At 35.3% G+C, this 256,328-nt stretch overlaps 44 protein-coding genes and 4 long non-coding RNA genes across 71 annotated transcripts; 34 read left to right on the top strand and 14 right to left on the bottom strand.

Moving 5' to 3' along the window:
* Positions 1 to 2,984: 2,984 nt before the first annotated feature.
* LOC131015399 (F-box/kelch-repeat protein At3g23880-like) lies at positions 2,985 to 4,522 on the top strand. Its single transcript, XM_057943780.1, has one exon. It carries the CDS (start codon positions 3,096 to 3,098, stop codon positions 4,236 to 4,238), a length of 1,143 nt encoding a protein of 380 aa, XP_057799763.1. The 5' UTR covers positions 2,985 to 3,095; the 3' UTR covers positions 4,239 to 4,522.
* Positions 4,523 to 6,459: 1,937 nt separating this feature from the next.
* LOC131015407 (F-box/kelch-repeat protein At3g23880-like) lies at positions 6,460 to 8,104 on the top strand. The gene has a single exon (XM_057943789.1). The coding sequence runs from the start codon at positions 6,575 to 6,577 to the stop codon at positions 7,658 to 7,660; it is 1,086 nt and encodes a 361-aa protein (XP_057799772.1). The 5' UTR covers positions 6,460 to 6,574; the 3' UTR covers positions 7,661 to 8,104.
* A 1,925-nt stretch (positions 8,105 to 10,029) lies between these two features.
* Positions 10,030 to 12,125, bottom strand: LOC131015370 (protein ANTAGONIST OF LIKE HETEROCHROMATIN PROTEIN 1). Its single transcript, XM_057943750.1, has one exon. It carries the CDS (start codon positions 11,682 to 11,684, stop codon positions 10,182 to 10,184), a length of 1,503 nt encoding a protein of 500 aa, XP_057799733.1. The 5' UTR covers positions 11,685 to 12,125; the 3' UTR covers positions 10,030 to 10,181.
* Positions 12,126 to 14,631: 2,506 nt separating this feature from the next.
* On the bottom strand, positions 14,632 to 19,011 carry LOC131015371 (peptidyl-prolyl cis-trans isomerase CYP57). Its single transcript, XM_057943751.1, has 10 exons — positions 18,591 to 19,011; positions 17,931 to 18,112; positions 17,739 to 17,840; positions 17,557 to 17,654; positions 17,316 to 17,454; positions 16,678 to 16,894; positions 16,314 to 16,353; positions 15,612 to 15,804; positions 15,031 to 15,171; positions 14,632 to 14,907 (listed from the first exon to the last, which is right to left on the bottom strand). Exons 1-10 carry the CDS (start codon positions 18,808 to 18,810, stop codon positions 14,767 to 14,769), a joined length of 1,473 nt encoding a protein of 490 aa, XP_057799734.1. The 5' UTR covers positions 18,811 to 19,011; the 3' UTR covers positions 14,632 to 14,766.
* An 839-nt stretch (positions 19,012 to 19,850) lies between these two features.
* On the top strand, positions 19,851 to 23,648 carry LOC131015338 (U-box domain-containing protein 34). Its single transcript, XM_057943704.1, has 8 exons — positions 19,851 to 20,273; positions 20,410 to 20,513; positions 20,847 to 20,968; positions 21,304 to 21,495; positions 21,650 to 21,902; positions 21,982 to 22,071; positions 22,159 to 22,587; positions 22,658 to 23,648. Exons 1-8 carry the CDS (start codon positions 20,114 to 20,116, stop codon positions 23,372 to 23,374), a joined length of 2,067 nt encoding a protein of 688 aa, XP_057799687.1. The 5' UTR covers positions 19,851 to 20,113; the 3' UTR covers positions 23,375 to 23,648.
* A 2,552-nt stretch (positions 23,649 to 26,200) lies between these two features.
* On the top strand, positions 26,201 to 30,518 carry LOC131015354 (conserved oligomeric Golgi complex subunit 8). The gene is made up of 12 exons (XM_057943728.1): positions 26,201 to 26,566; positions 26,651 to 26,803; positions 27,619 to 27,767; positions 27,859 to 27,936; positions 28,037 to 28,130; positions 28,231 to 28,305; positions 28,427 to 28,723; positions 29,039 to 29,106; positions 29,190 to 29,244; positions 29,420 to 29,558; positions 29,660 to 29,844; positions 29,927 to 30,518. The coding sequence occupies exons 1-12, from the start codon at positions 26,426 to 26,428 to the stop codon at positions 30,272 to 30,274; spliced, it is 1,782 nt and encodes a 593-aa protein (XP_057799711.1). The 5' UTR covers positions 26,201 to 26,425; the 3' UTR covers positions 30,275 to 30,518.
* A 437-nt stretch (positions 30,519 to 30,955) lies between these two features.
* LOC131015361 (uncharacterized) lies at positions 30,956 to 34,949 on the top strand. 2 transcript variants are annotated; one of them, XM_057943736.1, is made up of 13 exons: positions 30,956 to 31,188; positions 31,642 to 31,770; positions 31,848 to 31,909; positions 32,139 to 32,189; positions 32,268 to 32,294; positions 32,430 to 32,534; positions 32,741 to 32,848; positions 32,987 to 33,058; positions 33,137 to 33,187; positions 33,484 to 33,546; positions 33,634 to 33,758; positions 33,829 to 34,006; positions 34,102 to 34,949. In XM_057943736.1, exons 2-13 carry the CDS (start codon positions 31,659 to 31,661, stop codon positions 34,816 to 34,818), a joined length of 1,671 nt encoding a protein of 556 aa, XP_057799719.1. In that variant the 5' UTR covers positions 30,956 to 31,188; positions 31,642 to 31,658; the 3' UTR covers positions 34,819 to 34,949. The 2 variants fall into 2 exon arrangements, with proteins under 2 accessions (XP_057799719.1, XP_057799720.1); XM_057943737.1 differs by having other exon boundaries at positions 31,028 to 31,246.
* Positions 34,950 to 35,965: 1,016 nt separating this feature from the next.
* Positions 35,966 to 37,641, bottom strand: LOC131015501 (uncharacterized). The gene is made up of 2 exons (XR_009098561.1): positions 37,535 to 37,641; positions 35,966 to 37,189 (listed from the first exon to the last, which is right to left on the bottom strand). It is a non-coding gene; the product is annotated as an uncharacterized LOC131015501 (long non-coding RNA).
* Positions 37,642 to 46,208: 8,567 nt separating this feature from the next.
* Positions 46,209 to 49,551, top strand: LOC131015390 (eukaryotic initiation factor 4A-2). The gene is made up of 5 exons (XM_057943771.1): positions 46,209 to 46,434; positions 47,414 to 47,483; positions 47,586 to 47,686; positions 47,918 to 48,348; positions 48,673 to 49,551. Exons 2-5 carry the CDS (start codon positions 47,416 to 47,418, stop codon positions 49,306 to 49,308), a joined length of 1,236 nt encoding a protein of 411 aa, XP_057799754.1. The 5' UTR covers positions 46,209 to 46,434; positions 47,414 to 47,415; the 3' UTR covers positions 49,309 to 49,551.
* A 2,792-nt stretch (positions 49,552 to 52,343) lies between these two features.
* On the top strand, positions 52,344 to 55,903 carry LOC131015412 (probable magnesium transporter NIPA9). Its single transcript, XM_057943795.1, has 9 exons — positions 52,344 to 52,696; positions 53,640 to 53,738; positions 53,827 to 53,956; positions 54,037 to 54,125; positions 54,497 to 54,553; positions 54,642 to 54,700; positions 54,793 to 54,913; positions 55,027 to 55,175; positions 55,396 to 55,903. Exons 1-9 carry the CDS (start codon positions 52,586 to 52,588, stop codon positions 55,613 to 55,615), a joined length of 1,035 nt encoding a protein of 344 aa, XP_057799778.1. The 5' UTR covers positions 52,344 to 52,585; the 3' UTR covers positions 55,616 to 55,903.
* Positions 55,904 to 58,090: 2,187 nt separating this feature from the next.
* LOC131015445 (uncharacterized) lies at positions 58,091 to 59,363 on the top strand. Its single transcript, XM_057943854.1, has 2 exons — positions 58,091 to 58,449; positions 58,591 to 59,363. The coding sequence occupies exons 1-2, from the start codon at positions 58,428 to 58,430 to the stop codon at positions 59,217 to 59,219; spliced, it is 651 nt and encodes a 216-aa protein (XP_057799837.1). The 5' UTR covers positions 58,091 to 58,427; the 3' UTR covers positions 59,220 to 59,363.
* Positions 59,364 to 62,351: 2,988 nt separating this feature from the next.
* Positions 62,352 to 65,435, top strand: LOC131015396 (IQ domain-containing protein IQM1-like). The gene is made up of 9 exons (XM_057943776.1): positions 62,352 to 62,543; positions 62,667 to 63,003; positions 63,274 to 63,388; positions 63,480 to 63,545; positions 63,630 to 63,718; positions 63,822 to 63,909; positions 64,004 to 64,234; positions 64,703 to 64,804; positions 64,893 to 65,435. The coding sequence occupies exons 2-9, from the start codon at positions 62,822 to 62,824 to the stop codon at positions 65,229 to 65,231; spliced, it is 1,212 nt and encodes a 403-aa protein (XP_057799759.1). The 5' UTR covers positions 62,352 to 62,543; positions 62,667 to 62,821; the 3' UTR covers positions 65,232 to 65,435.
* A 5,145-nt stretch (positions 65,436 to 70,580) lies between these two features.
* Positions 70,581 to 73,332, top strand: LOC131015393 (protein IQ-DOMAIN 6). The gene is made up of 5 exons (XM_057943774.1): positions 70,581 to 70,952; positions 71,307 to 71,543; positions 71,623 to 71,850; positions 72,446 to 72,559; positions 72,638 to 73,332. The coding sequence occupies exons 1-5, from the start codon at positions 70,887 to 70,889 to the stop codon at positions 73,208 to 73,210; spliced, it is 1,218 nt and encodes a 405-aa protein (XP_057799757.1). The 5' UTR covers positions 70,581 to 70,886; the 3' UTR covers positions 73,211 to 73,332.
* LOC131015367 (cytochrome P450 711A1) lies at positions 73,241 to 76,567 on the bottom strand. 3 transcript variants are annotated; one of them, XM_057943745.1, is made up of 6 exons: positions 76,372 to 76,567; positions 75,478 to 75,709; positions 74,805 to 74,957; positions 73,948 to 74,704; positions 73,765 to 73,860; positions 73,241 to 73,676 (listed from the first exon to the last, which is right to left on the bottom strand). In XM_057943745.1, exons 2-6 carry the CDS (start codon positions 75,684 to 75,686, stop codon positions 73,347 to 73,349), a joined length of 1,545 nt encoding a protein of 514 aa, XP_057799728.1. In that variant the 5' UTR covers positions 75,687 to 75,709; positions 76,372 to 76,567; the 3' UTR covers positions 73,241 to 73,346. The 3 variants fall into 3 exon arrangements, with proteins under 3 accessions (XP_057799728.1, XP_057799730.1, XP_057799729.1); XM_057943747.1 differs by lacking the exon at positions 76,372 to 76,567 and adding an exon at positions 75,959 to 76,075; XM_057943746.1 differs by lacking the exon at positions 76,372 to 76,567 and adding an exon at positions 75,932 to 76,045.
* An 8-nt stretch (positions 76,568 to 76,575) lies between these two features.
* Positions 76,576 to 77,327, top strand: LOC131015491 (uncharacterized). Its single transcript, XR_009098552.1, has 3 exons — positions 76,576 to 76,717; positions 76,795 to 77,116; positions 77,194 to 77,327. It is a non-coding gene; the product is annotated as an uncharacterized LOC131015491 (long non-coding RNA).
* Positions 77,328 to 77,375: 48 nt separating this feature from the next.
* On the top strand, positions 77,376 to 78,201 carry LOC131015492 (uncharacterized). Its single transcript, XR_009098553.1, has 3 exons — positions 77,376 to 77,516; positions 77,597 to 77,937; positions 78,011 to 78,201. It is a non-coding gene; the product is annotated as an uncharacterized LOC131015492 (long non-coding RNA).
* On the bottom strand, positions 77,939 to 80,093 carry LOC131015418 (heat shock factor protein HSF30-like). Its single transcript, XM_057943803.1, has 2 exons — positions 79,753 to 80,093; positions 77,939 to 78,649 (listed from the first exon to the last, which is right to left on the bottom strand). Exons 1-2 carry the CDS (start codon positions 80,020 to 80,022, stop codon positions 77,975 to 77,977), a joined length of 945 nt encoding a protein of 314 aa, XP_057799786.1. The 5' UTR covers positions 80,023 to 80,093; the 3' UTR covers positions 77,939 to 77,974.
* A 14,798-nt stretch (positions 80,094 to 94,891) lies between these two features.
* LOC131015470 (glutaredoxin-C10) lies at positions 94,892 to 95,639 on the top strand. The gene has a single exon (XM_057943893.1). It carries the CDS (start codon positions 94,979 to 94,981, stop codon positions 95,378 to 95,380), a length of 402 nt encoding a protein of 133 aa, XP_057799876.1. The 5' UTR covers positions 94,892 to 94,978; the 3' UTR covers positions 95,381 to 95,639.
* Positions 95,640 to 98,869: 3,230 nt separating this feature from the next.
* Positions 98,870 to 101,019, bottom strand: LOC131015490 (uncharacterized). Its single transcript, XR_009098551.1, has 3 exons — positions 100,512 to 101,019; positions 99,700 to 100,417; positions 98,870 to 99,324 (listed from the first exon to the last, which is right to left on the bottom strand). It is a non-coding gene; the product is annotated as an uncharacterized LOC131015490 (long non-coding RNA).
* A 7,441-nt stretch (positions 101,020 to 108,460) lies between these two features.
* LOC131015475 (60S acidic ribosomal protein P1-like) lies at positions 108,461 to 110,167 on the top strand. Its single transcript, XM_057943899.1, has 3 exons — positions 108,461 to 108,675; positions 108,812 to 109,030; positions 109,957 to 110,167. Exons 1-3 carry the CDS (start codon positions 108,607 to 108,609, stop codon positions 110,008 to 110,010), a joined length of 342 nt encoding a protein of 113 aa, XP_057799882.1. The 5' UTR covers positions 108,461 to 108,606; the 3' UTR covers positions 110,011 to 110,167.
* Positions 110,168 to 111,427: 1,260 nt separating this feature from the next.
* Positions 111,428 to 115,076, bottom strand: LOC131015428 (uncharacterized). 4 transcript variants are annotated; one of them, XM_057943827.1, is made up of 9 exons: positions 114,734 to 115,073; positions 113,666 to 113,740; positions 113,539 to 113,574; positions 112,763 to 112,878; positions 112,578 to 112,660; positions 112,362 to 112,483; positions 112,011 to 112,175; positions 111,833 to 111,926; positions 111,428 to 111,729 (listed from the first exon to the last, which is right to left on the bottom strand). In XM_057943827.1, exons 3-9 carry the CDS (start codon positions 113,540 to 113,542, stop codon positions 111,516 to 111,518), a joined length of 798 nt encoding a protein of 265 aa, XP_057799810.1. In that variant the 5' UTR covers positions 113,543 to 113,574; positions 113,666 to 113,740; positions 114,734 to 115,073; the 3' UTR covers positions 111,428 to 111,515. The 4 variants fall into 4 exon arrangements, with proteins under 4 accessions (XP_057799810.1, XP_057799809.1, XP_057799807.1 ...); XM_057943826.1 differs by lacking the exon at positions 113,666 to 113,740 and having other exon boundaries at positions 114,734 to 115,076; XM_057943824.1 differs by having other exon boundaries at positions 111,833 to 112,175; positions 114,734 to 115,049.
* A 5,934-nt stretch (positions 115,077 to 121,010) lies between these two features.
* Positions 121,011 to 123,879, top strand: LOC131015381 (protein indeterminate-domain 12-like). The gene is made up of 4 exons (XM_057943761.1): positions 121,011 to 121,204; positions 121,362 to 121,851; positions 121,928 to 122,327; positions 122,916 to 123,879. Exons 2-4 carry the CDS (start codon positions 121,662 to 121,664, stop codon positions 123,718 to 123,720), a joined length of 1,395 nt encoding a protein of 464 aa, XP_057799744.1. The 5' UTR covers positions 121,011 to 121,204; positions 121,362 to 121,661; the 3' UTR covers positions 123,721 to 123,879.
* Positions 123,880 to 126,109: 2,230 nt separating this feature from the next.
* On the top strand, positions 126,110 to 130,511 carry LOC131015335 (ATP-dependent zinc metalloprotease FTSH 4, mitochondrial-like). Of its 2 annotated transcripts, none has more exons than XM_057943698.1 (7): positions 126,110 to 126,250; positions 126,726 to 126,810; positions 127,326 to 127,598; positions 127,755 to 127,991; positions 128,097 to 128,221; positions 128,572 to 129,048; positions 129,304 to 130,511. In XM_057943698.1, exons 1-7 carry the CDS (start codon positions 126,224 to 126,226, stop codon positions 130,237 to 130,239), a joined length of 2,160 nt encoding a protein of 719 aa, XP_057799681.1. In that variant the 5' UTR covers positions 126,110 to 126,223; the 3' UTR covers positions 130,240 to 130,511. The 2 variants fall into 2 exon arrangements, with proteins under 2 accessions (XP_057799681.1, XP_057799680.1); XM_057943697.1 differs by having other exon boundaries at positions 128,094 to 128,221.
* Positions 126,136 to 136,199, top strand: LOC131015336 (ATP-dependent zinc metalloprotease FTSH 4, mitochondrial-like). 3 transcript variants are annotated; one of them, XM_057943701.1, is made up of 7 exons: positions 126,136 to 126,250; positions 132,418 to 132,502; positions 133,022 to 133,294; positions 133,452 to 133,688; positions 133,790 to 133,917; positions 134,281 to 134,757; positions 135,002 to 136,199. In XM_057943701.1, exons 1-7 carry the CDS (start codon positions 126,224 to 126,226, stop codon positions 135,926 to 135,928), a joined length of 2,154 nt encoding a protein of 717 aa, XP_057799684.1. In that variant the 5' UTR covers positions 126,136 to 126,223; the 3' UTR covers positions 135,929 to 136,199. The 3 variants fall into 3 exon arrangements, with proteins under 3 accessions (XP_057799684.1, XP_057799685.1, XP_057799683.1); XM_057943702.1 differs by lacking the exon at positions 126,136 to 126,250 and adding an exon at positions 131,542 to 131,888 and having other exon boundaries at positions 133,793 to 133,917; XM_057943700.1 differs by lacking the exon at positions 126,136 to 126,250 and adding an exon at positions 131,579 to 131,888.
* A 695-nt stretch (positions 136,200 to 136,894) lies between these two features.
* On the top strand, positions 136,895 to 139,240 carry LOC131015419 (putative uncharacterized protein YDL057W). 2 transcript variants are annotated; one of them, XM_057943806.1, is made up of 7 exons: positions 136,895 to 137,132; positions 137,845 to 137,960; positions 138,063 to 138,145; positions 138,225 to 138,346; positions 138,499 to 138,663; positions 138,748 to 138,841; positions 138,932 to 139,240. In XM_057943806.1, exons 1-7 carry the CDS (start codon positions 137,012 to 137,014, stop codon positions 139,146 to 139,148), a joined length of 918 nt encoding a protein of 305 aa, XP_057799789.1. In that variant the 5' UTR covers positions 136,895 to 137,011; the 3' UTR covers positions 139,149 to 139,240. The 2 variants fall into 2 exon arrangements, with proteins under 2 accessions (XP_057799789.1, XP_057799787.1); XM_057943804.1 differs by having other exon boundaries at positions 137,842 to 137,960.
* LOC131015374 (UDP-sulfoquinovose synthase, chloroplastic) lies at positions 139,177 to 149,050 on the bottom strand. Of its 2 annotated transcripts, none has more exons than XM_057943754.1 (3): positions 148,966 to 149,050; positions 140,212 to 141,289; positions 139,177 to 139,747 (listed from the first exon to the last, which is right to left on the bottom strand). In XM_057943754.1, exons 2-3 carry the CDS (start codon positions 141,253 to 141,255, stop codon positions 139,346 to 139,348), a joined length of 1,446 nt encoding a protein of 481 aa, XP_057799737.1. In that variant the 5' UTR covers positions 141,256 to 141,289; positions 148,966 to 149,050; the 3' UTR covers positions 139,177 to 139,345. The 2 variants fall into 2 exon arrangements, with proteins under 2 accessions (XP_057799737.1, XP_057799736.1); XM_057943753.1 differs by lacking the exon at positions 148,966 to 149,050 and adding an exon at positions 142,770 to 142,922.
* Positions 144,285 to 146,580, top strand: LOC131019173 (uncharacterized). The gene is made up of 2 exons (XM_057947858.1): positions 144,285 to 145,172; positions 145,488 to 146,580. The coding sequence occupies exons 1-2, from the start codon at positions 144,340 to 144,342 to the stop codon at positions 146,578 to 146,580; spliced, it is 1,926 nt and encodes a 641-aa protein (XP_057803841.1). The 5' UTR covers positions 144,285 to 144,339.
* Positions 149,051 to 150,698: 1,648 nt separating the features above from the next.
* LOC131015421 (protein VACUOLELESS GAMETOPHYTES-like) lies at positions 150,699 to 151,692 on the top strand. The gene has a single exon (XM_057943808.1). It carries the CDS (start codon positions 150,755 to 150,757, stop codon positions 151,673 to 151,675), a length of 921 nt encoding a protein of 306 aa, XP_057799791.1. The 5' UTR covers positions 150,699 to 150,754; the 3' UTR covers positions 151,676 to 151,692.
* Positions 151,693 to 152,230: 538 nt separating this feature from the next.
* On the top strand, positions 152,231 to 153,022 carry LOC131019172 (protein VACUOLELESS GAMETOPHYTES-like). Its single transcript, XM_057947857.1, has one exon. It carries the CDS (start codon positions 152,231 to 152,233, stop codon positions 153,020 to 153,022), a length of 792 nt encoding a protein of 263 aa, XP_057803840.1.
* Positions 153,023 to 157,273: 4,251 nt separating this feature from the next.
* LOC131015342 (uncharacterized) lies at positions 157,274 to 159,801 on the top strand. Of its 2 annotated transcripts, none has more exons than XM_057943710.1 (2): positions 157,274 to 158,202; positions 158,536 to 159,801. In XM_057943710.1, exons 1-2 carry the CDS (start codon positions 157,328 to 157,330, stop codon positions 159,668 to 159,670), a joined length of 2,010 nt encoding a protein of 669 aa, XP_057799693.1. In that variant the 5' UTR covers positions 157,274 to 157,327; the 3' UTR covers positions 159,671 to 159,801. The 2 variants fall into 2 exon arrangements, with proteins under 2 accessions (XP_057799693.1, XP_057799692.1); XM_057943709.1 differs by having other exon boundaries at positions 158,533 to 159,801.
* Positions 159,802 to 160,368: 567 nt separating this feature from the next.
* LOC131015472 (UDP-sulfoquinovose synthase, chloroplastic-like) lies at positions 160,369 to 168,363 on the bottom strand. 3 transcript variants are annotated; one of them, XR_009098506.1, is made up of 2 exons: positions 161,040 to 161,893; positions 160,369 to 160,903 (listed from the first exon to the last, which is right to left on the bottom strand). XR_009098506.1 is itself a non-coding variant. In XM_057943896.1 (2 exons), the coding sequence occupies exon 2, from the start codon at positions 160,867 to 160,869 to the stop codon at positions 160,492 to 160,494; it is 378 nt and encodes a 125-aa protein (XP_057799879.1). In that variant the 5' UTR covers positions 160,870 to 160,903; positions 168,231 to 168,363; the 3' UTR covers positions 160,369 to 160,491. The 3 variants fall into 3 exon arrangements, 2 of the variants coding, with proteins under 2 accessions (XP_057799879.1, XP_057799878.1); XM_057943896.1 differs by lacking the exon at positions 161,040 to 161,893 and adding an exon at positions 168,231 to 168,363; XM_057943895.1 differs by lacking the exon at positions 161,040 to 161,893 and adding an exon at positions 162,058 to 162,183.
* LOC131015422 (protein VACUOLELESS GAMETOPHYTES-like) lies at positions 163,475 to 164,468 on the top strand. The gene has a single exon (XM_057943809.1). It carries the CDS (start codon positions 163,531 to 163,533, stop codon positions 164,449 to 164,451), a length of 921 nt encoding a protein of 306 aa, XP_057799792.1. The 5' UTR covers positions 163,475 to 163,530; the 3' UTR covers positions 164,452 to 164,468.
* On the top strand, positions 164,463 to 165,798 carry LOC131015389 (uncharacterized). The gene has a single exon (XM_057943770.1). The coding sequence runs from the start codon at positions 164,557 to 164,559 to the stop codon at positions 165,796 to 165,798; it is 1,242 nt and encodes a 413-aa protein (XP_057799753.1). The 5' UTR covers positions 164,463 to 164,556.
* Positions 168,364 to 170,489: 2,126 nt separating the features above from the next.
* Positions 170,490 to 173,055, top strand: LOC131015343 (uncharacterized). Its single transcript, XM_057943711.1, has 2 exons — positions 170,490 to 171,473; positions 171,780 to 173,055. The coding sequence occupies exons 1-2, from the start codon at positions 170,632 to 170,634 to the stop codon at positions 172,918 to 172,920; spliced, it is 1,983 nt and encodes a 660-aa protein (XP_057799694.1). The 5' UTR covers positions 170,490 to 170,631; the 3' UTR covers positions 172,921 to 173,055.
* Positions 173,056 to 177,733: 4,678 nt separating this feature from the next.
* LOC131015458 (uncharacterized) lies at positions 177,734 to 179,523 on the bottom strand. Of its 2 annotated transcripts, XR_009098505.1 has the most exons (5): positions 179,182 to 179,509; positions 178,963 to 179,092; positions 178,585 to 178,893; positions 178,406 to 178,507; positions 177,734 to 178,319 (listed from the first exon to the last, which is right to left on the bottom strand). XR_009098505.1 is itself a non-coding variant. In XM_057943877.1 (4 exons), exons 1-3 carry the CDS (start codon positions 179,337 to 179,339, stop codon positions 178,666 to 178,668), a joined length of 516 nt encoding a protein of 171 aa, XP_057799860.1. In that variant the 5' UTR covers positions 179,340 to 179,523; the 3' UTR covers positions 177,734 to 178,507; positions 178,585 to 178,665. The 2 variants fall into 2 exon arrangements, 1 of the variants encoding a protein (XP_057799860.1); XM_057943877.1 differs by having other exon boundaries at positions 177,734 to 178,507; positions 179,182 to 179,523.
* A 2,457-nt stretch (positions 179,524 to 181,980) lies between these two features.
* Positions 181,981 to 184,420, top strand: LOC131015344 (uncharacterized). 2 transcript variants are annotated; one of them, XM_057943713.1, is made up of 2 exons: positions 181,981 to 182,840; positions 183,162 to 184,420. In XM_057943713.1, exons 1-2 carry the CDS (start codon positions 182,008 to 182,010, stop codon positions 184,300 to 184,302), a joined length of 1,974 nt encoding a protein of 657 aa, XP_057799696.1. In that variant the 5' UTR covers positions 181,981 to 182,007; the 3' UTR covers positions 184,303 to 184,420. The 2 variants fall into 2 exon arrangements, with proteins under 2 accessions (XP_057799696.1, XP_057799697.1); XM_057943714.1 differs by having other exon boundaries at positions 183,165 to 184,396.
* A 2,573-nt stretch (positions 184,421 to 186,993) lies between these two features.
* Positions 186,994 to 188,784, top strand: LOC131015384 (acyl-lipid (9-3)-desaturase-like). Its single transcript, XM_057943764.1, has one exon. It carries the CDS (start codon positions 187,217 to 187,219, stop codon positions 188,561 to 188,563), a length of 1,347 nt encoding a protein of 448 aa, XP_057799747.1. The 5' UTR covers positions 186,994 to 187,216; the 3' UTR covers positions 188,564 to 188,784.
* A 3,755-nt stretch (positions 188,785 to 192,539) lies between these two features.
* Positions 192,540 to 194,180, top strand: LOC131015462 (LOB domain-containing protein 22-like). 3 transcript variants are annotated; one of them, XM_057943883.1, is made up of 2 exons: positions 192,540 to 193,027; positions 194,066 to 194,180. In XM_057943883.1, the coding sequence occupies exon 1, from the start codon at positions 192,552 to 192,554 to the stop codon at positions 193,020 to 193,022; it is 471 nt and encodes a 156-aa protein (XP_057799866.1). In that variant the 5' UTR covers positions 192,540 to 192,551; the 3' UTR covers positions 193,023 to 193,027; positions 194,066 to 194,180. The 3 variants fall into 3 exon arrangements, with proteins under 3 accessions (XP_057799866.1, XP_057799865.1, XP_057799864.1); XM_057943882.1 differs by having other exon boundaries at positions 194,015 to 194,179; XM_057943881.1 differs by lacking the exon at positions 194,066 to 194,180 and adding an exon at positions 193,107 to 193,586.
* A 562-nt stretch (positions 194,181 to 194,742) lies between these two features.
* On the top strand, positions 194,743 to 196,516 carry LOC131015408 (acidic leucine-rich nuclear phosphoprotein 32-related protein-like). Its single transcript, XM_057943790.1, has 2 exons — positions 194,743 to 195,962; positions 196,279 to 196,516. Exon 1 carries the CDS (start codon positions 194,874 to 194,876, stop codon positions 195,948 to 195,950), a length of 1,077 nt encoding a protein of 358 aa, XP_057799773.1. The 5' UTR covers positions 194,743 to 194,873; the 3' UTR covers positions 195,951 to 195,962; positions 196,279 to 196,516.
* A 1,076-nt stretch (positions 196,517 to 197,592) lies between these two features.
* Positions 197,593 to 199,113, top strand: LOC131015423 (LOB domain-containing protein 7-like). 2 transcript variants are annotated; one of them, XR_009098499.1, is made up of 3 exons: positions 197,593 to 198,563; positions 198,745 to 198,835; positions 198,938 to 199,113. XR_009098499.1 is itself a non-coding variant. In XM_057943810.1 (2 exons), exon 1 carries the CDS (start codon positions 197,643 to 197,645, stop codon positions 198,549 to 198,551), a length of 909 nt encoding a protein of 302 aa, XP_057799793.1. In that variant the 5' UTR covers positions 197,593 to 197,642; the 3' UTR covers positions 198,552 to 198,563; positions 198,745 to 199,113. The 2 variants fall into 2 exon arrangements, 1 of the variants encoding a protein (XP_057799793.1); XM_057943810.1 differs by having other exon boundaries at positions 198,745 to 199,113.
* Positions 199,114 to 202,193: 3,080 nt separating this feature from the next.
* On the bottom strand, positions 202,194 to 204,634 carry LOC131015461 (uncharacterized). The gene is made up of 4 exons (XM_057943880.1): positions 204,434 to 204,634; positions 204,247 to 204,336; positions 202,779 to 203,162; positions 202,194 to 202,480 (listed from the first exon to the last, which is right to left on the bottom strand). Exons 3-4 carry the CDS (start codon positions 203,115 to 203,117, stop codon positions 202,346 to 202,348), a joined length of 474 nt encoding a protein of 157 aa, XP_057799863.1. The 5' UTR covers positions 203,118 to 203,162; positions 204,247 to 204,336; positions 204,434 to 204,634; the 3' UTR covers positions 202,194 to 202,345.
* A 5,611-nt stretch (positions 204,635 to 210,245) lies between these two features.
* LOC131015433 (NDR1/HIN1-like protein 6) lies at positions 210,246 to 211,678 on the bottom strand. The gene has a single exon (XM_057943836.1). The coding sequence runs from the start codon at positions 211,297 to 211,299 to the stop codon at positions 210,499 to 210,501; it is 801 nt and encodes a 266-aa protein (XP_057799819.1). The 5' UTR covers positions 211,300 to 211,678; the 3' UTR covers positions 210,246 to 210,498.
* A 6,719-nt stretch (positions 211,679 to 218,397) lies between these two features.
* LOC131015435 (pathogen-associated molecular patterns-induced protein A70-like) lies at positions 218,398 to 219,587 on the bottom strand. Its single transcript, XM_057943838.1, has one exon. It carries the CDS (start codon positions 219,463 to 219,465, stop codon positions 218,689 to 218,691), a length of 777 nt encoding a protein of 258 aa, XP_057799821.1. The 5' UTR covers positions 219,466 to 219,587; the 3' UTR covers positions 218,398 to 218,688.
* A 4,738-nt stretch (positions 219,588 to 224,325) lies between these two features.
* LOC131015388 (zinc transporter 4, chloroplastic) lies at positions 224,326 to 227,187 on the top strand. The gene is made up of 4 exons (XM_057943769.1): positions 224,326 to 224,764; positions 224,879 to 224,936; positions 225,749 to 226,476; positions 226,656 to 227,187. Exons 1-4 carry the CDS (start codon positions 224,750 to 224,752, stop codon positions 227,109 to 227,111), a joined length of 1,257 nt encoding a protein of 418 aa, XP_057799752.1. The 5' UTR covers positions 224,326 to 224,749; the 3' UTR covers positions 227,112 to 227,187.
* A 1,162-nt stretch (positions 227,188 to 228,349) lies between these two features.
* LOC131015331 (probable serine/threonine-protein kinase SIS8) lies at positions 228,350 to 234,732 on the top strand. Its single transcript, XM_057943688.1, has 14 exons — positions 228,350 to 229,042; positions 230,069 to 230,509; positions 230,748 to 230,851; positions 231,391 to 231,759; positions 231,908 to 232,209; positions 232,547 to 232,587; positions 232,749 to 232,817; positions 232,927 to 233,027; positions 233,175 to 233,253; positions 233,340 to 233,438; positions 233,529 to 233,597; positions 233,707 to 233,756; positions 233,853 to 234,029; positions 234,167 to 234,732. Exons 1-14 carry the CDS (start codon positions 228,650 to 228,652, stop codon positions 234,273 to 234,275), a joined length of 2,403 nt encoding a protein of 800 aa, XP_057799671.1. The 5' UTR covers positions 228,350 to 228,649; the 3' UTR covers positions 234,276 to 234,732.
* LOC131015432 (calcineurin B-like protein 10) lies at positions 234,697 to 237,250 on the bottom strand. 3 transcript variants are annotated; one of them, XR_009098500.1, is made up of 10 exons: positions 237,078 to 237,228; positions 236,789 to 236,972; positions 236,558 to 236,640; positions 236,264 to 236,323; positions 235,870 to 235,978; positions 235,676 to 235,728; positions 235,388 to 235,468; positions 235,189 to 235,304; positions 234,925 to 235,117; positions 234,697 to 234,755 (listed from the first exon to the last, which is right to left on the bottom strand). XR_009098500.1 is itself a non-coding variant. In XM_057943835.1 (9 exons), exons 1-9 carry the CDS (start codon positions 237,099 to 237,101, stop codon positions 235,063 to 235,065), a joined length of 765 nt encoding a protein of 254 aa, XP_057799818.1. In that variant the 5' UTR covers positions 237,102 to 237,250; the 3' UTR covers positions 234,697 to 235,062. The 3 variants fall into 3 exon arrangements, 2 of the variants coding, with proteins under 2 accessions (XP_057799818.1, XP_057799817.1); XM_057943835.1 differs by having other exon boundaries at positions 234,697 to 235,117; positions 237,078 to 237,250; XM_057943834.1 differs by having other exon boundaries at positions 234,697 to 235,117; positions 236,789 to 237,011; positions 237,078 to 237,202.
* Positions 237,251 to 239,800: 2,550 nt separating this feature from the next.
* LOC131015391 (histone deacetylase 2) lies at positions 239,801 to 244,194 on the top strand. The gene is made up of 13 exons (XM_057943772.1): positions 239,801 to 240,094; positions 240,216 to 240,271; positions 240,770 to 240,887; positions 241,513 to 241,575; positions 241,784 to 241,852; positions 241,934 to 242,100; positions 242,215 to 242,279; positions 242,384 to 242,430; positions 242,656 to 242,700; positions 242,782 to 242,832; positions 242,985 to 243,071; positions 243,317 to 243,404; positions 243,478 to 244,194. The coding sequence occupies exons 1-13, from the start codon at positions 239,837 to 239,839 to the stop codon at positions 243,582 to 243,584; spliced, it is 1,221 nt and encodes a 406-aa protein (XP_057799755.1). The 5' UTR covers positions 239,801 to 239,836; the 3' UTR covers positions 243,585 to 244,194.
* A 1,518-nt stretch (positions 244,195 to 245,712) lies between these two features.
* Positions 245,713 to 252,742, top strand: LOC131015357 (K(+) efflux antiporter 4-like). Of its 3 annotated transcripts, none has more exons than XM_057943732.1 (20): positions 245,714 to 246,179; positions 246,708 to 246,751; positions 247,609 to 247,667; positions 247,760 to 247,838; positions 248,029 to 248,090; positions 248,167 to 248,242; positions 248,322 to 248,396; positions 249,021 to 249,092; positions 249,206 to 249,289; positions 249,630 to 249,698; positions 249,857 to 249,934; positions 250,205 to 250,293; positions 250,591 to 250,687; positions 250,841 to 250,894; positions 251,013 to 251,108; positions 251,211 to 251,399; positions 251,488 to 251,565; positions 251,677 to 251,721; positions 251,893 to 251,982; positions 252,249 to 252,742. In XM_057943732.1, exons 1-20 carry the CDS (start codon positions 245,948 to 245,950, stop codon positions 252,264 to 252,266), a joined length of 1,686 nt encoding a protein of 561 aa, XP_057799715.1. In that variant the 5' UTR covers positions 245,714 to 245,947; the 3' UTR covers positions 252,267 to 252,742. The 3 variants fall into 3 exon arrangements, 2 of the variants coding, with proteins under 2 accessions (XP_057799715.1, XP_057799714.1); XM_057943731.1 differs by having other exon boundaries at positions 245,715 to 246,179; positions 252,118 to 252,742; XR_009098498.1 differs by lacking the exon at positions 252,249 to 252,742 and having other exon boundaries at positions 245,713 to 246,179; positions 251,480 to 251,565.
* Positions 252,743 to 256,328: the final 3,586 nt, after the last annotated feature.

The raw sequence follows: 256,328 nt of genomic DNA, 5'->3' as shown, positions 1-256,328 counted from the left end.
CAATCAAATGATTAAAAATGATTCTCAATTCTCATTTTATATAAGAGATGTCATTTAAATCTCTTCCGATTGAAATAAAAGCAGCTAAAACTATATATTTTTAAAAATCTTTATTACTAAAAATTGATTGATTGGTCACCAATATTTCGAGCTCATTAATATTGAACATTTACAAAATTTTGTTGCTTGTGAAAGAACTAGATTGGTTAGTAGATTTGATTCACTACTTGTTTTTGAACTCCACCCATTGTAATGGATCTCTATCTTTTATCTCATGTTTTTGATAAAATGGCCTCTTATTGATTAAAAATAAAATTTTAAGTCGAAATCATATTTTTAACCCTTGAATAATCAAATCTAAATTAAGGAAGCGGGTGTACGTGGAGTAGTTGTAGAGGATTGGCACCCAGTTGAAAAGGGTTTGGATCTGCTGCAAATGACAGGTGAGCTCAAAACTGGGCTTACTCGACAGCTGGCATTTACTAAGGATCTGTTTGGTGAGGATTTTATTTTAATTGAATTTCTAGTTTTTTTTAAAACTAATTTAGAAGAATAATTACTTTATAATGTTCCCCAAAATGTATTTAATACTTGCACCACGTCTCGAACTATTAGCCACTAAAAGCAATTAATATGATTTATTGAATGAAAAGCAATTAATATTTGTACGGAATGTCAAGTGCATTTTAGTTCGGTAACTTTTATGACAATTTATATTTATTACATTTGAAAAATTGTAAGCTATGAGCTATCATAAAAATATATATATTTTATTTCATTAATAAAAGTAAAGTCCTTTTTTCTATTTATATTCACAAAAAATTAGATATAATCGGGGGTATCGTACAACAGGGTTGACCCGCACTTAGAATAATGCTATACAATTCGGATCAGGATATAGATTTGGGTCAAAATGCGGATCAAGGTCTAAGTACAAATGTAATTTGATTATACGATACACCCGATTGTACCCAAGACCACCTCATATCTAATACTTTTTAAATTCGTGTCACCAAAATACACATTTTTATTGAATGTAAGGAGTATTTGCGATTGATTATATTTGTGGTAAGACTTTTAGACGGAATTTTAAAAATGTTTCGATCTTTAAAATGTAGAAAAAATCTTGATCTTTCATTACAAATATATGACGTAATTTAAATCGCATGTAGAAATCTCATCGATACAAATATATTATTTAATTGGGTATAATTTAAATGGTCGGTCCGAAAATCATAAGCAAATTCATTGTGACAAAATCTTGAGTTTTCCACTTTCAATTTTATAAGTTATACTACTCTCTTACAAAAAGGGAAAGCCACCATCTATTTATAATGCTTGTGGGTTTTACAAATAAACTTATACTTAAATATTTTTTGGACAATGATTCAGACAAATAATCAAACTTTTACAGGTTGGCACATTTGATAAGAATATAGTAAGATATTGAAAAGAGCTTTGTTTAATCATTAGTTGGGTTTTTAATCGTTAGATTTTTCTATTTGAACATGGGCTTCGACACTTAGCCCATCTCTCTAAGTAGCTAAAGACAAAATATTAGCCTTCATCCATAAATAAATTGGTAGCAAAATAAAAAATTGTAAATAGTATTTTTTTTTTAAATGTGAACTCTAGATTTATAACACACTTTATGGGGAAAGTATTTAAATTTTGTGGGGAAGTTTTATTGATATAGGTACATGTTATTTATCAATAACTCGAACTATTAATCAAAAAAAAAAAAAAATCATGTATTCCAATATCTTTATCTATTTGTTCTAATTAACTTGCAGTAATTACAATTGAATTATGTCCAATCTATATGGTTTTCGAATAATTATATAACCTAGACAAAACCATCAAAATATGTGGTTTTCGAATATAAAGATCAATAGTTTTAATCACTCATATTCCAGATTGATAACAATTAGTATTTTATTTCGAATCTCAATTGAAGAATAAAACTCTTATATTTATAAGCCAATCAATCGTTAAAAATCTCCACTCATATCTACAAGTTTTTGTCCAAATTGAAATAGTTTCCCTATTTCAATGGCCTCTCAATATAATACACCAAAAAAAAAAAAGCACAAACAAATAAGTGCAAAAGGCATGAAATTAGTCTTGCATTTGTTATTGATATTAGCTGATGCTAGGAAATAAAGTTGATCTTGCAAAGCATGTATAAAGTTAATAGTGTGTTTTGATGCTTTGTTACAATTGATTAATACTCCTATATTTTAGGTTGAAGTTGATTATTGATAAAATATGAAGGTTGTATAATTGGATTAAATTTTATGTTGTGTATGTGGAAAAGAGAAAAATAATTTATTTTATTAAGAGGTTGGGTTGATTGAAGTTGTTAATAATAAACATAATCTTAGACAATGTAAATAAGCATGAAATCTAGTTGTTAGCAACATGCCAACAACACAAAAACACCAAATATTTCGTAATTTTACAAAAGAGAATAAATCAAGAGTTTTCTTTAAATATTAGGGTTATTAGCATGTAAATACACGATTTTTTATATTTTCTGAAATTTAACATGACTTTTCTTTTAGCTCGCAAATACACGAATTTAGCATTTTTTTCTAATTTTTGATATCGACAAGAAAAAAATTCTAATTTACTATGAACGTGAAGGCCGGTATACCATGTCATTCACTCTCTAATCAAAATAATGAATCAAATTACTCTATTCAAGTGCATATTTTGTAGTCCACATCATGTATTCCGACCTCCACCTCAACAATAAATAGAGTTTTTTCATGTCGATGTTAAAATTAAAAAAAATGTTAAATTCATGTATTTGTAGGCTAAAAATAAAAGTAATGTTAAATTTCAGAAAATATAAAAAGTTCGTGTATTTATAGGCTAATAACCCTTAATATTAAGATAAGGAGAAATTAACAAATTTAAAAACGTCATCAAGTAAAGAAACGTGCCCCAAATCTTTTCCCAGAATTCACGATTACTAGACTTCTTCTTTTCCACGATTTCTTCTTCTTCTTCTTCACGATTTCTAATTCTAAACCAGTGCTAGCCGTTTCACTCAAATCCGCGTATCTTAAACCCTACCCCTCTCTCTCTCAATGGCAAAATCTCAGGGAAGAAGCGTCTCCCTCAACACTGAAATCGTGCTACCAGACGACGTTATCATCGAGATTCTCACCTGGCTCCCAGTGAAATCCCTCTTGAAATTCAAATGCGTCTGCAGATCATGGCGAGCCCTAATTTCCAGCCGGCGCTTCATCAAAGCCCAACTCGAAAACTCAAAATCAGCCCCAAATTTAGCCCGCGAAATGCTCGCTATTGATTCAGGTATAAGATCAGATAAACTTAAGGTGTGTTCGGTCAATTCCATGCTGTATGAATCTGCTCCTCAAGTATTCGATGTGAGTTATCCATTGGATTTGGGATCATGTTGTATGATGGTAGCTTGTTGTGATGGTTTACTACTACTGCGGTCAAAGAAACGAGAAATGATTCTGTGGAACCCATCTACGAGAACTTGGAAAACTCTGCCTCATTTCGACCTGAAATTCAATATTCCTGAGTTTGATTTAGGTTATGATAAATCGAGTGATGACTATAAAGTGGTGGGGTTTCCCGATGACCCTGAAACGATAGTAATAGTTTATAGTTTGAGGAATGATGAGTGGAAAAGGATCAAGGATATAAATGGTCAGGCGATCCCGTACGGTGCATTAGCAAATGGGAAGCTGTATTGTTTTATTGAGCCGTTGTTTATAGACGATTGGGAAAATTTTGAGCCGGAGGCGGAGCTTATATACGATTGGGAAATTCTCTCCCTTGATTTGGAGAAGGAGGAAATTGAGATACTGCAAATGCCAAGCTTTGTGAAGGTTACTGATCGTTCATCTTTGGCAGTGTCTGAGGGGTCTCTGTTCTTGCTCTGCCCTCATCTGAGTAAGACTCATGCAGATGTGTGGATCTTGGATGGTTGTAGTGTGGGAAACGGGAATTGGACTAAGGTCGTTACTATGCCGTGTTGCCCTGATGGTGGTTGGACGTATGGTTTTCGTTTTCATTCAAATTTATTGTATGTGCAGAAGAATAATGGTCTGGTCATATTCTCTGGTCAAGGTGTGGATTTTGTGGTGTACGATGCAAAGGATGGCTCGTTTAGGTATCATCATATTAGAGACATTGGTCAATATGGCAGGGGTACTTCACATACTTATTTTGAAAGTTTAGTTTCACCGTTGGGATGATGTTGTGATACTGAATGAAGAAGGGTGCATCTCTGTTTGTGATTGCTAGTTTTCAATGGTGGAACTATGTCGTTTGTATTGGCGTGGTGACGAAGAAAATCGTTTGGGATTTGGTAGCTGTAGCGGATGGCCTCCCCTCTCAGAGCAATCATCAGTCTTGGTATGAAGCTGTTTAGTTTCTGTTTCTTTTGGCTTTCCTTTGTCTGAATCTTGTTATTAAGTTGTGGGATAGTGCAATCATGATGGAGATATGCTGTACGTATTTGGTGCTTAAATGAAAGATGATGAAATTAAGAAGGGTGTTTTAATGATTTTCACATCAAGAAGTATTTGGTGCTTAAATGAAATATGATGAAATTAAGAAAGGTTGTTTTAATGATTTTCACATGAAGAAGAATTTGTAAGAGATGCTTGATATCTTTACTTGCTCTGCTGCCGGATTGTAAGAAATGAGTGAGTTTTTTTCATATGAAAGTGGAGGGAAATGAGTGAGTTTTTCAGATTACTTGTCAAGTGGCATTTTCGAAGGATTTGTTTGGTGTTGATTTTATTTTAATTGAATTTATAATGTTTTTTATTACACTAAGGCACTTTGATAACTGATAAGATATTGAAAAATGAAAAGAGCTTTTGTTTAATCGTTAGTTGGGTTTTTTTTTTTTAATCGTTAGATTTTTCTGTTTGAACGTGGGCTTTGGATACTTAGACCATCTCTCTAGATAGCTAGGACAAAGTCTTAACCTTCACCCATAAATAAATTGGTAGCCCAAGAGAAAATTGTAAATATTTTTAAAAAATGCGAATTCTAGATTTATAACAAACTTTATGGGGAAAATATTTAAATTTCTTTGCTATGAGCTATCATAAAATAGTTGTCGAGTGCATCTTACTCTTGCACTCTTGCAGGTTGATAGTGAAATTTGTGGTTAGTTAAATATTAGTATTTGCGATTGATTATATTTGTGGTAAGACTTTTAATCGGAATTATAAAAATGTTTCGATCTTTAGAATGTACAAAAAAATCTTGATCTTTCATAATATGGTTATATTGAGACGAAAAGTTAAAAGCACTAACAAAATTATTGAATGTAGTAACTAATAGTCAACAAAAGTAATTATTATTTGGGTTAATGGTCTATAAAATCATGAACTTTGAGCGAATTCTTGTTTTAACCTCTAACAAAAAATTATGCCTGTAAAACTACGAACTTCAAATTTTTTCTAATTTTGACTACAGGATAAATTTTCGATCAAAAATAGGCTGAGTTGGCAGCCTGAAATCCAATGCGGCTTAATCGAAGATGACACAAAAATAACGTCGTTCTTTTAAAAATAATAAACGACGCCATTTAATTTAAAGACAAGCAGGAAGTAGTTATGAACAAGGTCCACAAATAAGAATTTTGCATCTTATTAAAAGAATTCCATAGAGATGTTACTTATAAGCTATTTATATTTTCTCCAAACCACTTGATTCCACTGAATGATTCTTACTAATGACTTAAACAATTGTCTAAGGATTCCACCGAATAGTTGAAGATTTATTACTTGAATGCTTCCTCCGACTCTGGAGAGAGGAGAAAATGACTAAAGGAAATAAATTAAAATATCACATAAGCCGTCGGAAATTTATCCCGTAGTCAAAATCAGAAAGATATCAAAGTTTGTGGTTTTACAGACAAAATCTTTTGTTAGAGGTTAAAACCAGAATTCGCTTAAAGTTCATAGTTTTACAAGCCATTAGCCCTTATTATTTTAGCGATAGGACTTAATTTAAATCGAATGAAGAAATCTCATCGATACAAATATATGGGTATAATTTAAAGAGTTGGTCTCTTGTACACCCGGATGTAAATTACACTAATACTAATGTTAAATGACACCAACACTAATACTAATTTGAAATGACATTAACACTATTTTATTTTACAAATGACACTATCATGTTATATAAATAACACTATTTCGAAATGATACTAACATTATATTGAAATGAAAGTAACATTAAATGACACTATCATGTTATCGAAATGATACTGTAAGTGTACTGTACACTCGTGTATACAGAAAATTTTGTGTAATTTAAATGGTCCGTCCGAAAATCATAAGCAATTATTATTATTATTGATAAGATTCATTGTGACAAAATCTTGGGTTTTCCATGTTCAATTTTATACAAATTATACTTACATAAAGGAAAGCCACCGTCTATTTATAATTATCGTGGGTTTTACAAATAAACTCATAAACCACTGCAAGCCGCTCTCTCTTAAATCCGACCACCACTCTCTCTCACTCTCCCTCTCACCACCACTCTCTCGGTCCTCTTTCTCGAAATGGCGAAATCTCAGGGAAGAAGTGTCTCCCTCAACACTGAAATCGTGCTACCAAACGACATTATCATCGTGATTCTCAGCTGGCTCCCAGTAAAATCCCTCTTGAAATTCAAATGCGTCTGCAGATCATGGCGAGCCCTAATTTCCAGCCGACGCTTCATCAAGGCCCACCTCGATAACTCAAAATTAGCCCCATATATAGCCCGCGTCGCTACTCACTGTTCGCGTAAATTAGGTAAACTTAAGCTGTGTTCGGTTAATTCCATGCTGTATGAATCTGTTTCTCAAGTATTCGATTTGAGTTATCCATTGGAATCATATTGTGTGTTGGAAGCTGCATGTGATGGTTTACTACTACTGTGCTCAAATAAAGAAATGATTCTGTGGAACCCATCTACGAGAACTTGGAAAACGCTGCCTCATTTCGACCTGGTATCCAGTTTTACTGAGTATGATTTAGGTTATGATAAATCGAGTGATGACTATAAAGTGGTGGGGTTTTATGATGTTGAACAGTCTGACGTGATAGTAGCAGTTTATAGTTTGAGGAATGATGAGTGGAAAAGGATCAAGAATATAAGTAGTATGGCGATGCCAGAGGCTGTGCTTGCAAATGGGAAGCTGTATTATTTTACTCAGCCGGTATTTACATCCGATTTGGATATTCTCTCCCTTGATTTGGAGAAGGAGGAAATTGAGATACTGCAAATGCCAAGCTATGTGAAGGTTAATGATCGTTCATCTTTGGCAGCATCTGAGGGGTCGCTGTTCTTGCTCTGCCCTCATCTGAGTATGACTCGTGCAGATGTGTGGATCTTGGATGGTTGTAGTGTGGGAACCGGGAATTGGACTAAGTTCGTTACTATGCCCTGTTGCCCTGATGGTGGTTGGACGTATGCTACATTTTCAAACTTATTGTACGTGCAGAAGAATGGTCTGGTCATATTCCGTGGTAAAGTTGCGGCTTTTGTGGTGTACGATGCAAAGGATGGCTCGTTTAGTTATCATCATATTAGAGACATTGGTCAATATTATTATGGTGCAGAGTATACTTATGTTGAAAGTTTAGTTTCACCGTTGGGATGATGTTGTGAGACTGAATGAAGAAGGTGCATCTCTGTTTGTGATTGCTAATTTCCGATGGTGGAACCATGTCTTTTGTATTGGCGTGGTGACGAAGAAGGCTATGATCTATCATTTGGGATTTGGTAGCTATAGTGAATGGCCTCCTCTCCGACCAATAATCTTGGTATGAAGCTGTTTAGTTTCTGTTTCTTTTGGCTTTCCTTTGTCTGAATCTTGTTATTAAGTTGTGGGATAGTGCAATCAAGATGGAGATATGCTGTACGTATTTGGTGCTTAAATGAAAGATGATGAAATTAAGAAAGGTTGTTTTAATGATTTTCACAGGAAGAAGAATTTGTAAGAGATGTTTGATATCTTTACTTGCTTAGTTGCTCTGCTGCCGTATTGTAAGAAATGAGTGAGTTTTTTTCATATGAAAGTGGAGGGAAATGAGTGAGTTTTTCAGATTACTTGTCTTCTGGTATTTTCTAAGGATTTGTTTGGTGTTGATTTTATTTTAATTGAATTTATAATGTTTTTTTATTACACTAGGCACTTTGATAAATGATAAATATTGAAAAGAGCTTTGTTTAATCGTTAGATTTTTCTGTTTGAACATGGGCTTGGATACTTAGCCCATCTCTCTAGATAGCTAAAGACAAAATATTAACCTTCACCCATAAATAAATTGGTAGCCCAAGAGAATAAATTGGAAATAAGCATGAAATCTATTGTTAGCAACAACATGCCAACAACACAAACACCAAATATTTCGTAATTTTACAAAAGAGAATAAATCAAGAGTTTTCTTTAAATATTAAGATAAGGAGAAATTAACAAATTAAGAAGGGTGTTTAAATCAAGAGTTTTCTTTAAATCACGTATTTGGTGCTTAAATGAATGATGATGAAATTAAGAAGGGTGTTTTACTGATTTTCACATTAAGAGGAATTTTTATGAGATGTTTGATATAGTTGCAGCTATTGTTATATCTTTACTTGCATATGAAAGTGGAGGGAAATGAGTGAGTTTTTGAGATTACTTGTCAAGTGGCATTTTCTAAGGATTTGTTTGGTGTTGATTTCATTTTAATTGAATTTATAATGTTTTTTATTACACTAGGCACTTTGATAAATGATAAATATTGAAAAGAGCTTTGTTTAATCGTTAGATTTTTCTGTTTGAACATGGGCTTGGATACTTAGCCCATCTCTCTAGATAGCTAAAGACAAAATATTAACCTTCACCCATAAATAAATTGGTAGCCCAAGAGAAAATTGTGAACACTTTTTTAAAATGTGAATTCTAGATTTATAACAAACTTTATGGGGAAAATATTTATATTTCTTTCAATAACTATTTAAATTTCTTTGCATAACTATTTATAACACACACACACACACACACAAAAAATCATATATTCCAATATTTTTTTCTATTTGTTCTAATTAACTTGCAGTAAAATTTACCAACATGATTATATATAATCTAAATAAAATCATCAAAATATGTGCTTTTCGAATATAAAGATCAATAGTTTCAATCATTAACACTTCTGATTGATAACAATTATTTTATTTCGGATCTCAAATGAAGAATAGAAATCTTATATTTATAAAAACCAATCACTCGTTAAAAATCTTCACTCATATCTACAAGTTTTTATCCTAATTTATATCAATAAAACAAAAACCATAGTTCCCCTATTTCAATGGCTCTCAGAAATTAAACACACCCCAAAAAAATAGCACAAACAAAGAAGTGTAAAGGCATGAAATTAGTCTTACATTCGTGGACACAAACGGCAGGAAACATGGCACTTTTCAAGAACCATACATCTTTTTAAATTTGAAAAAAAAAATAATAATAATAAGATGGCCTACCTAAAACAAGATTTTTCTACGTTTCAAAAAAAAAAAAACAAGATTTTTCTATGTTAGATGCAATTATCATGCCTTTGTCAAAATCATTTAAATCAAGCTATGGTGTGAAAGGGATCTTCCACATTGCGTTGGCAACTTAATTAATTTAAGTCTATTGTCAACAACGTTCACACGCAACACATACAATCAACTTTCAATAATTATCTCATATTTAAATCAACATAAATACATAAAGGGACAAAGTGAGCATCATAATGAATATATTACCAAATGGATTAGAGCACATAGCAAAGAATATGTGGGGAATAATTTCATGCAATAATCACTAAAACCCACGAAATCAACAGTAATCAATCCACGTTACAAATTCAATATTAAGAGTTTAAGATATAGGATTTATTTTTAAAAATATATACACCTTAACGTTAGACAATCTTGAACCCTTAAAATCCCTTAAAATTGTCGCATGTCATTTATGTGATTATGCAATAGATAATGCTACGCAAATTTGAACAAAACACGAACTTCATATAACAATGGAATGAAACAATAAGATTTGTAAATTGATAGAGCTACAAATAAATAAATCCTAAACTACGTTTCTTTGCTGTATTTTTCCCCTGTGCCTAAAACAGAGCTAAGTCGTTTTTCGTCATCGCCTACGACAGAAACGAGGTGCCGGCGTGGTTATGATGCAGGAGATTATGCGCAATCGCGTCCCTCGCCTTCATCGCGGAGGCGGACCTGAGGGCGACCTCGGGGACCATCTCGTCGTCCACGAGGTCAAAGTCGAGATCCGGATCCGGATCCTCGCCCCTCATCTCGCAGATGTTGTGCAGCACGCAGCACGCCCCGAGCACGACGGGGAGGTCCTGCAGCTTCACCTCGGTCCGCCTCTGCAGGCACCCCCACCGCCCCTTGAGCCGGGCGAACGCCCCCCTCGCCACCCCGGCCACGTCCCCGACCTTCTCGTTGAAGGCGTGCTGCGTCCACGTCAGATTCTGCTGCGTGTACGGCACCAGCACCCAGTCCGTTAGGGGGTACCCGCCCCCCCCAACGATCCAGGAGCCCTGGTAGGAGCCGGCACCGGCTCTCTGATACAGGGTAGATTTCTCGAGGACTTGATCGTCGCTCATCGAGCCCGGATAGCCGATGCAGACGTCGCTGAAGACGCCCCGGTGGTCCACCACGCCCTGCACCGTGATGGAGTAGGACGTCTTCTGGTTCCGCTCCGTGTGCCGCCTGTTGAAGTAGGCGGCCACGGAGATCTTCGGGGCGATGATCGGGATGTGCGTGGTGTACATCGCCCCGACCACGTTCGGGATGCCCGAGATCGCCTCGAACTCGCGCTTCATCCCGATCACGCCCGCCTCGTCGGGCCACCGGAGGTACTTCGGCATCAGGACATTCCTGATGGCGGAGCAGACCTCGAGGACTAGCTTGTGACACGTGGAAATCCCCAACCCGAATTTCTTGGAGACCAGCCGCAGGGGCTCCCCCGTGGCCAGCCTCCATATGCAGACCGCGACGCGCTGCCTCACGGGCACCGCGTCGCGGAGCATGGTGTTCTCCTTGGCCACGACGGCGGTCAGCTCGCTACAGATCATCTCGAAGGTCTGCTTCCCCATGCGGAATGCCTTCTTGAATTCCGCATCGGGGAAGTCGGGGCCACTGCATTGGTCCCACCAGTCCTTGGACCGGTTCTTCACCCACAGCCTCCGCTGTGGGCCCGGCGTCGCGGTTTTTTCATCTTTTTCTTTCTCTTTATCGTCTGTCACCGCAGAAGCAGTCGAGAAACTTTTCTCGACCGCTTCTGCAGCGGCGGAGGCGAAGGCGGCGTTGGCGGCCTTCGACTTCCGTTTCCGAGCGCTTTCGATCCGCTCGGAGTCCTCGTGGGAGGACTGGAGGCTGGAGTAGTAATCCGCCATGGCGCGGCGCTTGCTGATGTGATTCTGCTCGAATTGGAGCTTCTCGTCGTGATCGGATTTGTCGATCTCGTCGAGCTCGTGCTTCTCGTGGTCGTCGAAGAGGAGGAGGGAGGTGATGATCTCGCTCAGGCCTTTGGTCTTCATTTGGTGCTTGGGATCGGCGGCGGCGCCGCCGTGGATCGCGGCGTCTGTTTTGCGGCGCTTCCGCTGCTGGAGGAGCTTGTTTTCGATCATGGCGAGAGGAGAGGTGTGGGAATTGGGTGAGAGAAATGGGTTGGTGATATAGTCAAGGTGTTTGACGAAATGCGTGAGAGGAGATGTGAACGCTGAAGCGAATGTCAAAGCTAACGAAATCGGGTTTTGGAGTCAGAGGCGAATACGATGTGATATACTATGCAATACGCATATACATACATGTCGATATAGAGAGAGAAATGAAGAGAGGGAGAGAGAGAGAAAACGTGTGGGAGAGGTGTGAACGCAGCGTCGGCAATTGAGAAGTTTCGTAGAGAAGTAATAGGTGGGTGGGTGGGTGGGTGGGTGGAGGGGGGGGGGGGGGGGTAGAGACGGTGACTTGGTAGAGAGATGGGAAATGAGAATACGCGGTCTTTTTTGTTTTGTTGATAATTATCTTGGTTTTTTTTTCTTTAGGAAATTATTATTTGTGGTTTTAATTTTTTTAATTTTCAAAATTTGGAGGGATTTTGCAATGATAATTAGATATATATGTGAAGGTAAATGATTAGATGAGAAGTGTGATAATTGATAATCAAGTACAAATATATAAAATACATGAACAATAGATGGCCAGATCATGAATAATTAAAAATAACACATATACAAAATTGAAAATCAACTAATGTGACTGTTCACGTACTATAATTATTCACGATCTAATTATCTTTCGTTTATATACTTTAAGTGTTTGTGCATGATTCTCAATTCTCATGAAAAAAAAAATAGTTTTCACTATAATTCAATCATATATATAGTCTATAAATATATAGAAGTTTTTAATTGGGAATGCAGTGTAGTATATTTGTGGTATGTCATATTGTATTGTGCAAGTGGATGGTAGATATAGTGATTTGAGAAGAGATTTAATAATATTTGATTTGGAGATGGATAGATAATAATATGATTGTATTGGGTGAATAATGCTAAAGTTGGTGAGTATGGTAATGCCAATCTCATTGGAGTTTATAAAATCCAACTAAAAGGGATTAAATTTATTTTATTTTCCTTGTTCTTATATATTTGGTCATGTAACTTAATTTTATAATTCGAATATTTATATTTTTTTATGACATTGTTCAATCCACACCTAAACCACAACGAAAAGGAGTTCAAGAATAAATTATGGTTTCACTCATTTATATTCTCGTACAATATATGAGCAAACTGCCATTTAATTATGGCGCACTCCCTATATTACTATAATCTAGGTGGGATTCCTCTACTTCATAATTTATTTATTACTATCATTTATCATATGACAAATTAATGGAGCTTAATTTTAACTTCTTTAATATGTACTAATATTATTTGTAGATGTAATATAATTTCATATAAATATGCTCGATTTTTGACAACAATGTGAGTCACCAGATTACACAAAATAGGAGTATACGTATATTTAGATGATGTATATTATTATACTGGAATTTAGCTAGTGATTTTGAAATTGCTCGTTTTTTATATTTCACAAAACAAGATCGAATTCCCAAAACAGAATAATTTAAAAAATAATAATAATAAGACATTCTAAGATAATTTTATACATTTATGGTGTTTTCGGCTTCAAGTACAACAATCAATAAATAAAAAAGATGCTGTATTACAAACTCAATTTCTTTAAGGTGAGCATTTAATTAAGGGAATAAATTGTTTGTACTTGTACATCTATTTCATTTTAATTTTAATTGGGCGTTGGTACTTTTATTTGTAAATGTTGAAGTTCATATGTTTCACTTTTCTTTAGTATCGTGCCCAAATTTTCGTTTGTAAAAGCAAAAATCTTTGACTTTAATTATGTATTTATGCATGATCTAATTAGTTAATCATGACCAAATTCGAATTTTACATATTATTATGTATGTGACCTCTCTCTTTCTCTCTCTCTCTCTCTCAAATTTAACCTTTGTTACAAACACATTTCCTCTATCTGCTGCAGTATTTGTGCCTAAAGTTTGTCATATGATCCAATTAGGGTTGAAATTATGTGGTTTTTGTTAATGATTGGTGTGAAACTTCAACAAGTTTTGAGTAGAATTTAACAAATTTTCTTTGTATGTACAAGAGATTTCCACGTGACTTGACCTTAAAGAAAGACCCATAATTTTTTCCTTATAACTTTATGTTAGAAAAAGACTATATATATATTAATATATATATATATATATATATATATATATAGCTAGTTAAGAATGTAATTTCTGAAATAGCATCCTCTAGAAATATCTTCAAAAGATATTTTGCATTTTGAAATAAATTTTCTTCCCATGCATTCTATTTCCCAACACAGTTTTTCCCTTCATATTTCTTACACCCCACAACTTAATTATAAATAATTATTTCTTTACTTTTATTAAGTATCTATACTTTGACTATAGATCTTTCAACTCAATTTTGATTTTACAAAAGAGCAAAAAATTCTATCTTTCATATACATGACCTTTCAAATATTAAGATCTTTCAATTATTCAGATTTTTCACACGATTTGTCAATTTTCTAACAAATTTGTGACTAGCTAAAGCAACGTAGACATCCCACTACATCGTTTAATACATTGAACAATTAATTCACCTAGGCATTAATTTATGAACAGCTGGCAACCGTGTGTAAAATCAGAACAATTGAAAGTTCATGTATTTAGAAGCGAAATTTTTAGTTCATATGCAAAACTAGAATTTTTTTTATGAATTTTTGTGTATTCAAGCATTAATTACACCAATTCTAAACTAAGACACTTACATTAGGGGACAAATATTATATCCAAATAGGACACTAGAAGAAGGGAGTATCTTGGTTCCAACTAATTCTACGCGGCAACAGCTAGCTGCAGCAGAGCATAAACATTTGAAAGATTTCAACTTAGTCAAAGAAAAAACACACAACTACATGTGCAAGTTCAAGATCCATATTAGCTGCCAGCAGCATGTGACACTGCAACTTCTGCAATTAAATAAATACTCACTGCAAAGCTTATATTATATTTAATTTTTTCAGTTTCACAATGGTAAAAAATGCATCACAGACACTAATATATGTTATGACATGAAAGTCAGATGAGATTTCTATGAGCAGCAAACCAGTTCAAGTAAGAGACTTCCCCGCCCATTCTCTTTGTCTTCGCTTTTCCTTAGCCTGCATTTTGTTGAATTTCTCTTTTCCTTTTTCCAGAAGAGGGTCGTGTACTACATAATCATTGGGATCGTTGCTCCGCGACATATTATTCTGCATAATAAGGAAAAACTTCGTGTTAAGAATCTAAAGTATGATAGCGAACATATATTTCAGATTTCATGGAAAACTAGGACAAGAGCGGATAACAGCTACAAGCAGTGAACAGACAATTACCTTGCCGGGCTCAGGAGCAAACTTTAGCTCAACCCCCATCCAGCCAGACAAATCTTCATCCTTGCCACCAGCATCTCCACCATTCGATGCATTGAATTTGGTTGAGAAAGCGGACTTAAAATTCTCAAGTTTTGCTAGGACCTAATACACATGAATACACCAAACAGTTATAATTACCAACCTATGGAATCAAGCAAAGCAGCAGGAAAGGAATAGCACAGGAGCTGTATGTGCAATACAACTAGAGAATGAACAATCAATATGCTTCTGCGCTTTTATTTGCAACACCTACTGCCATATTGCGATAATCATTCTACCGTTCTCATATTACTATGGCACACAATCCAGCTTGAATCTTTAAATATATGTTGTTCCCATACCCCTAACATATTAGTTCACACATTTGGGTATTATGGAAGATTTTCTCTTTCTGTCATACCGTAAAATTTAGGGTCCTTTTCGTACTTTGTGGTTTTTTCACTTATCCACTACTCCACAAACAATACAGATACATATGTCCTTATGTAGCAGATTCTAATAACAAAAACTAAAAAATGAAGGAAAAGGAAATTAGAACATACTTCATCTTCATGTCCTTGACGCCTGCGCTTCTTCTGCTTGTGCAGCTGTCTTGATCGTTCTGCTTCTCCAAGCAACTGTAAATCTGCATCTGCATTAGCCAAGCGCTCAGCCCTAGCTTCAGAGCCTAATCCTTTTTTCTTCATTGACAACTTATCTGCTTTTGGTTTTTCGTCACGTTCACCAACACTGGACCTGGCAAGTGCAGATCAAAAGCCTTATGCCATGAACAAATATCTGCGTAGTCAAGTCTAAAATGAGAAACAGTATCCACAATGTACATTAAGGCCAATATCCTCATTAAGTTGACCAGCTCATAAAAAATTAAAAGAAAACATTAAATATAGCTACTTATCGAGTCACACAAAGTTTATCACTAAGTATCCATAAGATTACAACATTCAACGTCCAATTAATATATCCTTGTAAGTGAGAAGGGCCAATGGAAGTAATAGGTTCGCTAAAGAGATGCAAAGGAAAGGGAAAAGGTGGAATTCGCTAATCAGCATTCAGCACTGATCATTGAAATTTTTTCCACTATGAGACTCTGACCGAATTAGCCCTTTACAAATTGGGCATAAAAATATTAGGTCAAACTTTCAACAATGATAGCAAGAGAAATACGGTGATACATATCCATCAGATAATGCTATCTGACGACTTACATGGCCCTTGATTGGAAAAAGAAACATAAATAATCATACCTAGGAGGAGATGCTGCATGCTTCTGAGAAGCCTTACGCTCTGCCGATACAAAAAGACAAGTTCAAGTATTAAGGATTCAAGTCCAGTCAAGTAAACAAAGAATAAACAGAAACATATTTGTAAAGCAGGTAATAGATTCACTGCTACAAGAAACAATTTTCTAAAGGATTTCAAGTGGAAAGTTTGAAAAGTAAATCAGCAGCAAAGGACAAAAGGAGTACCACCACCAATGAAAAATAGCATAACTGATATTTGCAGTCTACCGAGAACTTACCCCAGGCCATTCAAGAACTTGAATGAAGCATCTGTGATCAATTATGCCAAACCACGAAATAATCAAATACTATCAAAAAATATGCTCACCATTGCGCAAGTCTTTTTTATTTGGCTTGTCTCCTAGCTCCTGCCTTCTTCTTAGTATTTGCTGACGCATTCGTGTATCAAAGCTGGACTCATCTTCATCACTATGATCAGGAGAGTCGGAAGTTCCGGCACCTAATTCTTCTTTAGGCTCTTTCTTTGAGAGAGCTTCCCTCACAATTAACTGTGACTCCCTTGATTTCTGCTCTTCAGCTGAGTTCTGCAAAAGATAAGTTGCACCAGGTTTGCATAGATTAAATAGTAATTGAACAATGCATGTGCACTTGAATCTCCATTTCAAAAATATGAGACATCCAACTTAGGTATCCAAAAGGCAGAGAACAGTAAAATAAAGTGACAAGGACACGTGTACACATTTGTGTGAACTTAAAGGCATGAAATAGATTTTCGAACCAGAAGATTGAGAAGCTCTCTGTTGTTGATTTGGCATTGCACTACAGTTGGCTAATATATATGATAATGCTCTAATGATTAACATTAGCAATTTGGTGCACGTTTAGCATTCAAATTCCTACTCTCCAGATTTCATATTCTCAAGCACTCAAAAGACAGTGATTGTCAGCACAAAGCTTGGAGAACTACTAAATTAAAATAATCTACTGACAGTATAGCGTCATTACCAAATCTTTTTCAAGACCATCCTTCAGAAGCCTGGGATCATTCAAAACATCATGGCTACTTTTTATTCTAGGATTGGCAGCTGCAAGTTCCTTCTCCTCTTCTTCAGCTTCTTCCCCAAATGAAAGCAAGTTCAATTTTCTGTACAACGGATCAAATAAAAAATTATCTTATAGCTTACAGAGAAGAAATGGTACCGCTGAGAGCATTATTATGTTCCTCATCGATGATCAATAAACCTACTTGATAGCCTTCTGCTTTGGTTCTTTCTTTTCAGATGGTAGTGAAGACTTTGTAGAGATTACCCTTGGGACTATGTCATCAAATGGATTCCATAACACCTGAAGCAGCATTGATAAAAAACTTAAGCTACAGAACAAGGTCACACAACTAAACAAAGAATCTTCACCAACACAAACTAATACCTCAGCGGAAAGTATCTTAGGAAGAGGGTCCAGCGGCCTATCATTTTTATCGCACTCTACTTCACTTAAAGTCAACAGGTTATATATTGAATCTCCAGTTATCTGTGAGAAGCAATCAGATATACTGTCAACGTAAGATGACAAGTATCAGAATGTCAGTAATATATGAATGGGTGAAGGGGCATACATTACCTTTCCGAAAATTGTATGCTTCTTGTCAAGCCAGTCACAACGATCCAAGGTTATAAAGAACTGGCTGCCGTTTGAATTGGGTGTGTCAGGCTTATTTGCACATGCAACCAAACCCCTGTGCTTAAATCTTATACGGGAATGAAATTCATCCGGAAAACCACTACCATAAATGCTCTCACCACCTGCCGCATACAATAGGCATACAAGTAAACTTAAAGCTTAAGGTCATAAGGTAACGACAAATACTATGATCAAAGGACCACACATCATATCAAAACCAAAAATCATGTTTGTCGGCTTCTATCTTAAAAGTAAAATTAGTAACTAATAACAAGAAGTTGGGGAACACTACACTGAAAACTCCATGTATGTAATAAAAATAAAAATAAAAGTGACTGCAAATTCAAGTCCAGAACGTATCCATATTTCATTCCCACATTGCTTGAAGATTGCTATTGACACACAAGTCATATTGAAGCATCGACTAACACTGCAAGTCTGTAATATACATAAACTAGCATATTTAAGCTCTGAGCTCAAACAAACTACCCAATTAATCTCTTCCCTCTCTGTTACCGAATTCAAACAACTCATTTCAGCTCAGAAATTCACACAAACAGTTCACCAAAAAAAAAAAAAAGGAAAACGAATTGATAGTACCTTCTCCAGTGCCGGTGGGATCGCCTCCTTGAATAAGAAACGACTTGATCACGCGGTGAAAAATGGTGTTGTCGTAGTATCCTTCGAGGCACAGCTGCACGAAGTTGCGGACGGCCTTCGGCGCCTCCTTCGGCCACAGCTCGATGTCAAGGGGGCCCTTCGACGTCGTCAATATCACCTTCCCTTTCGTCGGCGGCTCCAACACGTACACCGTCGACATTGCCGGTTAACTCCCAATTGAACTATCAATGGCAGAATTTCGTCGATTCAATTGGCGTCAGTGGTGTGGTGGATTTGTGATTCAATGACAAAGCTCCTTGTTTTAGGGTTCAAATTGGGGAGGCTTCTATGAGAGATTGAAATTCTGGTTCGAAACGACACCGGTTCGTGTAATTTGGCCTTTTGCACGACTACCCCTCAACAAGTTGATAATTTCAATTCTCCCCATTTTTTTTTAACTTCTTGAATATTTAGTTTTAAATTTATTTCATCGAAATTTAAAGATGCAAACTTCCCTTAAGCTTATAATTATATTATAATTTAGGGTTAATTGCTAATAAATATATGAATTATACTCAAATTTTGATTTTAAATTTAATGTATTTTTTTTATCAAAAAATACATAAACTTTTAATTATTTGAAATTTGATCTGAGACCAAAAGTCTGTTGCCGAATAACTTGATTGTTTAGAGTCTAATGAGCAATCCAAAGATATTGTTGGAATGTTCTTGACATTATCTTTCTAAAGATACGTATATTGTTGGATTTTGGTCATTGAAAGTGGTCGGAAAAAAGAAAAAATGTAGAGTTTTATGACAAAAACTTTCGTGCCATTTTTTGTCAATTTTCGGTGATAAAAAATCGACAATATAAGTATAATTAGAAAGATAACATCAAGAGTTTTTCAACGGTACCTTCAAATTCTCCATTAGACTCCAAATAATTAAGTTATTAGCCAATTAACTTTTAGTTCTGGTCAAATACTAAAAAAAAAAAACTTTTAGCTCTGGTCAAATACTAAAAAAATAAAAATTTATGAATTTTTAACTAAAAAAATAAATTTGGTCAAAAACCAAATCTTGGGATATATTTCGTATATTTATAAGCAATTAATCCTATAATTTATTGATCATCTTCATTTTTTATCGATTTATTATAAAAATCATTAAATCTAGTAAAATAAGCCAAAATGAAGCTGGTGGAGGAGAGTCGCAAGATAAAAATAGCATATTTTTTCCATTGCTAAAACAGAAACAACACATAATCAAAGCGGAAGCATTTCCTCTCCCTTCATTTCCTTCTATTTTCCCCAACGCTTGCAAACCGGCGAAACTAAGAAGTGGTGGCCACGGCGGCAATGACGGTGGAGACGCCGTGAACCAGCCGACGGAAAAACCTCATTGCGTCGCCACTTCCCAATCCTAGCTGGGGAAACAGAAATCAATCAATCCAATTTGATTTCTATTTCTCATTCAACAAATCAAGCTAAACACATTCGATTAATTTCGAGAAATAGGAGATAATGACGTTGGACGCTTCGTTGCAAGATCCACAAGAGAGCAACGCCGTCACCGTCGTCGCCGTCAGCAAGGGCAAGAGCAGTCCGTTAACCGTGAGATGGGCGATCGATAACCTTCTCAATTCTAGGCACACTCTCATTCTGGCGCACGTTAGGACTAGACGTAGGTATCCTACCTCCTTCTCGTATTTTTTTTTTTTTTTTGATAATAGTGAAATATGAGATGTAATAAGAAATTAGAGAAAAAAAGCAACGAAAACCTTTTGTTTTTGTAACATGTTGCGCGTGATGGCATGCAGATCATCACCATCACGGCCAGCACGGCGGCGCTGCGGCGGAGGCGAACGGCGGAGCAGTTGATGACATATTCGCAGCTTGTCGCGCTTGTTGTGCACGCAAAGGGGTGAGTAATTTTTGTGGTATTTATAATATTTTGACTTATTTTTAATTTGAAGGATACTTTAGTGATTTCATATTTATAAAAAAAAACTATATTTTGTATATGAAATTCTTCAAATTTTGATACTTAAATCATATATTTAAGTGGCATGGTTCACATCAATTTTTTTTACTCAAAATGTAAAACGAGTCTATTCTAGTGAGACGTCCTAAAAAGAAAACCGAGTCTATTAGAGTGAGACGGACATAGTATTATTTAATTAGTATACATAACAAAATGTAAATAATATTCGAACATTGTAACTTTTTTTCATCTCGATTTTTGAAAATTTTGAAGGTGAAAGGAGAGGAAGTCATACTAGAAGGCGTCGATGTGCATTCTGCACTAATAGACTACATCAACCACAATAGTGTGACCAACATTGTGCTTAGTGCATCAACAAGGAATGTCATAACAAGGTACAAGTATACACTAATCAAATTATCTACTCGGAGCATTGTGTTCTTGATTTCCGACATGTTCGTAAGGACTCGGAGCATTGTGTTCTTGATTTCCGACATGTTCGTAAGGAGGCCAATGGCGTTGCCCATAGCTTAGCCGATTTTGCTATTTCTACTGATAATGTAACGATTTGGAAGTCAAATTTCTCGAGTTAGATTTCAGACATTTTTTATTGGGATTTAATATAATTATCATTTTTGTCTCAAAAGAAAAAATTATCTCCCCACATATATTTTCACATTATCCATACATGTCGCATGCATATTAAATGACTCGAACCTTACGCTGCTAGGTTTTGGATCCCGGATGTGCCCACCATGATAAACAAGGCCGCCCCCGATTTTTGCTCAGTGTACGTGATTTCGAGGGGCAAAGCACAATCAATCCGGCCAGCAGCACGACACGTGGACAGCCCGGGCAAGGTCCCGTCCATGGTGTCATCTACTAGGTTTAGCCGCGCAGAATCGGAGGATCATGCTAATAGGTACGGTTCTTGCACAAACTATATCACACTACATAAAAAGCATTATAATATAAAAAGCACTATAATACGTTTTTAAAATTTCTTTATTTACTTATGTAATTTATAAAAAAAATAAATAATAAATAATAATAAACCCTAGCAAAACCAACAACAGGGTATCGGCCTCCGTGAGGGGGGGAAGGAGGGATGACAACGAATATCTCGAAACTATTAGACGATACAAGAACGATTTTGGTGATTCGAGAAGGAGGTCGAGAAACATGAGCAAACTCCTTAACATACACGAAGATCCGATGGCACCCGGGATAAAGGATAAGGGCATGGATATCACAAAAGTGCAAATTTCAAACACAAGTAATGTGGGATCAGAACTCATTGATCATCTTGCATCAAATTCTTTGTCTCCAGTTAAGTAACAAAAAATAATAAAATTTTATGAAATTTTTTAGTATATAGTTTTTACTATATTTTGTTAATTTGTTGCAGACTGCAATCAATAGACTCAAGCAAGAGGTGCATCAGACAATGACTATGTATAATGAAGCTTGCAAAGAAGCAGTTTCCGCTCAAAAGAAGGTAAGCAAAAAATGATGGAAGTTTGATACCTAAAATGTTGTAGAATGTGACATTTTTTTTTTCAATTTATGTCTCTTTCATTTTTAGGTAAATGAGCTTCAGCAGCTGAAGCAGGGAGAGATAGACAGAGTGGAGCAAGCTCGGCTCGCGGAAGAGGCGGCCCTCGCTCTCGTGGAGATGGAGAAGGCGAAATGTAGAGCAGCCATTGAAGCCGCGGAGAAAGCACAGATGATAGCCGAGAAGGAGACGCAGAGGAGAAAGTACGCGGAGCAGAGGGCGATGAGGGAGGCAGAGGAGAAGAAACGTGCGTTGGACGTGTTGTCAAACAACGATGACCGTTATAGAAAATACGTGATTGAAGAGATCGAAGAGGCCACAGGCAACTTCTCGGGATCACGGAAGATTGGAGAAGGAGGCTACGGCCCCGTGTACAAAGGGAAGCTCGACCACACACCGGTTGCCATCAAAGTCCTACGCCCCGATGCTGCTCAGGGCAAACAACAATTCCAACAAGAGGTAAAATTTTGTAAAATAATGATAAAATAAATTGTGTTCCATCTTCTATCCTCTTATTTGCCTGATGCAGGTCCAAGTCCTGACCTGCATGAGGCATCCTAACATGGTTTTGCTCATGGGCGCTTGCCCTGAGTACGGATGCCTCGTGTACGAGTACATGGACAACGGGAGCCTCGAAGACCGTCTCTTCAGGAAGGGCAACACTCTCCCCATCCCATGGGCTGTTCGGTTCAAGATCGCCTCTGAGATAGCGACGGGCTTGCTTTTCCTCCACCAGGCCAAGCCCGAGCCCCTGGTCCACCGTGACCTCAAACCGGGAAACATCCTACTAGACCATCACTACACGTGCAAGATCAGCGACGTAGGGCTGGCCCGGCTGGTCCCACCCTCGGTCGCGGATAATGTGACTCAATATCACATGACATCGGCCGCGGGCACATTTTGTTACATCGACCCAGAATACCAGCAGACAGGCAAATTAGGCACAAAATCCGATATTTACTCTCTCGGAGTGATACTACTACAAATCATCACTGCTAGGCCCCCCATGGGCCTCACCCACCACGTTGAGCGGGCCATTGATCAAGGCACATTTGGCGATCTGCTCGATCCAACTGTGCCTGATTGGCCCCTCGAAGAGACTCAGGGCTTCGCAAAACTAGCCCTAAGATGCACCGAGCTGAGAAAAAAAGATAGGCCTGATCTTGCTAAAGAGATTTTGCCTGAGCTCAACAGGTTGAAAGAATTTGGACAACAACATAGCCAATGGAATATTCATTTTTCATAGATCAAAATTCCATAAAATTCACATTCATCAATTAAATTTTGCCACTTTGAGCTAGGGATCTTCGAGTACCAAAACAAAGACGCAAAAACTTGCATGAGACCGACATATATGAAACGACATTTCTCAATATTTATGTACAATAGTTTTTATGTCTAGCTATTCAGAGTGCACTCATAAGTAATGACTACCGTGTGATTTTTGGTATCACTCATTTATTTGTAAAATCTTACTTCATTTCATGAATGTCTTCTATCAAAACATGCTACTTTCTTGATTTTTGGATAACTGAAAAAAAAATGACAGAATCTGCAATGGAAGATCGATATTCCTTTCTTCGGATTAGAGAGCAAAAAAGGGCTGATTCCAAAGTCTAGAAAAAGAAAAGCATATACAAAGAAAGATAGTATAAAGTGAAGAAAAAACTATGGTGGAATTGGTGCCCACAAATCCAGATTATGTCAAAACAAAAGGCACCAAAAATATAAAGTGTGGATAGCATATTCTGGACATTACAAACTAATTTATTTACATTCTCGAAATATCTAAATACATTATAGAAAAAAAAAATGGTCACATGCTTATATTTTAGGTTGAGCATGTCACACTTTGCACTTTTTATTTTTTTATTTATAAATGACACAAGTAAATAAATATAAATAATTTATTTATTCACGCTTTAGATTTTAGAGTACAGAGCTTAGTGTCACACTTTGTGTTCCACTTTCATTTAAAAAAAAAAATCTTTCATCTTTTTTCTCAGATTTCAATTTTATACGCTTTAATCTAATTTAATATAATTATTAATTATGATTTATTCCATCCAAATAGAATATACAATTATTTCTTATTCATTAATTTCACTTTTATTAATTAATAGTAATTCATTATTATGGTTGATAAATTCAAAATTTAGGAATATATAATTTTTTTAGTTTCATTTCTTTTTTGAAATAAGGCTAAGTAAATTTTATAATATTATAATAAATTTGATGTATACAAAAAAAATATTAAAATGATAGATGGAGTATAATAAAGTCACACAATTTACACATTTTTTTTAATTATGAAATATTGAATCTCATCCAATTTATTAGGAAGAGAGTTTGCGAGCTTGCTATCTATAAATACACACCCTTCTTAGCTTCCACACACGAACAACAAACAACTCACAACTACACATTCTCAAATCAAATTCACTTTGCCTCTTGCAAAATAATTTGATGAAAGAAAAAGAAATGAAAACTTCAAGAATTCTTGCTCCCATCGCAATAAAAACGTCGATTTTTCTTCTCTCGATATTACTTTTAACTTCAAATTCCGAAGGTCAGAACAGCATCGCGCCATCGGATTCATCATGCATTAGCCATTGCGACACGTGCCCCGTCGTGTGCTCGCCGCCAAAGCACCACCACCACCACTCACCACCGACACATCCGTCGTCGCCCCATGAGGGCGACGAGACTGCTCCGCCGCCTCCGGCGGAGCCAAACATGTTGCAGCAGAATTTCTCCAATCCTTACTACTATTTCTACACCTCAAAAGCTGCCTCTCAATATTTCCATCGTCTTCAAGGCTTTAATATTTTTGTGTTGTCCATGTTGTCGCTTTATGTTATTAATCCTTTGAATTTATGTTATTAGAGGGAAATGTTCATGGAAATAAAAGCTATTTCCCTAATCAAGTTCAAAATGTGATGTTTGAGTATTCAATTCAATGATCTAGATCTAGTGATTAAATGTTTTTTCAAGCTTTAAAGTGTGTACGACTGTGAGATGGGATTTTGCTTGTGAATTTGGTGGATTGACCATATTTTGTGAGGTGCATTCCTTGCCAAATATATTCCCAAAAGAGTTTTAAAAATATATTTATTGCACATTCTTTAAATAAGAGTATTCTAATAAAATTTTAATGTAATTTAAATTTAAAAAATAGATTATATATTGAAACAAGCAATTCATATATAGTAATAGGAGTATAAAAAAGATATGCGAAATATGTTAAAGGGCTTCACAAGATATCCAATCTTGTTTCGCATTTATTTTGATTGTAAAATTTTCATTAGAAAATTATGGATAAAAAATAAATGAAACAATATTATATTTTCCTCAATTTTTATCATATTGTTTACTAAAAATTAAAATATTAAGAAATATTGGAAAATATTTTTACATGACTACCTAAAAGTAATACTATTATCCAACATTGAAGAGAAAATGAATGAAAAAGAACTGCTCGATAAAATATTCTACCATGTCCGGAGAAAAATTTCTATCATAATAAACATGTGAAAATGATAGAAAAATGTGAAAAAATATATATTATTTCATTGTGGACAAATTGAACGTTTACAAAAAACGACATTATGGACACATCATCTCAACGTCGTCGTTTCTTTTAAAAAAATAAATACTCCCTCCGTCCACCAATTCGTATATTAGGGGAAGGGGGCATGGCTTTTAAGAAAAAGTGATTTATTTGTTAAAGAAATAATTATTAAAAATAAGTAGGACACGAATTGGTGGACGAACTAAAATGACAAATTAGGACATGAATTGGTGGAAGGAGGGAGTATTTCTCTATTTAAATTGGACATATAACAAGCTGAGATGTTGATATTGGGGTGAATTTCATTTTATTTGCTATTAAGGTCATTCAAAAGATGAAAAATTGAGAGTTATGTTTGGATTAACTTCGAAGTTAATTCATGCAAATTTCAGAGTTAATATGGTCAGAAATAGAATTTGTATTAAAATTACTCTGATCAATAAATTGGTATACATATATATAGTTTGTGCTAAAAATCAATATTGATCTAAAGTTTTTTTTTTTTTGCGCTAATAACTCATAAGAAAATACTAACCATAATAACTAATTTTTGAGGGGCCACGACACAATTTCACAAACATTGCAACACAATTCTTCAAAGTTGCAAAAACACCCTTATACTCTTGAAAATATGATGTAGGCCCCGACGAAAATTCTCACTAAAATCAGATAAAATCTCACTTTCCAGATCTCTAACACACTCCGATCAAATCCAGGGCTTTACGAATGACGGCAATGGCGTCGCCCGAAACTCCGGCGAGCGACGACGTATCGGCGGAGATGTCGAACCTCCTCCCGCTCGCCTCCGCCGCGCAGCAGCCTTACGTCTCCGAACTCCTCTCATTTACACTCGATCGCCTCCATAAGGTATTCGCACGGCTCTCCTAATGCTTAATTCGCGTCTTCGGATTTTGGAAAATTTCGATAGTGATTGTGGTAGTTTTTTGGAAGGAACCGGAATTGCTGAGAGTAGATGCGGAGAGAATACGGCGGCAGATGCAAGAGGTGGCGGTGGGGAACTACCGCGCATTCATTGCGGCGGCGGATGCGTTGCTCGAGATCCGAGAGGAGGTTTCTTCAATTGACAAGCATCTCGAGTCTCTGGTAATTTTGGATTTTGTCTTTTGTAAGCGGATCCGATCTGATGTGTTATCGAGCTGGCATTGCAGCTATTGACATTGTGAACTGTAAATTTCAAGCTGCTCGGGCAGATATGGAGTGAGTGAAAAATGAGATAGGAACTATGCTGTCAATTGTAGATTTGGAGGCTTAATTAGCTCTGTTACTAAGGAAAAAATGGAGTACCTAGAAATTTGGGAGGACAAATGCTTTTGGCGCTGTCTTAACGAGGCTAAGACGTGTAGAATTCATGGATTTCTTGTCTATTGTTCTGGATCATATGGTGGAGGATATCGTCTTTTTGCCTTGTATTTGTTTATTATTTTACTTGGTAGAATTCATAAGCTTGTTAATATGTTGGAGCAGTTTGCTATGAGAGGTTATGTCTGGATGAAAGTTTGGGATGCACATACTTTGATAGTTGAAGCCTAAATGCAGATTCATAGCATGCATACGAGCTACATGTTTACGTTGATCATGATATTTTATTATGGGCTGAACTTAGGAGATCATTCTAGAGTAATCTGATTATCATTTGTTCCCTGCTGGACAGAGTTATTTAGCAAGAGTTTGGATGTGTGTACCATACTTATATATCAAGAGGTGTTTGTTACTCTTGTGAACTGCCTATGTCTCAACTTTTAGGAAATTAATAGGGGTAAGTTACAGGCTAGTGTCTTAATATAGTGAAACACAATTAACATTGGAGCGACCATAGTTGATCTCTTCATTGTTCCAGTTTCCTCATTACGAGTCATCATTCTTTCACTGAGTTCTGTAGATTTTTGGACTTTTTGCAGATTTCTGAAATTCCAAAACTAACATCCGGCTGCACTGAGTTTGTTGATTCGGCTGAAAATATATTGGAAAAAAGGAAGATGAACCAAACGTTACTAGCCAACCAGAGCACTTTGCTTGATTTACTCGAAATTCCTCAACTTATGGACACGTATGCACCTGCACTTATTTGTTGACATTTTGAATTATCTAATTCTTTATGCTGTCTATTAGATATATGATTAGCTAGCAATGTGATACAGATGCGTGAGGAATGGAAATTTTGACGAAGCTCTTGACTTAGAAACTTTTGTCGCAAAGCTTACTACAATGCACCCAAAGTGAGTTTTTTGTACCATCCTAATAGCAGAATATTCTTTTCATCTGTGAGCTTGCTTGATGCATGTATTGAGGCACCATTTTTGTTTTCTCTTCAAAAAGAATTCCTGTGATTCAGGCTCTAGCCGCAGAAGTTCGGCAGACCACCCAGTCCCTTCTTTCACAGCTTCTTCTGAAACTTAGGTCTAATATTCAGGTACTATATATTGTTTTTGATTAAGTTGATCCAGTGCAAGTATTAAAGCAATATGTTCAGCTCTGAGGTGATTAAACTTTGCTCATCATATTGCTTGTAGTTGCCAGAGTGCTTGCGCATAATTGGATATTTACGTCGAATAGGAGTTTTCAGTGAATATGAAATGCGCCTACAGGTAATATTTTACTGAAATAACTGTCCATGTGGAATGGATTTTACTTTATTTTGATGGTTTTAGTCACTGATAAATACAATATTTAAGGCGTGTGTTCTGATCCATGATGTCTGGTGTTCAGTTTTTAAGATGTCGTGAAGCCTGGCTTACTGGGATACTTGATGACTTAGACCAGAGAAATCCTTATGAATATTTGAAGGGGATGATTAACTGTCACAGAATGCACCTTTTTGATGTTGTCAATCAATATCGAGCCATCTTTGCTGATCACACATCCGAGAGTGAAGAAAATTATGATGGTGGGCTACTCTTTGATTGGGCCATGCATCAGATTACCTCGCATCTGAAGACTCTTAAAGTTATGCTTCCAAAGATCAGTGAAGGTGGATCACTGTCAAATATTCTGGATCAGTGCATGGTGAGAATCAGTTGCGATACCCCTACACCCCCCCCCCCCCAACACACACACAAAAAAAAAAAAAGGTCCCACATACAACAAAGAAAACTGAAATGAAATTAGGCTTAGAGGAAAAAGAAGTGAAAAGGTTTACCGTTTATGAAAATGAAGCTTGAGCAATTACTTCAATTTCAGAAACTTTTTGTTGGAGGAGATAACTGTGGTTATTTGTTAGATATTCATGATCTGACACATGTGAACCATTGGTAATCATTGATGCTGTATATAACTCTAAAACTAATGATGTTTCTTTTATTGCTCTGTGGTTGTCTGCAGTATTGTGCCATGGGCCTTGGATGGGTTGGTTTGGATTTTCGAGGGCTGCTTCCCCCGCTATTTGAAGAGTAATATTTTTCTGCCGCTGTCAAATCTTTTTTGAGACTCTGGTATTTGGCTAGCTCTTAACTCGATTTTTTTATCTTTGCAGAGCAGTTGTAAATTTATTTTCAAAGAATATGAGTAGTGCTGTTGAGAATTTTCAGGTATGATCTACAAACAACACAACAATGCCATGCTTTCAAGTTACAATGCAATCATGTTTTTTTTTTTTTTTGCATAGGCATATGATTTGGATCCCTATCATCTTATTACAGCTATATATATATACATGTCATTCTTGGCTGAAGGCTGATGACAGACATGTTTTGCTTTATCCAGTTAGTGTTGGATTCTCATCGTTGGGTCCCGTTGCCAGCAGTTGGCTTTCCTGCCCATAGTTTTGGCGACGAAAGTCATGATGATGTTACTCCTCCTTCAAGTCTTATGGAACATCCACCTCTTGCTGTTTTCATCAACGGTGAGCTCAAAAGTCAAAAAAATACTTTCACACCCTGTTTGATGCGTTGTGGCTTCACGACACTTTGGCGTTTATCATATTTCCTTGTGTGGTGGCTGCAGGCGTATCTGCGGCAATGAACGAACTACGCCCCTGCGCTCCGATAAGTTTGAAACACGTGCTCGCTCAAGAACTAGTCAAGGATTTGCAGGTTGTTTCCGATACCCTACTGAGATACCACACGACCAAAATGCTCCGAGACAACGAGTCTCAACTTTTCCTCAAACTTTGCCAAGCATTCATCGAGGTGAGCTCTTGCTTCTAATTCGTCGATTTAGATCTCCCAACTTCACACGCTGATCTGCAAGTCACTGGCCGCGTTCATGCAGGTCGCTTTCCCACATTGCGCCGCATGCTTTGGTCGCTGCTACCCCGGTGGAGCTGCTCTGATCACAGATGCCAAGAAAATGTTCGACGGAATCAGCCGCCTACTAGCAACCTCACCCTCCAGAGAACTACCAAAACCAGTCCAGAACCAGAATGCAGAGGCCAAGAACGCATCGGAAAATGGTAACGCCAACGCCCCCGTGGTCGAAAACGGGGCCCGCCGCAGTATCGAGCGGTCGGGAAGCTCCAGCCAAGACGAGAAGGAACAGAATCATGTCAGCTCAGAGAAGGAAGTCAAGACAGCGGCAGCTACAAGTGAAGAACCTCAAAAATCATCAGTATCATCATGATATATAGATTTCCCCAGAAATTGGCCTTCATTGTAATTATAAAAATTTCAACAACTTTTTTTTAATTATTATAGGGAGTGATTGGACTTTAAAAAAAAAAAAATCCGTAATGTTGAGCCTGCTGTATTAGGTTGACGATTATTCTTTTTGTAGTTTGTTGTTAGACAATTTAAGCGAGAGGTGTTTGTAATAATTTTGATCTCATAGTGGAATCTTACATATATCTTATTTTATCATTTTTACACCCTCAAATGTCACATTTTCCTCCACAATTGTTTGTGTTTGTTTTCTTCATATATACTCGATTCATTTGTTTTGCAAACATTTATAGCATTAATTTGTGTATTATCAATTTATCAAATTGAAAAGGGTTATTTTTAAGTATATGTATATCGTTCGAATTTTGACTCCGTGGTGACTTTTTAATTTGAATTTAATAAAATTACAAATATAATCTATATTTATTTCACAAATTTGATGTGGACTATTAAGTGGAGATCATAGATAAATATAGATTATATTTGTAATTTTTTAAATTTCGAACTAAAAAGCTATGACAATGTCAAAGTTTGGACTATATAATTTAAACTTACTTCAATTCAATTGAATTTAGTTTCAACGATTAAGATTTTACTTGAGAAATTGCGTAGATAAATCGTCCAAAACATAAAATTAAAAAATAAAACATAAATGGTGAGATAGAAATATACTAAAACACCCTTACTTTACCAGACTATGTCAGCTCCTCTCAAGTTGATTTGTGTACAATTGTTTCAAATTAATCCTAATAAAAGCAGCAAATAGCATCATATTATCTCCACTGCATAAATTTGTTACTCAATATCAGCTTACTCTACTGTTTAATTGCAGCGGAATCTAATCGATTGCAGTTTCGTCTGTTAATTCACAAAAAGGTCCGTTTTCTCGATCCTCTTCAATGCGGTGACCGATTGGTTTCGTTTGCCAATTTTAGTAAGCTCGTTTGAATTTTTAAATATTCGTAAGTTTGTAACCATTTTGATTGATGCTGCGTATAGTTTATCAGTTGAACAGGTTTTCAATGTAGATTTGTGCTTTTGCTTAAATGGAGATTTTGGAATTTTGAACTTGAAGATTTTAGAGCAGTAAATAATTCTGTTGATTTACTATGAATTGGAGATTGCAGCTTTCGTGTGTGTGTGTGTGTCACGAGTTCACTGACTCCTTATAATAAATTTGTTATTAGGTCAATGGAATGTTGCAGCTAGATTCATTGTGTTAAGAGTTTGTGGAACCTTATGAATTATGATGCCTCTGTTCCTTGATTTTCACTTGCAATGCCTTGGTTTGGATGTTTGAATTTTTTTTTAGTGTTCGATTTTCTGTAGTCGAGTAGGGAACAGTGATGGCAGCCACACCCAGCTCTCAAGTTAGTGTTAGTGAGACTCAACAACCGCAACAATCGAAAATTCAAATATATACACCTTGCAATGATGAAGTATCGGCTTTCTGGAGAGGTTGGTGCTTCTTTTGCCTCTCTCTACTCTTGAAGTTGAGCTACGAGTCTTGATTAGTTGGTATTTTTTGTTGGCAGAGAAGTATGAGAAAGATGCCAAGAAATATTGGGATATCTTTTATAAACGGCATCAGGACAAGGCAAGTCTTTGTGCATATACGATTGAATAGTATGAAGAATTGTTTTCAAACATATAGTTATATCTGGGGATCCTGACAACTGGTCCTTGACTCAAGAGTCCGGATATGTGATTGCTCGTTGCTCGTTTACTGTATTTGAATGAGCATCGCGCAAGAACTGATCAGTCACTTGTACTTCCTTTAAAGTGCTTTGCATGTGATACTAGTGTTTGGTTTTCATGTTCTGCAGTTCTTTAAGGATCGCCATTATTTGGACAAGGAATGGGGACACCACTTTTCTGTAAGTGCAAATGATCGCGATTTGGTTCTGTTAACCGAATCTGTAGATTCTAATTACTTTGTTTCTTCTTTTTTGCAGGGAGAACGAAGAACTGTGGTTCTGGAGGTATATCTTCTCATGTGTATTATCTACTAGCGATGATTCTAATTTTATTTAATTTTATAAGTATCCCATTTTTATTCCCGTGTGGCTTTCCTTGTGAATATCTTGATCGATAATTTTGGATGGACTGCTTACCAGGTTGGTTGTGGAGCTGGAAACACTATATTTCCTCTGCTTGCAACATACCCGGATTTATTTGTACATGCTTGTGATTTTTCACCCCGTGCTGTAAATCTTGTTAAGGTGAGAGAATGACACCATAAATGTTTGGCTTCTAATACTCTCTTGCAAATGGAGTCATGCAATTTTTGAGTTCCTTGACACAATTCACTGTTTGCAATTGCCAACTAACTTCTGTCGACTGTAGATAAAGATGTTTTATTGGTCCATCTTTTGCCTCTCAAATTGATCGATTGTTTATAACTCATAGTTTTTCAATGTCATTCTAGATGCACAAGGACTTCACTGAGGCCAAAGTCAATGCATTTGTTTGTGATCTTACTGTTAACGATCTATGTGCACATGTTGCTCCTTCCTCGGTGGACATTGTGACAATGGTATGATTGGTACCCTTTTATAGATTGTTTTTTTTTTAAATGTTAGTATCACAAGCTTCACATGCTGTCCATTTTTCTCTTAATCGATTAGGATGCTGTTGTTAATGCAAAGTTGCACACTGGCTAACTTTTAAGTAGATATTTGTTTTATCTGCAGTATCCCCAGAAAAGATGCCATTAGTGATGCAAAATATCAGAAAAGTTCTCAAGGTGAGTACGCGAGTTATCAGAAAAGGCCCATTTTTGTGCTTAATTTCTCTAATGCAACACAAATTTTTCAACGTGCAGCCAAACGGCCGTGTGCTATTTCGCGATTATGCTATTGGTGATCTTGCTCAGGTAGGGCCTGGTTCAAAAATTGATTCACCCGTTTTTGGTACTGTGCAATTCAAATCTATGCCCACGCCATTCTTAGTCATTTTATGATGCTTTCGATATATGTTAAAGTGAAAGAAGGATGATTCCTCAGCTATTACCGCCCTCTTGCTCTCACTCTCTCTTATATCTCCTTTCACATAATCTTGATCCGTTATCCCTTCTGGTAGTAAAACTTTCTAAAAACATCATATTTTCAATGATAAGTAGAAGAAATCTATTTTATTGCAGTAACAGCATATTTATGGCAATATTGACAGGAACGGTTCACTGGCAAGGAACAGAAGATTTGTGAAAATTTCTACGTTAGGGGTGATGGCACTGTGAGTTGCTATTCGTTCAAATTAATGCTTCTCAAAGTTGTATGAATAACATCAATTTCTCACATATAACATCTACTCTGCTGCCAGAGAGCTTTCTACTTCTCAGACGAATTCTTGGAAAATCTTTTAAAAGGAAACGGGTTCAGCATGGAAGAACACGTCTTGTGTTGTAAGCAAGTGGAAAATAGATCGAGAGAGATAGTAATGAATCGGTGAGTCCTATTCGTTTTTATAGAAATTCCTTGCTAGAAAAGCATGTTACATTACAGCATCACATTACAGGCGGTGGGTGCAAGCTGTGTTTCGCACATCTGAGACCAACGGTGTCTGTGGTGGAAATGCTCCGTCCCAACTACAACGAGGTTGTGATAAACGTGAAGATGACATCCAGGCTACGGAAATTGATATGTCGGAGGGAATGGCTGTGGAAATGTTCGGTGTTTCACCTTCCATTGACGAGGTACCAGAGCACCCACCCTTGCCTTCTTTAACGCTCGAGTATTTCTAGTCGCGATTGCATGCTCTAATCCGAATAATTCTTCCTCCGTCTCGTAGATTCATGAGGTGTCCGTACACGACTACGCGTTCAAGATAAATGTGCTCTCGAGAGAGTTTCAGCACACGTGCCCATCAACTGGCTTGATGCTGTGGGAATCAGCAAGGTTAATGGCATCTGTCCTGGCCACGAATCGGGACATCGTTGCAGGGAAACGGGTTCTCGAACTCGGATCCGGATGTGGGGGGATATGTTCCATGATAGCCGCTGCATCTGCTGATCTCGTAGTCTCGACAGACGGAGACACAAAGGCACTCGATTTACTGAAAGAAAATGTAGCATCAAATCTCAAATCATCGCCATCTCTGGACCTGCTGCACGTCAAGAAACTCGAGTGGGGGGATCAAGAGGATATACAAGCGATCAAGCGACTGAACGAGGAGGGTTTCGACGTCATAATCGGGACAGACGTGACGTACGTCTCTCAGGCAATCATACCGTTATTTGCTACCGCCAGAGAGTTGATTTCAACCAGCCGGAGATGTGCAGGAGATAACAAAGAGCCTCCTGCTCTCATACTGTGCCATGTTTTTCGTCGGGTTGACGAGCCTTCTATACTCTCGGCAGCGTCTCAGTGCGGCTTCAGGCTTGCTGACCGGTGGTCCGACGAGACCCCTAGTAGCTCGTTACGAGGCATAATCGAGACGTGGTTCGAGACGAGCCCGTATCGCCTTCCATCTTCGGCACTTAATATCATGCTCTTTCACATTGCATAGGTAAAATTATGTGATTCAAACGAGGGTTGTGCAATATGCTCAGACTATATAGTGTTGTTTTATTTTTTGTGATGAACCATTTCTTTGTACAAGTTTTGAAATCTATGTATTAAGTTTCATTTTGGTTGTCATTTAAATTCAAGACACACACACACATTATGCTAGTAACATGTTTTCACTTAGGGTGTGTGTGTGTGTTTTTTTTTTTTTTGATAAATTTATCATGGGAAAATGAGGAATATTAATAACAAAATTTTATCTCTTTAAATGTTTTTCCTTTCTTTTACGTGTAAATTTATCGATCAAAGAGAACCTGCTCTTATAAGGTAAATTATTGTTACTCATAATTATATTTTGGGTAATATACCACCTCAAAATAAAGTAAGTAATTAATTATTTTTAAGGTGTCTAATAATTTCATTTTCAGTTCAAGAGACAAATACCTAGCTAGATCATAGCAAAAGCCTAATATTTCAGGCTAATTAATGAAACTATAATAATTAATTAACTAACACATGGAGTGAAGATGCAACAGCTTCTATTTTTATATCAAAGTACTGCAACTGCTAAACTAGGTATAGGTGGATATAAATTAATCAACATTGTCATTATGATCATGAATTCAATTTCAAATTTGTACGAAAAGAAATAATTATTGAATTTCTAATACAATAAAGTCCTGGAGAAAACAAAACCAACTTTGATACAATACAATGAACTTTTGACTCAAATTCATGAAAATTTGAGAAAATCAATTAAAGAATTCCAAAGTGTAACTAAAGCAGTGGTCCAAACTCTGAAAATGAATATAGCTAGTGTTGAATTCCCATTAATTATCAGTGAGATCATATGCTAATCTTATTTGATCACTTTGCTATTAATTAATTATTAATAGTATATATATAATTAGATACACACACTTGATTGTTGCTAATCGATCTGAGCAGGTACAAAAACAAGGGTTTCTTTTTCTTTCTTTTTTGATGCCAAAAACAAGGGTTTCTTGTAATCCTTAATCTCTACAAATGTTTTTAATTAGGCATTAATTAATTATCAGCAGTGATTATATAGTTACAGTTAGTTTAACATGTGTTGCACAATTCATTGATGTTTCCTTAATGTAATATTCACCATTCTTTTCTGGAAATTAATTAACTCCTAAATCCATATATTCACCATCTCAAATTACACTCCATCATGATACAATATACAAAGAAATATAGGAGATATATAGTTATATGTGGAAACAAAGACTAGATACCATTGATTTTACAATGTAATTAAAAACAATTGATCTAAGATTGTTCATCAATAAAATTAACCTAGCTAGGTCCCTTTCTCTTGAAATAAGATTGTCCTTGGGATTCTTCAATATCCATTAAAATATGCTAAAAATTAAAATTAATTCTTCCATTTGATGACAAAACCAAGAATTCAAGAGCATCAAATGGATCTTGTCTAAATCCAGGGCTTGAACATGCTTGTGCAAATTATACAGTTCGACGTCGTTGAGATGATCAGCTGCAAGTTTCTCACAAAAACAAACACACACACATAATCTTTAGTACTACACAACAAAGATTAATTAATGATTAAAAACTGAAATTTATAAATGATGTGTTATATTGAACATGCATCTATTTGAGATCCAAAAATAATTAAAGAGAGAAAACCCAACATATATAAAAGGGAAAGATGTACAACATTAATCATATCAATTTCATCCACAAATAGTGGAGGCAAGAATTTTGATGATTAAAGAATTAGTTGAGTAATTAAATGAAATTAAGACATCTAGTGCAAAGGAGCCCCCACTCTTTAAACAAAAATCATGAAGTGATGAAAATGACTGATTGTTTTAGTTAATACATGTAATAAACTTGGACATATATTGTAAACTTCATGATTGAGACTTTCTGAAAAATCTAGAGACTATATTGTTTGTTTTTTTACAGTGAAGTAGAGAGAGAAAAAAGAAAAAATGAAAATTCAAATCATTAAACAAGATTGAACCAGAAGAAGATGGCAACATGGCACCAACTCCCATCACAGAATTAGTCAAAATTTCCTGCTGCAAGAAATGGGCAGAAGCAACTGTTTTTGTTATGAATATATAAACAAATTTGAGATAGATACAAACATCATGATCTAAAAACCAGAAGAGTTATAGCTCATCATACCTTCTTCTTGAAACTCAATTAGGGCTTTTTCTAAAGATCTCTTCTTTAATTTTTAGGGCTTTTAATCTCATATATGTATGTAAAATCCCTCCAATTCCTCGACGGCTTAGCGTAGTTTACCTCGCTTGTGTGATTTGAAAACGGTGTTTATAAACACCCACATCTCATCAAAAATGAAAGATTGATCAAATCTGCAAAAACCCTAAAATCAAGCTTTCAACACATTGTCAGTAACCATAGTGCTAAAAAAAATACTAACAAAATGAAAAAAGATTATAAAACAAAACCCTTTTGGCTAATCAAGAAAATCAACATTCTGCAGCTAGCATCATTTAATTTACAAACCACACTCAACAAGAAATCATACACACACACATATATATATACACATATACAGTGTGTGTGTGTGTGAGAGAGAGAGAGAGAGAGAGAGGGTGGGGTGACAGCAAGAGAGTGAGCACACATAGCTTCAAGCATGAAACCATTCATGCAAGAAAACACCATGAGTGCTCACTCTCTTCTGTCACCTCCCTTACCCTTCTATTGAACAGATCCAATTTCTGCAAAAAAACACCCTCAAAACTCAGCAATATCTATATATTTAGTTACTATATTAGTACTATAGAAAAGGAAGAGAAGAAGAGTAGAGATTTTTGGGTGTGAAGGAAAATGGTGCAGTGTGTTTGGGGTTATATAGGAGTGCAAAGTTTAACGGTTCACATCAGCAATGACCTTTGGAATAAATGTGGGTTTATCTTTTTATGGGCCTCTCCCATTATTTTATTGCTGCAGCAACCCCAGATGTCACATTTTCACACACACACACACACTATATAGTAATGTGTGTTATCATCTTCCCAAACTAGAATCAATACATACATACATACATATCTAGAGGGTTAGAATGAGCTAGAACCCATCCCTAGCTCACTTTACATATAGCAGTTACATTTTTGTGTACATAATAATGTATTATTATACATATATAATCATGCATCTTTTGATAATTAATTACATATAGAAATAGTGATGTGTTTTTGAGTTAATCTATTAATTATGCACTTTTAAATTTATACATGCATTTTTGTGTTCAATATTATACACTTTAAAGAGCTCTACAATACTTGAAACTAAGGGATTTTATATGATCTCTTCTTCGTATCTATATTGGGTTGAAATATTCTCGATACTTGTAGTAAATATCACTCCTTCCATCCAACTAGAATAGGCTCAATTCTTTTGAACACGGAGATTAAGAAACTTATTTTTAAAGGAAAAAGTGGCGCATTCTAAAATAGAAAACGGGCCTATTCTAGTGAGACGAAGCTAGCTAGGGAGTATAACAAAAAAGTGGCACCACAAACATCTAACCCTAATCTTGTACTACTATTAGATATGTTTCACTAAATACAATATCAAATTGCTCCAATCGCACCCGAATAAGTGTCATATTCGTAAATAAAACATATCGTATAAACGATATTTCTTTAATTTTTAATGTATATATTATTTGATTTTTCATGTATATTAAATAATTAAAGATAAGTAAGTAAATATATCAATTTTGGTGGCATGTGATTTCTCACGGAGATGAGAAGCCATAATTCTTGTTACACAAACCAATGCTTCTTGTAATTCTAAATGTTTTACCAGCCAATGCAAATGGTGGCATTTCTGCATCTCAAAATCAGACTATAAAAGTGTGATTTTTTTAATTCTAGAATAAAACTAATATTTATTTTCTTGTCTACGTGATAGGGTGGTCAACTCTGCGCATGAATTTGAAATCTCTTTGGATTTATTTATTTATTTAGGTCACGACTATATTCAATACTAGACTGCCATAAATTGTCACTCAAAGATAAGGATCCCAACACCATTTTGATTTATTTATCAAAAAATATTTATCTCTCGACATTTTGCAAAAGGTATATTATATGTTATCCTATATAGCATTTGAGATCAGATGTGTTCATATTAAGTGACTAGGCGTAAATTAATTAGACGTTACGTGCATATATTATTCAATAGAAAATAATAAAAATAAAAATATTAATAAAAAATAATTAAGAAGGGAGCTGGTTCAAATGAATTATTTTATTGAAGTTGATTTATGTTAAATAAATTCTACAGGTTTGATATTCGCATCGAAACAAATTAAGCACTCTTTCTTTCTTTTTCTTTGTTACAGCAAAATTGCATTACGATTAATTATACATGTAAAAAATAATAATAAATTAGCTGATTTAATTGTCAAATGAAGTTGCACACCACCGCACAAGTTTCTTATTTAAAATGTATTACTCCTTAATTAATTTCATTCTCATATCACTTCTTCACGTCTATCGTTATCTTATAAACACTTTATAAATAAATTGTATATTATATTTAATATAATATATATTAAATAAATTGTACACATCTCAATTGGACCACTTATCATACATATGATATATATCTAAAATATAATACAGTAACTTTTTTGAGTGGATGCAGATATTTTTTTTTGTGAATGCTAGCTATAACTTTTTCTTCGATAATACATATATTGTTCAGGCAATACGATTGGGAGACTTTTACATAACAATTTGCACAAATTTTAAATAAATTAAGAAAATCCTATAAGAGAAAATTATTTAAAAAAAAATGATTTGGTTGGGATAATTTAAACCCCCTCCCATCTCTACATATACATCTTGTTGCTTCTCTTATTTTAAGTAACCATTTTTTGAAATAGACTGATTAATATAAGTAAGATAAATAATACTTAAATAGTTAATGTATCGTTAAGATTAATTATCTGAGTAGTGAAGTGAAATTATTTTTTAACGAGGAGTAGTGAAATAAGAGAGGATCTCGGTTTTATCTCAGGCCTCTTGGTTAATAATTTGAGGTATGAAACATATAAATAATCCTAAATTATTTAGGCTTATAAGACCTATCAAACATGCACTTATAGTATATATATACCGAGTAATTAAGACACATATTAATTATTTGTATTTTTCTAATGTGATTAATTAATATATCTCGTGTAATTTATTGATAATGTCCCCAAATATTTCTAGTCAAAATACACTATTCGAATGGCGTCTAGTGGAGAAGGGATATGTCAAATGGATGATCCGATAATAATATGCATATTAAATCATTGGAAAAAAGTATCATATTTCATACTGAAATGTAAAGAATATATGTCCATCCACTCAAATTGAAGAATTTTTTAAAATACATATTATAACTCCTTCCATCCCACTGTAAGTGAGACCTTTTTTTTGGGCACGAGAATTAAGAAAGGTGTATTTTGTTTGTAGGTGAAAAAGTGAAAAGATGTTTAAAGGGAAAAAAATTTACCCAAAAAGAAAAGAGTCTCACTTACAGCGGGACGCCCAAAATAGAAAGAGTCTCAGATACAGTGGGACGGAGGGAGTACTAGCTATCCTATTTGTATGTTAGGAACAAAAGAAGGGTACAAGTGTACGAGTGTTATAGATTTTGAGAAAAAGATATGTAAATATAATGAAGTGATAGATTGATTCTTCTCACTCTTCTTTCCCTCTCCTTTGAATGTGGATGGAAGTATGGAACATTTCCACAAAATGGGATCCCACTTTTTTCAGTTGCCCTAAGATTCCATTTTTAGTGAGTGTTGAGGTCAATATTAACATTTTTGTTTTTCTTTTCTTTTTGGTTGAGAAAAGTGGCCAATATTAGATTTAAATTCTAACTTCTAGGGTTTTTTTTTCAATTATTTTACTTGTAAAACTTTATTAATCGATGCTCAATCTTGCATGACGTTGTATAATTTCTGTAGTGGTATTACACGTGCTTGAATTTGTTTAATGACTGATAATGTCACTTAACTAATAAATAACACATTTTTTTTACTTGAATTAGTATCACATTTAAATACAAATACCTATCATATATCGTTTTCCATTAGAAAGGGTATTAAAAAAAAAAAAAAAACTGGTATTGAACAATGAGAAAATCATATCATAAAAATATAGGGATATACAACGTGAGGAGATGCATGGAGGAGGATTAATAGATGAATAAATTTATACTCACTCCATTTTTATTTTATTTTTTGAGAAAACCCTTCATTTTTTATTAAGTGTCTTAAATATTTTACTTATTCACTAATAAGTGTTCCATTTCAATATTTAAGTATAATTATGACGTTCTTCCTATTTTATCCTTATTGTATACATATAATTAGCTAGTTATACATATGCATTTATTATGATAATTAAGAAGATTACAAATACAAATTCTTTTATTTTGTTGATATGCATAATTTGACGGATGAGAACACTTAATAAATAATAGAGGTAGTAAATAAATAGAAATAGTTTGTAGCATAAATAAAGTCGGGTTTATAGTGTTTTATGTTCGAATTTTCAACGTTTTCCATAAAATATCCGAAACTTTCATTTTCTCCTAAAAAACCTTCGAACTTTCAGTTTATTCCATAAAATATCTCGTTATACTAAATTCGATGAGGGAAAGATGATTTATCTCGCCAGATGAAATATTTTGGGATCGTCATTATTGAAAAATCATATTAGAAACCACCATTGACGGAAAACGCTGAAATTTTACAATTTTTTGTCATCTTTTCGTCACCAAATTTTATATAGCGGGAAAAACTTAAAATTCGAGATTTTTTGGGAGAAAATAAAAGTTCAAAATGTTTTATAAAAAATACTGAAAGTTGTAGATATAAAACATTGTTAAACCAATAAAGGATACAATTTATTTTTGTTAGAGATGGACTTTATCTTTATGAAAAAGAGATGAAAAATAATAATAATATTAAAATAAATAAAGTCACTGTTAATGAAGCGGCGATGAGCTAATCGCAGATCGACGGGCATTGAGTGGCATACCACCACGCGTAGATCTTGTGAGGCTCTAAAGCAGCTTAAAGTATATATGCTTTTCAATAATTTATTATTTTAATAATTAAAATAATAAATTATTGAAAAGCATATATATAAATAATAAATTATTGAAGAAAGAATATGTTCCAAATCATCTATACAAAAGGCAAGTACGTAGTGCATCCCCCCACCCACAAAAAACCCCCAAAGGGGAACCCATGACATGATATAATTGGTTGCTTCCATCAATATTCATCTCAATTTTTTTAATAGGGGCCAAGAAAATGATTATAATAATATGCCCATTTTCTTGATTATTATGGAATGTTATCGTGGATTATCCCTAGCCAATTCAAGAATACGTGATTGATATATATTCTTCTTTTGTTATCGTGCTTGATATGGAGTAATTGTTTTTTATTTATATAAGGGGGTACTATTCTCTATAATTATGAATTTATTATTGAAAAAGAAAAAAATAAATATATCTTAATTTTTTTTTCTTCCTCATTTTCTATAGATGAGAATTTTTCTTTTTCATTCTTCATTTTCACTTCAACGAGCGAAAAAGAAAAAATGAGAAATATTGATGAAATTGGCTAAGAACGTGTTTGATATTGGCTAATACACTGTATTAGCTAATTTAATACAGATCAGTCTAGTGTTTGGTATTATTTAGTAATAATGCGGATGACCCGATTTAATCCCACGACCCAGTATTATTAATCCAGATTTCTTAGGATTAATAATACCACCTCCCCCCTATGATTAATTACTTAAACTAGGATATTCTGTATTTAGCCATGATAGCAAACACCAACTCAGTATTAATAATCTGTCATTATCCACGCTAAATATCCTGGTTACAAATTATCCTACATAATCCTTTACTGGAAACTAAACGAGCCCTAACTATACAAGTCCCTGAAAAGTATTGGAATCTGTATAATTAGATTCTAGATGTTATAATTTGAAACTAGTCATTCGTGTTTAATTACTAATTATTTATTATTTATTCTCTTTTAGAAAAATCTTACCATTCACTAAGTAATTAATGACATATGATATTCTACAACATACACATAACAATGTGGAACTACCCAAATGGCCCTCTCCAAAATCAGTCAAAATATTTAAAGAGAGAGGGCTTAAGGGTAAGGTTAGTTAGATTAGACATGAGGGTGGGTGTGGTAGGGTTTGATTAGCCAATAATCCATGTGATTAAAGAAGTTGATTATCACACACGTAGTACTAAATTAATAGACTATGGTTGTACTTTGAAATAGGTTGGTGATGCAATGATGGCATATTGTGGCACTAGATGTATTTTATTATTGGTATTTCCTCTTTTGGAATGAATTTGTTTAATGTGAAATGTATACTTGCCCTTTTTAGCCCATGATATTATCTTCAATTTTCTTTCTTCCTTTCCTTTTCTTGATTTCAAATTATGTCCCATCATAATTTTATTGATCAATCATCCTATTATCTTGAGAATTCTATCATGATTCAATTCGATAAGCCTCACACTTTATTGACTCGACCATACATAAAAGAATATCGTGTCACACCAAATATGTAGATATACGGATATAATATAATATAACGAAACATTACATATATAGTACGTGATATGCCTAGCTAGCTCTAACTAAATAGTTTAATTGTTAAATGTATCACATCTTTCTATTCATTTTACAATTTTAAAATGATTTTTTTAAATATTTTATTAATTGACTTCATCCTTTAGATTATAGCTATTTTAACGTTCACATTCTTTGAACATTGAAACGTAGATGTTTTTATTATCAAGACGTACGCACTACAATTTTTTTTTATTAGTGACATGAGGCTCGATATCTAATAATCGTGTCATAAAAATTAGTGGCATTTGAAAATGTAATATTATTGATTAGTTACATCATCAAATGTCACTAATTTTTATGACACACATAATAGCTACCAAACCTCGGGTCACTAGTGATTTTTTTTGTAGTGACGATATCGTTACAAAGAAAATTTTCACTTAAAAAATTGGGAAAAAAAATATTAGAATTACTAGAAATCTAATGTTAAGAGCATCCGCAATGGACTTACTTGATAGCCTACTTGATAGTGGGGGACCACATTGAGTAAGTAGTGCTGTATTGGGGTTACTTGATAGCCTATTTGATTTTTTTAGTTTTGATTATTATGCTTTTCATTTAGAAGGAGTGGGGTGTGATGAATGAGGGAGGTAGAAGTAGTATTTATAGAGAGAAAAAAAAAAATTGCCAAACGGCTAAAATAGCCGTTGACTATTAAAAAAAAAATTAAATTCAGCTAAATAGCCGTTGGAATGTTAAAAATTTAACTTTTTTTTTTTAAATTTAAGCACGTGCAGAGCATGCGCCTACTCGAGTGCTACCCGAGCACTCGAGTATTGCTTGAGTAATTAACCCCCTCCCCCCGCAACGCCCCTACTCGAGCGCAACGCTCTACTCAAGTAAGTGATCGAGTAGAGCGTTGCGGATGCTCTAACGTACACAATTATTGGAAATTTACATAAATATAAAGAATCGTAATTACAAAACGATATTGCCATGCAACAAACCCTTGTTGTACTAATCTATTGTACTATGAGTTCTCGATTGAAATTCACCAAAATTATGGGGAAAATAAAATGAAAAAGAATGCTTGGTGGGATCCAAAATAATGTAATATATTATTGATAGGAATCTTTGTATAGATAGGGAAAAATAATAATTGATTGGTCCAAAGGTGTTTTGGTCACATTCCACATTGCATCTTCATTCTTCTTCACCTTTCACTTTCGGCGATGGGGGAATGTTTGTGTGGGACGTCGATTTACTCATCACCTCCACGTGTCACCATCACACACTTTTGCCTTGGTGGCTGCAACCCATCCACTAGATCACTCCTTATTTTAAATCTAGGTTTCCAATGAATCATAGTAGTCCGAACACTCTTCTTTAAGCGTCTCACCGACTGAACTGCGTTTCGACGTTATATATTGCTCTAATAATGCTAGAAAACAAAATGTTGGGCGTCGTTCAGGTGTGAGATTGGTACTTACCGCGCGTCTAAGGTTTGATCGAAAAGTTTTATGTGAGATCTGTCTTATTTTAAAATGGGTCAGGGTTTGAGATTTAAACTTGTGTACGTGAGATCGTCTCATTTGAGACGGGTCAAGTTCCTGGATTCAGACTTGTATTCCAGTGTTATAAAATAATTTCACGCCACTGAACTGCGAGTCTGGATGACCAGTTTTATGCCATTAAAATCTGAGCTTCGATCCAAATCTTGATCTGTCTCACAATGAACTAGCGTCACATAAATGTTTGGGAAAGAGCCGAAGACGATTAAGGATCGGCTTATACAAACTTACATGAGGAATTTTACAAAATGACTGCAATAATGAATCAAATTGAACCATAATTTGATAGAGGTGGACAAGAAGAAGATTTTCAGACTTATTGCTAAAGGGATGAATTATCATGTGGCAAATAGTGAAAATAAATCAACTAATGAAATGCGTTGAAAATAAATCAACTAATGAAATGCTAGTGAAAATAAATCAACTAATGAAATGCGTTGAGACATGTTCAATCACTACTTAATTATAGTTTCAAAGAGAAAAATCAATACTTAATTATTTTCCAAGCATATTATTGCTAAGCAATGAATAATTAAGTGCTAGACTTCAATTAACTAAATGCTATTACAAAATTTATGATTTCATGGCATACTAATAAAAAATGGGACTCAAGAGGGCCCCTGATAAAAGAATTTGAATTCTCCAAATATAATATGGGCCTAAAATTCGGGCTTCATGAGAATTTGGCCCAAGTAATAAAATCCAACATTTCGAAAAATATATAATTATTATAGATTTAAAAGCATTATAATTGTAAGATATACATAGTCCAACCCAAACTAAAACATGGGAATTCTGAAAACGGCTATTTCTAACTATTTCCCAGCCAATTATTTCTAGAGAGGATAATTCGAGTTAAATTGACTATTCTAAAGTTGCATTAAATAAAGCATAATTTTTTATGTGAAGCAAAAATAAAGAATAAATTTGTAAATAAAATGTCAAATTCAAAACTTTCTTAATTAAATTTTTATTGCAAAAAAATAAATAAAAGCTTTTTAAACTTTCAAAGTCTCACGAGATGATTGATGATGGGATCTCGAGTGGGCCTTATGTCGGGCCCATCGTCAACTAATGGCCCACCACTCGGCCCACTTACAATGATGAAAATTCAGAGCAAAAAACGACGTCGTTAACCAATCAATCAACCAGGGGCAGACACGTAAATTTACCGCAACACGACAACGTGATCGCAGTAGGCTCAATCCAAAATCCCTAAAAAAGGAAATCGCACTTCTCGCTTCGGAGCTCCTCTCTCTCTCTCTAGCTTCTCTCTCTTCCTGAAGTCCGCGGCGTGGATCCGGGGAGTTTCGGAAATAGTCGGCGCTTCAACTAAAATCCCTAAAGCTCTAACTTTTCTTTCTCTCAGATCTTCGTTTGTGATTGTTGGCAGGTAATTTAATCGAGCATATATAAAGCTATATGTGGAATTTTTATTTTTATTTTTTGTATTTTTTATTATTAATAACTTGTTGTGTTGAGCGCTTCATTTAGTTTAGCTGTGAGAGAGCTTTGTTTATTTTTTGAGCTGGTAGTTTTGTGTTGTTTAGTTTTACTAAACCTCAGAAATTTTTGAACTTTAAATTTTTGGTGTAGTAGTTAAGGACTACGAGGGGGTTTTGTTTTCCTTTTTCATGTATATATATTATATGCAGGGGCGCAGAAAAATAGTTTGGGGAGCTAAAATCGAAATTTTCTGGCAACAAGGGGTGCTAAAATAAACTAAAAATTTAAAAATATGAATACAAGGTAAAAAAAAAAAATGGTTGAGGGGTGCTTGTCCCCCCCAGCACCCCCCATTGTCCGCCATTGAACATATGTATGTTTGGGGTCATCTTTTTGGTTTTGTGGTGGGAGGTGGGGTGGAGTTAGATGAGATTGGAAAGGATAAGATATGTTTTGGTTTTGCCCTTTTATTTTCCTTTGTTCTTTGTTTTATGATTTAATCTGTGTAGCGGTTGCTTCAACCCTGCCACCCTGGTATTAATTATATTTGTTTGGATAGCTTCATAGCTATCAAACTTCTGTCTTACAAGGGAATGCTTGTTGTCGCTGCTTACGATTGTGTGTGCGATTTAGTAATTTTGCGTAGGGAATTTCAGCTCTTCATTAGAGTAATTGTTTTGCTAAGAGAGCATATGATAGATAACGATTTTTATGTTGCAATATTCGCTTCGGTGCCACTTGATATAACTGAGCTGATATCTTTATTTATGCTTCAGTTATGTGTTAAGTCTCTACATATGAAATAATGTGATACTGATGTGTGTTTGTTTTGTTAAGTTTTATATGGTTACGTCTTCACTGTGAGACCTGACAATCTAGTGGAATTATAGCGTATCATTCATTTGTATTTCTTTCTTTTTTTGCAGTCATGGCTGGAATGGCACCCGAAAGTTCTCAATTTGATGCTCGTCAATTTGATGCTAAGATGACGGAGCTGTGAGTTCTTGGCTTCTTTTGTTCATTTATTTTGAATAAAATAGTAAAGGTGAGGTGTTTACTGCTACTGCTTTTTTCTAACCATCTAAGTTTATGATGCAGAACTGATGGTGATGAATTCTTCACTAGTTATGATGAGGTTTACGACAGCTTTGATGCTATGGGCTTGCAGGAAAATCTGCTTAGGGGCATCTATGCCTATGGTACATAAACAATTGAATTAAATATACTGTACTTTTTTTCTCATTAATTTACATGTAAGTTTCATATATGGGGTTCTGGTTGTATGTATGCGCATCCATGGGTAACCGAGTGAGCGCTGGTAGAAAGTTATTAACTTTTGTTTAGTAAGATGGGCGTTTGCTATTAATTTATTTCTTTTTTCTTTCGAGTCTTCTCCTTGGAGAATGTAAGGAGTTGTCCTTTGTGTTAAGGTTTTGAGAAGCCCTCCGCCATTCAGCAAAGAGGGATTGTTCCTTTCTGCAAGGGGCTTGATGTGATTCAGCAAGCTCAATCCGGGACAGGAAAAACGGCAACCTTCTGCTCTGGAATTCTGCAGCAGCTGGACTACAATGTGGTTGAATGCCAGGCTTTAGTTCTGGCACCCACTCGCGAGCTTGCTCAGCAAATCGAGAAGGTTATGAGAGCACTAGGTGATTATCTTGGCGTTAAGGTTCATGCTTGTGTTGGAGGTACCAGTGTTCGTGAAGATCAGCGTATTCTCTCTAGTGGAGTTCATGTTGTTGTCGGCACTCCTGGTCGTGTTTTTGACATGCTGAGGAGGCAGTCACTGCGCCCTGATTACATCAAGATGTTTGTTTTGGATGAAGCTGATGAAATGCTTTCCCGGGGGTTCAAGGATCAGGTCTACTTCGTATTTGTATTTGTTTTCTTACGCGTGAACCTAACTTGGTCGGGTAGATTAGGCTGCCAAGTAGACATATTTGCAGTAGAATAGAAATGCACTTGCGTTATTAATATGTGCCTGCAGCTATAATTAGTCTCGTTTTTTTTGCCATAAATGATATGTTTTCCTTGTATTTGGTTGTCCATAATTGATGCTGTCTTGCACAGGCCGCTTTCTTTGTGAATTTCGCGCTTTTTTCCTGCATTTGACCTTACGATTGATGTATCCGTGCTCTGTTAAGTTCATTATTTTGCTTCTAACAAGTGGATTGTGTTCATCCAGATATATGATATCTTCCAGTTGCTGCCACCCAAGATTCAAGTTGGTGTGTTCTCTGCCACCATGCCACCGGAGGCCCTTGAAATCACAAGGAAGTTTATGAACAAGCCCGTCCGCATTCTCGTGAAACGTGACGAGCTAACACTCGAGGGTATTAAACAGTTCTATGTCAACGTTGACAAGGAGGAGTGGAAACTCGAAACCCTCTGTGATCTCTATGAGACCTTGGCCATCACTCAGAGCGTCATCTTTGTTAACACGAGGCGCAAGGTTGACTGGCTCACCGACAAAATGCGCAGCCGTGATCACACCGTCTCTGCCACCCACGGTGACATGGACCAGAACACTAGAGATATCATCATGAGGGAGTTCCGATCCGGCTCTTCCAGAGTCCTCATCACCACCGATCTACTGGCCCGTGGCATTGACGTCCAGCAAGTCTCTCTCGTCATCAACTATGATCTGCCGACTCAACCTGAGAACTACCTGCATCGTATTGGACGAAGTGGCCGGTTCGGGAGGAAGGGCGTGGCCATTAACTTTGTTACCAAAGATGACGAACGCATGCTCTTCGACATCCAGAAGTTCTATAACGTCGTAGTTGAGGAGCTGCCGGCGAACGTTGCAGACCTCCTGTGATGCAGTTTTGAGGCCCAGAGGTTAATGCTGCTTGTTTCAAGTAAGTTGCAATCTCTTATTTCATATAGGCTAGTTTATATGTGTAATGGATCATCAATGGGGGCTAAGTTCAAACTACTGTTTCACAAATTTTTGGTTTTTAGCTCTTATATGTATTTTATTGTCTAAAATAACTTCAGTTTGTATGAGGTGATTTAATGAGCCTTTGTAGTTGGAATTGTATTTGTGAGGTTGTGTTCTTGATTTTGGGGCATCTTATCTATATCTATATATACTAAAGGAAAATAATATTCCAATTTTCACTACTCATACAAAATTTATTTTTTATTCAGATTTGTCACGCCACCTAGATTGTCCAATAAATTGGTTTACAAAGTAATTGATATTTATATCTGTCTATTTCACTACGAGATCACTCCATTTTAAAATCATCACTCAAAATTTGAAGTGGTCATTTGATTTAATTATAGACGTAGCATTTTCTAATTTTTCAATCACTTTAGTTTTCAATTTGATGTCAAGTCGTAGTATAACAAACATTCATGATTCCATGGCCAAAAAAAAAGCCTAATGATTAAAATCAACTTGCTATTTTTCACCTACTATGAATTTAATTTCATGCGTAATAGATCCTTTCATTTTCACTGATAATAAAGAAAGTATTTTAGTGAAAGCCTGGGCCAGGAAAATTAATTATTAATCCAAGTTGCTTTGTCAACAAGGCTTATTATGATTGGGCCCATTTACTTTTTATTATGCTCCCACAAATTGCAATTGTGAATAATAATAATAATAATAATAATAATAATAATAATAATAATAATAATAATAATAATAATAATAATAATAATAATAATAATAATAATAATCACATTTTCCTCTTATTATTGTAGCAATTCACACTTATACCTCAATCCAATAAATTCAATGGCCTTCGATATAACTGCACAAATTTATGACCTTCGATTAAAAAATCAATCACTACACTACTAAATGATTTGAGAATTTCTAATCATTAAATATTATCGATATATTTGTGACCTTCTACCACCACAACTCAATGGCTCTCACTACTAGCTCACAGAAAGATGTTTGATCAATGTAATTATAATCATATATTCGTATAAAAATCCATCAACACTTTCTTAATCGTAATCGAGCTTCATGTACTTATATGTCGGCTGCAAAAATATTATCAAAGAAAAATTGATTACCCAAAACTCAAACGACGTCAAGACCCTAATTCCACACTCAACGATCCTGTTCGTTCGATCTGTAGGATTAGATAAAATTAATTTTATGATATTCTGTTCGGTTGGATGGACACGACTCGATGCTCAAGCTTGAACAATGCCACATAAAATTAATCTTGAGCATATTCAATTTCAAGTAATGAAATACAATATAATAGTATATAGGAAGATATTCAAGTGAAAACACTAAATAAAATAATAACGAAGAACTATTTTCAGTCTTTCGAGCATCAAGATCCACATTTGGTGCATCATTTTACTGAATGAATGCATCATGTGAGTTTGAATAGTAGAGGAAACAATTTTTTTTTAAGTGCATCAATCTCTCTCTCTCAGTTTATATTTTCTCCCACCCACCCTACCCAATTTTCCCTCTCATCCTACCAGTCAAAAACCAACCCCAAGAAAACTCATAAACCATCTCCAACACCTCAAAGACTCCACTTTTTTCTGCAACCCATCAACAAAATCTTCAAGAAATCCATGGCAGACTACAGATCAAAGTCATTCAACCATGCCCAAATGCAAATACAACCTCACTATACACCAACCAACTTCAGGTCTTACAGCACTTCCTCTCACAACTACTCGACGCCGCCGCCGCCGTCGCCGTCGAAGAAAGGGTCAAAATCTTGGAGCTTCAATGAGGCTGAGTTTCAGAGGAAGAGAAGGGTGGCTAGCTACAAAGTTTACTCTGTTGAAGGCAAGCTCAAAGGCTCTGTTAGAAAGAGTGTTAGATGGCTTAAAAATAGGCTTTGTAGAGTTATGAATGAGTTTTTTTAGTGTTTTGAGATATCAAAGTTGGGATTTTGTTGGTTTTTTTGTAGTTTGCCCTTTTTCTTGCTATTTTTATGTGTTTTGTAGTTATTTAACATGTTTTAACAACTTTGTTTTATGGTTTGGGTGGGGAATTTATGATGATTGTGTTTGAATTATGATCTCAATGTGAATATTTTGGTAAGGAACATAAGTTAAAATGAATGATTTTAGATCATGCAATTTTACTATGGTTGTTGATTTTTATGTGAAGAGTTTAATTTTTGAAGAATGCTTTTGTATTGTTTAGTTTAGTTATCTTCATAGCTTGTGACATTCTTTGCTTGGGAATCTTAGTGGAGATTCCTTATAAGAACAATACTTTATTGTTATATTCATAGTAGATTTTTGTGATCGAATAACTAAAAATAGTTATTTATATTTGACGATCGAATGGTTGAAATGATTTAGTGTTTTAATTTTTCAAATAAAAGTCTCTCCCTATTTATGATTTTTGACAAAATATTTTTAGGTGTTCGGATCGCAGCAAAAAGATTAATTGCATAGTTTTATAACAGAATTGTTAATAATATTTCAATATAGTTATTTGATTGTTAGTCACACCAACTTGAAGAAAGATTATGATAGGTTGGTTAGAAATTTCTTAAATGATGGCTTTATATTACTTATATACCACTACATCCAATCTACCCCAACAACATGGAAGTGTAATCAACTCCAACTTCAAATTTTATTTATCGAATACTCTAAGACTTACGAATTTAATCGAATCAAAACACACTTTCAAATTTTTAAACAATTAATAATTTTATATTTTCAAATTAACTTGCTTCTTGAGCTCGGACCAATAAAAAAGTATTAACTTTAACTTATTTATATTAGCAAGTCACGCCAAACGAGCTTGAACGAGTTTTTATCGAGCCCAATTTTGAGTAGTTGGGCCCACGCTCCTTTTGGGAAAAGCGTTGTCTTCACAATAACGCTTTTGATTCCCAAGAGCGAAAAGCGCATATTCTATTTCAATGGAATATCAAATTTGTCAAAATCCGAATTTAGGAGTATTTATTGCTGGAAAAACGACGAAGATCTGCGATAAATTGATAATCGACAGAGATCTTTGGTGCGCTTCGAAATCTACGCAATTCACACCATCTTCTCCTTCCATTTATGCACAATTACATCAATCGCTGCGCGCAGAAACGAAGAACAAATTAGCAAAAATAAGAATTGATTAGAGAGAGGGAGAGATGTGGGAATCAATATGCTTAACGATTGCGGCTACCGCCGGAAACAACATTGGCAAAGTGCTCCAGAAAAAGGGCACCCTCATTCTCCCACCTCTCTCTTTCAAGCTCAAGGTATTCTAGGTTTTCTGTATCAATGGTTGCTGGGCTGCTTTGGGATGCGTTGAAATTGGGTGCGAAGATAATCTAATTTTTGTTAATTAGATTTGTGGGGCTGAGAAAAAAAACTGATCTTATTATCTATTCTTATCGGTTGTCTTTGCATTGTGTTAGTTAATGTGCTAACTAATAGGCGTTTCTCTATCTTAGCTTGTGTGTGTGTGTGTGTGTGTTCTGCGATTGTAATTTGATATGTTCAAATGAGCTAATTTGTGTATTTGTATGAAAAAACTTTTGACTTTTCGATATAATCTCGTTTTTTGGGGGATTTTCATTGATTTTTTTGCCTGTGTATCTTGATAAGGATCTCTATGTGTACATTGGTATACATTTGTGATTGCCAAATCTCTTGTTTAGAATTGTATGAAAAAAATTACAGTAGAAACCTTACTCTTTCTATTGTATTGAGCTGAGTTGCAAACGAGTATATCGATTATTGGGAGAGTCTCGATGAATCGTCCAGGACCATTGATGATCTCTACTGTGATATCTCAGTTATTACTCTTTCATGTTGCACTCCAAGTTTTTAGTAAATTTAGTAGAGTCGTCACATCTATTCGATTTTAGTTTGTCTTTGATGAAATTCTTGCCGAGTATGTTCCAACTACGGATATATAAGCGACTAGTTTTTGTTGCGAGGGTGTGGTTTGGAACTTCCTTGTGGTCTGTACGGTAGCCGTTGATCTTGAAGTAAGGAATTGGTTCAAATTCTTGTTAATCTTTATTCGGAAGAATCCCTTAACAACTTGAGACATGAGAAGAAATTGCCTTTGTATGTTCTTCTTTAGCTGCGAAATAAAAGCTTCGTATTAGTGCTAACATTGTGTGCGTATATATAATCACATCGTATTCAAATCGAAGCAGAATAGTTATGGCAAAGAGGTATCTGTGTTTTCAGGTGATAAGAGCATATGCTTCTAACAGTGCTTGGATAATCGGGTTTTTGATGGATATTTTTGGGGCTGTCTTGATGTTGCTTGCACTATCTCAGGCTCCTGTAAGATCTATGAAACTCATGTTCAGTAATTTACGGCTCTCGGAGATCATGATGGTGATTCTGTATACTGAAATTTCGATTTATGTAGGTATCGGTGATTCAACCTGTTTCTGGCTGCGGGCTTGCTATCCTCTCGGTATTTTCTCATTTTTATCTGAAGGAGATCATGAATGCCATCGACTGGATCGGGATTGCTTTGGCCGGTATTGGCACTATAGGTAATGTAAGTTGATGTATGATTTATATCCCTCATTTTTTACGATCCCATCTCTAATTTGTTGCGTTCTTTGGCATCCAGGTGTCGGTGCTGGAGGAGAAGAGCAAAAGTCGCCATCCATCTCAATTATCTATTTACCGTGGCTGGCATTTGTTGTTGCCTTCGTGTTTGTAGGTATCTTACCTTATTCAGCTTCTAATTGGTATTATTAGTTCACGTTGGATAATGTTGAAAAAGTTATACACATGCCTGTCAGTGTTCAATAATTGAATATCATTAAATTTGCTCGATTTTGTTAGGCACCTATCACTTACTTACCGTGATTGTGGTTCGACTATCATCGTATGGTTTAACACCAATTGTGATATGTTGAAAAATTGCTTCTTTTGACTACCTAATCTCATAAAACCGCCATCCTACATAATTGAAAGATTACTCGATTCTTTACTACCTAAAACCTTATGCTGAATGCTGAATGATTATTTCCCGTCTCCATCATCGAGTGCAGTCCACTCACCTTAAATTGTTTGCTCATTATTAGGTACTTCTTAATGGATGGCTTCGTGTGTATAGACGACAAAGAAGAGAACAGGAGTTGGTATATTTTAAACATTCTAATGATATCATTTTAATGAAGTGTTTGATTAGTCTTATGGATATCAATTGTTTACTTTTCGACCTTGCAGATGCAATACGAAGTGGTCGAGGAAATCATATACGGCTTAGAGTCCGGCATTCTATTCGGGTATTTTCCTTGAACTCAACCAATATACATTTCTTCAGTTTCTAATCCTTGTCATCTTACGAAAAAAAGAAATTCGCAAAACGCAATTTCAGGATTGCATCTGTGATATCAAAGATGGGGTTCTTGTTCTTGGAGCAAGGATCTTCCAAGTTATTGCTTCCCGTTTGTGTCTCGATCAGCATAACTTGCAGTGCTTCTGGATTTATTTGCCAGGTAATAACGAGAGCACAGTTCGATTTTGATCTTGCACGTTCGTTCTTGGGTGTGTTCTAGATTAGTTCGTTGCAGAATTATAACATATTCTCCGTTTCTGCTGTTCTAAACAGACCCGTGGCTTGAAGCATGGAAGGGCAATCGTCGTGTCCACTTGTGCAGCTGTTGCTTCGATCGTGACTGGCGTCCTTGCCGGCATGTTTGCACTGGGCGAACGGCTGCCCTCCGCTCCCACGTCTCGCCTAATGCTTCTCCTCGGATGGTATCAAAATCTACTTTTCTCGTCTCTCGCTCTTTCCTTTCTTCGTTGGATGAATAAATCTTTAAAGGCGGCATGACAATTGACTCACCCGACACCTTTAGTCTCAAACATTAACCACTCTACCACTAAGCCAGCACACGCACACACTTCTAGTCCCCTCTTTCTCTTTCATTTCGACTCATTTAAGCATGTCGTGTTGTCAACTTCTTCTCATTTTCAGGCTCTTCATCATCCTCGGAGTGATCCTGCTCGTATCTTCGTCAAGGCTGATGCGACACCTCCCGAGGCCGTGGAGGCGCTTTGCACGAGGCGGCCTGGAGAGGAACTTCGGTCTTAGGCAGTCGAGCTCGTCCCGTGTAAGGGACACGAACCCAAGCACCATCATCCAAGCGAGCACGCTGCATCATCTGATACCGTCCCCTGCGAAGGCAAAAGCTTGAGCTATATGGAAACAGCAAAGCTTGTATGTAGTTTCTACTTAGACCTATATCGATATGGTTGGATCGGTTCGGTTCGTTTTAGACCTATTTCAATCCGATCGATTCGGTTCGGTTCGATTACAAGTGTACAGTTTCATTGCAGTTTTCATGTTCATGTACCGTTGTTCCTCATATTTGTTTTGTTTCCCTTCTAGTGAGAGAAAGATATGATAAAAAAATGTTCAAAGATGTGAAGATTATGATGGCCTTTTTCTACTGAAATCATGGTTTTGATTGTTGTTGTTTTTATATGTTGTACTAATAAATAATTAACATGTTATTATGTATATCTATAGGTATCAAATCTAAAGGAATAGTGGGCTCTAATGCATTATTTTTACGTATTTCATCAAGTGTCGCATCTATACCAATTCGAATATACAATATTCAAACTTATAACTTTTTAGTAACGCTTTCTATTTATCGTATCGATTTTTTTTTAATTTTTATTTTTTTCAAAGCATGATTATTATTTTAACCAAAAAATACCCAGATTTTTTCTTGAATTTGCTATTGATTATTGAATCCATTTCCACTCAAACTAAGGGGGGTGTATTCGTTGTGGATTTTAATAGATTTCTATGGATTTTAAAAGTCTGGGTGTATTCGTTCCAGACTTTTAAAAGTCTGCAGAAATCTGGGTGTATTCGTTTAAGACTTTTAAAAGTCCATATAAATCTGGGTGTATTCGTTTCAGACTTTTTAAAATCCATACAAATCTAGGTGTATTCGTTATTCCATTGACTTAAAATCTGGAATGACTTTCATGGATTTCATCCAAAAAATACACACGACGAAATCCGGCCAAGAACCACGAGAATTGAAATCCATGAAATTTTAAGCGAGCGCTGAGTTCCAGCGCCCGCGGCCAAGAAGCCAGCGAGCGCTGGAACTCAGCCACCGTTGAGAGAGTCCAGCATATGCTGGATTCCAGCATATGCTGGATTCGAGCGAGTCTGAATTCTCTGCCTCTCTCTCTCTCTACGCGCTTCGTGTCTGGATTCCAGCATATGCTGGATTCCAACATATGCTGGGTTTCCAGCGCTCGCTGGATTCCCAGCGGTCGCTGGGTTTCCAGCGGTGCTGGGACTCAGCGGGCGTTGGCATCATGGATTTCAATTCCAGAATTATCCCCTAAATTCTTCGAAAATCAGTGAAAATCGGGGTGAAATCCAACCACGAATTCTTTGAAAGTCGTCTGGAATCTATGTGAATTCCATGGAATTTAAATTCCATGGACTTTTTAAAGTCTGTGGAAATCCACAACGAATACACCCCCTAAATATTTTTCTAGTGTTTTTTTTGGTTGAGATCTTTTCAAGTGTTAATGATTAAAGAAAACATAACGACCCTCCACATACTCTATATTTGTATGCATCTGATAAAGTATTAGTGCAAACAAAATAGCTTAATTAAATTAGTGTATCAGATACTTTCTTTACAAAATCTAATTTGCTTTTTGAAGTCACATTCTTTAATTATTAAATGGTTTCTATATAAAAAGTCCGATCATTAATATATTTGACTCCATCTATTCACAATACTATATATATGCTCCCTCCCTTCATATAAAATTTACACAGTTTATCATTTTCGTTCGTTCACCTAAAACACATTCAATTTATTTTTGATAAGTTTTTCATACATATTAAAGTGGAACATTTACTTTATTTATAACACATTCAATCATTTTATTAAGTCTTGTGTCATTTAAAAGTAGATACTACATTTTATTTGGACGGAGCAAGTATTATATATACAAGGCCTAACTACCTAGTTATTAATTAGCTTTTAAGATCCACTCAAGCACATAATGTAAAATATAAGATACAAATATGATCTTTGACTTTTAAGATACAAATGTGGCTGCATAGATTTATTGATATATTAAGTATCATCTCCGTCCCATGAAACAAGACCAAGTTCTTTTCAGCACGGAAATTAAGAAATTGATATTTTTGTATGTTAAGTGTGGTAGGTGAAAAAGTGAATAAAGAGTAAATTTTTTGCTATTTTTAAAAACTGGTCTTGTTTTGTGGGACAGACCAAAAAGAAAATTTGGTCTTGCTTCATAGGACGGAGGGAGTAATAAATTAGAGTTCATTATCAAAATATCTCAATTCAAATAAGATAATCATTTTAAGCCTTTTAATCATTAAGATTTATCATCCTAATATATAAATACAACACCTGAATTCGAACTTTATAAAGAGGAAAAAAATATTTTTCTAGAGTCAAAATATTTGCAAGATGACTACAATAACTTCATAGGCTTAATGTAATAATCTCACAATTTCATGAAAATTTATTTTTCATGATAATTAATCCATCTCTTATTAAAAACTAACAAGATTACAAGATGCTCGAGCATCAGAAAATTGACAAGACATAGACATTCATTCATTCATTCCAGAGGCTACAAACTTGAATATTAAATACTCCTATAGTAGTATTTATTTATTTTAATATATTTTCAATGAAAATGACTAAATTTAGCCGTCAAAATTTAATGTTGTAGCTGAAATAAAGGCCCCTTTTCGGCCATAGCTTTCACCTGAATTCAAGCAATCCTCTTCGGGAACTAAAAAAAACCAAAAATAAAAAAAAAACAATCACAAACAACAATTTCCAAACCTCTAAAAATAATTCAAATCATTTCTATATCTCCCACACAATTAATCAATTCAAAATTTTGTCGACGCTTAAAAATCACTAGTGTCACCACCGGCTGCAAAATTCTTGAAACTTTCCCACTTTTTTTTCCCTCTTAACAATGGGGAGAAAAAAATCCGTAGGTTGTTCGAATAATCTCTCTTTCTCATCTTAATACTTTCCTGCAAAAAAACAATAAAATAAATAAAGAATTTACAAAAGAAGTAATAATAAACAAATAGTTAAAATAAATATTTTTCTCATGCCAATATTATTGCAAACAGTTTCATACCTCTGCGGCGTCTTGTTCCGCAAGAAACCGCCGGCGGTGGAGGACGGCGACGACGACGACGAACACGACATAGAAAAATCCATTTCCTCCACCACCAGCTCCGGCGCCGGCGCCGGCCGCGGCGACGGCACTCTCTCGCCGGGGGCCGCCGCGGCCGGGAAGTCATGCAGCCCCGACGGCAACCGCCGCCGCCAGTCGCTGCCGATGCCGCCCGGCACCGCCGCCGGAAGCCACCACATGCGGACCGCCTCCTGCGGCCACAACCTCCAGCACCGGCGCTCGAACTCCGGCGTCTCGAAGCTCGTGTCGAGCATGAGCCTCCGCGTCATGGGCGGCGCCGGAGCCGCCGCCGGCGGCGGCGCCGCCGCGCCGGAAAAACCCCGAGTGAGGGAGCGGTCGAGGTACTTCAAACACGAGGATTCCGTGTGGAAGAAGACGATCATCTTAGGGGAGAGGTGTAGGGTTCCCGACGACGACGACGACGACCTCAATTTGTACGATGAGAAGGGCAACAAGATTATTACCTACCATCCCAAGTCGCATAGCGGCTTGTTACAGTATTCGCGGCAAAACACATCTTTAGATCCCGACGACGACGACGATTATTTGAGGAAGTTGTAGATTCATTGTAAATAAAATTTTTGATGTGTTCATAATTTTTTCTTTTTTTTTTTGGTATTTGGAATCTTTGGTTGGTGGTTTATGTGATAGTTTAAATTATCCAGATAATCATCTGTTTAATTTAAATTATTTTGTTGAGTTTAATTTGACACTTCATCATTAATTTTTCTCATTTTATTATCTTGCTAATTTTTCGATCAAACTTAATACTATTAAAGATATCGTCTGAAATTATGGGTTCAAATTCACCGATTACTTAAATAACGTCATTTTGCTATATAGGAAAATTGGTTATAGCATCATTTCCTACGGTCACTTTAAGTCTGGTCGAGAAATAAATAAAATAGTAAAGGAAGAAAAATAAAATAATTGAATAATTTTTATACAAATTTAATTTAATTTTTTTTTTTTTGGGGGGGGGGGGGGGGGGCGCAAAATCTTAAATTTTATATGCAAAATAGTAAATTTTTGAAAATTCACTAAATTATATACAAATTAGCCCTAAAAAGAATCCTTACTAAAAGTGGAAAGTATTGTATTTTTAATGCATATTTGCCACCACCTTCCAAATAATTACAACATGGGTATTTTCTAATACAAAATATTCATAAGAGTATGTCCTAGAAATCAAGATCCGTCCCACGTTTCATTTTCTTTGTCATTATTTTTCATTAATATTTCAATATTGTTAGGATTTAATAATCCCTAGTTTAAAGTGGGTATTTTATAAGTAGAATTTATCTACCACAATAATATTTATATACCTCAATATTAATTTATTAATATATATATATAGTTAGGAATTTTTAGTGATGGTGGTTCGATCATACCGATAATCACAATGTGCTACCTACAACTTCTAGCTCTGAATACATTAAGTTTCAAGTGTAATTTCGGTAAAAAATTGTTATTGTCACAGCTCCAAAGTGATTGTGGCATTTCAAATATCGAAAAAAAAAAAAAAAAAAAAAAAAAAAAAAAACCAATTATAAATGAATAATTTTCTCAAAGTTCAGAACATAAAAACTAAATCAAAACTAAAACCACAAAACAAAATTCATTAAAAATTCATATTATAAACTATAATCAACCCTCGATAAAATTATTCTACGTGGCCTTATTTTTAGGATTCTAACTTCATATAATCAATAAAAATTAAATTTACACTGTCACATTCCAGAGAGATAGCTGTATTTGACTTTTTTGACAACAGATGGAATCTGATATATTTCCAATATTCAGCAGCATTTTTCTATGGAAATTATTGCATCGTACATTTCTAATTCACACCTTGCAACTTGCAAGTTGCAACCACTAGTTTGTACAAATATTGCAATAATTCATGCTTGTTTTTCTTTGATAAGAATAATGCATGTTTGTTAATGGATTACTTTGATTTATTTCTACAAAACTATTGGCTACATATACCCATCTTATCTATCTTTTTCACATAACACATCAACAACTTGCCATATTTCATTTTCTTGTCGTAGTTAGGGGAAAGATATATACACTTGTATGTGCAACCGACACAAAATTAAGGAATAGATAATATAAACAATAATACTATATATGGATATATATTTCACTACAAAAGTTTAGTGGGAAGGTCTAAATTTATGATAAATTATATATATTCCTGAGAGTTATAAATGTTTAGATACGAATCTGACATGTTTTGAATTAAATTAATAGATAAAAGTTCAAAAATATTACTCTCTCCGTCCGCCAAAATTAGACCACTTTTACTATATTGGGCGTCCGCAAAGAGTAGACCACTTTTCTTTTATGGAAATGGTCCCACCACCCACTTTAATCTCACTTTAATCTTTTATCCTTACAAACACTCTTTATTTACAAAAAAATCCACCACAAATTCAATCTCAACCACACATCTCATAAAGTGATGGGACCCTTTCTCCACTACATCAAAATCATCACCAATTTTATTAAATCCCGTGTCCAACCAAAGTAGTCTACTTTTGGCGAACAGATGGAGTAATATTTAATCAGATCGAAATTTTGGTATCGAATTTCTAGTGTGCGTAAATCCATATATGCATGTGATTATAACAAGACACGTCCATTTTCTGGGGGCTGAAAATAATTTTTGGGATTAAAACGTAATTATTTTTGAAACATTGTATATTTTTTTTATAATTAAATTTTGCGTTGAGACATTTTTGTTAATTCACACTAATGTTGAGACAATAACTAATATTTACCATAAATCTAATTATCCACTATGATGTGTGGATATTGTCTCTACCGATTTGGCTTAATTAATGAAATCTTTTATGCATCTAAAAAAAAACAAGTGGTTATGTGACATGGGAGACAAAGACCTTAAGGTCACAACTTTAATCACCTCAAAAGTAATTGAAATAATTACAAATTACTATTACCTAAATTACTCTGAAATGTGTGACGAATTCATGCATTTCGAATTCTATATTAATCTAGAATAAATAAATAAAAAAACTCAACCTAATAATATTCGTCATTGGATTAATTTGTAACCTTTTGCCTTGACTGCAACCAAAACTAATTACGGAACTAACACAACATTTTTAATATTTTTTTTAATTACAACGCCCTTAAAAAAATCAGCACTAAAACTACGTTGTCTTATTAGAAGTATAATTTAACAGAAAAAATAAAAAGTAAAAACTCTGTAATTGCATAAAGTAATAGTATTATAAATAATTACAATATTTAAAAGTCGACCCCAAAAAGGACAAGTGCTTATCAATCCAAAATTTTACCATATTATTATTATTATTATCATTATTAAATAAGAAATTTATCCACTTATACAAGATAAGAAAATGGCCACACATTCTCATACATATCCACTAAATTAAGGCCAAAGGATTAACCACCACATGTCATAATCCATCACCTAAAGAAGAAGAAAACAACAAAATTAAAAATGACCCAAAAAAAGCTAAACATCGTAATTATAATAATAATAAAAATAAAATTAATCAGAGGACCCAAAAATGCTATAGTCCACTAGAATACATTTAACACGAGAACAAAAAAAATTCAAGTGCCACATTTTTTTTCATGGTTCATGTAAAATCAGACAACATTTTCTTCTCCATTCTTGAAATGTCATAGTCAAATCTTTTCCATCATTTTTTAATTCTTTTTTATTTTCTTTTTTTAATTTAAATAAAGCATGAATTTTGGGCCATGCATTTGCTGCCCACTGTGCAGAGTTGTTGGTTGTGTAGTAACTTCATTTCCTGCAACAAACAAATTTTTTGCATAAATAAAACATTGTTAAAAGAAATTTTTGCTTTACATTCATTCCTAAAGGTAGCCTTTTTCCCTCACTTGAACAATTCTTATTAAAGAAAAAAAAAGTATAAGATGATCCACCAATGATTATTCAAGCAAATGGGATTTGTCACTTTCAATGCATTTATCATTGTGGAACAGAGCATTAAGAGATAATGTGGGATGCTTGATTGCAAGATCAATGAGCTTTTGGTGTTAGCAAAGAAGGTGAGGTGATGATGGTGTAAAAAACAATCGGTTTCAAGAATTTTGATGCAAATTCTGAGAGGCAGAAGCTAGAAAATCAAGAATTGGTGATGATCAAGATGGAGAATGAGAGGAGGAACTCTTGTGATTTGGATGGAGATTGCTCTGTTTTGGCTTCATCGAGAGGCGTGAGCGAGCTCGACGAGGCGGCGACGAAGGTGCAGAAGGTGTACAAGAGTTATAGGACGAGGCGGAGCCTCGCGGATTGCGCGGTGGTCGTGGAAGAGCTCTGGTTCGTGTCTCTCGTGTGTGTGCGTGTGTGGGAATTAGGGTTTTGTATCGTACGTGTGAATTTTTATTTTTATTTTGATCGGAACATCCACTCCAAGAACCACCTTATCGAAATCCACCTTATATCTCCAATCTCCAAATTCGCTCCCAAGAGGGATCGAACCCGGGTCACTTCACTCAAGTGAGGACCCGGTGGCCAGTGGGCTAAGCCCCCTGGTTGTATCGTACGTGTGAACTGATCAACTTTTTTTTTTTTTTTTGCCCTAATAAGGTGGAGAGCATTGGATGCTGCTGCGTTGAACCGGAGCTCGGTGTCGTTTTTCAACGACAACGGGCACGAATCCGCCGCGTCGCGGTGGGACCGCGCAAAGAGAAGAGCTGCTAAGGTGTGTGCAGAGGAGATGATCAAGTTTTTTTTTTTTTTTTTTTGAGTTTGAGTTTAGTTGGATTTATTTTTATTTTTATTTTTGGTGTTAGGTTGGGAAAGGTTTGGCTCAAGATGAGAAGGCTCAGAAACTGGCTCTGCATCATTGGTTGGAAGCTGTAATTTCTCTCTCTCTTTCTCTCTCTCTCTAAAGAGTAGTTGTGATATTAATTATGATTAAATTGGACTTATTTTGAGCTTAGATCGACCCTAGGCATCGTTATGGACGTAACTTGCGTTTCTACTATGATGTGTGGTTCAAGAGGAAAAGTTGTCAACCTTTCTTTTATTGGTAAGAGCTTTCCTTTTATGGAAACTAACAAGTAATTAAGGTTGGGATGTTTGTACTTGGTATTGATAGATGCAATGATTTTATGTTGTTTGCCCTTTTTAAGGTTGGACATAGGTGATGGTAAGGAAGTGAATCTTCCAAGTTGCCCTAGAGTTGATCTTCAACAACAATGCATCCAATATCTTGGACCGGTAAGAGAATATCTGAATCTGACGTGGTATCATATTACGTACATAGTCAGTGTGTCGTACCTGATTTTGAAATATGGGATTTTTTGCGTAATAGAAAGAGAGGGAAACGTATGAGGTGATTATTGAGGAAGGGAAGTTGGTGTTCAAGAGGAGTGGAATGATCTTGAATACGGACGAGGACTCGAAATGGATTTTCGTGCTCAGCACGTACAGATCTTTGTACATTGGACAGAAGAGGAAAGGACAGTTTCAGCATTCGAGTTTTTTGTCTGGTGGAGTGACGTCGTCAGCCGGTAGACTCGTTGCTCGTGATGGCGTTCTTGAGGTATATATATAAAATTTGATTGACGTTTTAATTTATAATTTATATATAGGGGGTTATGGCCAAAAAATACATGAACTTTGAAAAAAGTTGCAATTTTCACCTCAACTTTCAATTGAGCCTCAAAATACATGAATTTATATTTTTGTTGCAATTTTCACCTAAGTTTTACTTTCAATGAAATTAGAGCTTAATTGACAGTCAGAAATTCACCTGATGTTGATCTAACTTCTAATGATAATGAGTATTTAGAAGCTCGGAGGTCTAAGAAGATAAAAATTAATATATTTGACTTGATTTCAATTGTCAATTAAGCTCTAATTTCGTTGAAAGTCAAACGTATGTGAAAATTACAACAAAAATATAAGTTCATGTATTTTAGAGCTTAATTGAAAGTTGAGGTGAAAATTGCAACTTTTTTCAAAGTTCATGTATTTTTTGCAATATAGTCTGAACTTTTTTTTTTTTCAGGCGATATGGCCTTATAGTGGGCATTATCTACCCACGGAAGGCAATTTCAAGGAATTCATTGCTTTTCTCAAGGAAAATCATGTAGATTTGTCCAATGTCAAGGTATAGGGTTTAAAAGATAAAATCATATGATTAAATATTGAGTGTTTGTCCCAAAAAAAACTAATACATTTTGCATGTGTTTATGCAGAGATGTTCAATGGATAATGATGAATTGTCTTACATTAAAACTATTGATGAAGGATTCGAACCAAAAATTACATTAAAACTATTGACTAAGACCCCATCATGTAAGTGGGCTAGTGGAGTTGGTGCTAGGATTGGATGTGTGAGAGACTATCCAATGGATCTTCAATCTCTAGCTCTTCAAAAGGTACATCTATCTTCAACACTTAATCTCTCACAATCCTACTCGAAGAGCGATTGTCCGATCCCGTCGCCACGGCCCGTCCCGACGGTTCGGGTCTCTCCAAGGTTATCACGTCTGGTGATTCCGAGTCCGATGCTGTCTCCTGTTGTTTCCAATTGATTCTCTCAGTTTTTTTTTAGGGTTTAATAGTGTTCCGTGTTTTCCGCAATCCACGTTTTTCATAAAATATCCTGAACTTTTTAACGAGAAGCTTTCGAGATTGGCCTTACCTTGTGTGTGTGTGAATTACCTAGATTAGGTTTGTCCATATTGTTTCTTTGCTTCTTTTTGTTCATGCGATAAGATTGGTTCTTGGTTTTTCAAGATTTTAGTGTTACTACAAATTTCTTGATAATTACTAGAAATATGTTGGCAAGACACATTTAATTAGAGGTAATTTATCTTGGAGTAATTTTTAACAATTAATTTATTTTTATTTCATTTGTTTGAGAATTGAAGGCAATGGATATATGTAAGATAAAATAATTTTCATGGAATCTGTTGGGATGCAGGCATTACATTGTTTATATTATTCTGACATGATGGAACCATTGACTGTTGCTACATTCAAAAATTCAAAAACAGTAAATGTCTGTCAGTTGAATGACTGTCATTGTACTAAAAAGAAAAGCAAATAATCCATTATTCAATTAATTATATACACTTAATTTAATTTCTTACTCATTGTGTTCCATAAAAAATACTCCATCCGTCCCGCCCAAGATGTTACATATTCATTTTTGAGCCGTCCCAAAGAAGATGCTACAAATCTATATTTGGCAAAAATAAGAAATTTTAAACACTTAATTAACACTAATTAAGTATTTATTTATTACCTTCTCTGTCATAGTTTATCACTTTATTATCTTCTCTTTCTTACTTTATCACTTTATTACTTTCTCTCTCCTACTTTATCACTTTATTATTACACACTTAAAACATTAATTTACAACTCCTTAAATCTCATGTCGCAAGCAAATGTAGCGTCTTGGCCGGGACGGAGGAAGTAAAATTCTCTTCTTAATTTTTTTCCCCATGATGTTGAATCAATCATAAAGTGATAAAGATGCCATAGAAAGTTCATTGATTAACTTTGTTTTTTTCTTATTGATATTATACTCCATCCACGACAAGTGTGGTATGAATTGTAGGGAACAAGTTTTAATAAAAATATTGAAAAATATGTATAAAATGAAAATTTGTTAAGTAATTAATAAATAATTTGTGAGATGAAATTATTATAAATATTATATATGAACGAGATAAAAATATAAATTTATAATGTTTTAAATAGAAAAATTATGAATATTTTTTATGGACATACAAATATAATAAAAATATCAAATAATTTTTCTAAACATGGGTATCTTTATATAATCTAATCAATAAAGTATTTCTAATGTGAATTGTCTTAATTATTCTTGAATAAATATTATTTAATTATGTTGTGTAGTGCTTTAGAATACTTCACAATCTTCTTGTTATTTTCCACGTAAGAAGAAGACAAGGGTGTGTTGACCAAATTGGGATTCTGATGAACCAATCAAATTACATTTTAAATTAAAAATTAAGTTAAAGTGTGGAAAAATAGAGAAACTAAATAAATAAATGGTTAAAGACAGTGTGACTGACTGTAAGTTCTCTGCGTCTCAACATCTGTGCTCGTGCCTTCCAATTTTTTATTCTATTTTAGTTCAAATCAAACAATTTAGTCCAAGGATGAATTACGAGGAAAATAATTACTAGTATTTCTTTATTATTAATTATTATTATAATCTGAAAACATTTGGACGGTGAAAAAAAAAAGGGATCTCCAACATCTTAAATTCTTAATTATATGTAATCAAATTGAGTTGAGTCAAGTAGGTTAATATCGAATTTGATTACTTGATGAAAAATCAAACTCGAGCCTGATTTATTTAAGTTTACTAACTTAATCAAGTCCAAATCAATTGTGTAAATATATGTTTAAATTGATAATTCATCAATTTCTTAAAAAAAATTATTTATTTATGTGTGTGTGTGTGTGCATACACTAAAATGTACTCCATTAAAGTAGATAATCAATATATTTATCAAAGCAAAAGAAAATATAAACTAAATATAGAGTTAATTAGTAGTTATATAATTTTAAACTAGCTCAACGAGTATAGTATCACGCCCTAACTTAACTCGTTTATATTAATGATTCATGCTAATATAATTGATATCTAATAATTCATATGCTGAAATAATCGTAAACTATATTTTATTCGAACTGAATATAATTAGGTAGCAATTAGTGAATTATTTACTACTGTCGGCAACGACAGAACCAATCAATTATTGGCCACACATTATTCCGTTTAGAGCTAATTTATAGGGTTACACAATTAGTTCAAATGAGCTTAATTAAGATGGGCCCTTTTAAATTTAATATATCGCCTATAATGGGCCATAAATAAAGTCTCTTGAAACTGTATTAAAAAAATAAAAAATAAAAACATTAGTTTTCCAACAAGGTTAAACGGAAAACTAGTATTCACATCGTCCCAATTTAACATGCTATATTTTTTTTTTTTGACGTTTCAATTCGATAAATTACTTTTTAAAATAAGAAGATCAATACATAATAATCATCTCACTCAATTCATTATTTACATCAAATGTCAGTATGACCCATAAATAATTATCTCTCTTTTCATTTAATATATATATATATATATATATATATATATATATATATATATATATATATATACCTTCATTATCTCTTCTACTTTTTTTTCACAATTATACTCTAAAAAAAGTTGTTTTATCATATTTTATTTATTTTTTAACATCCGTGTCCGGCTCATGTGACCTATTGGAATGGGACGAGAGAGTAATAACTTTTTTTTTTTAAATACAGGTAACTTTTTGTAAAAATAGTAAAAGTTAGTAATACCCACTATTACGCGATTTTTGAAATTATTTATCCTTTCATTAAAAAGTGTTTGTAATATTCTTAAAAAGTTGTGTAATAATATATCAGCTTAACAACAAATAAGTTAATTATTACTGATGAATTAAAATTTTATTTAATAAAAAAACATAATAACTCATTGGAAACACATAAATGCTAACTAATGAGATGGGCCTCGTTAAAACCTTTTAGATAAAAATTCAATGAAAAAAACACTTGTAACAAAAAACATTTTATGAATTTGAATTTTACCTACCAATTTTACCTTAGTAATCAAAAACACATTTGTACTATCGATCACGAGTAGTTTTTTTTTTTTTTGAAGCATCGATTACGAGTAGTTAAAACAGTCGTTATCTATTAATTTTGAAAATTGGGGGCATCTTTGTAAAGGTTACATCAATAATTTTGTATGATTTTGGTAATTCAAGTACATTAAAAAAGAGATCCCCGTTATCCCAAAAAAAAAAAAAAAGAGGTCCCCATTTTTGACAGTGAAATACATATAATTTCCTAGATTTTCAATATCTCTTTTCACTGACTGCAAAAAATCGAAGTCTAAACTTTTTACAATTTTTTTTTTCATGTGTAGTCAATTATAAATCATTGCCCCTTTTCCTCACATAAATCTATTAAATTATGAGGTCCGAAATAAATTTATTCTTCATAAAAAAATAACATGATGTATATATATCATTAAAAAGTGACTATGCTCACGCTACATAAACGTGGAAAAATACTATCCCATGCAAACAAGATTGAACCTAAGATCTTTCATAAATAAGAGTCTTTAAATGCCTCAACTTTACCACTTGAGCTAAAGCTTCATTGACACTATTATAAAAAAATTTATTTCATTTAAAAAAAAATCTTGATTATGGCCCCTTATGAGATTATGATATTTTCAACTCAACAATATATAACAACATACATATATAAACTATTGAGGATGCATTTACTTTGATTGTAAAATTTTCATTGAAAAATACTGATAAGAATTTTTTTTATTATTATTCTTATTATAGTTTACTAGAGATGAAAAATAAGAAATTCTTGAAAAATATTTTCACACCACTACCCAAAGATAACACTATCTAATATTGAAGAGAAAATGAGTAAAAATAAGATGCATGATAAAATACTCCACCTTGTTCGTATAATTTTTTTTATTATAATAAACACATGAAAATTATGGAAAAACGATGAAAATATATACTTGTATTTTTTTTCTTTTCCATCAAAATCTTCATCCTACAAATTCAAAACTCCTATGAATTTGTGACAAAGTGAATATAACGAGCTTGGTCAATTTTTATCCACACATTTTAAATAAATCGAGATGGATCCAAAGCAAATGTTTGTGGATTTATATGAAGAAGACAACATAGATCTTCACTACTTTGCACTGACTTTAGGGATTTTTTGTGTCTGCTTAGCATTTGCAAATTACAACACGGTCTTGGTCTTATTCTTACCAATAATAATATAATACTACAATATAATAATTAATATAATACATAAATATTTCTTTTTTGTACCTTTTCATGCTCCACTCCAAACGGGTCGTGCCTTTTTAGGATCCATGTCCGAATCTGGCATCCTCGTAATTACCCTCGATTTCCGAGGGCATTTCCGACCATTTGCACTCGAAGCGGGAATGGCGTGGCCCCCACCCCTTCATCTTTTGAATTTCAAATGGCATTGCTCCAAACCAACGGCTCTCACTCATTGGACACTACAACAACAAAAAAACACACCACACACAGTTGTGTTCAGCACCCCCCACTCACCCCACCCCCCCACTAACCCACTAATAAACTAACTAACTAATTTATCCAAAAATAAAAAATAAAAATAGGAAAGTTATGGAATTTCATTTTTGTAGGGAAATTTGTGAATTTTTTTAGGGAATTTCTTGAAATTCAAGATGTTTTCTTACTAGTTAGAGTTGACACTTTTTTATAGTAACTACTGTCTCTCCCACTTCAAACGATTCAATTTTTATTTTGAGTTGTTACACTTCAAATGATCCAACCCAAATTTAAAAATAAAATTAGACATTTAACACTATTTTTTGGGTTGTTCCACCACTACTTTACACCTTTATTACACATTTCTTAATTTCCGTGTCCAATTTTTTTGGGTCATTCGAAGCAGGACGGAAGTATATTTTAAGTGTGGCTTTTGGTATCCCTCTTTCTTTCTTTTTCCTAGGCAAAGTTCATATTTTTCTTGAAGATTTTTTTTATAGTAGCTTTTTAGCTTTCAAGAAATTGGCAAAAATGGCTTTTACTACTTCATAAATGATGAATTAATTGTGTCTTTGTAAGGATGAATCTCCACACCGGATTTGCTTTGTACTTTCACTATAGTGGGGGGAAAATAATGATACCCCAACGCCTCTATCATTCTATTTTTCCATAACATAGGAAAATATAGAAAAAAATATGCATTTATTTCGCTGATTTGGTAATTAATTTTTCATGGGAAAACCATAATAATGATTTATTCATAATGGGTTTGTTGCTCAGAAAATACTCAAGTTTGAAGTTCGAACACCCCCCCCCACCCACCCACGCCACCCCCCTAGGCCCCTACCCTCTTCTTTTCACCCTTTCTTCAATTGTCCCTTATTTAAGTTTTTATTCTTTTGAAGCAAAAAAGCAACTATTTTTCACAGCTCTTAATAGCTCTGTTTCACCTCTGTCTAAGCCGTTGCCTATCAGTTGCTTCACTCAGTCACTTCAAAGTCGCATAGATCTTCTCTCTCTCTCTCTCTCTCTCTCTCTCTCTCTTGAATCCTTTGGAGGAAGGTTTGGAGTCTGCAAAGAATGGGGGCTTCTGGAAAATGGGTTAAAGCATTGATAGGGCTTAAGAAACCTGATAAAGATGACAATGTAAGCTCCAAATTTTAGTTTCGCAAAATAAAAATTCAATCTTTTTTTTTTGAAGATTCAATCTTTCAGTTTCTATCTACATTCACTGCTCAGTTTATGGCACCATTTTTAGCTTACTAAAAAAAGATCCAATCTTTTTTAGTTTCTATCTGCATTCACTGCTCAGTTTATGTTACCATCTGCATTTCCAACTGAAAATAAAAATAAAAGATGAAACCTTTTCATTTATTAGATTTGTAGTTTGTTTATTTATGTATCTCATTATGTGCATGAGTTTTCACCTCGTGAAATTTCCTTATATTGTTTTTATCTCTAATTCCTAATTTTCAAACATTTTATTTAAAAAAAAATTAGGAAAAGATTAATGGAAAGAGCAAAAAATGGAGGATTTGGAGAAGTCCATCGCTGGATCTGAAAAAGCCCGCCGGAATCAACGCCGTGCCGGAATTCTCGTCGGAATCCTCATCCGTCAACAACGAGGCCTTCTCCGCCGCCGTCGCCGCCGTGGTCCGCGCGCCGCCGAAAGACTTCCGCGCCGTGCGGCAGGAATGGGCCGCCATCAGAATCCAAACCGCATTCAGAGGATTCTTGGTCAGTTTTTTTTTTTTTTTTCAGCTAAGGATGATTTGGTTTGATAATAATTTTTTGAAAAAAATTGTGTTGTGATTAGGCAAGAAGGGCTTTGAGGGCTTTGAAAGGATTGGTGAGGCTTCAAGCCATTGTTCGTGGGCGGCAGGTTCGGAAGCAGGCTGCGGTGACCCTGAGGTGTATGCAGGCTCTGGTTAGGGTTCAGGCTCGGGTCCGGGCCCGCCGCGTCCGCATGTCCGTCGAGGGGCAGGCGGTGCAGCGCCTCCTCGACGAGCGCCACCGCGAGAATGAGGCCTTGAAGGAGGCTGAGGTAGTTCGCTCCTCCGTCTCTTTGCGTTGTTAATCATAGTTTGTGTCTCCAACTTTCGAGCATATTTTGAAAAATGTCCGTTTTATATCCCATATTATAGAATCCGGCGACGAAATGATGAATTCTTGGGTTTTAGGAGGTATAACTGCACCTAAGAATCCAACCCGACGGGTTATTCATCATTCCGTCGCTGGATTATATAATGTGGGATAAAAATTCGGCGACAGAATGATGAATCATTTTGTCGGATTCTTAGGTTTTAGGAGTATAAATACACCTAAGAATCTGGCGACGAAATGATGAATTCTTGGATTTTAGGAGGTATAACTGCACCTAAGAACCCGACCCGACGGGCTATTCATCATTCTGTCGCTGGATTATATAATGTGGGATAAAAATTCGGCGACAGAATAATGAATCATTTTGTCGGATTCTTAGGATTTAGGAGTATAAATACACCTAAGCATCAAAACACACCTAAGTTGGGGATAATATTATAATTAACTCTTGTTTTAATAATTTTGATTGATCTGGTTGATGGAGTGGACGATCTCGTGATTGAAAAGTCGGTTTTTGGGGTTTGAATTTATTGTAGGAAGGGTGGTGTGATAGTAGAGGGACTCTTGAAGAGGTTAAGGCCAAGATACAAATGAGGCAAGAGGGAGCTGTCAAGAGAGAGAGAGCCCTTGCTTACTCTCTTGCTCAAAAGGTATTGATCAACTTCTCTCTCTCTCTCTTAGTAGAATGTTACCTCATTTGCTCACTCTCTCTCACACACATTTGGCAGTGGAAATCAAGCCAGAGTTGTGATTCTTGCATAACTGTGCCCAAATGCCAAGACTTGGACAAGAACAGCTGTGGCTGGAGCTGGCTGGAGAGGTGGATGGTGGCGAAGCCGTGGGAGAATCGCCTCATGGAGAAGTCGAGCACGGAGGAGGATCGGCACTCGGACACGACTCCGTTGATCAGCAAGGGCAGCCTCTCTAGGCTGTCCGAGCCGAGCACGGTGAAGGTGAGGAAGAACAATGTGACCAAGAGGATATCAGCAAGGCCTCCTCTCTTTGCACACTCGTCGTCTAGCCCTAGCTACGACGAGAGCTCGGCCTCGTCCTCCATCTTCACAACCACCACTCCCATCTCCGGGAACACTGCCTCGGACGAGGGCAGCAGCAGCAGGCCGAACTACATGAGCTTGACCGAGGCCACCAAGGCAAAACAGAGGAGGCACGGTGCTCACAGGCAGCAGCAGTCTATGGATTTCACCAATGCTGATACGAAGAGCTCGGATTCTAGTGCACCGCCCGTGCCCCTGTCTCGACCCCTCTGCCTCCCGACACGAATGGAGAAGGGGTATTTCTAAATGTGGGATTGGAAACTTACAACAGCTTGATTGTTTGAAATTTCACTTCTGCATTCTGTAATATAGTACTTGTTTATGAGTTTTGCCATGGAAAAAAGAAAAAAGATGGTTATTTGATCTTCTATACGCGTATCATTCATGCTCGTCTGATGGCACGAACCCTAACACCGTGTCTGAAGTTAAGGACTAAGCCGTAGTCGAGCTGCAGGGGATTCTCCATGAGAGGAGAGTGTCTGAATACATACTTCCTGTATAGATGAATCATGGAGAGCTTGATCTCTTGCAATGAGAACTTCTGCCCGATGCAAGCACGAGGGCCGATCCCAAAGGGAATGTAGGCGTAAGGATGCCTCCTCCTCTCCTCTTCGCCCTCTGGGTCGAACCTCTCTGGCCTGAACTTCTCCGGCTCTGGGAAGTTCACCGGATCTTTTGCAAGAACCCCGAGTGCCAGCCACACCCACGTGCCCTAATCCAAACACGGGCGAGTTTAGCCATGGAGCCGTGGTGGTGCGTGTGTGTGTGTGAAGTGAGATAGATCATAGATATGTATATACCTTTGGTAGGTCATAGCCTCCTATGCTAACTTGGGCTGATGTTTCTCTAGCAACCAAGGGAGAAACTGTGTAGAATCTCATTGCTTCTTTGATGACCTATTTTTTAGTTTAGTAATCAAGAAAATAGCAATGAGATTTAGATTGATTCATATCTTTTTCAAGAGTAGACAAACCAAGACCTACTTGATCAAGATAAGGGAATCTGTGTTGAAGGTCATGGGCACTAGGCATCTGGTGAGGAGGGCCAAACGCATCGATCTCTTCTAGAACCTTCACCTCGACGTGTGGGTGGCACGCGACAAGATAGACGATGCTAGACAGTGTAAACGACGTAGTTGCAGAGCCTGCCAAGAGATGCTCATAGGTGACAGCACTAACATAATCAGAGGTGAAGGCATCCTTTGCAGCTGTCTCTGACTCTCTTGCTCTGAGTATAAGAGACAAGAAATCCTTCGAGCTGGGGTCGTCGTTCGCCTTCTTCATCCTGCTGTGGACGATCTCATCCAGACGGCTGCTCAGCTCCCCGTTGGTTCGCTCCACTTTCCAGTCCATGGTGCCCGGGATCCTCTTGAGGAGCTGGCGAAAGGGCTCTTGAAGAACCGGGGCGAGCAACCCTAGTATGATTGAGAACGAGCCGGATAGGTCCATCTTGAGCTGGCTCGTGGAGTAGACGTGCTGGTCGATGAAGTCTTGCACGCGGCCATCTTCATGGTGCCTGCGCGATTCTGGCTTGGAGAGGCCGAAATCCACCCCAAATGCAGCCCTCCCGATCACGTCCGTGGCTAGCTTGAGGGAGAGGTCGGAGAAGGTGAAGTCCCCGGAGTCGAGGTCTTGGGTGGCGGAGGCGATCACGCCTTGCATTGTTGGGATCAGCTTGGCCAGATGGGATGGCTGGTAGAGGGAGAGGATCGTGTTGCGCATGCTCGACCATCTCGTGTCCCTATCCGTGTTCGTGTCCGTGCACGAGTTAGAAAATCGAAACAACAACAACAACAACAACAACAACAACAACAACAACAACGCATTCTTAAACACATCACCTTGTGAAGAAAAGGCCTTTTTGATGAAGAGGAGAAGCTGCTATGGGAGAAGGGATGCTTCTGTTTGATAAATACTTGAATTTTTTTATCCCAACTTCTCTGCAAAGCTCTGCATTTGCTACAATTACTAGTGGCTGTCTTCCCATATGGAATCTGTTTTTTTTTTTTTTTTTTTTTCACAAACAATTTTCATTACATCACTCTCTCTTGAAATTAAAAAGTGCAGCTGCAAATCAAATCAAACCAAACTAGGCCTCTTTTTCATCTACAAATTCCACTTTAGGTCCCATGCTTATCATAACCATGAATGATTCTTGAAAAAATAAGATATTTATGTTCAAACTAAAACCAACCAATAGATTTAATAGAATTGAAATTTATTACTTTAGTGATCATGTTCTGCAATAATGGGATTCACAGTAATCTTTGACTAAAGAGTGCCCCACAAACAAACACCACTAAAATACAAAATATTGCCTTGAGCATGACTGAAAAAGGCAATGGAAACAGAGAAGAATGAATGAAAAAAAATCACCACAAATTCTCAATATTTTCTATCATGATATCATCCATGAACAAGAACTGCATATAAAGATGTAAAGTAGCCTAACAAATCATATGTCTTTGCAAGAAATCATCAGAAAAAAGCTGCTGAGTATTTGAGGAAACAAACCTGAATATGGGGCCGTGTCGCTTGGCAAGAACAGAGAACACGTCGGGGCCATACTTCGCGAGCAATGGGAGGTGTCCGACCACGGGCATTGCTGGAGGGCCGGGGACTCGTCTCACACCCCAACTCGGTGCATAAAGGTACACCAACACTCCAACTACGGCTGCTAGGAACGAGGCGATCTTCAACGCTGTAAAGGGCTCTACCACCATCTGTGCCAAGGGCTGGAAAAGATCTGTTACAAACTCCATAATGAGAAAAGAGAAGTGAACTTGCATCAATTTATAGAAGAAGAAAAGAAAAAAGGGGAAGTCTTTTATATGGGATGAAACAGGTTTTTGTCTGTATTGAATGGTGATAATGGTGGGGTACTACTACAACATAATGCTGCAAAATGTGATTTTAGCCATTTTACTGTGTTTTTTTCCAGTTTTAGGCAGTGGGGTCTGAGAATAACCACTCCAATATTTACTCCAAATTGGACCTATGGAGAGAGATGGTCTCTTGAGGATCTCTGGTGATTGGATGTTTAGAGCCGTCAGTCGCGTCAGACAGCCAGCGTCACCCACACCGGGCCACACGGGCACCGGCCAATGGAGGCTCGACAAATCCCTGTCCATCAACTTGAGGAGAAAGTGGATTTAGGCACTCCCCACAATCTGATTCTGTGTGTGTGTGTGTGTTCATTCACTTGTTCAAGAATAAGATTTGCTCAATCACACAAACTAGAAGTCTCAATCATGAGAGAGAGAGATCATGGGAGAGAAGCAACAGAAGCCTAAAGTGGTTGTTTCCATCACCAAGCATCTAGACACAGAGCATCTCAACCACAAGCATATTATATCCAAATTTTCATCATGATCAGAAGCATATTATAAAAAATTCCTTAATTTATACCTTCCAACTATGTCCCTTTCTGTTTTCTTGATCTCTGTTTACAACGCGAGTGGTGTTAGACCAGACGTCGTCTTCACAGATCTGAGAGACGAAGCTGTCAACGAGTTCTTGCATGAAGCAACAAGACCTTTGTGGAAGCTCTTTTCTCACCCACCATCTGCAGAAAGAGATAGAGTGATCAAGAAAAAACATTATCTGCCAAAAATGATATCCAAATCATCATACAAATCCTCAATCAAAAAAACTGATTGATTATGCAATGGCTACTTTCCTTTTCCTTCATCATCACACCACAAACAAGATCTTCAAAGATTGAACTCCATCAATGGTGAATCACTTAAAAAGGGTAAACACAATCCAAATTTTTTTCTGGTCTTTGAATATGTCCCTTTCTTCATCCTGTTTCTTGATCTCTGTTTACAGCACGAGTGGTGTTAGACCAGACGTCGTCTTCACAGATCTGAGAGACGAAGCTGTCAACGAGTTCTTGCACGAAGCAACGAGACCTTTGCGAAGCTCTTTCCTCACCCACCATCTGCAGAAAGAGATAGAGTGATCAAGAAAAAACATTATCTGCAAAAAATGATGCTCAAATCATCATACAAATCCCCAATCAAACAAACTGATTGATTTAGGAGGATATTAATTTGATTATGCAATGACTACTTTCCTTTTCCTCCATCATCACACCACAAACAAGATCTTCAAAGATTGAACTCCATCAATGGTGAATCACTTAAAAAGGGTAAACACAATCCAAATTTTTTTCTGGTCTTTGAATATGTCCCTTTCTTTATCCTGTTTCTTGATCTCTGTTTACAGCACGAGTGGTGTTAGACTAGACGTCGTCTTCACAGATCTGAGAGACGAAGCTGTCAACGAGTTCTTGCACGAAGCAACGAGACCTTTGTGAAGCTCTTTCCTCACCCACCATCTGCAGAAAGAGATAAGAGTGATCAAGAAAAAACATTATCTGCAAAAAATGATGCTCAAATCACCATACAAATCCTCAATCAAACAAACTGATTGATTTAGGAGGATACTAATTTGATTATGCAATGATTTCTTTCCTTTTCCTCCATCATCACACCACAAACAAGATCTTCAAAGATTGAACTCCATCAATGGTGAATCACTTAAAAAGGGTAAACACAATCCATTTTTTTTTTTTCTGGTCTTTGAATATTTCCCTTTCTTTATCATGTTTCTTGATCTCTGTTTACAGCACGAGTGGTGTTAGACTAGACGTCGTCTTCACAGATCTGAGAGACGAAGCTGTGAACGAGTTCTTGCACGAAGCAACGAGACCGTTGTGAAGCTCTTTCCTCACCACCCACCATCTGCAGAAAGAGAGAGAGTGATCAAGAAAAAACATTATCTGCAAAAAGTGATATTCAAATCATCATACAAATCCTCAGTCAAACAAACTGATTGATTTAGGAGGATACTAATTTGATTATGCAATGACTACTTTCCTTTTCCTTCATCATCACACCACAAACAAGATCTTCTCCATCAATGGTCTCCTTCAAATCCATGGCAAATCACTCAAAGAAGCTAAAAACAGTAAACACAATCCAAATTTTTCATGGCACAAATCAAACTACAGAAATCCCAACTCATCAACAAGTTCTTGCAGATCCTCCTCGCCCCAAGAAGGCGTGTCTCCGACCTCTTCCCCTTCCTCGTCTTCTTCGCTTAGAAGCATCTCCAGCATATCATCTGTGATGGGATCCGAGCTCGTGCCACCAACATCTGCAGCCGAGATCAATGACTCTATAGTCTCCTCTCCCTCACTTTGATCAAGCCTCTCCAACACATCATCTGTGATGGGATCCGAGCTCGTGCCACCAACGTTGTCCAGCCGCCTCTTCTGCCCTATCCCAACGCGTCTCTCAAGAAACAACGGATTAGTCAAAGCCTTGGCAACGAAGCTCGTGATCTGCTGCTGCTTCCTCTCAGAGCCACGCACGCGCTCCTCAATCAGCAGGAGACGCTCCCTCGAGCTGCGGTGCTGCTGCTTGAGCTTCAAGACTTGCGCCATCAACACGTCTCGGTCTCTTTTCAGCCTCTCAACCTCCTCTTCCTTGCCATACCTCCCTACATCCACACAAGGAGCTCCGCCTCCTCCCCCGCCTCCGCCTCCGCCTCCTTGATGGCACGTGCTGCTCTGCGACGTGTTCCTCCTCCTCTTGATCGTCTTCAGCAGATGCTTCTTCCCTCCAAGAAACCCCTCGTTCGCAAACTCCCATCTGTCTGCATCCACTTTTCTGAATCCCTGCAAACTCAAATTTAGATTTGAAGCAAAAACAAAATCTACCACAGTAGTCCCATTCATGAATTGCAGAGCTGCATCAAAGAAGATTATGGATCACCATACTCAAACACAAAATCACAAGCAATGGCTGATAGAGTAGGAGGTGTAGGGGGCTTAAGCCCCCACCAAGCAAAAAAGATTCTTTTTTATATATATATATATTCTTGCAAAAACCCTGAATCATATTTAATTAAATTTGTCTTCGAAAAAATCTCAGATTCGAAAATTTAAAAAATACATCACCATATACAAACACACAATTACAAGCAATGGCAGATACAGTCAGAGGTGGGGGGCTTAAGCCCCCCTCCGAGCAAAAAATAAAAAAGTGTATGTTTTTGTACTTGTAAAATCTTCAAATTATCGGATTTTTGTGCAAATGCCCTTATCGTATAAGAATTGTTTTCGAAAAAAAATTCTCAAATTCAAAATTTTAAAAAGTACAGCTCTTATCAAGTTTTGCTTTTTTTTTTTTGATTCACAAGCCCATATAGATTTAAGCTGGAAATCACACACATTTGTAATTGAAAACTCTAAATTACGAACATATGACTCAGAATTTAACCATACAAACCTCCACGCACATAATTTAGCAAATTCGAAATCTACAAAACAGAGTATAACTAACAAAAGAGGAAACACAAACAGCTAAAATCTCGAACTAACCATATTCTTGTTTGCATACGAACTAAAAATTCTGCCTCCAAATACACGAACTTTCAATTGTTTCAATCGTTCTGATTTTTCATACGATTGTCAAATTCCTACGAATTAATGCCGTTTCAAATTTCAATCATCCGCCTCAGCATTAATTGGAAGTTTGTTTATTTGAAGGCATAATTTTTAGCTATTATACAAATACAGAATTATGTGAAAAATCGAGTATTTAAACACAATTTCCCTCTAAAATAGCAAAAATGGCTTCCACAACTACAGAAATTCCGATCAAACAGAGAAGATTTCAATAACATGCATCATCGTTCAATCGTTCCATCACATCAACCGAAGCAAAAAAAAAAAAAAAAATCATTTTTTTTAAGGTAAGAATTTCGATGAAAACTTACGTAGGTATTAAGCTGTCGAACGAAGCTGGAGAAGTTGGCATGTTTGAAGAATTTGGGGAGCAAGGCGGCGGACAATGCGTGTGGGTCCCACACGATGAAGCTGTTCCTCGCCGCGCTCCACGAGATCACCGAATCCGTCGAGGAATCTTCCACCATGTCGAAGATCTTCGTCAGGAACGGCGGCGTGCCCAGATCATACAAGCTCTCCATCGGCCGCGGCGCCGCGGCGGCGGCGGCGTCGACTTCTACCTTCACTGCCGCGCCTTCCATTTTTTTTTTTCCCAGTTAGTTGGTAGTTGAATTTCGCGCCGCAGAATTTAGCAGTTAACTTTCCATTTTTGTTTTTGTTTCTTTGAAATTGAGTTTCGCGCTTTCTATATATAGAGAGAGAGTGAGGGAGTGAGTGAGCTGATGTGGAGTGGAAGATTCTAGAAGGAATGGAAAGTTTTCGCGTTGGATAAGATATTTCCAGCTCGAGCGTGGCTTGTCAGCATGGGTCGAAACATTGGCCACGTGGGACGTTATGATTTGTGGGAAGGGTGTAGAAGCTTCTTAGATATATTTGGCGGGGATAAGAAACTTCTTGAGATTAATGGAAATGATCATTAGATGGGCTAATTATGGAAGTTTCTTGATGGTTTAAGATATAGAAAGACTAATAATTTGTAAGGTGTAATGTTTCAAAAGTTTACAAGTTTTAAAATTGTTTGGATATTAATTGAGTTAGTATGAAATTGCAATGGTGTGTGATGGTAATAATATATAATAGTACAAATATTTTTGTAAAATAGATTGTTGCTTATAAGATTTTGAAACAATAAATTGGGATTGGGGAACTATTTAAAAAAAAAAGAATTATGAGCTTATTTTATCAAAAATATAAAAAATTTATACGACCAGCACCAAGCTCTCAACGATCAACTTTGGTAGAAATGAAATTTGTAATCCAAGATTGTCATAATTTAGAAATTTTTTTAGAAAAGAAAAACCCTAAAATTCCTTGGTTACACAAAATAATATTGGGCCATATTTTTAATGGGCCTGCTTTAAGAATAATACTCCCATTAAGTGAAGCCCATTCTCTTTGGGCTTCTGCTGTCCAATTCGTATCTTTGTATATCAAGGTTGAGGAATTTGAAAAATTAATAAAAAAATAAGTACTCCCTCCGTCCCACGAGTCTTGACACGTTTTTCTTTTTGGGCCGTCCCACGAATCTTGACACGTTTCCTTTTTTGGCAATAATTATTACCTTCTCTCTCCTACTTTATCACCTTTATTATATTCTCTCTCCTACTTTATCATTTTTATTACCTTCTCTCTCCTACTTTATCAGTTTTATACTTTATTAATTACACACTTAAAACACTAATCTACAACTCCTTAATTTCCGTGCCGAACCCAAACGTGTCAAGACTCGCGGGACGGAGGGAGTAGAAAATTTAGGTTAGAGATTTTTTTTGCAATGAGCTTGACCTAGAAGAGATATGGAGTCGCGCAACACATTTGAATGGAAAAATGATGTTGAAAAATGGGAACATTAGTGAAAATATTTTATGGGGTTCGTATTTAAATATTTTAATAGGGCTCGAACTCATGAAAATTTTGATTAGGACACGTAAATTAAGGAAAGAAAAAGACTAAATGGTGCCTACATGACATATATATAGAGAGAGAGAGAGAAATGTTATAGCACCACTGTCGTTTATTCCACATTAGCATTAATGTCTTTTTTATTTCATACTTTTATTTTTATTTTAATACGTCATATATTATTATTGAAATTATTAATTTTATAAATTACATAAAAAATAATACTCGATTTGTTCTTTTAATTAATTAATGGTTGATTCGTCACTTTAAAGAATAAATTCACAGTTCAATGTTTCGATCTTGTAGGTAGTAATTTTTTTTTTTTTTTTTGAATTCATAACTTTTTACGGTTAATTCATAATACTTCATATCAAATTCATAATATATCATTGGGATACGAGAATCCTAGGAAGACCATATATGTATTCTAAATCAAGCTATACAATTAATAGATTTTGTAATGTGTTGCCTTGTTAGACACATTTATTTTTATCTAGGCACCTATATATATATATATATATATATATATATAGGGAGAAGTTCAAATAAGAACCACTAAATAAAATTAGAACAGATAACCATTTTAAACCATTCGATCATCAAGATCTACGGTGGATGCATCATCTTGATGGATGAATGCAGATCCTGGGTTCGAATCCTGAAGGGAGCAAAAATTTTATTATTTTCGGATGCATTAAATTTAATAGCGAATGCATTAATTTATATAGTAGATGCATTGATTTTAATGGTTCTTATGTTCTCACGATAAGTGTGGTTCTCACAATAACCGCACCCTATATATATATATATATAAGTGCACATATAACTCACTCATGAGTGTATATGTATTAAATCGAATGTATATAAACAATAAATATAACAACATACTAATAGTTCATGGTTGATGGTATAATATGATGCACGGATTCTTCAAAAATTAGCATGTACGGCGAATCAGATTCTTTTAGGGTGCGATTCTCTCGAATTCTCACCGGATTCGCACCCGATTCGCCACGTGGCGTATCGTTTAAAACAATTCATAAAAATAAACCGGATTCGCAAATTCCATAGGCGAAATTCACGTATCTTGTGCACGAAAGGCCTACACAAGGTTATTTTGATAATTTTATTTTCAGTTATGACTTATATATTGGACTAATAATATTCGAATCGTTATATTGTTGCTCAATTAACTTATATAAGTAAAATAAAATGTAAATTACATATAATTAATTTAAAAAAATTTAAATTGTATATATTTTATAAGCATTATATATCATAAAATTTTAATAATTATATGTATCATTGTCGAATCGCACCCTATAATTTTTAAAAACTCATATCCCCATACTCGTATCGTATCGCGCCCGCATCCACACCTTCATACCTATGCAACATAGATGATATGTATGTGGTCAAGGTTAGAATCAGATTCAGTTGGTCAAAGATTCAAAACCAAGCAAGGAACAGGATCCTAAACCATAATAATGTTATGTACAAATGGTGGGTTACATTGTGCTCTAAAAAGAATTTAAAAAGTATTACATAGATATTGAATTTATTTATTTATATATCTCATCATCATAAAGTTACTCCACATATCATGGCTCTCCTCGCATTTGCTGACATAACATATCCTCCACTTTCAAGGATTGCCCACAACTAACCATATTTTATGTACATATTAATATGGGGAGTCATTGCTATACAAACCCAGATTTATTCAGCAAAATCATGAATTCACCGTAGATCTTCATGAGTACTCAAGAACTTGAAATAATTTATATTTTACAATATACATTGACCCATTTGAATCACTCAGTTATAAATAGGGTTAATTTCATATATATAAATTACAGAACTTAACGAATTCTCATTTTGCACACGAACTTTAAAATCTTTATTAAGATTATTTAACTATTATTTTTTTTCATTTTTCATATTCGTCCAATTTCCGTTGTGTTGGCATATCACAAATATACTTGCATGACATAAATATAACCGTGTGAAAAAATAAAACTTACGTCATATTGTATAGTTGGAAGGAAATGACGTTTCATGCCCAAAATTTGGTCATAAAATAGGTAAACATGCAAAATGATTTTTAAAAAAATTAGTAATAGTTGAATAATCTATTTGATTTGTAAATGTTGAGAATCGTAAATCATACGAAGATCAACGTATAGGAGGAAGTGTTTATTTATCTTTGTGTAGGGTTGGGGGTATAAATGTATATTATGAATTAATCTTGAGTTATTTTTATATTTGTAAATAGTTAATTTATTTAAATGGCGAGAGAATTCAATTTATAGATGTTTATATATAGTAATTAGTAAACGAATTAACTTTCATGGGTAAACTTTTTCTTTTATGTAAAAGAATTTAAAATCTAAAATATTCTTCATTCGCTTATACCATTTTAGTGATATGTATATAATTGGATGTACTTGTGTAGGTATATTTTTCAATTGTGAAAATATCCCAACTACCATTGCATTAAATTATATGCATACTATAAGTAAACATTTTTTTCGTACATGCTACTATGCTAGTAAAAGGCTCGTAATTTCGTACACTTTCGTAATTTTGTGAACACGCAATAAATTGGTGCAAAATATTTTTATGCCATAAATAGAATAGACAAGAAGAATTACTATATACAAGACGTGCACGTAATTATCAGACAAAATAATTTCTACTTATATTTTTACCCACACAAATTTATTATAGGGTTAATTGCCTATAAATACACAAATTATACCCAAATTTTGGTTTTTAACTAAACCTATCTTTTTGGTCAAAAAATACATAAACTTTTAATTTTTTGGAATTTGACATGACCCCAAAAGTTCGTTGGCCAATAACTTGATTGTCTAAATTCTGATGGCCAATCTAAAAGTACAATTGAAAAGCTATTGGCGTTGTCTTTCTAATGATACTTATATTGTTGGGTTTTGGTAACCGAAAGTGATCGAAAAAGGGAAAAATATAGAGTTTCGTGACATCGACTTTCGTGCTATTTTTTTTTACTACTTCCGATTATCAAAACCCAACAATATAAGTATCATTAGAAAGATGACATTAAGAGTTTTCCAACGGTACCTTCGGATTGCCCATCAGAATTCAAATAATCAATTTATTAGCCGACGAACTTTCGGCTCGGTCAAATTCCAAAAATATAAAAGTTTATGTATTTTTTGACCCAAAAAATAGGTTTGGTCAAAAACCAAAATTTATTCTCTTTATTTTATTTTATTTTATTTTATTTTATTTTATTTTATTTTTCTAATGAAGGAATTAAGAGAGTTTTGCTTCGAACAAATTTGAAGTGCCATTCACCTTTGCGTCACCCATGTCATCACATTTTAAATATTCGTTGATAAAATCTCTACAAAAAAAAATAATAATAAACAAACAAACAAATAAAGAAAAAGATTACGAAAATTTGTAATTTTGTTCGTAAAAAAAAACAAAAAAAAATTACTTGATTCGTCTCTACAAGATTACGTTTGTGATGATATTAAGTCATAAATTTCCACTATAATTTTCGGATGTCAAATAAATAGAATAACAGCTATTTACAAGTAATTAACTGAACTCTAAAAAATGGATTATACGAATTGCCTAAAAATCATTAATTTTCATCGTTAATTCAAATAGTTTTACCCTTGAAAATAATTTTAACTACAATTTCATATTAAAACAAATATTATTATATAAATATTCTGAATATACATAACAGAATGTCCCCCCCCCCCCCACCCAACACGTTATACTTAATTAATACCCATAAATGCCATTTCAATGTAAAAATACATGAGAAAATATTTATTATTTAATTAGTAATAAACTATGGTGGCATGAATCTTCCTTTGATTTAATTTGATGAGTTGATGTAACGAGTGACGAAAGCCATGTTGATTTGACGTAAGAGTTTTATACATTGCTTTGCATGGTGACAATTTTTTTAAGGCAATAGCCACATGAATTTTAATGATGTTTTATTGGAAAAATATTTAGTCATATTTGTGCTTTCGGTTTGATAAAGACTGTGAAAAATTATGATTTTTTCTATGATCCAATGGTCAACAATTAAAGCTATTACTTTACTACTCCCTCCGTCCCGCGAAGCATGACACGTTTGAGTTCGGCACGGGAATTAAGGAATTGTAGATTAGTGTTTTAAGTGTGTAATTAATAAAGTATAAAATTGATAAAGTAGGAGAGAGAAGGTAATAAAAGTGATAAAGTAGGTGAGAGAATATAATAAAGGTGATAAAGTAGGAGAGAGAATGTAATAATTATTGACAAAAAAGGAAACGTGTCATGCTTCGTGGGACAACCCAAAATGGAAAGTGTGTCATGCTTCGCGGGACGGAGGGAGTACTTCACAAATGTTAACCTTATTAATAATAAGGTTGCCGTCATCAATCAATCATATCAGAGAAACACCTATTTAATTTGACGAATAAAAGAGGATATTCGAATGAAATTAATGTTTCAATTTAATAGAGAAAACAAATAAATAATTGTAGCGTGTATTAATTATTTATATAAATATAACTACATGTCTGTCCAAATAACTCCACTATCATATAATAATATAAATTAGTGTTCGATTATATACAATGATAGGCGTCACTTATTATGGTAGTGGCCGTCGATCATGATAACATTATTTTTTTTCTTCATGAAATCTAATTTAAACATTATAATATTGTGTTCGAATGTCCCCAACAATGCTCTAGTTAGGAATTTGTGATCAGTCAAAATTGATAGGTGATAAGTATATATAGCTACTAAAATTGAATTATATACAGATCAACAAAAGTATTTATATCATGTATAAAAATGTTACGGCATGAATCTCAATTTTAGTATTCAAATCCTAAGATTATTGAGTGAGTTTCTTACAAAACCCTAGAATAAATTCTTTTGAAAGAACAAATTTTGAATTTTTTGATTTTACAAATTAACAAGTAAATAAAAATAATTAAAGATCGCGTCATGGCTAACTCGAATCCAGTATCTCCGATCATGAGCACTAACTGCACTGGGTGTGGGGATGGGGGCCACACGTGTTTGCATGAACATTAACTACACTGTTTGTAGTGGGCTGAGGTTACACTTGCTTGCATTTAACCCTAAACCTTTTTTCGTTATTAGAATCGCACAATTTACGGATTAGTTCTCTGAATTTTTTTCTTTATAAATTTTGCAAACTTTGATACTACTATGAGATATCGTCTCACACAAATTTTTTATTAGAAAATAATAGTTTTAATTAGGTGTCTGATTTTTTTTTTTAATAATATAAACGTCACATTCCATTGGTAACTAAAAGTTAAAAAGAAGAGGAAAAAAAAGGAAAAATAAAGTAAAAGTAGGAGTATAAATTTGGTGAGATTGAAGCAAAACTAATAATGTGCTCATGATGACAGCAACCATGCATGAGCATATTCCCTAATCTTGAGTTACAAAAGGCTAAAGCTACAACTTTTCAACTCAAATTTTAATGTGTTGTCACTATTTGATTCACTTCAATATTTGTTTCCCATACACATATGAATAATTTAGTTAATGAGACCAACAATTTTATTAATCAATGAAATACATACTCCATATATATTATGGGTCAAGTATAATTTCGAACTTTACAGCAATTTCATTTTGTTTAAAAAATATATATAGAACCTTGAAGAAAGTTTAAATTTTGTTATAGTTGCAATCTCACATTTCAATCAATATAATTTCACTTATTTATTATATATTTGGTGAGCTAATTCAATTTTTTGACACCCGAATTTTCAACTGCGGCCTATTTTTTGATGTGTTTAAAACATAAATGAAAATGCAGATATTTTTTGAAAAGGCTCTAAAAATCAGGATATTTATTATTTAAGTGTAATTAACTCAACTACTATTAATTTAACTAGCTAGTTGTGAATGAAAGTTGTACGTGGCTCAATTAACTTTAGCAATAATTATATGCCTATGTATAGTTCTTGAATAGTCCATTTTAAATACAAACAACAAAAAAAATCTGTCATCTACTGTTTTCAAAAATCAGTTACACATTTATTAGTCCACATCATTTACAAGACGACAATACCCAATTAATGAAAATTAATAAAAAGAAAATGAAAATTACAAGTAATTAATTTCATTGGTTAGTCCAAACTCCAAAGTAACTACAGGTCCTTCGCAAATGACATAGTAATATTTTTTTGAAAACATTTATTATTTAGACAAATGTGCAGCCAATAATTGAAACGCAACAATAATAATAATAATAATAATAATAATAATAATAATAATAATAATAATAAATTCGGATGCTTAAAATTATTATTAAAATTTTTTTTGAAGTGGGACCCATATTTCCCCTCTGACGAGATCAAAATTATATTCCAAAAATCGCAAAAAATTAAATTCCAACGTGGCAGACACCAAATATTGCACCATCAACGGCTCAGCTTTAACCCTTTGCACGACTTTCATGCACATTGTGGGCCTCACTTCCCACAAACAAAGGCAACAAACCCCCTCTCCATTATTTTTTTTTTACACACACAACACGCAGTGGACATTCCACACCCATACATGTATATATATACATATTAGATACAATGTTGTATAGGCAAAATATCTTCAATCTAAAAAGAATTGATGAGTTAAAAGTGTCTCATACAATGGTGTATAGGCAAAAATATCTCACATATAGTATAAAAAAGAATTGATGAGTCAAGTGTCTCGTTGCTTAGAGTATCCACATTGATTGAAATAGAACTGCTTCATCCGTCTCTGAATAAATATTTTGTATCGACAAAATTGGTATATTAAGTACTAAAATACGATTTATATTAAAAAGAGGGGAAAAAAAAGAACAAAACCCTTATAAGCACAAAGATGCAAACTTATGGTCAGAACTCATTAAAACCTCCTTAAAGAAAACTCAATGGAAAAAACTTGAATGAGAAAAAAGAGTGTCTGTCTATAAACCAAAAAAAACCCAACTGAAGACAATAAATAGCCTAATTATGAGCTTCAAACTAACCATCAACCAAAATACAACACCACCAAGAGACAATAAATAAAAAATTTGATTATTCAGAAAATAAGTAATTTTACTCTTTTCAAATATGATATTTGCATGAAATGACAATAAATAAAGATTTATTAGTGAAGGCAATGGCAAAACAAAGAAATTTACACCATAATCTCAAAGTAGGGCATTTATTTGAGGTCGCAATAAATATACTCGCTTTTTAAATAAGTTCTTATGCCATAAAAAATAAAACATTTAACTTAATTTATTATGGTGCTAGTAGTTATTTTTATATACACTATTTGTGTGTGGATATGCGTGTATAATAGTGTAGTGGACATAATTGTTTATAGCATGAGAATCGAATGAAAACCTTTCTCACTTATAATATGTAGAAATTGATATGAATTGTTGGTTTTTGAATGATAGTATATAATTTGTATTTTTTACTAATATTATGAACTTGAGAGAAGCTTTTCCTATGTACGCCATTATCGGAACTAAAATTTAATTAATAATTAAAACAAATACTAAAGGAATCTACAATATTAGGTATGTCTAATTAACTAAGAAAAAGTGGCCAATACGTACATGGTGACATAAGATGTAAAAACTATTAGTCAAATAAGCATATACTAAAATTATAAAGTAATGCTTTTGAAAGAAGAGTAATTTAAAACATCTAAGGTGATGTGTCATCGTTAGTCTATTTAATGTCGACTATGTTTAATGTAGTTAGGTGGGAAAGGCATAATTAATCAAAGATTATACCAATATTATATTTGAATGAATTGGAATATGAACAGCTTTGGCGATGTAAGCGAATTTCAGTTTATAATTTCAATTTTTATTTATTTATTTTTCATAATTTATGCTTTGAAAAATTATTTTATTTCTTTCATTGAAATTACGTCTAAAATAATGATCAATCGAGGGAGATGTGCGATGAACTTGAACTATCAAACCGCTTTACACAAATTTTAAAATTTAATTTAGTACACTTGTGTAGGTATAGATGCGCGGCGAGGTAATTTTCAGCAAATTTTAGTTTATAACTTCAATTAATTCATTTTCTTATATGAATTATACTTTAAAAAAATATTTAATTATTTTTATTAAAATTACAGTTAAAATGATGATCAATCGTCAGAGCTGTTCGATGAATTTGAACTATCAAACCATATTTTAAATTTTAGTACACTTGTGTAGATATAGATGTGTGGTGTGGATTGATATGTAATTTCAATTTAAATTTTAATTTGCATTTTAGCTGCACGAGCGGGTTGTGCCACTTTTATGTTATATAAATCTAGTGGCATTTTTTATCAAAAAAATAAATCTAGTGGCATTTAATTAGCAGCCCATAAGTTTGATAGAAAAAACCCACTCCAATTCCTAAATTAAATATAAACACATAAACTACGCTGATTCCACATTTGCAATCCTAGTAATATTTCTCTTTCTGGCCATGTGTGTGTGTGTGTGAGAGAGAGAGATGTGGGCCCGTCGCTGTTTTGCCGGTGGAGGCTTGAGAGAGAGAGATGATTTTAAGTAATGTAAACATAGAGAATTCAAAGTACAAATATATTTTAAAGTTAATTACGTAGATTTGAGATCCTTACTTTATTAATAATTACTCCATATTTTATTAAAATTCGTGTTATCTTTTTTTTAAGTAAATAAACTTTATAAAGAATAAGAGAGTACCAGAGGTACACAGTTCAAAAAATTCAGTGCAGATTCAGCCAACAAGTCAAAACACAAACTCGAAGTGAAAAAGAAAATCTCCAGACCATCAACCATCAAACAAACAGGACTCAAGCAATTTTTGCAGAGAAACAGCTAACAATGATTCAACATCTAATCAAAGGGTGAGTGAAAAAAATGATTGGGGCTCTTGGCCTTTAACCATCTCCACGTGCAGAAAATGATTTCATCCACCGTTCTAGAGCTATCGGGGCTTCCTTCCTTGACCACTTTCGCATTTATGGTTTTCCAAATATTCCAACAAACACATTGTCAAATCATGTTGCAAATTGATTTTCCAACCTTGTTCCACCCTTCTCAACAAATTCGTAGAAATGTTCCAAGATAGATGAATGAGAACGTAGCTGAAATTCAACCATTTACATATGGCCTTCCAAATCTGAATCGAGAATGCGCACGAAAGTAGAATATGTTCAGTGGATTTCAGTATAGCAAGACAAGAGGAGGCATCTGTAGCAATCATTCTCAAGATAAATTCTTCTCTTCCACAGGTTCTCCTTCGTCGGAATTTTATCTTAAAGAGTGTTTCAAATAAAGGAAGACCTTTTGCAAGGGATGCACTTAAGTCAAATGTCCTTAAAAGCAGTGAGGCTGATATCCATAGATTGTTGGCTATTGTGAAAGAGTGCATATATTTCTTTTATCGTGAACTTTTCAGACCACGAGCTATTCTACATGATAAAAATTCGTGTCATCTAAAATGTGACAAATATTTTATGGACAGAAGGAGTAATACGAGTAAGAATAAAAAAAATGAAAAAAGACATATTAACACACCATGTGGTGTGGGGTCGGCCCCGTTTACGGTGACGCAATCGCCTACAGTGAGACTAAATGCACCCGCGCAGCAGAGTAACCCCTCTCTCTCTCTCTCTCGATCGTTGGAGAGAGGGAAGTGCTGCCACTTGTCGTATGCAACGACGTAGTGATGACGTGGATCACAGATCATGACATCACGTGGGGCCCCCGTTTACCCCCTCATCATTAAACCCGTTCCTTGCTTTCCCTGCTTCGAATCGAGCTACTGACGTCACGTGTGCTCTTCATCTGTTTTGTGGGGCCAAGCTTCGCTTAATATTTACGGCTTTGCCATCACACCCCATGTGCTGAGCCGCTGTTTCTTGTTTTTTGAATTAATTAAAGAAATTGAACTCAAAATTGATATCTTCGATCTTTTAAGGAATTGGACCGTAAATATTCCAACTTTTTTTATTTGCTAATTTTGCATATAAATTTTAAAATTTATTTATAAATACTTATATTTTGTATTTTTTTGAGTTTTATAATCGAATTTTTACCCATAAATCGTTGTTGATATGATAATCGAATTGAGAGAGAAGTTTGAAGTGCATAATGAAGCAGACTAGTTTGTTGTCAATGTGAGATTTATAACATGTAATTGTAGAGTTTGAGATGTCAATTCGGCTGACATATCAGCAACGATTTGATGATAAAAATTTGTTGGGTGCAAAATAAAAAAGAATACACAGTTCAAGTATTTATTGACAGATTTTAAAGTTGGAATGTAATATCAGAAAAAGAAAAAAAGTTCGAATATTTACAAGCTAATATCTCTTTAATTAGTAAACATAGATGTTGACCTCCTTCATTATTCGTATTGCAAATATATAAACAACTATGTAATTTATTATATGTATGAATAGTTTATCATGTGGAATGAGATACTATATCATACTTGATAGAATGCATTCAGATATTTATATTATAAAAAAATATTAAAATACGTCATACGTTTGATATGGAAATACTAATGCGACCCCTTGGTTAGTCGATTTGCGACTTTGATTATGATAGATGATATTTATTTTTGTGGAATTGCAGACAACATATTTATTTGAAACTGATGGCTCGATTAAAAGGTTTTGACGTGTTCAAATTTTATTTGCTTTATAGTCTTTCGAAAATCTGACCAAATGATCGTGAATTTATTTTTAAAATTGTTGGATTATTTAACATGAATCGATGGTTAATTAATTGTTTTGACTCGAGTCAAATTCATTTGTTATTTGGTCAATTTGAACATCTGTTTGCAAGCGTTAACCATATACATCATATAACATTATTTTCATTGCTTTTGATTCATTGTAATTCTACATTTTAAGTTAATTTTTCGAATCATAATTAACGATTCTGTCAGTTAACGTCAAATTTCTTTCTCCGTTTCTGAATATATAATGAACTATATTTGTACAATGGAGCAATTTTTGGGCCATATTTTCATTTTAAATATTCACAATAATAAAAATTAAGCCATATTTTTTTTTTCAAACTTATGTTTATTTTCAATTCAATTCCATTACAACTTTTATTTAAATAATACTCCTTAATTGAGGTAAATTATGTCCTTAATTGGTATGCTGTCGTTTAATTTGTACACGCATTTATACAAATATATAGGAAATATTGCAAGTAGTTGGCGTTAGGTCAACCCACTTTAATCTCTTTAAAATAGAGAAATATTGCTGTCAATAAAATACATAAATATTTTTCTACTCCTAACGTCGGCCAAAAGATTGGCTAATATTGTATTAAAATCTTCAATTTTTATGCTCCTTGGAAGTTGGGACACTACAGTAATTTTGTTTTTAATATGACTGGTGTTGACTTGAACTACACTAATTAAATAGGTGATTCATTCTAAAAATAATTGTTTTCTTTATCTTTTTTTTTTTGTGAATTTTGAGGTCGGAGAAATCACCACCATTTTAGTGTTTTGAAGAGAATGCATGTATTATAACTCCTACAAGTATCCATCAAAAACATTTTAAAAACATTACACAATATATATATATATATTAGAAAAAAGTAAAACAATTCATTTTCCCCCTCCAAAAAGCTCTACAAAATATTATGTATTTTTAACTCCCCTATTAATTGTGAATGCACATGATAAATTCCGTTATAAATTATAATTGATGCAAATGTTCAAAAGTAAATTAATAAAACTATAAAAATAATAGTATATTTTACAAATTTACAAATAGGTCATTTCAAATATATTTTTAGTAACTTATTGCAATTTCTAGTACTTCCTCCGTCGCAGCTAACTTGATCAATATTTATTTTTTGATCGTCTATGTCGATAAAAAATTTTACATAAAATAATTTTGTCACTTTTTAAATTTTGTGTCGAAAATAATTTGATCAACTTAAGCGGGACAGAGTCAGTATAATGTCATTGGCATTAAATTAACACAAATTACGTCTAATAATTTCAACTAATTTAAATTAACTAATAGTAGGAGAAAACCAAGAAACAGATCAGAAGGATCTTTCTGTTTTGTCATCTAGTGCATGTTGCCCCACAATTACTCCCATACACCTGCGATTCATATTATCTTTCTTACGTCTCCCCATGGCCCATACCACAATAACCAATTAAATAATACTACCATTTTATTTATTTTCTTTGTTATTTAATCTTAAAAAGATTTGCATCTTAATGTTTAGAAATAGATATATCCCACGGTTTTTTATGTATACCGGTGGCGTACTTAGGCAGCTTGTTATCAAATTTTAGAGATTTTTTGATGAGTTTTCCAAAGTTACTTTTCTCATTATAATGAATGTGTTATTAGAAATTTATTGATGCGATTGAAATTTGATAATATTGGACGTGTATGTATTGATTTGTTTCATTCTAAGACTCCATATACCTAACATCTCAATAATAATAAAAATACTTTTTTTTCTAATTATATCGATTCATACTAATTTCTTACTACAAAATGTGCATTATAAATAAAACTTTGCAAAGGTACTCATCCATCGATTCTTAATTCCTCAAATCTAGAAGCAATTTAACGTTTGACAATAAAAATAACATTGAGTCAATTTTAGAGTACTTTTGAATAATTTCCATGCCCGTTTTATTTGTCCTGTTAACTATGTAGCTGTTGTACGCTCGTTTTATATGTATTATTAACTATGTAGCCGTTATTTTGTATTGATCTCCGTATCCGATTGTTTCTTTTTATTACTATTTGAATTTTATATTCGTTATCCATGAGTATGCTATTCATTTTTTTAAAATTAAATTACCTTAAATGATTTCGATCCTGACATTATATTTTAAAATTTCATGCTCTAAATCAAATAATTACATCGAAACAATTTTGACCCCTACTCGACTCCCTTATTCACTATTAATCAATATTAAATGCAGACGAATTTACTCTTTTATTCGTAGTAATTGTGTCTGAAAATCGAACAATTAAATTATTTGCATTAAGAATTAAAATAAAATTAGAATTTTTACATTATGCTTCTACAAAATCTTGACAAACATTTTTTTTCTCTCTAAATAGTTCATTTATTTGGAAACAAAAGAAGTCAAATCGACATTTCGTTTTAAACAATTAGATAAATTTGCTTATTTTTATCTGTATACCAGAGAAAATAAGATAAGTATATAATTTAAATGAATAATTTTACATTATGGGGGTATATTGGTTGTAGAGTCTGTACGATTTTTTTGGACTTTAAAATGTGTTTGTACAAATCATGAAAAATGTCTTAAGAAACATTTTTTTTACTAATATTTCATTTATTCGGAAAATTAAAGGAGTACATTTTGGCATTTTCATGTCAAATCCATATCATTTTATGTAATTCATAACACCCCCTACCCCACCCCACCCCACCCCCCACCCCCACCCCAACCCTCATGCTTTTTTGGTATATAGTAACCCTCCACATGCCTCTCTCTCCTCCACGCCCCCCATTTTCTCGCCACCCCCCGACAAAATCCCCAATTACAAATTCCCGCCCCCCCCAAAAAACCCTCCCCCACCGTGGCGATGCAAGGCCTCCGCCTCTACGACGGCGGCGTCCGCCTCGAGCTGACCCCGTCCACGGCGTCGCCGCTTGCCATCGACGTGGCGGAGACGGCGGAGACGCGCATCCAGCGCCTCATCGCCGAGAACCCCGTGATCATCTTCAGCCGCCCCTCCTGCTGCATGTGCCACGTCATGAAGCGCCTCCTCTCCACCGTCGGCGTCCACCCCACCGTCATCGAGCTCGACGACGACGACGAGATCGCCGCCCTCGCCCACGGCGGCGCCTCCGCCGCCCCCGAGCTCTACATCGGCGGCGCCTGCGTCGGCGGCCTCGAGAGCCTCGTCGCCTTGCACCTCAGTAATCATCTCGTGCCTAAGCTTGTTGAAGTTGGTGCTCTCAAAAATGAATTCCTAATTAATTAATTAATTAAATCATCCTTTTTCTTTTCTTTTTATAAAATCATTATTTCGCGATCGTTTTATATTATAGTATTTGCTACTATTATTTAGAAGGAAGGAACAAAAAAAAATTAGTGAAGGAGAAAAAAAAATAAGGTAGTGTAGTTTTCTTCTTTGGCATTGTAAGCTTGTGAATTAGTGTTGGTAATTGTGATTAGGAGTGGTGATGAGTATTATGACTATCTATTTTTAATGAAAGAATTTGCAAGAATATTATTAATTACTATTAGTATTGATTGATTATTTATTTGGAGTTGAATTATTATGCCATATATATGCATTGGTCAAAGAATCAAGATTAAAGAAATTGTGATGGGTGCATATATGGTATGTTTTAGTTAGTATGTTTCAACATCATCGTTTTTATTCGATGAAATAAAATACGAGATTGAGACATGACCGCGTTATGTGTGTTTTTTATATTTTTTTGTGTTTTTTTTAACTAACCATTGAAAAATAATTAGTTATTGCAATTTATGTGTATATAAGCTCATGAATATCCCAATAATTGTGGAGGAATATTCTCGAGTGTTGTTTATTAGTTCTTGGAAATTATTCTTAGACGAAATTTAGGATAGGAATTGCTTCTTACACCACTTTTGACTATCAAACAATTTTTATTTTGTGTAATTTAAAAAAAAAAATTGTCATACACATGGTTGGCATCCACTGGTTCTTTGCTACTCTAAACCCCTCAATCACTGATTTATCATGCTTCTCTACTTTTGGCAGATATTTATTTCATTCCCTTTTTATTTTATGTTTAGTTTAATTTTATTATGTTTTTTTAAATACTCAATTTTGACCATTTTTCGTTAATTGTGTTACTGGCTGATTAAAACTATGGAATTGTTCGGTTTGTATATGTATTATGCACTTGATTTCTAGAAATTAAAAAATCAAAATTTCTTGCTTTGAAATGCAGAGCAAAAATGAGGTGTAACTAATTAAGAGATGAAACAAAGTAAAGAAGAAACATTACATCAAATGAAGCAAATTAAATTCCAATAGAATCTTGACAATAGTGATCAATGAAAGGGAAAGATAGGTAGAAATTAAAGAAGTATTTTTGAATTATTATAAAAATAAAGATTCCATGACCTTTAATGAAAATAGAAAAGCTACTACACGACCACGATGTGACAAAATACTCTCATTATAATTTGGTGTTTTCTTACTTGAGTCATGGATGTATGGGAGAATTATAAATTTTTATTTACAATTTTATGTGACTATGTGTTGTACAATATGCACAATAGGATTTTTGCAGAAATAATGGGTCCATACATTCTAAAAAAAGAAAAATAAAACAAGAAAAAATATATGGGTGTATATATGAAATGACTTTGATGCTCGATCTCTTTTCCTACTCATCATGAGATCTATTGTCCTATTGGACAATTATTTTGTTTGAAATAACCTTTCATATAATTCACTAGAAAAGTTCAAAGTAAAAACACCTATTTAAATATATCGAGAATGTAAAAAATATTTACAATCTTTTGGTCTCAAATATTTACGGTGTATGCATTACCTGATTTCAAATAAGGGACAATAATTTAGTGTTTTTTTAATGCATACAATTAATATTACGATGAATACAATGACTATGTGAGTTTGTTATAGTATTCTTACGAATATTGTAGTTATGATCATCGGAACTGGCCCTTATATATCTTAATTCATTTTAATCCATTAGTAATAATTAAAATTTGGATCACTTTTTTTTTTTTTTTTGCAAATCTAAAGTTTGATGATTTTTTTGGTATAAAAAGTTTGATTATGTTAATTTTTTTTTTTTTGAGAACAAAGCCACCACTTTATAAATCAAGCAAGAGAATCAACAAGAGTACTGGGGACAACACCAGTAAAGAAAGAAACATTGCGCAAAACAGTAGCATGCTTAGCTAATTTATCAGCAATACTATTACCCTCCCTGGGAGTCCAGCTGTAGGAAACACGACGGAAGTTAGCAGCAATCGCACAAATATCCCACAAAGTAACGCCCACATAAGAGAAGTCAGTAGAAGAGTTGGTGAGCTTCCAAAAGAGGTTCTGGCAGTCCATTCACTACTACAAATTCGCTCATAGATAACGGATTTTATCCGTTATCTATGTGCGAAAACATCCGTAATATATAATGGTGTAATGTATGTGGATTTCATACATAACGGAGATTTAAGCGTTATCTATTCTATTATACATAACGGATTATATCCGTTATCTATTCTATTATAGATAACGATTGTTTATATATACGTAACGGATTATATCCGTTATCTATAGTATTATACATAACGTTTCAAACCGTCATGAAAGTTTAATATTCACTGTTATGTACACACCTATACATAACGGTTTTTTGATATTAATAACGTTTGGTAATCCGTTATGTATAACGTTTTTTACCGTAATTAGATTTCTATTTCTCCGTTATCTATTAATTTATACATAACAGTATAAATGATAAAACCAACAATAATAATATTATATATCATCCAAAATATTTAATTTTATATTATTATCATAAAAAAGAATTCATACAAGATTTGAATATAGTCAAAATTCAACAACTGCTCTATCTATACTATTATATATGCCTTACAAAAATACTAAACATATTAAATATGCAACTAGCTAGCCATATGGTACAACTTTTCTTGTGAATTCACAAGCCTCTTCAGCTCAACGTACGACTCATTTAATCCACCACAAACTTGCCACAAAATCATACAAAGAGCCAACCAAGAATCACAATATAGAGCATCATGATCAGAACAAAGACAATGATCGTCTTCGTGCTATGTAGAAATTACTCGTGTGTATAAAGTAAGCATGATTTGCAGTATGTAAGAAGCAGTACTTACTGGGCACATTCAGCTATCCTTAATTCCAACCCTTCTTCTCTACATGAATTGCACCAAGAAAAAGAGTAGTAAAACAAGCCCTTCATCTCACAGCTCACCCAGAGAAGATCTATATTTGGTAAAAACAGTTAAAAAGAAAATTATGTTTGCCAAATTCATGGTTCAATGTCAAGCATTTATTTGAACTTTGGTTCACACAGGCTACAAGCATGTATTTTCTGAAATTTCCTATGAAATTTGCTAACATCCTTGCACTTTTTAAAGAATTAAGGTTAGAAAGGTAATTCATTCGATGCACATGAGGGAATCTGCTCAAATTTTTAACAAATGTAGACTTTCAAGTGCATATGTGCACATGAGGGAAAATAAACATCTAAATTCATTAAGTAATCACAAGCATTACAAAAGAATAATGAGAGAACTGATTATAAGATGAATTCTGCAGTATATGTGATACCAATATTTATAATCACGTCAAATGCAGAATTTACTGGGCACATTCAGCGAGTTTGCCTAGATTTTGATTATCCACTCTTTGAGTAAGCATTAACCTGAAAAGAGAAATGACTGCACTTATGAAAAGCAATTCAATCAATCCCAATACTGAATATAATTGAAGGGAAGATTTATACCAAAAGCAGATACCAAATAGCAAGTAGGCTTACAAATCTATTGCACTACAATGCGATTGGGTATAACAAGAATAACTATCCACATATTTTGGATACTTTCAATAATTGATTGCTTACTGATAAACAAATTGCATTGTTGGAGAAAACGATGAACATACATCACACGATAAACATCCAACAGTTGTGCTTAGGGTAGCTTTCGACATTACAGATATGGACAATCTGCCCGATTAATAGAAAGGAAGTGATATTATTTTACAAGCACTGAACCATATCAATTCCTCTAAAAGAATACTACTGCAAACTTACCTTACAGAGGTTAAAGACAGAAATGTTCCTTGCTTGTTGATCTTTCTGACTCGGATAGAAACCAGCGGCGCGCACAAGCACCTGGCCAACATACCAACCTCTGATGGCTCAAAAGTGTTGTTGAACATAAGAGGGGTAAGTGTCAATTACACGGATCTTTCAAAAGCTCAAGTAACATTCTATCTAATACTATTAAATTAACTAAGGAGATTAAACCTATTAAAACATGAAAATGTCAAGCTCACAAAATAACTGGACATACATAATTCCTATTTGAAATTGAATCAGCAATAGATAGATACCACAGATAAGCTGTGAGCGAGAATCGAGCAAGTAGAAAACAAAAAGTTCCTGCCCTTTTCATGTAATACAATAATCTTATAACATTATGATTCAAACACTTTGATTTCAATCAGCAATAGATAGATACCACAGATAAGCCGTGAGCGAGAAACGAGCAAATCTAAGTACTCACCAGATCACAAAACTGTTACCATGTGTTTGCTAGGAACAAGCTTAAGGAACATGAAAGAAGAAATAAATTGCACCAAAGTCCCAACTATACGAGCATCAAGTAAGATGCAAATGGAATCAATCTGCAATAGAAAAACAGAGCTCACTTTAAACAGAATCTAAAAAGCACAAAAATGTGAGTCAGCTTTCTAGTAGAAGGGGAAGAGCTAGAATTAATAACCTCTGATGATAGCAATGGAGCGAGAAGCAAAACTAACCTTAGAAACACTAAATCTCTTCTAAACAGATAGCAAATCTAAAATAAAACAAAATAAACTCAGTGCAAAATCCATGAATTAGAGGCAACAATTAACCTCAACCCATATTCCATGTCCTACAACAACGAGAGATTTACTTTGTCAATGCAATCAAACACAAAATCGAACAAACTAATGTGCAAAAATAGAAAATTGTACATACAATGAGAGGGGCGCGACGAGTAGGCGGCGCTGGTCGCGGTGGCTAGGGTAAGCAGACGAGAGGGGCGGCGACGAGCAGGTGGCGCTGGTCGCGGTGGCTAGGGTTAGCAGACGAGAGGGGCGATGACGAGCAGGCTGCGCTGGTCGCGGTGGCTAGGGTTAGCAGACAAGAAGGGCGGCGCGACGTGGCAGGCGGTGCAGTAGCGGCGCCTAGGGATAGCAGATGATAGAGGTGGCGAAATTAGGGCTTCATTCCCTTTCCTGTTTCAGTTGATTTCTTTAATTCATGAAAAATTCAAACTACAATTCATGAAAAAATTGAGAATAGAAAACATTGAAAATCTTATCTTGATACCTTTAAGTGGCGTATCCCCGCTTGAGACCGAGTCGATTAAAACTCGACGGAGTAGAGTAAGCGGTGAGCAGGGTGAGAGAGGCGTGGCAGCTACTGTCGCCACCTTGTCGTCGAGGTAGAGAGAGAGAAGACACCGACGACGACACAAGTCGCAGCGATTCTTCAGAAGAGAAGGCTCGATTTCTTCTGCTGCTGCCTTGTTCCGTCGAAGCGGAGAAGACGTCGGCGGTGGTCGACGGCACGACGGACGAGCTCCAGGAAGCAGCGGCATTTCGGCGGCAATTCTGCCGGAATTGAGAGAGGACGAAACTAGGGTTTTTATATATGTGTGTGTGTGCTGCTGCCAGAGAGGAAGATGAGGTGAAGAAAAGAGAGAGACGTGGCTGAGGCGGAGCGCCGCCTCACTGCGGCGAGAAATTTTGGAGAGGGATAGGATTCCCGACTGTGCATAATATTGGTGAGAAATTGAGATGAGAGATGGAGAGAAAGATAAGAGTGAAATTGGGGAAGGAAAATAGGGTTGTGCGATGAGAGGGAAAAGTCTTTTTTCTTTTCTTTTCTTTTATTTCACTTTTATTATTCAATATTCAATTTTTGGTATTTTCTAATAATGTCTTTTAATTTATATAAGTGTTATTTAATGAAAAAAAATGTTAGGAGTTTTTAATTTATGAAAGTCTATATTCATGAACAAATTCAGATTTTAGAATCATCAATTTATTTATTACTTTTAAATATAATATAATATAAATTAAAAAATATATATATTTATACTTAACAGTTTTAAAAACTCTCATACATAACGGTTTAATAAACCGTTGTAAAATATGCTCATAGATAACAGTCGGCTTAACGGTTTGTAATACCGTTATGTATGCAACTAATAGATAACGCACAAACATAACGGTTTAACTCAAACCGATATCTAAGTGTATGGACAACACTACATAGATAACGGTTTTTTGTAAAAACCGTTATCTATTCCAAAAATGCACTCATACATAACGGTTTTTAAAAAAAACCGTTATGTATGAAGCGTTATGTATGTGCATTTTTGTAGTAGTGATTTCTACAATAACATCCTCTTTCCTCCACTCTTTGCAAAGGCGCAGACCCTCCGCAACAGCCAAGCCCTCCCCTTCTTTAGTCGTAAACGCTCCTTCCACAAAGCCGAACCGGCAACCAGAAACCACACCGTCCGCATCCGTAAGCACAGCTGCCAAACCCACGCCCACACCTCTAGCAAAAGCGGCATCACAGCTCACCTTCCACTGGTTTTCCTCACACCTCAAAGAGGGGGCACGGGAGACCCGGGCCTATGGAGTACTCACTATTTTGCTCCACCGTGAACGCTGCGCGATCGAAAAGCAATCTTGATGGCTAAGAGTTTTATCTTGGAAAGTTCTCAAGTTTCTAGCATACCACACAGTCCAGCAGAGAACGTTATCTTGATGGCTAAGAGTTTTATCTTGATTATGTTAATTTGGGCGTTATAAGTTCTTACATTTACATCTTGTAGTTTACATACGAAGGAGTTCAAATAAAAATCTTCTTATCATGAGAACATTTGCATAGAATGTATAAAGTATATATTTGCATGGACGTACAAAGTAGATGCATTTAATATATAAAATAATTCATTTATGGTAAAATTATATTTTACTGCATAATCGTAGTGCACCTACTCTACACGTTCGTGCAAATACTTTATATTTTATACAAATATTCTTTCGTTCTCATGATAAGAAGGTTTTTAATTGTTTTAACCACACCATATATATATATATATATATATATATATATATATATATATATATATAAAATTGTCACAATTGCTTCGGACAGTGATCAAAGTAATGTTCCATTTTGCAATTTGTTAACAACTAGGGTTGATATAGAAATCCAAATTGTTGAATATTCTCAATTTGTGGTGATAACTAAAGCTGAATTTATTCCTATATGACATCGAGGTGACGCTAATATACTTTTATATATTTATTTATTTGTTTTAACGAGAATCATAATCGATTTGATTGCTATTCAAACTTAGTGATGCTCTTAATTTAGAAAAGGAATTGATAAGTATGATTTCCTTTAAACAAAATATAATTTATTAAAATTTGATACACGCTGAAAATAAGAATGAAAATAGTGATCAACTCTCCTTTTAAACATTATCACCTCTTCAAATTAGGATAGATTGGAGAAATTTTGTTAAAAAAATTATGAAAAAATAAACATGTCATTTATAGAAATACAATTATTTCTTTTAATTTCTATCAAAACATTAGAAATAATTTTGAACTTTAGGTGTTCTCCAATTCAACGGCCAAAAATATATTCCATAATATAAACAAATAAATAATGCCTAACAAAGTGGAAGTCACATCGAGGTAAAACAAAACATAATGCATATACAATAATACAACAATTAAATATAAAGTACGTTTATTTTACACTAAATCTTCACCTTCCACTTAATTAGATTCAGCAAATTAAGTATATTTAATTAAAAAAATTGGAGGTAATTAAGGTCATGATCACCAAACCCACTGTGAAAGATCTTTCCCAAATTAGGAAAAAAGAAGGATTGATGTAACGTTAAAGTCCATTATCAAAGGAAGAGATCAACCCCACTCAATTTAAATATGAACTCACTCTATATATTATAATGTAACAGCAAAAATGTCTTTTTACTAATAAATTATTTAATTTATTCTTACTAATTTTGAGAGAGCACGACCTTTTCCTAACCCATTTTCAAATAAATATAAATACGATCACAACTTATGCACGAGTCTAGGTATTCTTATAATTTTATTATATATGATTTAAATGATAAATTATAATTTTGGACTCAGGTTATCATCGTTGTTTCGATTCCATACTACACTTTAGGTATTTATTAAAACAAATTATGTAAATATAATTATACACATGCAATTATGAACATGAAAAGAACAGGAGAATTGGTCACCCAGTTCGTCTCTACCCGATTTTTACTATAATTTACAGATACCAAACAAAATGGGAGAAGAACAATTTAAAAGTAATTAATTGAGCCCTAAAATCTAAGCTCAAAAGAAAGCCGTTTGTACTAAAAAACGAACTATACGACAATCCAAAAATATTTAAATTATCATCATCGAACTCGTGTGTTTAGTACCTTCAGACTTCATGCTTCAATAATTTAGATACAAAGTTGTACTTTTTCCTTATTCATAAATTCATAGTAATTTTTTTCGTTCATCAGCGCACATAGCATTTAAATAGTATTATTAATCAGCACAATTTATTAAATATATTATATGCTATATGCCTTTTTCCTTTGGGTTTGGAGAATACAAGTGATTGTGGAATTGCAACAGCAAAAACCACCACTAATACTGTTTGTGTACAGTGTTGGTGTTTGCACCCAGCCCACAGGCTTTGCACCCCCCCCCCCCCCCAAGGAAAAAAAAGAGAGGTAAGAATGTAAATAAAAATAATAACTATATTGTGAAGTTTTTTTTTTTTTGGTGGAAATGGAATCACACATGGCTACCATTTAATTATGGGCACCATAGCACAAATATTTAAAAGGGCCCATTTAGAATCTTTCATTGTGCTCCCCTCAAGAGTCAAGAGAATCTTTAATCTCAAAATCTTGCAAAATAAATTCAAACACTTGATCATTTGTATGTAATAGGACTTGGCTGTGTGTGACTATATAGTATTTTACTATATATAGTATTTTATTGAGATGCAAATAAATAGTGGAATTTAGTAGGAGTACGCTAGAGATTACATTAATAGTATTAGGTTTGTTCAATTAATTTTTTTGTTGTAACAAAAATACATTAATAGTATTTAGTTTGTTCAATTAATTTTTATTTAATAAAAAAATACACTCACACTCTAACTATCTAAGTGACTCGAACATCCGACTTATTAATTGAAGAAGAAGCATCATACCAACATACTGTGCTTCATCGTCTGTTTGTTTAATTAATTTTAATTATTTTTAAGCTCACCTGAATAAAATTACTTAATTTGCTATTTCCAAATTCGAATTGAACCAAAATGACCGAACTTTCCAGCTAGTTCGATCAAATCGATTTATATTTGAAGTAAATAAAAAATGGAGTAATCGTTATATTATCAAAGTTATTTATTTTTTAACAGCTAATGGTAATAGTTTCTTTTAATCCCAATTTGTTCGGTTTTATAAGAAACTCCCCCCCCACCCCCCCCCCCCCCCCCCCAAAAAAAAAAGGAAAAATAATTTTGTTGTATATTAAAAATTCAGAGTATATTCTTTTGTAATATCCCAAATCAAAGAGATATTTAAAAAAAAAAGGCCATTTCGGTTCATTATTTAATTTTTATATTCTTGCAATTTCAACGTGGCACATTTGTGCAACATTCACTTTATATTTTACTTAATTTCGACTATCAAGCATAGACATAAATTACTCAAAAATAGGTATATAATTAATATTTATAGACTAATATACTCTTAATCTTATAATGGCATAATTAATTCGATACACTATTTATACTAGTTAAAGTAAAGTCGGCAGCCCACGAGGTATGATGCAACACCCCCCCACCCCCCACCCCACCCCACCCCACCCCACCCCACAAAATAGCATTTCTTTATATTTGGTGTTTGGTTCACTCTTTGTCTCCAACTAAGTCTAAAGTTCCAGAAAAGCTTCTTTGCAATAGCTGAAGTCATGTTTGCTTTTGTCTCTCTTTACAATTATGGATTCAATTATTTATTTATTTGTTTATTTGTTTTGTTTTCTCTCATAGACTTTGCCTAATTGGTCCATATATGTTTCCTTGCAACTATTTCATCATTAGCTACATTATTTAAATGTTGCACTAACCATCTTATGGCTGTGAACTAATTTGAAATGTTTTGGTGGCTAAAAAAAACACACTATAAAATCATACTTTTCTAGTATATTAATTTTTTATTCAAAAAAGTGTTCTATGATATAATGATGCATCTCATAAAAGCTTCCCCAGCTAAGACCTCCCTTGCATTATTTAGCAAACAATCATGTACCTCTCCTATGTTTTATTCTAATACTATTATCTTCTTCTTTTTTTTTTCATAAATTCTAATATAAACAGAACTAACCATGAGTTTCACATTTTAATATTTTATATACTTAGCCACAAAATTATACTAGTGGTTCACAATAATATTATTTCACGAAAGGTTGGTTATTTTAACCAGGGGGCTTAGCCCACTGGCCACCGGGTCCTCACTTAAGTGAAGTGACCCGGGTTCGATCCCTCTTGGGAGCGAATTGGAGATTGGAGATATAAGGTGGATTTGGTGAATGGAGAGATAAGGTGGTTCTTGGAGTGGATGGGGAACTAATTACTAACATCTAACATGACTTTGACCGATAAAAAAAAAAAGGTTGGTTATTTGTGAGAAATATTTTTTTTTTGTGAGAATACGATACTGAACGTATGAAATCACTGCATTCGCCGTGATAATTATATTTAAAAAATAAAATGAAATTTTAATTTCCCATGAGAGTGCATACCCCGTAAATTCTTTTGCACTTGAAATTGACTATAATTAGGTACTCCCTCCGTCCCATTAATCAAGTCTCCTTGCTTTTGGGCACGAGAATTTAGGAGAGCTAAAGTAGATGTAAAAATAGTATGGACCACATAATTAGTGTATTAGTTAATGTTATTTTGTTTCTTAATTAAATTAATTAATCATGCTACTAGGAATAGTGGACCAGCCGGCCGTCACCTTCTTCCCCAAATTCCACCGGAGCCGCCGCCGGAGCCACCACCATTTTCCCCCAAATCTGCAAAATCAAGCTCAGAAATCCACCGCGCCACCCAAAATCAAGCTCAGACCTCCACTGCACCAAATTTGCAACCAAAATCCCTAACCAAATCTGCAACCCAAATCTACAACCAAAATCCACCATCTTTGCTCTGCCGGCAAGGCCACCATTTTTTCCCAAATTTGCAACAGAGCTGGGAATTAACCTCCCTAATCTGCAACCCTACCACCTCTATACTACCGTCGTGCCGCCGCACCGCCTTCGAGGAAGAGAGTAGAGAGAGAGAGGTGGTGGAAGGCAGAGTACATACAGAGAGTCGCCTTTTGCAGAGGGCGGCGCCGCCGCTTGAAAAATGGGCGGCGGCTGGCTGCGCGGATGTGTCTGGGAGAGGGAGTCGGTGGAGGCGGAGGAGATCAGAGGGTTGAGGCGGTGGATGCAGAGGGTTGAGGCGGTGGAGAGATAGGAGGGCAGAGCCCTGGTCGCCGGAAAACGGACGGCGAGGCAGAGGCCTTGTCGCTGCAGTCATCGGGAGAAGAGGAACGGCGGTGGTGAGGCGTCCGAGAGAGAGAGAAGAGGCGAAGAGAGAGAGAGAGTGTCAGATTTGGGAAAGAGAGTGAGAGAGAGAGAGAGTGAGATTAAAGTTAGAAAAAGAGAGAGAATACCTAATTAATTGAACTAATTGTATTGTAATTTATGCCAAAAAAGGAAAGGAGACTTGAATATTGGGACGGCCCAAAAAAGAATAGGAGACTTGAATATTGGGACGGAGGGAGTAATATATTTGTCGGCATAATATTTTTTAAATAGATAAATCACGCTATTATTTTGAAGAATACAATAGAAACTAAACTCACAAATTTTTAATCTAGTGTGAAATTTATTTTATTTATAAACTGAATTTATCTGAAAAAAATCAAGGAAAGAATAACCAATATTTGGTGTAAATAAAAAGAAAATGAACACATTGGGCCTTAAAGAAAGTGGACCGCATAAGGTGAAATTATTTGGGCCTTAAATTTTTGTATGTTTATTCTGTCAAATACGTTAGGCTTGCTTCTGCTTCATTTATTTAATTTGAGCGTTATAAATATTTTGTTTACTTATATTTACATTTTTTAATATATTATATATATTGTTATGAACTGTATACTTTAAAAAAATAAATTAATTGGGACATATAACTCCATTTTTTTGCAATTTGTTAACAACTAGAGTTGATGTAGAAATCTATCTTCTCTTTATTTATTTTTTTTTATTTTTTTTTCTTTAAAGAGTTAATATTGAAATCCACATGGTTGAATATTCACCTATTTTTGGTGATAACTGAATTCATTCCTGTATGAAATCGAGGTAGTACAATCCTAACATACTTTATTTTATTTATTTATTTTAACGAGAAACTTTCATTTTAACAAATGAAAATTTGTCACACACAAATTTACGTGAGGGTTGTCAAAAAAGTCCAAAACCGACGGATCGACTCGAATAGACCGATAAAAATGGTGGATTAAGCTAAAAAAATTTAGCCCGAAAAAAAATTTAGCTTGAGTGGCCCGAACCGAAAATAGCCCGATAGGATTGACCCGATTAACCGAACACATTCTTAATAATTGATTTTTAAACTTTATTACTTTACTTTTTAATTCGATAATAACATTTTGATGCTTGTAAAATATATTTTGATTTTTTTCCAACGGTTAATAACAAACATCTATGATATAAAAGTCAAAGAAAGATAGTCATTTATCTTAAATCTACATGCAATTTTTATCAGAAATAAAATTAAAGTTAGATATTCTGTAAATTTATGTTAAAATAACATTAATTTTTGTATATAAAATAAAGCAAAATGTCTTGATTTAAAAAATACAACATATTTTTATTACAAAAATATGATTATCTATGCATAAAATAAACATATAAAAGAGAATAAAAAAAATAAACATATAAAAAAATTGTAAAACTTGCGGGCCCGAATGGGCTAGCTCGAAACCGAGTGGGTTAGAGTTAGGATCGAAAAATTTTAACTTGAAAAATAAGAAAACGACTAGCCCGAATCGAAAATAACCCGAAATCAATTGGGCTGGCCCGATTGATATCCCCGAGTGCTCATAAAAAGTCTGTGGAGTTATATGCAATTTTGCAAAACTACAGCACCCTCTTGCAAAATCTGAAAAACGAATATAATAGATCGCCAAGAGCCCTAAATCATAGCGGCGCAAATACTTTCTGCAAAACCCTAGATTTCGATTTCATTTGAGTTCAATCTCTCCACAGAAACAGTAACAATGTCAGTCGGAGAGCTCGCTTGCACCTACGCCGCTTTGATTCTTCACGACGATGGAATCCCCATCACGGTAACATTTTTTTTTATATATATTTAATTAATATGCATCTTCATTTTTACCTATGTTTGCTGTAACATTTTACCGGAATTTCATATGTTTGTATTGGTGTAGATGTTTTTGTAATTTAATTTTACACTGTTTTTAGGCGGAGAAAATCTCTACCCTGTTGAAGGCTGCAAATTTGTCGGTTGAATCGTACTGGCCTAGTCTTTTCGCTAAGCTTTGCGAGAAGAGGAATGTTGAGGATCTTATCGTGAACGTCGGCGCTGGTGGTGGCGGTGGCGCCGTCGCAGTCGCTGCTCCAGCCGGCGCTGCCGGTGGTGCCGCTGCCGCAGCTGCCCCTGCTGCAGAGGAGAAGAAAAAGGTATAATTTGATCTATTTCACGAACAAGTATTTCTATAGTTTATTTTAAGTTTTCTCAGATTGTAAAACACTAATTGGGAAGCTGACTTAAGGCATAGTCGTGAAAGTCATCAACTTTTTCATATAATACCGTCAATTTCAACTTCATTTATTTTACATTATATGTTACAGCTTATCTATATATGTATATTGAGAATACCTAATGTTATGGAAATAAACATTTTTTTAGAATTTTAGATTAAGAAAATCGAACATTTTTTGGAGCAGAAAAATATAACTACGGTTTCTTAGCTAAATACTTTAGAAATGGTTGGGATGTTCATTTGATTTTTTATGAAATTATTTAAGAGAAAATAGTAAAAAATTAGCTGTTTATTTTTCTGTTCTCTTTTAGATAACCACCACAATGTTCATATAAAGATATGCACTTTAGCTTTTGGTCATACCAAGCAAGAATAGATTTGGGTATTGTTACTATGAAATTCTAATATACAAGATGAGCTGGATTCTATTAGATTGTTTGTGGATTGAAGAACTTGGGCATTTGATGAAGTAGATTATAATTTGGATATGCTAATAGTTATGCAAGATATGCTGGATTCGATGAGATCGTGTGTGGATTGAAGAACTTTAGAATGCATTTGATATGAATTTCAATCATGACTTAGTTCTCAAATAAGCTGTGCAGATTAGAAGTAGATTATAATTTGGATATGCTAATAGTTATACAAGATATGCTGGCTTCGATGAGATCGTGTGTGGATTGAAGAAGTTGAGAATGCATTTGATATGAATTCCAATCATGACTTAGTTCTAAAATAAGCTGTGCATATTTGAAGGAGATTTTAATTTGGATATGCTAATTGTGCTAATTTAGATCTCATGAAGCTAATCAATCATGTGATTGTTAATCTTAATCCTTTCAGGAGGAGGAAAAGGAGGAAAGTGACGACGACATGGGCTTCGGCTTGTTTGATTAAGACGAGTTAGTTTGAATGTCCATTTTGTTCTACATTTGCATACTAGGAGATGTCGTCCCTAATTTGAACCTTTATTAGTAGTTTACATCTTTCTTTAATGCAGTGTTACAACTGATTTTGGAGTATTATGAAGGGTTGAGTTCATTTTTCTCTTTTACCAATGATTATTACTATTGAGGTTATTATTATTATTATTTGAGCACATAAAGATTTTTATTGTTAACTTGGGTTTCTGATACATGTTTGGTAAAGCTCTACTAGTTTGAAGCTTAGTCTTTCAATTTTCATTTGTGGTTAAGTTCTTTTTATGTGTGGGGATATGTTGGATTAATGTTCCAAACAAAGTTGAAGTTGTGTTAAACCGTGGTTAAGTTCCTTTTGAGTCGTGTTTGGCTAAGCTTATTTTAAAATGCTTATAAGCTCTAAGTGCTCGAAAAATGTTTTTAAGGTTTTGTAAGTTGTTAAAGTGTGGATAATTGAGCATAATTTAGAAAGTAAATAGTGAGTTAGAGGGGGAAAGTTTATAGAGATGAAAGAGGGTGTTTGGCTAAGTTTATTTTAAAAGGCTTATAAGATATAGTTTCATAAGAACTTATAAGTTGTTAAAGTGTTTGGCTAACTGAGCTTATAAGCTAGAGAGATAATTTTTAATTAAAGAGAATAATTTTTAGAGATAGAAAATAAAAGAAACATGAAATTAAAATGATACATAATTAAAACTCTATCTGAATTAAAAATTTTACAATATTTTATCATGTGGAGGTTGGAATTTTATTAGCATTATCTCATTTTCTTTTTTGTTATAGTTAGTTCATATAAAAGATGTCACACAATCAAATTTCAGCGTTTACGCAGGATTAATTAAATATATTTGAACAAAATTAACTTGGAGTTATATTCACAAGCAATTAACTTTTTTTTTTTTTTTTAATAAAAGGTTATAGTGAGTAAAATTTAATTTTTTAATTAAATGGGTTACACATATGGGTTGTGTGGTCCACAACGTAGTGGTCCAAGACCAAAACTGATAGATGGATTGGGAAATATTTGGCATCTTCTATTTGGGTCATCTCAATTTCCTATCGTTTAAATCGAGACTTTTATTTTTATAAGGTTAGGAAAATAAGTAAAATATTATAAATTGGCGATTAAATTAATCTCGGGCCCACACGCGCAAGAAAAAATTACAAAAATATTTGTTAGTTTTATTGATAGTTTTTGCTTACAAAGCAAATAATGTGGAGCGTCTCGTGGAGAAAAATCGGAGCCAAGCCGAAGACGGTCCCCACCTAATCGAGCTTAATCGAACTTTCTCTATCTGTATCCCTTGTAGGTGCAGGATCTGTTGTATCTTTAACTATAGACATTATCACATATCAAAACTTCAAAAGGCTATTTAACATTCAATCTAACACGATTGAGAAATTATCAACTTTATTTGAAGAAAATGTATGAATCGATTCTTTGGAACATGAAATGTTGTAACGTTATATATATGCAGAGAATCATAGCCGGGGAGTCGGACGCGCAACCTCGTTTTTACGCAGATGCGTCGACACAAAACGCAACACGACGTCATTGAGCCGAGCTTGATGCTCGGTGAACTCATGATCAGCTCCTTCGACTATACATAGATCGTGATTTCGTATGTTCTTGGCGAATTCCGTCGCATCGTCCACCAGAACCATCTCGTCTAACGTGCCGTGAACCGTTAGTACGCTGTGAACGTCGCGTAAAAATCGCAAATTCAGATAAACGTCGTGTCATTTCCGACAATGATTTAACCCTAAAAGAAAAAATAACAAGTTGATGACTTCCGAACCTGCAGTTCGAAGGGATGGATCGACACGCAGCACGAGGGTCCGTCTCCAGACGGTCCTTCAAGCTCGCCTCCGTCACCTGATACTCAATTTTCCCTACAACACGCCCATAAATACACGAACCTAGCCCAACACGTGAAACAACATACGACAGGAAATGATTCAAACACACATTACTACCTCTTCTATTTCTAACGTCGATGAATCCGTATTGCTTGATCTTCTCTCGGAAGTCTTTCCCCAGGCGGCCCTCGATCCCCCGCCTCAGATCAAAGCGGCCCGCTATGTTGATAACTGTTTGAACGTCGTTGTACTTTGAGGCGTACAAGAGAACGACATTCCCTCCTACATCAAAGGCAGTTTTAGATGTGTTAGAAAACCTCGTTCATCGATAATCAAGACAATCAAGATTACGTTTCGTGGAATCCTAGAGCTCGATTATAAGAGGCTACAACGTAAGATCCAAGATCGTACAAGCCACTGCAGCTACGGAGGCAACAACATGCCACGCAACGCAAGAAAATCGCGTACCTTTACTATGGCCAACAACGGCCACTATGCAACGTTGGTTAGCCTTGAAGTGCTCAACTACAGCACGTAGATCTTCAGCCTCTCTACGGTAATTGCCATATTGGAACGAACCTTCGCTTTCCCTAAATGGCGTAGAGATAAATGTGAACACGACACGACACGACACGACACGAAAGAGGTTAAGCCCTAAGCCATAGTTTTCGAGCATTTACTTACCCGTTGCCAGCAAAATCAAAGCGAAAGGCGCTGATTCCCTCCCTCTCGAAGGCGAGAGCAATGTTCGACATGGGAATACGATCCTGCAATTGGTAGAGAGAAACAAAACCAAACTAGAAATAAGGCAACTGGAAAAAAGTTTTATGTTCTAATATGATCCGAGAATCGATTGGAAGATCATGCACCTTTGTGGACCGGAATCCATGGCATACAACTACGAGCTCACTCGACCCCGTCTCGTGCAGTATCCCGACTAGCTTCTCGCCATGGCTGTTCTCTATATACACTCTCTTGTTCTCCACTGCTAATAACAGATGATATGAGAGAGAGAGAGAGAGAGAGAGAGAGAGAGCAGCATAATAAGTACTTGAAATAACAAAGCTCAAGAATAACAACTAATCAGAGCTCCCAATGGTAGAGAAATCTCTCTCTCTCTCTCACACACACAGCCATAATAAGTACTTGAAATAACAATACTCAAGAATAACAACCAATCAAAACTCCCAATGGTAGAGAAATCTCTCTCTCACACACACACACAGTGCAATAACAAGTATGGGAAGTAACAATACTCAATAATAACAATTAATCAAAGAATTTCCCGTGGTAGGGAATCTCTCTCTCTCTCACACACACACAGAGCAATAACAAGAATTGGAAATAACAATGTAGCACCCTAATCTAATTAAAGTGTTAAATATGAATTTAAATAGCCTTTGATGGCAAGAATAATCATAAAACAAAAAACTTAATTTATTTGAAAACCATTTCTTTTAAACATAAATATTTGGAATAAACTTGAATTTAAAAGAAGACAAGCCAAGATAGAAAGATAATATGATAATATCAAATTTGATAAGTCAAACATAATCTCAAGAGTAGTTTGAGACTCAAAAACTATACTAAGCAAAAGGTTAGATGCAACTACAACATCATATTTTTCAAAAGTGATTCGACGTACCCATTCGATCCTCCACGCGTCTCCAACGTCAATTACCTGAAAATATTAAATATGGATGAACATACAGAGTATACTCGGTGTGGGAACATGCAATAATTGTCCAAATTAATAAAATGGTAACACATACGTTCTGCCCTGTAATATTCATAACTGAATTTCGCACGATGGCATACGGCCCCTGGCGAATAGGTTGTAACCTTACCTGTAACATATAATCAATGTAATCGCATTGTGGCATACCAAGGACTGTGACTTCCTAGACCTATTAAGCGGGCCCTAACGATTTAATTTAATTCACATATGGTAAACACATAATATTTAAATGGACAACAATTAACCACGTTTATGTATTTAAATAAATCTCACACCTGAAACTTGAACTTGAAAATTAACTATGATAATTTAAAGTCCACGTCCTAGTCGCACGTCAGATCAATTCAAGTAATAAAACATTGAACTTTATAAAATAATTTAATGAATAAGACCATTTAAAAATCATAAAATATACTCCCTCCGTCCCACTTCAATTGACACTTTTACTTTGGGCACGGAGATTAAGAATAAAGGGTTGAGTGTGTAAAGTGGGTGGGGGCCATTTGTTTAATGTGTGTACAGAAGGTAGGGACCACATGCTATTTTTGGAAAGTGCCAATTGAAGTGGGACAAACAAAAAAGGCAAGTGTGCCAATTGAAGTGGGACGGAGGGAGTATTTTCTTATAAAAATATTGGCTAAATATCTTCCTTAAAATCAAATTTAGCCCATAAGAAAATTGTTGCTACTATGATTTATTCAAGCCCATAAGGAATTGAAAATGAAACCCAAACTATTTAGTAAAATTGAAGCCCACTCCCATAGCCCATTAGCTAAACCTAATATACCTCCTCTCTCGTCCCCCTCTGCCTCCCTTCTCCGGCGCCACCCGACGGCGGCGCCGTCGCCGGAGGCCGGCGGCTCTCCCCACCTAAATTTCATCTCAAATCCTGTTTCTGTCACTCTAAATTTCTAGTTTCTTTTCTGTAAATTAATGAAAAATATTATTCTCTTTGATTGTTGCTGTTGGGTATTTGATTTTAAGATCTGAGATGCCTATCTATATTCTGTTGTATAGCACAAGACTAATTAAGAAGAAAAAAAAATAGGGATTGTTGCATATGAAAATAAAACTATACTTATAAGTTTACAGAAATTATTACCTGCAGTGAGAGATGGCAGAAGAAGTCAGCTGTAGATGCTTTGTTCTTCAAGCACACGAAAAATATGTGGCTGACAAGAAAATAGAGAAATTAAAAATAAAATAAAAAGGTTAAGAAAAGAAGAATAAATGCTGATAAATGATAATCTACCAACATGTGATGGGCTCATATTATATTTTTAGCCCAATAATAAAAATTAATCAAGGCTTAACAAAAATAAATTTTATCCATGGTCTTTTGGAGAAAATAAATTTATAGCTCTAAAAATATAATCTGAAGTCATTCATCTGACTAGGGGCGCAGCTAGACAATTCATAATTTTATTATATAAAATATTTTCAATGACTTTATAATTTAAAATTTTAGATGCTTTATAATAATTGAAACTCAAAAACTAAAACTATCCCAATAGTAGAGAAATCACACATTCTTTTCGAATTATAAATTTTGTATTTTTGTGATTTCTTTTCCCCTGATAATGCTATATATTTCAATAAATTTCAAAGTAGGAAGAAGGACCGGTACGAATATGAAATACGAATATGATACGAGATGAGAATGAAAATACGTCAATATCCCAAAAATCACAATACGAATACGTTAAAAATATGTTTTAATTTTTATTATTAATTTTTGTATAAATATTATTATTATATATTATAGAATCTCATTCATAATCAAATAGAGCAAATAACTACTTAATTCTTAAAACTTAGAAGTCCACGAATCCAAATTAAACATAAATTGGTGGTGATGTAAGATATGCCGATGAACTATTGGTGGCCATTATAAAGCCTATACGCATTGCCCAAGTAAAAAATAAATATTAAGACAAGCTTTAAGTCACAAATAAATATACATGAACTTTGAAAAAAGTTGGCAATTTTCACATGAACTTTCAATTAAGCCAAAAAATACATAATTTATATTTTTGTTGCAATTTTCATCTAAGTTTGACTTTTGGCGAAATTAAAGCTTAGTTGACCTTCGAAAATTCACCTGATGCCGGTCCAACTTATGATGATAATGAATATTTAGAAGTTCGGAGGTCTAACAAGACAAAAATTAATATACTTGACTTAAAGTGATAAAGTAGGATAGATGATGTAATTAAGTGTGAACTAATTATTACCTTATTTGGAAATGTGTCAAAACTCGTGGGTCGATCCAAAAATGAATACATGTCAAGATTCGTGAGGACGGATGGAGTACATATATATTCATAATTTCACTCGACGCGATTTACTCTTTATTAAATTAGGGTTATAGTGAGTAAAATGAGATCTATGACTACTTATTATTTATTTTATTTTAAATTAAATGGGTTATTCATATGGGTTGTGGTCCATGATGTAGTGGTCCAAGCCCAAAACTGATAGATGGATTGGGAAATATTTGGCATCTTCGATTTGGGTCATCTCAATTTCGAAACTTGTATTTTTATAAGGTGAGGAAAATTTTGCACCTAGTAAAATGTATTAGTACTAAATATATTTTAAATAATCGATAATGTCTTATTTTCAGCCTTCAACAGGAGTTAACAAAGCGTGAGGACCACGACATTTCCCATAAAGTTATACATTTTGTAATAAAAATGTGACTGATTCTTTGTATATATAGAAATATAACTTAAGCTTTTGAGCAAATGAATTGTCAAAGAACCAAAAAATCTGATGACCAATGTTTGTAAATAATTAATACTAGCATTTGCATCCCGTGTGATGCATAAAAAATATTTTTATAGTTTTATATTTACATAAATTATCATATTTATAAATATAATAAAAAAACTTTAACTTTAACTAAATATATTTGATATGAATATTGAAAAAATAAAGAAGAATGCACAATAATAAAAATTGATATTATCGAAAGGCAAAAAAAAACGTTAAAAATGAAAATAAAAATAAAATTAAAAATAGGTTTATTCAAGAAAAAGACTAGAGATATGATAGAATGTTTTAAATTTTAAGCTTTAAATAAATATAACTTTTAAATTTTAAATCAAATATTTACATAAAAATATATTAAATTAAAGATTTTATCGTGATCTTTAACTTGATATGTGCATTACATATTTTATAATTAGTCGAATTTAATTTTAGACATAAAAAAATAAAAATAAGAAGATAAATAAAAAAGGAAATAAAAAATATAGTTTATAAATAATTCTTTAATTTTATTAACTACAAAATTACCACTCAATTTTGAAATCAGTTTGAAATTAATTTCAAATTCAAATCTTGGTTTTTTAATATAGTATAGATTTCCAATGAAGCTTGGGTAGAAAGATGTTTCCAAGTCACAACCATTAAAATTATGAAATTACTCAATTTCATGAATTCAAAATTCGGAAAAATATAGTTTGATGTTAGATCAGCCTTGGCTAATTTTCATCGTAAAAATGTAATTTTTTGTTTTTGAGGAACGTAAAAATGCTTATCATTGCATATAAGAACAATTTATATCATTTGAATGAGGTTTATCGATTTAGGTTATGAAAGATAGCTAGGTTAGTATATAATTCATGTTTTAAAAGATTGAGACTACATATGTATTTATAAACTTGTCCTATTTTTTCAATTATTTTATGGGCACAATGAGAGGTTTTCTACTTAGGAACTTGATGAGTTTCAATAATAAAATGTTAGAAAACAATATTGAAAAATAATGGAAAACGAAAACAGATCAGACTCCATAATTCAATTATAAAAAATAAGAGTATATATTAAAATAAGTGAAACATTATAAATTGGTGATTAAATTAATCTCGGGCCCACACGCGCAAGAAAAAATTGGAAAATGCAACGTAAAATAAAATAATATGGCGTGGATTGCTGAAAGTAAAATGACAAATGAAAACTTATAAATTATAATTTATTTAATCCTAAGAGAATATATCCATATTTTGTAAGTCATTGAGAACATGATTCAAAAGAGACAACATCACTCCATAGCAAGTCACGTTCTTTTGTTTGCTACTTAAATTGGCATTTTCATCAAACCCACTCCCCATAATTTTTATTACTTTAATTTAATTAAATATGTCTGCCCCTAAATACCTAAATATCAAACGTCGAAAGTGATATATAGTTTATTATTGTTGCGAATTTAAATGAAGTTATCAAATTTACATACTAGTGAAAGTTTGTTTTGTTCCTTTCTAGCTCGTTTAACTTTAAAGGAAGAAATAAAATTAATGAATTAAACTCTGATTTTTATGCAATTTGTAAATTTGATAATTGTAGTTATAATCTATGAGATATACAGAAAAAAACAAACAAACAAACAAACATATTAACATGAACTGCATGTACGCCCATAAATATACGGTTAAATATTTAAAAATTTTGATTTTTTTTTGTTCAAATTTAGAAAGGATGTAGTTAGTATTATTATTTTCTATGTATTGTAGTTTTTTTTTGTAATTTGTTAATGTTTTTTTTATTATTATTTTTTGTAATTTTTATACTCAAATAAATAATAAAAATATATTAAAATTAACTATTTTTTTTTATTTTGAACCAACATATTGAAATAAATTAATTTTTAAAAGTATTTAACTAATTTTTATTCATACATATTTTGTTCAAATAATATTAATTATATTTAAATTGAGTACGTGATATCATTTTCAATCATCCATGACAAAAATATATGGTGAATACATTACCAGAATTCGAATTTCATTATTTTATTTAATGCAATTATCTTCGCAACGAATATATACTATAGTTATATGTTCAGTACAATATTCACAAAAAATCAACCCATGCATTTGCACAAGTGTGCAAAGATAGATATTGCCACAAATATCTCCAAGTGATCACATGCCTCTAAGCTCCAAATAAAATATTTACCTTGGAGCCAAAAAAAAAAAAAAGGAATATTGCGTCCAAAATTATATGTCCTTATTCACTCCTCATGATGAAAAGAGGAAAATAAATAAATTTAACTTCCATACATACATATATTAATATATTTCCAAATAATGAACGCTTTTATATACTCCCTCCGTCCCACGAAGCATGACCTAGTTTTCTTTTTGATTTGTCCCACGAAGCTTGACATGTTTCTAAAAATAGCAAAAAATTTACCCTTTATTCATATGTTCATTTTTTCACGTACCACACTTAACACACAAAACATCAATTTCTTAATTCCCGTGCCGAAAAGAACTAGGTCATGCTTCGTGGGGACGGAGGGAGTATTTAGTATAATAATGACACTGCACTAACTCTCAATCATTAGCTCCATAAACACAAAATAGTAGGAAAAATAAAGCTTTAAATAGGGAATCATAATTTTAGGAGAATTGTTTTACCAAAACAAGAATTTGATAACATCCTGAGATGAAAGTTACCTGACGGGCTCACTTAAATAGGAATTTGCAGTACATGTCTTGGTGTGTGCGTGAAGAATGATGACTTCTACTCATATGTGTAGGGTTATGAGATTATTCAAATTTTAATTAAGTTCTAAAAATAAATTTTTGGAGTGTATGAACTTTTTGAAAAACAAGCTTTTTTATCCTAATTTATTTTTTCATATAATACTCCCTCCGTCCCAGTAGAATAGTCACGTTTCTTTTCGGCACAAAGATTAATTAAGAAACTTGTTTTTTGAGTGTAAAAGTGTGTGGGGCTACATTGTTTGTAGTTAAAATCATTACCAAAAATAGAAACATGATTATTCTAATGGGACGTCCCGAAAATGAAAACAGGACTATTAGAGTGGGATGGAGGGAGTATCTTTTTGCGATTTTGGGTCGTTCACAAAAGTTAGTATCCATACGTCTCACTATTGTTGTTCTAAAATTTTAGGCACATAGATTAAGTATAATTATATGTAAAGTGGTTTAAAATGGTTGGACCAACATATTTTGAAGGGTTAATTATTAGTACTTTTTATAGAAATAGAACGATAATAATGGGATAACCCAAAATGGTAATTAGTGTGACGAGGAGAGTAGAGAGTAGTTCTTTTCTATTTTTGGATACTTTCTATCGTATATTCTCTCATCGCAATACAATTACTGTTTATCATTATAAATCCTACTTTATCATTTTTCTACTCACAATTTACTTAACTATTTTTATTAAAACTTGTGCCGCCCCTTTCTAGCATTATTTTTTGTGGTTGAAGCATGTATGTATGTAACGATCATTTTACAAATATTATTCAACTATTATTTTTCATCATATAACCTTTCAAATTCATCCATTTCTCTATCTAACAAATATTTTTCTCTCTTTAATGAAAAGTTATTTATATAATTTACAAGTTCAATTATTTAAACACTTTGACAATTTATAAGTTATGAGAAACTATATCTTATAAGCTTTTGAACCGTCTAAACCGATCTGGTTAATTTGATTATTCGGCTATGCTTTTAGCCTAAAGTAACTCAGTGTGGAATGGTTTAATTTTTGATGTAACAATAATATCCTTATTTATTTTTATTTTTAAAGATAATTTATATATATGTCATTATAAGATAGTAAGATCCCCATAATTTTAATTATCTATATTTATTTGAAACTACGATAATTTATTTATTTATTATATAAATTAATTGTTTAAACTGTAAATTATAAATATATGTATTATATGAATCAATTTGATTTTACAATGGTTTCATTTCATCGATAGTTGAGTAGGAAACAATATTTCAACAGCTTTCCGTGAGTACATGTCCTCACTCCTCAGCTCCTACTTGGATTAATTAACTAATTAATTTATTTATTAATCCTACAAAGATAACATTAATTGCTAATTAATTACTCCCTCTGTTTTTTTTAAGTGTCCCATGGAAAAAAAGTACATATATCAAGGAAGTTGGAGTATTACTTTTGTGCCCATATTTATTATTTTCAAAGTGTAATAAATTTATTCTCAAATTTTGAAATAGGACATTTAAAAAGGGGTAAAGTAGAAACTTTGTCATTTTTTATTCTCAAATTTTGAAATAGGACACTTAAAAAAGAACAATAAATTTATCTTAATAGGACACTTAAAAAAAATCTGAGGGAGTATATCAAATCATGCATGTGAATGAACAAGTGCCTAAATTCTCTAATTATTACAGAAAAGGTACAGTTATAATAATTGGCTGTCGTTCAGTTTTACTGTAAAAACTAGCCACTTTTATTCCACACAGTAAATTAATTCACGTTAAATTTTTTGTTAATTGCTTAGGCAAAAAAGAAAAAAAACAACTGCAATTATTGAAGGAGGTGAAAGAAAACAAAGGAAAAGACAAAGTGAAACGTAAGAAATGCCTGTTGGCTTAATTGGTTTTGATTGGGATGAAGAAATAAGAGATACCTTCTCATCCACACCTCTCTCTCTCCCTCTCTCTCTCTCTCTCTCTCTCTACTGTTTTCATCTTGTTGGTTTTAGCAGCAACAGGCGATGTTTTTATTGTAAAAGCTATAGGATTTTTGGAGCTCTAGGAAACTAAATTTCATAGTACTATTTTTTTTTTGCCTTCTTTCTATGATTTGCAATATATATCTCACACACACAAACATATATATATATATATATACACACACATACATGAGTCTTTACTGTGTGTTTTGTGTGTGTTTATTAATTCAACTTTTTTTTTGGTCATATTTTTTAGGGTTTGTGAAGAAGAAGAAGAAAGAGAGGCATGGATTTGCAGTGATGAAAGCTTTGCGTTGACCTTTATGTAATAGGTTTCATCATCTTCAACTTTATGTGAACCTTTTTTCCCAATTTAGGGTTTTCTTTAATCTGCAGATAATAATCAATAGCAAAAAATAATGATGAAAAGCTGAATTCTTGACTCATCAAAAGATAAAGGTGTAGTAGTAGCTAGCCTATCTAGTGCTTTTAGATTTATATATACTAGAAAAAATTAGGTAATAAAAAAAATAGGAAAAAAAAGAATAAAATAAAAATGTTACAAGGCATGGGAGTAGATGATTCTTTGTCGAATTTAACGTCGGCGATATCGAATGAAGCAAGCATCAATTCGAGCTCCAACGTTAATGAAATGGGTGGTGGAGGTACAATCCCACAGCAGCATATGTACAACCCATCACAGCCTCCACCTCCCAAGAAGAGAAGAAACCTACCTGGCAATCCAGGTATGTTAATTAATTAATTTTTAGAAAGTTTAGTGATATATTTTTATTTTGATTTTAATTTGTGGGTTGAATTTAGATCCGGACGCCGAGGTGGTGGCGCTGTCGCCGCACGCGCTGATGGCGACGAACCGGTTCGTGTGCGAGATCTGCAGCAAGGGTTTCCAGAGGGATCAGAACCTGCAGCTCCACCGGCGGGGCCACAACCTGCCGTGGAAGCTCAAGCAGAGGAGCAGCAAGGAGGTGGTGAGGAAGAAGGTGTACGTGTGCCCCGAGCCGAGCTGCGTCCACCACGACCCGGCTCGGGCCCTGGGGGACCTCACGGGGATCAAGAAGCACTTCTTTAGGAAGCACGGCGAGAAGAAGTGGAAGTGCGAGAAATGCTCGAAGCGCTACGCCGTCCAGTCGGATTGGAAGGCCCATTCCAAGATATGCGGCACCCGCGAGTACCGATGTGATTGCGGTACCCTCTTCTCCAGGTAATTAATCTATATTGATAATTATTATTATTATTATTGTTGTTGTTGTTGTTGTTACTGAATTTGAGTTTATTTAGAAGGATTAGTTGGAGGAGACTTGAATACTATAAAAATTAAAAAAAAAAAAGCAAAGCAAAACAATTTTTTAGGGTGGAGGGTGGGGTGGGGGGGGGGTGGGGTAGGAAATAAAGTAACACTAATTTGCAGCTATACTTTCTTTTTTTTCTGATAGAAAAAAAAGCAAATTCCTTGCATCGAGAACAGTAAATTTGTTTTATGTCTAGTACACACCATCTGTCTATTAATTTGAGCTAAAAAATGATGGCATAAACACAAAGGGTTGACGAATTTTGCATCAGTGCGTGTTGTGTGTGTGAGAGAAAGCTAGTGAGAGAAACACACACAAGCAATGAAGCAGGCAGAGTTGTTTTTTTTTTTGGAGAGAGACTATGATGACTGCACAGTGCACTACTATTTGGAGAGATGCATTATGATTTTTACTTACTATTCTCTCTCTCTCTCTCGTTTCGTTTTGTTGCCTTTGTTGTTTAGCGCCTTGTTTGTTTGCGTTGTTTGTATTCTTCACAGGCGCGACAGTTTCATCACGCACAGAGCCTTCTGCGACGCCTTAGCCGAAGAGAGCTCGAGGTCCATGCCCCAAACAGCCCCTATCAACCACGCCCAAATCCACGCCTTCACCAACCCTAATTTCCCAAACCTCAAGCAAGAAACCCTAAATTTCACCCTCCCGCCCTGGCTCTCCCCGAACGACCCGTTCGGGGAGAGCCCCTTCGCGGCGCCGCAGGCGCCGCCGCCTGCCGCGGCGCCGTCGCTGATGTCGGCCACGGCGCTGCTGCAGAAGGCCGCGCAGATGGGGGTGACCATGAGCGGGGGCGGGGGCGGGAAGATGGCCCCGCACCCGTACCAGCAGGGGTCGGATCACGAGAGCCGACCCCATCACCACGTGGGGTTCTGCGCCACCTCATCCGCGGCTTCTACAGCTGGCTTGCAATCACGTGAAGAGTTCGTGCATGGCTTGGCCGCATACGGCGGCGGCTGCATGGAGAGCATGAAGGAGAATATGGCCATGGCCGCCGCCGCCGCGGCGGCGATGCCGTCGACGAGCGGATTTCAAGGGTTTGAGGATAGTTTCAATGGGATGTTCAGTGCCAAGAGGAGTAATTTGCAGAGCTTTAGTCAACAAGATGGGCATTTCATGGGGATGAGGAAAGAGGGCGGCGGCGGCGGCATCGGCGGCGGCGGCGATGATGGGATGACGAGGGATTTTTTAGGGTTGAGGGCGTTCCCACATAGGGATTTTAGCAATATGGCTGGCCTTGATCAAATGGGGAGTTCATCTAATTCGTTTGATCATCAAAATTGGCAAAGTTGAATTTAGTTATCTTTTTTTTTTTTTTTTTTTATGTCCAATTTTTTGTGGGAGGGATTTTTGGTTGGACATATTATTGATATTTTGTTGTGTTAATTTGATCAAATATGGAGTTAACTCTATAAGAAGAGCTAATGAAACATCCTTTTTTTGTTTATTGCAGTTTTTATGTTTTTTCTTGTTTCATTTGTATCAATATATTTTGTTCAATTCGATCGACATAACATTGTTTATTTGCTAGAGTTTGTTCATTTTTTTTTCTTTAATTAAGATTATGAGTATTGTAACATGTATTGGTTCTAATTCTCTTCTTGATTAGTATCAAACTTCATATATATTATACATATGAAAAACGTACATGATATATTGACAAAGATAATTATAGTTTTTGTGTTGTTTGTTAGGATTTGAATTTCAGTATATAATATGAAATAATACCTAGAAATATATAAACGTAAAACTTTTTAGTGTTATATATATAATAACCATAAAAACGTATATTGGTTCACTAATATACGCAGTTAATTAGATGATCAAATACACTATATATGAGTTATCAAATTGAACGCATCTTAATATATAAAATATACCTGTATATTAATTGCTACGAATTTCAATCAGGCTTATTGATTCGATAATCAATTATTCCGAAACATTATATAGTAGCATGTACATAGATATTCTATTTAAAAAATAAAATAAAAAATAAAACATCTAGGAAGAGGAAACAACTACTTCAAAAATGAAGTGAAATTCAAATGAAATGCAACAAACATAACCTTATATATATATGAAGCTACAAAAAATATATATGTACATGTTAATTTATAGGTGCATGTGTAGGTCACCATGTGATTATTGTACGTGTTATTAACATATATGGAAGGTAATTTTTTTTTTAAATATAAAAAAATGATGGCCACCATTTCTTGATAGAAGAAACAAGATGAAGAAGCACGGCTGTTGGTACCATCACTTTCTTGATTTTCCACATCTGTTATTGAGTAAGATTCTTCTAACATTTGTACCACTTTTCTACCATAAGGTACACATGTTCTTTCGACGTCATATTTCACACACACACACACACTACTAATATATTATATATGTGGGAGAATCAAGAGTATCTATATTTGAATCATAACATATTTGAACATAGTTAAATTATATATATGCTAAAAATAATGTAAAGTTTGAATTTTATTTTCTCCTTTCTATAATATCATTGCTTTCTAATTGTTGCCAAATTGATATAGATTTTTTTGTTCATTAATGTCACGTAGGGATGATAGTGGATCTTGGATTCGATCCAAATTTGTAGGTTCAAGTGTTTTGGATCTTTCAAAAATAGGATTTAACGGATTTGGACTGGATCTGAGCCACTATTCTAAACTTCGGATATGGATATGGTTGATAATTTTTGAGACCCAACTTCAGATTTTAATTTTTTGTAACTTAGTATTGAGTCTATCCCTTGTTCATTTACATTCAAAAACATGTATTCCCTCGTCTCACGGCCTTACTTTAATCGTCACAACTATATGTTATTGATATTGAATGCGTCGTATTGGTTAACACTTGGGTGATTATTATTTTCATAAAATTATGACTTGGGTTGGACTATTTTTTTTACATTTGAATGAATTATAGAGTGAAAATCTATTTTTAAATAATTGTAGAAATTCTAAACAATTCTTATGGTGTTGTTATGAATTTTATTTCATTTACAAATTTATTTAAAAAAATAGAAAGATATGGATTCGAGTATGAGCCTAAAATTTTGTGGATCTTATAGATTTGGATTTAATTTTTTGGACAATGAATTTGGATCGGATCCAAACCCAATTCAAAAAAATAATACTCTAGCAAGTAGCATATCACAATGGTCCATATATTTGTATATTTGTAGGCTGAAGCAAATTTCGAAACCATTTTGTCTCTATTTTAATTATGGACCCACAATTTAATAATTGGGCCATCTAAAAATTGTTACCATATGGGCCAGGCTTATTCTTTTTCTTGACTTCGTCTATATACATCATTAAAAAAAATGTGTTTTCAAAAAAAAAAAATGTTATTGTCTCATTCTCAGAAAAAAGTTATTTAATCTCACAAAAAAAATATCGTGTGTTTGACTGTAATATATTTAACCTATTTTATTAGTATATTATAAGCTATATACATACTAGTGGAAAATAATAAATGATCAAATTTGGGTTTTTTTCCTAATTTAACTTTTCTTTGGGAAATGTTTGCAAAAAATGACATAATGCGTTAAGTCATTTGGTGTAGAAGTCCATTTTTCTGAAAAAATATCGATATTGTCCTCGCCTTCTCTCTCTCTCTCTTCTTCACATTTTGGATCAATTTATGTGTGCTCTTAAATCGGCGCCTAGATTAACAACTGAAAAGAGGAGTTGAAGAGTGTGTGCTTTTTCGTTTTAATTATTATTTTCATCTTTTCTGCGTTTCATTTTTCCGCGTCTGCTGATGCTGTTGGAGAAAGATGGCACTGAGGCGCCTCATCAATCAGGTTAATTGGATTTTATTTGTTTTTGTATGTATTTCAGTGGATTGTGGATTTTAGGAGTGAGTTTTAGCTCTGTTGTTTTGAGATGCGGCGAGTGTAAATTTGAAGACATTTGCTTTCTTGTTTAATGTATTTCGGAGGAATTATTGATCGATTTTGCGCGTTTAGATTAATTAATGAATACACATGTATTGCGATCATTATCAGTATGATCCCTTTAAAAAAAAACATGCTTTAATTAGCTTTCAGAAGAAAGATTGAAATTTTATCAGCCAGTTTACAGCTCTGATTAGCTCTCTTTGGGATTTTTATTGATTATTTGTTCTCACCAAGCTGTGTTTTGATGTAATGTTATTGGTGCTTTGTTACTATAGAAGCTATCGTCTTAATGCACGTTTAGTTGAATTCATCTTGTTTTAGATAGAGTCCGTATGCTACAATCTCTGGTCTTACATGAAAAATGCATTTGTGGCTTCAGGTCAGAAGACAGGAGTCTCAGTTGAGGCAGCTGAGAAATTTGGCTGCTCGACCGTATCGAGCTTCCCCTTACACTATGGGAGGAGGTATGCACCAGTCCTTTGTTAGGCTCAAACTTGCTACCCTACTCAATCTAACTGATCTTTATTGCTAACATGGTCAGATGGAATGGATTTTGAGCATGTATGATTGGATTAGTTCAGACTTCAGTGGCATAGGTTTCATATTAGCATAGTTTTGATAAGTTTCTTGGCACTTATTCATATAAGGTGTTTTAGCTCCAAAATGATCCAATGATAATATTTGGTGTGGACCGCTGTGTAATATGTTATTGGTACATATGATTCAATGGTAATCATCTACCTTTCGGTTTGCAACTACGGAGTTTCTTTTTGTGAGCCTTTCCTGTTCCCTGCTTCCATCTACAGCTTACATTTGTAGTATATGGCACCTCAAAGTTCACTCGGGAGTCGGAATTGCAATGTCCAGATTAGTTTATTAAGTGAAAACTTCTAATGCTGTGGTTTTTGTCACTTATATATAGTAACTTCATTTTACCATTGCATCCGCATGTTTCTGAATCTTTAATTTTCTTATCTAGTGCACAAGCTTTTGAGTCCCTTGGGAACAAGTACCTTAGGAAAGCCGAATCACTTTGGTAGTTTAGCTCGTAGATTGCGTGAATCAGAGAGATCAATCGATGCTGCATATCTTAAGGAGCTCTCTCGCCGAAATGATCCAGAGGAAGTCATAAGGCTGTTTGAGAGCCATCCATCGCTACATGCTAATCCATCTGCTCTTGCCGAATATGTCAAAGCGCTTGTTAGGCTTGATAGACTTGATGAAAGCGAGCTGTTTAGGGCGTTGCGCAGAGGTGAGTTAAAAGAACATGTTCCTCCAAAACTTTCTTAATCAGCTTTATGAACTGGCCTTTATGAATGGCCCCCACCAATTGAGCTCCCTTCACATATGGCTGTAAATTCAGTTAAATGAATATATTTTGGTTTTAAAGCACCTTTGTTGATCTCAGGAGCTACTAACTCATTGGTGGATGAAGAAAGTGTTGGAGCTCTTTCGGCTTTCAGAAATGTAGGGAAATCTTCAAAAGATGGGTTTCTTGGTACTTCAAGTGCTCCTATACATATGGTGACTGCTGAAGGAGGGTATTTCAAAGAACTGATATGGCGTACTATCCGTGCTTTGGGTGTTGGTTTCCTCCTCATGTCAGGTTTTGGTGCACTCATTGAGGATAGAGGAATTGGTAAAGGTACTGATATATCCTTTTGTGAACTGCTTGTTCGTTCAGTTGCTTTTCTGACTGATTTATGTGTGTCCTAGGCTCCTAGCTATCATAATTGTTTGCTCTTAGCAGGACTTGGTTTACATGAAGAGGTGCGACCCATTATGGAATCTAATACTAAGTTCAGTGATGTGAAGGGAGTTGATGAGGCAAAAGCTGAGTTGGAAGAAATTGTTCATTACCTTCGTGATCCTAAGGTAACTGCGTCATGAGTCTATTATCAATGTGCAGGTCTTTTTTGTCTGTTTTCAGATGCAAAGAATGAAAAATGTATATTATCTGCTTGAATATACCTGGAAATGTAAACCCTACTACTTTAAATAGCCTGGTAACCACCCTGAAATATGGTAGATAGCTGTCTTGAGTTGACATGATTTGTTAATTTAAATTTTGTTTACATTATTTGAGCATTTGCCTTATTCTCTCGTCATCAAGATTATGATTAGTATTCCACGCTTTATTGGGAGAAGGGATTTGTTGAGGGACATGCTTTTGCTAGGTTATGAAAGGATAGTGGATTTCATTATGGTTATCTTGTTCACTACAGCGTTTCACACGACTTGGCGGCAAGCTTCCCAAAGGTGTTCTGTTATATGGCCCCCCCGGCACGGGGAAAACTATGTTGGCAAGAGCCATAGCCGGAGAAGCTGGTGTTCCATTCTTCTGTTGCAGCGGCAGTGAATTTGAAGAAATGTTTGTTGGTGTTGGAGCACGTAGAGTGAGGGATCTGTTTGCTGCTGCAAAAAAGAATTCGCCGTGTATAATTTTCATGGATGAGCTTGATGCCATAGGAGGGAGCCGTAATCCGAAGGACCAGCAGCACCTGAGGATGACCTTAAACCAGTTGCTTGTTGAGCTGGACGGCTTTAAACAGAATGAAGGGATTATTGTGATAGCTGCTACCAATTTTCCAGAGTCTTTGGATAAAGCACTGGTGAGACCCGGAAGATTTGATCGCCATATTGTCGTTCCAAATCCTGACGTTGAAGGGCGGAGGCAGATCTTGGAGTTTTACATGTCAAAGGTAACAAGGTTCAGGCTGGAATTTTCTGTATAGGTTTTTGATATGTTCTTCACATCTCTTGTTTGCTGATTTGTGAATATGTCTTCTATTGTGGAGATCCGCAACGTCTTAAATTGGCAGTTGTAGCTTCATATATGGTCATATCTATCATGATAATTCGTCATGAATTCTACTAATTATCTTGTTTCTCTTGTAAAATTAATGTGGAATATATATGCATGATAGACAGTTCTAACTTTGTATGTCATCTCACAGGTTCTGAAGGGAGACGACGTCGATGTAAGTATCGTCGCAAGAGGAACCCCGGGTTTTTCTGGTGCGGAGCTTGCGAACTTGGTGAATGTCGCTGCTGTGAAGGCTGCGATGGATGGTGCCAAAGCAGTGACTATGGCTTATCTTGAACATGCCAAGGATAAAATCTTGATGGGAAGCGAGCGCAAATCAGCAGTTATATCTGATGAATCGCGCAAGCTGACAGCGTACCACGAGGGCGGTCACGCCCTCGTAGCCATACACACAGATGGAGCATTACCCGTGCACAAAGCGACTATCGTTCCACGTGGGATGTCTCTTGGGATGGTCTCTCAGCTGCCCGACAAAGACGAGACCAGTGTATCGAGGAAGAAGATGCTCGCCGATCTTGATGTCGGCATGGGCGGTAGGGTCGCGGAGGAGCTGATCTTCGGGGAAAGTGAGGTGACCTCCGGCGCATCAAGCGATCTCTTGCAAGCAACCAAACTTGCAAGAGCAATGGTGACCAGTTACGGTATGAGCAAAGAGGTGGGCGTCGTCACTCACAACTACAACGACGACGGTAGGAGCATGAGCACCGATACCCGACTCCTCATCGAAAAGGAAGTGAGGGAACTCCTCGAAACAGCTTACGACAACGCCAAGACCATCCTCACCACGCACGAGAAGGAGCTGCACGCCCTCGCCAACGCCTTGCTCGAAAAGGAGACGCTCTCGGGGGCTCAAATCAAGGACCTACTCGCGCAGATGAACTCTCAAGATACGCAGCAGCAGCAGCAGCAGCAGGCCATCGCCGTGCAGAGTAGTCCCCCATCAAAGCCCTCTCCCCCATCGCTACCCAATCCTGCTGCGGCCGCAGCCGCTGCAGCAGCAGCAGCCGCCGCATCGGCTGCAACGGCCGCAGCCCAAACGAAAGGTCCCGCCCCGGTGGGGTCTTAACCGGGCCCTCGTGCTCGACCTAGAAGACGTTGGTAAGAGGATGTTGAGTCTGTTCGATTGTGCATATGGTTAAAATTACACATTGCTGTAACTTTTGGTTGCTTAGTTGCTGCGGAAGAGACTCCATTGTTTGAAGAAATGATGGGTAGGTTTGTAGGAGATGATGAACTTAGTTTTGTAGCCTCATTTTATTATAAGCTGTATATATTAGTGCAAAATAATAAACGATCAAATTTTGGATTTTTGGTAATGTACACTTTTTTGAGGGTAAATATCATGAAAACCCCTGAAGTATACCCGCTTTATCAAAAATACCCTGAAACTTTCAAAATGTTCTCTAAACCCTCAAACTATCAGATTTTTATCAAATATATCCTGCATCTATTTTTCAGTCACCAAAAATGTGATTTGGCTCACCGGATGCCACAATGTAATTTATATTCTATTTTTTAAAAAATACAATGGCAAAAACAAAGTCGTTTCGTACCATATCATTTAAAAAAATCCACTCTGAAATTTAAAATTCACTTCTATCGTGTTTGAAATTCACGATAATAACCTAGAATTAGGGATAAACACGATAGAATATATGGTACGAAACGAAGTCGTTTTTTCCATGTCATTTAAAAAAAATAGAATATAAATTATATTGTGGGATCCGGCGAGTCACATCACATTTCTGGTGACCGGAAAATAGATGCGGGATATATTTGATAAAAACTTGATAGTTTGAGGGTTTAAATAACATTTCGAAAGTTTCAGGGTATTTTTGATAAAATGGATATAGTTCAGGGGTTTTCATGATATTTACCCTTTTTCCCCCCACAAAATCTCATGTAAACTCGGGTGTATTGGTATTGTTTTAATAACATGATAGTTTCATTTCAATATAGTGTTTGTGTCATTTTGAGATAGTGTTATTTATATTATATAATAATGTCATTTGTAAAATAAAATAGTGTCAATATCATTTTAATATAGTGTTAGTGTTAGTGTCATTTAGTACTAATGTTAATGCCATTTACACTCGAGTAAACGGTGATAATAAGAGACCTTTTTTTTTTTTTTGGTAATGTAACTTTTCTTTGGGGAATGTAATTTGGATTTGCAACAAGTGACCTAATGAATAAAATTTTAAAATATTGTATTTGAATGATTCATTTGGTGAAGTCCATTTTCCCCAAAAATTGAAAATAAAAATAAATTAAAGTCCCAAATAATATGAATAAAATTTTAAAATATTGTATTTGAATAATTCATTTGGTGAAGAAGTCCATTTTCCCCAAAAATTGAAAATAAAAATAAATTAAAGTCCCAAATAATGCGTTAGTCATCTACAGGTGCGCAATGTAACACGGTGCACATTTTAGCAACAAGCAGCGAGTAATTTCTGAAATAATATCGATATTGTCCTCGTCTTCTCTCTCCCTCTCTCTCTCTCTCTCTCTCTCTCTCTCTCTTCTTCACATTTTGGATCAATTTATGCGCGCTCTCCAATCGGCGCCCAGATTAACAACAGAAAAGAGGAGTTGAGGAGTGTGTGTTTTTGTCGTTTTAATTAATATTTTCATCTCTTCTGGGTTTCATTTTTCCGCGTCTGCTGTCGCTATTGGAGAAAGAAGATGGCACTGAGGCGCCTCATGAATCAGGTTAATTGGATTTATTTGTTTTTGTATGTATTTCGGTGGATTGTGGATTTTAGGTGTGAGTTTTAGCTCTGTTGTGATTCGATGCAGTGTGGAATCGAAAACCCTAATTTTGGGGTTGTGTCGTTCGATGTTTTGAGATGCGGCGAGTGTAAATTTGAAGGCCTTGCGTTCTTGTTTAATGTATTTCGGAGGAATTATTGATCGATTTTGCGGGGTTTAGATTAATTAATGAATACACATATATTGCGATCATTATCAGGATGATCCTTTATAAAAAAACATGCTTTAATTAGCTTTCAGAAGAAAGATTGAAATTTTATCAGCCAATCTACGGCTCTGATTAGCTCTCTTTAGGATTTTTAATGATTATTTGTTCTCACCAAGCTGTGTTTTGATGTAATGTTATTGGTGCTTTGTTACTCCAGAAGCTATCGTCTTAATGCGCGTTTAGTTGAATTCATCTTGTTTTAGAAAGAGTCCTTATGCTACAATCTCTGGTCTTACATGAAAAATGCATTTGTGGTTTCAGGTCAGAAGACAGGAGTCTCAGTTGAGGCAGCTGAGCAATTTGGCTGCTCGACCGTATCGAGCTTCCCCTTACACTAGGGGAGGAGGTATGCACCAGTCTCTGTTAGGCTCAAACTTGCTACCCTACTCAATCTAACTGATCTTTATTGCTAACATGGTCAGATGGAATGGATTTTGAGCATGTATGATTGGATTAGTTCAGATTTCAGTGGCTTAGGTTTCATATGAGCATAGTTTTGATAACTTTCTTGGCACTTTAGGAAAGTATGCCTTGTCATTATTCATATAAGTTGTTTTGGCTCCAAAATGATAATATTTGGTGGGGACCGCTGTGTAATAGGTTATTGGTACATATGATTCAATGGTAATCATCTACCTTTCGGTTTGCAATTGTGGAGTTTCTTTTTGTGAGCCTTTCTTGTTCCCTGCTTCCATCTACAGCTTGCATTTGTAGTATATGGCACCTCAAAGTTCACTCGGGAGTCGGGATTGCAATGTCCAGATTTGTTTATTAAGTGAAAACTTCTAATGCTGTGGTTTTTGTATAGTAACTTCATTTTACCATTGCGTCCGCATGTTTCTGAATCTTTAATTTTCTTATCTAGTGCACAAGCTTTTGAGTCCCTTGGGAACAAGTACCTTAGGAAAGCCGAATCACTTTGGTAGTTTAGCTCGTAGATTGCGTGAATCAGAGAGATCAATTGATGCGGCATATCTTAAAGAGCTCTCTCGCCGAAATGATCCAGAGGAAGTCGTAAGGCTGTTTGAGAGCCATCCATCGCTACATGCTAATCCATCTGCTCTTGCTGAATATGTCAAAGCACTTGTTAGGCTTGATAAACTTGATGAAAGCGAGCTGTTTAGGGCGTTGCGCAGAGGTGAGTCAAAAGAACCTGTTCCTCCAAACCTTTCGTAATCAGCTTTATGGACTAGCCTTTATGAATGGCCCCTACCAATTGAGCTCCCTTCACATATTGCTGCAAATTCTGTTAAAATAAATATATTTTGGTTTTAAAGAACCTTTTTTGATCTTAGGAGCTACTAACTCATTGGTGGATGAAGAAAGTGTTGGAGCTCTTTCGGCTTTCAGAAATGTAGGGAAATCTTCAAAAGATGGGATTCTTGGTACTGCAAGTGCTCCTATACATATGGTGACTGCTGAAGGAGGACATTTCAAAGAGCAGATATGGCGTACTATCCGTTCTTTGGGTGTTGTTTTCCTCCTCATGTCAGGTTTTGGTGCACTCATTGAGGATAGAGGAATTGGTAAAGGTACTGATATATCCTTTGTGAACTGCTTGTTCGTTCAGTTGCTTTTCTGACTGATTTATGTGTGTCCTAGGCTCCTAGCTATCATAATTGTTTGCTCTTAGCAGGACTTGGTTTACATGAAGAGGTGCGACCCATTATGGAATCTAATACTAAGTTCAATGATGTGAAGGGAGTTGATGAGGCAAAAGCTGAGTTGGAAGAAATTGTTCATTACCTTCGTGATCCTAAGGTAACTGTGACATGAGTCTGTTATCATTGTGCAGGTCTTTTTGTCAGTTTTCAGATGCAAAGAATGAAAAATGCATAATATCTGCTTGAATACACCTGGAAATGTAAACCCTAAAACAGCTTGTATATTTTTAAATAGCCTGGTAACCACCCTGAAGTATGGTAGAAATCTGTCTTCAATTGAGATGATTTGTTAATTTGAATTTTGTTTACATTATTTCAGCATTTGCCTTATTCTCTCTTGTCATCAAGATTATGATTAGTATTCCACCGTTTATTGGGAGAAGGGGTTTGTCGAGGGACATGCTTTTGCTAGGTTATGAATGATTTGTGGATTTCATTATGGTTATCTTGTTCACTACAGCGTTTCACACGACTTGGCGGCAAGCTTCCCAAAGGTGTTCTGTTGTATGGCCCCCCCGGCACGGGGAAAACTATGTTGGCAAGAGCCATAGCCGGAGAAGCTGGTGTTCCATTCTTTTGTTGCAGCGGCAGTGAATTTGAAGAAATGTTTGTTGGTGTTGGAGCACGTAGAGTGAGGGATCTGTTTGCTGCTGCAAAGAAGAGTTCGCCGTGTATAATTTTCATGGATGAGCTTGATGCCATAGGAGGGAGCCGTAATCCGAAGGATCAGCAGCACCTGAGGATGACCTTAAACCAGTTGCTTGTTGAGCTGGATGGCTTCAAACAGAATGAAGGGATTATTGTGATCGCTGCTACCAATTTTCCAGAGTCATTGGATAAAGCACTGGTGAGACCCGGAAGATTTGATCGCCATATTGTCGTTCCAAATCCTGATGTTGAAGGGCGGAGGCAGATTTTGGACTTTTACTTATCAAAGGTAACAAGGTTCAAGCTGGAATTTTCTGTTTAGGTTTTTGTTCTTCATATCTTGTGTTTGCTGATTTCTGAATATGTCTCTTATTGTGGAGATCCGCAACGTCTTAAATTGGCTGTAGCTTCATATATGGTCATGATACTGCATCATGAATTCTACTCTGATAATTTATCTTTTTTCTCTTGTAAAATTAACGTGGTATATATATGCATGATAGACAGTTCTAACTTTGTATGTCATCTCACAGGTTCTCAAGGGAGACGACGTCGATCTAAGTATCATTGCAAGAGGTACCCCAGGCTTTTCTGGTGCGGAGCTTGCGAACTTGGTGAATGTCGCTGCTGTGAAGGCTGCGATGGATGGTGCCAAAGCAGTGACTATGGCTTATCTTGAACATGCCAAGGATAAAATCTTGATGGGAAGCGAGCGCAAATCAGCAGTTATATCTGATGAATCGCGCAAGCTGACAGCGTACCACGAGGGCGGTCACGCCCTCGTAGCCATACACACAGATGGAGCATTACCCGTGCACAAAGCGACTATTGTTCCACGTGGGATGGCTCTTGGGATGGTCTCTCAACTACCCGACAAAGATGAGACCAGTATATCGAGGAAGCAGATGCTTGCCCGTCTTAATGTCTGCATGGGCGGTAGGGTCGCGGAGGAGCTGATCTTCGGGGAAAGTGAGGTGACCTCGGGCGCATCAAGCGATCTCTGGCAAGCAACCAAACTTGCAAGAGCAATGGTGACCAAGTACGGCATGAGCAGAGAGGTGGGCGTCGTCACTCACAACTACAACGACAACGGTAGGAGCATGAGCACCGAGACCCGACTCCTCATCGAAAAGGAAGTGAAGGAACTCCTCGAAACAGCTTACAACAACGCCAAGACCATCCTCACGACGCATGAGAAGGAGCTTCACGCCCTCGCCAACGCCTTGCTCGAAAAGGAGACGCTCTCGGGGGCTCAAATCAAGGAGCTGCTCGCTCAGATGAACTCTCAAGATACGCAGCAACAGCAGCAGGCCATCGCGGTGCAGAGCAGTCCCCCGTCAAAGCCCTCTCCCCCGTCGCTACCCAATCCTGCCGCTGCTGCAGCCGCTGCAGCAGCCGCCGCTGCATCGGCTGCAACGGCCGCAGCCCAAGCAAAAGGCCCCGCCCCGGTGGGGTCTTAACCGGGCCTTCGTGGTCGACCTAGAAGACGTTGGTAAGACGATGTTGAGTCGGTTCGATTGTGCATATGGTTAAAATTACACATCGCTGAAACTTTTGATTGCTTAGTTGCTGCGGAAGAGACTCCATTGATTGAAGAAATGATGGGGTAGGTTTGTAGGAGATGATGAACTTAGTGTTGTAGCCTCAAATTAAATAATTTTTCATTTGAATGTATTATACTTGGATCATAAACTCGATTAGATGGAGTTGGGGGCTGCATTTCTTGAATTATGAATGCTGGCAAATCTATATGGATAAAAAAAAGATTCACTTCTTACTTGGATGAGAAATCTCATTTGAAATAAAGTTTTGAAAGAGAATGAAAATAATTTATTCTTTTTGAGAATAAAAATAATTTCAGTGAAGAGATTGTTGTTTCGTTGTGGTGTTGAGAAGGTTAACATCATGTCTCGAAGAAGAATAATGTATTAGTGAGAAAATACTAATTCCTAATTATAGAATGTATTGGAAATTTCTTTTGCATCACCACAAAATTTTGCAATTATTAATTAGACGCTAGTAATTTTTAATTAATAATTTATTTATCTCTAGTTATAATTTATTATCATAATTAGAATTTAATTACATATAACGATTAGTACTCTCTCTGTTCCAATTTCATAATTCCTTATTCCTTTTTGGGATGTCTCAAGATGTAATGTACTTTTTATATTTAAATTGTATTCATATTTTTTTTACTGAAATAATCTTATTTAATGTGTGAAAATAATATATAGAACAATAAACAAGGGTAAAATAAGAAAATTACGTATAAATTATATTTTTCAAATTACATTAATTGTATGATTTTAATACGTATGAAAAAAAGCAATCTGGACTATTAAAATGAGATGAAGTGAGAATTATTATTTTTTTTTTGCATTAATTAATAAAATGAGCAAGGAAAACATATTAGCAAAAATATAATCAGAAGTGTTTTTCCATGAACATATCAGCTACTTCATGAAGAGTTAATTTCATAATAAATGCTGTCTAAAAAGAAGAAGAAAAATCCTACTTCATTCATTAATTTCCCTTGACAAATGACGATAATTAATTGCGACGAGAAGCGTGGTGGCGCAAAACGCGATAACAGAAATTCATCTCCTGATTCCGAATCTCCGATGCCGGAAAGCCAACAGAATCAACACCCCAAATCTCCAGGTTAGTATTTTCTGCAGCAGAAAACACAAGAAGGGTTTTAATTTACTTAATAAGTATATGAAATTGTGGAATTTAATTAGTTCAATAATATTTCAGAAAATTGAATGTCACAGCAAAAGTAGCAGGAGAAGGAGGCCCTTTAGTGTCTCTATTTTGATGAACAAAAGCTCCTTCATTAATTCTGGCTCAAAGATTGAATTTTTATTTTTTATATATGCGGTCTTATTGTTTACTCCGTGATTCCGTAAATTGCTTATTGAAAGAGGTGAGCATTGATCAGTTATGATAATCTGGTTTCTGTGTGTTTTTGTTTTAATTTTTGAAATCTGTTATTGATGTTTTAGCTTTAAATTTTTAGTTGGGAATTGGGGGAACTGGTGTTCTTTGATTAGTTTAATTAATTTTCGAGTATTGTTATTTCCAATTCTTGTTGTTGCTGTGTGTGTGTGTGAGTGTGTGTGATTCTCTACCACTGGAAATTCTTTGATTAGTTGTTATTTCCAGTACTTGTTATTGCTGTGTGTGTGTGTGTGTGTGTGTGAGAGAGAGAGAGAGAGAGAGAGAGAGAGAGAGGGAGTTCTTATTCTTGAGTATTGTTATTTGATTTCTCTCCAACTGAGAGTTCTTTGATTAGTTGTTATGCTTGAGTATTGTTATTTCAAGTACTTATTATGGCTATCTCTCTCTCTCTCATATCATCTGTTACTAGTAGTGGAGAGCAAGAAAGTGTTTATAGAGAACAGCTATGGCGAGAAGCTAGTCGGGATACTGCACGAAACGGGGTCGAGTGAGCTCGTAGTTATATGCCATGGATTCCGGTCCACAAAGGTGCATGATCTTGCAACCGATTCTCGGATCATATTAGAACATAAAACTTTTTTCCAGTTTCCTTATTTCTAGTTTGGTTTTGTTTCTCTCTACCAACTGCAGGATCGCATTCCCATGGCGAACCTTGCTCTCGCCTTCGAGAGGGAGGGAATCAGCGCCTTCCGCTTTGATTTTGCTGGCAACGGGTAAGTAAATGCTCGAAAACTATGGCTTAGGGCTTAACCTCTTTCGTGTCGTGTTCACATTTATCTCTACGCCATTTAGGGAAAGCGAAGGTTCGTTTCAATATGGCAATTACCGTAGAGAGGCTGAAGATCTACGTGCTGTAGTCGAGCACTTCAAGGCTAACCAACGTTGCATAGTGGCCGTTGTTGGCCATAGTAAAGGTATCCGTAGCTGCAGTGGCTCGTACGATCTTGGATCTTATGTTGTAGCTTCTCATAATCGAGCTCTAGGATGCCATGAAACGTAATCTTGATTGTCTTAATTTATCGATGAACGAGATTTTCTAGCAAATCTAAAACTGCCTTTGATGTAGGAGGGAATGTCGTTCTCTTGTACGCCTCAAAGTACAACGACGTTCAAACAGTCGTCAACATAGCCGGCCGCTTTGATCTGAGGCGAGGCATCGAGGGCCGCCTGGGGAAAGACTTCCAAGAGAAGATCAAGCAATACGGATTCATCGACGTGAGAAATAGAAGAGGTAGTAATGTGTGTTTGAATTGTTTCCTGTCGTATGTTGTTTCGCTTGTTGGGCTATGTTTGTGTATTTATACGCATGCTGCAGGGAAAACTGAGTATCGGGTGACGGAGGCGAGCTTGAAGGACCGCCTGGAGACGGACCCTCGTGCTGCGTGTCGATCCATCCCTCCGAACTGCAGGTTCGGAAGCCATCGACGTGTTATTTTTTTTAGGGTTAATCGTTGCTGGGAATAACACGACATTTATCTGAATTTGCAATATGTTTACAGCGTTCTAACGGTTCACGGCACGTTAGACGAGATGGTTCCGGTAGACGACGCAACGGAATTCGACAAGAACATCCGAAATCACGATCTATGTATAGTCGAAGGAGCTGATCATGAGTTCACCAAGCATCAAGCTCTGCTCAACGACGTCGTGTTGCGTTTCGTGTCGACGCGTCTGCGTAAAAACGAGGCGGCCGCGCGTCCGACTCCCCGGCTCTAATTCTCTGCATATATGTAACATTACAAAATTTGATGTTTCAAACAATCTATTCATACAATTTCTTGAAATAATAAAGTTGATAATTTCCTCAATCGTGTTAACATTGAATGTTAAATAGCCTTTTGATATATATGATAATGTCTACAGTTAAAGATACAACAGTTCCTACACCTACAAGGGAAACAGAGAAATTTCGACTAAGCGGGGACAGTCTTCGGCTTAGCTCCGGTTTTCCTCCACGAGACGCTCGGCATTATCTGCTTGGGATCGACGCGATCCTTGTATTGGACCGCGAAATTAAGCAACGAGTCGAGGAGAGAGTCCGACAGGAGATGGGGCTGGAGTCCCAATTCCGCGAGCTTCGTGTGCTTGGCGTTGTAGTAATGCTCCTCCGCCTCCACTCTAGGGTTGGGCACGGACACCGTACGAACGTCGAGGCCGAGCTTCTTACCGGCTCTCGTGACGAGGGCGGCGAGCTCGTTCACCGAGAACTGCTCCGTGAACTGGTTGAAGACGCGGAACTCACCCCTTTGGGCTGGGTTTGCTATGGCGAGCTCGACACATTGGACCGTGTCCCGGATGTCGAGATATCCTCGGGTCTGTTCGTCGCAGATTGAACGAAAATCAGCATGGAGAAACAAAAATAAGCAATAAGAACCACAACACATTGTCATCAAGAAGCATCAAAGCCAAAACAACGCGTTGCGATCAAGCAAAAACAAGCAGTGCAACGCGTTGTCATGTTCCGTAAGCATAAAATTCGGGCGAAAGGGTGCCATGATTTCATTAATACGAATGCAAACTATGGTTTCGTATCAATGAAACATATCAATATACGATATATGTGGCCGTTTATGTAAGCCCTAAACTCTAAATCCTATTGAAACCTTCGATGTGTGGAGTGATACATGACTTGCTCGTGACCCGAGCATTCGTGTTCACTTATCCGAATAACATGAAACGAGCGACCTCTTAACAAACGAGAACAACAAAGAGAAACACAAACATGAACACGAACGAAACCAAACCAAACTCAGGAGCTATATATAGGTGAAATTTTTACCTGCCCTCCTTTGCCATAGACGGTGAGCGGATGACCAACTGCAGCCTGAATGCAGAACCGGTTCAACGCGGTTCCAAACACTGCGTCATAATCCAGCCTATTGTACAGTTCCTCGTGCATGGCCGTTTCGTTGGTTTTCACTCCGTAGACGACGCCCTGGTTCAGGTCTGTGGCTCTGATCCCCCAAGCCTTGCAAGTAAATGCGATGTTGTGGGAGTCGTGCACCTTGCTGAGATGGTAGAAGGAGCTAGCCTGCTTCGGGTAGGGCAAAGTGTCGGTCCTCCCGTTGTGAGTGATCGTGATGAATCCCTCCTCGATGTCTATGTTCGGGGTTCCATACTCTCCCATGGTCCCGAGCTTCACAAGATGACAATCCTCCCCGAATTCCTTTATGGCGAAGAGAACGTTGAGGGTGCCTATCACGTTGTTGTGTTGCGTGTACACGGCCCTCGACCGATCAATCATGGAGTACGGAGCGGACCTCTGTTCCCCGAAGTGGACGACGGCATCGGGCTCGAACGACTTGAAGGCCTCCGACAAGAACTCAAAGTCGCATATGTCTCCAACGTAGAGCCCGATATCTTTACCCGTGAGGGACTTCCAACGCCTGATCCGGTTGTGGATGGACGCGATGGGAGTGAGGGAATCAAGACCTAGCTGGTGGTCGAAACTCCTACGGACAAGATTGTCAACAACAGCAACCTCGTAGTTCTTGTTCGAGAGATGCAACGAAGTAGCCCAACCACAATAGCCATCACCACCGATCACCATGACCTTCTTTGGCGAGGAAGCTTCGTTAGAGCTGTGATCGGACCCTGATCCAGGCTGAACCCTCGTTTCTTGACCCATTGAAACAGCCATAGCATAGACAGTCCGGCATCTCTGCAACCTTTTATCGACCTTGAGAGGAATCCTTTGGAACGGTGATCCAGAAATCCGTAAACTCACAGACACAGAGGGTGTAAGATGGGTCGAAGGCTTGCTGCACGACCTGCTGCCCAAGGAGAGGTTTAAAGAACAAGACACCAAAGCAGCATGCGCCATACGATGCTAGCTTCGACCAAAACCGTATCTATACCTGGGTATCGCATAATGTAGAGCAACGAGTTAGCATCAAACGAGGCAAGCTTAGATTTATATACAACAACAACATAAAAGGGAGCATAGAATTAGACACACTCAGCCAACAATTAGAGCTACGGTCGCATCTATACCTGGATATCTCGTATGTAAAGCAACGAATTAGCATCAAAACAAGGTGTGCTTAGATTTATACACAACATCAACACAAAAGGAGCATTTAAACATACTCAGCCAACATTCAGTTACTATCTAGAGATCAAGAAACGAGCCTTTCGAATCCTAATACGAACTACATTTTGGCGTTCGAGATTTGGAGACACGACCTATACGAAAACTGCTACAATTTGCAGGAAAAGGAGGAGAAAATCAAGAAAAAAAGTTGCCATTAATCAAAATTATGAACCTATCTTGAACTATTGCTGCTCTAGAAAATACCAAACCCTAACCCCCAATTGAAATCATTCATCATTTAATATAATATGTTCCCAAAAATAAGCATTCTGGTTATCTGACAAAAGGTAAAAGCTTTCAAGCTCAATTCAAGAAAAGCATTCACCTACAAAAATGGTACATATTGAATGCTTATAGTGCTCGCAGGCCCTTGAACTAGCACTTATCACACATCCTAATTAAGTGAACGAAACATAATTTGTGGGATGATACAGTGAACTGTTAAATGGGTTTTTGAGGTATGGTTGCCAGATAGTTGCATTATGTGCCAAATATTCTGAAATTTGTGTTCATGTTAAGAAGTGCATAACTTTGCCAGCTTTATGTTCTGTGATTTATATTGATATCACGCCCTCAATTTATGAAGAAATGAATCACATGCTGCCTAAAAGCAATTTTGTTCTGTGATTTATATTGAAATTTATGAAGAAATGAATCACATGCTGCCTAAAAGCTGAATTTATGGGTCTTTAATTTTGATTATGTTTGTTGCCTCTGTGTAGGCCAAACTAAAGAGCGTTGAGTCACAACTGAGTGAAGCTCTTCTTATCAATGAGACAAGGACAACAAATGGCTCTATATTGAAGGCTGAAGAGAACTCAAGCAACAAAGCCACAGGGGAAGACATGGATTCTACAGCTCTCAATATCAACGACATAAAGCAATTTTGAAACAACAACAAAAAAAGAAATTGGAGTAAATTTCCAGCTTACATATACAAGTATATGCAAATTCAAGAAACAAATTTATTTTTTGAAAATAAAAAAAAGCTTTCTTTGCAGCATTAATATCATCGTTATCCAATTTCACACATACCAGAAAACTGAACAATGGGAAGCTAAAATTAAGGAAAATACACACACACACACACACACACACACACGCATACACACAGAGTTGATAATCAATCAATTCCAAGCTCCATCTTAATCAAGACTCAAACTTTGTGAGTAATTGAAGTAAAACCCAGCAAACAAATGCGACAAAAACACACACACACAGAGATTGAAGAAAAGGGTCTCTACCTTTATATGACGGTGTTGAATGATGATCAAAATAGTATTCCCTATCTTGATTAATTGAATGATTAATAGCTGGAGTACTTTTTTATATGAGTTCGAGCTTCAGTAGCATAAAAGGAGAAATCAAAATGGATATTCTTCTTTTTTTCAAGATTTTTGCAGAAAACCCTCCCGTATTATTATATATTCTAAGATGGCCCCAAAATGGCATTAAATATTTGGGCTAGAAATTTTTGTAGCCCATTGATTACTACTAAATGGGCCATTATTTTGGACCTGAGTTAGGCCCATTTAATTGCTTATTAGTCCATTTATTTTATTCCCTGGCCCGTTTTGTAGTAGAATTTCATATCACAATTATTTTTGTAGGATTTCTAATTTTCTTGGACACAAATTTAGTTATTTCTCCTCTAAATCTTATTATTTGTTCAATAAAAGATTATGGACTCGAGTTTAATCAATAAATTTTAGGTTGAGATACCATGTGTATGCCGAAATGCATCGATTATGATTTCTTAAAATAAATAAATATTTTATTCTGCATCAAAAATAAATATCTCAATAGTAAATACCCTAAAAAAATTAAATACTTGCATTTGCAATTATTTAAATCAATTGATTAGAAAATACTTCAAAAGAATAATACATAACCACAAGAAGGAAAAATGAGAAATAAAAATTTGTAAAGAAAAAAAAAGAAAAAGAAAAGGAAATGAGATATTTTGAGCTTACGGTCACGCTATTAATGTCAATACACACCCGACGTGGACATAAGACACTTAAAAAATTCAACAAGAATACCCCACTTGATATCAAGACAAATATATTCATCAAGATCTCACGAGTAAAGAGCTATCAAAAATGGTTGGACCTGACCTAAAAGGATGGTATTATTTCCGACTAGTCTAAGCTGCATTATTTTTTGTGTGTGTGTGTATATATATATATATATATATTTATATTTGTTAAGACAACTCTATGCATGAGTATAAAAAAATTATATCAAGACCAAAATAGGAAGAAGAGAAAAAAGTAGATTCTTTGAGTGAAGTATACTTTGTTATTATTATGCATTATTCTTTGCTGAGATGGGAGTTTCGTATGATTCCATTCTATGTCATTTAACAAAGTTTAAAGCTCCATCCACATCCACTACCCACAGACACAATCAGTTGCAGTTTAGAAGGAAAAAAATCACACACACACATATAATTTATCAAATATGGTTGGACCTGGCCTAGAAGGATGGTATTATTTCCTACTAATCTAAGTTGCATTATTTTTTGTGTGTATATATATATATATATATTTGTTAAGACAACTCTATGCATGAGTATAAAAAAATTATATCAAGACAAAAATAGGAAGAAGAAAAAGAAAAGTAGGTTCTTTGAGTGAAGTATACTTTGTTATTATGATGCATTATTCTTTGCTGAGATGGGAAGTTTTGCATGATTCCATCCTATGTCTGTTAAATGTTTCCAAAGTTGAAAGCTCCATCGACATCCACCACTCACAGACACCATCATCAGTTGTAGTTGAGAAGGAAAAAAATCACACACACACATATACAATGAGTGGGAAAGAAAATAAGGTAGAGGAAGTGGAGGAGGAGGAGACGAAGGTTGTTCATCATTGGAGCCATGAGCATCGTCTTACTCTGGGGGAACCTCGTATAGGAGAAAGATGTTTTGGCTGTGGAAGGCCTTTTAATGGAGGAGAGAAAGCTTATGCATGCAGATGTTTGTATGGTATCGTATTAGATGAAGAATGTTTGGGAATGCCGAGGAAGATTAGACACGCAATGCACCCACAACACATACTCACTCAACATGTATTCAGCGTTGATGACGGAACGCTCACAGGAAAGCTGTGTGCAATCTGCGAAAGTTCTCTTATCAACCGCCGAAGGGTTTATACCAACACGAAGGGGAGCATATTCTACAAATGTACGAGGGCAGAATGTAGGTTGTGGATGCACATGAGATGCGCGCAGGGTAGTGACATGATGTACGATGCAGCCGATGATGATGATGATGACGATGACGAGCAACATCGCACCATAGATCATCGGAGTCACCCCAACCATGGATTGAAGTTGGTGAGGAGGAGTTGTCGCTTCAAGTGCGATGCTTGCGGCATCACACGCGGGGTGAAATCCTACATGAGCTGCAAAGCTAATTGTCAGTATTGGATCCACGAGAGTTGCGCATCGTTGCCTCAAACCATCGAAAGCGAGTACCACTCTCACTCCCTCTCTCTCTCTTTTCATGTCCCACCTTCATATATGAGAAGGGACTTGAAATGTGATGTGTGTAAAAAATATTTACCTTTTAAATATTGGATATATCATTGTGAGCGCTGCAGCTATGTTGTCCATCTCAACTGCGCCTCCAACGCCACTAGGTACGTTGTGATCAATATTCTTGTGTCATTATTTAGACGGTGTTTGGCGAAGCTTATTTCACGGAGTTTAAAAAGAATAGCTTATAAAAAATGTTTCAAAAGTTTATGAATTGTCAAAGTATTTCATAATTGAGCTTATAAGAAAATTCTTGTTAGAATGAGAAAATTGAAGATAAATTATTGCTTATAAAACTCAAGTAAGGGTGAGAAACTTATGAGTTGTTTTAAGGAACTTATAAGTTCAGTCAAACACCCCCTTAATCATCATCATCATCATAAAGATTTGTTAATTAGTGTTATTGTTGGTTGTAGAAGAAATGAGAAAGGGATTATGGAGTTCCCAATAAGTGATGTGGGTCGTGAGGAGCTAATTGGAGGTTTGGTAAAGAGAGAAGGAGGAGCTATATCAATACCTCATCATGATGAAGATTATAAGTTCCATAATCACAAACTCAGATTAGTGTCATCATCTCCCGAAGAAGAAGAAGAAGAAAATAGTAGTGATGATGATGATGGGAAAGATCAAGAATCGCAATTAATATGTGATGGGTGCATTACTCCTATATTCGGCCGGAAACAGAGACCATCATCATCTTCTTCTTCTAGTAGTAAAGATTACTACTATATGAGTTGCAGCAGTGGATGCAATTACAATCTTCACATGGCGTGCTTCCACTTGCCATCTCGCCTTCCCTCAATTCCACTCCACCACCAATCTGGTCACCACCTCATTCTCAAATCTCCTAACGAACTTCCATCCAAGGAGTGGTTGTGCTGGGTGTGTGATCTCGACTCAAGTGGACTGTTCTACGCTTGTACAAAATGCAAATTCAGAGCAGACATCAAGTGCGCATCTCTGCCGGCCACCATATATCACACGGCTCACCCACAACATCCCCTCCACTTTCAACCAGGCGGGGCAGAACTTTACTGTCATGCTATGTGTGGTGGCTACATATACGATTCTTACTGTTACGTGTGTGGCAGCTGTGAGTTCATTGTGGACGTTGGATGCGCTGTGCTGCCAGCATCAATCACCAGCCGTAGATGGGACAAGCACCACCCGCTGCTATTGACGTACCATCAAGGTGAATCAATCTACTGCGATGCATGTGAAACCGCAGAAACAAATCCTAAGACCTGGATGTATGACTGCCGCCACTGCGATCTATCCATCCATCCCCGCTGCTTGAAATCCACATCCGGTGTCTATAGAAACATCAAGTTGGGAAAGGAGTATGTGATTAATGATGCGGCACTTCACCCACCACACCCTCTCGCCGATCAACTTCTCACAAAACGCCGTTGCGATCTTTGTCATCAGGATAAGTATGAAGAGCGAGGATTTGAGTGTGCATCATGCAACTTCTGCATTTGTTTATACGACTGCGGTATAAAAATGCTCTGAAAGGGAGACATGAAGGCCGTCGAGTGACGTTTTATATATTTACCTCTTTCTTCTTGTATTGCTTTTGCTTATGTTTTTCTCTCACCGCTTTTATTTCTCAACGTTGGAGTGTTTTTTGTTTGTTTGTTTTATGTTTGTTTGATCAATTTGATACTATGTTTGGGTGTTTGTGATGCCTTTTGTCCAGTTCCTGTTTCTAATGTCTGCATTTATACAAAGCCCATATATTAGACATTTTATATAAGATAGCAAAAACAAAAACTAACTAATAATATGAAGAAAAAAAAATGAAAAAAAAACTATTTGATCAAAGTTCAATTGGCATGGAAAGTTAAGAAATAACTAACTGTAATTAACACTTACTATAAAAATAATAACGGGTAAAAAGATTGAAACTATTTAACGGGTAAAAATATACTTATATTATATATATAAGTATTTTTTTTTACTATTTTCTCCAGCAATATTTGGATTTGACTGATCAAGCTGAATTCAAGAGCAAAACTGGCCCATTGATTACTACTAAATGGGCCATTATTTTGGACCTAAGTTAGACCCATTTAATTGTTTATTAGTCTATATTGTATTATTTCATGGCCCGTTTTGTAGTAGAATTTAATATCATAATTATTTTTGTAGGATTTCTAATTTTCTTGGACAAAAATTTAGTTATTTCTCCTCTAAATCTTATTATTTGTGCAATAAAAGATTATGGATTCGAATTTAATCAATAAATCTTAGGTTGAGATACCATGTGTGTGCTGAAATGCATCGATTATGATTTCTTAAAATAGATAAACATTTTATTCAGCATCAAAAACAAATATCTCAATAGAAAATACCCTAAAAAAATTAAATACTTGCATTTGCAATTATTTATTGAGGTGATCTCAATTCTTTATTTATTGAGGACGAGATTGTCAACAACAGCAACCTCGTAGTTCTTGGTCGAGAGATGCAACGAAGTAGCCCAACCACAATAGCCATCACCACCGATCACCATGACCTTCTTTGGCGAGGAAGCTTCGTTACAGCTGTGATCGGACCCTGATCCGGGCTGAACCCTCGTTTCTTGACCCATCGAAACAGCCATTGCATAGACAGTCCGGCATCTCTGCAACCTTTTATCGACCTTGAGAGGAATCCTTCGGAACGGTGATCCAGAAATCCGTAAACTCACAGATGCAGAGGGTGTAAGATGGGTCGAAGGCTTGCTGCACGACCTGCTGCCCGAGGAGAGGTTTAATGTAGAGCAACGAGTTAGCATCAAACGAGGCAAGCTTAGATTTATATACAACAACAACATAAAAGGGAGCATAGAACTAGACACACTCAGCCAACAATTAGAGTTACGGTCGCATCTATACCTGGATATCTCGTATGTAAAGCAACGAATTAGCATCAAAACAAGGTGTGCTTAGATGTATACACAACATCAACACAAAAGGAGCATTTAAACATACTCAGCCAACAATCAGTTACTATCTAGAGATCAAGAAACGAGCCTTTCGAATCCTAATACGAACTACATTTTGGCGTTCGAGATTTGGAGACACGACCTATACGAAAACTGCTACAATTTGCAGGGATTAGGCCTTATGCAGGGGCTGAATTAGACAGGAAAAGGAGGGGAAAATCAAGAAAAAAAGTTGCTATTAATCAAAATTATGAACTTATCTTGAACTATTGCTGCTCTAGAAAATACCAAACCATAACCCCCAATTGAAATCACTCGTCATTTAATATAATATGTTCCCAAAAATCAGCAAAATAGTCCACTTTCAGTAGCTCTCAATATCAACGGCATAAAGCAATTTTGAAACAACAACAACAAAAAAAGAAATTGGACTAAATTTTGAAAGTTATACTGTGATATAAAAATTAAAGTTCATGTACAATTCTATGTAATCTAACTATGTTTATGTTATGGAGTTGATACCACCTTTTTGCCCGATGACTGGAATTGATTAGTTCTCCAAAGGAGTAGAGGTGAGTTAAATTAATGAGATAAAGTTATGGCCCACATGTTTAAAGATTTGATTAGTAAAAGTGAGATGATGGAGAAGAAGAGCAGCGCCAGATTCTGCTACCAAGGTCTACAGCCATAGTAGTAGATCTAACATTTAATTAGGGTAGAATTATTCTGCTAGCGCGACCACCTATTTGGAAGAACATAAACTTACAATGTTTTCAAGAAAATTAAAAAATGGAGGAAGAAGAACAACCATACCAGAAAACTGAACAATGGGAATCCAAAATTAAGGAAAACACACACACACACACAGAGTTGATAATCAAGACTCAAACTTTGAGTAATTGAAGTAAAACCCAGCAAAAAAATGCGACAAAAACACACACACACACAGATTGAAGAAAAGGGTCTACCTCTATATGACGATGATGAATGATGATCAAAATAGTATTTCCTATCTTGATTAATTGAATGATTAATAGCTGGAGTACTTTTTTATATGAGTTCGAGCTTCAGTAGCCTAAAAGGAGAAATCAAAATGGATATTCTTCTTTTTTTCAAGATTTTTGCAGAAAATGGGCCATTATTTTGGACCTGAGTTAGGCCCATTTAATTGTTTATTAGTCTATTTATTTTTTTCCCTGGTCCATTTTGTAGTAGAATTTAGTATCATAATTATTTTTGTAGGATTTCTAATTTTCTTGGACACAACTTTAGTTATTTCTCCTCTAAATCTTACTATTTGTTCAATAAAAGATTATGGATTCGAATTTAATCAATAAATTTCAGGTTGAGATGCCATGTGTATGCCGAAATGCATCGATTATGATTTCTTAAAATAAATAAATATTTTATTTTGCATTAAAAATAAATATTTCAATAGTAAATACCCTAAAAAAATTAAATACTTGCATTTGCAATTATTTAAATCAATTGATTAGAAAATACTCCTTCAAAAGAATAATACATAACCACAAGAAAGAAAAATGAGAAATAGAAATTTGTAAAGAAAAAGAAAAGGAAATATTTTGAGCCTACGGTCACGTGATTAATGTTGATACACACCCGACGTGGACATAAGACACTTAAAAATTCAACAAGAATACCCCACTTGATATTAAGACAAATATATTCATCAAGATCGCACGAGTAAATAGCTATAAAAAATGGTTGGACCTGATCTAAAAGGATGGTATTATTTCCGACTAGTCTAAGCTGCATTATTTTTTTTTTGTGTGTGTGTGTATATATATATATTGTTAAGACAACTCTATGCATGAGTATAAAAAAATTATATCAAGACAAAAATAGGAAGAAGAAAAAAAAAAGTAGATTCTTTGAGTGAAGTATGCTTTGTTATTATGATGCATTATTCTTTGCTGAGATGGGAAGTTTTGTATGATTCCATTCTATGTCATTTAACAAAGTTCAAAGCTCCATCCACATCCACCACCCACAGACACAATCAGTTGTAGTTTAGAAGGAAAAAAGTCACACACACACATATAATTTATCAAAAATGGTTGGACCTGACCTAAAAGGATGGTATTATTTCCTACTAGTCTAAGTTGCATTATTTTTTGTATATATATATATATATATATAGGAATTGGTTCAATTGAGAAGCTCAAATGTATTGAGAAGTTGAGAAGCAATGTAATAGATGAACATGTTAGTACATTTTGATGAACATGGTAATTAGACACTATATAAATAAATTCTTTGAACATACCAAATACAACTGACGAACATACGAATCTATTTAATTTGTTAAAAAATACGTCACCGCCAATGATCGAACCCCAGATCAAACTCGTGTTCATAAAAACTAATTGGCATGTTCATCTATTAAATTGCTTCTCAACTTCTCAACACATTTGAGCTTCTCAATATAACCTAACCCTATATATATATATATATATATATATATATATTTTGTTAAGACAACTCTATGCATGAGTATAAAAAAATTATATCAAGACAAAAATAGGAAGAAGAAAAAGAAAAGTAGGTTCTTTGAGTGAAGTATACTTTGTTATTATGATGCATTATTCTTTGCTGAGATGGGAAGTTTTGCATGATTCCATTCTACGTCTGTTAAATGTTTCCAAAGCTGAAAGCTCCATCGACATCCACCACCCACAGACACAATCGGTTGTAGTTGAGAAGGAAAAAAAAATCACACACACACGTATATATACAATGAGTGGGAAAGGAAATAAGATAGAGGAAGAGGAGGAGGAGACAAAGGTTGTTCATCATTGGAGCCACGAGCATCGTCTTACTCTGGGGGAACCTCGTATAGGAGAAGGATGTTTTGGCTGTGGAAGGCCTTTTAGTGGAGGAGAGAAAGTTTATGCATGTAGATGTTGGCCGGTTGATATCGTATTAGATGAAGAATGTTTGGGAATGCCGAGGAAGATTAGACACGCAATGCACCCACAACACATACTCACTCAACATGTATTCAGCTTTGATGACTACGATGACGGAACACTCACAGGAAAGTTGTGTGCAATCTGCGAAAGTTCTCTTATCAACACGGAGGGGAGAATTTTCTACAACTGTATGAAGGCAGAATGTAGGTTGTGGATGCACATGAGATGCGCGCAGGGTAGTGACATGATGTACGATGCAGCCGATGATGATGACGACGAGCAACATCGCACCATAGATCATCCGAGTCACCCCAACCATGGATTGAAGTTGGTGAGGAGGAGTTGTCGCTTCAAGTGCGATGCTTGCGGCATCACACGCGGGGGGAAGTCCTACATGTGCTGCAAACCTAATTGTCAGTATTGGATCCACGAGAGTTGCGCATCGTTGCCTCAAACCATCGAAAGCGAGTACCACTCTCACTCCCTCTCTCTCTCTTTTCATGTCCCACCTCGATATATGAAATGGAACTTGAAATGTGATGTGTGTGGCAAATATTTACCATCTAAATATTGGATATATCATTGTGAGTTGTGCAGCTATGTTGTCCATCTCAAGTGCGCCTTCAACCCTACTAGGTACGTTGTGATAAATATTCTTGTGTCATTATTTAGACGGTGTTTGGCGAAGCTTATTTCACAGAGTTTAAAAAGAATAACTTATAATTTTTTTTTCAAAAGCTTATAAATTGTCAAAGTATTTCATAATTGAGCTTATAAGAAAATTCTTATTAGAATGAGAAAATTGAAGATAAATTATTGCTTATAAAACTCAAGTAAGGGTGAGAAACTTATGAGTTGTTTTAAGGAACTTATAAGTTCAGTCAAACACCCCCTTAATCATCATCATAAATATTTGTTAATTAGTGTTTTTGTTGGTTGTAGAAGAAATGAGAAAGGGATTATGGAGTTCCCAATAAGTGATGTGGGTGAGGAGCTAATTGGAGGTTTGGTAAAGAGAGAAGGAAGAGCTATATCAATACCTCATCATGATGAAGATTATAAGTTCCATAATCACAAACTCAGATTAGTGTCATCATCTCCGGAAGAAGAAGAAGAAGAAGAAGAAAATAGTAGTGATGATGATGATGGGAAAGATCAAGAATCGCAATTAATATGTGATGGGTGCATTACTCCTATATTCAACCGGAAACAGAGACCATCTTCATCATCATCTTCTTCTTCAAGTAGTAAAGATTACTACTATATGAGTTGCAGCAGTGGATGCAATTACAATCTTCACATGGCGTGCTTCCACTTGCCATCTCGCCTTCCCTCAATTCCACTCCACCACCAATCTGGTCACCACCTGATTCTCAAATCTTGTGACGAACTTCCATCCAAGGAGTGGGAGTGCAAGGTGTGCTCTCTCGACTCAAGTGGGCTGTTCTACGCTTGTACGGAATGCAACTTCATAGCAGACATCAAGTGCGCTTCTCTGCCGGCCACCATATATCACACGGCTCACCCACAACATCCCCTCCACTTTCAATCTGGCGGGGGAGTAGTAACTTACTGTGATGCTATGTGTGGTGAAATCACATACATTTATGGCTGTTACGCGTGCGGCAGCTGTGAGTTCATTGTGCACGTTCGATGCGCTGTACTGGCAGCATCAATCACCAGCCGTAGATGGGACAAGCACCACCCGCTGCTATTGACGTACGACGCCAATCTCAACCATCAAGGTGAATCAATCTACTGCGATGCATGTGAAACAGCAGAAACGAATCCTAAGAGGTGGATGTATCGTTGCCGCCACTGCGATCTATCCATCCATCCCCGCTGCTTGAAATCCACATCCGGTGCCTATAGAAACATCAAGTTCGGAGACAAGTATGTGATTAATGATGCGGCACTTCACCCACCACACCCTCTCGCCTATCAACTTCTCCCAAAACGCCGCTGCGACCTTTGTCATCGGGATAGGTATGAATGGCGAGGATTTCAGTGTGCATCATGCAACTTCTGCGTTTGTTTATACGACTGCGGCGAAAAAATGCTCAATAATGGAAAAATGAAGGCCGTGGAGTGATGTTTTGACTCTTCCTTCTTGTATTGCTTTTGCTTATGTTTTTCTAATGTCTGCATTTATACAAAGCCCATATATTAGACATTTTATATAAGACAGCAAAAACAAAAACTAACTAATAATATTTAAAAAAAAAAAGCAATTTGATCAAAGTTCAATTGACATGGAAAGTTCAAAAATAACTAACTATAATTAACACTTACTATAAAAATAATAACTGGTAAAAAAATATACTTATATTATATATATATAAGTATTTCTTTTTACTGTTTTCTCCAGCAATATTTGGATTTGACTGATCAAGCTGAATTTAAGAGCAAAACTGGCCCATTGATTACTACTAAATGGGCCATTATTTTGGACCTAAGTTAGACCCATTTAATTGTTTATTAGTCTATATTGTATTATTTCCTGGCCCGTTTTGTAGTAGAATTTAATGGGATTACTAATTTTCTTGGACAAAAATTTAGTTATTTCTCCTCTAAATCTTATTATTTGTGCAATAAAAGATTATGGATTCGAATTTAATCAATAAATTTTAGGTTGAGATACCATGTGTGTGCTGAAATGCATCGATTATGATTTCTTAAAATAGATAAACATTTTAATCTGCATCAAAAACAAATATCTCAATAGAAAATACCCTAAAAAAATTAAATACTTGCATTTGCAATTATTTATTGAGGTGATCTCAATTCTTTATTTATTGAGGACGAGATTGTCAACAACAGCAACCTCGTAGTTCTTGTTCGAGAGATGCAACGAAGTAGCCCAACCACAATAGCCATCACCACCGATCACCATGACCTTCTTTGGTGAGGAAGCTTCGTTAGAGCTGTGATCGGACCCTGATCCGGGCTGAACCCTCGTTTCTTGACCCATCGAAACAGCCATTGCATAGACAGTCCGGCATCTCTGCAACCTTTTATCGACCTTGAGAGGAATCCTTTGGAACGGTGATCCAGAAATCCGTAAACTCACAGATGCAGAGGGTGTAAGATGGGTCGAAGGCTTGCTGCACGACCTGCTGCCCGAGGAGAGGTTTAAAGAGCAAGACACCAAAGCGGCATGCGCCATAAGATGCTAGCTTCGACCAAAACCGTATCTATACCTGGGTATCGCATAATGTAGAGCAACGAGTTAGCATCAAACGAGGGGTGCTTAGATGTATATACAACAACAACAACAACAACAACATAAAAGGGAGCATAGAATTAGACACACTCAGCCAACAATTAGAGTTACGGTTGTATCTATACCTGGATATCTCGTATGTAAAGCAATGAATTAGCATCAAAACGAGGCGTGCTTAGATGTATACACAACATCAACACAAAAGGAGCATTTAAACATACTCAGCCAACAATCAGTTACTATCTAGAGATCAAGAAACGAGCCTTTCGAATCCTAATACGAACTACATTTTGGCGTTCGAGATTTGGAGACACGACCTATACGAAAACTGCTACAATTTGCAGGGATTAGGCCTTATGCAGGGGCTGAATTAGACAGGAAAAGGAGGGGAAAATCAAGAAAACAAGTTGCTATTAATCAAAATTATGAACCTATCTTGAACTATTGCTGCTCTAGAAAATACCAAAGCCTAACCCCCAATTGAAATCACTCATCATTTAATATAATATGTTCCCAAAAATAAGCATTCTGGTTATCTGACAAAAGGTAAAAGCTTTCAAGCACAATTCAAGAAAAGCATTCACCTACAAAAATGGTACATATTGAATGCTTATAGTGCTCGCAGGCCCTTGAACTAGCACTTATCACACATCCTAATTAAGTGAACGAAACATAATTTGTGGGATGCTACAGTGAACTGTTAAATGGGTTTTTGAGGTATGGTTGCCAGATAGTTGCATTATGTGCCAAATATTCTGAAATTTGTGTTCATGTTAACAAGTGCATAACTTTGCCAGCTTTATGTTCTGTGATTTATATTGAAATTTATGAAGAAATGAATCACATGCTGCCTAAAAGCTGAATTTATGGGTCTTTAATTTTGATCATGTTTGTTGCCTCTGTGTAGGCCAAACTAAAGAGCGTTGAGTCACAACTGAGTGAAGCTCTTCTTATCAATGAGACAAGGGCAACAAATGGCTCTATATTGAAGGCTGAAGAGAACTCAAGCAACAAAGCCACAGGGGATGACATGGATTCTACAGCTCTCAATATCAACGGCATAAAGCAATTTTGAAACAACAACAACAAAAAAAGAAATTGGAGTAAATTTCCAGCTTACATATACAAGTATATGCAAATTCAAGAAACAAATTTATTTTTTGAAAATAAAAAACTAAATAAAAAAAAATCTTTCTTTGCAGCATTAATATCATCGTTATCCAATTTCACACATACCAGAAAACTGAACAATGGGAAGCCAAAATTAAGGAAAATACACACACACACACACAGAGTTGATAATCAATCAATTCCAAGCTCCATCTTAATCAAGACTCAAACTTTGTGAGTAATTGAAGTAAAACCCAGCAAACAAATGCGACAAAAACACACACACACAGAGATTGAAGAAAAGGGTCTCTACCTTTATATGACGGTGTTGAATGATGATCAAAATGGTATTTCCTATCTTGATTAATTGAATGATTAATAGCTACTTTTTTATATGAGTTCGAGCTTCAGTAGCATAAAAGGAGAAATCAAAATGGATATTCTTCTTTTTTTCAAGATTTTTGCAGAAAACCCTCCCGTATTACTCCCTCCGTCCACGAAATGAGTACCCATTTGTGGACGACACGGGTTTTAAGAAATGTATGGAGTGTAGTGTGAATAGTTTAAGGGTCCCACTTTTTGAGTGTATTAATTAAAGAGATGTGTGGGGTACACTTGTCAAAAAGAGAAATGAGTACTCATTTCGTGGACGGACGAAAAAGGAAATATGGGTACTCATTTCGTGGACGAAGGGAGTATTATATATTCTAAGATGGCCCCAAAATGGCATTAAATATTTGGGCTAGAAATTTTTGTAGCCCATTGATTACTACTAAACGGGCCATTATTTTGGACCTGATTTAGGCCCATTTAATTGTTTATTAGTCTATTTATTTTTTTCCCTGGTCCATTTTGTAGTAGAATTTAGTATCATAATTATTTTTGTAGGATTTCTTATTTTCTTGGACACAACTTTAGTTATTTCTCCTCTAAATCTTACTATTTGTTCAATAAAAGATTATGGATTCGAATTTAATCAATAAATTTCAGGTTGAGATGCCATGTGTATGCCGAAATGCATCGATTATGATTTCTTAAAATAAATAAATATTTTATTTTGCATTAAAAATAGATATTTCAATAGTAAATACCCTAAAAAAATTAAATACTTGCATTTGCAATTATTTAAATAAATTGATTAGAAAATACTCCTTCAAAAGAATAATACATAACCACAAGAAAGAAAAATGAGAAATAGAAATTTGTACAGAAAAAAAGAAAAGGAGATATTTTAAGCTTACGGTCACGTGATTAATGTTAATACACACCTGACGTGGACATAAGACACTTAAAAATTCAACAAGAATACCCCACTTGATATTAAGACAAATATATTCATCAAGATCGCACGAGTAAAGAGCTATAAAAAATGGTTGGACCTGATCTAAAAGGATGGTATTATTTCCGACTAGTCTAAGCTGCATTATTTTTTTGTGTGTGTGTGTATATATATATATATATATATTGTTAAGACAACTCTATGCATGAGTATAAAAAAATTATATCAAGACAAAAATAGGAAGAAAAAAAAAAGTAAATTCTTTGAGTGAAGTATGCTTTGTTATTATGCTGCATTATTCTTTGCTGAGATGGAAAATTTTGTATGATTCCATTCTATGTCATTTAACAAAGTTCAAAGCTCCATCCATCCACATCCACCACCCACAGACACAATCAGTTGTAGTTTAGAAAGAAAAAAGTCACACACACATATAATTTATAAAAATGGTTGGACCTGACCTAAGAGGATGGTATTATTTCCTACTAGTCTAAGTTGCATTATTTTTTGTATATATATATATATTTTTGTTAAGACAACTCTATGCACGAGTATAATAAAATTATATCAAGACGAAAATAGGAAGATGAAAAGAAAAGTAGATTCTTTGAAGTATACTTTGTTATTATGATGCATTATTCTTTGCTGAGATGGGGAGTTTTGCATGATTCCATTCTATGTCTGTTAAATGTTTCCAAAGCTCAAAGCTTCATCGACATCCACCACCCACAGACACAATCAGTAGTAGTTGAGAAGGAAAAAAAAATCCCACACACACGTATACAATGAGTGGGAAAGGAAATAAGATAGAGGAAGAGGAGGAGGAGACGAAGGTTGTTCATCATTGGAGCCACGAGCATCGTCTTACTCTGGAGAAACCTCGTATAGGAGAAGGATGTTTTGGCTGTGGAAAGCCTTTTAATGGAGGAGAGAAAGCTTATGCATGTAGATGTTGGTCGGTTGGTAAAGGTATCGTACTAGATGAAGAATGTTTGGGAATGCCGAGGAAGATTAGACACGCAATGCACCCACAACACATACTCACTCAACATGTACTCAGCTTTAAAGAATACGAAAACGGAACACTCACAGGAAAGTTGTGTGCAATCTGCGAAAGTTCTCTTATCAACCGCGTAAGGATGCTTACCAGGCGTGATTATTTCCTGGTCGAAAGATTTCTTATCAACGCGGCAGGAAACATTTTCTACAAATGTATGAAGGCAGAATGTGAGTTGTGGATGCATATGAGATGCGCACAGGGTAGTGACATGATGTACGATGCAGCCGATGATGATGACGACGAGCAATGTCGCACCATAAATCATCGGAGTCACCCCAAACATGGATTGAAGTTGGTGAGGAGGAGTTCTCCCTTCAAGTGCGATGCTTGCGGCATCACACGCGGGGGGGAGTCCTACATCTGCTGCAAACCTAATTGTCAGTATTGGATCCACAAGAGTTGCGCATCGTTGCCTCAAACCATCGAAAGCGAGTACCACTCTCACTCCCTCTCTCTCTCTTTTCATGTCCCACCTCAATATATGAAAAGGGTCTTGAAATGTGATGTGTGCAGTAAATATTTACCATCTAAATATTGGATATATCATTGTGAGCCCTGCAGCTATGTTGTCCATCTCAACTGCGCCTCCAACGCCACTAGGTACGTTGTGATCAATATTCTTGTGTCATTATTTAGACGGTGTTTGGCGAAGCTTATTTCACAGAGTTTAAAAGGAATAGCTTATAAAAAATGTTTCAAAAGTTAATTTATGAATTGTCAAAGTATTTCATAATTGAGCTTATAAGAAAATTCTTGTTAGAATGAGAAAATTGAAGAGAAATTATTGCTTATAAAACTCAAGTAGGGGTGAGAAACTTTATTTTTTAAGAAATTTATGAGTTGTTTTAAGGAACTTATAAGCTCAGTCAAACACCCCCTTAATCATCATCATCATAAAGATTTGTTAATTAGTGTTTTTGTTGGTTGTAGAAGAAATGAGAAAGGGATTATGGAGTTCCCAATAAGTGATGTGGGTGAGGAGCTAATTGGAGGTTTGGTAAAGAGAGAAGGAGGAGCTATATCAATACCTCATCATGATGAAGATTATAAGTTCCATAATCACAAACTCATATTAGTGTCATCATCTCTGGAAGAAAAAGAAGAAAATAGTAGTGATGATGATGATGGGAAAGATCAAGAATCGCAATTAATATGTGATGGGTGCATTACTCCAATATTCAACCGGAAACAGAGACCATCTTCATCATCATCTTCTTCTTCAAGTAGTAAAGATTACTACTATATGAGTTGCAGCAGTGGATGCAATTACAATCTTCACATGGCGTGCTTCCACTTGCCATCTCGCGTCCCCTCCATTCCACTCCACCACCAATCTGGTCACCACCTGATTCTCAAATCTTCTGACAAACTTCCAGCCGAGGAGTGGGAGTGCAAGGTGTGTGATCTCTACTCAAGTGGGCTGTTCTACGCTTGTACAAAATGCAACTTCAGAGCAGACATCAAGTGCGCTTCTCTGCCGGCCGCCATATATCACACGGCTCACCCACAACATCCCCTCCACTTTCAATCTGGCGGGGGACAAGTTAACTGTCATGCTATGTGTGGTGACTACATATACAGTTCTAACTGTTACGCGTGTGGCAGCTGTGAGTTCATTGTGCACGTTCGATGCGCTGTGCTGGCAGCATCAATCACCAGCCGTAGATGGGACAAGCACCACCCACTGCTATTGACGTACGACGCCAATCTCAACCATCAAGGTGAATCAATCTACTGCGATGCATGTGAAAGAGCAAAAATGAATCCTAAGGCCTGGATGTATCGCTGCCGCCACTGCGATCTATCCATCCATCCCCGCTGCTTGAAATCCACATCCGGTAAGTATAGAAACATCAAGTTGGGAAAGGAGTATGTGATTCATGATGCGGCACTTCACCCACCACACCCTCTCGCCTATCAACTTCTCCCAAAACGCCGCTGCGACCTTTGTCATCTGGATAAGTATAAAGAGCGAGGATTTGAGTGTGCATCATGCAACTTCTGCGTTTGTTTATGCTTCTGCGGCGAAAAAATGCTCAGATATGGCAACATGAGGGCCGTTCAGTGATGTTTTATATATTTACCTCTTTCTTCTTGTATTGCTTTGGCTTATGTTTTTCTCTCACCGCTTTTACTTCTCAACGTTGGAGTGTTTTTTGTTTGTTTCATCAATTTGATACTATGTTTGGGTGTTTGTGATGCCTTTTGTCCAGTTCCTGTTTCTAATGTCTGCATTTATACGAAGCCCACATATTAGACATTTTACATAAGATAGCAAAAACAAAAATTAACTAATAATATGAAAAAAAAAAAAAAGCAATTTGATCAAAGTTCAATTGGCATAGAAAGTTCAAAAATAAATATTTTACTGTTTTCTCCAGCAATATTTGACGGGTAAAAAAAATATACTTATATTATATGTATAAGTATTTCTTTTTACTGTTTTCTCCAGCAATATTTGGATTTGAATGATCAAGCTGAATTCAAGAGCAAAACTGGCCCATTGATTACTACTAAATGGGCCATTGTTTTGGACCTAAGTTAGACCCATTTAATTGTTTATTAGTCTATATTGTATTATTTCCTGGCCCGTTTCGTAGTAGAATTTCATATCATAATTATTTTTGTAGGATTTCTAATTTTCTTGGACAAAAATTTAGTTATTTCTCCTCTAAATCTTATTATTTGTGCAATAAAAGATTATGGATTCGAATTTAATCAATAAATCTTAGGTTGAGATACCATGTGTGTGCCGAAATGCATCGATTATGATTTCTTAAAATAGATAAACATTTTAATCTGCATCAAAAACAAATATCTCAATAGAAAATACCCTAAAAAAATTAAATACTTGCATTTGCAATTATTTATTGAGGTGATCTCAATTCTTTATTTATTGAGGACGAGATTGTCAACAACAGCAACCTCGTAGTTCTTGTTCGAGAGATGCAACGAAGTAGCCCAACCACAATAGCCATCACCACCGATCACCATGACCTTCTTTGGCGAGGAAGCTTCGTTAGAGCTGTGATCGGACCCTGATCCAGGCTGAACCCTCGTTTCTTGACCCATTGAAACAGCCATAGCATAGACAGTCCGGCATCTCTGCAACCTTTTATCGACCTTGAGAGGAATCCTTCGGAACGGTGATCCAGAAATCCGTAAACTCACAGACACAGAGGGTGTAAGATGGGTCGAAGGCTTGCTGCACGACCTGCTGCCCGAGGAGAGGTTTAAAGAGCAAGACACCAAAGCGGCATGCGCCATACGATGCTAGCTTCGACCAAAACCGTATCTATACCTGGGTATCGCATAATGTAGAGCAACGAGTTAGCATCAAACGAGGCAAGCTTAGATTTATATACAACAACAACATAAAAGGGAGCATAGAACTAGACACACTCAGCCAACAATTAGAGTTACGGTCGCATCTATACCTGGATATCTCGTATGTAAAGCAACGAATTAGCATCAAAACAAGGTGTGCTTAGATGTATACACAACATCAACACAAAAGGAGCATTTAAACATACTCAGCCAACAATCAGTTACTATCTAGAGATCAAGAAACGAGCCTTTCGAATCCTAATACGAACTACATTTTGGCGTTCGAGATTTGGAGACACGACCTATACGAAAACTGCTACAATTTGCAGGGATTAGGCCTTATGCAGGGGCTGAATTAGACAGGAAAAGGAGGGGAAAATCAAGAAAAAAAGTTGCTATTAATCAAAATTATGAACTTATCTTGAACTATTGCTGCTCTAGAAAATACCAAACCATAACCCCCAATTGAAATCACTCGTCATTTAATATAATATGTTCCCAAAAATCAGCAAAATAGTCCACTTTCAGTAGCTCTCAATATCAACGGCATAAAGCAATTTTGAAACAACAACAACAAAAAAAGAAATTGGACTAAATTTTGAAAGTTATACTGTGATATAAAAATTAAAGTTCATGTACAATTCTATGTAATCTAACTATGTTTATGTTATGGAGTTGATACCACCTTTTTGCCCGATGACTGGAATTGATTAGTTCTCCAAAGGAGTAGAGGTGAGTTAAATTAATGAGATAAAGTTATGGCCCACATGTTTAAAGATTTGATTAGTAAAAGTGAGATGATGGAGAAGAAGAGCAGCGCCAGATTCTGCTACCAAGGTCTACAGCCATAGTAGTAGATCTAACATTTAATTAGGGTAGAATTATTCTGCTAGCGCGACCACCTATTTGGAAGAACATAAACTTACAATGTTTTCAAGAAAATTAAAAAATGGAGGAAGAAGAACAACCATACCAGAAAACTGAACAATGGGAATCCAAAATTAAGGAAAACACACACACACACACAGAGTTGATAATCAAGACTCAAACTTTGAGTAATTGAAGTAAAACCCAGCAAAAAAATGCGACAAAAACACACACACACACAGATTGAAGAAAAGGGTCTACCTCTATATGACGATGATGAATGATGATCAAAATAGTATTTCCTATCTTGATTAATTGAATGATTAATAGCTGGAGTACTTTTTTATATGAGTTCGAGCTTCAGTAGCCTAAAAGGAGAAATCAAAATGGATATTCTTCTTTTTTTCAAGATTTTTGCAGAAAATGGGCCATTATTTTGGACCTGAGTTAGGCCCATTTAATTGTTTATTAGTCTATTTATTTTTTTCCCTGGTCCATTTTGTAGTAGAATTTAGTATCATAATTATTTTTGTAGGATTTCTAATTTTCTTGGACACAACTTTAGTTATTTCTCCTCTAAATCTTACTATTTGTTCAATAAAAGATTATGGATTCGAATTTAATCAATAAATTTCAGGTTGAGATGCCATGTGTATGCCGAAATGCATCGATTATGATTTCTTAAAATAAATAAATATTTTATTTTGCATTAAAAATAAATATTTCAATAGTAAATACCCTAAAAAAATTAAATACTTGCATTTGCAATTATTTAAATCAATTGATTAGAAAATACTCCTTCAAAAGAATAATACATAACCACAAGAAAGAAAAATGAGAAATAGAAATTTGTAAAGAAAAAGAAAAGGAAATATTTTGAGCCTACGGTCACGTGATTAATGTTGATACACACCCGACGTGGACATAAGACACTTAAAAATTCAACAAGAATACCCCACTTGATATTAAGACAAATATATTCATCAAGATCGCACGAGTAAATAGCTATAAAAAATGGTTGGACCTGATCTAAAAGGATGGTATTATTTCCGACTAGTCTAAGCTGCATTATTTTTTTTTTGTGTGTGTGTGTATATATATATATTGTTAAGACAACTCTATGCATGAGTATAAAAAAATTATATCAAGACAAAAATAGGAAGAAGAAAAAAAAAAGTAGATTCTTTGAGTGAAGTATGCTTTGTTATTATGATGCATTATTCTTTGCTGAGATGGGAAGTTTTGTATGATTCCATTCTATGTCATTTAACAAAGTTCAAAGCTCCATCCACATCCACCACCCACAGACACAATCAGTTGTAGTTTAGAAGGAAAAAAGTCACACACACACATATAATTTATCAAAAATGGTTGGACCTGACCTAAAAGGATGGTATTATTTCCTACTAGTCTAAGTTGCATTATTTTTTGTATATATATATATATATATATATATATATATATATTTTGTTAAGACAACTCTATGCATGAGTATAAAAAAATTATATCAAGACAAAAATAGGAAGAAGAAAAAGAAAAGTAGGTTCTTTGAGTGAAGTATACTTTGTTATTATGATGCATTATTCTTTGCTGAGATGGGAAGTTTTGCATGATTCCATTCTACGTCTGTTAAATGTTTCCAAAGCTGAAAGCTCCATCGACATCCACCACCCACAGACACAATCGGTTGTAGTTGAGAAGGAAAAAAAAATCACACACACACGTATATATACAATGAGTGGGAAAGGAAATAAGATAGAGGAAGAGGAGGAGGAGACAAAGGTTGTTCATCATTGGAGCCACGAGCATCGTCTTACTCTGGGGGAACCTCGTATAGGAGAAGGATGTTTTGGCTGTGGAAGGCCTTTTAGTGGAGGAGAGAAAGTTTATGCATGTAGATGTTGGCCGGTTGATATCGTATTAGATGAAGAATGTTTGGGAATGCCGAGGAAGATTAGACACGCAATGCACCCACAACACATACTCACTCAACATGTATTCAGCTTTGATGACTACGATGACGGAACACTCACAGGAAAGTTGTGTGCAATCTGCGAAAGTTCTCTTATCAACACGGAGGGGAGAATTTTCTACAACTGTATGAAGGCAGAATGTAGGTTGTGGATGCACATGAGATGCGCGCAGGGTAGTGACATGATGTACGATGCAGCCGATGATGATGACGACGAGCAACATCGCACCATAGATCATCCGAGTCACCCCAACCATGGATTGAAGTTGGTGAGGAGGAGTTGTCGCTTCAAGTGCGATGCTTGCGGCATCACACGCGGGGGGAAGTCCTACATGTGCTGCAAACCTAATTGTCAGTATTGGATCCACGAGAGTTGCGCATCGTTGCCTCAAACCATCGAAAGCGAGTACCACTCTCACTCCCTCTCTCTCTCTTTTCATGTCCCACCTCGATATATGAAATGGAACTTGAAATGTGATGTGTGTGGCAAATATTTACCATCTAAATATTGGATATATCATTGTGAGTTGTGCAGCTATGTTGTCCATCTCAAGTGCGCCTTCAACCCTACTAGGTACGTTGTGATAAATATTCTTGTGTCATTATTTAGACGGTGTTTGGCGAAGCTTATTTCACAGAGTTTAAAAAGAATAACTTATAATTTTTTTTTCAAAAGCTTATAAATTGTCAAAGTATTTCATAATTGAGCTTATAAGAAAATTCTTATTAGAATGAGAAAATTGAAGATAAATTATTGCTTATAAAACTCAAGTAAGGGTGAGAAACTTATGAGTTGTTTTAAGGAACTTATAAGTTCAGTCAAACACCCCCTTAATCATCATCATAAATATTTGTTAATTAGTGTTTTTGTTGGTTGTAGAAGAAATGAGAAAGGGATTATGGAGTTCCCAATAAGTGATGTGGGTGAGGAGCTAATTGGAGGTTTGGTAAAGAGAGAAGGAAGAGCTATATCAATACCTCATCATGATGAAGATTATAAGTTCCATAATCACAAACTCAGATTAGTGTCATCATCTCCGGAAGAAGAAGAAGAAGAAGAAGAAAATAGTAGTGATGATGATGATGGGAAAGATCAAGAATCGCAATTAATATGTGATGGGTGCATTACTCCTATATTCAACCGGAAACAGAGACCATCTTCATCATCATCTTCTTCTTCAAGTAGTAAAGATTACTACTATATGAGTTGCAGCAGTGGATGCAATTACAATCTTCACATGGCGTGCTTCCACTTGCCATCTCGCCTTCCCTCAATTCCACTCCACCACCAATCTGGTCACCACCTGATTCTCAAATCTTGTGACGAACTTCCATCCAAGGAGTGGGAGTGCAAGGTGTGCTCTCTCGACTCAAGTGGGCTGTTCTACGCTTGTACGGAATGCAACTTCATAGCAGACATCAAGTGCGCTTCTCTGCCGGCCACCATATATCACACGGCTCACCCACAACATCCCCTCCACTTTCAATCTGGCGGGGGAGTAGTAACTTACTGTGATGCTATGTGTGGTGAAATCACATACATTTATGGCTGTTACGCGTGCGGCAGCTGTGAGTTCATTGTGCACGTTCGATGCGCTGTACTGGCAGCATCAATCACCAGCCGTAGATGGGACAAGCACCACCCGCTGCTATTGACGTACGACGCCAATCTCAACCATCAAGGTGAATCAATCTACTGCGATGCATGTGAAACAGCAGAAACGAATCCTAAGAGGTGGATGTATCGTTGCCGCCACTGCGATCTATCCATCCATCCCGGCTGCTTGATTTCCACATCCGGGTACTATAGAAACATCAAGTTGGGAAAGGAGTATGTGATTAATGATGCGGCACTTCACCCACCACACCCTCTCGCCCATCAACTTCTCTCAAAACGCCGCTGCGACCTTTGTCATCGGGATAGGTATGAATGGCGAGGATTTCAGTGTGCATCATGCAACTTCTGCGTTTGTTTATACGACTGCGGCGAAAAAATGCTCAATAATGGAAAAATGAAGGCCGTGGAGTGATGTTTTGACTCTTCCTTCTTGTATTGCTTTTGCTTATGTTTTTCTAATGTCTGCATTTATACAAAGCCCATATATTAGACATTTTATATAAGACAGCAAAAACAAAAACTAACTAATAATATTTAAAAAAAAAAAAAGCAATTTGATCAAAGTTCAATTGACATGGAAAGTTCAAAAATAACTAACTATAATTAACACTTACTATAAAAATAATAACGGGTAAAAAGATTGAAACTATTTAACGGGTAAAAAAAATATACTTATATTATATATATACCGTATGAGTTAATGGGATCAATTAGCCGTTCTTGTATAAGAAAAGGAAAAAATGTCCACCCAAATAAAAATATGGAAAAACTAGCATTTTCTAACGTAAATGTGCAATTATACCCTTAATACTGTTACACACTTTTTCACAAAAGTGTGTAATAATGTAAAAGTGTGTCGTTGCGAAAAAGTGTGTAACAGTGTAAAATACACTATTACACACTTTTTTCGTTTCTAAAAAGTGTGTAATAGTATATTTTATATTGTTACACACTAAAAGGGTATTTTAGTCAGAAATGCTATTATTTCCATATTTTTATTTGTATGGCTAGAATTTCCTATGACTAAAAGGTTTTGGCTAGACTAGGGTGCTGCCTCTATAAGTATTTTTTTTTACTGTTTTCTCCAGCAATATTTGGATTTGACTGATCAAGCTGAATTCAAGAGCAAAACTGGCCCATTAATTACTACTAAATGGGCCATTATTTTGGACCTAAGTTAGACCCATTTAATTGTTTATTAGTCTATATTGTATTATTTCCTGGCCCGTTTTGTAGTAGAATTTCATATCATAATTATTTTTGTAGGATTTCTAATTTTCTTGGACAAAAATTTAGTTATTTCTCCTCTAAATCTTATTATTTGTGCAATAAAAGATTATGGATTCGAATTTAATCAATAAATCTTAGGTTGAGATACCATGTGTGTGCCGAAATGCATCGATTATGATTTCTTAAAATAGATAAACATTTTATTCTGCATCAAAAACAAATATCTCAATAGAAAATACCCTAAAAAAATTAAATACATGCATTTGCAATTATTTATTGAGGTGATCTCAATTATTTATTTATTGAGGACGAGATTGTCAACAACAGCAACCTCGTAGTTCTTGTTCGAGAGATGCAACGAAGTAGCCCAACCACAATAGCCATCACCACCGATCACCATGACCTTCTTTGGCGAGGAAGCTTCGTTAGAGCTGTGTTCGGACCCTGATCCGGGCTGAACCCTCGTTTCTTGACCCATCGAAACAGCCATTGCATAGACAGTCCGGCATCTCTGCAACCTTTTATCGACCTTGAGAGGAATCCGTAAACTCACAGACACAGAGGTTGTAAGATGGGTCGAAGGCTTGCTGCCCGAGGAGAGGTTTAAAGAACAAGACACCAAAGCAGCATGCGCCATACGATGCTAGCTTCGACCAAAACTGTATCTATAGCTGGGTATTGGGTAATGTAGAGCAACGAGTTAGCATCAAACGAGGCAAGCTTAGATTTATATACAACAACAACATAAAAGGGAGCATAGAACTAGATACACTCAGCCAACAATTAGAGCTACGGTCGTATCTATACCTTGATATCGCACATGTAAAGCAACGGATTAGCATCAAAATGAAGCGCGCTTAGATGTATACACAACATCAACACAAAAGGAGCATTTAAACATACTCAGCCAACAATCAGTTACTATCTAGAGATCAAGAAACGAGCCTTTCGAATCCTAATACGAACTACATTTTGGCGTTCGAGATTTGGAGACACGACCTATACGAAAACTGCTACAATTTGCAGGGATTAGGCCTTATGCAGGGGCTGAATTAGACAGGAAAAGGAGGAGAAAATCAAGAAAAAAAAGTTGCTATTAATCAAAATTAGGAACCTATCTTGAACTATTGCTGCTCTAGAAAATACCAAAGCCCTAACCCCCAATTGAAATCACTCATCATTTAATATAATATGTTCCCAAAAATCAGAAAAATAGCCCACTTTCAGACTTTCAGTAGCTCTCAATATCAACGGCATAAAGCAATTTTGAAACAACAAAAAAAAAAGAAATTGGAGTAAATTTCCAGCTTACATATACAAGTATATGCAAATTCAAGAAACAAATTTATATTTTGAAAATAAAAAACTAAATAAAAAAAAGCTTTCTTTGCAGCATTAATATCATCGTTATCCAATTTCACACATACCAGAAAATTGAACAATGGGAAGCCAAAATTAAGGAAAATACACACACACACACACAGAGTTGATAATCAATCAATTCCAAGCTCCATCTTAATCAAGACTCAAACTTTGTGAGTAATTGAAGTAAAACCCAGCAAACAAATGCGACAAAAACACACACACACAGAGATTGAAGAAAAGGGTCTCTACCTTTATATGACGGTGTTGAATGATGATCAAAATAGTATTTCCTATCTTGATTAATTGAATGATTAATAGCTACTTTTTTATATGAGTTCGAGCTTCAGTAGCATAAAAGGAGAAATCAAAATGGATATTCTTCTTTTTTTCAAGATTTTTGTAGAAAACCCTCCCGTATTATTATACTCCCTCCGTCCACGAAATGAGTACCCATATTTCCTTTTTCGTCCGTCCACGAAATGAGTACCCATTTCCCTTTTTGGCAAGTGTACCTCACACATCTCTTTAATTAATACACTCAAAAAGTGGGACCCTTAAACTATTCAGACTACACTTCATATATTTCTTAAAACCCGTGCCGTCCACAAATGGGTACTCATTTCGTGGACGGAGGGAGTATATTCTAAGATGGCCCCAAAATGGCATTAAATATTTGGGCTCGAAATTTTTGTAGCCCATTGATTACTACTAAATGGGACATTATTTTGGACCTGAGTTAATTAGGCCCATTTAATTGCTTATTAGTCCATTTATTTTATTCCCTGGCCCGTTTTGTAGTAGAATTTCATCTTATTATTTGTTCAATAAAAGATTATGGATTCGAATTTAATCAATAAATTTCAGGTTGAGATTCCACGTGTATGCCGAAATGCATCGATTATGATTTCTTAAAATAAATAAACATTTTATTCTGCATCAAAAATAAATATCTCAATAGTAAATACCCTAAAAAAATTAAATACTTGCATTTGCAATTATTTAAATCAATTGATTAGAAAATACTTCAAAAGAATAATACATAACCACAAGAAGGAAAAATGAGAAATAAAAATTTGTAAAGAAAAAAAAGAAAAAGAAAAGGAAAGGAGATATTTTGAGCTTACGGTCACGTGATTAATGTCAATACACACCCGACGTGGACATAAGACACTTAAAAATTCAACAAGAATACCCCACTTTATATTAAGAAAAATATATTCATCAAGATCGCACGAGTAAAGAGCTATCAAAAATGGTTGGACCTAATCTAAAAGGATGGTATTATTTCCGACTAGTCTAAGCTGCATTATTTTGTGTGTGTGTGTATATATATATATATATATATTGTTAAGACAACTCTATGCATGAGTATAAAAAAATTATATCAAGACAAAAATAGGAAGAAGAAGAAAAAAAGTAGATTCTTTGAGTGAAGTATGTTTTGTTATTATGATGCATTATTCTTTGCTGAGATGGGAAGTTTTGTATGATTCCATTCTATGTCATTTAACAAAGTTCAAAGCTCCATCCACAGAGACGGAGACAGGGGGGTGGCTGGTAGTGGCCACCGCCCCCCCTCAAAATTTTAAATTTTTCTATGTATATATATGCATAAATATATAAATGTATATAAATATTTATTTAAATATATATGTGTATATAATTTTTTTAGTGGCTCATTCTATGATCGAGCCCAATATAATTTCTACTTAAAATCCAATTTAATAAGTTGAACTAAACAAAATTCATTTAATAAAATATAGTGAAACTTGGTTATACAAAAGTTGATTTGCTTGTTATATTCACTCATATATACTTAACTTAAGGATAATCGTGTTGTTTAAAACTATATAATCTATGAAAATATTGTTCATTATTATTATTACTATTATTATTATACTTGTCTTTTAATAGAAAATGTATGAAATGCCCAAAAAAAAATTGTTTGTTATTTAGATTATGCTTGTCTTTTAATAAAAAAAATGCCTAAAATATATGAAATGTTCAAAAAAAAAATTGTAATGTATTGAAACTAATTTGTAATATATTGAAACTATATAATCTATGAAAATGTTGTTTGTTATTATTATTATTATGCTCGTATTGTAATAAAAAAAATGCCTTAAATATACGGAAGCCCAAAAAAATTTTTATCAGGGGCGGCCCCCGAACCCCCGTAGTAAATTCAGCCCCCCCTAAACTTAATTCCTGGCTCCGTCCCTGTCCATCCACATCCACCACCCACAGACACAATCAGTTGTAGTTTAGAAAGAAAAAAGTCACACACACACATATAATTTATAAAAAATGGTTGGACCTGACCTAAGAGGATGGTATTATTTCCTACTAGTCTAAGTTGCATTATTTTTTGTATATATATATATATATTTTTGTTAAGACAACTCTATGCACGAGTATAATTAAATTATATCAAGACGAAAATAGGAAGAAGAAAAGAAAAGTAGATTCTTTGAGTGAAGTATACTTTGTTATTATGATGCATTATTCTTTGCTGAGATGGGAAGTTTTGGATGATTCCATTCTATGTCTGTTAAATGTTTCCAAAGCTCAAAGCTCCATCGACATCCACCACCCACAGACACAATCAGTTGTAGTTGAGAAGATAAAAAATCACACACACACATATACAATGAGTGGGAAAGAAAATAAGATAGAGGAAGAGGAGGAGGAGACGAAGGTTGTTCATCATTGGAGCCACCAGCATCGACTTACTCTGGGGGAACCTTGTATAAGAGAAAATTGTTCTGGCTGTGGAAGGCTTTTTAATGGAGGAGAGAAAGCTTATGCATGTAGATGTTGGCCGGTTGGTATCGTATTAGATGAAGAATGTTTGGGAATGCCGAGGAAGATTAGACACGCAATGCACCCACAACACATACTCACTGATCATCATGTATTCAGCTATGATGAATACCGTCACAGAACACTCGCAGGAAAGTTGTGTGCAATCTGCGAAAGTTCTCTTATCAACCGCCGAACTTTTCTTGCCAACATGGAGGGGAGCATATTCTACAAATGTACGAGGGCAGAATGTATGTTGTGGATGCATATGAGATGCGCGCAGGGTAGTGACATGATGTACAATGCAGCCGATGATGACGACGACGATGACGAGCAACATCGCACCATAGATCATCCGAGTCACCCCAACCATGGATTGAAGTTGGTGAGGAGGAGTTGTCGCTTCAAGTGCGATGCTTGCGGCATCACACGCGGGGTGAAATCCTACATGTGCTGCATAGCTAATTGTCAGTATTGGATCCACGAGAGTTGCGCATCGTTGCCTCAAACCATCGAAAGCGAGTACCACTCTCACCCCCTCTCTCTCTCTTTTCATGTCCCACCTTCATATATGAGAAGGGACTTGAAATGTGATGTGTGTAAAACTTATTTACCGTTTAAATATTGGATATATCATTGTGAGTTGTGCAGCTATGTTGTCCATCTCAACTGCGCCTCCAACGCCACTAGGTACGTTGTGATCAATATTCTTGTGTCATTACTTAGACGGTGTTTGGCGAAGCTTATTTCACAGAGTGTAAAAAGAATAGCTTATAAAAAATGTTTCAAAAGTTTATGAATTGTCAAAGTATTTCATAATTGAGCTTATAAGAAAATTCTTGTTAGAATGAGAAAATTGAAGATAAATTATTGCTTATAAAACTCAAGTAAGGGTGAGAAACTTATGAGTTGTTTTAAGGAACTTATAAGTTCAGTCAAACACCCCCTTAATCATCATCATAAAGATTTGTTAATTTGTGTTTTTGTTGGTTGTAGAAGAAATGAGAAAGGGATTATGGAGTTCCCAATAAGTGATGTGAGTGAAGAGCTAATTGGAGGTTTGGTAAAGAGAGAAGGAGGAGCTATATCAATACCTCATCATGATGAAGATTATAAGTTCCACAATCACAAACTCAGATTAGTGTCATCATCTCCCGAAGAAGAAGAAGAAGAAAATAGTAGTGATGATGATGATGGGAAAGATCAAGAATCGCAATTAATATGTGATGGGTGCATTACTCCTATATTCAACCGGAAACAGAGACCATCTTCATCATCATCTTCTTCTTCAAGTAGTAAAGATTACTACTATATGAGTTGCAGCAGTGGATGCAATTACAATCTTCACATGGCGTGCTTCCACTTGCCATCTCGCGTCCCCTCCATTCCACTCCACCACCAATTTGGTCACCACCTGATTCTCAAATCTTCTGACAAACTTCCATCCGATGAGTGGGAGTGCGAGGTGTGTGAACTCAAGTCAAGTGGGCTGTTCTACGCTTGCACAAAATGCGACTTCATAGCAGACATCAAGTGCGCATCTCTGCCGGCCACCATATATCACACGGCTCACCCACAACATCCCCTCCACTTTCAATCTGGCGGGGCACAACTTTACTGTGATGCTATGTGTGGTGACTTCGTATACAGCAACAACTATTACGCGTGTGGCAACTGTGAGTTCATTGTGCACGTTCGATGCGCTGTGCTGCCAGCATCAATCACCAGCCGTAGATGGGACAAGCACCACCCGCTGCTATTGACGTACGACGCCAATCTCAACCCTCAAGGTGAATCAATCTACTGCGATGTATGTGAAAGAGCAGCAACGAATCCTAAGAGGTGGATGTATCGCTGCCGCCACTGCGATCTATCCATCCATCCCGGCTGCTTGATTTCCACATCCGGGTACTATAGAAACATCAAGTTGGGAAAGGAGTATGTGATTAATGATGCGGCACTTCACCCACCACACCCTCTCGCCTATCAACTTCTCTCAAAACGCCGCTGCGACCTTTGTCGTAGGTATATGTATGAAGAGCCAGGATTTCAGTGTGCATCATGCAACTTCTGCGTTTGTTTATACTACTGCGGTGCCGAAATGCTCAGAAAGGGAGACATGAAGGCCGTGGAGTGATGTTTTACCTCTTTCTTCTTGTATTGCTTTTGCTTATGTTTTTTCTCTCAACGTTGAGAGGGTTTTTTCTTTGTTTGTTTTATTTTCTATGTTTTAGTGTTTGTGATGTCTTTTGTCGAGTTCTTGTTTCTATGTATGCATTTATACAAAAACAAAAACTAACTAATACAATATAAAAAAATAAATAAAAGTAATTTGATCAAAGTTCAATAATTTACAAGGTATTAATCACATACCATTGATTGATATCGTTTATAATTAATTTAGATAAAGAAAGGCTATAGTCATAATTTTGATGTTAAATATATAATTTATCAAAACTTAGGCTATACAAAACATAAATCAAAGTTGATACTATATATAGATAAAAATTTATTGAAAATTCAGGATATAAACTATAATTAACACTTACTATAAAAATAATAATTATTTGTTCTTCAAAAGAATTGTTATTGTTATTATTGTAATAACAGGTAAAAAGATTGAAACTATTTAACGCAAAAATAGAAAAAGAGAGAGTTAGATTAAGAAGAAATAAAATAGAAAAACAGAGTTAGATTTAGTTTCATCCCTTGAAAAAGACTAAAGAGGTAACATGTAAAAACTTATTTTTGCTATATCTATATATATATATATATGTTTATTGTTATGACAGTTTTATTTTGTTTATATGTTTGAGGGGATTTGCACGTATAACAATATAAAAAGGAAAAGATGAATGACGCAAGAAGGAGTATTAACTTGTACTCAAATTGGGTCCAAATCGAACACAAAATTTGATAACATAAATTAATTGGGCCTATTTTGAGCTCATCAACTCTCAACATGAACTTATTTTGAAAATCCTACAAATTATATAACATAAATAATTTATATACACTAGATCCCAAATCCTACACACTCGATTATATAACATAAATACTTTCAAATTATATAACATAAATAATTTATGGAAATCTTTTATTTTCTTGTTTTAACCAAGCGCTTAGTGTCACGCGATTAATGTTAATACACACTCGACGTAGACATAATAAGACACTTAAAATTTCAAGAAGAATACCTCACTTGATATCAAGACAAATATATTCCTCGATATCACACAAGTAGAGAGCTTTTAAAAATAGTTCGACCTGATCTGATAGAATGACATAATTTCAAATCGGTCTAAGCTTATTGTTTTTGGTATATATATATATATATATATATATATTTAACTCTATGCATAAGTATAAAAAATTATATATCTCTTGTTTCCCCACATAACATGTTAATCACAACATGCATAATATACCAATTATAGGACACTTGGTATGGACATGATACTTTGGCAAAGGTTGGACACTTCAATATTCTTCATTCGCTCAATATATATAATATAGCGAAAATTTACTTTTTCACATTAATATAGCAAAGGTTGGACATGAGACATGAGACAACGGTTCACTCATCCAATTAGGGTTTATAATTATTTTTTTTTATATTTATTTGAATTAATAATTGATTATTTGGGTTCATTAATTCAAAGTTAGGGTATATAATGTTTTAAATTTTCAATTTTTAGTTATAAATATTAATTAGAGTTTTATTTTTATAAAAAATAATTATAAAATAGATAAATTAAAAGTGGTACACAGTGGTACACACAAAATAGTGGGACAAATGATCCCATCTGTTTATCGAGGTATTGTTTCTAATGTCTGCATTTATACAAGGGTTAAGTATCAGATTAGCCCCTAAGGTGGAGGCCCCTATGGCATGGGCCCCTTATGGCAAGGGGTGTGTCAAATAAGCCCCTATGGTAATTAAAATCGAACAAAATCACCCTTAGCCCTAACGGTGAGTTAACAGCCGTTAACTATTAAAAAAAAAAAAAATCTTTGTCTACCATGTGTTCGACGAAATGACTGAGACTCGTCAACTCGCCGCAGCTCAGCCTCCTTAATCCGGAGCCGCCGTTACCGCCACCACCGCTGCCGTCGTAGCCCCCGCTTCCTCCACCACCACTTCCGCCACCAACGACGGCGTCGTCACCACGGCGCGGAGGATGTCGAGCTTCACGTTGATAGATCATTAAAGAGACATGGTGAAGTGGTGCAGGTTTATGATGACCGAGTGGTTCAAGGGATATTAACCCTGCAGAATCCTAGAGTTTTTAGTCAAAATGAATTGAGGGACGTGTTAGGAGTAGAAAATCATCAACTGAAGTTCGGCAGCATATGATTCAGATGCTTATTATGCTTGATTCCCAGAAGAGCATTCAAGTTGGGTCGTTTGTTGCGTGTTTGTGCTCAAGGGAAGAATGTCCCAGCAGCAACGTGGACACTTATTTCACTAGTAAAGAATGTCAAGTTGAGCAGGGACTTCACTTGATTCTTTCCACACTTTGATCCATTTCTAGTGTAACATTATTCTAACTTGCTCCTATGTTCCTCATACGACTTCCACCACTTTAATGCTATTCCAATCAGTCTACGTCTTCCTATAAGTATAACTTGCCTGCCATGCTCATTTTAATTTATGGACTTTATCATCAATATCACTAACTATAGCCCTCCATCAGAAACACACTCTCTCTATGTCTCTTTAATGATGCTATTGCTATCTTTGCAATTGACGGATTTCGACACGTACGATTTCAGGATGCCACCAACAACTGCATGGTGAAGCGGAGCTGCTGCGTCTGCGACGAGATCAACGTGAAGCTCGACATCCTCCGCGCCGTGGTGACGACGTCGTCGTTGGTGGCGGAAGTGGTGGTGGAGGAAGCGGCGGCTACGACGGCAGCGGTGGTGGCGGTAGCGGCGGCTCCGGATTAAGGAGGCTGAGCTGCGGCGAGTTGACGAGTCTCAGTCATTTCGTCGAACACATGGTAGACAAAGATTTTTTTTTTTTAAATAGTTAACGGCTGTTAACTCACCGTTAGGGCTAAGGGTGATTTTGTTCGATTTTAATTACCATAGGGGCTTATTTGACACACCCCTTGCCATAAGGGGCCCAATGCCATAGGGGCCTCCACCTTAGGGGCTAATCTGATACTTAACCCTTTATACAAAGCCCATATATTATAGAGCACACTAATAAAATAGACATTTTATATAAGATAGCAAAAACAAAAACCTAACTAATAATATTTTTTAAAAAAAGAAGCAATTTGATCAAAGTTAAATTGACATGGAAAGTTCAAAAATAACTAACGATAATTAACACTTACTATAAAAATAAATAATTATTAGTTCTTCAAAAGAATTGTTATTGTTATTATTGTAATAACGGGTAAAAAGATTGAAACTATTTAACGGGTAAAAAAATATACTTATATTATAGATATATAAGTATATTTTTCCCTCGAACGACTTGAAGGCCTCTGACAAGAACTCAAAGTCGCATATGTCTCCAACGTAGAGCCCGATATCTTTACCCGTGAGGGACTTCCAACGCCTGATCCGGTTGTGGATGGAAGCGATGGGAGTGAGGGAATCAAGACCTAGCTGGTGGTCGAAACTCCTACGGACAAGATTGTCAACAACAGCAACCTCGTAGTTCTTGTTCGAGAGATGCAACGAAGTAGCCCAACCACAATAGCCATCACCACCGATCACCATGACCTTCTTTGGTGAGGAAGCTTCGTTAGAGCTGTGATCGGACCCTGATCCGGGCTGAACCCTCGTTTCTTGACCCATCGAAACAGCCATTGCATAGACAGTCCGGCATCTCTGCAACCTTTTATCGACCTTGAGAGGAATCCTTTGGAACGGTGATCCAGAAATCCGTAAACTCACAGATGCAGAGGGTGTAAGATGGGTCGAAGGCTTCACTACAAAAAAAATTGAAATTAACTACGGAAAATTCCGTAGCTAAACCGTAGCAAAAAATGATTAACTACGGAAATTTCAAAATTTACCACGGAATGACAAGCGTCGCGATATGCTTGGTCGTACTGTTCACCTGTTACGGAATATTCAGTCGTTAAATTTAACAACGCTTTAATAACGGAATATACCGTCGTTATTTTACTTTTTCATTTTTGTAATTTTTTTACATTCCGTAGCAAAACCGTAGCTATATATAGATTTCTTTTATATTTTTTTAATAATCCGTAGCAAAACCGTAGCTACATATAGGTATTATTTTATTTTTTTTAACCTTCCGTAGTAAAACCGTAGCTATATATAGATTTCTTTTATATTTTTTTAATAATCTGTAGCAAAACTGTAGCTACATATAGGTATTATTTTATTTTTTTTAACCTTCCGTAGTAAAACCGTAGCTATATATAGATTTCTTTTATATTTTTTTAATAATCCGTAGCAAAACCGTAGCTACATATAGGTATTATTTTATTTTTTTTAACCTTCCGTAGTAAAACCGTAGCTATATATAGATTTCTTTTATATTTTTTTAATAATCTGTAGCAAAACTGTAGCTACATATAGGTATTATTTTATTTTTTTTAACCTTCCGTAGTAAAATCGTAGCTATATATAGTATTTTTTTATTTTTTTTAATATTCCGTAGCAAAACTGTAGCTACATATAGGTATTATTTTATTTTTTTTAACCTTCCGTAGTAAAACCGTAGCTATATATAGTATTTTTTTATTTTTTTTAATATTCCGTAGCAAAACCGTAGCTATATACAGATACTTTCTTTTATTTTATTTTTGTTCCGTAGCAAAACCGTAGCTACATACCGACATTGTTTTTAGTATTCAATAGTAAAACCGTAGCAATATATATAATTTTGATTTTTATTTTTTTAATATTTCACAGTAAAACCTGTTTCTAATAAATACAAAATCAATGCAATATTTAAATTAATAATCATCTCAAAATCAAACTAATAAAATATCATAAAGGATACCTGTTAGTGTAATAAATTCATAAACATCTAAATAAAAATCTAATAACAATATATAATAAGTACAAAACATGTATTTAGGGTGGAGGCGAGGAACGGGGGAACGACCCTGAGGATGATTGGAAGAATTTCATAAGCTGAGAAATTTGTTGTTGCATTTCCAACTGCCTAGTCTCCATTTCTGCTTCTTTTCGTCGTCGCTCCTGCACCTCAGCCTCCATTTCTGCTTCTTTTCGTCGTCGCTCCTGCACCTCAGCCTGTAGAGTAGCTTGTAGAGTAGCCTCTCTCTGTTGTGTCTGCTCTAACTCTGTCTGGAGCTGTGCAATCTGAGCTGAGACTGCTGCTGAAGGAAATTGAGACGAGCACGTCGAATGAGTGCTCGTCGAACCAGTGGAACGCATCTGAGACATAATGCCCAATCCGAGTCTACGCCCCTTCGGATCTGGCGTCACCACCTCCCTATAGATCTGACTGACCTCATCTGGAGTGACATCTCGTCCAAGAGTAGTGCGTAACTCCTCGACTCGACTATGTATCTCAAGCTACATTTAGATGCATTACAAACAACTTAAAATGTGATAAAATAGAATTAAATGCTTAGAATAATTAAAATGTTCATATTACTTACACCCTGAGTCTGTGCCCGTCCATCGAACTGTCCTTTCTTAAAGTGCATCCTCATGAAAGTATCATAATGTGCATCTGCGATAGAAATGTTCTTCTCTCGAGCCTGTAATAAAGAAAGATGATTCAAAATTAAATTATTGAATTTTTTACAAAGATAAAAACACGTTTGCAATAACTTACCACATGCTCAGCATGACTAATAGCACTGCGAGAGCCTCCATAGTGGATAGATAATCCTGTACCTGGACCAGCAGGCTCAGATCAATGATTTTTGCTCGCCTGCTGCGACTTAACTTGGAATTCAGGCGTCGCCCAATATTCCTTCCACTTTGTAACAATGTCTTTATGAAGAAATTGAGGTCTGCTCCCTTCATCGATAATAACCTTACATCCATGGACAAAATCTTTATAAGCATGCCTAGCTTGTGAGATCCATGTCTTACGAATGACGTCCGAGATGTAAACTTCCCCATCCCATGTAAAAGATTTCTACAACATTTGAATTTGAAGTTAGTATAAATTTAATGATATCTAAACTAAATAATTACTATAATATACCTTAAACTCATCATAATATATGTCTATGGTGCTGGGCGACAAACTCTTCCAATTGACGCCTTCAGGATCTATGAAGCCTTGAAAGCTTGAAGTAGTTGTACGTCGAATCTTCTCAGTCGGCCTCAAAATGCTGAATTATAAAGTATTGAATTCAATATTAGTAACTCAAATTAAATATATCATAACATTTTACTTAATTCGACAAACATATATACATACCCATTTTCCAACCAACAGATCCGCCTACCGTCAGGTGCTAATTCTGGACGGACTGCCGACGCCTGCGTCTCAGAAACGTGTGTCTCAGTAGCACGGGTCTCAGTAGCACGAGACTCAGTCGAGTCTGAGTCGGTGGGATGCGAAGCAGTACTACTCATCTTCTATCTAAAAATGGTATATGATAGTGATATATGATAGCGATATAATAATTAATAATTATTATGATCATAAAAAAATAGAGAGAAAATGATTGCTTAGTAAATGAAACAGACAAGTAACATCAAAATCATCTAAATCATATATCATCTTCATCCCTTGAAACACACAAGTAAATGAAACAGACAAGTAACATCAAAATCATCTAGCTTCGACCAAAACCGTATCTATACCTGGGTATTGGGTAATGTAGAGCAACGAGTTAGCATCAAACGAGGCAAGCTTAGATTTATATACAACAACAACATAAAAGGGAGTATAGAACTAGACACACTCAGCCAACAATTAGAGTTACGGTTGTATCTATACCTGGATATCTCGTATGTAAAGCAACGGATTAGCATCAAAACGAGGTGTGCTTAGATGTATACACAACATCCACACAAAAGGAGCATTTAAACATACTCAGCCAACAATCAGTTACTATCTAGAGATCAAGAAACGAGCCTTTCGAATCCTAATACGAACTACATTTTGGCGTTCGAGATTTGGAGACACGACCTATACGAAAACTGCTACAATTTGCAGGGATTAGGCCTTATGCAGGGGCTGAATTAGACAGGAAAAGGAGGGGAAAATCAAGAAAAAAAGTTGCTATTAATCAAAATTATGAACTTATCTTGAACTATTGCTGCTCTAGAAAATACCAAACCCTAACCCCCAATTGAAATCACTCATCATTTAATATAATATGTTCCCAAAAATAAGCATTCTGGTTATCTGACAAAAGGTAAAAGCTTTCAAGCACAATTCAAGAAAAGCATTCACATACAAAAATGGCACATATTGAATGCTTATAGTGCTCGCAGGGCCTTGAACTAGCACTTATCACACATCCTAATTAAGTGAACGAAACATAATTTGTGGGATGCTACAGTGAACTGTTAAATGGGTTTTTGAGGTATGGTTGCCAGATAGTTGCATTATGTGCCAAATATTCTGAAATTTGTGTTCATGTTAAGAAGTTTTGAAACAACAACAAAAAAAGAAATTGGAGTAAATTTCCAGCTTACATATACAAGGATATGCAAATTCAAGAAACAAATTTATTTTTTGAAAATAAAAAACTAAATAAAAAAAAAATCTTTCTTTGCAGCATTAACATCATCGTTATCCAATTTCACACATACCAGAAAACTGAACAATGGGAAGCCAAAATTAAGGAAAATACACACACACACACACACACAGAGTTGATAATCAATCAATTCCAAGCTCCATCTTAATCAAGACTCAAACTTTGTGAGTAATTGAAGTAAAACCCAGCAAACAAATGCGACAAAAACACACACACAGAGATTGTATTTTGGACCTGAGTTAGGCCCATTTAATTGTTTATTAGTCTATTTATTTTTTTCCCTAGTCCATTTTGTAGTAGAATTTAGTATCATAATTATTTTTGTAGGATTTCTAATTTTCTTGGACACGACTTTAGTTATTTCTCCTCTAAATCTTACTATTTGTTCAATAAAAGATTATGCATTCGAATTTAATCAATAAATTTCAGGTTGAGATGCCATGTGTATGCCGAAATGCATCGATTATGATTTCTTAAAATAAATAAATATTTTATTTTGCATTAAAAATAAATATTTCAATAGTAAATACCCTAAAAAAAATTAAATACTTGCATTTGCAATTATTTAAATAAATTGATTAGAAAATACTCCTTCAAAAGAATAATACATAACCACAAGAAAGAAAAATGAGAAATAGAAATTTGTAAAGAAAAAAGAAAAGGAGATATTTTGAGCTTACGGTCACGTGATTAATGTTAATACACACCTGACGTGGACATAAGACACTTAAAAATTCAACAAGAATACCCCACTTGATATTAAGACAAATATATTCATCAAGATCGCACGAGTAAAGAGCTATCAAAAATGGTTGGACCTGATCTAAAAGGATGGTATTATTTCCGACTAGTCTAAGCTGCATTATTTTGTGTGTGTGTGTGTGTATATATATATATATTGTTAAGACAACTCTATGCATGAGTATAAAAAAATTATATCAAGACAAAAATAGGAAGAAGAAAAAAAAAGTAGATTCTTTGAGTGAAGTATGCTTTGTTATTATGATGCATTATTCTTTGCTGAGATGGGAAGTTTTGTATGATTCCATTCTATGTCATTTAACAAAGTTCAAAGCTCCATCCACATCCACCACCCACAGACACAATCAGTTGTAGTTTAGAAGGAAAAAAATCACACACACGTATAATTTATCAAAAATGGTTGGACCTGACCTAAAAGGATGGTACTATTTCCTACTAGTCTAAGTTGCATTATTTTTCGTATATATATATATATATATATATATATATATATATATATTTTTGTTAAGACAACTCTATGCATGAGTATAAAAAAATTATATCAAGACAAAAATAGGAAGAAGTAAAGAAAAGTAGGTTCTTTGAGTGAAGTATATACTTTGTTATTATGATGCATTATTCTTTGCTGAGATGGGAAATTTTGCATGATTCCATTCTACGTCTTAAATGTTTCCAAAGCTCAAAGCTCCATCGACATCCACCACCCACAGACACAATCAGTTGTAGTTGAGAAGGAAAAAAAATCACACACACACACACACACGTATACAATGAGTGGGAAAGAAAATAAGATAGAGGAAGAGGACGAGGAGGAGACGAAGGTTGTTCATCATTGGAGCCACGAGCATCGTCTTACTCTAGTGGAACCTCGTATAGGAAAAGGATGTTTTGGCTGTGGAAAGCCTTTTAATGGAGGAGAGAAAGCTTATGCATGTAGATGTTTCACTGATATCGTATTTGATGAAGAATGTTTGGGAATGCCGAGGAAGATTAGACACGCAATGCACCCACAACACATACTCACTCATCATGTATTCAGCCATTATGACTACAATGACGGAACACTCGCAGGAAAGTTGTGTGCAATCTGCGAAAGTTCTCTTATCAACCAGCGAAGTTTTCGTACAAACACGGAGGGGAGCATATTCTACAAATGTACGAGGGCAGAATGTATGTTGTGGATGCACATGAGATGCGCGCAGGGTAGTGACATGATGTACGATGCAGCCGATGATGATGACGACGAGCAACATCGCACCATAGATCATCCGAGTCACCCCAACCATGGATTGAAGTTGGTGAGGAGGAGTTGTCGCTTCAAGTGCGATGCTTGCGGCATCACACGCGGGGTGAAATCCTACATGTGCTGCATAGCTAATTGTCAGTATTGGATCCACAAGAGTTGCGCATCGTTGCCTCAAACCATCGAAAGCGAATACCACTCTCACTCCCTCTCTCTCTCTTTTCATGTCCCACCTCGATATATGAAAAGGGACTTGAAATGTGATGTGTGTGGCAAATATTTACCGTCTAAATATTGGATATATCATTGTGAGTTGTGCAGCTATGTTGTCCATCTCAAGTGCGCCTTCAACGCCACTAGGTACGTTGTGATCAATATTCTTGTGTCATTATTTAGACGGTGTTTGGCGAAGCTTATTTCACAGAGTTTAAAAGCTTATAAAAAATGTTTCAAAAGTTTATGAATTGTCAAAGTATTTCATAATTGAGCTTATAAGAAAATTCTTGTTAAAATGAGAAAATTGAAGATAAATTATTGCTTAATTATAAAACTCAAGTAGGGGTGAGAAACTTTATTTTTTAAGAAATTTATGAGTTGTTTTAAGGAACTTATAAGCTCAGTCAAACACCCCCTTAATCATCATCATAAAGATTTGTTAATTAGTGTTTTTGTTGGTTGTAGAAGAAATGAGAAAGGGATTATGGAGTTCCCAATAAGTGATGTGGGTGAGGAGCTAATTGGAGGTTTGGTAAAGAGAGAAAGAGGAGCTATATCAATACCCCATCATGATGAAGATTATAAGTTCCATAACCACAAACTCAGATTAGTGTCATCATCTCCGGAAGAAGAAGAAGAAGAAAATAGTAGTGATGATGATGATGGGAAAGATCAAGAATCGCAATTAATATGTGATGGGTGCATTACTCCTATATTCAACCGGAAACAGAGACCATCTTCATCATCATCTTCTTCTTCAAGTAGTAAAGATTACTACTATATGAGTTGTAGCAGTGGATGCAATTACAATCTTCACATGGCGTGCTTCCACTTGCCATCTCGCCTCCCCTCCATTCCACTCCACCACCAATCTGGTCACCACCTCATTCTCAAATCTTGTGACGAACTTCCATCCAAGGAGTGGGAGTGCAAGGTGTGCTCTCTCATATCAAATGGGCTGTTCTACAAGTGTACGGAATGCGACTTCATAGCAGACATCAAGTGCGCTTCTCTGCCGGCCACCATATATCACACGGATCACCCACAACATCCCCTCCACTTCCAATCTGGTGGGGGATATATTTACTGTCATGCTATGTGTGGTGGCTGGATATACGATTATAACTGTTACGCGTGTGGCAGCTGTGAGTTCATTGTGCACGTTCGATGCGCTGTGCTGCCAGCATCAATCACCAGCCGTAGATGGGACAAGCACCACCCGCTGCTATTGACATACGACGCCAATCTCAACCATCAAGGTGAATCAATCTACTGCGATGCATGTGAAATAGCCGAAACGAATCCTAAGACCTGGATGTATCGCTGCCGCCACTGCGATCTATCCTTCCATCCCCGCTGCTTGAAATCCACATCCAGTGTCTATAGAAACATCAAGTTGGGAAAGGAGTATGTGATTAATGATGCGGCACTTCACCCACCACACCCTCTCGTCCATCAACTTCTCACAAAACGTCGCTGCGACCTTTGTCATCTGGATATGTATGAATGCCGAGGATTTGAGTGTGCATCATGCAACTTCTGCGTTTGTTTATACTTCTGTGGTAAAGAAATGCTCAGAAAGGGAGACATGAAGGCCGTGGAGTGATGTTTTACCTCTTTCTTCTTGTATTGCTTTTGCTTATGTTTTTTTCTCACCGCTTTTACTTCTCAACGGTTGGAGTGTTTTTTGTTTGTTTGATCAATTTGATACTATGCTTGGGTGTTTGTGATGCCTTTTGTCCAGTTCATGTTTCTAATGTCTGCATTTACACAAAGCCCATATATTAGACATTTTATATAAGATAGCAAAAACAAAAACTAACTAATAATATTTTTTTTAAAAAAAAAAGAAGCAATTTGATCAAAGTTCAATTGACATGGAAAGTTCAAAAATAACTAACTATAATTAACACTTACTATAAAAATAATAATGGGTAAAAAAATATACTTATATTATAGTATATATATAAGTATATCTTTTTAGTGTTTTCTCCAGCAACATTTGGATGATAAGCATCTAAGTCTTTTAAATGGGCCATTATAAAAAATACACTTGGAAGGTGAAAGGGTGTTGGATTTGACTGATCAAGCTGAATTCAAGGGCAAAACTAGCCCATTGATTACTACTAAATGGGCCATTATTTTGGACCTAGTTAGACCCATTTAATTGTTTATTAGTCTATATTGTATTATTTCCTGGCCCGTTTTGTAGTAGAATTTAATATCATAATTATTTTTTGTAGGATTTCTAATTTTCTTGGACAAAAATTTAGTTATTTCTCCTCTAAATCTTATTATTTGTGCAATAAAAGATTATGGATTCGAATTTAATCAATAAATTTTAGGTTGAGATACCATGTGTGTGCCGAAATGCATCGATTATGATTTCTTAAAATAGATAAAACATTTTATTCTGCATCAAAAATAAATATCTCAATAGTAAATACCCTAAAAAAAATTAAATACTTGCATTTGCAATTATTTATTGAGATAATCTCCTGTACATCCGGATGTAAATGACACTAACACTACTGTGTTATATAAATAACACTATCTTAAAATGATACTAACATTATATTGAAATGACACTAACACTAAATGACACTGTACACTCGGGTGTAACGTACACCCGAGTGTACAGAAGATTTGTGTTATTTAAATTAATTGATTAGAAAATACTTCAAAAGAATAATACATAACCACAAGAAAGAAAAATGAGAAATAAAAATTTGTAAAAAAAAAAAGGGAAAAAGAAAAGGAAAGGAGATATTTTGTGGTGTTTGAAAAAGGTATATGCATGTGCATATTCGTTGCAACCAGACAAGATTTACTCTAGTGGACCATTGTCCACAGTCCATATTTGATATTTGTATATGTTTCTAATTAAATAAAATATAAATCAAACGTTATTTTAGATTTTCCAATGATGGATATTTGCATTCTTTATAATATAAAGTATTATATCAATAACCCAAATCTGCCCCCTTATCTTCTGTTTATTTCTCACCTACCAATGAGATTTGGGGTTATATGCTTAAGCACGTGGCTCTTTCTCAAGATTGATATTTAATAAAATATTGATTAAATGTATTGGGAATAGTGTAATTGTTTTTTAAATTATTGGAATAGTATAATTGTCGTACAATACACTTGCAGAAGAGGATGTGCCTTGTTTGGCTACATTTGTTAGAAAGATTCTTTATATCATCATATTTGGATAATTAATTTTTTAATTTTAGAGTTTACGAGTTGTAGTTTTTGAGAACATAAATATTGATATTAATATGATACGTATTGTGAATTTCATCACAGTATAAAGCTCGCTTTTCCTCACAAATATTATTAGTAAGATTTCACATTTCTTACACACATGTAATACATAAACATCTATCTTATTGGGAAAACTACACTTGAAAACATATTGTGCCACAAAATATACCCTTATCTATCCAACATAAAAGATTAAACATTTGAAGAAACGAATTTTAAAGTATTGAAAATAAAGATATTGAGAAAATTTAATTTACATTTATCAAGAACTACAATCTTAAAAATGGGTAATTGCATGTAATAACATCATTTTGTTCAATTTCTAGTTTCAAACATTAATTTTAAATAATGGCATAAACATTTACACTTTGATCAAAATTGAACAAAATTAAAGCTTACGTAACTACCGAAAAAAACAATACATGTGGACTAACTGATTGGCCACCTTAAACGATATTGTGCAAAAATTACAATTCACACGATTATTCATATGCATTTTTTTAGCAATCACATAAGCTTTAATTCCGTTCAATTTATAAACCACACAAATGGTTAAACTTTTTTCTCTTTTTTTTGGACAAAAATGATTAAGGTGCAAACATTACAAAAGAAACCATAACTATATTATGGTTAAAGTTATTGATGCAAACATTTAAAAGCATTTCGTAAACCAATAATTGAGTAAAAGTGGTCTTATTATATCCAATTATCACTTTTAAAAATGATAAATACTAGAAGAAACAATAAACTTTATTATGGGTTTCATATATAAACATAAAATATATGCTTATTTTAAACTTAATGAGTTGAAAAGTGAAAACATGTAGAAATTGCCATGAACACAAGCTTCTCAAAATGCAAACATTCACTCCAATAATGGCAACAAAGATATTCTCATCTCACAACCCATAAAAGCCCTATACTTAACGTCTTGACCGACTTAACTCCAAATAATCCAAATAATAATTCAAAAAAACATTATAATATTATTAAATCAACATCACAGCCAAATTCAAAAAATTACTACAGCAAGATTCCAGCTCTTCTTCCTCTCACACAATATATATCTCTCCCCAAAATCCCCCCTCTCTCTCTCCCTCTCTCTCTCTCTCAACCAATGGCGTAGAAGAGATTGAGAGAAGAAGAAGAGAGATAAAGCTAAAAGCTCCCTCACACCACACCAGAGCTCACCTCTCTCTCCCTCTCTCTAAAACCCTCCTCCCAAAATCGAATCTTGCGCCGCCCCAGCAATGGCGGAGAGCCAGAAATACATCACCGCCGACGAGCTGGCCACCCACACCACCTCCGGCGACCTCTGGATCTCCATCCACGGCAAAATCTACGACGTCTCGCGCTGGATCAAATCCCACCCCGGCGGCGACCTCCCCCTCCGCAACCTCGCCGGCCGCGACGCCACCGACGCATTCCTCGCCTACCACCCCACCCGCGCCTGGCCCCACCTCGCCCAATTCCACAACGGCCTCCACCTCCAAAACTACGCCGTTTCGGAGGTCTCCAAGGACTACCGCAAACTCCTCCACGACTTCACCAAGATCGGCCTCTTCGAAAACAAGGGCCACAACGTCTTCCTCTCCCTCACCGCCATTGCTCTCCTCTTCTCCCTCTCCCTCTACGGCGTCGTTTTCGTCCAAAACAGCCCCTTCCTCCACGCCCTCTGCGGCGCCGCCATGGGGTTCCTCTGGATCCAGAGCGGCTGGCTCGGCCACGACTCCGGCCACTACCAAATCATGCTCACCCGCAACCAGAATCGATTCATCCAGATCCTCTCCGGCAACTGCCTCGCCGGAATCAGCATCGCGTGGTGGAAGCGCAACCACAACGCGCACCACATCGCCGTCAACAGCCTCGACCACGACCCCGATCTCCAGCACATGCCCTTCTTCGCCGTCTCCACCAAGCTCTTCGGCTCCATCACCTCCTTATACTACAATCGGAAAATGGAATTCGACAAATTCGCGAGATTCCTGATCAGCAAGCAGCATTGGACGTATTATCCGGTGATGAGCTTCGCTCGATTGAATTTATTCGCGCAATCCTTCTTCCTCCTCTCGTCAAACAAAAATGTCCCAAATCGGGGGCAGGAGATTCTAGGGTTACTGATTTTCTGGATTTGGTACCCATTGTTGGTCTCATTTTTACCTAATTGGAAGGAAAAAGTGATCTTCATCGCTTGCAGCTTCATCGTTACGAGCATTCAACATGTTCAATTCACATTGAATCATTTCTCTGCATCTGTGTATGTGGGGTTGCCCAATGGGAATGATTGGTTTGAGAAGCAGACACATGGCACATTGAACATCAGCTGCCCGCCGTGGATGGATTGGTTCCACGGCGGGCTGCAGTTTCAAATCGAGCACCACCTTTTCCCCCGGCTGCCACGGAGCCAGCTCCGGGGGGTGGCGCCCGTGGTGAGGGAGCTCTGCAAGAAGCACGGCTTGCCCTACAACATCGCGAGCTTTTGGGGGGCGAATGTGATGACGTTGAGGACTCTGAGGGCGGCCGCGATGCAGGCCGGAGATTATAGCAAGCCGGTGCCGAGGAACTTGGTGTGGGAGGCTGTCAACACTCTTGGCTAGGGTTGGCTAGGCTTGGTTAGGGTTTAGGGTTGGGAGAGTTTCTTGGCCTTGTTTTTGCTTGGTTTGGTGTTGGCTTAGTTGTTGGGGATTGGTTGATCTATTGGTCTTGAGAGGGGCATCATTTGTGGTGTTTGTATCTTTGGATTTGAGGAGAGATCATATCTTGTTGTCTTGTTTTTTTCTTTAACATGTTTTGGTTATCAAGCAAATTTGTTTCTTGATGGTGATCTTTTCTATCCTTTGCTACTTGTGTTGTGTTGATCAACTAGTATATTATGATAAAGATTAACTCCACTTAGAATGAACTTAGTTGTGGTGATGTGTCATGTCGGGGCTTAGTTGGTGAAATATCGTACGTTCATATCACATTTAATGCATGCTCTTTATATGAAGATATTCAAAAAACGAGTATCACATTTAATGCATGCTCTTTATATGAAGATATTCGAAAAACGAAGAAAGGATGACTTAGTTGGTGAATTATCGTACGCTTTAGATCACATTTTTAACGCGTGACATTCATATGAAGCTACTCGAAAAACGAAGAAAGGATGGCTTAATTTGTGAAATACCGTAAGTTCGGATTACTTTTAACGCATGCTCTTTTTATGAAGCTACTCGAAAAATGAAGAAAGGATGGAATCACCTAATTGATGAAATGTCGTAGGTTGATATCACATTTAATGTCTGCCTTTTATATGAAGCTACTCGAAATATGAAGAACAACATGGCTTAGTTGGTGAAATATTATACGTTTAGATCACACTTAATGCATGCTCTTTATATATATAAAGCTACTCTGAAAACGAAGAAATGATGCCTTAATTCGTGAAATATTGTGCGTTCAGATTATATTTAAGGCATGCTCTTTAAATGAACTATTCCAGAAAGGAATAAATGATTACTTAATTAGTAAAATATCGTATGTTTAAATCATATTAAATGCATGTTTTTTATACGAAGTTATTCTAAAAACGAAGAAAGCAAGGACATCATAGGTTGATTATTATTTTTAATGATTTTATAGTTATAACATGTCTAATGTTTTTCAACAAACTTGTCAATGTTTGGGGTGTTTGTGATACACAATGTTGTTTCAATTTTAACGATGTTGTCTTAACTCGTAAGGCCGCACGTGACAATTCGGTAGGATGTGATCGAAATTTGTAAGAAAAAGATTTTGAATCATATGATTGAAAAATTGCTAAAAATGTTCTTGTGATTCAAACGGTTTTAAAGTCGTATTATAGTCATACAATGACCTAAGTATTTTGATTTTTAATATAATGAACCCTAATAAGAACCTTTTGACACGATTGTAGTACTATACAGATTATTGAATTTTCGTCAAATTCTAATTTTGCTTACAAATTTTAAAGTTTGGCATAGTAATAATGAAATTTTGATTTAATTGAATTTTACATATCAATTAACTTTAAAGTTTTGCATGATAATCATTGATTTAATCTGATTTTACTACCATTTAGAATTTCAGCGAAATTTATTGTTGACGTGACTAGATGGAGTGATTGACTTTATTACATAATTAATTAGGTCGTGTCAACCGATGATCACGCGAGAACGATTATATCAAGTCAATTATTTTGCCAATCATGTAAATACTAGTAAATTTGATCGAAATCATACTTGGCAATAAAATCATATTAAATAATTATCACATTTAAAATTTATATACAAATTAAATCAAATTTTAACGAAAGTTGAGTAATTTTTAAATAATTAACCCTAAAATTTATACGCTAAAATCACATTTAACAAACTTTTTGTTGGCAAAAAACGAAAACACAATATTACAAGAAAACAGAGCATCATGCGTTGGTACAACAAAATAGGGAAACTGTCGTCTCATACAGCCTGTTTATTCAATCATGTTCGTGCCCCAATAAAAATCTCACACACACACACACACACACACACACACACACACACACAAATCACGAAAAATCACAAAAAAATCACAAAAAAAGGGACCAAATTTAGACAAAATGTATTTATTTGGTCTGATTCTATATTTTATATACTTATTAATTAATTAATAGTAGTATTACAAATGAAGGAAACAGTTAATCGTCCCAGAATTTAAATTAAAGTCTCAAATTGGTAAAGAGTTTGGTACCATTTATTATGAGGTCACATGATTTCAATTTGCCAGCCTCAAAATCAACCAGAATTCATTAGAATTTTGGATATGATATAGCGTTAAATTATATACATTTAAATATTTCAAAAGTCTCGAAAACAATTTTTTTTCAAGAAAAGTAATATTAGAAGAAATTTAGGGCATTTTTGAATGCAAATAGATTCTTGAAATTATACTCACATTATTTAATTATATAAAGAAAAATCTTATACATATGTTCTTTGTATATTGTTGTAACATATTGTGAGAAATTCTCGAAATCAGTATAAATATTTTTCATTTCTAAAAATCTCGAATTAAATTGTGGAGAAATAGTTTTACTTGAATATATTTTATATGTTTCCTTGTAAATATATCACGAGAAAGTAGAAACCTCCCAAATTTAAGTTCAAAGTGAGAATATTTATTTCCTTGTATTTTTCTTTACTTAAAATAAATTATTCTTTTTAGTGATTATTTAATTTGGATGCAACCTATCTCAAAATCAATGGGCCAATGAAGTATTAGCCCGTTATGTTCCAGCTCGGCCCGGTACCTTCCCATGCGGGCCACGAAGCCCAATTTATTTGGGCTTAAATTATTAGCAGAAGATAATACAACCACATGTAATTACTAAATCATAAGTGGATTTATGAAAAATACCAACATTTTAGAAAGTAAAGAGGTGACTGCATGAAAGAAATGAAATTAGATGGGAAGAAATAAATATTATTACCAAAAAGAAAATATTAAAATAACTATTTCAACTGCACTTTAGTAAATATACAAAAGTATTAGTATTAGGGAAGAAATTAACATAGGAATAACCATTTTATTTCTAGACTATAATTTTCTTTTCTTTTTTTGAAGGGCTAGACTATAATTTTCTACTTATTATTAATTATTAATTTTCAACTTTTAGAAAGGAAAATCGTGGAAGAATTGTGTACAACCACATCAGTATTTTCTTTTTTAAAACAAAAACATATTGAATTATATTCATTTCCCTTCAATTAAATAACCGTGGTTAAATTAACAAAACCATATCCCCTAAAAATTAGGAATCCCAACAACCCATACACCTCTCAACTGATCCATATCATGTATCAACTCTCTCTCTCTCTCTCTCCAAAGCCACCATGAATAAAATTAATCCAACGCTAATATAATAATTTCGACCATATCTATACAATCTATATAATCTATAGTATAATATAAAAAAATCGAGTTTTTTTTTCTCTCTCCATTTTTTCCCTGTCCATTTCTCTCTTTTTCCATCAATTTATGCATGAAAAAAATATAAGATGTACATCTTAAAGTTAAGTTTGTAACAAAATCTTTAAAATCGTAAAAAATGAATTTAAAACGAATAAATTATGAAAATTTTAAAATTTAAAATATTTTACTGTTTTTTCTCTTCGTTATTTTTCACACCTTTTTATTTACATTTTTATATAAAAATATTTATTAATTTATTAAAACATATTTTACATTAATTATATTTTATATTATTCAATATCTATATTTATTTATTTAAATATGTCAGGTTAATTTCAATATAAACATAACACACCGCGAAACCATATCAAGGAAAATTGTGGAAAAAATTCTCGTACAACACAACACAACCACATTCATCAATATTGAATTACAACAAGTCAACAATTAACCTTTTAATTAAAAAACACATATAAACATGGTTAAATTAATCAAACTATAAACCCCAAAGATTCGAAATCCCCACGTCTCTCTCTCTCTCTCTCATCACTATATCATCACCACCCTAAATTCTCTCCATAAAAAAATCCGATATTCTCTCCCAAAAACCCCCATAAATAAACACACAACATGAGCACCCCCGAGCCCCCACCACCACTCCCCCCCGCGAAATCCGCCTGCGCCGCCTGCAAGCACCAGCGCCGCCGCTGCGCCGCCGACTGCCCCCTCGCCCCCTACTTCTCCGCCGACCGCCAGTCCGACTTCGCCAACGTCCACCGCCTCTTCGGCATCAAGAAAGTCTCCAAACTCCTCCAATCCGTCGCCCCCCGCCACCGCGACGACGCCGCCAAATCCATCGTCTACGAGGCCAACCTCCGCGCCATGCACCCCGTCGCCGGCTGCTTCGGCGCCGCCGCCGAGCTCCGCCGCCAGATCCAAATCTGCGAGGCCGAGCTCGAAATCGTCAGCCAAAATCTCGCCTTTCTAAAGCAGAATAATTCATTCGTCGTTAATAATCAGGAAACGGATTTTCAGATTGAAGAAAATAGTAATTTGCAGCGATTCTTCAACGATCTTAAGCCCGCTTTAGCTGATCAATAATTCAGGTAATTATTTCTTCATGCAAAATAAATTATTAAAAAAAATGTTAATTTTAATTAGGCTAATATTTTTTTTTTTTTTCAGAGATGACAAATTCTGCATTCGTCGAATTGAAAGCTTATGGTTTCAATTTATCTTTGTACGAACAAGTAATTGCAAAAATACTTCCAAATTCTCTGAAAAATAAATGAATTAACTAATTAATAACAATGTTAGCAATGTGCAAATAGGAATATTTTCTTTTGACGACCACATAACTAGACTATTACAAAGATTAGGGATCCTATGATAGGTACCTATGTTTAATTATTTAATGAAATGAAATTCCAACAAAAGAATTTTATGATTCTTAATTATTCCCAATTGTAATTCTTTTTTCCCAACTATTTTACTAAGTTTTGGGATATTTTAATTGGTTTGTGAATTCAATCAACTGCAAAATTTAATATCCTGTCAATTTTTATTTTTTATTTTTGGGTATTTTTCAAACAAAGCACAAGAAATCTGATTCATTTTATTTGAAATCGTATTCTTAGAAATCATATCCAAAAATATTTACTATCATGCCAATTAAAAGGGCCCTACAAATTGTTACTCCTCCTTCTGTTTTTAATGTATTTGTGATTTTGTGTTGAGTTAAATTCTCTATGCACTTCTCTCAAAAAAAATCTCTATGCGCCTAGTAGCTAGATTATATATCCCACATCGAATAATAAAACTATAAGTAATTATTTATATGTGATTCAATGTTGTACTGCCTGATATCTTTTGGTTATTTACTTATTTTTGCCATTTCATAATAAATATATATGATATTTCTATTTAGTACATATACTCTTATATTTTATCTTATTCACACACAATATTTTTAAAACACTTATTTCCCAAATCATTTAATAATTATCTAACAAATTAATTTACTTTATTTATATCTTGTTTTTTCATCCACACCACAATTATTATTTACTGAACTTTATAATATGAGCTTATAGCTCAAGTGAAGGCAATAATATGTGATTATATATTAAACCAAATCCAACAAGGTGGGCCACAGTGGCTACTTCCTGGCCTGCCCATTCCAAGCGGGGATCGAGTTGGTTCATGTGGCGCGGACGAAGGAACGAGCCTCGTAGGAGTTGGTTCATGTCGCCTGGACGAAGGCACAAGCTCCGTGGGCCTTAGACCGAAAGGGTACGACGTCAAGTGTATTTCATCCTCCCGCGCGCTTTCTGTGGTGAAAGGATTACGAGTCGGTGTTTTCTTAGCTCGATTAAGTTTGTAGTTGGTTCAATTAAACAATCACCTTTTTTTTTTCTTATCTCATCGATTAAACTTTGAAGATCTATTATACTACAATATAATAACATGCGTCTTTTTTTGAATGAAAAATTGTATTTGGAGGTAAAATAATATAATTGTAATTTTTCTCAACATTTAGCTTTTATATATGTAACTAATGGAATATATATTAATTTGTAGTTTAATTAAAAGATAACAATTACTATTTCGAGATTGTACCTTTTGCTCGATTAAATTATGTTTGGACTTGTGCTTCGTGGAGAGCTAGGTCATATTTAATGAATAATCAAACAGATTTTTTTTTCACGCTTTTTCACCAAAAAATTGACAAACGATCTCCACTACAAAGCTATATATAATCACATTTTCCTTTATTTTTGTTTTATTAAAAAAAAAAGAAAAAAAAAAAACCGTTGTTAAATTAACAAACTGTTAAACCCTATAAATTACGAATGGCGACACCCCACAAACCATCTCTCTCATATCAGTCTTCAAAAATATCCAATTTTCTCTCCAAAAAAAAAGAAAAAAAAAAGAAAGAAAAGAAAACACATGTTCAGATTACGTACCTCCGCCTCGCCGCGCTGCTACGGCTGCAGGCGGCTGCGCCGCTCCTGCAGCGGCCAAAACTGCCCCTACGCCCGCTACTCTCGCCTCCACAACTCCAACGCCAGCCGCCTCTTCGAAGCGGCGCCACCGCATGCTCGCACGGCCACCGCCAACTCCGTCGCCCACGAGGCCAGCAGCAGCAGCAGCGCCAACGACCCCGTCGCCGTCGCCGCCGCCGATCTCAGCCGCCGCGTCCCCGTCGCCGAGAACGAGCTCAACTTCGTAAACCGACAACTCGCGTTTTTCAGCGAGAGATCAGCTGTGCATATGCAGCAGCAGCAAGAGATCGTGAATCATGATCAACAAATTGAAGAAGATGCGCCGCAATTCCTCGACGGCGATGATCACAATCCGACGAGCTCGAATCACGATCAACAAATTGAAGAAGACGCGCCGCAATTGTTCAACGGCGATCATCAGAATCCGGTGATCTCGAACGGTTATCATGAAATCGAAGAAGATGCGCCGCAGTTCATCAACGGCGATCATCAGAATCCAGTGATCTCGAACGGTTATCATGAAATTGAAGAAGATGCGCCGCAGTTCATCAACGGCGATCACCAGAATCCAGTGATCTCGAACGGTTATCATGAAATTGAAGAAGATGCGCCGCAGTTCATCAACGGCGACAATCAGAATCCGGTAATCTTGATTGGTGATCAACAAATTGATGAAGAAGATGCGCCGCAATCGTTCAACGGCGATGATCAGAATCCGGTTACCTTGAATCATGATCAAGAAGAAATTGAAGAAGATGCGCAGCAATTCTCCAACGAAGATAATCAGAATCCAGTCATCTCGAATCATGATCAAGAAGAAATTGAAGAAGATGCCGCGCAGCAATCCTCCGACGAAGATAATCAGAATCCAGTAATCATGAATGCTGATCAACCAATTCAAGAAGATGCGCAGCATTTCTTCATCGAAGATGATCAGGATCCAATAAACTTGAATCTTTATCATGAAATTCTAGAAAATCTTGAGCGATACCTCGACTTGAACGACGATAATGATCAGTGATTCATGATTCGGGTGCGGCTCTCTTCTTCCCTCGCTTTCATGCTAAATAATTTAAATAATTTTTTAAAAATAGTTTCATTTCATTATTTTAACAGATTTTCTTGCTAAATAATTAAAAAAAAAATAGTTTCAATATTTCAATATTTCATTTCATTGGGGTTCGGCTCTCTTCTTCCCTCACTTTCATGCTAAATAATTTTTAAAATATAGTTTCATTTCAATATTTAACCGATTTTCTTGCTAAATAATTTTTTTAAAATACTTTATTTCAATATTTCACCAATTTTCTTGCTTAATTTTTATATATAGTTTTTTTTTCTTTGGACAGAGAATTGGATTGGAAGATGACCAAAGCTGCGTGGAGATATGAAGGCCTTTTTTCGTAGATTCTATATTTTTTGAATAGCTAGGGAAAAAAAAACAATTGTTAATGTGAGAATATAATTCCATATATGTTTGTAGCCAAAGATAAGTCTCATAATTCGTGTTGTGCATGGAATTATTAAATGGATCATTTTTTGGGGGATTTTCGTTGCTAGATTCTCGATTATTTCATGCATGCATTGGCGTTATAATAAGCAATGTGCAAATAGGATTATTTTCTTCTTGGAGAAAATCATTTTTTTTATTTTTCTTTTGTCCAAAATTTTTATCAACATTCTTTTCGTAGACAAAGTTATTCTAATATTGTTATATTTAGAAGAATCTCTCTATCTCTTCTCTTATTAATGTGTACATTTAATGATGAACCCTTTATCTATAAAGATATCAAAACATACGTACTTTTATCCACATTTTTCACCAAAAATGAGACAAAAGGTTCTCAATTATTAAGCTATAATAATTTCCCTTCAATTAAAAGAATTGTGGTTAAATTAACGAAATGATATATGGACATTATACATACGTGGAGACATAAATATTCAAATACATGAAGAAAAAAAATTATTTAAACTACCCCATTCAAAATATAAAAAAAATTATATAGTTCTCACATTTTAGCTATTTTTATAAAATATTTGTATATTTTTTAAAAAATCGTACTCTTCATCATTTTTGTACATAAAACAAAATAAATCATTTAAAAGTTTAAAGAATAACTATAATATGAACAAAACAATAAAACAAATCAAATCCTTTTCCATTTTAAACTAAATTTTTTAAATAATTTTTTTTTTATGTATTTAACCATTTTACGTCTAACTTAAAATAACATTATTTGAAATGATACCAAGTCCAAAAAAAAACATTATTGAAATGATCTCAAAATTAGAAATTCCTACCTTCTCTCTCCCTCTCTCTCTCTCACACACACACACACACACACATATATATATATAGGGTTGAGTTCAATAGAGAATTATCTTTTTATTTATTATGAACAAATCTATTCATTTTACGAACAGATCAACATAAGTAATGAACAGTCGTATTTACTAAAAATAAAGAAAAACTCGCCACCATGATTCGAACCCTTGGCAAATTGTTGTTCATGTGGTACATTGATCTGTTCATTAAAATTATAGATCTCTTCGTTTTTATTTTACGAATTCTCTATTCTCCACAATAGTTAGCTTCTCTGTTGAACCCTTCTCTATATATATAAGTGTATCATTATCCTAAATTCACTCCACAAAATACATCCGATTTTCAATCCAAAAAAAGTAAAAAAAACCAAACTAAATTAACAAGATGAGCTCCCCCCCGTCGCTGCCCCCACTACCCCCCGGCCGCCGCCGCAAACGGTCCTGCGCCGCCTGCTGGCTCATGCACCTCCCATGCCCCGACGGCTGCCTCCTCGCTCCCTACTTCCCCGCCGAGCGCGCCGCCGACTACGTAAACGTCCACCGCCTCTTCGGCCGCCAAAAAGTCATCAACATCCTCAACGCGGTGAAGCCGCACCTCCGCGACGACGCCATCACGTCCATCACCTACGAGGCCAACTTCCGCGCCGCCCACCCCGTCGGCGGCTGCACCGCCGCCGTCTGCACCCTCGTCGCGCAGATCAACTACTTAACCGCCCAGCTCGACGCCGTAAGGCAACATATCGCCCGCTGTATAGAGCCCATGCAGAATCTCGATCAGAATCTCAATCAGTATCCGAGATTCTTGAATCTTGATCAACAGATTCCAGAAGATGCGCCGCAATTCTTCAACGCCGGCGATAATCAGATTAATAATCCGATAGTCTTGAATGGTGATCATCAGCAAATTGAAGAAGATGATCAGCAGCAATTCTTCAACGCCGGCGATAATCAGATTAATAATCCGATAGTCTTGAATGGCGATCATCAGCAAATTGAAGAAGATGATCAGCAGCAATTCTTCAACGGCGGCGATAATCAGATGAATCCGATAGTCTTGAATGGTGATCATCAACAAATTGAAGAAGATGATCAGCAGCAATTCTTCAACGGCGGCGATAATCAGATGAATCCGATAGTCTTGAATGGTGATCATCAACAAATTGAAGAAGATGATCAGCAGCAATTCTTCAACGGCGATAATCAGAATCCAGTAAGCTTGAATCATGATCAAGAATTTTTGGAAGATCTGCAGCGATACTTCAACTTCAACTTGAACGAAGATAATGATCAGTGATTCATGATTCGGGTGCGGCTCTCTTCTTCCCCCGCTTTCATGCTAAGTAATTAAATCATTTTTAAAAAATAGTTTCATTTCAATATTTAACTGATTTTCTTGCTAAATGGAGTAATTAAAAAAAATATTTTATTTCCATATTTCACCCATTTTCTTGCTTAACTTTTATGTATAGTTTTTTTTTTTTTGACAGAGAATTGGAAGGTGATCACCAAAGCTGCGTGGAAATATATGAAGTTCTTGAATGGTGATCAAGAGATTCAAGAAAATGCGCACTTTTCATAGTAAATAATTAAAAAAATATTTAGTTTCATTAATTTCAATATTTCACCGATTTTCTAATTGCTTAATTTTTATGTATAGTTGTTTTTTTTTTGGGTTGGCAGAGAATTGGAAGATGACCAAAGCTGCATGGAAATGATGGCGTTTATTTATTTTTTTTTATTTTTTTTGCAGATTGTATATTTTGTGAATAGCTATAGCTATGATTCCATGTTTGTAACTTTGTAGCTAAAGATAAGTCTCGTAATTCGTGTTTTTGTGAATTAATAAATGGATCATTTCTGGGGGGTTTTTCGCCACTAGATTCTCGATTATTTCGTGTTTTCATTTGTGAACAAAATCGACTATAAATTAAATTCATAATCCTATCAATTTTCTTTGGTATTTTTCAAACGAAGGACAAGAAATTTGATTCATTTTCTTTGTAATCATATATATATATATATATATATATATATATATATATATATATATATACCCCACAAATCACATCTGCCATGCAAGCAAACGGGCCAAAGTTACCAGTTTCGATTTTTAATGGTATGTTATAGTTGAATTAATTAAATTGATCACAGATTCACAATGCACGTTCCACATTTATAAGATAGTAGATTATATCCCACATCGAAATAATAAAACTATAAATAATTATTTATATATGTTTGAATGATGTATTAATTTCGCCGAACCTTGTAACGTAGTATAAAATAAATGAACATTTTAGATCAATCAAGCCACTATAGTTGTGCAGAGAAGGAGCTCGAGAAGGCTAAATCCCGGATTTTACATTACAAATTGAAGATAAGAGCATTATTTCAGAGCAGTTGTGCAGAGAAGGAGCTCGAGAAGGCTAAATCCCGGATTTTACATTACAAATTGAAGATAAGAGCATTATTTCAGAGCCTTGGATCGACAGTGAAGATGTAGGAAGTAGTTATACGAATTTTCAAAATAGATTCGAATTTTCACGGATATCCGTTACCTACGAATAAATTGTCATTCCTAGCTGAACGGTGTGCCCATACTGTCTGGAATGTCTGAAATTATAGACTGAATTGGCAAGATGTGCTGTGGACTAGAGCTTTGACTTTTATTAGTTGGAACCTTCAACCTTTTGTGGGCCACAATTTACTTAGTTCTTTAGTGGGCTTGTGCGCCACTTTTAAACATTGGCATTAGATTAGATTTTGTTTATTTTACTTTACTTACATATAGATATGGTGAAGCATGGTTAAATGGAGATGGATTTCATCGGAGAATTATAATAAAGCTAAGAATTATACCTAGTGCTTGAAAGTCGGAAGAGAAAGTAAAATTGAGAGCACGAAGATTGATTACTGCTGTATTGCTCAAGAAAGATCGCGTTGCCTTACAAAGAGCACGTAGGCAGCTATTTATAGATTACACGTAAAGGGTATAAGAGTAAATTCATCGTTGGAGCATGCGTCTTGCGTGGTTAAGGGTATAATAGTAAAATTGTCCTCACGCAGGAGATTTTCCTGCGTTTCTGGTGATTCCTCTGGCGAAAACCGTTCCCCTGGCGAGAGCGGCTTTTCTGGCGAAGGTCGTTCCTCTGACTTCTCTGTGAGAGCCCGTTTCTCTGGCGAAGTTCATTTCTCTGGCGAAGGTGATTCCTCTGACAAAGGTAGTTCCTCTGGCAAAAGTGGTTCCTCTGGCATAGCCCATTTCTGTGATGTATCCATTCCACTGGTGAGGCCCGTTTCTCTGATAAAGCCTGCTCCCCTGATTTATATCATTTCTCTGCTCTGCACATATTACTCCTCATCAAGATAGACAAAAAAAAAATACACACACATAATATAGTTCAAATTCACATCTTTCATCCATGTTGAAATTCACAAACAATAAAGTTTAAATTCATATCTCAAATGTATATTCAAAGCCCATACTTTTAGGATTTTTTTGTGAGTATTTCACGGGTAATTGATGGATATTTTCGCGGATATTTTTGGCGGGTAAACGGGTTTCACGAGTATGAATAGTAAGTATCCAAACTCATACCCACGAACTAAATGGATAGTGAATTGCAATCACGAAACTATCCGTGGATATCAAATGTCTTTCAAACCCATCCTAATAGATTCGGATTTTCGCGGATATCCGTTACCGGGTAAATTGTCATCCCTATATGAGCTTGAATCTAGTAAATATTTAATGAATTATATTGTGAGAATCTAGTAAATATTTAATGAGTTATATTGTGATAAATATATATATATATATATATATATATATATATATATATAGGAAGAGGTTCTAATAAAAACCTCTTTTAACATGAGAACTAGGAACCACATCTAAGCCTTTAAATTTGAAGATCTAATGGATAAGATTAATTTAAAAAAACTAACGCCTAATATGTTAAAAGTAGTTGTTGACTTCCGTTTTTTTTTCTTTTCAATTAGTATAAGGTTACATTTGTCTTTTAACAATTACTTAATTAATTCTACATGATATGCACGATCTGTTTTACACTTTTAAGTTTTAACAATTACTTAATTAAACCTCTATGATATGCAGCATTTTGTTTACCTAATTAAACCTAGATGATATTCACGAAATCTGTGCATTTTTAGGTAGTCGTGTGTTCTTAATTTTCTTAAACCTAGATGATTTTCACGATCTTCTTTTCGCTTTTAATCTTTTATTTCCTGTTCTTAATTTTCTCTCATTCTTTCTCCAAGTCTTCTTTATTCTTCCACTCTTAATATCAATTATTTTTTATGACAGTTGTACCAGTATTTATACACGATGAACACTGAAGGTATTTATTAATTTAATTGTATTATTTTTTTTGTTGATCAATTTAATTTATTTATTTTCGATTTTTTTGAAAAGATTTTATGTTTATTTGATTTTGAGGAAGTTGTTCTTTTGCAGTGTTAATTGTTTAAAAACGGTGCAAAAATTATGTTTTGTACAAAATATTTGTAGTATTTTAGTTGCATAATTTTTATTTTAAATGCATAGATTTTTATGCATAGATGTTTGATTTGTGTGTTCCATAGTTATCATTTTGTTTGATTTGCATATGTGAATGATTATGATGTATAGATTTTTGCACCGGTTGTAAACTCTTAATATTATGTATATGCATAGATTTTTATGCTTAGATGTTTGAGTTGCATAGGTGTAAATAAGTATTAATTTTAATTGCATACTTTTTATTTTACATGCTCCAATTCGAATTAATAACAAAAATGCCAAGATTTATTTACTGCATACATAAAATAGTGCGTTGCATATTTGAAGCTTAATTTGCATAAACCATTGTATTTAATTTTGAATTTGTTTCTGACAATTTATTGCATTGTAATGCATATATAATACCACAACATGTAAACTATATGGAGCAAATTATTATATATTTTTAAATAGATGCCAACAACAAGTTTCATATCCACATCTAAATTCAAAAATATATAACACTCACAAAACATATATTGATTCTTTTATACAACCATATCGAATATAATAAAATTTGCCGTCACTTATTTTTTTACCATCTTTCTTTTGCTTCTCCGTGGCAATGGACCAACAACGATATCTTTTGTTTGACCATGGTCATAAATCTCAATTTGTCCATCATCTGAATGACCAACACATTTGTCCTTCTCTATGCCAACCTACAATCACATTAACATTAATTATAAATCATATGTGATCAAACATATTCTGCCGTGCAACTATAATATTTTAATGTGCATATCGAAAAATATGCATTATATGGAATCGAAAGTAATAGAAGAAACAACGTAGTTAGAATTAAAAAAACTTCGAAAGTGTGCACATACTATACTTAAGCATTCCCACTAAAAAAACCAATTACTGCAAAAGTAAATAAAGGATTAATTCCCAAGTCTATACATTTATGCACACCAAATATTATAGTAACAGAACAAATGTAATGCATTATTTACTTGCCTCTTCAGTTTGCATCTCCCCATGCTGATCGCCTGTGTCCATGCCCATTTGTGAAATCCCAAGATCAAAAGTTGGACCACCTGACAAGTCAACCATTCTTTCCCTACGCTTTTCGTAAGTGGATTCTATTTCAATGCTGGCATCAATCACTTCATTCCAAAACTGTGTGTTGTCCATTGCATTCATTGGAGGGCTACTCATATCTTGGAGTCCCAACTCCATCATTGCCTCAGTTATTGCTTTCTTCAAGCCATCGTCGACAACATCAACAGTTTTCGTGAGTTCAATCATTGCTTCCATGTCCTTCCGAATCAAAACTAACTTATGTAGTTTCCTCATAAGTTGTTTCCCAAAGTTCTCTTGATCCACTGCTATATCTACAAGCTGTAACAAAGAATGCATTACACACAAATAGAATATCCACCATCTATGCATCTATCTATGCATCACGCTCCATCATATATGCATCACAACCTCAGAAAATGTAACTTCACTAAAAAAACAGAAAAAAAGTTTCAATTTTTGCCATTTATGCATAAATATCCAACATCTATGCATCATAATGATTCATCTATGAAAATCAAACAAAACCTATCAAAGAATCGCAATACATTATAACTATGCAACTCAATCCAACATCTATGCACTAACAACTTCAAAAAAGGCAACATAATCATTCACCTATGCAAAATCAAACAAAACCTATCAAATAATCGCGAAAAATGATAACTGTGAAACACAATCCAACATCTATGCAAAATCAAACAAAACCTAGACGTATTTTACTAATTTCATACATGCATATCCAACATTTATGCATCACAATCCTTCATCTATGCAATCAAACAAAACCTACCAAAGAATCGCAAGAAATGATAACTATGCAACCCACTCCAACATCTATGCATTACTATCTTCAAAAAATGCAACCCCAGTAACAAAAAAAAAAAAAACGTTTCAAAAAGTCTATCTATGCATCACGCTCCATCATATATGCATCACAACCTCAGAAAATGTAACTTCACTAAAAAAACAGAAAAAAAGTTTTAACTTTTGCCATTTATGCATAAATATCCAACATCTATGCGTCACAATGCTTCATCTATGAAAATCAAACAAAACCTATCAAAGAATCGCAATACATTATAACTATGCAACTCAATCCAACATCTATGCACTAACAACTTCAAAAAAGGCAACATAATCATTCACCTATGCAAAATCAAACAAAACCTATCAAATAATCGCGAAAAATGATAACTGTGAAACACAATCCAACATCTATGCATCACCATCTTTCATCAATGCAAATCAACAACACCCATCATCTATTAAATTTTACAAAAAGTAACAAAATCGGCCATAATTGGTTGCATCCAAATCGTGAATATCTCAAATTCTAATCAAATAAAACCAAATAAAACAAACAGCTATGCAATTATATAAAACATCTATGCAATTAAAATACCTAAATTTCGAATCGGCCTCCTCTTTGATTACACGGAAGCCCCCCTCTTGGATTAATCGGCCTCCTTGCACAGAAGGGAAAATTTCGAACCTTGTATAGAAGGGAAAATTTCGATAAACGCCGGAAAAGACCCAATCGGACTGATCGCTAAAATTTCGAACCTTTTACAGAAGGGAAAATTTCGAACCTTGCACAGCCCTTGCACAGATCGACGAAACCGCCGCCGAATAACACCCTGTGACCGATGCTTCGTCGCCGGCGTGCAGATCGGTCCTTCGTCGCCGGCGTGCAGATCGATCCTTCGTCGACTGCACAGATGCCTGCGGTTTTTTTGATTCTCAAGCCCTAGATGAAAGTGAAAGTGAAAGTGAAAAATGTAAATGATTCGTGTGTAAATTTTAATTTCATTCTTTACATTTCTACCCTTTTAATTAAAAATACATTTACAGCATATATTTTAATGTGCATCTCTAATTTAATCTCAACCATTTATTTTATAAGAATGAGTGGTTTAGATGTGGTTCCTAGTTCTCATCTTAAGGGGGATTTCTATTTTAACCCCACCCTATATATATATATATATATATATATATATATATATATATATATATATATATATATATATATATATATATATCACAGTCCAACTCGATTTGTTGCATGATCAAAAAATAAAATTCATGAAAGTTTTTTGTCATAAGATCTAAATTAAGATGCTCAAGAGTTGTATACAGCTTTCTATCCTATTTAACAATTATTTTTTTTTTTTTGACAAAACCGAAGATTCATTTACTATAAATCAGCAAGAGCAATATCTCGAAGCCAAGTTGGGAAACTCGACTTCCAGATCATTACATCGGAAACAGATAAAGCAAAACGAGCTAGCTCGTGAGCAGCTCTATTGGCTTCACGTCTAGCGTGAAAGAAACCAATAACCACGTTCTCCATCGCTCGTTGAAACGCCTCCCACAACTCGTCACAGAAATCGGAGCCCCGAGATTCTTCTTGGAGTACATGGATTGCAAGCAGGGAGTCCGAGAACAGGACGACCGGACCATAGTCATTTCCGAGACAGAACCCAATCGCTAAAAGCATGGAGTGGAGCTCGCCCATGAGCACTGTGGGGGAATGGCTGATTCTTTGGCAGGCTGCAGCCACAATGTTGCCCCTGGAATCTCGCAAAATGAAGCCAGCGCCCCACCTTTGTCCCCCTTCCTCGAAGGCGACGTCCACGTCCAGTCGGAGGACATCAGGCGGAGGGGGATACCACCGTCGCTCCCCTTCGAGAGGCAGAACGCGATCTGGAATCGCGGAGTGTAGCCTCGCTTTCTTATACTCTTCTAACCAGAGGTGGCAATCCTGCAAATCAATAAAGGCCTTGTTATTTTCCGGGTTATGCTTAATCTCGCATAAGCTCTTCCACGCAAACCACAGCTGGAAAAACCAAAGCTCGAGCCCCTCGTCACCATTCCGATCAGCTACCACACCGCTTAAGTCTCGCAAGGAAAGATGCAGTAACTGCTTGATATCATTCCAAAATAACGATTTCTTCCAAGCTGCCCTGACCTTGTCGCAAGCAATTAAACAATGCACAATCGTGCCACAATCTTTTCGACACCAAGAGCAGATACCTGAGACCGGGAAATGCCGTTTTGCCAAAGTATCATCAACTGCTATCATGTTGTTGAGAGCACCGGATACCAGAAAATCCGGGAAAATTTCCGAAAGTTTGCCCTTATCCCATTGTCTTCCTGCAGTAATAAAATCAGCGACTTTCCCATAGTTATCCTCAGTGGGAACTTGCTGATTTTGCCAAATATCTCTTCCCGGAATCCAGCGATCCTTTGAAACTCTAATGCTCTTGCCATCACCAACTTTCCAGCGCAATCCGCGAGCTATGAGTTCCCTACCCCAACATAAAGATCGCCAGGTAAAAGAGCTGTTTGGAGAAATCTTCACCTCCATCAAGTTACCATCTTTGAAGTATCTCTGCTTGAGGACTCGACCCAAAAGGGTGTTCGGGTTCTTTAAAATTCGCCAAACTTGCTTTGCTAGGAGAGCTTGGTTGAAAGCACTGAGTTTTCGAAAACCCACCCCACCCTTGGTCTTCGGTTTACACAGACGGTCCCAGGAAGCCCAGTGCATATTCTTACCTTTATCATTTTCTCCCCACCAGAAGTCGCAGCAAGCTTTTTCAATATCTATACAAATCCCCACCGGTAGGCGGAAACACGCCATGGCGTATGTGGGAATGGATTGTAGTACCGCCTTGATGAGGACTTCTTTACCCCCGGCTGAGAAAAACTTTCCTTCCCAACTGTGAATCTTTTTAACAATCCGATCACGCAAGTACTCGAAGTGAATTTTCTTCTGTTTGAGGATGACGGTGGGCAAGCCTAGGTACATAGCATGCCCCTGAGATTCTCGTATACCCAACTGCTCAAGAACACCTTCAATATCATTTTGTTTCGTATTCGGGCTGAAAGAGACCGTTGATTTATCGAAGTTAATCACTTGGCCAGACGCATTTTCATAGAGATGCAGAACCTCTCTAAGGCCTTTGGCGATTTCCTTGTTTGCTTTAAAAAAGATGAGACTATCGTCGGCGAAGAAAAGGTTTGTGATTGTCGGACAGTGACGTGCCAAGGTGATGCCGCTGAACAGCCCTTGGTTCTCATAGCTCCTGAGCAACGATGAGAATCCCTGTGCACAGATAACGAATAAAAAGGGCGATAAGGGGCAGCCTTGTCGAAGGCCTCGAGAGGGAATAAGAGACCCATAAACCTTACAATTGACCACGAACGAGAATTCCACGGTAGATATGCATTGCATAACCAAGTCGATCAAGTGGAGGGGAAACCGAAGGACAGTCATCATAGCCCGAAGAAAGCGCCATTCGACTCTGTCGTAGGCCTTGCTCATATCTAATTTTGCCGCCGCGAAACCATCGTGTCCAATCTTTTTACTTCTGAGCCAATGCATACATTCGTATCCCAACAAGATGTTGTCCGAGATTAGGCGGCCCGGGATGAAAGCACTTTGCGAATCATCAATCACGTGGTGCAGGTGAGCTCTCAAGCGGTTCGCCAAAACCTTAGCCACCAATTTGTAAGTCGTGTTGCATAAACTGATAGGACGGAAATCCTTCACCTCTTTAGGCTGTTTCGTTTTTGGGATAAGCACGATCAAGGTTTTGTTCCAATCCCGGACACTCGCTCTTCCATTCAGCACGTTGAGGATCTCTTTAGTCACCGAATCGCCAATCTCACCCCATAATTTCTGGAAGAAGAGGGGAGGATATCCGTCCGGTCCCGGTGCTTTATGTGGGTGCATCTGGAATATTGCTTTCCGGACCTCTTGCTCCGTGAAGTTCGCTCCCATCTCTTCTCGTGCAACTTCTCCGAAGAACGTGGTCGCAGTCTCAGAAACCTTTGAGATGGACTCAGGGCTAGGCGATCTCGTCTCGAATAGGTCAGCAAAATAGTCCCGGATAACAGAAGCTATTTCAGCTTCTTTCTTTACCATGACTCCATCTGCCCGCCTCAAAACTGAAATAGTGTTTTTCCTTCTTCTTTTGCTAGCAAAAGCATGAAAATACTTTGTGTTTCGATCTCCCAAACCAAGCCAATTCGCCCGGGAGCGTTGTTTCCAGTGGATTTCTTCCGCCTCGGTCATCTTTTCAATCTCTTTGTTAATTCGGTGGAGATCTTTATGAAAATTCTTTGAATCTGACCCCGTCTTCAAGAGCTTGAGGCGCTGCTGCCTAAGTACAGCAAGCTTCTTCGTTGGAGCTTCAAAATTCTTCTTCGCCCATTTTGAGAGGAACTCCGTACTTTCTCTTAAGCGTTCATGTAGGGAAAAAGAACCACTCTTTGTCCAGTTCGCCAGAAAATCTGCAGGGAAATTTTTATCAAGAAACCACTTATGCTCAAAGTGGAATCTTTTCTCACCATTTCTTTCTTCCACCATCCGTTCTTTGATATAGAAATCTAAGAGAATCGGATTGTGATCCGAGCGGTGAGTGTCCAGGCCCTTCACCGTCCGAAGCTCAAATAAGTCATTGGCATACCTATTACAGACAAAACGATCCAGCCGCAGCCACCGAGCATCCTCTCCTTTGCGTTGGTTGTACCAAGTGAACTTTAAATCGCAAGGAAGAGATTTCAGACCACAATACATCAGAGCTCGATTGAAGCTCTCAATCTGGCTCCACGAGCATCGACTTCTGTGGCAGCAATCCGCACGGCAACAAACTTCGTTAAAGTCCCCGCCCATAAGCCAAGGAAGTTCCTCAAGTCCGCTGCAAGATAGCCTTTTCATGAGTTCCCAAGAGTCGGGGCGTCGTTGGGCTTCCGGGTGCCCATAGAAACCCGTGAACCGCCATTTTAGCTCATTAGATGAAACCACACTGTCAATATGCCCAGAGGAGAAACTGCGTATGTCAACCAGGCATGAAGATTTCCACAAGAGCAAAAGACCGCCGCTCGCACCTCGCGAGTCCACCACGAACTGCCCTTCAAATCCCAAGTACGCCCGCCACCACCTGCACTTTTTTGAGTTCACCTTCGTTTCACAGATGAATAACAGATCTGGAGAGTAGCCGGCCACAAGCCGACGAAGCTCGTGGAATGCCTGGGAGCTCCCCAACCCCCGGGCATTCCAGCTGATGCAAATCATGGTGATCGGCGGGGCTGCGCCATCTTGGCAGCCTCCGCCGTTGAAGAAGAGAGAAATTTATCCTGAGTCAAAGTTGTATATTTGTCTTATTTGTAGATTAAATGATGAACCATTTATATCTTAATTTTCGCTTCACCCAACAATTTTTAATTTTTTTTTCTCTCCTATTCATAGTTAAGCTAAACAATGAACCAATATTTATGTCTATGCAACAAATGGTTTTGGCCAGTTTTCTAGAACTTCGTAGATGTCGTATTTGGCAAAACCTACACCACATATTAAAATTAAAAAATCGGAAAATAGATAAAATAATAATTATTTCATGGCGAGATCTAGGAAACCACACATCCACGTGAACACTTATTCCATGTTTTCCATCACACTCCTCTCTATCACTTTACACCAATTAATTTTACTTTTCTTTTTCCATCTTTAATTTAATCAAATCTAATAATTATATTTTTATTTTTATAAGTATTATAAATGCATTTTAGATTTATGTGTGTGTGCGTGCGCGAACGGTCACTTGAATTTGGACTAAAGAAAAATGGGAATATAAATATACAAACATTTATGTATGTTGCATGAGAAATGGTCAAAGTGCTTATGTTTTATTACTATTACTATTAAGTACTATTTAAAAGATAAGATTAACGGAATAATTAGACAAAGAATTGAAGCTTACCGTTGCGCAGCCAAAAAATATGACAAAAGCCACAAATTTCCAAAGGTGTAGATAACAATAGATCGATTTAAAAAGTATAATTGATAAAATTTAAATACTTTATTGTAAAATTACATAGAAAGCGCATTGACTATATTGTGTGATAAAATGATTAGACAAAAATTATTCAGTCTAATCTATCATTTATTTGATAAATTAATTTATTTTAAATATATTTATTTGTCTATTAGGTATATCCACACAATTTACAAAATCTACCAAGTCACACATTTATAAACCTTACGAAATAAAATTTTGAATGTAACATATTACACTTAAAAAATACGACGAAAGTGAAAATGAGTCAACAAAACCGGCTTCATTTTACTAAATAAATTTTTTATATATATTTTAAAATAAAATTAAGTTTATAAAGTATTTGTAAGATTCGAACCCAATTTCACTGTTACACTTAGTGGTGGGAACTGTTAATACAGCTCTCACAATTGATAATTTAGTGAAAACAAACACAATTGTCTTTGTATCTACACGCTACTAATTATTCAACTAAATCTAACCATCAATAATCAAATTATGAATGCAATTCATGCTATTATTAAATGTAACAATACCAATTATTGGAATTTAATTACGCGTATGCACCATAAAAAGAATAATAAAATTACCAAACATAAAATAAAATTTAATTACATACCGATCCCTTTAGTTTCCACTAATAACAAAAAGTAACCCCCAAACTTTGCATTTGTATATCCAAAAGAACCAGAAAAATATAAATTAAAAGGAAAAAAAAAGTATAGCAGCATCGATCGCATTGATAATAAAACATTTAAAAATAAATAAAATGCCAAAATGATTTTATATCAAAAATAAATAAAATAAATAAAATCTCAAAAGGTCCATTTCAAGATCTTGATTCTGAGATCAACCTGGCAGTCGGCGGCGGCGGTGTTGGCCGGAATGACGGTTTTGCCCCTGGGCACGGCGCCGTGAATCCCATCGCATTTCACTCTGATCCCGAATTTCCTCGCCTTCAGCTTATCGATTTTCACGGCGACGGCGGTGTCCACCACGATCCGAATCGGCAGGCCGCGGGGCCGCCGCAGGTCGGATTTCAGCAGGTTGAGCGAATCGGCGTCGAGGAGCTGCGTGCGCGGCGGGGTGGCGGCGTGGATGACGGAGATAGCGCCGGCGGAGCTGTTGAAGGCGGCGTACGAGGTGTTCGAGAGAATGACCGAGCGGGAGAGCAATGCGATGGACATGGCGTCGTAGGCGAATTGGATTTTCTTGTTAGGGTTCTTCGCGGAGAGGGTGACGTTGATTCTGGCGGTGAGGCGGGTGGAGTCGTCGGCGGGGGTGGTGGTGAGGTTGAAGGCGGAGATTTTGACGGAGGTGACGGAGAAGGCCGGGCGGTGGGGGTGGTAGAGCGCGTAGAAGGCGGCGGCGGCGATGGCGGCGATGAGGAGGGTTAGGGTTAGGAGGAGGACCGACCAGAAGCAGGTGAGGCAGCAGCAGCGGCGGCAGCTGAATTTGGGGGTTTTCTTCTGGCGGTGGCGCGAGGTCGGATTCGGGCGGTAGGGGTGCCGGTTCGGGTTGTATTTCGCCGGTGGAGCGGGCAGGGGCCCCGCCGCCGTGGGCTTGGCGGCGGCGGCGGAGTTTGGCTTGGTTGATGGGTAGACTCTGTCAGTCATGTTCGGGAATTAAATGTGTAGTGTTCAGATTTGCTCGTGTGTGTGTGTGTGTGTGTGAGAGAGAGAAAAAGAGTTAGAGAGAGAGAGAGACACTGAAAACTAGGATCGAGAGCCCAGAAGAAGAGGTGGAGAAGTTGATGTAAGAAAATTAGTATAAAATGGTTTGAAGATTAAAGAAAGTGAGCTAGTGAAGTGAGGAGAAAGAAATTGTTTTTCTAGTGAGAGAGAGAAAGAAGAAGAATTTCTAGTGAGAGAGAGAGAGAGAGGAAGAAGATGGAAAAAGTAGACAGTGAAAAACAAGAAGTAATGGTTGCCACTTCAACAAATTGTGGCTCTAAATCTGTATATTGTTTAATTTTTCATTTATTTTATTCAATTTTTGCCTGCTGCATGGCTGGTTTTGTATATATATACATATAGACGGCCGCTCCAATGAGACCCCCTAATTTTAATGAGATTTATGGTACGATTTTGTGTGTTTATTTTATCAATCCTATGGCTGATATTGTATATGGAAGATGATTTTTTTTTTCGCGGGGTTATTTTAAATTTTTTTGTTTATCAATATATACTACATTGTTCATCAGTATATACTGCCTTGTTCATCAGTATATATGTCTTATTCATTACCAATTTTTTAAATCTTATTTTTCATCAGTATATACATCTTATTCGTTAGATATATGTCTTGTTCATTAGTATTATATGTCTTATTCATTATCCTCATGTTACACGAAAAATAGGGGGTTTCACTGTAGCGCGCCTCTATATATATATATATATAATATATATGTGTGTGTGTGAGAGTGAGAGAGAGAGAGGTGTGTGTAGTGTGTGTGATCTCTGATTATGAGGCGTTGATATAGTGATGACGCGTGGGATATGGATTGAGACAAACAATAGTGGAGCCTTCTCGTTTTGTTTTGATTCAACAAAATGCTAAATTCTTTCAATTTCCAGCCTTGAAATCCAATTTTCAGCCCCACAAAAATAAAAATAAAAATAAAAATACTAGTATTATATTTTATAAATAAATCCAAATTTCGTTCAATTAATTTCGAAGACTTTTATTCCCCTTTTTCTATAGATACGTCTATCTGCACATTCCACTTCGGTGATATATTGTTTTTAAATACTATAAATTATAAGTCATTTTTGTATTTTAGATCGTGGAGTATTTTATAATATGTTCACAAATTATGGTTTATACTTATTTTAAAATAAATTGGGGGGGGGGGATTCAATTTACATAAGAGTGTTATTTTGATAATAAATTTCATCAAAATATAATACTATATATATCCGTGGAATTTCAGTATTATTATATGTAACAATTTTTTGGTTGAAACTTAAATGAGTTTTGATGTATTCATAAATTGTTGGAGCAATAAAAGAAAAATAATGATCTGCACTTGAATTTTACTTCCAGTTGGCATTGAATTATGCATCACAACTTTAACCAAACAAGTAAAGAAATTATTCTTAACTTGGACGTCTCTTTACGGTTTGATCCTTTTTCAATAAATATTATTTATATTCATAATGAATTTCTTGCCCCACGGAAATGGCATAAATTATTATTATTATTATTATTATTTGAAAGGGAAAGCGTACGACTTTATTACTCAATGTCAAGACATACAATATCCCTAAGCCAACGTGGGAAATCTTGTGTCCACTGGCAACTACCATCAATTTTACGCGCATACTGTGCTAAACAATTGGCGGCTTCATTCGCCGATCTATACATATGGAAAACCCCTATAAGTATACTATCGCGAGCAGCATTAACAATCTCTCGTATATCCGTCGGTAAAACATCTGCCTCCTCCGCCGGATCAGCCATAACTCTCGCTGCCAACATAGAATCAGTATAAATACGAAGCGGCCTGAAATCACACTCCACACAAAACACAATACCCGCCACCACCGCCATAACTTCTGCTATCATAGTATTCCTCGAAGGTTGGGTTTTCTCGTATATCATATTATTATTATTATTATTATTATTATTATTATTAATATTATTATTATTATTATTATTATTATTATTATTATTATATGTGAGTGAGATCATAACTAGATTTATTCTTATCCAAAAACGAGAATATATAAGTCGGTGAAATATTTTTATGTCCTTCACAAATCATATGAAAATGAAATTGCTTAACCAAGTCCAAATTAAGCCATGTTTGTGCATGTGTCGAACATTTTGTCTAAAAAATTATTTGTATTGACTTAGCCTAAAGTAGAAGCATTTCCATAAATCAAGAATCCAACGCATAATCATAATTAACTTGCCAACAACTAAAGTATTCTCCTTTAAGTAAATTAGTTATTGTAAATAATTGTTAATTACTATGTGAATCAAAAGTTTATTTGGACTGTCAATGAAGTCATCAATCCACTTCAAATTTAGATTATTATTACTTAGCCATGATTATTAAATTAATTTTTTTTTATCAATAAACTGAACGGTACCAGAGGTACCAAAACGTCAAACAAGGGGTGAGTACTCGTTAGAGCACCAAACAGAAAAAGAAACATTCGACTCTACAACATGGGAAATCTGATTCCAACTCCAAAGCCTACCTTTGATATCTTTAACAATATTTGACTCCTCCCAGTTCTTATTCTCAAATTAATTTAATTTAACACAATCTTTCATCGAATTTATAAATACAACCTAACTCTTAATCCTAGTAATTTATAATAGTCCTTTTTTTAATTACAAAAAGTATCTGATATATAATCATATAATATAATTGCAAAAAATTAAAAAAAAAATATTTTCAAAATTCCAACATATGAAAAATCCAATTGAACTTATGTTAATTTTCATTAACACTCATTTAGATTAACATAAATCTTAAATCAGAAGAAAAAACTAGAATTGAAGGTAACAAAATATATACTTATTCGGCTTAATCCAATTTAATTGTTTATAATTATATTTATATAGTCATGTGTGATTCTGAAACCGTAAATTTTTTTATTTTTTATTTTTAAAGTGCAACTAACATGCTATTTCAAAGTGTAGGAGACTTATTGATCCAAAAAAAGTTGTAATTATTACCATAATAGAAAAGTACAAAAAGTGTAATTAGTTCATTAATCGTCTGAGCACTCATTGCTGTCTTCTTGTATTAACTTAACTCAAAAGTCAATAAACAAGGCTTAAATTAATAATTAAATTTTGATAATCGAGGTTTGAGATTAGCAAAGATGCGTGCAGTTTAATCTATTATGCAATAATTAAGAATTTAGTAAGATTATTTAGTCAGGTTTTATTAATTAGGCTTAATTCTGCACTCGTGTCAGTTGCCACCGACACATGTAAAAAATATGATTACTTATTATTAATTTATTTTATTTCATTTATTTCTTATTTTTTCCAAGTAGAGAGGTGGGGGACTGAGGAAGGTATTGGCCCTATCTGTCTAATTACTTTGGTCTTGGGAAATTTTATTTATCTAATTATTTTTATTAATTAGATTCAATGCTATTTTTTGAGATATTCCGTAATTGAGGATATTAGACATGTCTTTAAATTTTAATTGAAGCATCAAATTTTAAAAATATTTTGTACATATTTATGGTTGCGTGGTAATTTATGTAACAAAATTCACACAAACGAATCCTATATAATTGTGATTATTAGTTTTGTATGTGTACTAAATAAAATGTTTAATTGGTTTTGCATAAATTATAATTTGAATATATTATATGCCCTATATCTACAAATACATGTTAATTCACATGAATTGAAAGCGTGTTGGAAAAACCTCTATGTATATATTCCACTTTTTTTTTTTTTCTAGCGCGTGTAAGGAAAAATGCAATCAATTTCAACGATCTAAAAAATTAATTTTTTTTTTCTCTCAAAAAAAATTAATATGAAATTATCAATAAATTAGCAGATGAATATTTGGTATATTAAAAAAAAAAACAATTCCGAGTTTTTCACAAAATTGTGATAATAATTGAACTAGTAGAATCTTTTACCATGCATATCAAGCAAAAAGTCTAAGACATTTGATATTAAAGGAATTATACAGTGGTGAAATTGTAATTTTGTTATTAACGTTACTAAGATTTTTATAATAATATGATTAAATCAAGAAAATTGCTAACTTAAGTAATTGATGATCCATTCTAAATTAAAAAATTAAGTTGACTATCTTTGGTGAGTATTAGTGTTAAAAATAGACTCAATCAATCAATTGTATGAAAAATCAAGGGTCAAAATATTTTCAAAAGGTTGGACAACGGTCACAATGTGAATTATAAACAACCCAAAATAAAAAAGGATTAAAAAAATAAAAATGCAATAATAATAATAGCAATGCATGTGATGTGGTCATGTGAATTCGGCGGCGCATCATCAATAAAAATATACTTTGCTTTCTAAATATCGGACAAAATGTTTACCCCATTTAAATAATGTTGACAAAATAATGTCGACTTCTTTTTTGTGGAAATAGTGTTGAAACAACTTCGAAAACTATTTTATAGCTTAAGCGTTTAATTAAACTTTAAATTGTTAATATAAAACGCGAGCATCTCTTGTAAACAACGCTGACATTTAATCTACACAAGTAATCTTTTAATTATTATTATTATCCTAAAATTTGATAAATTATTTTGAGATCATCAAATTTATAATAAACTGTATAAAAATTAAATAACAAACAATGAGTGTCATATCAATCCTCTCAATTTATACATGCTTTTGTGGGATGGTGTTAATTTTTTTAAATAGAAAGGTCTATCATCCACGTCTCTAAATATATACTAGTAATATTTTTTGAAAAAACTTTAAAGTGAGATGGTATAGTATATAATATATTAATTTTTTTTAAGGGATATAACATAGGATACGAGCAATTCGATTTAAATAATAATCATAATAATAAGACATATCGATCCTGTGTGCTATAATATACTTCAAATATGGTTTGCATTTGACGCAATTCTAGTCAATAAAGAATATCTTAGTAAATTATATTCAAAACCTCATTTTACTTTTTTTGTAGTATGCAAATTTAATCAAAATGTAAAATAATTTTATTCAATATTTTGATATCTACGTACAGATTTCAGACTCCAGTTTGTCAGACCATTTAGCGAATTAAATTGATTTAATTGGAAATCTCAAGGTTTCAGCATCATACACCTAAAAGCTACATGAATCTAGTGTTTTTTTTTTAAATGAACTAAAAAAATATGTATCTCCCCTTGGTTTAAAAACATAATAAAAAAAATAGTTGACTTTTCAATTAATTTAATGTCCACTTCCTCTCCCACTCTATTAATATTATTGGGCCAATTATGTCACTTAGTGATTGTTCAATCAAAATTCAAATGAGGCCCAAAACACATAAGCCCAACTACTATTTTATTTTCATGATAGACGTGACCCAATTATGTTGTGATTTTATTTTGAAAATAAAGTAGGCCCAATACTATGAGTGTAATTTTTAATGAGGCAATTCTACATGCAGCCAAATTCCCCTTTTTTTTCTCCAATTATAAACTATAAGGTTAAATGATTTTATTTTATATATCGAAACTCAAGGATTACGCACTAATTATATAAAACAAATAACCGTTACTTCCCTCTCAAAAAAGTCAAACACAAATTTACCAATTTTTTTTTTTTGAGGAACAAATTTACCTACTTATTATCCTCAAACTTTGTAACCAAACAATTATTGATAAGATTTTTAATTTGTAAAACTATAAAAATATACGCCTAAAGGTAAACAAAATATGTAAAAAGTAAACCAAAAATACTTGTTAAAAAATCAATGAATAACGGAAAATGGGGAAAATGACATAAAAATAGAAAGAAATTGACCACCACCACTTAATCTTTCATATCATTGCACATCTCATTAAATATTTCTGATAAAGCTAGTATAGCTTAGATAAATTCATAGATTCCATTCTATAAATATGAAAACTTAAAGATGTGATTTAATTAGTTGCAACTTTTTGACCTATTCCACATAATGGTGGGTATAACTTAAAAAGAAGTGCCACATAGTAATTGGTTAGTATCACATCTATCACTATAAAACCACTGATAAATTTTAAAATAGACAAAAAAAATACTACAAGATTTATTCAAATTTGTCACCATCCAACTTATGTTTCTAGATTTTTTATTTATCATGGACCAAAAACTCCCCCTTCCCTACAAACTTACAAAGACAAAGTTGTTAGGTCATTTCAAAACAAAGATTTGAGACAACAAAACTAATCATAGATGGAAAAGCTCTCCTAATTGAGGGGCCATTTTAGTCAAATTGTAAAAAGCATGATTTGTAATTGTCTCTACTTTTTTATCTACTTTGAATCCCTACAACCCTATTGGCCCACAGTGGATAGTGGCATGGCATCAAGCAATTGCATTTATAGCCACATTTATTTGCACATGCCCCAAATATGTCCTTTTACACATGCCACTTTATCCAATTTCAAAATTAATATTTATACCAAAATAATTATTACTCGAAACGGTATTTCACACTCATCAAATGCACCGACAACCAATAGATGTAATTATTCATAAATTTTTGATTAGGTATAAACTTTAAAATGTAACGTGAGAATTATTAAATTATTAATTTAATTTGGTTTTTCCATCAATCAAAATTTCAAACAAATTGATTATGATTGGTGGCAAAAGCAAATCAAATCAAATTAATAATTCAATAGTTATCACGTTACATTTTAAAATTTAATAAAAGTTGAGTAATCTATAGACAATTAATCCTATATTAAAAATAAATTGATTAATAAAAATAAAATAAGTATAATAATAGTAATAAATTATTATTGTATCGTCAAGATTAATTATTTGAAAGGTGAGCTGTTGTTATTTTTTTTAAAAAAAATACTCCATAGTAAAATAAAAAAAAGACTTTGATTTTATTCGGAATCTTTTCGAATAATAATCTTGAATACCAAACACATAAATAATCTCATAATATTATTTAATTATCTAGACTTATTATAAGGTCTACCACACATGCACTAAAATGAGTAAATTCCAAATTCCTTTGCAATTGATGAGCAAGCAAAATACAAAAATAAGAATAATTAGCCATTCATTCATCACCACCTCCCAAGTTTTCCACCATATTATCACTACAAAATGAATGCAAACACCAACGGAAATGACCAAAATACCCCTCCCCAAAATCCAAGCCATTACCAAAAAGGTCCCAACTAACCACATGGATAAACAAACATCACCAAGACCTACCCCCCATTTTACCACCCCCCACAAACCAGAAAATTACAAAACGACCCCACAACTAAACACAAATTCCAAAACAACCCCCCCCAAAACATATTAATTTCTTTTCTAGCCCCCAAACTTCACCTCCCTCTCCCAATCATGTCCTTGTACCTGATAATCGAATCCAACCGCTGCAGCTTCAGCTGCTGCTTAAACCGGTTGATGAAGTCGTCGGCCTTGGCGTCGACGCCGTCGTCCGCCGCCGCGGACGGCGGCGGCCTCGCCGTGGCGGGGCGGCGCGCCTCCACGATGTCCCCCTCCTCGAAGTGGTTGAACGGCGACTTCACGCTCGCCGACTTCCGCATCTTCGCCGCCAGCTTCGCCGGAATCTCGCCGCCGGTGGGCTTCGTGTCGGATTTAGTTCTGCTGAAGTGGCTGTCGGCGAGCTGGTTGTAAACCTCGTCCATGCTCTTGTCAAGATTCTCCTCCGCCGCCGCCATCTCCGCCTCGTGGGCCTCCTCGAAATCTGCAAAGATCGGAGCTTTTTGGTGGGAATCGAAGTGGGCCGGGATTTCCGGGGCGGTCTGGGCGGCGGAGATGGGGGTTTCTTGGGGCGGGAAGAAGTAGTGGGTGGCGTGGGCGTCGGAATCTGGGATTTGTTTGTGGTGGAGGGAGGAGGGGGGCGGCGGAGGGGAGGAGTAGAGGTTGTTGAAGGATTTGAGGCGGTGGAGGAGGGAGGGCGATCTGGCGAGGGCGGCGGCGGCGGGGGAGGGGTTTTTTTTGGAGAAATGGGAGGTGAAGGCAATGGTGGCGATCATGAGATTGAGGAGGAGGAAGAGGACTGTGGGGGTTAACCAGCTGTTCATGGATGCCCAGAGAGAAGAAGATGGGATTGCAGAGGCTGAATCTTCCAGCATTTTGGCTGGACTTGGTGACTGGTTAGTGAGAGAGAGAGAGAGAGAGAGAGAGAGGTTTGTGGGAAGAGGGGAGATGGATTGGGGGATGAAGCAATGGTGGTGTATAGACTATAGTAGGTGGTGGTGTAACTTTTTTTTGAAAAAGATATTTTTATTTTTTTGGTAGAGGAAATAATATTTTTTGTTGTATTTTTTTTTTATAGAGGAAATAATATTTTGTGTTGTCGACTTGTAGGATGTGGACGTGGGTTGATAATAGTAATAAATTTTCTTTTTTATCAAATAAGTAACTTACTCACATAGTCACAAATAAAATCTATACGCTATATAAAGGTGAAAAAACTATCCGCACGCAAGCAGTACCATTACTCACACAAAAGTGGAAAAACTATCCGCACACATGCGAGATTGAACCCAAGACCTCTCACATATGAGAGTTTTTGGGTGCTTTAACTTTGCCACTTGAGATAAGCCTTATTGGCAGATTAATCATAATCCGTGTTTTCAATTTTCAATGTATTTTTTGAAAAAATGTTATTTTTTATACTAAGAATAATAAGATGTTGGTAACTTACGTCTTTATTTTAGAAACTCTATATTCTAAAAAAGTTTTGATTTATGTTATGTCTTCCAGAATGTAACGATGGAATGATGAATCACTTTATTAGATTCTTCAAGCTTACATTTTTTTTATTCATAAGCACGGAGCTTAAATCATTTTTTTTTTCAAAATGAAAGATTTTTTAAGTCACGTGAGTTTGAGTCTTTGAGATATTTTTTTTGAAAAATAATGAAAGTTAGATTACAAACTAAATAACCTACATCTTTTTAATAATATCGCGTTGTTTAATTTCTAAAGAATTAATATCCAACGTTTTGATATGTTTCAATAATGCTAGGAAGCTAAAAATTTGTATGACATATCGGATTTGATACGGAAATACATGCATGACATCAAGAGGTGGCATCGCGTTAAATTTGATACTGCTTATAATTTTTCAATGTCGAAATTTGTATACTGTATTGCGATTTTATAAAAACAAAGAAAAGAACAAATCTAAAAAAATCTCGAAAGCACAAAAACGGAGATTAAAGGTCGAGCCTCGCAAAAACCTTGTTAAGGAAAATTCAAAGGGGAAAATCTTAAGAAGGAAAAAAACATGATGCATTGTGATATTTATTGAGAAAAAAAAAATGAAACGTTTATTTGCCTTAAATAAATTACGTGACATTATTTTACAAAAAAACAAAATGTTACTATAAAGAAACCATGATATATATAGTGTATTGAATTTTTTTTATTGCAATGTGGTAGTGATTATTAAAAATAAATGCAAATAATAAATATTAACATAAAGTTGGACAAAATGATGTAGTAGTGGAACTTTTTTACTTGAGATCAATCATATCCTCAAGATGACTTTTTTCAAGCACCAATATTTTACAAATTCCAATTCCAATGTAATATAAAAATAAGAAGAATAATAATATTACTGAATTTATTCGTTGTCTTTTTCCTATAAACTATGTGAATATGTAATCACGAGATGTATTTAAATGGACGAGCCCAATCACGAAGGATAATACAATTGAGTATATTTATTCATCTTGAATATATTTATATTATAAAGTTTATTTATCTGGCTTATGTCATTTAAATAAATCTTAAATCTTTATTTATCTCGCTTTTATGTCATTTTAAACTAAATTTATCTATACAAATCTTATTTCTACCTTGGCCCCATAATTTTTTATTTTTCTAGGCTGGCCCTATAGTCATTGTTGAGCCCAATATTTATTTGGGTCAAACTAACTTTATAATTAGTTATTTCATTGTTTTCAGCCCAATATTTTATATCCATCCACCAAACTCAATATTTAATTTTCATGCGTCCAAGTCGTTGCAGTCCAACAATAACTCAAGCTATAATTTATGTACTTAATTAAAAGTGTTTTTTAGCCTAAATTCTAATTTCAAAAACAAAAATTATGGAATTCCTAATTTATGCATCAATACATTTCACCAAATCCTAGTATAAGGCATGGGCTGAAATTTGTCCTCCTAAAAATAAAATAATTTTATAAAATTTGTCTTCAAATTATATAATTTCTCATGAGACATCGTCTAGTAAATGGAGGGAAGTTGTAACAAGATGTTCATTAACAAAACAAAATTTGCCTTTTTAATACAAATAGGAAATACACTTTAGATAATCACCACACACAAACATTAGATTAATTTAGAGCTATTAAATAAGCATTTAATGTGACCATCAAAATACTTGACTTTTGTTTCACGCAATACAGTGTTTGTAGTCACGCATATTACATCAAAATTATTAAAGTGGGCGTCGAAAATCCTACGTGTTCAAATCTATCAATTACTAAAATAATATGGGTTTGTAAAGATAATAAAATGGGCAAAAATAATATTATTTCAGACAATCACTCTTTGATTTGAAGTTTTCATAAATATATCACATCAACTATATTATATGAATATGAATATAACTTGCACCATTTATGAATTGTGCTATAATGGGTAATTATTTATTTTTGAAGTTTGTGTGTTTTGTAACAAGTTTCCTTTTCTCGACCTAATGCTAGATTATGACAATTTACTTTACACAAAAATTGATATTATCCCACTTGCACGTCTCATTCTAATATATACATCTTGATATAAAACAAAATAAGGGTATAAGATTTTAATAGAATTTACAATACTAACAACAAATTAATAGTAATATTTTTTAAAACGGCGAGAAAATTATTTTTCTATGATTTTTTTTTGAAGGAGAAAAATGTGACATTTTCAATATTTTTTGATAAATTACACAAGTAAATAAAAAAATTTAAAGATCAAACGATGGTTAACTCGAACCCAATCAAGGTTTTGGACATTTTCATTCTTTTTTTATATATATAAATTACATAAGTAAATAAAATAAAATAAAAAATTATGCGACGAAGGACTCAAACCCAGAACCTCAAGTATTGGGCATTACCATTCTTATTTTCGGAGAAAGGTGATACGAATTATTTTTTAGAATACACATTCATGCACACTCGCGCATAATAAATAATTCAAATCTCTTCTTAATAGTTATAAAAAAATATTTTATTAATTGATATGTGCTTGAATAAAAAATGATTAAGATTAAGCTAAAGACACATATAAATTTAAAGCTACATCAAAGTGTTATTTACGAGTATTAAAAAATTAGTCAATGCTCATTTAGACTAAGTGGACGTCTACTATTCATAATACATTCAAAGTTAATTTCTTTAAAATAGAGCTAGGAATATACATATATTGCACATATATAACCAACATTTAACTCAAATGCATACCTTTGTCCAAAAAAAGAAAAAAAAAACCTCAAATGCATACCTCCAAAATAAATCATTTAAAAAAAATTATATATTAATATAAGAAGTTGACTTTTAGGCCTACCAATTGTCTTTATATTTGAAATAACACATAGATATTGTCTTCAAGTAAGATACACAACATTCAACCACAAAAAATCTAGTTCTCTTATCATAGAAAGTAGCCAAATGATTGCAAAAATTATATTTTAATATCCAATTTAAACCGTACAAGAGTTTTAACTCATACGAAACCCCATTAATCATAATAACTATTAATATTAGCAATTAATATACTTAGACATAAGTTTCATGGAATATATGTTTGTTTGCACTCAACCATAGAAGTATCGTACCATAATAATTGATATATTCCTAATTTTTTCTAGTACTAGTCAATACCAACTCGTTTTCCTCATAGTGACGATATGTTTTTTTTTTCCTTTGAAATGACAACATATTTTTTTGAAAATAAAACAAATGATCATTTCCACCAACTCCCGATAACTTATGGTCGGAGAGGCATAGTCCAAGCGATAAAATTGAGGTACCAAATTTTTTTATTTCAAAAAGTTATTGGTTTAAGTTTCAGTGGTGATATGCATGTTGTATTTGTTTGGATGTTGGATTGTGTTGTATTTATTTGAATATAGTGACTTTTAAAAAATAATACTCCTTATGTTCCCGATTATATAGGTTGATTGAAATTTACACAATAATTAATAAAAATAATTGAAATGAAAATATACAACTAAACTTTTTAATATGCATATATTTATTATGTGATGATGAATTAAAGTTGGTTAAATAAAACATATTAATAAATGTGTGATAAAACGTACCTTCTTTAATATATATATATATATATATATATATATATTTGGGACATTCGAAAAAAAATATTATATAATTGAGACGGGGAGTATATGATATCTACGATTTGTTTCAAATCCAACAAAAATGTACGAAATAAAATAAAAAAAAAATTAATAAATTCTTGTCATAAAATGAGCACATTCTTAATATTATTACTCCCTCCGTCCCATAATAAGTGGCCACATTCTTTTCGGCACGGAGATTAAGAAATTGAGTGTTATATGTTTTAATAGAGTGTAGCCTACCATTGTTGACCAAATTAGTGAGTAATTGTTGACTTAATTAAAGTAATTTTGGCATTTTTAGAAAGTGGCCTACAATTGTTGACCAAATTAGTGAGTAATTGTTGACTTAATTAAAATAAACTTTTGCCATTTTTAGAAAGCAGCCACTTATAGTGGGACAGACGAAAAAGGAAATGTGGCCACTTATTATGGGACGGAGGGAGTACAAACTAAGCCCAAACCGAATATGCACAACAGAAACTTTAAAATGTACGAAATAAAACCAGAAACTTCTAAAAAGTAAAAGAGATTTTGTTGTCACAAAATGAGCACATTCTATTATTTTTAGAGAATATAAATAAATAAGTGAGATAAGCCCAAACCGAATATGTACAACAAAAACTTTCAAATGTAAGTAAATAAAATCAGAAAAAATATATATATAAAAAGAAAATTACATAATGGTGTCGACACCATCGCTCTGATTCTCTGAATCTCTACTCAACATCCCCTGTTTCATCCCTCTCCTCTGCCTTCTCTCTCTAAAAATGTCAACATTCCCTCTCTCTCTCTCTACATCCTCGCATCTCGACGTCATCTCTATAAATACCTTTATTCCTCCGCTTTTCAACGGACACCATCGCCGCATTCCGTGCGCCTGCGACTCGCCAGGACTCTGGTTTGAATCAATGCGTTAAAAACCTAATTGAGCGCGAATCTTTTTAGGTTTGAGGGTTTTCTGCGGAATTTAATTGGTGAGCTCCAAATTCGAGGGGAATTGTGTGAAAAAGAGGTTTTTTCACCAGCTGCACATGTCGTTTCTTGAGGTAAATTCTCCCTCGCCGTTACAATCGAGATTTTTTTTTAAAAAATTCAATTTGTGCTTGCTTATTTCAAGTATTTGGATTGATATTTGATTTAGTTTTTGAACTGTGGCGCAGGATTTGTTGCCGGTTGTGTGGGGAGGGGAATTTGGGGAGAGGATTCGAGTTTATTCTGGTAAATTGCAGCAGCCCCTTTTTTAGCTTTTGGATTGATTGAATTTTGATGTTTATTCGTATTTTATGCTTAGCTTTATGCTTGAATTTGCGTGACATATATGGAATAAATGGGGAATTTTGAGGCGAAATAACTAAATTTTTTGTGCTCTGTAACTGTGAGACTGTAGTTTACTTGAGTGTATAATTAGGTCTCTTAATAGGTAAAAAAAAAGATGTATAATGTTGGCCAAGTGTTGAATTTGTTTTCCTTTTATCTCTGTTTTGTGCATTTTGTGATGTTGATTTGATCAATCCTTGGATAGGATTTTGATTATTGAATTTGCTATTTTCTTGCCTCGTTATGCTAAGACTAAGAGCTTGTGTGTATTCTTGAGTGTTTGTCGCCATGTTGTAACGTTGTCGTTGCATGTTTCGTCTTTCCATTGTTTCACGAATGCAAATTACAGCTTGATTATGTATCTGGCTCTGTTGCTATTTCCAATTTAGTTTTATGTGACATGTACTATTTCTCTCCTAGACGAGTACTCCCTTTCCTACTCCGGTGTTTTTCTCTTCGGGGAGGTTTAAACTAGGCTTGGCCTTGGGCGATCCGACTTGTGATTCTCAAAGATTTAGTTTTTTTTCTTCTTGCCTTTCGTTTATACATGCCTTATTTGTTTTGTATCGGGCCACATTGCCGTGTTTTCAAGCATGATCTATTGAACTTCTCTCGATGTTCGATTTTTGCGAATGGGATTCTTGCGTTAACTTCGAATCATTGTAGAACTAGAAAGACTAACACTGATTCCACTCATTTCGGTGGCGTGGAAGGCTCATTTGTGCAGAAAATATCCCATTCCATGTCGAACACTGAGTGTGATGCCCATCTTGAAGAAGATGAAGGATGCCTAGACTACTCGTATGCTCTCATCCTTAAGCTCGTTGCAATCGCTGCAATCCTCGTTATGGGAGTTGGTGGTGTGGCCATTCCGTTAGTTGGAAAGAAGCGCCGGTTTTTGCGCACCGATTCCAACTTGTTCGTTGCTGCCAAAGCCTTTGCTGCCGGCGTCATCCTCGCCACGGGATTCGTCCACATGTTGCCGGATGCCACCAGGGCCTTAACCAACGCTTGCCTACCCAAATACCCGTGGTTGAAGTTCCCCTTCTCGGGATTCATTGCAATGATGGCTGCATTGGGGACATTGCTAGCCGATTTCGTCGGGACGCAGTACTACGAGAGGAAGCAGAGGAAACAGGAGGAAGAGAGCCAAATCGCCAAGGCTGATTCGTCGGAGACCGGATCCGAATCAGGGATAGTTCCGGTCGAGACGAGGGGGGGTGCCACGAAGGTGTTTGGAGCAGAGGAAGGAGGTGCCATGCACATTGTTGGGATGCACGCGCATGCGGCACATCACAGACACAGCCATTCTCAAGAGCAAGGGTCGTGCCAAGGGCATCGAGCCGAGGATCAACACGGTCACTCGCACTCGCATTCGCTCGGCTTCCAGGGCGGGGACGACGACGAGGATAATACCGCTCGCCACATTGTTGTTTCACAGGCATGTTCATCTCTACCTCACTTCAGTAACCCCTCATTTTACATGATAAATTTATTATCGAATATATTATAGAATATTAATCCATAAAAGTTTATAATAGAGACATAACTAGCACATCAAATTTTGTAAAACAAAGCTCCGTCTCTCCGTTGTTTCATCACCTAAATATGTGTGTGCAGGTTCTTGAACTCGGCATAGTTTCCCACTCGGTGATCATAGGGCTAGCGCTCGGAGTTTCACAGAGTCCGTGCAAGATTAGGCCGTTGATGGGAGCGCTATCGTTCCACCAGTTCTTCGAAGGCTTTGCTCTCGGAGGCTGCATCTCTCAGGCGAGGCTGAGGAGCCTCCAGTCGACCCTCATGGCGTGCTTTTTCGCCATAACCACCCCAATCGGGATAGGCATTGGGATCGGCATATCTTCCTTCTACAATGCTAGTAGCCCGAGATCTCTGGTGGTCGAGGGCATCCTCGACTCCATCTCCGCCGGGATCCTCGTGTACATGGCGCTCGTCGATCTCATCGCCGCCGATTTCTTGAGCAAGCGGATGAGCTGCAACGCTAGGCTGCAGTTTGTTTCCTACTTCCTCTTGTTCTTGGGGGCTTCCTTGATGTCTTTGTTAGCACTATGGGCTTAGTTGATCACAATTCACAACAATCTTTGCAACAAAAATTCGATATGATTTACATCTTCCTTATTCTTTTGCTTGTTAATTAACATTTGCAACCGTGCATCGATATGTTTTTATATATTTTATATACAAAATAAATTACTAATGATGTATAAAAAAAATTATAATTATAATAAAAATTACTAATTTTATTATGAATATTTAAATAAAATTGCATAATGACTTAATTTAAATACATACATGAATATTAATCGTAGTTAGTCAGTTTCTTTTTATATATATAGTTTAAGTCATTTTTTTTTACAATCGACTCAAATAAAACTTAACGAATATATTTTGACTAATAAATAAATAATTATTCAAAATTGTTGTGAAATTTAGTTTTTATATACATACAAAAAAGATCAAAAAAAAAAATCACAAATATCCATTTAAATATATGGGAAGAGTTATCCGACTACAAACTCATTTTAAAATACAAGTATATAATTTATTGTGAAATATATGAATTTAAAAATTAAATTTTCCATATCCTACGTGATTCAAACTCATAATTTTGAATTTATCCAACAAAGTAATAAATCCATCATAATTTTTTATGATTTAAGGTCTGTAAATAGTTTCTAATTTATATTTTAAAATTAATTTTTAATTTATATTATCCCTAAAATGTTATGCGATGTGAGCACCGCCCTCGTTAACGTCATCTTTTTTTATTATATATTTTATTTTTATTCTAAGAGTTTATAATTGTTATTGAGATCATTAATTTTATAAATTATATAGAAAACGTAGGCCAATTTGTTCCTTTTGAAATATGAGCAAGTTATATTATTTTTTATTTAATTTATAAAAATTTAATAATCTCAATAACAATTTATGAAATATTAAAATTAAAATAAATATATAAAATAAAAAAAAAAGTAACGTTAACAAAGACTAAATGTGAGATGTGCTCATATAAGATATGCACCGTAACATTTATATATATAAATATTCAATATATATTGACAATATTGCAGTATATTTTAAAGGTGGGTATTTTTTACACTCTTTCATTAAAATTCAGTACATTTATTGATTAATTCAACTTTAGAGATTAATTAGAATATAAGTGGATTTAATTTGTAATTGCGGCATACCGACAAAATTACATCCCATCGAATTAATGAAGATAAGTTTGCTTTGTAAAATATGGAATAATCAAACATAAATATATACATATACATATATGTATACATATACATACAGGCAGAGAGAGAGAGAGAGAGAGAGAGGAGAGAGAGAGAGCCTGGTTTGGAGGGAAGCAATAAGTAAATATATTTATTCCCCACAGATACAGTTTAGCTTGACGATGAAGATTCATTGCTCTCACACTCCCTTCCACTTCACCCACCGCTCCGCACTTCCACCCCTAAACCCTAATCAATTCGCACTCAATCCAATCCGCCACCTCTAGATTTCTATTTCCTGCGATTTTGTATCATATAATTTGTGTTTTTAATTTTTTTCTGTAAATTATTCTTAATTTTGACGGCGCGACCATGTCGAAGATGAAACACTTGCTGCGGAAGCTGCACATCGGCGATCACCAAAACCTGGGGCGGCAACCGCCCCCGCCCGTGCTCGATCAGCCAGCTCAAACGGCGTCGTCTCAGCTGTCGGCCTCGTCGTCGCCGTCGCCGTCCCCCTCCCCGTCGCCGCTGCCCGATTTGCCGCAGGCGGCGTCGTCTTCGTCGGAGAACGAGGGCTCGGGCACCAATTTCAATTACCTCGAGGAGGAATTCCAAATGCAATTGGCGCTGGCAATTAGCGTTTCGGATCCAGGTCAAACCTGCGTTGACTCGGAAACGGCTCAAATCAACGCTGTTAAGCAGATTAGCCTCGGCCGCTCTCCTTCGCAAAGCCTAGCTGAATTTCTATCGCTCCGATATTGGGTAAAGAATATCGATCTTTTATCTTATGCTTTTTTTTGGAGGGGGGCGAATTTTAGGTGTTTCGATAATTACATGCATCGTTGATTGGAAGTGTAGCTAACATTTTCCATTTCGGTGCGAAGTTGATCCTTTCACTGTTGTTGAATGGTGTCAGCTCAATTTTGGCTAGTGATTTTTTTTTTTGAATAATATTCAGGTTAGTGAATTTGGTGTTCACGAGTGGATTCTTTTTAGTAGATTATATTTTGCTCATTGCACTTCTACTTTGCATCTATGAGGCGTGAGATGGAATCATGCTTGATAGTAGTAAATAGTACTATGTCATGTTTGAGTTGGGGAATGGAATCATGCTCGAGAGAGATTGCTTAATGACATTAACGTTCCTGGTAAAATAGGAACAATGCAAAGATCACGCCATGAAAGAGATTGTCTTCTACCTTTTTGTCACCGTCATCTGTGGTACACCGTTTATTCAATGCTATATACGTATGTTGGCTAGTAACTTGTGATGGATATATTTTGCTCTTGAAGAAGACATTTATATATTGTTCGTTCCCTTGGTAGTTTGGTCACAATACCTGCTAAACTTGTGCCTGAATTTCATTCAATTGGAATAATAGGAAAATCAAGTTACACATTTATTTGTATCTAGTATGTTGCAGGTATATTATGATTGTTGTGAACAATTTAGTTGATAAGCCTACTAAAATAACCATATACATTCCACAATTACTTAGACATGTGCAGCTAAGGGGAAAATGTCAAAGGGCTTTATGTTTTTGAATTGTGTCTATCGTCTTTCTTTTATTTATTTTTTTCCCATAACATTTATATAATCTTTCCTTCTTGTTGTGTCGATGGGGGCTTATATTTTTTACTTAGTTGACTACAAGCATCTTGTGCATCATCACCACTTCACACACTAGTCAAAGGTCCTAACACAGGAAGTAAAACATATAATAATGCATTAAAGTCTTTAATTGTTTATTAGACTATTGATGAAATTCCTGTCTTTCCTTAATGCAGAGCTGTAATGTTGTAAATTATGATGAGAAAGTAATAGATGGGTTCTATGATGTTTGTGGAATTGATTCCAGCTTGATGGTGCAAACCAAAATGCCATCCCTAGTAGATCTCGAAGCAATATCTGTTTTGAATAACGTTGACTTTGAGGTGGTTTTAGTCAATCGTGGCGCTGATTTGGAGCTTCGGAGACTTGAAGAAATAGTGCATTTTATGTCCATAGAGTGCCTTGCTCTAAATACGAGCCAGAGTACAAGTTCTCTAGTTCAAAAAATTGCCGATCTTATTGTTGAAAGAATGGGAGGTCCTGTTAGTGATGTTGAAGAGATGTTTTGGAGGTGGAGAGCACGAAGTCAGGAGTTAAGAGTCAACTTCAATACAGTCATCCTTCCCCTTGGTTCTCTTGACATTGGCCATTCACGCCAAAGGGCCTTACTCTTTAAGGTTGTAAAACATTTTCTCTCTCCTTTTACTAGAAATGGTGCATCGTCAACATAAGGAGCTAAAATGTATAAGCTGCCTTGGGAAGTAGTAGTTTTGGCTATCTACTTCATATTAGTATAGTGACTACCATTTTTGCAATGCAATATATGTGAATCGCTGATTCTTGATTCTTATTTGTGTACAGATTGGAATCTTCCAATTCCTGAACTACAATTCTGATAAAAGGTTGGCTTTTTAGGTACTTGCTGATAGGGTTAACATTCCATGTAAGCTAATCAAAGGGAGTTATCATACTGGCACTGATGATGGAGCTGTAAACTTGATAAAATTGGATAGTGGAAGGTAAGCTTGATTATTGCTAGTTTGCAAATTTTGGTGTTATGTAGTTGCTCTATTTCATCATATAGGTCCTTGCTATTATGGTAAGAATCCAGAAGGCCTAAAATATTCTGTGAGAACCTAGTGAAAGTAATAGCTTGCTTGTTGCTAGGTTTGCAAATTCTCTTTGCATTTAGTTGCTTTATTTTATTATTTATGTCCTGCCATTATGGCAAGAATTCTGGTGGACTCAAATATTCTGTTCTGACTTTGTAGTGGATCAAGATTACGTAATATATATATATATATATATATATATATATATATATATTAAAGCACGTTAATGAGGAAAATATTGTTTTCAAGTTTGAATTCCTTTGAATGTTATGGCTAAATATTACAATGGAATTGTTTTCTCCAATCTCCCTGCTTTTCATGTCAGCCCGTAGATTGACTATTTGAATGAGTTATCTTCACATTTATCCTGGTCAAAGTAGTTTTTAGTTGAGTATGCTGTTGCGTTAAGTATAATATCAAATAATAAATTTCTGGAATGGGTGCAGTGAATATATTATTGATCTAATGGGTGCTCCTGGGGCTCTCATTCCTGCTGAAGCACCCAGTGGGCGTCTTCAAAATCTCGGGTTGGATATCACAACTGTTGCAGCAATGGGCATTGGTTCATTTTCAGCAGCTGACCAAGGAGCCAGAGCTGAATCATCTTCAACTTTTGTGGATGAAACTGCCAAAACCGAAAGTTCAAATCCAGAATTATCTCAGGTTGCTACTGCGGCAAATAGAAACGGCGGTAAATTTGCTGGGAAAATCCAGTCGGATCTGTTGGAACATGCTACTGGAGATATTTATCTGCCTTCATTGGTTGCTGGAAAGAAAACAAATTTAGTAGAGTTGCGGGTGGAAGATGTTCCCAGGTACATATTATTTGCTGCTAGCAAACCAATTTTTCTTGAGACTTCTTATGGAATCATGCTGCAAAGAAAGAATACTGTGGAGAGGGTGAGGTTGATCGGGTGTAAAATGACATTCTTGTTGTGCTGACAACATTTTACATAACTGCAGGAAACATACAGCTGAAAAATTTCGTGTGCCACTAGATTCAGTGGGATACAGATCATCTTTTGGTACCCAACATGAACAAAGGGTAACTTTCGAAGACAGAAAGGATGAAGCCGTCCCAAATGCTGGTGCTGCAACTGGTATTGAGCTTATTGATTCTTCTGGAAATGGGGAAGCTATAGACATAGCCTACACTGACCAGTCTAATGCTAACAAGATTCAAAATATGCAAATTGATTCTGCAATAAATGGAGTCTCCGAAATGTTATGGGAGGATCTTCAGATTGGTGAACGCATTGGTATAGGTAAGAGTTCTGTTCTTAAAGTTTTTATCCTTATTTGAAGGCTGTGGCTTTTTCTGTGAATATATGTGGGTCAGTCCACGTACTTCTCTAATATTATATGGGAAATCTAGATCCACACTTTATGTTCCATCCATTCCCGGTCATTCTTGTTGGTATTTAAATAACAGATAATAAATTACTCCCTTAACCCTAATTAAGTGCGGAGTTTTGACTTATCTTTTAATGCATTGCTTTGGATTTGCAATGTTAAAGGAATTCTATTCAGACATCAGATTATGGGATATTTGCTCAAGTTTGTATATTGTGTTTGTGTACTGAAAGCATGATTATCCTGCAGGATCTTATGGTGAGGTCTACCGAGCAGAATGGAATGGCACGGTGAGTTTTTTTACTTTCGAACCTTCTTTTATATATATATATATGTGTGTGTGTGTGTGTGTGTGTGTGTGTTGTGTTTTGTCTTTTAATATGGATGGCTACCGGCCACTATATTTTTAATTTATATTCATGGTAACATATCTGTTGTTATTTCCTTACAGGAAGTTGCGGTGAAGAGGTTTATGAAACAAGATATATCGGGCGATGCACTAGCACAGTTTAGATGTGAGGTAAGCCAGATTTTTCGACCATGCACGATATTTACATGCTAGAAAGAAAAATTTCTATTATTTAGTTTTTCTTTGAGCTCTTCTCTGCTTGTTGCTTCGCTTGATTTAGGTTGAGATTATGTTGAGGTTGAGACATCCAAATATTGTTCTTTTCATGGGAGCTGTGTTACGGCCCCCAAATATGTCCATATTGATGGAATATCTCCCAAGGTTAATATCTTACTAGCTAATGGAAAACCTTTCGTGATATCTGCTGTCTTATTCTAAACTTCTGCAAATAAAGCTCATGATATTTAATAACTTGTTATCTTATTCCATTTAGTGCTCGATTCTTATATAGTCCCTGGCTATTTGCAGGGGTAGCTTGTATAAGCTGCTGCACCGTCCAAATATCCAAATCGATGAAAAAAGGCGAATAAGAATGGCCATGGACGTGGTAAAGTTTTTAGGTGTTGCACTACAGTTTGTTTCTCCTATCAAGTTTCTTTTTTACCCTTCCGTTAATATTCCGGTATTTTGCAGGCCAAGGGAATGAATTATTTACACACTAGCCATCCGATCATTGTGCATCGAGATCTCAAGACTCCAAACCTCCTTGTTGATAAAAATTGGGTCGTTAAGGTTTGTGCCCGTCGTGTGTTACTAGGACCTCGTCAGTTATAAACAATAGAGTTTCTTTTCCTATCTATGCTAATATCTGATCATTTTTAGGTTTGTGACTTTGGGATGTCGCGCCTGCAGCACAATACTTTTCTGTCTTCCAAATCGACTGCCGGAACGGTAATGCCCACTGACCCAATGTTTCATTATAAGGGGTGAATACAAAGAAGAGAAAGAAGCTAGAAAAGATATCATAAAATATTCACTCGCTATTTAATCGTTTGTGTAGGCAGAGTGGATGGCACCAGAAGTTCTAAGGAACGAACCATCTAATGAGAAGTGAGTTTGTGATCCTACCGATACTTTTCAATCCTTGTGCGATTATGATTTACACCTCGCTAATAGCTTCATTCCCCCCCCCCCCATTATTTGCAGATCTGATGTATATAGCTTCGGTGTCATTTTATGGGAGCTGGCAACTCTGCGAGTGCCATGGACGGAGATGAACTCCATGCAAGTCGTTGGAGCCGTTGGATTTCAAGACAGACATCTCGACATCCCGCCCATGGTTGATCCACAGGTGGCAGATATAATACGCGACTGCTGGATTAGGTAAAGTTGCTGACTATTGTCATTATGATTTACGCATCCCTTCGTTTAATATTGAAAATTCAAAGGCAGAATATAAGATGAAATTTCTAACCAAGACTAAGAACTGAGTTTAATGCTGAAGAAATTTGTCTCTGTAGAAACCCACAGGGACGCCCTTCGTTTGCACAGATTATTGCTCGACTCAAAGGTGTGCATCGCCTTAGCGTGCAGAGAACCGACAGTCGTGAAAACCCATCTCTGATGTAACAATAGCTCGGAACTTGTTCGAAGAACCAGTTGAGCAGAAGAAGTGAGTTTTTTAGAAATCCTCAAAGGTACAGCACCTAAGAAACATAATTGGATTGGGTGGTGGTTCATTGGCGAAGCTCAATGCAACCGGAATCGAAACTCGCCTCGCCTCGACTTCAGCAAGTGGCTCTTAAGTGCAGTTGGGGGAAAACATTGGGGCTAAAATTCTTAAGAAAATGGAGAAAATGTTTAGAAGGTATTAGGGTTGGTAATGTAGCCGAGTATATTTGTAATAAATCTCTTAGAGAGAGAGAGATGGGTGGGGTTGGTGTGTTGGGGGGTAGGGGGGGTGGGGTTGGGTATCTGTTGAGACCATAAAAGAAGCAACTGTAAAAAAGGGTCTCTGTAGGGTTTGTACCAAAAGAAGAATTAGTAAAAGAAAAAAAAAATGACAAATGTTCGCCATTTTCGTTGCACTTATTCTGTTCTTAGCTGTACCTGTCACAAAAATTGACTCTTCTCACTAAACATAAAAGCATTAATAGTTTTGATATATGCATAACATATAACCTAACTAAGCAAAGCTACATCTTGCCACCGATGTCGAAGAATACAATTACCAGCAGCAAATTCCAATCTGGTGAGTGGCGTGTTAAAAAATGCTTACTCTTCAAGGTTCTCCTGAGGGTGGTGGTGCGCCGCTGCCCGTCTCCGGCAACGGCAGAGAGAATTACCAGCGCAACGCGACTCTCTCCCAACCAAGTGGTCTGGCAGCATTACTGATCCGAGAGACGATCTGTGCGTCTCAATCTTCAACCTCGGTGTTGAACACGAAACTCGGGAAAGCAGTAGTGATGTCCCTGAAATATCATGAGACAAAGTTAAGGGTGGAATAAGAGAACTTAGACAGGGGAAGAACAAAGAGGCATACTTCAAGTAGGGTAAGGTCATGTTCCTCAAGAGCGAAGAGGGATGTCGTAACACGAAAGCCTTCCACTCTTCTTTACTGATCTTACCATCTTCATCAGCATCAGCATCTGCAAACGTCTGTCAACGAAGATGTCGCGATGAACGTGTGTGTTATCTACATTATGAGGATACTATGCAAATTTTTTTGGTAGAAGTCTTGCCTTATCAATTATTTGCTCCAAGACATCGTCACAGAGCTCCATTTCAGATTCCACAAATAGCGCAATCACCATCTGCTTCACCTGAAACAACACATGAAATCTGCTTAAATGTTTTTGGACATTTGATTTGAAATAGCAGAAAGATAAATAGGGCAACTATCAATTGTTCGATATATTTGAACCGTTTGTGAATCTTTAGGCTGTGTATACAATACATGTTCTAAATAACTCAAAATTTCATGATTCTAACATATATAATTTCATTTTTAGTCATAGCTAGACCCTTACTTCTTCTCGCTCGATGAACCCAGTTTGTCTTAGATCGTATAGCTTGAATGCAACTGCGCGATAGGAATGCCGTTTAGTTCAAGATTAGTGAAAATAGGTTCCAACTAGTTAAGCAACTAAATAACCTACTTTCTATAAGAAATCTCACAAACGAAAATGCAATGTTAACCTAAAGAATCCTTGCAATTTCTTACAATCTATCTTCTCTTCAACAGGGGCATAAGGATGAAACACATTAAGAGCATGGACAAATTCCTCAAACTCAATCACTCCATTCTTTTTCTCATCAAAAAGATCAAAAACCTGCAAGCATAATAGGAAGCATGAGATTTGAGGAGCTTCTTCATCACATGAAAAATAAATACTAAAGTAACTCTCCGTGGCACGAACTAAGCCAGCTCGAATTCAAAAGGCTTTCCACTTCCATTCGCTTTACATGAATGCCACTGCAGCATGCATCTAGATCTACACACATAAACTAATAAACTTTTTTGCCTTTATGTTCAAATGGATTGTCTAATCAACCACATAGCCCTAAATAATAATTTATGTATCAATTCAAAGACAGATCAAGAAGGATGTGATTACTCTGTCGACAAAAAGATTCTCGCCACTTGTAGTTCTGAACAAAGCCAGCTGAAGCTCTTCCTACACGTGAACAAAAATTAGTGAGGAGTGGATCCATTCAATGATATTGTACATGTAGAAACTGATTAATGGATTCACAAGCAGAACATTTGTAGACAACAATTCTTAAAAGTTGCCTTCAATGAAAACATTACATTAGCCTAAGTTGTCTAAAAATAGCAACCATAAAATTATGCAAGTTTCAGAAACCAATAAACAAGAGAGAGAATGAACTTTACTGGAAAAATAGAATACCTTATGAATCAAGCCGTCGTCAATGATGGAACTACTTAGCTTCTTAAACAACTCATACAACGCCTCCACTTCATTTACAGAAACTGCAAATTTAACCAAAATCAATAAATTTCATAACAATCTCGTAGATGCGACGCCTGGAATTAGGTACACCGCGTGCAGCATCGATTAAACCAAAGTTAACAAACAAACAAAATTTAAACAATCAAAAAGAAGATCTAATTACATTACATCGAGATTCTTCAGAGAGTCGAGCAATCTCCGCACATCCAAAGCGCGGCTTCTTTCTCCGACTCCGATTTTCGCAATCGAAGCAGCCGGAAACCGCGAATATCAGCGAGTCGATTAGCGCTACGATCGGAATCAAAGCCGCGCAGAATTTCTCGGCAAATCTCAACGAGCTCGAGCTCGAGCTCTGCTTAACAGTCAACCACAACAACGACGTCAACGAATTCTACAGAAGCAAATTAGCATAAATTGCGAACACTGCTTCGATAATTGCGGGATTGAAAAACCTTACCTGCAAATTGGCGGTCGAATCCATTCGAATTCCAGCGCGAAAGAGGAAAATGTCAACTGGAATCACTCTCTCGCGTTTGCGAAGCAGTGCGCTTCGTCGAATTTTTTATGAATAAAATATTCTCGCGCGCTCCAATAGGCTATATATATGGTGCATGGTTGTTCTTATCAGCTATCACATGCGATCCAATTAACCTTTTGCCTCCAAATTTTTTTACTTTTTTAATCACTTTTCAAAAAAAAAAAATTACTTGAATTTCTATAATTCGATTTTATTTTGATTCAATTTAATTTTGTCTAATGTTCCATGTATTGTAATATTATATAATCCATTTTTACAACGTTTTTCAAAAAATTAATGTAAATATACTTTTGCAAACGTTTATTTTCAACTCGATTTAATTCCATAAAAGCCATATTTTTGTTTGTTTGGTTTTCAAATAAGAGTGATTAGATGAAGTATACGACAAATTTTCAATTATATGAATTATATCCATGGCGATGTATGCTTTAGATAAATCAATATATTATAGTTGGCCACTTCGAAGAATTTTGATCAAATGAAATACTTGAAAGCATCTTGAAATTGTTGTAATTACGTTTTTCTCCATTTAATTCCATAAAAGCGATAGCTTTGTTTTTCAAATAAGAGTGATTAGATGAATTGTACGACAATAAATTTTCAATGATATGAATTATACTCTAGATATATATATAAAAAAAATATTGTTGGCCAATTCGAAGAATTTTTATCAAATGAAGTACTTGAAAGCATCTTGACATTGTTGTAATTACTATTTTTTAAATGTTTTATTCTACATGAATTGATATTATTATTCTTTTGGGAAATTCTTAACATGGTTCAAATGAATAAGACTAGCTCACGTTTGTTGTACCAACCTAATTTATATTTTATATTTCTCAACAACAATAAAAATGTACACTCTCTTTCTCAACTCTCTCTTTTTATAATAAATACTTATTACTTTAAATTTAATTTTTTTTTTGCACTATTAATTATATCTTGAAGTATAAAAAAATTGATGTTGCTTTGTTGTACCAACCTAATTTCTATTTTATACTATTTCTCAACAACAATAAAAATGTACACTCTCTTTCTCAACTCTCTCTTTTTAAAATAAGTATTACTTTAAATTTCAATTTTTTTGCACTATTAATTATATTTTGAAGTATCAAAAAGTTGATGTTGCTCATCGAATACTCAATATATTTAAAATTATTATTTTTTTAACATACATTGCATAAAACAAGGCCGTTTTATATTTTACTAATTGAAAATTCAAATAGTGAAAAATGGACGGATGATACAATTGATACAAATTTAAAATTCAAAATAAAAAAAAAATATTTTGAGAATCCGTTTTAGGATAATTTGATTTGTAAAAAAATATATTGGCAAAATTTGGATTAAACGTAAGCATTCAATTGATTTCTTTTTCTCCCTCCAACGCAGAATAATTGGCATTGCAAACAAATAATTTTTGCCGATTGTCAAATTTGTCACATATTTAATCTTGTCGCTTTGATTTGAAATTTTATTCCTTTTTACCATAATTACATATTGTGCATTATTATAGTACACTATTATATAGCGACTGATTTAGAAGAATTTTTTTTTTTTTTTTTGAGGAATTTAGAAGAAAATATTAGAAATTTAGAATGGCACCAATATTTAAATTTGCAGATAGTTATATAAAATCATTGGTATTTTCTTTAAAGAGCTAGTTACTTATAACCTGAACTTATAATTTCAACTTCCTTTTGAGAAATTGTTTAATTATGATTCATTTAAATTTTTCCGAAAGTCAGAAATGACACAATTAGTCGGAGTTGTGGCAATGGTTTTTCTCTGTTGAAATTACACTTCAAGCTTAAAACAATTTGCCAATCGCCACGAAATTGAATTGTGATGTATTATACACTAAAAAGAATTTTTAACAGTAAATAGTCCATCTTCATTGAACCACCAGCATAGCTGAAATCACACCTGAAAGTTGGCTAAGTTGCACTAACGCGAACAACGATTTCTTTGCTCTTTTCGGGAAAAATTCGTCCTCATCACTTAACCAAAATTGTTTGAGTAATATATCAAAATTCTCGTATTGGCATTCATCAATCAAACGAATATTGTTCAAAAACAATCAAAAACTTTTCCTGCAGCAAACTCGACACAATTGTTGGCCTACTTTCAAGCGTGGTTTTGACGACACCGATGGCCTGATGACGATATACTATTTACCATTGAAAGTTTCCTTTATTGTACATTAACGGTTCTAATTTAGTAGCAATTGTTCACAATTTCACGTGTAATTTCGAAATATCAACTACTATCACAGCTCTAGTGTGATTGTGGTATTTCCAATGCCTATAAATTTTAATAATTCATAATTAGAAAAAAAAACCCAAAGTCCAAAATAATAATAATAATACTCTATTTATTTATACTATATTAAATATACATATATATTTATACTATAATCTTAATATTGATAAATATGGTTGAGCTAAAGTAAAAATTCATTCAATATTTATAAATTAAATATAATTATTTTATAAATTAAGTACAAAAGGTGTGTAGTCTATTTTTTTATCCAATCCCTTAATAGATATATATGAATAATACACAATAAATATTTATAAAAAAATACACAATAAATAAATAAATAAATAAATAAATAGAGCGACCTTTCCCTCCTTCACCTTGTGCTAAATTTGGTCAGTGAGTCAACGCCCAGAGAAATGTCAAGCGTGCCCACGCGGCGACACGTGGCGCCCATCCACGGCACTTCTCCACCGATCAAATCTTCCGCCACTCTCCTGCACCTCAAAAACCTCCGCCACTCAATCAAAATCGCATTTTCCGGCGATATGGCGGCGACGTCTTCTAGTAGGGGCGAATCCTCCGATACCGCAGCATCTGTAAGCCACGGCGGCGAGTCCGTTCGTCGCAACCGAATTCTCTCGAGCAAGCTCTACTTCGATGTGCCTGCTTCTAAGGTGAAAATTTCGAAGTGTCGATGGCGGATTTAATCCACTGGACTTCGATTTGAAGCGCGGGGCATGAAAATTTTAGTCAATTTATCTCGTTTGCTGTTTTTTTTTTTTTTTTTTTGTGTAGATTCCGCTAATTTATTCGTCTTCGTACGATATCGCCTTTCTCGGCATGGAAAAATTGTGAGTAATCTTCACCTCCTAGCAATTTTAGTGTATGTTAATTAATTTAGCTCGTGATAAAGCAAAGTAGGATTTGTAGAGGTTTTCTTGTATGCATTCCATACTTGTTCTTATCCAGCTCATCTCTTTTTATGTAATTATTCATGATTATAATGTATAGTTCAAATGGCACCAAAAAATGAATAACGAAGAAGGCAGTATCTGTAGCTGTCACTTGCCTGTTCAGTTGTTGCTACATCTTATTAAGCTGCATTTTTTCCTTGTGTAGTTTTCCTGTGTTGGTTTGCGTAGTGTTCGTTGTCGATTTCACTCATGTTCATCTCAGTCTGCTTGAGTTTGTGCATGATTATCTGAAGAGTGTATTATTGAATATTGATGCCTCTGGAAAATATGAGAAGTGCTATGCACCAGATGTTTGGATGACAGTATAAATGAAGGTTCATTGGCTTTTATTTCACAAGTCTGTATCTAAAATATATGTTTCTGAATATACTTCAGGCACCCTTTTGATTCATCGAAATGGGGTCGGATATGTCGCTTTCTGATAGCGGAGGGCCTTCTGGACAAAAAGCATATAGTTGAGCCTCTGGAGGCTAAGCGGGAAGATCTTCTAGTGGTATTTGATCTTGTTCACACATTAGTGATGATTTTATATATGATTTACCTTGAGTTCTTTATTTTCTTAGGAGATGCAATATATCAGTACGAACAGCTGACTTGAGTTTTTTGTTGGTATATTTCATCCGTGGTGTCAACTACTATTGTTTTATCCACCAGAAACTTTTTATTTTAGGAAAATAGGTCCCTAATGCCTAATCGTGACACAAAGCTAGATTTATTTATGTGTTATATTTCAGTCACACTTCCTTGAGCTTGCATAACTAGCGGAAGTTCCCAAGCTGAACGAATGAATCATGCTATGTTGCAATAAGTTGGAGGAGCTTTACCCTTTTTACCTTGTGGACGGCCATGCTTTACTTTACTGTTCGTGAAAGTAGAGTTTTTCTTTATCTGTTACCGAATTCATTAACATCTTTCATGGGAGTTTGAATCTTGTCACACACAACTGTTTTTCGCCAAAAAAAAAGAAAAGAAGCAGAAACATGGATAAAGTTGCCCAAGGAATTGTGACTTTTAAGTATTAATTGGATTCACTGTGTTTTCATGTATTTCTTGTACTATGTTATATAGTATATAATATGGTTGGATTTGACATATATATTTTTGCTACTTGGGGACAGGTGCATCCTGAATCATACTTGGATAGTTTAAAAAGCAGTTTAAATGTGGCAACAATAGTTGAGGTGAGTTTCTGCTGCATTTTTTCAGGTTAAAAGAAAACAAAATTGTCTCGCATCATCTTTTATAGGATTACATAACAGCTTTTGTTTGACTTGAAATTGTGTGAAGGGGACTTTGGTTGATTAAACAACGGAATTAGGTTTATCACTGACCTATTCATTTTCCTATTTGATACTGATATCTTAACAACTCCGCGGCCATAAAATGTAGGTTCCGCCGGTTGCATTATTGCCAAACTGTCTTGTGGACAAGTACGTTCTTCACCCATTCCGCAAACAGGTAATACTTAGTTGAATTTCTTCTTCTCTTCTTCTCTTCTGATTCTTCAGGATCCTTTTGACAGGACTTAATTTACCGCAGGTTGGGGGAACCATTTTGGCTGCTAAGCTTGCAAAAGAACGTGGATGGGCTATCAATGTAGGTGGCGGATTCCATCATTGTTCAGCCCAAAAAGGAGGCGGATTTTGTGCTTATGCTGATATCTCTCTTTGCATCCAGTTTGCTTTTACGCGTTTAGATATCTCCAGGTATCCAATAATTCACCAAAGTAACAGAGTTGGGGCCTCCAATGTGAAGCAGATCCTTGAATTTGAAACTGTGACTTATGGTTTTTTTGCTCATTAGCTCTAATCAACGCACAGGGTGATGATAATTGATCTTGATGCGCACCAAGGAAATGGCCACGAAAAAGATTTTTCTGATGATAGTATGAGATCTAGCTTAGCCTTCATCGTATACTCTTCAAGTGCTTTATTTTACTGTAGCTTGCAGTGTCGACACACTTCTTCATGATTCTTATTTGTGGTGCAGGAAGAGTCTATATCCTTGATATGTACAATCCAGCTATATATCCATTGGTAGGTTACCTAATGATATACATTATAAACCTCTTTTTTGGCTTTGAAATTTTGAAGAGTAAAAATATAATATAGAAAAGATATCTTCAATTAGTCATTTCTTTTTTGGTTCCTTTATATTTTTGTTTTATAGATTTTTCTGAGGTTTTTGAAGATCAATGTTACATGAGCGAAACATCACCTCCTTTTATGAATATGATTAACTTTTATTTTCTGTACGTGAAGGATTTTGAAGCCAGGAGATATATCACTCAGAAAGTTGAAGTAGCGGTAAGAATGATCGTATATATGTAAGTGAGATAAAGTTCATCTCTACTGAGAGTAATATGCTCTGCTACTCTTTCATAACAGTGTGGAACAAATACTGACGAATATTTGTCAAAACTCGATGGGGCACTCAAGGTACTTCAGGAGTCCGCCATTTTACTCATTTGTTTGCAATTTTCAGACAAGAACAATGGTGTTGGACTAAAATTGCATTCTGAAGGAACTTTTTCTGTTTTTTTCTCTTTCGTTGGGATATAAGATTCTGTTGCTTTGTAATGAACCTGTAGGTTGCTGGCGGCGCATTCGACCCTGAATTGATTATCTACAATGCTGGAACTGATATTCTGGATGGAGATCCTTTGGGCAAGTTGAAGGTAAACCTTTAAGCTGTGAATTTGTCACTTTTATACTGTGTGTGTGTGTGTTATATATGCCATTTTGCACCAATAACTTTGGTACTTCGGTCTACAAGAGCTCAGTTGTGATATCGTGTCAGAAGAAATGTGGTCATATATGAATTGTGCGGATTCGTACCTATACGTGCTGGAGAGCTTCGTACCTTCCATGTTTCGCACACTTTGTCTATCATCTACGTGACGTATGCAAAATCCATGTGCAGATCAGCCCCGAAGGAATTGCCACAAGAGATGAAAAGGTTTTCACGTTTGCTCGTGAGAGGGGCATTCCTCTACTAATGCTCACATCAGGTTCCAATTCCTTTCTTCTGAAGTACCTAATGCATTTCTAGGTACTTCTCCTCTTACACCAGCTCCATCTCAGGTGGTTACATGAAATCTAGCGCTAGAGTGATTGCAGATTCGATCATAAATTTGTCGAAGAAATCATTGATAACCATCGGGAACGATCAAAACGTCACGATCACATGATAATATCGTTCCCGAGCTCCGTGGAGAACTTCAACCACTTGCTCATGAATCATCATCGTATGTTGCCACAGAGTACATATAGCTTATAGCTTTGTGCTTGTATAGTCTTGTTTTGTGCCTACAGATCAATGCGGCTGATCGTTGAAGGTGGAGTGAGTACATACATTTGCTCGCGTATTCAGAAATTCGACTCCTCGAGAGCATACTGAGCTAAAACCAACGGGCTTGAGATGAAACAAAATGCGTTACTAGACACCGTGTCGTGCAGGTAAAACGTTATAATGTACCGTGCTTCTCATCATGTCGAGGGTTCGCGTGTACTATGATGGACTTCCAAATATGGTGTATGGTTAAATCATGTAATTGGTAATGAATAATGATAGCAACATGCAAGAGTGAAAGTGCTATAAGTAGGAGGTTGGGTTGTCACCTTAAACCTATGCTAGCACACTTTTTCTTTTTTTAGTTTATGTATTTATTATTTTATTTAAGTAGGTAGGAGAAAGGGGGACGGCGGGAATCGCTCGTAGTCTCGCTCTTTATATAAAGAAATCTTACCGTTTGGATGTCCTCTTCGTGATTTGAAGGTTTCGGATATCTGTATTTCTTAGTCTCACTCTTTATACCAAGGAATATTTACCGTTTGGATGTTCTCTTCGTGATTTGAAGGTTTTGATATATTTCACGAAAAAATTTGCAATAAGAAAATGTGTTTTGCGTTGCACGAAAATGTACAAATTACATAGGAGGTATAAAGAGGATCAATAATGACATTTTGGTTTGAATAATCAAACTTATTGATTGGAGGATAAACGTCTTATTTATTAGTTGCATTTCATTATCAAGGGCGAAGTTGTTTTTTTTTATTGGGGGGGTGTTCTGATTGATTGGAAGAAAAGTGTTTTACCTTGTACTTCGTCGTAAAAAAGAAGAAGAATATTTTGCGTTACACCGTTTTATATAGTAAAAATAGAAAATTAGCTAAGATTTAGATTCAAACCCTTATTGAACGCCAATTAAACCATAATGTTTCAAGTTCACATTATTACGCAAGCACTAGGGAAGAAAATATGTGGAAATGAATGAGGAAATTGATGTTACTATGATTGAGGCATAATTCTACGTTAACTTACATTTGTTCATTAATATATTTTAATTAAAATATTGAATAAATTTTCAATATTAATTAATTAGTTATTATTCAACACCGATTTAATGCATAAGTCCCCTGGCCCTACTAGCTATGAGGTTTCCATGTTAGTATGGGACATTAAATCAGTCGATTTGACTAAATTATTGGTTTGACTGATTTGCATTTTTTTGAGGAAATTTGGAAGACCCCAAATGTTTTATTGTTTTTTTAATTTTTATATTTAGATGGGTAATTGACTAATTGGAACTGTGTGGTCAATTCTCAAATAGGACAATGTCCCAATTCAATAAACAACCATGTCTTGTATTGAATATAATATTAAGTTTTGATTTTCAAAAAAAATTAATATCCTTTGCAAATTTCATTAATTGTCGTTCTAATAATTTTCACGATTTTCCTATTAGCATTAAGCACAGTCATTAAAATTATTTGAAAATATTATTCGGTTAGACAATTCTTACTATTATTATTATCATCGTCCATAAAACTAATTATAGGTTAAAATAGATAATTTATGATTTATCTGATTTTTTCGTACATTTTATTAAGGTCGAACTATTTCTGAAAATCTAGCCAAATGCATTATTAGTTACATCAAAAAATTAATAAAAAATAACAATTTAAAATCTAAAAGTTTGGTAGACCAATAAGCAAATTCTAAGACTATGCTAAAAAAAATAGTTACACAGACTGCGATCTACAAATTCTAAAATCAGCATTTTTTACTTTCTTGTTTCTCAAAAAAAAAATACTACTCCCTATATACTTTTTGGGAGTGGAAAAAGAATTATCACAATTTCGAACGAAAAATAGAAAATACGTGTGTGTGTATATATATATTAAAAACAAAGAAACAAATAAAACAGTCACGTGGTGTGCGCACCCTGAAAAACATCCCTTCATTAACATCTTAATCGCACTTAGTTATAATCACATCTTCATTTCCTAATTACGACTTAAATACTACGAATTAAATATTACGCAAACCCAACAATTTTCGCAATTCTCTCTCTCTCTCTCTCTCTCTACATCTCTCTCTCTCCCTCTCTAGAATTCACACACTCTTTGGGTAGTGTAGTAGCTGTATCACAACTTGCGCCTGCGCTGCACCGTTGCGGATAGCGACAAGCAAGCTAACCGACACTCCGCCGCCGACGAATCCGAGCGCCGGGGCCTGCTTCGCGTGCGCCGCCGGCGGTGCTGCCTCCAGATGAGTAGATCGCTAGCCGCCGTCGTCTTACTGGCAATGGCGCTGGTCGCCGCCGCGGCGTCGGAGGATTCGAAGCTGGTCGAGGAGGGGGACGTCGCCGCTGCCGCCTTCTCCAATGCGACTGGCACTGAGCTCAGTGGGAATAAGACCAGGCCGAAGGAGGACACGTTTGCTGATATGATCGATCGCGCGCTCGAGAAGGAGTTCACGGAGAATGAGGATCATAGTGAAGGTTTTGTTAGATCTCAGTTTATTGTGCCGCTTTTACTTAGCTTTGTTGATTTTCGGTTTTGTTTGAATTTGCTCGGATTTTGGTTTTGGTGATACATGTTTCGTTAGGGTTAACATTGGGCTTTAGTGATTTCAATGAGAAATGAGGGATATATTTGAAGACAATTGTCCATTTTCAATTTGTTACTCTTAATAGTTTATACTAAGTGAAGTTTGGAATCTAGAGGTTTTATGAGCTATATTGGTTTCTTATGTGATATTTTAAACTGTTTTTTCTTTTTATTTAATTTAGGGAAAGGGTTCTGAAGGTCGTCTGTTGGCTGCAGCTATTATTGATTTTCATCTATTTATGGGTCCAGCAAGAGTCATTGTTGAGCTAAAGTTTTTTATTATGTTTACCATCTTAATCATTTTCTAAAAATAACGAGCATTTTGTTTTTATTCTGCTTGTTTTAAGTTTCGTATGATTAATGTGATGGTGGATTCTTAGTTGATACTATCTGAAATTGTTCTTGAATTAACCTGGCAGCAAATGATGCTGGTAGCTTCAACAACAGTGTGGCTGAGCAACAGGTTTGTGCCTTGCAACTCCAGCTCTTTGAATAGCGCTTTTATCAGATTTTGGCATAACCTGATTAGCTTGGTAAAGGGAGTAATTAATTGCATATGACAAATGCCCCTTGAATTGGAGGGTTCAATTGAATTTTGCAACGTGTTCTGGAAATTTGGAAATGCTTTTCATCAATGTTTTTGTGTTTCTATTGGAGAAAGTGCTCCGTGAAAAGAATTTTCGCTAAAATGACTGGGAATTTAATAACAAGCGCAAAACAGAAGAATTCCACAATAAGTGGGAGATAGTTTGCTAATCTCTTGTCTTAATATGGAAGCTTAAGATCTCTCTTTTTTGGATAATAGCTTCCAGTATTCCTTGATGTCTTCTTTATGAACTGGACCACTCCGCCTTTAGTTGTTCCAGAAACAGAAATGACTTAACGGTGTCTGGATTTGGGATCAAGCTCTTATCATGACATATATACATTATATTTCTGGGGATTGATTCGTTGAACTGGACAGTGGGGGAGTATAGCCTTATTGGCATTGGGATCTGTGATGTGTAATAAGTTTAGGGATAATGTAGCTGGGAGGCCCTTTGCTTAGCCTTGTGTTAGTGTCTCTATATTCTAAAATTAATGTTTTCTTGAACACGAGTCCTTAGGATGATATATACATATGATAAACCACAGGAAATGGAAGACTAAAAAAATGACTAGCTTTAGTTGAACTTATCAATAGCCAAAGCTTGGTTCAAATCATTATTAATGAACCAAAGTTTTTAAATAGACAATCAAGATGAGCGAACACTGGCACGGTTTGAATTGCAAAGAATTTTGCTTTTGCTTTATTTCTGGCTTACTTTATCTCATTTTCAGGCTGTTTTGGAAACAGTAGCTAGAGTCAAGCCAAAGAAAAATGAAACAAAAGAAGAAAAGTATGTATCTGTACAATTCTTGCACCATTATTTTCCACCTAACATATTTGGTTTCCTTTTTATTTATATGCATTATCCTCGTGTAATTATAGATCCTTTAAATTTAATCAAGTTTTCAATCTGGACAATGACAATGGAGCTGAAGAGACCCCAACATTAATTGATAGAAAGGTAAACAATGTTATTGCTCTTGTAGTTCCATTAATGACATTATTTCTGAATGTTTCTCTAGTAGAATTGTTATCTCTAAGAGAATGAAGAAAAAAATGTACAATTAAAGAGACAAATTGGCAGTTAAGTAAGTCAGAAATAATCTTACTACTGTCAGTGTGTAAATGAACATTTTTTTGTCTATGTTCAGGATAATGTATTTATCATATCAAATTTCAAATCCAAATACCCTGTGCTGCAGTTAGACTTGAGGTACAGTAACAAGCTTGATAAGTTTTCCAATCTCATCTTTTTGGGTTCTAGGTTATCTGATGCAATGATCTTGCAGGCTCATATCAGACCTGGTTGTTGTCATTGTCTCTGCAACTTGTGGTGGAATTGCTTTTGCTTGTGCTGGACAACCGGTCTGATCTCGGACCTTGGCTTGCCTGATTATGCTCACTCTGTCAACTATACTTCCTAATTCCATGAAACACTTTGCAGGTGCTTACTGGGTACTTATTGGCAGGATCGCTTGTTGGACCTGGAGGTCTTAATGTCATCAGTGAAATGGTGCAAGTATGTGACTATACTAAATCAACTCTTGACAGTTAAATGTCCTATTTTGCATTTTAGATGCCTTTGCAGGGTGAATTTTTCCTTGTAGAGTAGTTTTTTTATGGTTCACCCATACATGAGTTTTCTTTGCTCCCAAGTTCCAATATCTTGGGAAATGAGAGGATTTTTTTATTTAATTGGCATGGTATTATCCTTGCTTTTCATTCTGAGATTCTTTGAATTTAGGATGCTCTTACATTTTATTCTTTTAGTGTTGGGCTATGATTTCAAATTAACCCTACAGGGGTAAAATTGTGAGTGTAATTTGAAGAGAAGTTTGCGTAGCACAGCCAGAGTCAGTTTGGAAACACTACAAGTGAAATTAAGGCATTTAATTTGAGCATACCTTTGATCAGTATATATCAGTCTCCATTTAACACTTTTGATGTCTTGCTTCAGTTCTTTTTTACTACAAACGATTCATAATGGCCCGATAAGTAAGCATTTAAATGATTTGTCTGATTGGCTCTTTGTTTAGTAATGAACTGCTCTGTTTTCTGTCATGCATAATGAGTTATCCTGACTTGTCATTTGATGATATTTTGAGACTGCTCGTTTCCAGTCTGATGCAACTTATCCATACAGGTTGAGACAGTGGCTCAATTTGGTGTAATTTTCCTTCTGTTTGCCCTCGGCCTGGAGTTCTCCGCGACGAAGGTTAGCTGTTTTTATAGGCTGCTTTAAAATGAGAGAGTACTGGTTTTTGTCCCTTTGTAGTTAGACCTGAAGCAATTAGCTGTTTTAAGCTAATGACACATTCGACATTACAGCTACGAGTTGTTCGTGCAGTTGCTATTCTTGGAGGGCTACTTCAGATTCTCTTTTTCATGTGCTTATGTGGAATTATAGCCTCGGTATGTTCATCAGATGGGTTTTAGTTGCTGATCTTTTATTGCTTGCCAAAAGTTTTAAAAGTTTAGTGATTAAGTTTATAATTGACCATCAAATGCAAGTTCTGTAGTGAGGCTCCTCTGACAGTTGTGTCAAGTGTAGGCTGTTATATATTAAAATCTTGGCTGTTTGTATGTTAATTTAGCTAAATAATGCCACAGTTGTTTCCTTTGGAAACTTATGTTACTTGAAAACAAATGACCTATTCCTTTGGCTTAGTTTTATGGCTATGTTATCTTTGGAATCTATTGTGTTTGCACTTGAAGATAATATTTCATCTTCTACAATTGTCAATTTTTCTAGGCATGTGGTGGCAGAGCTTCTGAGGGTGTATTTGTCGGTGCTTTTCTATCAATGTCATCTACAGCAGTGGTAAGCTCAATGCATCAGTCACTTGGTTGAGCATTGCTGCTAGTATAATTTCTTTAAATGTAAACATGTAAAAATGCTACCTTGCTCTGGGTGGGTATAGCACTTCTTCTCTTCATGTTCATAGAGTTTCTTTTCTTATCCATGACTTCCTTTATTAGGTTTACAAGTTCCTGACGGAGAAAAATAGTACAAACGCTCTTCATGGTCAAGTGACTATAGGCACACTGATCTTACAGGTATCATGACTATTGTTTCCTTTTACTGCACGGCTCTCTTACTAATGTCCCACAATCTGCTTTCTTCAAAGCCTTTGTGTTTCCTTGATTACTCCAATCTTGAATAAGGAATTTCATTTGTCTTGTTTGGCATAACAGTTGAAGGCTTCCATTCTACAACTCCGATAATCTGATTACAGCTTTATGTTCTCATGCTCTTTCTAAAATTAATCCATATCTTGTCTGCATGGGTTAATGTTTTTTAAATAAAATCCACTATTTTATTGTCAGGACTGTGCTGTGGGATTGCTATTTGCTATGCTTCCAGTTCTTGGTGGAACTTCTGGTGTTATGCAGGGAGTAATTTCCATGACTAAATCGTAAGTTCAATCCTCTTCTTTTCTCGCACTGGATATTCTTGAAAGAGCTGCTTTTGCAGACTAACTAGCATGTCTAATTTAAAAGGACATTTTCAATTAGCAGATAGAAAGTTGCATTAGTCTGGCCCTGGTTCTGACATCTTTTCCTTGCATAATTCTGTTATTGCATATTTGATTGACCAATGTATCATCCTGATACTTTGTATATTTGAGCTGAATACATTCTTCTTCTTGTTGGCTAAAAACTGCGATAGTTTTACACTGTTAGACATCATATACTGATAATCCATTAGCCAGGTTGGTGGTTTTGATTGCGTTCTTGGCAGCTCTAACAATGTTGTCCCGGACATGCGTGCCTTGGTTCTTGAAACTCATGATAAGTTTGTCATCACAGGTGAACTTAAATGTTCCAATGTTTTTGCTTCTTTGTGTTTTCTTTACTGAGTTGAGATGTTCTTCATCCACTTGGGCAAGTTGCGTAGCACAAATATGTGCAAGCTGCATCAATTGGTTAAAGTTACCATAACATGCTTGTCTCCTTTCGCAGACCAATGAACTTTATCAATTGGCATCAGTTGCATTTTGCCTTCTTGTTGCTTGGGTTAGTTTCCTCGACACTTTTTCTAACTATAGCTCTGTTCCCTTATCTTGTCCTTGATCATTAATTTGTCGTGTAACTTCTAAGTTGATGGATCCTATATACTTGTTATGTGTTCCAGACTAGCGACAAGCTTGGTCTCAGTTTAGAATTGGGTTCATTTGCTGCGGGAGTGATGATAGCTACAACTGATCTTGGTCAACATACCCTTGAACAAGTATGATTAACTTTTACGCTTCTTGATGGATCCTATATACTTGTTTCTTTCACAAGAACTTCTGTTTATGCTACATTTGATTTTCCACATCTTTCGGTCCAGGTTGAACCTATTCGCAACATGTTTGCTGCTCTTTTCTTGGCTAGCATTGGCATGCTGATCCATGTTCATTTTCTATGGAATCACGTTGATATCTTGCTGGCTTCAGTTATACTGGTTGTCATTGTGAAAACGATAGTAATTTCTGCTGTTGTCAAGGGATTCGGCTACAACAACAAAACTTCGCTTCTTGTAAGTTGCCTCCTCATTTGTGAAATTTGAAATTGTTCTACACGTACTACTCATTAACAACAGTAACCTTGGTCCTTGAGCCATGTAGGTCGGTATGTCTTTGGCACAAATAGGGGAATTTGCTTTTGTGCTTCTTAGTCGTGCCTCAAATCTGCATCTTGTTGAGGTAAGTACTTTATTATGTAATCTCCCTATACCGCGTTGATATTTATGAGATTTTCTGTGCCTTCTTAGAAATTATTAATTTCTTTTTCTTTCTTTCTTTTTTTTAATCCAGGGGAAAGTGTACCTGCTGCTTCTTGGAACTACAGCACTCAGTCTGGTATTAATACTCCCCCCTGCTTGATCTAGTTCGTTTATTGTATATGCATTTAACGTTACGGGCTCTTACTTGAGATTGCAATACGGCCAACAGCTTTGTTGGTAGGGGGTCTGGATACTAATATGGCTTCCAACCGATTCATCGATGGTTAATGACAAATATATTCTGCAGGTAACTACTCCATTGCTTTTCAAGCTTATACCAGCAGTCGTGCACCTTGGCATCTTGTTACGCTGGTTTTCCCCTGAAAGCCAAGTCGAGGTAATAACGAAGAACCTCCCTTGCCCCTGCTCCTTCTTCTTTCTTGCTTCTGATGACATACTTGGGCTTTAAACAATGTCATGATACGGCTACATACGTTTCTGATTTTTCTCGGAACATGAAATTTGGCTCCAGCTTGGACTCAAAGGAGACATTATCCGGTCAGACAGTACGAAGCAGCGAATTGCCTTGATATCTAAGGATCTCTTGATACACGAAGGATGACAAATTCATCCCAATTGTAACACTTCCACATTTTACCGCAGAAAATTCTCCAATTTTAGCACATCCGATGCCCCCAAAAGTGGAGGATTCTTCGCCTCCGTGTTCTAACAGCATGCCCGTGTGATGTGCTATCTCGTATACATACATCTCTAACCAATGTTGCGCAAGACAAAGCCATACGCGCCTCCCACACCAACCCCACAGGAAGTAATCTAACTGCTAGAGCCGCTAACTATCCGACGTCGGAGGACTAGGTAATATGCTCCTCATTTTCAGTGCTTTTTTCCCCCATATTATTCTTCTTCCATGTAAAATAGTTTCTGCTTTTTCTGTGCCATTCAGACTTAGTTGTTCCTTTTTGGCCTCTTTTTTTTCTTTTCTTTTTTTGGCTAAGCACTTAATTGTATCTTTCGCTTATTTCTCGTATATCTTCAATTGTAGAGCTTTGATATGTATTGTCTGCATTGATTTGAACGGACATGCTGTACAAAAAATGCTTGTCTAACAACGAAGTTGATAGAGGAATTTTCTTCGATTTGGGATTTTTTTTTAAATTATCAGATTTTAGTTTATTAATCATTTTTGTTGCTCGATATACTATTGGGGAGTCGGGTGAGTTCATCGCACCATGAGACGTGTCAAGATCCCGATTCACTGAAAATATGGGTTTGGATTCGGATCTTGATATGTCTCGTAAGTCCTTCTGTAATTAGATCTCGAAAGTATGTTTTTATTAAATAGTATTCGTTGAGGTAAAATTTTACACGAGGGTGTTCAGTTGCTTGAGATTGAATAGTTTCGTAATTACCTAAAATTATTTTTGTCACATGGGATAGATCAAGATTTATAAGTCATGACTAATTCTACGTGACATTATCTCAAGATTAAGTATAAGACCTAATCTACACAATTAAATAAGATATTATATGACTAATCATGTCTAATCATATGAATCGTAAATGAATCCAATCAAAATTCAGTTAAGTAAGATTTGTAATTGGAGAATATATTATCCTATTTAATCAATTATCAATCAAAAATTTAAGAAATGGTAATCATAGTTATTATGACAAAAAAAAAATTGTGTTGCCAAAAAGTGTTACAAGCATTTGCATCATTATATGTACGACACGAAGAACATGTAGTACACAACATATTTACATTCAACTAAAAAAATCTATGAACTTTTTTGGTCCAATCAAACCCCAACTCTAAAACTAAATGGAAAATCAGCTCTATATAATTGCTCTTATAATTTTATTGATGTTTCCATTGTATTTGGAATCAATATAAGTTCTAGGATTTCGATGGACTTCTTATCATTGTATTACATCATGGGTCTAAATTTTATAGACTAAAAACGTTTCAAAATTAAAAAAAGTGATTCCATAAATTCTCGAATGATTCCAATTTCGTGTTCAATAACATATTTCAGAGCGCTGATTGGACCTTTGGAGCAACAACTATTCAATTATGGTAGTTATTATAGCAAGAAAAATAAAATGGCAGTAGCCAATTAATTAGTTGGACCTACCACTATTTGCAACCATATCTTTGAATCTTGATGATGTCCACTCCCCATCTTTTAATTTATTACTTCCAACTTGTATATTTTGGAATATAATTTTAGGGGTTGATGCTAGTGATGGGGAATGTAATGGCGACACACCATTATTTATATATTATTCCACATTGACATTCTTTTTGTTTTTTTAATTAACTTTCCTTTTATCCTAGTCATGCTTTGTGAATCAAAATTAGAACAAAAAAGTATTGATGGGATTCGAATTGATGGTATAAAGAGGGTTTAGCTAAGCTTATTTCAAATAGCTTATAACATATATTAAAAGTACATAAAAAATCATTTTTTTCAATAGCTTATAAATTGAGAGAGTATTTAGATAATGGAATTTATAAGCTATAGAGAATATTTGGTGTTAGAGAGAGAGAGAGAGAGAGAGAAATATTTGATAGAGAGGAAAAATTTGTAAAATAATTATCACATATACGATCATAAAAAATAAATTGGAGTAAAAGAACTTAATTTTTGAGAAGTTTATAAACTTTTGAAACTTATTTTTCCAGCTTATAAAATGTTTAAGAATTTATTTTATCAAATACTTTGAAATAGCTTATAAGCTCAGCCAATTACCCTCTCTAATCACTCACTCTAGGTTGCTTTATTGGTGTGTGTGTGTGTGTAAATTGTGAAGGAGAGATGTTTATTGAGGAGATTTGTGCAAGCAATTTCTGCAACGATTGTGATGGATAACTAAGTGACAACAAAATATATCTAAGGTTCAAAGAATCCAACACTAAATGTCAAAAATGGTTTTGAGGTTTTAGTTTTTGCGAAGATTTCAAATTTGAAAACAAACAAAATATGAATATTTTTTTTAAAAAAAAAAACCCTAACAAAGATACACACGATCGGTGGTTTGATTTATTTATTTTAAATCATGTACTTACTTACATGTGTATCGTTATTTAGAATGAGAACGAAAAGAATCATATTTCAATCCTTCTATCATGAAGATTTGCGTGAATTTATCAATTGGGTACGAATTTAAAAAAAAAAAAATTCAAGTTTAATTATGTTAATAATAAATATAATAATTTTATAGGTCAATACACTATTTTAAATTTTTACTATAAAATGTGATTTTCACGCTAAGCTATCCTATCGCTATAATTGCATTCGTGGGTTTTGTTTGGCGTATGTGAGCGTGTGAGTCAACTAGGGACCGTTAGATTATGACAAATTCATTACAAACAATATGCGCATAAAAATTCAAAAAATAATATAGTAATTAAAATACAATTTTCTTAAATTACAAAAAAATATTTGAATATAATCAATTATGCAATCCGCACGCATACGAAACCTCGTCATCACCCAATTGATGAAAAAACATCACCTCAACACCAATTAATACAACATAGCACGCAGACAAAAATACAATACCACTAACAAAACATCGACAAATTTAAATGGGAAAATTTCATATTTGTTAGATCGCGACAAATTATATTCCTAGTGTGAGAAATCACCTCTTTTAACCACATGAAGACATAGGTATTTTGTCAGTGCATAAATCCTTTCAAAACTTCATAAACAATTTAATCATTCATTACTTCAAGAGTAAGTCTACCTTTCCTTTTCTATTCACATTTCTCTCTTGGAATATTTATTTATCAATCTTTGTGTTATCTATTTATTTCCTCCTTTTTTAATAGTCTATATTGGCAGGGAGGTTTCTGGAAGCAGTTTAATTTATTATTTATTTTTAATTAAATAGCTTTACAAGTCTATTTACCTATATGATCTCTTGGAAGTGGAATATTGATTTTATCAATATTCGTGTTATTCATTTATTTATTTATTTCCTCCTTTTTTTAATTGGGTACATATTGACAGGGAGGTTTCTGGAAGCATATTAATTTATTATTTGTTTTTAATTAAATCACAAGAAATAGCTTTACATGTCTCCTTTTGTTATTACAAATCTTTAGGTGTAATGTGTAGACACTAGCTGTATGGTCAAACTAGCTGATATAGATTTATATATTATTTAATTTATGATTCCATCAACCCCTAATACCAAAGTCTGTCTTTTAATTCGTCCATGATTTGTGTGTCATTTTTTTCAGAATTTATCTCATCTTTCACTTAAAAAATATATATATAAACATATTGATATAAACACAATCTTCTCTTTGACAGCAACCCTTGGCTCAAGATAAATTAATAAAATATAACAAGCCAAAGTGTTACAAAATTTCTAGGTCAAATTTCAATCTCCCTACTATCATGAAAAATTCAATGGCATCTCACATGCATATAATTGACTACTTATAGTAATGAGTATATTCTGCTGAATTCAAGGACATCTTCACTATTCAAAGATAATTTACAATTTCTTCGCAAATAATTAATGTCCAAGATTAATTGTAAAATATACGTGAACCATGGTACAAATAGAAATATGATCAATTGATCATCATCAATATATATTTAATTCTAGAATATTCTTCACCCACAAACACACACAACTGAAAAATATATTTCTACATAGTTAAAATAATAATAATAATAATAATAATAATAATAATAATAATAA

This window comes from Salvia miltiorrhiza, chromosome 3 (assembly GCF_028751815.1).
Source record: "Salvia miltiorrhiza cultivar Shanhuang (shh) chromosome 3, IMPLAD_Smil_shh, whole genome shotgun sequence".
Lineage (NCBI taxonomy): Eukaryota > Viridiplantae > Streptophyta > Magnoliopsida > Lamiales > Lamiaceae > Salvia > Salvia miltiorrhiza.
Note: the sequence above shows the minus strand (reverse complement) of the source record. Positions and strands in the feature narration are given on the sequence as shown.

Bases quoted from the DNA above. Each gene is read 5' to 3' on its own strand.
- LOC131015335 (XM_057943697.1), top strand. From the start codon at position 126,224: ATGGCACTGAGGCGCCTCATCAATCAG. The intron at 126,811-127,325 runs GTATGCACCAGT...TTTCTTATCTAG, and splicing joins CCCTTACACTATGGGAGGAG to TGCACAAGCTTTTGAGTCCC. The intron at 129,049-129,303 runs GTAACAAGGTTC...GTCATCTCACAG, and splicing joins TGGAGTTTTACATGTCAAAG to GTTCTGAAGGGAGACGACGT.
- LOC131015367 (XM_057943745.1), bottom strand. From the start codon at position 75,686: ATGGTGGTAGAGCCCTTTACAGCGTTGAAGATCGCCTCGTTCCTAGCA. The intron at 74,958-75,477 runs GTTTGTTTCCTC...AAAAAAAAACAG, and splicing joins CGACACGGCCCCATATTCAG to ATTCCATATGGGAAGACAGC. The intron at 74,705-74,804 runs GTGATGTGTTTA...GAACACGGATAG, and splicing joins AAAGGCCTTTTCTTCACAAG to GGACACGAGATGGTCGAGCA.
- LOC131015370 (XM_057943750.1), bottom strand. From the start codon at position 11,684: ATGATCGAAAACAAGCTCCTCCAGCAGCGGAAGCGCCGCAAAACAGAC.
- LOC131015407 (XM_057943789.1), top strand. From the start codon at position 6,575: ATGGCGAAATCTCAGGGAAGAAGTGTCTCCCTCAACACTGAAATCGTG.
- LOC131015371 (XM_057943751.1), bottom strand. From the start codon at position 18,810: ATGTCGACGGTGTACGTGTTGGAGCCGCCGACGAAAGGGAAGGTGATA. The intron at 16,354-16,677 runs GTGAGCATATTT...TTGTATCGGCAG, and splicing joins TAAAAAAGACTTGCGCAATG to AGCGTAAGGCTTCTCAGAAG. The intron at 15,805-16,313 runs GTATGATTATTT...TGCACTTGCCAG, and splicing joins CATGCAGCATCTCCTCCTAG to GTCCAGTGTTGGTGAACGTG.
- LOC131015462 (XM_057943883.1), top strand. From the start codon at position 192,552: ATGAGCACCCCCGAGCCCCCACCACCACTCCCCCCCGCGAAATCCGCC.
- LOC131015374 (XM_057943754.1), bottom strand. From the start codon at position 141,255: ATGGCGCATGCTGCTTTGGTGTCTTGTTCTTTAAACCTCTCCTTGGGC. The intron at 139,748-140,211 runs GTAAAAATTTCA...TGCGACGAACAG, and splicing joins TCTATGGCAAAGGAGGGCAG to ACCCGAGGATATCTCGACAT.
- LOC131015354 (XM_057943728.1), top strand. From the start codon at position 26,426: ATGACGGCAATGGCGTCGCCCGAAACTCCGGCGAGCGACGACGTATCG. The intron at 26,804-27,618 runs GTAATTTTGGAT...GACTTTTTGCAG, and splicing joins ACAAGCATCTCGAGTCTCTG to ATTTCTGAAATTCCAAAACT. The intron at 28,724-29,038 runs GTGAGAATCAGT...GGTTGTCTGCAG, and splicing joins ATATTCTGGATCAGTGCATG to TATTGTGCCATGGGCCTTGG.
- LOC131015470 (XM_057943893.1), top strand. From the start codon at position 94,979: ATGCAAGGCCTCCGCCTCTACGACGGCGGCGTCCGCCTCGAGCTGACC.
- LOC131015408 (XM_057943790.1), top strand. From the start codon at position 194,874: ATGTTCAGATTACGTACCTCCGCCTCGCCGCGCTGCTACGGCTGCAGG.
- LOC131015422 (XM_057943809.1), top strand. From the start codon at position 163,531: ATGAGTGGGAAAGGAAATAAGATAGAGGAAGAGGAGGAGGAGACAAAG.
- LOC131015399 (XM_057943780.1), top strand. From the start codon at position 3,096: ATGGCAAAATCTCAGGGAAGAAGCGTCTCCCTCAACACTGAAATCGTG.
- LOC131015344 (XM_057943713.1), top strand. From the start codon at position 182,008: ATGAGTGGGAAAGAAAATAAGATAGAGGAAGAGGACGAGGAGGAGACG. The intron at 182,841-183,161 runs GTACGTTGTGAT...TGTTGGTTGTAG, and splicing joins TGCGCCTTCAACGCCACTAG to AAGAAATGAGAAAGGGATTA.
- LOC131015461 (XM_057943880.1), bottom strand. From the start codon at position 203,117: ATGAGGAAACTACATAAGTTAGTTTTGATTCGGAAGGACATGGAAGCA. The intron at 202,481-202,778 runs GCAAGTAAATAA...ATGTGATTGTAG, and splicing joins GGGAGATGCAAACTGAAGAG to GTTGGCATAGAGAAGGACAA.
- LOC131015357 (XM_057943731.1), top strand. From the start codon at position 245,948: ATGAGTAGATCGCTAGCCGCCGTCGTCTTACTGGCAATGGCGCTGGTC. The intron at 251,400-251,487 runs GTAAGTTGCCTC...TGAGCCATGTAG, and splicing joins ACAACAAAACTTCGCTTCTT to GTCGGTATGTCTTTGGCACA. The intron at 251,566-251,676 runs GTAAGTACTTTA...TTTTTAATCCAG, and splicing joins CAAATCTGCATCTTGTTGAG to GGGAAAGTGTACCTGCTGCT.
- LOC131015336 (XM_057943701.1), top strand. From the start codon at position 126,224: ATGGCACTGAGGCGCCTCATCAATCAG. The intron at 132,503-133,021 runs GTATGCACCAGT...TTTCTTATCTAG, and splicing joins CCCTTACACTAGGGGAGGAG to TGCACAAGCTTTTGAGTCCC. The intron at 133,295-133,451 runs GTGAGTCAAAAG...TTTTGATCTTAG, and splicing joins GTTTAGGGCGTTGCGCAGAG to GAGCTACTAACTCATTGGTG.
- LOC131015361 (XM_057943736.1), top strand. From the start codon at position 31,659: ATGGCAGCCACACCCAGCTCTCAAGTTAGTGTTAGTGAGACTCAACAA. The intron at 32,190-32,267 runs GTAAGTGCAAAT...TCTTTTTTGCAG, and splicing joins AATGGGGACACCACTTTTCT to GGAGAACGAAGAACTGTGGT. The intron at 33,759-33,828 runs GTGAGTCCTATT...ATCACATTACAG, and splicing joins AGAGAGATAGTAATGAATCG to GCGGTGGGTGCAAGCTGTGT.
- LOC131015338 (XM_057943704.1), top strand. From the start codon at position 20,114: ATGACGTTGGACGCTTCGTTGCAAGATCCACAAGAGAGCAACGCCGTC. The intron at 21,903-21,981 runs GTTAAGTAACAA...AATTTGTTGCAG, and splicing joins CATCAAATTCTTTGTCTCCA to ACTGCAATCAATAGACTCAA. The intron at 22,588-22,657 runs GTAAAATTTTGT...TGCCTGATGCAG, and splicing joins AACAACAATTCCAACAAGAG to GTCCAAGTCCTGACCTGCAT.
- LOC131015384 (XM_057943764.1), top strand. From the start codon at position 187,217: ATGGCGGAGAGCCAGAAATACATCACCGCCGACGAGCTGGCCACCCAC.
- LOC131015433 (XM_057943836.1), bottom strand. From the start codon at position 211,299: ATGACTGACAGAGTCTACCCATCAACCAAGCCAAACTCCGCCGCCGCC.
- LOC131015445 (XM_057943854.1), top strand. From the start codon at position 58,428: ATGGGGAGAAAAAAATCCGTAG. The intron at 58,450-58,590 runs GTTGTTCGAATA...TATTGCAAACAG, and splicing joins GGGGAGAAAAAAATCCGTAG to TTTCATACCTCTGCGGCGTC.
- LOC131015412 (XM_057943795.1), top strand. From the start codon at position 52,586: ATGTGGGAATCAATATGCTTAACGATTGCGGCTACCGCCGGAAACAAC. The intron at 53,957-54,036 runs GTAATGTAAGTT...TTTGGCATCCAG, and splicing joins GGCCGGTATTGGCACTATAG to GTGTCGGTGCTGGAGGAGAA. The intron at 54,701-54,792 runs GTATTTTCCTTG...ACGCAATTTCAG, and splicing joins GAGTCCGGCATTCTATTCGG to GATTGCATCTGTGATATCAA.
- LOC131019173 (XM_057947858.1), top strand. From the start codon at position 144,340: ATGAGTGGGAAAGAAAATAAGGTAGAGGAAGTGGAGGAGGAGGAGACG. The intron at 145,173-145,487 runs GTACGTTGTGAT...TGGTTGTAGAAG, and splicing joins TGCGCCTCCAACGCCACTAG to AAATGAGAAAGGGATTATGG.
- LOC131015435 (XM_057943838.1), bottom strand. From the start codon at position 219,465: ATGCTGGAAGATTCAGCCTCTGCAATCCCATCTTCTTCTCTCTGGGCA.
- LOC131015343 (XM_057943711.1), top strand. From the start codon at position 170,632: ATGAGTGGGAAAGAAAATAAGATAGAGGAAGAGGAGGAGGAGACGAAG. The intron at 171,474-171,779 runs GTACGTTGTGAT...TGTTGGTTGTAG, and splicing joins TGCGCCTCCAACGCCACTAG to AAGAAATGAGAAAGGGATTA.
- LOC131015419 (XM_057943804.1), top strand. From the start codon at position 137,012: ATGACGATAATTAATTGCGACGAGAAGCGTGGTGGCGCAAAACGCGAT. The intron at 137,961-138,062 runs GTGCATGATCTT...TACCAACTGCAG, and splicing joins ATGGATTCCGGTCCACAAAG to GATCGCATTCCCATGGCGAA. The intron at 138,664-138,747 runs GTAGTAATGTGT...CGCATGCTGCAG, and splicing joins CGACGTGAGAAATAGAAGAG to GGAAAACTGAGTATCGGGTG.
- LOC131019172 (XM_057947857.1), top strand. From the start codon at position 152,231: ATGGCGTGCTTCCACTTGCCATCTCGCCTTCCCTCAATTCCACTCCAC.
- LOC131015423 (XM_057943810.1), top strand. From the start codon at position 197,643: ATGAGCTCCCCCCCGTCGCTGCCCCCACTACCCCCCGGCCGCCGCCGC.
- LOC131015396 (XM_057943776.1), top strand. From the start codon at position 62,822: ATGATCAAGATGGAGAATGAGAGGAGGAACTCTTGTGATTTGGATGGA. The intron at 63,546-63,629 runs GTAATTTCTCTC...TTTTGAGCTTAG, and splicing joins TGCATCATTGGTTGGAAGCT to ATCGACCCTAGGCATCGTTA. The intron at 64,805-64,892 runs GTATAGGGTTTA...GTGTTTATGCAG, and splicing joins TAGATTTGTCCAATGTCAAG to AGATGTTCAATGGATAATGA.
- LOC131015428 (XM_057943825.1), bottom strand. The intron at 112,484-112,577 runs GTAAGTAAATGC...TACGCCATTTAG, and splicing joins TTTGATTTTGCTGGCAACGG to GGAAAGCGAAGGTTCGTTCC. The intron at 111,730-111,832 runs GTTCGGAAGTCA...CGACGTTCACAG, and splicing joins TCCATCCCTTCGAACTGCAG to CGTACTAACGGTTCACGGCA.
- LOC131015388 (XM_057943769.1), top strand. The intron at 224,937-225,748 runs GTAAATTGCAGC...GTGGCGTGGAAG, and splicing joins GAGGATTCGAGTTTATTCTG to GCTCATTTGTGCAGAAAATA. The intron at 226,477-226,655 runs GCATGTTCATCT...ATGTGTGTGCAG, and splicing joins GCCACATTGTTGTTTCACAG to GTTCTTGAACTCGGCATAGT.
- LOC131015472 (XM_057943896.1), bottom strand. From the start codon at position 160,869: ATGGCGCATGCCGCTTTGGTGTCTTGCTCTTTAAACCTCTCCTCGGGC.
- LOC131015391 (XM_057943772.1), top strand. From the start codon at position 239,837: ATGTCAAGCGTGCCCACGCGGCGACACGTGGCGCCCATCCACGGCACT. The intron at 240,272-240,769 runs GTGAGTAATCTT...AATATACTTCAG, and splicing joins TTTCTCGGCATGGAAAAATT to GCACCCTTTTGATTCATCGA. The intron at 242,701-242,781 runs GTAAGAATGATC...CTTTCATAACAG, and splicing joins CTCAGAAAGTTGAAGTAGCG to TGTGGAACAAATACTGACGA.
- LOC131015331 (XM_057943688.1), top strand. From the start codon at position 228,650: ATGTCGAAGATGAAACACTTGCTGCGGAAGCTGCACATCGGCGATCAC. The intron at 230,510-230,747 runs GTTGTAAAACAT...TTGGCTTTTTAG, and splicing joins AAAGGGCCTTACTCTTTAAG to GTACTTGCTGATAGGGTTAA. The intron at 233,598-233,706 runs GTAATGCCCACT...TCGTTTGTGTAG, and splicing joins CCAAATCGACTGCCGGAACG to GCAGAGTGGATGGCACCAGA.
- LOC131015381 (XM_057943761.1), top strand. From the start codon at position 121,662: ATGTTACAAGGCATGGGAGTAGATGATTCTTTGTCGAATTTAACGTCG. The intron at 121,852-121,927 runs GTATGTTAATTA...GGTTGAATTTAG, and splicing joins AAACCTACCTGGCAATCCAG to ATCCGGACGCCGAGGTGGTG. The intron at 122,328-122,915 runs GTAATTAATCTA...TATTCTTCACAG, and splicing joins TGCGGTACCCTCTTCTCCAG to GCGCGACAGTTTCATCACGC.
- LOC131015389 (XM_057943770.1), top strand. From the start codon at position 164,557: ATGAGTTGTTTTAAGGAACTTATAAGTTCAGTCAAACACCCCCTTAAT.
- LOC131015421 (XM_057943808.1), top strand. From the start codon at position 150,755: ATGAGTGGGAAAGGAAATAAGATAGAGGAAGAGGAGGAGGAGACAAAG.
- LOC131015393 (XM_057943774.1), top strand. From the start codon at position 70,887: ATGGGGGCTTCTGGAAAATGGGTTAAAGCATTGATAGGGCTTAAGAAA. The intron at 70,953-71,306 runs GTAAGCTCCAAA...AAAAAAAATTAG, and splicing joins AACCTGATAAAGATGACAAT to GAAAAGATTAATGGAAAGAG. The intron at 71,544-71,622 runs GTCAGTTTTTTT...TGTTGTGATTAG, and splicing joins CCGCATTCAGAGGATTCTTG to GCAAGAAGGGCTTTGAGGGC.
- LOC131015432 (XM_057943834.1), bottom strand. From the start codon at position 237,101: ATGGATTCGACCGCCAATTTGCAG. The intron at 236,641-236,788 runs GTAATGTAATTA...TTAAATTTGCAG, and splicing joins ACTCTCTGAAGAATCTCGAT to TTTCTGTAAATGAAGTGGAG. The intron at 235,729-235,869 runs GTAAGAAATTGC...CCTATCGCGCAG, and splicing joins TGTTGAAGAGAAGATAGATT to TTGCATTCAAGCTATACGAT.
- LOC131015475 (XM_057943899.1), top strand. From the start codon at position 108,607: ATGTCAGTCGGAGAGCTCGCTTGCACCTACGCCGCTTTGATTCTTCAC. The intron at 108,676-108,811 runs GTAACATTTTTT...CACTGTTTTTAG, and splicing joins ACGATGGAATCCCCATCACG to GCGGAGAAAATCTCTACCCT. The intron at 109,031-109,956 runs GTATAATTTGAT...TAATCCTTTCAG, and splicing joins CTGCAGAGGAGAAGAAAAAG to GAGGAGGAAAAGGAGGAAAG.
- LOC131015418 (XM_057943803.1), bottom strand. From the start codon at position 80,022: ATGGAAGGCGCGGCAGTGAAGGTAGAAGTCGACGCCGCCGCCGCCGCG. The intron at 78,650-79,752 runs GTAAGTTTTCAT...TTGAGTTTGCAG, and splicing joins TTCGACAGCTTAATACCTAC to GGATTCAGAAAAGTGGATGC.
- LOC131015342 (XM_057943709.1), top strand. From the start codon at position 157,328: ATGAGTGGGAAAGGAAATAAGATAGAGGAAGAGGAGGAGGAGACGAAG. The intron at 158,203-158,532 runs GTACGTTGTGAT...TGTTGGTTGTAG, and splicing joins TGCGCCTCCAACGCCACTAG to AAGAAATGAGAAAGGGATTA.
- LOC131015458 (XM_057943877.1), bottom strand. From the start codon at position 179,339: ATGAGTAGTACTGCTTCGCATCCCACCGACTCAGACTCGACTGAGTCT. The intron at 179,093-179,181 runs GTATGTATATAT...TTTATAATTCAG, and splicing joins ATCTGTTGGTTGGAAAATGG to CATTTTGAGGCCGACTGAGA. The intron at 178,894-178,962 runs GTATATTATAGT...CAAATGTTGTAG, and splicing joins TATATTATGATGAGTTTAAG to AAATCTTTTACATGGGATGG.
- LOC131015390 (XM_057943771.1), top strand. From the start codon at position 47,416: ATGGCTGGAATGGCACCCGAAAGTTCTCAATTTGATGCTCGTCAATTT. The intron at 47,484-47,585 runs GTGAGTTCTTGG...TTTATGATGCAG, and splicing joins GATGCTAAGATGACGGAGCT to AACTGATGGTGATGAATTCT. The intron at 48,349-48,672 runs GTCTACTTCGTA...GTGTTCATCCAG, and splicing joins CCCGGGGGTTCAAGGATCAG to ATATATGATATCTTCCAGTT.